This window comes from Martes martes (assembly GCF_963455335.1).
Source record: "Martes martes genome assembly, chromosome: 14".
In the NCBI taxonomy this organism is placed as follows: Eukaryota; Metazoa; Chordata; class Mammalia; order Carnivora; family Mustelidae; genus Martes; species Martes martes.
This window is the reverse complement of record NC_137902.1, coordinates 43972456-44225583: the sequence shown is the minus strand read 5'-3', so window position 1 is coordinate 44225583 and position 253128 is coordinate 43972456. Positions and strand designations below refer to the sequence as shown.

The window sequence follows — 253128 nt, the reverse complement described above, 5'->3', positions numbered from 1 at the left end:
ACAGTCTGTAGAACTTGGGGCAGCTCTGCCCTTTGCCTGGGGCTTGTCCCCTTCCATCAGTGACAGCTTGTATGTTCCCTGCAGAGCCTGTAAGCGTCTGGGTTTGTGACAGTGGGGTCCCCATTCCTGGATGGACATCTGCACCTCCAGCAGAGTCAGAGTTTCAGGGACAATGTGTGGCAGGTGCGCAGATGTGTGGGGGGGACCCGTTGCCCCAGAGGGAAATGGAGGTGGTTGGCGGGGAGGTGGTGCATTCTGCAGAAGGTCTGATGATGAAGAGCCGGCTGCCCCAGGCACCTTGGATGCAGGGAAAATGAAAGTTCAACCCCCAGAAGCTGAGCAGGGAAGAAACAGAATAGAGTGGTCACGAGGACAGCATCTGGGGGCCCTGTGCGCCAGCACCTGCCTCTCAGCTTTGCAGATGCGGAAAATCAGGTCACATAAGCATGACTCATAAGAAGTCTGCACTCCGCAGAGGCTGGCTCAGTCATTTTGCAAAACCAGGTGAAATGGAGAGGGAAGCAGCTGTCCCACAGCTGTTTTCTAGACCATGCCCTGAGCTGGGTGCTGTAGAGACAGGAAGCCATTCAGCCTCAACCCAGTGACCTGTCAGATTCCTAGTCATAGGCCTGGCAGTGGGCACTGAGAGGGGGAGTCCTGGGGCCTGCGCTGGGTTCACACACAAGCTGAGTGGGTGGCCACAAAGGTGACAGTGTCCAGAGTCCAGAGATACTGACCCTTCCCCCACAGTCCACGAGTCCTTAAATTGTCTTTACTAAGGACCCACCCTTCACTCCACCATTAAAAACACTAACTCCGAAAGGTGGGACAAGGGAACACAGTGAGAAGAGAAGGGAGGGACACCCAGACTCAGAGAGAGAAGGGGGAGAGATGAAAGGGCTGAAGATGCCCAGCGAGAGTAGCCAGTGTCCCCACACAGACTCTGCCCCTACCTGTGATCAAAGAGGTGCAGGGGCAGGTTGGCCAGGCATGGTAAAGGACACCCATAGCTCCTGCCCCGTATCCTAAGCCTGTGTAGAGGGGAGAAGGTGGGCTCTGGGCATGTCCACCCTGGATTGGGTTGGCAGGAGATAGCAGGGGCTGAAGCAGTACCCTATGCGGAATGACCAAAACCCCATGGGAAGCCCCAAGCCTATTTCCACCCCTGCCTCTCACCCACAGAATGGGTTTAGGGCACCTTATTTCCTTTGAGCTTTACTGCCCATGTCCCAAAGCATTTTCAGGATCTCAAGTCCTTGTGGACACTATGTGCAGAGCCTCTCCTCTGCCCTCCTTGTCACCACCCACCAGCACCCACCCTGCCTTTCCATGGAGCCACTCACCTCCCAGGCCAGAGGGACAAAAGAGGTGGCTGGGTCCTTTCTGACGCCCACCTCCCTGCCAGCCCTTGGGACAGGCACCGGGCTGGGAGAGGAATTAGAGCTGTTTCCTGGAAGAGTCAGCACCTGAAAAAAGTTAGAGCACAGCCCCCAAAGCCCTGGAAGCTTCTGGGGCTCCCCCTCCTCTGCCAGCCACCCCCCCTCCCCCACCCAAGACCCATTCATGGTGCTCAAAATGCCTGCTGATTTTCTCCATGTTCACTGTAGACTATGTCGGGAACTTCCACAGTCAGGAAAACACGTGAAGAAATCAGTTACTTCTGTCTCCTTGACGTGTTTGTTTCCTGGCCCCTTCTGTTCATTGATTTCAGTGAGCGCCTCTCCCCCCACCCAACTATCCTCCCACCCCAGGCTTGGGTTGAGCAATCTACACCCCCCACCCATCCTGTTCCTTTCCTCCATGTGCATAGTGGCCTCCAGTGCCACTAGCAGGGACAGTGCTCTGCTCTCTCCACACAGATACAACTGGCTTTGGAAGACATGCCAGCCTTGTCCCCCAGCCCACACCATCCATCACTGTTGCCGTCATGCTCTCCCCAAGCTCCTGCTTGGACCACATGGTGGCAAACATGCCGTGTCTGTGTCAGACCCTGGGCTGATGGGGTGAAACAGGTCCGAGATCCTTTCTAGTCACCCCAGAAAAAGTCCATGCCTCTTTATCTCTTCCTAGCTTTTGTGGGTAAAAACTGTGCTAATCTGGCTAAGAAGGTTCAAAAGTAGAGATTACCGTCCAGCTATGTCCATGCAAGTAGAGTCAGATGTAGTCATCAGCATTATCAACATTACCCAGAAGTTTCCTTCAGAATCTTTGCAAATCTTACATCAAAATGAAACTTTTCGGGCACCTGGGTGGCTCAGTGGGTTAAAGCCTCTGCCTTCAGCTCAGGTCATGATCCCAGGGTCCTAGGATCAAGCCCTGCATCAGGCTCTCTGCTCAGCAGGGAGCCTGCTTCCTCCTCTCTCTCTGCCTGCTTCTCTGCCTACTTGTGATCTCCGTCTGTCAAATAAATAAATAAAATCTTAAAAAAAAAAAGAAACTTTTCCCCCATTCTATGGAAATTAAGCATGCCCTCTGAGGGTCTCTGTATGTTTGGTTTAGTCCCGTGTTTCAGTAGAATTATCCCCCACTGACTCTCAATGTGCAGAGCATTTCAGCCCCATTCTGGATTTTCCTGTAAGTTTCTGCGGCTTGACTTGGCAACCTCTATGTCTCCAGTAATTTAAAAATGTAACCTATGGGGGAAGAGAGCCCTGTGCATGCTGTCATGCGTGGTGATGCGGCCTCAGCCCTGCCATCCTGTCACTGGGGGGGGGGGGGGGGAGGGGGGGGTTGCTGGGTGAATCCCGAGCCCTCTCTGGCCTGTCCTGTCTTCATTTCGCCTTCCTCTTCATCATCTCAGTCCGAGCGGGGCTCTGACAAGGGCACAAGGCTTTCAGACTCTACCAAAAGTCTGTTTTCATCCCCTCCTAAAATCCATATGTTGAAGCCTTAACCCCCAATGTGACTATATTTGGAGAGAGAGTCTTTACAGAAATGATCAAGATGAAATGAGGTCATAAGGGAGAGGCCCTGATCTAATAGGACTAATCTCTTTGTAAGAGGAGACACTAGAGAATGCTCCCCCACCCCCCTGCATAAGCCCCAGGCAAAGGCCAAAGGAGGACACAGTGAGAAGAGGAATGTCTGCCAGCCAGGAGGAGAGCTCTCCCCAGACACGGCCCTGATGGCACCTTGATCTTGGACTTGAACATCCAGAACTATGAGACAATAAACGTCTGCTGTTAAAGCGACCCAGCCAGTGGTCTTTGGTTACAGCAGCCATAGCCGACTAATACAATGTTACACCAAAGCTCATTGTTCAAAACAGATGACAGCAGAGGGAAGGAGTGCCCAACTGTTGCCACCTGCTCACCAGCACCCACAGAACTCAGCCAGTCTCCCTTCTGCAGAACCTGGAATTATACGAAATTCAATTTAAAAGGCACAAAATTTGTCTTCTAGGATCACCTACCCCTCTCAGATCCATTTTTTAAAAGATTTATTTATTTATTTATTTATTTATTTATTTATTTGAGAGAAAGCAAGCAAGCACAAGGAGGAAGGGGCAGAGGAAGAAGCAGACTCCCCTCTGAGCAGGACACCTGACTTGGGGACTCCATCCCAGGACTCCAGGATCATGACCTGAGCTGAAGGCAGGTGCTTAACTGGCTGAGACACACAGGCACCCCCCTCAAATCCATTTATTTTGGAGTTCATTTTTGTAAGGAAATATAAGTACAGTGGAAGGATATCCCCCACCCCACCCCATTTCTTGCTGGGAAAGATGGCTCTGCCTGTTGACAAATAGACTTAAATCAAAGTCACAAACAAAATAGCAAGTTATCTCTGAGGTATAGGAATGTATAATCCCTAGCCTCCTCCCTCTCCTCCCCAAATCCCCACTGGAACAATTTTTCTGGGGAGGGGAGAGACTGTGTGATTGATTGATTGGCAAAAAAAAAAAAAAAAAAAAGAATGTAAATTAATTATAGCTTAAACTACATCTATACTTTTGCTTAAAAGTAAGGAGATTTTTCCAAATTTTCCACATAGAGAAACAAATTCAGTAGAAAGGTAACAGGCCTCATTTATTTATACCTTCCTCCTTGCCATGAAATTGATGATTTCTGTTGTTTTTCCTGTTAGAGACACTCCTGTTTCAATTTGCTCCAATACAAGTTCACTCTCCCTCCCATCAAACTGACTCCAGTATTATTTTCCCTACCTCAGTAAATATCATTATTCTCTTTCCTGTCATATAAGCTAAATGAAAAGAAAATGAGGAGAAAAAGCAAAGATTTGATACGCATAAATACTTGGCAGGTTAGGACCACGCAGTGCTTAGCTTCTACCACAAGGTGGCAGTGCGAACTCAATGATAAATTTCATCCGCAGCGTTTGCTCTGGAGGTGCCTTTCAGAAGAGCCTGGGAGTTCCCTAGTGAGGCAATATGGGTGATTCTTGATTCCTGCAGGATCTCAGGCAAGTTTTCTTTTCTGCTCTTGGTACAGAAACCTGATGTCTAGCTGTTTTCTACCTCAGATGATGTGATTCCCCATCTCTCCTTGAAGGGAACAAAATTGTATGCCCATTAACCAGAGAACGCCCAGATGGCCCTACAGAGTCCCCCTTTTCTTTGCCTACAGAACAGTCACTGGAAGTCTACCAAATATAAACCTCCCAAGTCTTCCTGCACACAGGATTTCGTCAGGAGGACATTCTAAATATTATGCTCAGAGAAGCAGCCTGAGCCTCCGGAAATGTGCAGTAAATGGCATTTGGTGATGGTAATGTTCCTAAGATCACGAGTGCTGGAAAAGCCTTGGATGAAGGCCAAAGTCATAATCCCTAAATCTTCCCTTTCCTCTTGGTTGTGGTAACTTTCTGTTCCCATCGTAAGCTGCTCCCTGGCCCTGACACCACACACCTGTTCTTTCCTCCATCTATCCAGCTGCTCCTACAATGGCCTCCATTATCTCCCTGCAAGGCACCCTTAGCCCAGCTGCCCCTCCCTCTGCTGCTGTGGAAACACATGCAAGTCCTTCACTCCTCTAGGTAAGAGGCAGCCTGGCTGCTTGGAAAGCACTTAAGTGTGGGCATTGGAGAGACCGAGGCATGAGTCCAGGATTTGCCTTTTATTCAGTGTGTGAACAAGTTGGAGCAAGGGTCTTATCTCTGAGTTTATTCCATGCCCACCAAAATGGAGTCACGGGCTGTCATAAAATGTAAAGCACATGGTGATGGTCAACAGATATTCGAGTCCCTCCATCAGGGACCTTATCAGCTATTCCTTGTTATCCCCTGATTTATCTTCTTAGTCACTCAAGAAAGGGGTAATAGGAAAATTATGAAGGTTGAGAGGCAACTGTATGCAGCATGCATCAAATCTACTACTTCATTTAATTCCCCGCACATCCTTAGAAACAGTTCTCTCACTCATCTGCACATTTGCGTCATCTGGGGTTTGGTGATTCAGAGTGTGGTCTCTGGACCGGAAGCAACGGTTTCACCCAAGTGCCTGTTAGAAATATAGACTCTCAGTCTCTGCCCCAGACCTCCCAAGTCTTAGTGTGCTTTTTCACAACCCCCCACCAGGTAATTTGTGTGCACTTAGAGCTCAAGAAGCCCGGTGCAGCTTTACAGACTACTGATGTCTGGGTCCCTCCCACAGAGACGATGATGTAATTGGTCTGAAGAGCTGGCTGAGCTGGAGACTTTTAAAAGCTCCCAGGGGATCCTAATGTGCTGCCAAGATTAAGAACCACTGATGGGGGGGGGGTTGTTACGGACATCCATTTTACAGAGTGATTTAGCTGCGACTTACTGAGTCATCTCTGAGGCCATTCTCTGCTGTTTTATATGTACATATAACATCTATACACAGATGCATATCTGTACATACATATAAAACACAAGTATGCATATTAATGTATACACACACCCGTACATATATTATCTATGCACACACACACATATATAGTAGATACACACATGCATATGTATGTACCTTTGCATATATAATACATGGGCATATGCATATTAATATATGTGCATATGCATATTAAGATACACACATGTGCACATATAATATACACATGCATATTAATATACCTGCTTATGTGCATGTTAATATATATACACATGCAGATAAAATGTGCACGTATACATATATGACATACAGTCATATGCATATTAATGTGCATGTGCATATCGATATATACACACATGTGCATATGTAATATATACACATGAATATATATACACATAGGCATACACATCTTCCTCCAAAAGTCCTTTATTTTTACTTATCTCCATCTCGTCCTATAGCTTGCTTTCATCTTTCTCTTACTATTTCCCCAAATCCCAAAGACTAGACCAGCAGGAGATCATCAGCCCAAAGTTTTTTGTTTTGTCACCAAGATGTCATTTATAAGGTAATAGAGTCAGGTCTTGTAAGCAATTGAGAGACTAAGGCATAAAAAGGTTGAACACAATGCTTAAGGTCATAAGTGCCTGGGGAAGCTTCCCGGCTCAGAGATTTTCAGGTATCAGTGCAGGCAGTGCATTTTGAGGTGGTGGAGAGCGAGCCTGGCTTCTCCAACCATAATATTCACAGGATCACCCGGGATCTTAAGTGCAGACTCTTGGTTTGGTAGGTGTAGGGTCAGGGCGAGGTTCTGCATTTCTAACAAGCTCCCAAGTGAAGGGGGTGCTGCAAAAGGTGTGGTGTGTTTGGTCAGAGCAGTGCACTACAACGTGATCCCAGCTGCCTGGTATTGAAGTCCCAGCTGCTGACTGGGGTGTTCATTCAGTCTCTCTCACCAATGTTAAAGGTGTGTCATTGACTGTGGAGAACCGCTGACCCCCCATGCCAGCCCTCAGCCCATCCCTGGGTGGCGCTCTGGGAACTCCTCCCACAGGTTTCTTGCTGAGCCGCTCTTGGGTGTTCATTGAACGAATGTTTATTGAACCTAAGTATAAATCAGGACACTATTTAAATAAGACAGTCAAGGTCCTCGTGAGCAGCTTGCATTCTAGTAACAACAAGTAAGCGTATAAAGTAGATCATTACAAATTGTGATAGGCCCCCTAGGAGAGAGAAGGGATAAGATAGGAAGGGACTGGGAGGCTGGTCAGGAAAACACCTCCGAGGAGGCGATATTTGAACCCAGACTTAAAGGATAAGAACAAGGCAGTCAGGAGGAGGGCAGGGGGAAAAGCATTCTAGGCAGAGGGAACAGCAAATGGAAAACAGTGGGGCTGCTCAAGGAATATAAAGACCCGGAGGCTCAAACAGATGGGATCAAGGAGAAGCAAGAGGAGATGGAGGGACCACATCTAGCAGGGCTGCAAGGTAGGATGGGTGGGAGGTGGAGGATAGAAAAGATGGATTCATTTTGTTTGTTTTTTAAGAACAAATTAAAGTCTTTGAAAGGTTTTAATCAGGAAAGTAGCCAGATCCAATTTCCATTTTTAACTAATGTCTCTGACTGCTGTGTGGAAACTACCCTGGAGCAGCCAACAGTGCGTGTAAGAAGGTGAAATGGAGACTGTTATGCTAGCCCAGGCTATTACCTTGAAATGAGGAAAGTGATGGTGGCGGTAATGTTAAGAAGTGAACAGATATGATATATGGTTTTCAAAGCAGATATAACAATTTGTTAGTGGTTTGAATACATTCATTAGTTTGGTTATTTTGATTTCAGGAAACAAAACTTAACTTTCTTCAGAAAATAAGGACAATTTACAGACTTATAAAAATGAAAACTATGATGGTATAGCCTTCAGGTGAGGTTTGATCAGGGCTCTAGCCTTATTTTTCTGATTCTCAGTCCTGCTCCATCTGTCCCCCACCCTTTGTGTGTCATTTATCCTTAAGCTGAGTCCATACATGGTTGCAAGAGGGCTTCAAGGGCAAGATACATGGTGGCAAGATGGTTTTATTTGCATGGAGAAGGGGCAGGCATCATTTTCAACAACTGTAAAACAAAAATCTTGATTTTGGGATTTGTTGAGCCAACTTTGAACAAATGTCTATTGCCAGGAGAACAGATCAGAGAGTTAGCTCAATACCCCTACCTGCTATACCTACATTGCCAGTGGATGGATTAGCTGTGATGGGGGCTACTAAACACAATCAGCATGGATAAGGGATGAGATTGCCTGAGTTGGCTTGGACTGATGAAGGTATTGGCATGATTCATCCTACCCAAATAACACAGAGGCTGCATGGGGGGAAGAACCACATGGATGTTGAGGAGAAATGTACAACTTCCATTACTGTAAACTATATTATGTTTGAAGGCATGAAAGGACATGAGGATGACACCTAAGTTTTTGGAGGTGTCATGCTAAGATAGGGAAGACCAAAAGGCTTAGAGGGGAATAAATACAGATGTCTCTTTGATACTCAAGGATCTGAGTCTATTGAGCATTTGGAAATACAAGCAGGAGCTAAAGGATTTTGTCCTGGGTGGAGTCACTCACAACACAAAACATCCTGTAGGTGTGGGACAGAGTGACAAACTTCAAGCCACTGATACAGTCTCTCCTTGACTCCTAGCCCAGAGATTAGCATGAAGAGAGGGGTGGCCTAGGATTCTGATTGAAAGGTTAGGGCCAGTGATTTTCCAAACCAAATAAAGCCACGAGTATCAGTATTCTGCTACTAAGGGAATAAATGGTGCATCTTCCTAAACATGTGGATAAAAAAAATTAGAGTGAAAAATCTTTTTTATGTCTTTTATTTCTGTGATACTTAGAACAACCAGAGGAGGGAAGTAAGAAGGGGATTTGGAGCCCCATTTTTTTCAGTGAAAACAATGATTTACACAAGTTAACTGATGACACCAGATCTTGTGTTTGAACCCCAACATCTTGATTCTAAATCTAGCCTCCAAACCCTGTAGATCCAAGTATCGGTGGTCAGATGAATTATTTTGAGGGGGGGAGATATGTACATGACTCAAGACAGGGGAGGCAACTTAACAGGGTCACAGCAGATAAGATGGAAAAAATCCTGGACTCCCAGTCAGAACACCACCAAGCTTGGAGCTCTGCTGCTCCCTTCCTGTCTCATCTTGGGTGACTCATTGAATTTTTCTGGCCTACATTTTCATCTATCTAATAAGGCGTTTGGTTTAGGTCAGTTGTTTTCAAAGTTTAAAAAAAGAAACCTGCCCCCCGCCAAGAAGAGCCATATTAGGAAGTGTAAAAATAAATTAGAGAGAACCCAGCACAACTCGTCCCCCATTCTATTGCCCCAGGACCATCATCCTGGAAGGTCTGAAGACCCCTGTGTTTTGATTTTCAGGAGTCTATAGGGTTGCTTCCTTTTCCAGGTAAGTCCTGGGGTTGCCTATCTTCCCGGACTTTAAAGTCTCCAGACCTCCAGGAATGCTGCCTCCCAGACCCTGTCTCTACACCTGGCCAGTGCCACAGGGCAGCAGGTGTTTTCTGTTCATAGTTCCGTGAGTGCATGAGCCCTGTGGATGAAGCACTTTGGTTGTTTTGCCTGCATGGGTTTCAAGGAAGACCTTTGTGGAAGCTCAGGCATGAGGGAGTTGAAGACAGGATTGTTCATCGGTTGCTCTTAGCAAGTGCATTTGCCAAACTCTTGGTCAAATTAAACAGGAAATGATTAAAGCATCCTGGAGTTAAGAAAGGCAAGTGTCAATAAACACTCATAATTATGTACAGCATTGCCTTACATTGTGTTATAGGCCTTATATGTGTCATCTCATCTAATCTTCTGAACCATATTAGGATCACAATATTATGATCTTAAGTATTATTATCCACATTGCATATATGGAAAACTGAGGTTCTAAATGATTATGAAAACTGCCTTAGGGTGCTCTATTTAAAAATTATACAGTTGGGATAGAAATTCTCAGAACTGTCTAGATACAAATGCAAGAATAGTTTTTCCAGAATTTTCTAGGATTAAGAAATAAGACCATAGCATCTCAAACCAACATAAACTTTTTCTCAATGGTTACTTTCTCATTCCTTCAACAATAGACTGCTATTTACCAAGCACCTGGCTTTGCTCTGGAAGGGAAAAATAATGTGAGTAAGACACCATATTTTCCCTCTAGGAGTTCACAGCCTAGCAGGGGAATAAAGTAGGTCATACATACCATTTGTTTTAAGTGCTATAATAGAGGTTAATTTAAGGGGTGCCTGGGTGGCTCAGTCAATTAAGTGTCCGCCTTCAGCTCAGGTCACAATCCCAGGGTCCTAGAATTGAGCTCTGCATCAGGTTCCCTGCTCAGCGGGGACCCTGCTTCTCTCTCTCCCTCTGCCTACCTCTCTGCTAACTTGTGTTCTCTCTCTATCTCTCTGTCAGATAAATAAATTTAAAAACTTAAAAAAAAAAAAAGAGGTTAGTTCAAAATTCTGAGGTGTCAGCAGACATGATGGAATTAAGGGCCTCTGAAAATCTCCACAAAAACAATGAGAACACTGGCAAAAAATTTAGAAAATCCATGTTATCATAACCCTGGACATTAACAAAATCTTCCAGGGGTGCCAGTGGGTTAAAGCCTCTGCTTTTGACTCAGGTCATGATCCCAGGGTCTTGGGATCGAGCTCCACATCAGGCTCTCTGCTCTGCAGGGAGCCTGCTTCCTCCTCTCTCTCTCTGCCTGCCTCTCTGCCTACTTGTGATCTCTATCTGTTAAATAAATAAATAAACTCTTTAAAAACAAAAACAAACAAAACAAAACAAAACAAAAATTTTCCAAAAATCCAAGAGGTGTTTATTAAGGAATTTTTCCTAAATATCATTTTTAACAGAAAATTATAAGGTATGCAAAGATATAAGAAAGTGAGTAATCAACAAAAACTGGTTGAGAAAGCTCATATATTGGGACTTACTAGACAAAGACTTTAAATTGAATATTTTAAACATGCTCGGAGAACCAAAGGAAACTATGAGATTAATGTCTCACCACATATAGAATATCAATAAAGAAAAATTATAAAAAGTCAGGGCACCTGGGTGGCTCAGTCATTAAGTGTCTGCCTTAGGCTCAGGTCATGATCCCAGGGTCCTGGGATCAAGCCCTGCATAGGGCTCCCTACTCAGCGGGAAGCCTGCTTCTCCCTCTCCCACTCCCCCTGCTTGTGTTCCCTCTCTTGCTGAGCCTCTCTCTGTCAAATAAATAAATCTTTAAAAAATTATAAAATGAGTTGAATAAAAATTCTAGAGTTGTGGGGCACCTGGGTGGCTCAGTCAGTTATGTTGGGGAAAAAAATGCTCAACATCATTAGTTTTGAGTTAATAATACCAAACCATAGTGAAATGTCATTTCTCACCTACTAGCATGGCTACAGTAAAAAAGATTGACTATATAACAAGTGTTGACAGAGATGTGCAGACATTGAAACCCTCATGCATTGCCGACGAGAATGCTAAATGGTGCAGCATTTTGGCAAACAATTTGTAAGTTCCTTAAATAAAATGTTAAACTTACAGTTATCATGTGATTCAGCAATTCTACCCTTAGGTATATACCCAAGAGAGCTGAAAACACATTTCTACCCAAAATCTTGTATGCTGATGTTCATGGCAACATTATTCATGATAGCCAAAATGTGAAAATAATCCAAATGTCAACTGATGAATGAGTAAAGTAGTGTGTTCATATAATGAAATGGGATTCAGCCATAAGAAGGAACAAAGTCCTAATGTATGCTACAGGGATGAACCTGAAAAATACTGTGCTAAGTGGAAAAAGCCAGACACCAAAGACCACATTATATACTATTTCGTTTATAGGAAATGTCCAGAATTGGTGAACACGTAGAGACAGAAAATAGATCAGTGGTTGCCTTACCGGGGCAGGGAGGGAACGTGGAATGCAGAGTGACTGCTAATGGATACAGGGCTCTCCTGAGGATATCGAAACTGTTCTGGAATTAGATCGTGGTATTGATTGCACAACTGTGAGAATACACTAAAAACCACTGAATCGTGCACTTTAAAAGGGTGAATTTTATGGTGCATGAATTATATCTCAATTTATATCCTACCCTATGTCTTACTTTTATGGTCTGAGAATTGAAAGCGCTACAGGAGATCAGAGGAAAGTTAAAAGTTATCAGGAGGATCCAGGAAGGTGTCCTCGAGGAAGTGACACAAGTCCTTTCCCTAACTCTCAAGTCTCTGAGTATCGCTGGCTTATAATCAAGTCCTGAAGCAATGCCTCTCTAGAGCAGTAAGGTCCCACTTCACACTCTGATACTCCTTCCTAATGTCTTCCTTTCCTCTGTCCAGGCTTTACATCACATTCACACAATCCAAGCCTCCTTCGTCCATCCACGTTTCAGTGGACATTTCTTCTACATCTCAATACATTATTTTTCATAGTCATTTTTATTTTTACCTTTCCCTGTCTTTTTTAAATTGAAGTAGAGTTGATATACAATATTTTATTGGTTTCAGGTATACAACATAGTGATTTGACATTTATATACATTATGGAATGACCACCATTATAAGTCTAATTGCCACACAGAGTAATTATAATATATTCTAGCCAGATTTATAGCAGATGCAGTGTAGCAAAACTGAAAACTTTTAGACAATGACTGACCCCCCTTCCATCAAACAACATGGAAAAAATTGTGGTCCCCTTCCCCACCCACACCAGGAAAAACTGAGTGAGGAGGCTATCCTTCCACTCTTGTGAGGGTGTAACCCTACTACCCCTGCCAAGATGGTATCAGGGAAGGTCAGATAGGCAGCAAGGACTTTCCTCCTCAACTAAATCAAACCCCCAAGTATCAGCAGAGAACGTGGTGGGAGCCTGAACACCCACCTCCACCCAGCAGCAATGTAGAGCCTTCTCTCCTCTTTGAACATCAACAGAGGCCAGATAGAAAACCTGAACTCTTGGGGTGCCTGTGTGGCTCAGTCAGTGAAACATTTGCTTTCAGCTCAGGTTATGATCTCAGGGTCCTGGGATCGAGCTCTGTGTTGGGCCCGTTGCTCAGCAGGAAATCTGTTTCTCTCTTGCCCTCTGTGCTTTCTCTCACTCTTTCTCAAATAAAGAAACAAAATCTTAAAAAAGAAAGAAAGATAGAAAGAAAACCTGAACTCCTTCTTCTGCCTATAAGTAACCAGGAGGTGTCACCATCCTCTGCCAGAGAAAGCCAGATAAAACAGTCTTAAGGAAGGTCCAGAGAGTCATAACATAGGACAATGTCCAGCTTTCAGCTAAAATCATTCATCATACAAAAACAAACAAACAAACAAACAAACAAACCAGGAAGATCTCAAACCGAATTTAAAAAGATAATCAACAGACACAAGCACCAAGATGAGACTGAAGTTAGGATTATTAGAGGAAGATTTCAAAGCAGCCATGATAAAAATGTTTCAACAAGCAATTACACACATGCTTGAAACAGTAAAAATAATTAGAAAACTCATCAAGCCAACAGAAGATATAAAGAGAAACCTCATCAAACAAACAGAAGATATAAAGGGAAGCTAAATGGAAATATTAGAACTGAAAAATATAATGACTGAAATGAAACGTTCAGCGGATCAGTTCCACGGCAGAACGGAGGGGACAAAGGAGAACTTTGTCAAAGGAATTCAGGAGTGGCAGCATCATGCCAGATAAAGGATATTTGGGAGCAAAGAAAATTACCAGAGTCCAAAGAATTTCATAGCAGAAGAGAAGTATAAATTCCCCAAGAAGACATGGCGATCTTAAATGTGTGCACCAAACAGCAGAGTTATAAAATATGTGAAGCGAAAACTGATAGAACTGACAGAGAGCTAGAAATATACACAGTTACAGTGGGAAACTTCAATGCCTCCCTGTCAGTAATTGAGAGAAAAACTAAATAGAACATTAGCCAGGATAGAGAGGAACTGAACACACCATCAAAGAACATACCTGATCAGCATGTCTAGAACACCCCACCTACCAACAGCAGAATGCATATTCTTTTCAAGGGGTCACAGAACATACACCAGAATGACCATATCTTGGGCCACAAAATAAGCCTTAACAAATATAAAGTAATTAAAATCATAAACAGTACGTTCTCTGATCACAATGGAATCAAATTCGAAATCAGTCACAGAAAGCTAACAGGAAAACCTCCAAACACTGAGAAACTAAACAGAACACTTCTAAATGATCCATGAGTCAGAGAGGAAGTCTCAAGGGAAAAATTTAAAGGGCATTTAACCCAGTACAACATATGAAACTGTGAGACACAGCTAAAACAATGCTGAGAGGGAAACTGGTAGCACTAAAGGCACTTATTAGAAAAGAAGAAAGGTGGAAAGCAGTATGGAGTTCCCTCAGAAAAAAAAAATCAAAAAGCGTATCATCCAGCAATTCTACTTCTGAGTATTTACCCAAAAGAAACAAAAACACTAACCCCAAAACATATCTGTATCCCTATGTTCATTGTGACATCATTTACGACAGCCAAGATCTGGAAGCAAACTAAGTGTCCATCAATGGATGAGTGGATGAGGAAAATATGGTATATACTCAATGGAATATTATCCAACCACAAAAAAGAAAGAAATCTTGCTGTTTGCTACAACATGGGTGGAACTTAGCGTTACACTAAGTGAAACAAGTCATAGAGAAAAACAAATACCATATGATCTCACTTACATGTGGAATCTTAAAAAACAAGTTCTAAAGAAACAACCTCACAGATACAGAGAACAGATTGGTGTGTCTCAGAGGCAGGGGACAGGGGGTGGGCAAGATGACTGAAGGTGATAAAAAGGTACAAATTCTCAGTTATAAAATAAATAAATCAGGGGAGGTAATGTATAGCACTGTGACTATGGTTAACAATATTTTATTGTATATTTGAAATTTGCTAAGAGAAGAGATTTTTAAAAATTCTAAACCCAAGAAAAAAAATATGTTATTCTGTGTGGTAATGGATATTAATTGGGGTTATTGTGATGACCATTTCACAATATATACATGTATCAAATCTTTATGTTGTATATCTGAATGAGTGTCATGTTACATGTCAATTATATCTCAATTTTTAAAAAGAGGAAAAGTCTTAACTCACTTATCTAAGCTCTCACCTCAAGAATCTACAAGTAGAAGAGCAAAATAATCCCAAAACAAGCAGAAGGAAGGAAGTAATAAAGAGGAGAAAAAAATCAATGAAATCAAAAACAAAAAAGTAATATAGAAAATCAATAAAACAGATTTTTTAAGTCAATAAAATTGACAAAACTCTAATAAGAGTGATAAGAATAAAAGAAAGAAGATGCAAATTATCAGTATCAGGAATGAAACAAGGATATTGTTACAGACTCTGCAGATAGCAGAAGGATCAATATGGGAATAGCACACACAGTTATACATACATAAATTTCACAACGTAGATGAAATGGATCATTTCATTAAAAAGCACAAATGACCACAACTCACCCAATATGAAACAGATAATTTAATAGGCCCTACAACTATTAAAGGAATTGAGTTTACAATTTAAAATCTCCCAGAAACAACATCTCCAGACCCAGAGAATTCTATTAACTGTTTAAAGAAAAATTAATACCAATTCTAGGCAATCTCTTGTAGACAATAGGAGGGAAGACTTCTCAGTTTAAGAAGATATCATTACCCTAATACCAAAACCAAAGACAAAACGAGAACGCTATAGACTTTTCTCTAAGGGTAAAAAATATATATATATTAGAGCTAACATCATACTTAAAGATGAAAAAATAAATGCTTTATCCCCAAGACCATGAGCAAAGTAAGGATGTCTACTTTCATAACTCTTACTTAATATAGTGCTGTAAGGTCTAACCAGCATAACACCAGCAAGAGAAGGAAGTAAATAGCATACAGATTGGAAAGGAAGACATAAATCTGCCTCTATTTGCAGATGATAAATGGCCTACAGAAAATTCCAGTAAATGTGCAAATATACTCTTAGAACTAACAAATATCCTACAAGCAAGATTGTAGGATAAAAGAAAAATGCACAAGGGTGCCTGGGTGGCTTAGTTGGGCAAGCGTCCGGCTCTTGATCTCAGCTCAGATCTTGATCTCAGGGTCATGACTTCAGGCTCCATGCCGGGCTCCATGCCAGGCATGGAGCCTACTTTAAAAAAAAAAAAAAAAAAAAAAGGAAAAGAAAAAGATACAAAAATCGATTCTATTTTTATATATTAGCAGCTAGCATGTGAAATCAAGATACAATACCATTTACAATTGCTCAAAGACAATGGAAAATTTAGGTGTAAATCTAACAAAACATGTATAGGACTTACATGTTGAAAATTGTGCAATGCTGATGAAAGAAATAAAAAAAGACTTAAGTAAATGGAGAAACACATCTTGTTCATGAATTGGAAGACTCAACACAGTAAAGGTGTTCATTCTCTCTAAATTGATATGCAGGTATAAAGTAATTTTTTAAAAATATTTTATTTATTTATTTGACAGAGAGAGAGAGAGATCACAAGTAGGCAGAGAGGCAGGCAGAGGGAGAGGGGGAAGCAGGTTCCCTGCTGAGCAGAGAGCCTGATGCGGGACTTGATCCCAGGACCCTGAGATCATGACCTGAGCCGAAGGCAGAGGCTTAACCCACTGAGCCACCCAGCCACCCCTATAATGCAATTCTTACTAAAATCCTAGCAAAAATTTGTATAGATATAGGTTTTAAAAATTATATGTGGAGGCAAAGGAACTTAATACCTTAACTTAAATACCTTAAATTTTTTGAAAAGGAAGAATAAACTGGAAGGAATCCATTTACCCAATTTCAAGACTTCTTATAGAGCTATAGGCATCAAGACTATTTAGTATTAACAGAAGTTCAGTCATGTAGATCAGCAGAACAGAACAGAGAACTCAGAAAAAGACCCATACCAATACGGCCACCTGATTTTTTTTTTTTTAAAGAGATTTTATTTATTTATTTGAGAGAGAGTACGAGCAAGGTGAAGGGGTAGAGAGAGAGGGAGAAGCAGATGCCCCGCTGAGCGGGGAGCCCAATGCAGAACTCAATCCCAGCACCCTGGGATCATGACCTGAGCCAAAGGCGGTCACTTAACCCACTGAGCCACCCAGGTGCCCTGCCCACCTGATTTTTGATGAGGACACAGAAGCATAGTATGTAGATGGTACAACTGGACATCCGTAGGCATAAACAAATAAATAAAAATGAAACTTGACCTAAGTGTCACCTTGCATATAAAAATCAACTTAAAATGGGCCATGGACTTATAAAGTGTAAAACCATAAAACCTGTAGAAAAGAATCTTAGGGAAAAAAACTACAGGCTGTAGAACCAGCCAAAGTGTTCTTACGCTAGACACCAAAAGGAAAGTTAGGAAATCTGATAAATCTGACTTTATCAAAATTAAAAACATTTGCTCTGCAAAAGACTCTGTTACAAGGGATTTTTGACAAGAACACATTTTAGAGTGTCTAGGAAGAGATGGGGAACTTCACTTCAGGTCGATAGAGATGTTCATTTGGGACCCTTTGAAAACAACCAGTTACATTCATCCCTATGATCTTGCCATCCAACCTCCATCCCTCCCTTCGGTCTTTGTGGTAATTAAGAGGGACTCACCTTGCGCCTTGCTGAAGTCCAGACACCACTGTGTAACACAGTTCTTTAATCGGCCTGTCCAGTGATCCCATCACAAATGGCTCAATGGAGTCTGGCACATCTTGGGCCTGGTGTGATTTTCTACACAGTACACTCATTATAGGTGGTTGGGACAAATGATCTAATTCATAAAGAAAGCTACTTTCAAAGCCTTCTGTTTCAGACCCAGCTCTAGGTCTGTTAGGAGGAAAACACATCGCATTTTCTATTTGAGAATCTTTGAATTTAAGTTTTCAATTGGGGCATTGGAGGGAATACGGAGAGGACCTTGTGGCTCCTGCTTTATCCAAATCTTTTTACAAGGTGAAGGAACTTAATTGTTTTGAGATCTCCATATTAAAGTTTTGAGTGAAACACATAGTCTGTGATGTGAAGGGCACAGTATCTTCTTACCTTGGAACTCATTTGTGTCATTATACTATCAAGGACTCAAATGTTAATAATCATAATTGCTTTGTTATAAAAACTGCTTTTACCTCTCCTGCCTTCACTGTGCACTGTTCTGAAAATGTTTCAAATATTTCCAGAGACATCTGCCTAGGGAGCAGTCACAGAACATTTTCCTTCCACCTGGATATTAACCCAGCAAGCAGCAGCTTCAGAATTATGCACCTGTGATCAGGCCAAATGTGGTAGAAGCAGTTACCCTTGTCTCCTCAGAGGCAAAGAAACTCTTTTGCACATCAGTCGTTTTCTTTTTTTTGCTCTCTGCTCAGAGATCCAGCCCCACCTCATGAAAAGGCTGTCTATTCAATCAGAGAGACACAAAGTTGGCTTGTGCAAACCAAGCATAAAAGACACAAGAGCAATTTATTCTGGTTAATGAGCTTGGAGGAAACATGTAGAGGCCAATTGTCCAGTGGACACAAGAAGGGTTTCTTATCTGGATAGTGTATAATGTGGCAGACACTGTCATTTGTTTGCCCATCCAATGACCATCCCCCTTTTTTATTGCTTAGGGGAAAAAAAAAAACTATTTGCTACAGATATCAGGCAGGTGGCCATGGGATTTAGGAGAAAATGATTTGTTACCAGTCCTCTTGGATGAGCAAATTACAATTTCTCTATATAAATTTTGGTAGGCAAGCTTCAAGACCTTCAAATAATTCTTCCTTCTAGCATTTACCCCCTGCTATAGTCCTCTTCTACATAGAATAGGGCTGATGTGTGACCAACGGGATATTGTGGAAATGCAGAATTTAAATCTGACTTTCAAAGCTAAGTCATCAAGCACATTGCAGCTTTTATCTTGCTCTTTTGGATTATTCTTTCAGGAGGAACCCAGCTCTCAAAGGGTAAAAGCCTTCAAGCAATCCGATGATGAAGTCCATGGGACCAGGAACGGGTGCCTCCTGCAACAGCCAACATGAAGTCGCTGGTCATAGGAGTGAATAAATTTTGCTCAGATCCTCCAGCCGTGGCTTCAGGCAACTGGAAATCCAGATGATATCTTGCCTGCTCTTTTCTAAGAGACCCCAATCCAGAACCACACAACCCAGTCTCTCCCAAATTTCTGGCTCAAAGAAACTACAAGAGTTAAGACCTGCTATTGCTTTAAGCCAATATATTTCAGAGCAATTTCTTACACAGCGATACATAACAAACATACCTGTCATGTTGATTTCCACTTCCCATGTGCGGTATAGAGGTAGTCAGAAAACCACCAACTAAAAGCCAGAGGCATAAATGAGAGAACTTGAGTTGCCTATTATCTTGTTGTAACAGCCAGTGGGCCAGTGGCGTGCTCATAAGTCTTCTTTCTAGAAAAATTTAGAAAGCCCTGAGTCTTAGTATTTATCTAGTTCTGTGGTATAAATATTCCCACCATGGTTAAGCTCATGCTCTCAGCACAGTTGGGAAAAGTTAGCCATCTTGAACCCCTATGAGTCAGCTCCAACGGTGGGGAAAGAATTTAATGCCAGGTCTCTTTCAGTTCAAAGCTCCAGCTCTTTATACTCTGGATGCTGCTGTTTCCAAAACACTTGACAGCACTGGAGACCGTTGACCTACCTAAGAACTAAAAAGCATCTGGATTAGCTAACAAGTACTTTTGATTACTTATTATTGTAGTGGTCTGACTGAAGCTAGGGGATACTGTTTCTTCCATACCCTCTTTTTCAGCCTTGAGGGGAGATCCTCTTGGTGCTCAAAAGAGCCAGCAAGTACCTACATTCCTACTCAGTGAGAGAAAATGAGGTCATCCCTGAAGACGTGGACTGGCAATGTCCTAAGACAGGGACTTAAGACTGCCAACCTAGGGATTTCCTGGTGTGTGGTTAGGTCCCCCATGAATAGAATGGGCTTCACAAGCTAAGACCAGGAGCCTCCCTTGAAGCCTGAGATGTGGTCAGTTTAGCAATAAACAGACTTAGGGAAGAAACTTCTATGGTAAGATAATGACATGGTGGTTAAAGGTGAACTCAGATTGTCTGCATTCACACTGTTTCCACTAGCTGGGTGATTTAGGGGCACTTACTTAATTTTATAAGCCTGAGCCTTTCCCATCTGTAAAATGGGGATAATAGGGTTGATTGTATACAATTATGTATGTTACATGCTTAGCCTGTGGAAAGTATTCAATACAATTTAGCTATTAGCAGTATTATTACTATCATTACTGTGCCATGATGCAGGTCACTGAAGGAAAAAATGCAAATTTTTGACAATAAAAGGGAGACACTCCTTAGCATGTCTCCATATTTGCTGTAGTAGAGCTGGAAAGACAAGACGGATAAGGCCTCGATGCCCCAGGCCCTCCCTGTGGAAGTGTCAGTGACATTCCTCTGCAAAGGCAGACCCACCCACGTCCTGAAATATTTCCAGCCAGGACAGGAGGACATCATGGCCTCACCCATCAGCTGTGCCACCATTGAGCCTCTTGTCGGGAGCCCACTGAATCTCTGGCTACACCTTCTCTTGTCTTTGTCTATTTGACCTGGTTTCCAACTCACTTTCTCTGCGGGACACTTGTCTGGGGCTGGATCCCTACCTGAATCTTGTGGTCTTTGTCAAGAGGTTGGGGGAAGAGGCTCTTATACCCTGAGATGACAGCTGCCTCACTCCTCTGTGAGTACCAACTGCCAGAAGAAGGATGGCATTATCTGTTCAATGTGTCAGCTGTCCCTGTGACTCCCACACCCGGAGAAGAGCACTTGCCACCCACCTGTGGATCTGCAGCTGCTTTCTAGAGAGTCTCTCCAGTCCTGTGAGACGTAAGCTGGCATCCTAATCTTCCCCACAATTTGATATTGCTGAAGTTTCTATGGGTCTTGTAGATGTCCTCACAAAGGACATCTGTACACAAAAGAAGCTTGTTGTAATTAAACAGTCCTGTTCTTCAGTTCCTGGGCCCTACCTCACATGTGGCTGAGGCCAGCTGTCTGAGTTACCTACAAGGACTGAAGGGATTCAGAAGTGTTCCCATCCACACTCAAGCATGGTGGTATAGGATGGAAGGTGGTAGCTCTAATGGATGGGAACCCTTCTGGAAGGAAAGGCACCCATGTGTTAGCAGTTGTTATCTCTGGATATAGACATAGAAGTGATTGTTTTTCTTTTTAATACTTTTCTGCATTTTCTCATTTTAAAAAAGATATCTACCAAGAGATGTTATCTAACAAATGTTTTTAAATATTAAAAAAAAATGTATCCTTCTGTCTACCTATCTATCAAGTAGCAGGGGTAAAAGGACCCATCTTGAGTTTGAATTGGAAGTAGGTCTATTTGGACACATCTGACGACTAGGGTTTTAGAAGCAGAGGTCACTTTGCAAGAATGGGCACCCAAGGATGGCAGACACTGGTCACTGCTGAATGCCCAGTACCTAGAGCAGTGACTGGTACATAATGGGCACCCAAAGCATATTTTCAAAATGCACTGGTGAGTGAATGAGAGGGGAGGAATTCCTGCAGGTAGAGCCTGATCCAACCAGGAGCTTGGTTATCAGGGAGGAGGCCAGACTTAGCCCCTCTCATTCACTCATGAGTGCATTTTGAAATCATATTTTGGGTGCCCATTATGCACCAGGCACTGTCTAGGCACTGGCTATTCAACAGTGACCAGACTCTGCCATCCTTGGGTGCCCATTCTTGCCAAGTGACCTCTGCTTCTAACACCCCAGTGGTGGAACTTGACATTTCAGTCATCCCTGATTGTTATATCTGTGGCCTAATTTGTTCTTGTTCTTACTTCCAAATAGCTTTCTGATGCCTGTGTAGGTATTCTTATCATTTTCACCAAACATCATTGCTCAATAGTCAGTGTGAAGGAGGCAGGTGTCCCTGGACCAGTGGGTCTCTGGATATAAGATGTCCACTTGAGGTCAAGAAGATAATACTTTCTAACTCATTTTTATTTCTATGTTATAAAGAGAATTGTTGTAGTGAGAAGGATTCCTCTGAATTGTCTTTTCTAAAAATGGGATTCAGAGATAGAAAATGCCACTACCCTCCCCCAACCAGGAAATTTTAAGAGAGCATCCTACTATCCTGCTGAATTTTAATGACATTACCCCAGGCGGGGAGAACTGAAGCACTCAGAACCACTCACCTGCTGGCTGCTTCCCCAAGCATCTCAGCTCCACTGGGATGGGCTTCACCTAGGTTTCACACCGCATTCAACAGTGACCAATCTCTTCCTTTCTGGGGTGCCCATTCTTGCAAAGTGACCTCTGCTTCTAACACCCCAGTGGTCCAGTGTATTCAAATAGACCTACTTCCAATTCAAATACAGGTTGGGTCCTTTTACTCCTGCTACTAGATAGATAGATAGATAGATAGATATTTTTTAATATTTAGAAACATCTGTTAGATAGCATCTCATGGTAGTTACCTTTTTTAAAATAAGAAAATGCAGGAAAGAATAAAAAAGAAAAACAATCACTTCCATGTCCATATCCAGAGATAACAACTGCTAACACATGGGTGCCTTTCCTTCCAGTTTCTTTTTTCATAATAAATGTAAAATTGAGGGGCGCCTGGGTGGCTCAGTGGGTTAAGCCTCTGCCTTCGGCTCGGGTCATGATCCCAGGTTCCTGGGATCGAGCCCTGCATCAGGCTCTTTGCTCAGCCGGGAGCCTGCTTCCTCCTCTCCCTCTGCCTGCCTCTCTGCCTACTTGTGATCTCTGTCTGTCAAATAAATAAATAAAATCTTTAAAAAAAATAAAATAAATGTAAAATTGAAAATAAACCACACATCCTGAATGGGAAGAACTGGCCATTTTCTCCCTTTCCTTCAGAAGGACTTGGGGGACCAAAGACTTGGCTGAGAATGAAATGAAGGCATTGTTGGAAGGGTCATTTTACAGTCCCTCTCGGGATACCCAGGGAGCCCCCTCCAAAGCATAATATGGCTTCTTTATTTTTCAGGCCAGCCCCAAGGAGATAAACCAAACAGGACATCCCATAACAATGCAGCGTACTGACTCCCAGGAAAAAGAGAGGTATGTTACTAATCGTAAGACCGGTCAGGGAAGAGCTTGTTCCTCATTGTAGGTTTGGGCACTGTCCCTGACAATTAGCACTGGTATTCATCAATGGGACCTGTGGGTGTTGGCGCTGGATTTAATGGGTGCCTCTCATTTGAGGAAGCAGAAGAGCCCAAGGTCATGCCAGTAGGAACGCAACAAAAGAGAGCTGACCAGATGGCAGGCAGCCTGCACCTCCACCACTGGCCTCTGAAGACCAAAGCCCCTCCTGGCCCAGGATTCACATGAGAGTAGGTTATGGGGTAGGAGTTCCCCAGGGCGCAGCTTGGGATGAAAGATCCAACTTTGGGGAAGGGTCCTGGAGCCGTATAAAAGGATAGGCGTGGGGAATGAGGCCTTATTCCTCAAACAGGAAGTGTGTTGCTCGAATGGTGGGTGGAGGTTTAAAGAAAGAGACATCCCACAGTGAGGCAGGTGCAAGCAGGAGGCCTACAGCAGGATTAGGACAGGGGTCATGCCCTGAAGGGCCTTCTCTCCTTAGGGAAGGTTGTGCTCTGAGGAGCTCATCTCCTCAGTGCTCTTTGGATTCTAGGGAGAAGTGCTAACTGCCACCTTCTATGAGACGAAACTTCTTCCTCCACTGCGCAAATCAAAGCCTCTGAATGACATCAGGGCAGCAGGCCTAGGTCAGAGTAGATAGACATATGCACAGGGAGGTGTATCTATCTCCTGGGGAGAAAAAGAGGTAACTCCATCCCTCTAACCATGAGGCCTTGTCTTGGTGCTATCATTTAATGAAAGAAAAGAAAGCACGTTAGGGCTTCAGAGAGAATGACACAAAGCTATACAAGAAACGATCTGTAGTCATAACACACTCCCTAGCTCTACAAAGAACATTGTCAACGTAGACATAATAAGGTAGCCTCTGTTTATTGATTTAGCCAAAAGTAGTAATAGAGCTATATTGGGAGAGTGGAGGGAAGAGAAGGTGACGTAAGAGAGCTAAAATCTATAGCAAGTTAAGAGAGAATGCCTAAGACTAATGTTGGGATGAAAAGTGGTTGTTCAGGGAGAGCTGGGGTGTGGTCAGAAGGGTGGCAAGGTTTTGCTTTCTCACTGTATCATCATCATCCTCTTAGTGCTCCCAGCCATGTTTGTGTGTGACTTTTATAAAAACTGTTACACCTATGAAGTTATTTAGAAAATGGAAGTGTGCCTGCTCTGTATGGCCAGTGTCGGGAGAGGAGGCCCTGGGGACTCTATGGGTGTGGGAGAGGAGGGGGACCTCAACGCAACCCCATCATCTTGGTGTTGTCTCAATGACAAGCAGCAGCGAGGGCCCAGGTGACTGGCAGTAAGCTAGACCTTCCATTTCAACGTTTAGCTCTCTTCTGGGTTATGTTTCTTATTAGAGATAAATCATTCATCAATATTCAGTCTTCTACTTCTGAATAAGGGATCTGGATGGACAGGAGCACAGCATGAACTGGAGACATGGAAGGGTAGGTCCTTGGGCAGGTCTACCAGCTGTGTACTTTGTTACATCTGGCTATGGGGTCCAGCAGACACCCGAAATCTTCGTGAGCCCCTCTCTGCCAACTGAGCGTCCCACTCCCAACTCTTCTGAGTCTAGACACTTTCTCCATCGGCCTCCTGGCCAGGCTATCTTCACCAGTGTTTTTTGAATTGCAGCATGCAGAAAAATGCCCTAGAGAGCTTGTCAAAACAGATTCCTGGGCACCACACCCAGAGATTCTGATTCTGGCTCTAGGGTAGAGCTGAGAGTTTGCAATTCTAACAGACTACCAAGTGATGTGGGTCCAAAGGCCATACTTTGTGGAGCCCTAGACCACATCTCCCCTAAAGCCCCTAATTTGGGGTCACTTGGCTCTCACTGTGATGGTCCTATAGTTGGTTCAGTGGTTCTCAACTCAACTGTCTAACCCACACATTCCTGGGAGCTCAAGAGAATTTCTGGAGTCCTTGCAACCCACAGGAGAAACAGGAGAAGGGGATGGGGGGAGTATTTCCTCTAGCTGTCCTTCTGATGAGCATTCCATGCCACCTCCTGTCCCCTAAAATGATGTGGGAGTCCTTGTGAGAGGCATCCTTCTAGAGGACCAAAGAGGAAGAGAAATACAAGCTCCCTTTGATTTAGGCTTTCTATTGGAAGGGGTGATTTTTCCCTATCATCTCCCCCCATTTTAACATTAGAATCCAAATGGGGAGATGGCTGAACATAAGGACACTGACACCTGACATTATATGTATCTCTCTCTCATCTCTTTCCCCCCAGAACCAGAAGGGCTTTCTTTGATTTCCCCTCTTGTCTGGAAATCACTTCTCCACTGTTAATTCCTCCTTCTTTCTATGGCGGCCATTTGGCCACATTCCCCAGAGCCTTAATGGCAGGGCAGCTGGGCAGCTGCTGGGGGACATAATTTAGAGAATATTCAGAAATACATTGTTCAGTGTTTTCAAAATATTGTCCTTGATGCATGTAGAAATTATGTTATCCTTTTTCTTTATTACATTTGTTGGACATTCTTCTATTTGTGTTTCTTGATTTGGTTTTATTCATTAATCCTACTCTTTTCCTATTTTCAGATTGAGTAATTTCATTACCTTTACGGTAGTCTTCATTCTTAGCTTTCTCTGTTACTTCTTTCTAACATCTCAGATGGAAGGCTTCATTGGTGTTCATCAACAATGTTAAAGGTATACTTCACAATCACATAGAAATCTGTAATTTTACATAAATGGGACCGTGTCGCATGTGCTGTTTTTATTACAGACACCTTTGCAAGCCCTCTGCAGCATCCCCTCATACTAGTCCCACCCCTTGCATAATCTTTCCTCTCACAATATGAAACATTTGAGGCCAGAAATTTATCTTTTTATGTCATCACTGGTTCAACGTGTAGCATTATCACTGTCCTTAACTTCTACAGACATTAATATCCTGCCATAGATAACGTGAATTTGGACATAATCCCAGTTGAGATCTATGGAGATTGGTGCTTCCTTTCTCCCCTCTCTCAGCCCTCCTCTTCCTTTTCAAAGGAGGCAAGCTAAAATTCTTATCTTCCTCAAGGGACAGGGGAACTGTCAGGTTGGGCAGTGAAATCAAGAGAATATGGCCTCCAACTTCCTGGGATTCCCCCAGCCTTTCACCCCGGGTCAGCTAGATACCAACCAGCTGAGGGATCCTAGGCTTGGCCTTCCCTTCTTGGATGTCCAAATCAGCCACAGAACCCACAGTCACCCCTGTGAGCACTTAGGTTGAGACAGTCTCTGCTAGCACGTGCACTGGGTGCAGCCAGGACCTGGATAGATACATGGTAAAGCTCCAGCTAAAAAGACTTGTCCCTCATCCTGTCCTCTCATTAAAGCTGGTGGTAACATAACTCTGTGTATTTTACAAAGTTGAGTATTTGGGGCTCTTCTAAGTGAATTGTGGTGTTGTTTTCCTGGGGAATGAAATACAGAAGTCTTCTCCTACTCCCTTCACTGTGAAAGCCCAGCCCAGAGAATGGCTCTGTGTCTATGATATTCTCTTGCTCCTGCTCTCCTTCTGGCTTACTCCCATCATACTGTCCTGGCTCCTGGCCTCTCTGCACTTCATAGCTTTGGCTCCTAGTCCTATCTGCCATTTCCTCCCTCAATTTTTCCTGCTTCAACCAATCACTCTGGTAATTTCTTTTTTGATTGTGTGTTATTATTATATAATGTTTATTTATTTCCTATTTTGAGTGGTATTTTTTTAAAGATTTATTTATTTATTAGAGAGAGAGAGCAAGCACCCAAGCTAAGGGAGGAGCAGAGGGGGAGAGAGAGAGAGAGAGAGACTCTCAAGCAGACTCCCCACCAAGCAGGGAACCTGATGTGGAGCTCAATCCCACAACCCTGAGATCATGACCTGAGCCAAATCAAGAGTCAGACATCTAACTGACTGAGGCACCCAGGTGCCCCTTGAGTGGTTTTTTGTTTTGTTTTGTTTTGTTTTGCACAGGACATAACATTGAGAAACTACACAAGTTGGGGGGTGGTCCCTGGGTAGCTCAGTCAGTTAAGTGTCCAACTCCTGACCTCAGGTGGGTCTTGACCTTGGGGTTGTGAGTGAAGCTACTTAAAAAAAAATGAAGAAGAAGGAAAGAAAGAAAGACAGACAGACAAACTACATAAGAGTATAAAGTGAAATAAAGTCTTTTGTTCCACATCTCTTAGTAACAGAATCCCCTTTACTGAAAGCAACTATAGTTAACATTTTCTTGAGTATCTTCTGAGAGATGGCCTTTGAATTTACAAATGTTTATGTATATACATGTATTTATTTTTCCCTGTGCAAATTGTAGCATATTATACATACTATTCTGCACCTGGCTTTTCCCTCTTTCCATCATGACTTGGAGAGAGCTCCATTTCAGTACATAGAGAGCTGCTCATTTCTATTAACGCCATTACATTTCTTTGACTTTTGGAAAAATGTCTTGGGTCATTCTGAGGCCCTCCCCCCCAATCTGCCTTCTGCTCCCCACATTGCAGCTTCCAGTAAGAGGTACCCCCTGAGTTCTCCCATCCCCAAAATATTCCCCACCCACTCCCCACCCCCCCGGTCCCCCACTCAGCAGCTGGCACCTTCCCTGCAATTCTCCCTGTTTTCCTGCCAGTGGTGGACAGGAATGAAGCAGTTCTAACCACAGCACTTTAATTTCTCCCCAAACAGCTGAGCTGAAAAGGGAAATGGCTCTTTCTGGAAGGGAGTCTGTGGACCTTCAACAATGACATGCTGACGCCTGGCAAGGAGCCCAGAGTCACGAAACCTCCCCAGCCATAGCAGACAAATAGCATTTATACAGTGAGGGTAAGGCTCAGCAATATCAAATCAGCAATCCTTTCTGCTTTATCAGAGTGTTTATCGTGTAAGATAAACAAGGGGTCACTTTCCACAAGGAACGGTCAGCATCCTTCTCAGGATCCAGGGCTATAAGTTATCTCAATTTTCTTACCCCTTGATCATGTAGGTTATTGCATTATCACTCCCTAAAAAGTTAGCCTTTTCCTCCCCGATTCAACTAATAGTTTTGAATGCTTACTACATTACAGGTTGTATTCTAGGCACCAAGAATATAATTGTATAGGAAGGCATGGTCCCTGTTCTCAACCTAGCTTATTATTTTTTCTTCTCTAATCTTTCCTCTTACATGCTCTAAAACCTGCCTAGTGGCTGCTTCTTGTATAATATTTCCACTGGAGAGCAACTTGATGGGAAGGATGGAAAAGTACTCAATCTTTCTGCTTGCTTTCCCTTCCTGTTCCTTCCCCCAGTGATTTTCATGGCTCAGGGGGAGACAGAATCTTCCACCTCCCCTGGCTTTGTGTCCTGGTGCTCAAGATAATGCGAAGGAGGGAAATGAAGGGAGAAGGGACCAGACACTGCACTGAAGTCATCTGTGGCAGAGACTGTCCCTAATACACACTCTCCTTTTCATCTGTAGTTGTAGGTTTTGTATCTGAGCACAGAACTGCAAAGAAAGAACATATTTACCAGCCTCCCCATAACTAGCTGCAATCACGAACTAAAGTTTGGCTGAGGAAATGCAAGAGGAAGTGTCCTGTGGCCACCTTCAGGAACCCACCTTAAGAGACTGCTGGACTATGCCTTTTGCCCTGTCTTCCTTCCTCTCTCTGCCTGGCTGTCTAGAACACAGTTGCTGACTTACACCTTGAAGATGAGGACCACACCCTAGGGATGGTAAAGGGATTTCCAGAGACTGGATGGAGCCACACCCATCTACCAACTTGTAACTACAAACAGGGTATACCACTGTACACCCTGACTTTTCCATGAGGGAGGAATCTATTTTGTTCTAGTTGTAATCTCTGTCAGATTGAAATTTGCTCACATTTTTTTTTTTCATCTTGACTTCATCCTAACGAAGAAATTCCCATCCTCTCAGAATTCTCAAGAAATGATTTTAGTGTTCATTTTTAAATTTCTGCTGCTAGTAATGGCAATGGTTAATTTGTAGATGTTGATTTTAAAAGCTACCAGCCATTCTTAGTCCCTGCCTACATAGTAAATCCAGCTTGAAACCTCAGCCCTCGTCAGTGGGTGAGCCAAGCAGAGGGCATGTAGTGTGTTTATGGGGCAGGGCAGAGGGTTACAGAGCAGTTTGAAATTGCTCTTTTGGGAGGTTGGATTCCAATATTCCCGCTTTTACTGAGGTGACACCCTGGATACCTATGTATTCATGGACCCTCAGCCTAACACCTGCCTGACCCACAGAGTTGGAAACAGACTTACTGCCTCTCTATCATGAGCAGATCACTTGCTTCTCCAAGGCACACATCCTCTTCTTATGTCTGTTAGAAGAACCAGCTACTGGTCAGTGGTCTGGGATAGATATCCTCTGCATAACTGAACCCAAGAACCAGGGAAACTGGAGGGGGATTTGACATAGGAGACGGTTGGGATGAAGTGAGAAAGGCAGTCCATGGGTCACTAAGAAGATGGTTTCCTACCACTGGCAGCACTGTCAGCTCATGATGCATGGGTATATTTACCCAGCTTAAAGATCCAGGGCAATTGGCCTAGTTTCTGAGAGAAGCCTTTCTGGGTTGCTGATGCCTGGCCACCTGCACTCTGCTTAGCTCTAAATCGGATGGGTCATTCGGAAGTGCTCACCTGCTGTCAACTGACTTAGAGCATCCATATTGCTTGGAGAGGCTGCTTTGAGAAACTGTTTGAAGTGGCTCCATCCACGACACCAGCCTGAGGTGCATGCCTGCTCATGATGTAACTCATGTTTGCTATGTACCCTGCATGCTAATTTAGAATCCTTGCCCCTTCTATCAGAAGTCCTCTCTACAATGTCCTTAGTGACATGAGCCTTGGAATCACCCATCATCCTTTTCCTACCCCGGCCATTGTTTAACCACCTACCCAGGATCACTGATGCACTTCAGAGGGTCTTTTGTGTTTGCAGGAGCTAAAGTGAGGCTAAGTCATTGAGTCCTGTATAAGTCCTGTATAAGTCAAGAGAACTATATCACCTGTTACTTCTCCTGCAATCTTCTCTCTGGGAGAGTAGACAGGGGCAGAGGAGGCTGGAGACACCATATTTGGGGACCAAAACTCTCCCCTAGCACCATGCAGTCTTGAAAGCTATAGTCCTCCCCTACCCACCATACCTTCTAAAATACCCTCTTAAGAGAGGCAGAGAATGGAGAAAGCCATGAAGATATCAGGCCCTTTTACCCAGAAATGATCTGACTTCTTCAAGGGAATTGTTTAAAAGATCAGCTATGTCCAAGTTTTAAACAGATTGATATTTTAGTAATTTTTTCCCCAAAAAAACATCAGGTAAGACTCAGGGAAAAAGGCAGCTTAGTTATAGTCAAACAAAGGAATTTAAATTTCTTTGCTATTTCAGGCTGAACTGTCTCCCCTTAAAATTCCTATGTTGAATGAAATGCTCACCCTCAGTACCTCAGAATGTGACTGTATTTGGAGATCATGTATTTCAAGTGGTGATGAAGTTAACATGAAATCATTGGGGTTGGCCCTAATTAAATAGATTGTGTGTACTTATGAAAAAGAGGAAATTAGGACACAGACACAGAGGAAGACCATGTAAAGGACACAGGGAGAAGATGACCATATACAAGCCAAGGAGAGAGACCTCAGAAGAAACCAACCCTGCTGACACCTTGATCTTGGACTTTCAGCCCCCAGAACTGTGAGACAACATATTCCTATTATATAAACTACCCAGTCTGTGGTACTTTGTTATGGCAGTCATAGCAAACTAAGACATTTGCATATTTGAGCAATAATTTAAATAAATTTACAACCCTATTATATCATTATTTTTTTTTTACATACATTGGAGCATGTTATAATAATATCTGGTTATTTTGCCCTTCCTATGGGCCAGACATTGTTCTACGGGCTTACCGATATCAACTAATTTTATTTTTATAACCCCCTCATTTAGTCCCCATTTACAGATATGAACACTGAAGATCAGAGAGAGATAAGCTTCGCAGAGCAAAGTGTCAAGTGGCAGAGCCAGGGTCGAGAGCCCGGTGTTTAAGCTCTGGAGCCACACGCTCCATCAACACAGGGAAACTTGGTTTTTAACATAAACCTACTTCCTGGTGGTTTTCCATATGAGTACACATATAGTCACTGCATTTGTTTGAAGAGCCATAGGGTATTCTGTGTTTTATTCCAGGGTATAAAACTTAAGACCGCATTAGTTAGTGTCTTTGCTGCTTTAGCAAGTGGTCTTGTGCCCATCATCAGGAACTGTGACTCATCTAGAAAGAATTAAGGCATTTCCTCTCAACCCTGCAGGAGCAGAATGGCCATTGTGTTTCTAAGGATTGGTAGGCTCTCCTTAACTTGGCAGACACTTTTGCATTGCTAACAGAACTCCTTTTTGAGAAGCTTTGCCTGAAAGGATTTTAAGCCACATTATCACAGAAAAGAAGCAAAATGAGGGTTTTTTAGGAGTGATACTAGATGGATTTGGAGCCAGCATCCTAAGAAATGGCTGAGGGTAGAAGACAGGAAGGCCTTTGGGTCCTGGGGGCCTCCAGTGCCTGGCCCATCTGTGAGTGGTCCCATCTGTGGTGTGTAGACTGGAAAGGGTCAGATTTCATGTGAACAGGGGCAGAGAACCATAGGGAGCCTTGTTGAAGTGTCCAGGAAGGATCTCAGACCAATGAAGGGCTGTCCTGTACCCAGAAGCAAATAGCCAGGTCAGGCTGCACAGAGGAGAAAGGAAACTACACAGGGGCCCTTGCCCTGCCTGCCCAACCTCAAGGGAGAGCCTAGTAAGCCCTTAGCCCACAGTGATTCATCTGCAGTGAGGGGCTTCCTCTTAGTATTGGAGGACTTTGGGCAACTTTCAGGAGACGGAATTGAATCATTTTATCTCCTATTCTCAATCTCTTTTTCTGTTTGTGTCAGTTTCTGGAAGATATTTGCAACTTTATTTTCAATCCCCTCTGTTCTGTTTTCATTGTTGCTGTATCTTTTTCATTTTCAAGGGCTCTATTGTGTTTTCAGAATTTCTTATTAATACCACATATTCTTCTTTCATGGATGCAATATTATTTCTTCTCTGCACATATTATTGATAGTTTTTTGGGGAGGGGAGTGTATGATGGGGAGTTTTCTTCTTCCTGCAGAGTTTCTGGTTCCTTTCAGGTCTATTTGTTTTGGGTGTCTGTCTTCCATGTTTAAAGGTTGTCCTCAGGCATCTTACAATTTTGGTTTTCTGTTCATTGTTAAGTAGGAAAGAGGAACTAATAGATCCTATAAAACTATACTGAATTCTGTACCTATAAAAGAGAATATACCTTTTTTTGTAAGTAAAAGTGGCACATTCATGAAAATCAAGGAAATATCAGGCCACCAAGAAAATCTCAAGAAATACCAAAGAATAGAAATATGCAAATAACATTCTCTGATTGTAATGTAATAAAACTTTTAGAAAGTAATGACAGAATTTCTTAAAAATGTTTTAATTTTCTTTTTCCTGGTAAGTTAAAAACACTCTGTTAAACAACTACTGGGATAAAGAGAAAACAAAAAATAAAATAGTAGAATTTTTTGAAGATAATAATGAAAACAAAACACAGAATCTTTGTGATACTGCTAAAGAACATATCACAGGTAAACCTAGACCTTGAAATACCTGGTACAATTAAAATGAAACATAAATATAAATTAATTTAACATCTAAAGTAGCAAGCTAGAAAAAAATTAAGTCAAAAGAAAGAAGAAAGGAATTAATAAAGACAAACATAAATAATAATTTGGAAAACAGAAAAGAGAACTAATAAATCCAAAATTTGGTTATTTGAAAAACACAAATACAGAAACCATTAGCTAATCTGAGCTTTAAAAAGGGAGAGAACACAGAGTTCCTGGGCGGCTCAGGGTTAAGAAGCTGGCTTCCACTCATGTCATGATATCAGGGTCCTGGGACTGAGTCCCACAGTGGGTTCCATGCTCAGTTGGGAATCTGCTTCTCCCTCTTCCTCTGCTCCTTCCCCTCACTTGTTCTCTCTCTCTCTCAAATAAATAAAATCTTTAAAAAGGGAGAGAGAACAAATGTACAAAAATAGAAATGATAAAGGGAAATAGCATAAAAACAGAGAAATAGCATAAAAGCAGAGTTTTTAAGAAAAAAGTACTTTGTATAATTCTATGCAAATAAATGTAAAAACTTAGAACATTCAATAGGTATGTTTTTAGGCAAACACAACTTACCGAAATTGATCTTTTTTTTTCTTTTTAAAGATTTGATTTATTTATTTGACAGAGAAACAGTGAGAGGAAACACAAGCAAAGGAGTGAGAGAGGAAGAAGCAAAGTTCCCGGTGAGTAGGGAGCCCAATGTGGGGCTCGATCCCAGGACCCTCGGATCAGGACCTGAGCTGAAGGCAGATGCTTAACTGACTGAGCCACACAGGCGCCCCCATTAAGATCCTATTAATTGATCTTAATAGAAAGACAGAAAGTCTAAAAAACCAGTTAATGTAAAAGAAATGTAAAGGCTATAGGATTATTTCACAAAAAGAAATACACAAAGAATCACAAAGAAAGTACAAAGAAGACAAATGGTTTCATAAAGAAATTCTGCATAATCTTTAAGGATCACATAATTCCACTGTTATTTAAATCATTTTAGAGTGTTTCATTTTAGGAAGCACATATGATATTAATCCCAAACCTGATAAGGATTGCCAGGTTTTTATTCCAATAAACTTCAAATTTATTTGGAATAAGTTACAAAGATTTTTATTCCAATAAAGGGAAACCACAGACCATTTTCACTTAAGAATGTCAATGCAAAAAACTTAATATAGGGGTGCCTGGGTTGCTCAGTGGGTTAAGCCTCTGCCTTCGGCTCAGGTCACGATCTCAGGGTCCTGGGATCAAGCCCCGCATCGGGCTCTCTGCTCAGCGGGGAGCCTGCTTCCCCCTCTCCCTCTGCCTGACTTTGACTACTTGTGATCTCTGTCTGTCAAATAAATAAATAAAATCTTAAAAAAAAAGAGAAAAGTTTATTAAAAAATACTTAATATAGAATCTAACAGCAAATTTAAAAGATGCATTGTGATCCAATGGGGTTTATTTGAAGAATGAAAAAAAAGGCAATGTTAGAAAATCCATTAATATGTAAGCATTTCCACAGATGTAGTAAAGACTTTTGACAGGATTCAACATCTATTTGTGTGTTTTTTTAAGTCAAAACACTCAGTAATATATATTTATACTATATATATACATATATATGTGTGTGTGTATATATATATATATATGTGTTAAGAGAGAGAATTAGAGAGAGAGAGTGTGTGTGCTATGGTAGATATACGCTATGGTGTACATATATATATATACCATATATATATATCTATATATCTACTTTTGAGCTATGGTAGATAGATATCTATCTATCTACCATAGCTCAAAGGTTAGCTCCTTACTAGCTTTTCTGCTAAAGTTATGAACAAAATAATGTCATCATGTCTTCTATTATATAATATAAAGTTAGAGGCCTTAACCAGGAATATTTACAGAGAACAAACTGCATACCTGGAAAACCCCAAAGAATTAATGAGAAAAGTAGTACAAACAAGATAATTTAGTAAGGTACCAAAAAAAGTAATCAAATTAACATATAAAACCCAAAGACCTTCATCCATGCAAACAAGAAACAGAAGACATAATGGAAAAGAAGTGCCCATTTATTACAGTACATAAAATACCAAGGCATAAGTATAATACATAATATCCAAAGAAGGAAAACTATAAAATAACTAAGAAATCACAAATTTGAATGTGAAAAAATGGAAAGACATCAAGTTGCTGGATAGGAAAATACAACCTTATAGAGATTTCAATTCTCCCTAATTTATAAACACAGACAAATTCCAATAAAAATATGTTGTTGTTGTTGTTGTTTTTCTGAAACCACATAAGTTGACTATAAAATTTGATGAGAGAGGAGCAAAATTAGCCAGAAAAACCTCTGGAAAAGAAAAAAAAAAAAAAAGAGCAATGGAGAGATTGGAGTTAACCTTATACAGCTTTTATATTTAAAACATTTTGATAATGGTCCATTAATATGCAGAAAGATCAATAAAACAGAATTTAAAAACCCAGAAATAGACTCAATTCCATTAGTAAAGGTAATAGACAACAAAGGCAGCATCACAAATTGATGTGATAACAAAAGACAAGCTGAGGGCAAAAGGCAAACTAGCATTCATATACCCTCTGCCCACAAGATGGCAATGGGACAGGTGTGACTTTCCCCAGGCACTCATGGCTGCCCAAGAATAAAGAAAGGAAAAACAAATGGTCAACTGATAAAGATCATAGTCATGCAGGACATGAAATTCTATCAGTTCGTCACTGTCTTAATGATTTGCAAGAAAACACAATCTTAATAATAACCAGACTTCCAGGTATATAATGCAGATTTCAGGTGTCCTATCTTGTGCTTTAATAAAACCACCTTTTTAAAAATATATATATTTTTTATTTACTTATTTGACAGACAGAGATCACAAGTAGGCAGAGAGGCAGGCAGAGAGAGAGAGAGGGAAGCAGGCTCCCTGATGAGCAGAGAGCCCAATGTGGGGCTCGATCCCAGGACCCTGGGATCATGACCTGAGCCAAAGGCAGAGGCTTTAACCCCCTGGGCCACCCAGGCGCCCCGTAAAACCACCTTTTTGCACCAAAAACTTCTCAAGAATTCTTTCTTGACGGTTCGCTGTTGGACCCAAACAGCAAAACTCATTATTTTGGTGCTCCTTCTGGGGCTCAAGTCTTCTCATCTGGACTCTGAGCCTGGGTGCAAACTTGGTGAATATTTCCTCTTCTCTTCCTTTTCTTTCATTTCAGGGACTTTTCAAGGAGTACAGTCTTACTGGAACACTTTCATATTGATTGCTCAGGCTGCAATTCTCTATCCCATGCCTCTTCTATAGGGAGGAAAAAAGCCTGCCTTTTGGCTGGAAGTTAGTACTATGGCTGGAATGGTAATAAGACCAAGAAACTTGAAGCCCTCTCATCATTTCTGTACTTACTAAAAGTTGTCTTTTCTAGGCACAGGACACCACCTAAGTCAATAGGACAGCTGCCAATCTTAAGACTCCCATGTGAGGTTTCCTCCTCATTGGTCTAATGTGGTCCCCTTCACATCTCTGCTCTATGCAACTTTGGCCTCTGTGTGGAGCCAGCTGAAACCAGCACCCAAGTGAATTAAAACCCAACCAGGGAATGTTTCCTAGGGATGTTGGCTGTAAGGGCTCCATGTGTTGAAATGTTGCTTAGATCAAGGAGGATTTCTATCTTCACTGTTTTCCATCAGCGTCGCCTGCTAACTACTTAAGTTACAAAATTAGGTAACTTGTAAAACTTTTTTTGTGTGTTTTCCCTGGGTTAAAAATGGCAGGTTCTTCCTGGCACAGCATGGCATTTTGGTCTATTCACTGGCACCATTTGTAGCCTAGAATGCAATGGGGAAGTCGGTGGGGGGGGGGCACCAACATCCCTCCCATAAGGCAGGGCAATGATCACAGCAATTTTGTTCGAGGGATGCCTTCAGTCTCTTTGACACCAGGCATCTCTGACACATCCTGCATGGAATGCTGCCTGGGAGTCAGGGGTGGATTTTTTTTTTTTTTTTTGTAATGGACTTTCTCAATTTTTCTAGGAGCATGGGATCTTCTTTAGTTTCAGAGAATTCTCCCTTGGGATGCCTTTTAACACCCTGGAATCAATTCAATTGCAAGATTTAAGAAAGAAAAAGCTGATCATATGTAACAGTGCATGGCCTCAGTACTCCTCAAGAGACAAGGAAAAATGGCCCATTAATGGCTATCAGTTAGATCTCTTCTGCAAAAAACCAGGGCAAATGGACTGAGGTACTCTATGTCCAGGCCTTCATGTCCCCGAATCAGGACCCTGACCTGAGAGCCTCTTGTAGAATGTGTTTAACTGCCAACTAGGTTAATAAGCCCCCTCTGGTCATATTGCAGGATGATTATTTAAATAGGCCCCTTCCTCCTAACCTACCTGGGTTACTCAATGAATCACCAGCCAGTCCAAACAAAGAGGACATTGGCTCTGTTACTATTATTTTTCCTTATAAACCCCAAGACCCCTCTGCTCTCAGCTCAACTGGACATACCAGGGGCAGAACCCCCTATCATCTGGCAGCTACACCTAAATCTGGACTACATCTTCTTAAGAGGTTGTTAATGGAAAAATAGGCACAATTAAAGTCCATGTCCCATTCGCCATGGCAGACCTGACTCAGATAAAACAACAATTAGAACGCTATTCCAAAAACCCTTCTCAATCTATGGAAGGCTTTCAACAATTATTTATTACGTTTGATTTGACTTGGCAAGATCTATACATCATATTAACTCATTGTTGCACCTCTGAGGAAAAGAACTGTATCTGGGCAAGGCCTCAAGAATTTGCTGATGAGCTGGCAGCCGGAGATAGAGATCATTATCTGGTAGGGGGGCACTGCTGTTCCCAATAATGAACCTCCCAGGAATTACCAAAAAGAGACAGGACAAGGAAAGATGAGACCATAATCACCCGTTTAATAGAAGGAATGAAAAAAGATTCTTTAAACCTGTAAACTTTGATAAAATTCAGGAAGTTACTCAAAGAGCTGATAAGAATCCAGCTCTATTTCAGGGTCATTCAGTAGAAGCCATCTGTAAGTATACAAACCTGGATCCAATCTCACCTGAGGGAACAACTCTATTAAACGTGCATTTCGTAAGTTGGCCCCTGACATTTGCCAAAAAATGACTAACATGACTTTAGGTCCTCGAAGCCCCCACTTAGCCCCTACTAGAGGTAGCTACTAGAGTCCTTAATAATAGAGGTATGGCCTTACAGCAGGAAAAGGATTGGAGAGCTAAATTGCAGGATAAAATACAGGCTCAAATATTGGCTGCTGCTGTTGCAGATTCCCCACAACACCAGACCAACTGGGGGCCAAAGAAGATGCCAGTATCAGACAAAGGACCAGGTAAGACCCCATGCTATGAGTGTGGCCAAATCAGACACCGGAGCAAAGAATGTCCAAACAAATGCTTTCCATCAGGGGCACGTCTTGTCTGTAAGAAGAAAGGACATGGAAGACAGACTGTGCTCCACTCCAGAGAAAGAGGAAGACAGGAACTCACTTCCTCACCCAAGCGCAGGAACTGGAGGATCTGGCATCACAGCGTCCTCAGGCTTGTCCGGCTCCCTTTGCCATCAAGATGACTGAGCCATGCATTATCCTGGAGGTGGGAGGTAATTTCATCAATGTTCTTATTGATATAGGAGCCGCTTAATCTGTTCTTATTCAGCACTCTGGCCCTACTTGTCTTTCTAACTGTAAAATTGTTGGCATAGAACGATAAACTAAAATGTGCCACCAGACAATGCCTTTAACTTGTAAATATAGAAGTCAGTTAGCCACTCATGTTTTTCTAGACTTTCCATCTTGTCCTACTCCATTACTTGGATGAGACTTGATGTATAAACTAGGTAGCAGGTTTGCTCCTACTAAAGAAGAGGATGGATGGTATGTTCTCTTTAACACTCACAGAATTAAAACCTTACCCCAGTATCCGTTCTAATATCTGGAAGGAAGTAAATCCACAGGTCTGGGATTTCAATGTCCAAGGATGGGCTCTTAAAACTCAACCAGTCAAAATGACCTTGAAGAACTCAACTACTGTACCTCATAAAAAACAATACCCTTTAAAACCTCAGGCAAAAGCTGGGAATCACTTATTGATAAGTTTCTCTTATTGATAAGTTTAGTAATTGATAATTACTAAACATGGTAATTTAAAACCTTGTCAATCTCCTTATAACACTCCAGTCTTACCAGTAAAATAGTCAGATGGGGAATATCAAATGGTACGAAAGATTTAAGAACTATAAATGAAACAGTTGTGCCTACTCATTCAATAGTGCCAAATCCATATACTATTCTCACTCATGGCCCTGGTGATGCCAACTGGTTTACAGTACTTGATTTAAAAGATACCTTCTTAGGGCACCTGGGTGGCTCAGTCTGTTAAGCATCTTGCCTTCAACTCAGGTCATGATCCCAGGGCCTCAGACTCTCTGCTCAGTAGGGAGCCTGCTACTCCCTCTTCTTTTCACTGCTGCTCCCGCTGCTTGTGTGTGCTCTCTCTCTCTGCCAAATAAATAAATAAAATCTTTTTTTTTCTTTAATATTTTTATTTATTTATTTGACAGACAGAGATCACAAGTAGGCAGAGAGGCAGGCAGAGAGAGAGAAGGAAGCAGGCTCCCCGCTGAGCAGAGAGCCCGATGCGGGGCTCGATCCCAGGACCCTGGGACCATGACCTGAGCTGAAGGCAGAGGCTTTCACCCACTGAGCCACCCAGGTGCCCCATAAATAAAATCTTAAAAAAAAAAAAAAAGGACACCTTATTTTGCATTCCTTTAAGTGAAGGAACACAGGAACTACTTGCTTTTGAATGGACCTCACTTTCAAGCTCAGAGCCTGCTCAGTGAACTTGGACAGTCTTGCTGCAGGAATTTAGACAGTCCTCACCTATTCAGGGCTGCACTTGATAAAGACCTCCATGCTATCTCCCTTTATCAAGGGACTACAGTTGAATATGTGGAAGATATTTTAATCTGTAGTCCCACAAAATAAACATCTGATAGTAATTCTATAACTTTATTTAATTTCTTGGCAGGAAGAGGGTGTCATTTCTCCCCTAAAAAGGCACAAATGTTTAAATAGAAAGTACAGTATTTGGGATATGAACCACACCAGGCCATTGCACCCTGGCTACTGACAGGAAAAAAAGCTATATTAGATCATGGACCTCCGGTTATGAAAAAACCACTCTGTACTGTCCTAAGCATGCAGGTTTTTGCTGCCTTGGGTTCCTGGATTTGGGCTCTTAGCCAGACTATTGTATGATTCAATTAAAGGCCCTGATGAAGAACCTTTATCCTGGACTAAAGCCCAGCAGACAGACTTTCAAACATTTAGAGCTAAGCTTTCATGAGCCCCAGCTTTGGCTTTACCAAATTTAGAAAAACCTTTCATTTCATATGTAACAGAAAAACAAGGATAAGCTTTGGGAGTTCTTACCCAGAAATCAGGAGGTGAAACAAGACCAGTGGGTTATTTTTCATAGTCACTCGATAATGTAGCACAGGAGTGCCAAGCCTGTCTTTGAGCAGTGGCTGCCAAAGCTCTCCAGGTAAAAGCAGTTTCAAAACTTATTATGGAATGATCCTTGACATTGATGACTCCACATCAGCTCCAAAGTGTCCTGTAGACCAAAGGCCACCAGTGGATAATGAGTGGCTGACTTACTAAATACCAGGCTATGTTTTTAGACACACCTAAAATAATATTTAAAACCTGTCACACTTTAACCCAGCTATCCTTATGTCTGTACCTGACCATCATACTTCTAGGAATAGAACATGACTGCTTAGAGATTATTTCTCATCTTTATTCTAGCAAACCAGATTTGAAAGTTCCCCCTCTTGAAAATGTAGGTGACAGCTGGTTAAAATCCACAGGTGTAGATGGCAGTAGCTTCATAAATAGGGAGAAAGAAAAACTGGATATGCTGTAGTTAGTTTAACTAAGCCCACTGAAGCAAAAGCCCCTCCAATAAGCACTTCTGCTCAAAAGGCTGAATTAACAGCACTTACCTATGCTCTTCAGTTGGCAAAAGGTCTAAAAATTAATATTTATACAGACTCCAACTATGCTATGCTTTCCTGGTGCTACATGCTCATGGGGCAATTTGGAAGGAAAGGGGATTATGATCAACTCATAACTCTCCAATCATATATGGGTCTGAAATAATTACACTTCTTGGGGCTATACACCTACCTAAGAAGGTAGCCATAATCCACTTCTGAGGACATCAAAAAGATATGACCTTAGAATCTAAAGGAAACAACTTGGCAGACTATGCAGCCAGGTAGGCAGCACAAAATAAATATTAAGTCATACCAGTCTTGATTCCAGTAAAGTCCCTAACTCCAGTCTATTCAGACTAAGAAATTTACATAGCCCAGGAATGATAATATTTAAAAAATGCAGGGATGCCTGGGTGGCTCAGTCAGTTAAGTGTCCACCTTTGGCTCAGGTCATGATCCCAGGGTCCTGGGCTTGAGTCTGCATTGGGCTCCCATGGGGAGCCTGCTTCTCTCTCTGCCTACCTCTCCCCCTGTTTGTGCTCTCTTTCTCTCTCTCCCCCTCTCTCTCTGACAAATAAATAATTAAAAATCTAAAAAAAACATTCCAAACCACAAATTAAAAAAAATGCATAGGACTGGCTTGTTAATCATGAGGGAAAAATCTTTATACCCCCAAATAACACCTGACATTTAGGATGGTGATCATTGGAAACATGTTCTCAAACCATTGTACTCCAGACTACTGATGGGTTTGCTACTGATTAGATCGTACAACCTGGTATTGGATGGCTAGCTCCAGATGGAACCCAGTGGTTATGTGGAACTAGCCTATGACCTTGGCTTCCTCCAGGGTGATAGGCCATTACACCTTAGGTTCTGCCTGGATTCATGTGCACATTATCAAATCCATCATTATCCCAGCTAGTCTTCCCAATTCATTTTTCTAAAAGATTTTATTTATTTATTTGACACAGAGAGAGCACAAGCAAGGAGAGTGGCAGACAGAGGAAGTGGGAGATGCAGGCTCCCCACTGAGCAAGGAGCCTGATGGGGGCCTTGATCCCAGGACCCTGGGACTATAACCTGAGCTGATGGCAGACACTTAACTGACTGAGCCTCACGGGCGCCCTTAATCTTCCCAATTTAAAATAAAGATGAACATGATCTGTTTTCCAATGGTATGACCATTTAGTATCCATTTTTGTTCCATTTGTAGGATTAGAAAGTATAATTTGGCATATCTAAGCCCTCAATAAGTACACCATGAAAGCCCTCAATGATTCATAAGACAACATCTCCTTATTTAATACTGAAACTACACAAATGCACAAAGTGGTTCTATAAAATAGAATGGCTCTAGATGTCCTAACCACAGCACAAGGAGGTACATGTGTCATTATTAAAAAAGAGTGCTCTGTATACATCCCAGATCATCATAAAAATGTCACAGGTTTACTAAAAGATATGAATACCCAACTTAAGGCTCTACAAAATCCTTCCCTCTCTTTCAATGATTGGTTAAGTTCCTGGTTTGGGGAAGGCCTATGGTTGACTATTAAGGGTCTCTTTGTTGGACCTCTCATTCTTATAGCCATTTTAATTTTAATATATTGCTTTTTTAAAAGTTTCTCTGCTTGGTGCTGAGAATCCATCACTACAATAATTTCACATAGACAGATGGTCCTTACCACCCACAGAGATATTTCTTTGCTGTCCACATTAGACTCAGCTACCTCCACATTTCATAACTCCCCTCTATATGTCCTGACTGATGATGACCCATAGGTAGGGACATCTCTCTGCCCCCGTTCAGTGGAAAGAAGCTGCAGAAGATGAGACCTTTCTGCCTTCAACAATCTTAAAGATTTAAGGGTCAAAATTGTTCGGGGTGGGGGTGGGGGGAAATGAGGAGATAACAAAAGGCAAACTGACACTCCACATAACCAGCGCCCCCCCTCCACCCCCCCCACCCCAAGGTGGTAATGGGATATGTGTGATATTCCTCAGGCACTCATGACTGCCCAAGAACAAAGAAAGGAAAAACAAATGGTCAACTGATAAAGATCACAGTCACTCAGGACAAGAAATTCTATCAGTTTGTCACTGTCTTAATGATTTACAAGAAAAACACAATCTTAATAATAGCCAGACCTCCCGGAACCTGTAGATTCAATTTCTTGGAGCCCTAACATCACCTTCCCCTCCACAGGATAAGAAACCTTATATAATCAGTCATTTCTCAGACTTATAATGGAACTTTTTCTGCCCAGGGGTCCTGTTGCATGCTTTAATAAAAAACACATTTTTGCACCAAAAACATTTCGAGGATTCTTTCTTGACAATTCACTCTTGAACCCAAACATCAAACTGCGTCAAAATCAGTGAGGAAATGATGGACTTTAAAAAACACTGTCTCTCTCTCCCTCTTTTTTTTTTTTTTTTTTTTTTTTAACCCAGAAATGATGATAGATTTCAATTTATAGTTTCAGGAAGCACAAGAAAACTTGCACAATATAAATAAGACAAAATCCGTTGTAAGCCACATAATAATAAAACTACAGAATGTTAAAATCAAAGCTATCTTAAAAGATCCAGAGCGCATAGACAGTTTACCTCAAAACAATAAGAAATCAATTAAAAATTATCAGTAGCACCAGTGAAAGCTAGAATACAGTAGAATATTATCAAAAGTTTAAAGAGATTCTCACACTAAACTTTACCCACAGCTTAATGTTAAATTCAAGAATGAAATGAAATAAAATATTTCGTACTAAAAAAACTAACTGAATTTACTATTAATGGACTTCAACAAAAAGAACATTTAAAGGATATACCTTAAAGGATATACTCAATGGAGTATGATCCCTAAGCAAATATGAAATGCAATAATTAATAAGGAAAAATGGTAGACTTGTAATTATAAGAAAATGTATACTGTATAAAACTAATTATAATGTCCAAGTCTGGAGGAAAAAACCCAGAGGTAATTAAAATTTTGGACAGTCCTGACCTGAGAAAAAGCAGAGAAAAAAGAAGTTACAGAGCTTTAAGATACTTAAGGGATATTTCCCCCTTAATATGTATACTATACTTTTAACAGTAATCAATAAACAGTAGAATTCTCCTTAAACGTCATTTGTTGCAGTCGAGCTGTTGGTAAGTGTGGCCCAAAAGGATTTCAGTGAGCAGCTAGTCCTATTTGCCACGTAAGTGCAGCTTGCAGGCTTTAACACTCAGCCAGACCTCGGAGACCTCCAGGGTAAGAGCACTCATGGCAGAGCTAGCCACTGAGAGGGAAAGAAACAGAAGAAGGCCTGTGGGTGATGGAAGTTTCAGGGGAAAGTGGGAACCAATTCGTGGCAAAGGGAACCCAGATTGATGGTGCCATGGAGATGCTGCAGATCTCAGCACTTGGGGGTGCCTCTTCCATCTCCTCAGCCTCAGCAAGACCCCGTGTTTTGGTGTGGTAGGTTAGGCGTTGTGGTTCAGGCATGGCCCCAGAGCACGGAAGGGCAGGGAACAGGGATGGACACAAATGCTGGAGATGCTCATTCCACTGAAAGGTGGGAGAGGAGCCCATGTCAGTCCTGAAGCTTAAGCTATTAACTTTTCGGGGTCAGTAGGAGGAGCTGACGAGTTTGACCGCGGTCTAGCAGCAAATGTCGTTAGTCCAAGGTGCTGGCTAAAGCTGAGGTCAGCCACGGGGCTGGCGTCACGAGCTCAGCCTAGCAGACACCTGAGTCAGGGGTCAGAGAGGCAAGGTCAGTGGAGAGGGAGGTGGATCCCGAGGTGGGGGCGGAGCCTGGGAAAGGCCGGCGCGGGCGGCGGGGGCGGGGCCAGAGGTGGGATGAGGCCGGAATCAGGCGGCGGGGGCGGGCCTGAAGGCGGAGCCTGGCCCCGTGGGGTTTGCGCCTGCGCACTGGGGTCCCAGGGGGCGGGGCTGCGCGCGCGCGCTGCGCGGGCCCTGGAGGGCGGAGTCCAGGGCGGGCGCAGGCCGAGGGAGGGGGCGCGGTGTCTCTGGAGTCAGGCGCTCCCTCAGGCCGCGGACGCGATGCTGAGTGCTGCTGATCCGGCGGCGGGGCCGGTGGGGATGTGACGGGCAGTGCCTCGCCTCACCTGCGGTCCTTGGGCCCGTAGGTTACTGGGCGGCCCGCAGTCGGGCCGCGGCGGAGGAGGCAGCGTGACCTCCGCACGGTGAGAGTGGGGGTCGGGAGGGAGCGGGGGCCGGAGTTGGGGTGGGGCGGGCGCCCGCGACAGTCCAGGGCGGGGGGCGCGTCAGGTCGCGGGCCCAGGCACCTGGGGTGAGACAGTGACGCTCTTCGGCCTCCCGCCCTCCCCGCACCATCTCGAGCTCCCCACGAGCCGCCTGAGGAGGAGCGAGCGTGGAGCCTGGAGGCCGGACGCCCCCCGCTCCCGGGCTGTGACAGGCGCGCCGGGGGGCCTCGGGCGCGGGGCTGTGCCTTTCTCGAAGGAGGAATCAGGGCGAGGCCAAGTTACCCTGTGATTTCAGAGCCAGGATGCTTGTGAGGTTTGACAGGGGAAAGTACCCGGTTGCCCTGAATGACGGTTTTTTTTTTTTTTTTTTTTTAATTATTGGGCCAAAACAAAGACACACCCTGAAACACATCCTGAGATCAAACTTTGGTGGACCACACCGTTGCCATATAGGTTCAGATGCCGCTTCTCTCTCCTTTTGACATCTCCTGTTTTTATACGTGTATTTGGTTTTTATGCTCCTACTTTTTTTTTTTTTTTAATCAAAGTTAAAGGAAGAATGATTCTTTTGAGGTAGTCGTCATCGGTGGCTAGGCTTGAGTTTGAATTTCAATAATTGCAAATTCATCTTTGTAGGCTACCCAGCCAGTTAGGCTTTCAGGTCCAAGACTAGGCCTTAGCAGTGTGGAAATTACTGATGCAGGGACTCTTCGTGGTCCCAAATTGTAATGTGAATGTTTTGCTCCCACTGGTGAGATAAAAATTGAGCTTTAGCCTTTTCGGAGTCGCCATTTGAGAAGACATTCCTTTTCTCCCTTTTTTCCTGAGCATTAAAATGTAATGGAACGTATTAATTATGCCAGTTTAAAAAACCATCTTTTAGACTAGTTTAAAGATTTTAGTGGTGGCAGCTCTTCTTTATCCAAAAGGAATTTAAGATACACTTCTGCACAAAACATGTCTTATCTGCAGTTGATATATGATAAGTATTTAAACATTCCTGAACGGTTTGCCTGAAGTCAGTCTTCTCAGACATTATTACTGTTTACCTCTTTTGATTTATTATAGCTCTTTAGTATTATTTCATTATTTTCTTTAGTGTTCTCAACATTGACTTCAAAGAATCTTTAGGTAAAAAAACACACACTTTATTGAATCCTTTAGCCATAATTCATACTCTTTTACTTCAGTGTGGTATTAATATGCCATGGTGAGAAACTGCTAGAAGCCATCTTGAGGGCAGGAACTTTCCATTTAAAACAACAGCAACAACCAACCACTTATTCTGTATTTCAATATTGAGACCTGCATTTTTTTGTTTGTTGCTTTGACTCAACTCCTTTGTGTACGGGACTTTGCTTCCATCAATGACTCAGTATAGGTAATTGAGTCCGTCAATGACTCTACATTATCTGTGTTTGATAAAAGTCAAAGTCCTTCACAATTCCTGATAACTTGTGTTTCTGATTTCATTTCCACCATCTTGCCTGCCATTCCATACAAAAACTACTTAAGAGTTCTCTGAAGATGACTCTTCCTTTGTGGTTTTACACTGTTCCTTCTTTTGAGAATTCTTCTCTCCCTAGTAAACAATTTGCTTTTCAAGACCTACTGAAAATGTCACCACTGAAAATGGTCCAGACATCTTATCCCCCTTGTCTTGACTGATCCAGTAGCACATCATATATTCTGCATTTAGCATTTGCCAGTTAGTAATGATTTGGTTATATGTCTCTCTCCATAAGACTTTTAGGTTTCTTCAGGGAAGGACCTTTGCAACTCTAGCATGTACTGTTATGTGGTACAGGTACTCAACTATTTATTGAATACATTTTTGAGGAATGCTCTTAATCCTGAATATAGATTTAAGATAGGCAAACTTTGTTAACTATCTCTTTCAATATCAGAAAACATGGAAAAGATGGATGTGCAAGGTATTTTTAAATTTCTAAGAACACAGTCAAAATTGTTCCTGGTTGGGAATGAAACCTCAGTTATGACAGCAAAAAACCAACACATTTTATGATGCAAGAGTAAAAACAGCAGGGCCAGTAAGGATTGCTGCTTCGTTGATTTTGGGACTTTATTTTGAGGCAAAGTTATTTGCCCGAGGTCATGCAGGTAGAAAGGGACAGACCTCGGATACGATTTTGACTATCTGTATTTCCTTTGCCCCCAGTTTCCTAATTCTAAGTCTTAGTAATTGTTCTACAATCTGAGTGGAAGGTTTTGAGAATCATAGACATGTATTAGTAAAGGGGGTTAATAAATAGAATGTTGAATTTGAAGGAATTAATAAATTATTTGGTTCAGATGTAAAATTTTACCTATTAAACAACCAAAGCTCGAAAGATTGAGGTTTGAGGTTTCTTAGGGTCAGTTGTACCCCACATCTCCTGACCTCATGATTGTGTATTTTTCATTACTTCATGGTGCTTTTTGGGAAAATGAGGAAGCTGCCAATTTTCAGAGGGAGAACAAATCAGCTTGTATTTTCTCCCTCCATGAAATGCTTAGCTGCCACTCTTACGAGCTTAGAGCCCTTGAGTGGTAAGAAACATGATTATTCATTTGGGGATAGAGGAGAAACCTGACCGTCATTACTCCATTGGCCATACAGTTTTTAACCTCAGTGCTTCGGGCCCTTTCTCCAGATGCCACATTAACAAGTGGCTTCTGCTCACCATATGGAGATCCCACATACAGTTACGTTTTGATGGTAAAATGAGATTTTAACATAATAAGGTTACAGATGGTTAGTAACATGGCTAAAATTACATGTATGGCTAGTCTGTATGTGAGAGGAGCCTATCTGATTACTCCTCTGGGATAGGTTTTGGGGGAAAAAAAGGATAGTTGTGGTTTTTGCCTCTGAAAAGCCAATTTTGAAATGTGTACTTATTGTAGTGGGCCTGATCAACTCCAACAGGCTTTTTATTTTACAAACCACTTCATGATGAAAGAAATAAGAAAAAAAAAGTTTAATTTTTCTTCTCATTTAATTCTTACCATGTATATGTGATCTTATACTATAATCAAAGCATAAATATAATGTTTAATATTTGTTTTTGTATTTAATGTTTTTTTGTTATGATTTTTATACATTTAAGTTATACAATGTTGCAGTGAATTGAGTTATTTATTTTTAATAGTTGGACATCCAAATTGTTTCTTGTTTTGCAAGTAATGCAGTTATTATATAGCTGTGCTGTTTTGCTTCTTTACTTTAGGCTAATGACCCAGGAGGGGGAATTACAAGGTCAAAGGGTATGAAAGTTTTTGTCACTTTGGAAAAATATTGCTGAATTTATTTCTAAAAGTTTTTTTTTTTTTAATTTATTTACACAGCCTCTGGCAGTTGGTTGATGAGTTTCATCAGATTTTTACAGCTTTTTTTTTTTTAAAAGTTTGGTTTTTGGGGGTGCCTGGGAGTCTCAGTCAGTTAAGTGTTTGCCTTTGGCTGAGGTCATGATGCCGGGGTTTTGTGATCCAGCCCCACGCTGGACTCCTTGCTCAGTGGTGAGCGTGTTTCATCCCCCACGCCCCCCTCATGTTCTCTCTCACTATCTCTCTCTTTCAAATATAAATAAAATCTAAATCTTTAAAAAAAAAAAAGGTTTGTTTTTTAAAAATAGTTATAAGGGCATCTACTGTCTAACTTCACTATCCACAATAGAAAAGCACATGCAGTATTTTTCTAGTTTTACCTTCTCCTTTTTATGAATTGTTTATCTCTTGTGCCTGAACTTATTAGAATCTTTTTACCAATTTTCATTAGCGTTTAACATCATGAATATATGAATCTCTTAAAATATGTATCTGATCTGTTTTGTTGTTGTTATTGTGGGTTTGACAGTTTTCTAAATTATTAAAATCACTGACTTACAAAAATTTTTGTGATTTCATCTTTTGATTGCGAGGTCTAAGAATAAATGTCAGTCCACCATCTATCTGATATACACTTTTATTTTCTTAAGCTTCTAGAGTTTGTTTTTTTACATGTATATATCTTTGGAAAATTATATATGCAATTGAGTTTGAATTTAATTTATGTGAATTTTATATGCTAGAGAATCACATTCTTAAAAATATCTGAGTTTCTGCTGGTAAGCAGCTACTTTTTTCATTCCTGAACTTGGATAGGAAACAAAACAAAACTAATCTAGTTATTTTTTTTAAATAAATAGGTACTTGTTTTTAAATAAATTACAGTAAATTTCAACAAACAAAAATTTCAGGAAAGCATACTTTGGTTAATTGAAGTTTTTGTTGGTTCATGGTTAACCAGAAGGTCGTTTCTGATTTAACTCTTATTGTTAATCATTCTAAAATATATGAGAGTCAAACTTTGGTAATCTGCTTCCTTTGAGGAGTGAGACATTCTAGATAGATGAGATATCCCAGTAGTAGTTAACATCGAGTGAATGCTGGATACTGTGCTGGTAATTGGCATTGAGTTGCTTACTTAATTCCCAGAACAACCATGAGTAGGTTGTTTTCATATCCTCACTTTGCAAATGAGGAAACTTAGAGAGGTAAAGTGACCTGCCAAAGGTAACACAGCTGGTAAGCAGTGGAACTGGCACTCAGTCTGCCTACTTTTAAAAGGCTTTGTTTGAGAACTGTATTATCTTAATTTCTGTGCTAAGGATTTGAACTTTATCTTGTACGCATTGGAAAGATATTAGATGTTTCAAAGCAAGGGGATAATAGGATATGTCTTTTAGGGAGTTGGCTGATATAGTGGTGTGGAAATATATTGAACTGTTTTCTGATAGGAAGTGGCTGAATAGGTCATATGAAAGGAAACCTGAAATGCAAAGTGGGTTTGGAGATCAGGGGATATTATGGAAAGATACAGGTCTTAGTAAGTCACTGATTTACAAGAGTGTGGGAAGCTGGAGTGTTGATTTGGAAAATATGAAATAGGGTAATGACAGATGAATATGTACTAACAGCACGTCATTATATTTCTTTCATGGCATTGACTATGATGTATTGCACCTAATCTAGTGACACATCTACCTGCCCCACTGGATTATGTGCTTCTCAAGAATAGGGACAGAGTAGAAAGCATGATCTAATACAGAATGAGCTAATTCAGGAAGATAGTAGAAGACTGAATTGGGGGTGGGAAACACCAAATCACCTAAATCAAATAGTGCCTGGAGGAAGAGGACCTCTAGAAAGTGGCTACTGTCAGGGAGGAGCAGGGAGAGCAATCAGTGCCAGACTGGGGAGGAGTTTTAAGGAGGGGGAAGTACTTACAAAAGTAAATACAGAATGCCACTTCAGGCTACAAACAATTCTAGTTGTGTCTAGTGTGATATGCTGATGACCTGCAGTTATATATAGCTCAGTTGTCTTTGTTACTTTTTCCTCCCATACCTTTCTCAGAGTATCCTGTGGTTTCCTGCTTCTTTAAACTTCTAACACTTGCTACTGGTGCTGATGCTGGGATGTGACATACCCTCTGGAGAGCAACCAGTCAGAAGTCTCTTTCCTTTTTAAGTGAGTTGACAAATCAGAGTATGTTAGGTGTAATCTGTGAGTTTTCAGCTCTTCTCTGCTGAGTTGATTGCTTTTCAGTGTTCCCCCAGTTACTTCTCTGGCTTTCAAGACTTCTGATTGTTTTGAGATTTAGAACCCTTGAGAACCAGAGGATTCTTAAAGACTGGATGTGTGAAAGCTGAAGTTTTTCACCTGTTTACTTTTTCATCTTGATCAGTTTGAATATAGTTGGGTCATCTTGGAGGATTGTTGATCTTAAAAATGCCCCAGAACCATCATTCCAAATAATTAAGCATCTCTGTTCTCTTTATACAGTTCTCTTTGTACAGCTCTTAGTTATCTAAGGTGTGGGAGCTTGTTTTAAATTTCCTTGGTCAGTTCCAAGTATCTTACTTCGTATGACTGGTTTTCTTTCTTTCTTTTTTTTAATATTTAATTAATTTATTTGACAGAGAGAGAGAGAGAGAGAGACAGACAGCAAGAGAGGGAACACAAGCAGGGGGAGAGGGAGAAGCAGGCCCCCTGCTGAGCAGGGAGCCCTAGGCAGGGATCAATCCCAGGACCCTGGGATCAAGACCTGAGCTGAAGGCAGATGCGTAACCCACTGAGCCACCCAGGTGCCCCATATGACTGGTTTGCAAAGAGCCATTTAGAAAAGGAATTTGTGTTTGATTTCTTCTGCTATTATTTGCTTCAGAGCATCCTTACTCTTCACTCTCTGCCTTCTTCCCAGTTTTCATCTGGCTGGTTTCTGTACTTGGTAAGTACAGTAAGGGGAAAAGAGAAAAAAAAATGTATGATTACTTTTCTCTTCCCTTCTTTTCTGTAATTGTTACCACACTCTTCACCACAGTCACTGCTCCTAACTGTCCAATTTGTCATGGCCCCCTACCCCATATCTTCAATTTTGTGTGTGGGAATGGGAGATGCAAGACTGCTTTTTAGCTGAGGAATGCTGGATGTCTCAGGGTTTTGGTCCTTTTGTAATGTGATATATCTTAGTAGGTGCTTTCCATTCCCTGGCAACCTACCTCTCTTTAAATGTTTAATTAATTAATTAATTAATTTAAAAAAAAATTATTTATTTATTTGAGGGAGAATGAGTGAGAGAGAGCATGAGAGAGGAGAAGGTCAGAGGGAGAAGCAGACTCCCCAAGGAGCTGGGAGCCCGATGCGGGACTCGATCCTGGAAGTCCGGGATCATGACCTGAGCCAAAGGCAGCCGCTCAACCAACTGAGCCACCCAGGTGCCCAATTAATTAATTTTTTAAAAAAAATTTTATTTACTTGACAGACAGAGATCACAAGCAGGCCTACCTCTCTTTAAAATACAAAAAATAAATTTAGGCCCTGTTTCTTTGAATTAATTCCCATTCATTCTGTCTCTCTCCCTTTTCCTCTCTTCTTCCTTCTCTCCCCCCTCCCTCTCTTCTTCCTTTCTCTCTCTGTCCTCCCCTCAGCTTCCTCAAATATACCCCTGCCCCCATACCAAGACCATAATCTTGATGACAGAGCCCCTGGAGAATACACTAGGGACAGCTAACTCAGGCAGACACCAGGAGGTACTTTGAGTTTTGTTGTCATCATATTAATGATATTTGGTTGCAGCCTGAGTGCTTTGGGGAAATTTGAGAGCTTTCTCTGACCATTATGTCTTGGCAGCCAGTGTTGGGTTGGCAGTTACAGTTTTCTCTGACAATCATAGTTTAGAAAAGCAGGAACTATTTGTAACAGCTATTTAAGTATAGAATGGGTCTGGTGATGTTTTGGTCTGAGTTCGTAGGCCAGGTTATAGGAGATATATCCAGGGAGTAGGGAAGCAGAGGTGGCTTATTTTTTTTTCTTGTTTTTCCTTTTATTTTTATTTTTTAAAAAGTCCTCAGATTTATTTTCTTCATTTCATGATTGCTTTTTGGCTGTCAGCATTTTCCCAGGCCCTGAGAAGTTCTGTATAAAACCCTCAACCTGGGCTTTCAGACGAAATACTGAGTCTAGATTTTCCTGATTCATGCTATCCATCCATTCAAGAAATACCCACTGAGCCCTTGCTAGTAATAGTGCAGTGAAGAGAACACATTTTTAACCCCTGTGGAACTTTCATTCTAATGAGAAGATACAGAAAATAAATAAGTGTATATATAATATGTGGGTTATTATAGTGCTTGGAGGAAAAGCAGAATAAGACAGCATGCAAGGGGGATACTGCTGTGTTATATAAGATGGTTAGAGAAGGCTACAGTGAAGAATGGTATTTGAGCAGTTCTAAGGAAGAAGTGAGATAGTGATCTAATTTGTGCAGGTATTAGGGGAGAGAATGAGGAAGATGAAGTGAGTGCGAATATCTTGTAGCTGAACCATGCTTGTATTGTTTGAGAAGTGGCAAGTAGAAATGCACACTGAGGGGAGTAATTAGTGGAAGATGAGGTGGGGGGGCCACAGGTGGTGCTGGGGGAGGGGTACATGATTGATCATATATGGCCTCGTAGGCCAGTGGGACTTTGGCTTTCACTGTGACAGAGGGAAGCACTGAAAGCTTTTTGACTTGTTTTAAATAGACCTCTCAGGCGCCTGGGTGGCACAGTGGGTTAAGGCCTCTGCCTTCGTCTCAGGTCATGATCCCGGGGTCCTGGGATCGAGCCCCACATCGGGCTCTCTGCTCAGCGGGAAGCCTGCCTCCCCCTCTCTCTCTGCCTGCCTCTCTGCCTACTTGTGATCTCTGTCTGTCAAATAAATAAATAAAATCTTTAAAAAAATTTAAATAGACCTCTCAGCAGTTATGTAGAGAATATCCAAGATTAGGTATAATGAGATTGTTCAGGAGGCTCCAGCAGCAATTCAGGGTGGGAGATCATAGTGATTTTTGGCAGGGTTTGGGAGAAGTGCTTACAATTTGTATACATTTGGAAAGCAAAGCCAATAGCATATGATGGTGGATTGGATGTGGCCATTTGTTGGTTTTGTCCTGAACAGGTAGAAGAATGGAGTGGCCATTTACCAAGCTGGGGAAGACTTCAGGAAAAGCAGGTGGGAAATAATGGGCTTAATTTGGATGTGTTAAGTTAGCAATTCAAGTGGAGATAATTGTCCAGACGATGAGGTATACATGAGTCTGCGATTCAGGCCAGAGGTCTGGGCTGAAGATAACATATTTCCAGTCACTGACATAGACATAGTGTTTAATACTCTAGGAACTGATTAGGATAATCTAGGAAGGAATTGTGGCTGGAGAAGAAGACCAAAGATTTTGCCTTAGGTTTCTGTAATGAGCTAGAGCTAAGAGAATAAGAGTAAGAAGCACTCCATGAAGAAGGAGGAGAATTAAGAGTGAATGGTATCCCTGAAACCAAGTAAATGTTTTAAGAAGGAGGGAGTGAATGAATAGCTGTGTCAGATGTTATTAGATCCAGGACTAGGATATGACGGTTGGATTTAGCAATACAAAAATCATTGGTGACTGTAACAAGTTACTGGTGGATTAGTGGTGATGAAAACTTTATTGGAGGGGGTTTAAGAGAGAACTGTAGGAGAAGAACTGGAGACAACTAATTCTTTCAAGGAGTTTGCTATAAATTGAAGATGAGAGAAAGAGGGCGATAGCTAGAGGGGATGTGGAGTCAAGGAATTGTTGTTTTTTTTTTAAAGATGGGTGCTTTTCTAGTATATTTGAATAAATGCAAAAATATTTATAGCTGATGTAATGATCCAGTGGAGAGAAAAAAATTAAGGAGCTATTTCTTTGAAAATAATAAATGAAATTAATTTAATCCTAATCTGTGAACCCAGGGCCTATTATTATCATATATATATGTCCTTATGTATTGACCTATTTCTTTCAAATTAAGACAGCGGCTAGTGGGGAGAGGTGTTAAAGAACACCTCCTACCTGCATTTTGGCAAATTTTTATCAGTTCAAAACTAGTTTTATATGTGAGTAACAAAGATTGTGTTTTTTTGTTTTTTGTTTGTTTTTTGTTTTTTGGGTTTTTTGTTTTTGTTTTTTTGCTAACCTATTTTTGTCTGGTAACTTCTCCCTGTTTATTGTTCTCAGCAGTTTTGCATGGTGTTTTCCCTGTGGTTCTAAATTCTGTTTTGGTAATCTTTGTCCAATATGGTAGTTTTACTGTTAAGTACTTTTTAAAAAAGGAAAAAAAATTATTTAATTAAAAAAAAACTTTTAAAAACATAAGTGAAGTATTTTTAAGAGAAAGATTTGATGGCCATTCTTTTTCCTTTTTTTCTAATGTACCTGACCACGCTTTTTCTGTAATTGCTTCTGATTATTGAGTTGATGTTTGAGATGAGTTCAGAAACTTATGTTGAAAGCCCATGTTACAGTTACATTACTTTATATGCCTCCTCCTGTGGTTCATTTATGTTTGAGTAAGTAGTTGTCAATATTTAGTGCTGAAGCATTAACTGAAATTGCTTTTTAATCTTCATTGGTCTCCCTCCAGATTTTCTTTCCTTAGCCACTTATCCATACTACTGACTTTTGAATTTCTGAAACACAGATCTGATAAGGTCTTATTGTTGCTTAAAAATCTTTTGTGGCTTTCTGTTGTCTGTGGAAGTCAGACACCTTTTTTTTTTGCTTCTTGTCCACCTCCTGCCTACACCTGCACTCTGCTTCAGGGGGTTTAGAATGCTCCTTTTGGGTTCTTTTTTTTTTTTTTTAATATTTTATTTATTTATTTGACAGACAGAGATCACAAGTAGGCAGAGAGGCAGGCAGAGACAGAGAGGAAGGGAAGCAGGCTCCCCGCTGAGCAGAGAGCCCAATGCGGGGCTCGATACCAGAGCCCTGGGATCATGACCTGAGCTGAAGGCAAATGCTTAAACAACTGAGCCACCCAGGTGCCCCCAGATAGCATTCTTTTTTTTTTTTTTTAATTTTATTTATTTATTTGACAGACAGAGATCACAAGTAGGCAGAGAGGCAGGCAGAGACACAGAGAGGAGGAAGCAGGCTCCCCGCTGAGCAGAGATCCTGATGTGGGGCTAGATCCCAGGACCCTGGGATCCTGACCTGAGCCGAAGGCAGAGGCTTTAACCCACTGAGCCACCCAGGCGCCCCCAGATAGCGTTCTTAAAGAGAGTCACATACAAAATATATTAGGAAGTTAAATTTTATTAAATATTTATTCTTCTGGGCAATTCATGTGATTTGTTGATTTCATTATATATCTCAAATCTTTTTTTTTTTTTGGTCTGAATATCTGAATATTTTTCCTCTGGTTTTGATTTTTTCTCTTTGATATTTATATTTGGTTACCCTTACTCACCCTCTCTACCTGAAACATATTTTAAACTCATTGTCTGAACTTGATCTTGACTTTGACTAGTATTTTCTGTAGTATCAACTTGTGAGTTACTTAAGTTTCTTTGTAGTATCTTTAAGTCTCACTTCTGTATCTTTTCATTACTGAGTTTAATTCTAAATCAACAAACATTTTTTGGCCGCTTCCCTTGTTCTGATTTGTTAGTACTCATGATGAGAGGCTGAGTAAGAGAAGGTCTCAGTCCACAGGTTATTGTTGTACGTGATCAGTATAGTAATAATGAAATATCTAGGGCACCTTGGGAGTAGATAATTTCTCTTTTTTATGTACTCTTTAATTCTTACTTTGGCTGCTACCAACCTCTTTCAGGCCCTAGATAATTTTAAGACTGCTTAATGGTTTATCTTACCTTAACTCTCTTGTCATTCCAGTTCATCATGAATGCTGTCATCAGATTGATTCATTGTCTTTAAAAGAAAAAAAAAATATGCTACCAGTCTTTCTTTTTCCTGCTTGTGGAATAAAATCCAAAATAGAATACAATCTGGAATGCAAAGGCTTTGGCTCAGACTTCCTTTCTTCTCTTCTGCAACATGAACTCTCCATTCCAGCAAAACTCTTTTGCATTCTATTCAAAACATGCTTCATACTTTTCCTTTTTTTGCCTTGTTTGAGCCATTCTGCCATCCCAACAGTGTTCTTACTCTTGGTTCTTCTACTTACTGAAATTGTATCTGTACTTGGGTGTAGTTCCTAGTTGTTAAATCTAGTGTGAACCCTTTAGATGATCATGCCCATGTTTGTAACACCCTCTCTGCCTTCATGACATCACTTCTGTTTCTCCTTCTTGCCTATTCTTTTCTCAGCTGTCTTTACTGACCCCGTTCCTAAATGCTCAGGTTTCCCATGTTTTCAATCTGACCTCTTTATCTTCATTCTGTCATGCTTTCTTGGAACACATGCTGTTTTTCATTATCTCCTTTGAATTAATTTCTTCAGCCGTTTTCAACTTGAGCACTCCAGTCCTTAGGTGAGCTACTTAGAATGCCCACCTGATTGTCTAGCAGAAAACCCGAAACTTAAAAACATCAAAAACTAACTACGTATTTTTCTCCAGATTCATGTATTCATCTCATTTTCCTGTCTTGGTTATGATGCTTCCAGTTCCTCATTAGTCGAATTATAAACCTGGGAATCATCCTGACTTCTAATCTCCTATCCCTCATTTTCGATTAGCTGGGAAGTCCTGCTGTTGGAGTAGTTCTCTCTCCATTCCCTTTACTGTTACCTTGGGCCAGGCTCTGTTAACCTGAGCGACCACTGTAAAAACTCTCTTTAAAGTAAGTCTTCTGCCTGATTCTAGATATTGTATAAAAAGTTCATGTTGATTATATTCTGGAGGAATGCCAGAAGCAAAATAATTTTGAGTCTGCTACCTTAGAATAGCACCTCACCATGGATTAATCTTTGTGTATTCATTAAAGGTCAATTTCTTAATATCTCTATGAAATGGTATTGTTAAGAAATTATTTATGCGTTGTACAAGAAATTTATGTAAGGATTAAGAATATTTTTTCTAAGGGTTAAGGGGAAAAAGCAATGAAAGATATAGGGAGACAGAAGCCCGGCTGGGACAAGTGCCAGAAATGTTCTTATAGGACCTTTTCTTAATGAATTAGAAAAGAGATTTTTAAGTTTGAAAGTAACACTTGGTGCTTTGTATCCAAATGCCAGTTAAAGAGCATTACAGAAGGATCTTGAGACTGCGAAAAGACAAAACTGAGAGCTTTAGTGTGGGGAATTATAAGCTAATATATTTGAGTAGTACTTTGAAGAGATATTGTTTAACCATCAGTTAATACCCAGGAGGGACTCCTGATATCATTCTTGCATGTTCCTGGAAGATACTGGGTTAATGTGCTGATGCTACGGATGTGGTACCATACTCACTACATCTTTGTCATCTAATATATTTCATAAGCACAAGTTCTTTAGTACTCAATCATTATTTTCTGCTTTCAGATATAGTCAAAAAAGAGCTCTTTAGTTTTTTTTAAATTTTTTCTTGGTTTGCTAATAGATTTTAGATAGAATTTGTCTTGCTTGTAACATTTTAAAAAGTCACATTTGCAAAAGAAGGTACTTTAAAACTTGAGTCCTTTATATTCTTTTTTCCTTTTTTAAAATATACATTTTAGATAATGTGCTTGAGTCCCTTATATTCTGAATGAGTTAGCATAAACTTCAAAAAACTGAATTTCATATATTATAGATATTTTGTCAAGTTATTAAGTATATTTTTATTAGCTCTTGTTGTTACTGTATTGTTGATCTCTATTAATTTTCCAGTGGATTTCAGGTTTATGAGGCTGGCACTAGATTCTCACTTGGAAGGTACCTTGGAAAATCTATTCGAGACTTCTGTATTGTAGCATTTTGAAGTTGGGGTGTGTCTATCATTTTGGCTTATACTGTTCTGCCTAGGATTCCTCTGTAGAGGAAAGAAAGGATAAAGCCTTCAGAGAGAGTTCTCAAGGTAGATCAGAGTGGCATTTTGAGCCAGGGGAGTAGTGTGTACTCCGGTAAGGAGTCCTGAAAGATCATGGTATGGGAATGGATCCTTGGGTAGTTTGGCAAGAGTGGAAGGCAGGGTTTGTTGCGTAGTGGTAGGAGAGAACAGCTGCAAAAGAATACCACAGCCATATTTGGAAGGCCTTTATAATCTTAGCTGTACTTGCTTATTATCTTTGTGTCTGTGGACAGATTATGTGATTTCTCCATGTTTCAATTTCCTTAAATCTGCAAAATCAGAATAATAAAGATACCTATGTTGTAGGATTGTTGTGAGATTTATATGAGGTAATGTAGGTAGGTACCTGGTACACAAGTGCTCAGTAGGTACCAGCTGCTGTTGTTAGTACCGTTTAAAGGCATTTTTTTTTTGGAGATCCATTGAAGGATTTTAAGTTGAAGAGTGACATGATCGGGTTTATAATTTTAAATGTTAAGTTGGGAAAAGCATAAAGGGTGGATTAAGGGGAAGAAGCTGAAGGTAGGGAATTAAGGAAGCATGCTGGGAAGCTGGCTAGAGATGATAAGAGTCTAGATTAAGTGGTGTTGGAGGAGACAGGATGAATTTGAGAATTATTAAAAATTGACATGTGTGGGACACCGGGGTGGTTCACTTAGTTAAATATATAACTCTTGATTTCAGCCATCGTCTCAGGGTTGTGAGGTCGAGCCTTACTTTGGGCTCTGGGCTGGGTGTGGATCTTGCTTAGGATTCTCTCTCTCCCTCTCCCTCAGTCCACCCCCCGCCCAAAAAGAAAATTGACATGTGCATTATATTCTATGAGTTGGGGAAATCTAAAGGGAACTAGAAAAGTAGCAAGGATGTAGACAGAGTACCCAACTGGGTAGGAGACACTGTATTCTTTCTTTCATTAATAGGAAAAAGCAGAAGAGGATGGTTAGAGGCACTTGCTCACCATTGCCAGGAATCTAATGGCTGAGCTCCCCTGCCTTCTATTCTCTAGATGGGGCTGGAGGATTTGGGCAACTCAAGATGAGTCCAGAACAGTAACATTGGGCAGCACACAGGGATAATGTGCCAAGTATCAGGAAGCCCTCATGCGTGCAGGAGAGACATGATGCAAGCCACAAATAGACCTAAAAACAGTACTAGGCTTGAAACAGAGGAAGAGCTAATGTCTAAGGGACTGGAAGGAGATTTGAATTATGTTTGGATTTGAATCTCTGGGTTCTGCCCTTTCTAAGTGTTAAAAGAAGGTCAGGCCCTACTAAGGACTTAACTAAGTTTTGTTAATTTTACAAGTTCAGAAGTCTATTTTAAGCATTTGATATTCTGCATATTTTCATTTAATCATATATTCTTTGGCAATATTGTAGCATGTAAAAATGCTACCTTTTACTGTAAAATGATTAGTTTTTAATATGTTTAAGTTGAATATTCTTACCTTACATAATTTTACTTAAAGACTCTTTGATAATAAACAACAGAGTTCTGCCTAGAATATTATGACATGTGTTTTCTTGTCATTGGAGTGTTCCTTGCATTGACTGACCAAATTTAGATTATTCAGTAACTTTCATTTCTTCACTCCTTTGTTTTTGTTTTTGTTTTAAGATTTTATTTATTTATTTGACACAGAGAGAGAGATCACAAGTAGGCAGAGAGGCAGGCAGAGAGAGAGAGCGGAGGAAGCAGGCTCCCTGCTGAGCAGAGAGCCAGATGTGGGGCTCGATCCCAGGACCCTGAGACCATGACCTGAGCCGAAGGCAGAGGCTTAACCCACTGAGCCACCCAGGTGCCCCTCAAATACTCTTAATACAAATTCATTGATTGTCAAAATGTTATGCTGTTTATCATTTCCTCTCTTCCATATACATATATGTATATATGGATGTGCATATATGTCTGTATACATGTATATGGTCTTTTGTACATAAATGCATGCATACCCCCCAAGCATTTGAGAGTAAGTTGCGTATGACAGTTAGCCCCTAAATACATCTACATGTATTTCCTAAGAATAGGGATTAAAAAAATTAACTACTATGCAGTTATGGATTTACTAATTTAACACTGAAACAATAATCTACCATTTGTATTCCAATTTTTTTTTTTTTTTTTTAAATTTTCACTGATGGGGGTCTCCTTTATAGCATTTCTCCCCTTACACAGACTGGCTTTTAAAGAACAGAAAATGAAGAATGAGATTTTTTGATAGAAAATCTAAAGAAAATCATAGAAACTTTAAGTTGGCTTCCCCTTTTAATCCAAATCTGCCTCTCTCCCATTCTTTCCATTTCAGAAAATGGCAGCACCATTTGATTAGTTGTTCAGGCCAGAAATCTGAGACTCATCCTTGATTTCTCTTTCCTTTTTTCCTCATCCCTTGCATTTAATCTATCACCTGTTTACCCCTGCCTGCATCTTCAACTCTTCTGCTCTTCTCCCTCCAACTTCAGCCTGCCCAGTCCATCATCATTTCTCATCTGGGCTCCTTCCTACCTAGCTTCTTCACTAATTTCCCTGCTTCCATGTTTTCTCCCTTCCAATTCACTTGTCACAAAGCAACCAGAATGATTTTTTAGAAATGAAAATCAGATCATGTCATTCTCCTCGTAACCTTCAATGGCTTTCCATTGGGCCAGAGCACTAGAGTCTAGCTAGCTCATCTTTCTTTAGGTAGTAACTTCAGTCTTTTTCTGCTGAGATGCCTTCCTTGATGTCCATTCTTCTGTTTTTCTCCTATAGCATTTTGTTGTTTTCCTTCAACAGGGCTTATGATTTGTACCTACTCTTTTGCCCATTGTTTTTTTTTGTTTTTTTTTTTCTCTTTTTCTCTGTCTCCTACACTAGACTGTAACTGCAAAAATCATAGAAGCCATGTCTCTTTTGTCAACTTTTGTATACTAGCACAATGTACCTAGCACATTGCTGGAATCATGGCAGGAGATTAAATATTTGAATATGCTTAGTGAAAGGAAACATGAGAAGTTATCTGGTCCTACTGCCCATCCAGTGTAAGAGTCTGCACTTTCTCTGGCAAGTGATTATTCAGCTTGTTTTCGAATGTTTTCAGATGCACAACTTAGTGTTGTTGTTGTTTTTAAAAAAGATTTTATTTATTTATTTGAGAGAGAGAGAGAAAGAGAGAGAGAATGAGAAGGGGGAGGGTCAGAGGAATAAGCAGACTCCCTGCTGAGTAGGGAGCCTGATGCGAGACTCCATCCAGGGACTCCAGGATCATGACCTGAGCTGAAGGCAGTCGCTTAACCAACTGAGCCACCCAGGCAACCCACAACTTAGTGTTTTATGTGGTAGTGTATTTATTACCTTGTTGAGTAATTCTGATAGTTTAAAAGGTTTTTTTTACTTTGAGCTGAAAACTGCCTTTCTGTTATTTTTATCCATCTAGTTCTGTCCCTCTCTGATATGTTAAACTATTTGATAGTAACAATCATATATTCTGTTGGTTAGGCTAAAACATTTGTAAATTCTTTACATTATGTAACATGGTTCTTTACCCTTACCTCTTCTGTATATATCCATTTTGTCAGGGTGACTCCAAAAGTGGTATATTGAAGAATAAAGATGTTCTTAATCTTTGGTCTAGTAATTTGTGGTTAAAAGATTAAAGCATATTATCTAAATGTAGTATATTATAGCTATTGAAATAATAAATGTAACTATGTAATGTGGGAAATACTTTAAAATAATTTAAAAAGTAAAACATTAAGTCATATCTACTTATTGTAGCCAACTGACTAGTTTATAGTTAGTTTAATAAGGGGAAAATGTGATGCTAAGAACTATTACTGTCCTTCCAGCTAGAGGTAAAGTGAGCCTTCAAAAGTCTGCATTAACTCTTCTGATTTAGATATTGTGTTTCTTTTAGTGTAGTCTAAGATTGCTTGTTTTGTGCCTATATCACACTTAACCCCTTTCAACTCATCAGCTAAAATTGCTAAACTGAGGAGCAAAATTTATTTCCTTCAGATTAAAAAACATTTGAATTTTTCATGGTGATGTATCAAATTGGGTTAGAGACCTGAGATACATGAATGACCAAGGAATTGTTTGTGGCATTTTTTTTGCTGTCTGAATTATTTGTTGAAGGTACTGTTAGTATATTATTTGAGTATTCTGTTCCAATACTGTAATTCCTATTGTCCTGAAATAGGTTAATATTTTAATATTATTTTTAATCAAAGCTAATAATTAAGTAGTAATTATAACTAGAGTTTAGGGAGTTATTTCTGAGAGAAAGCTTACTTAATATGCTAAAACTAGCATATTTAAGAGCAAACTTAAAAATTAACCCATACCTTGTTTCTGCAGAAAAATGTCTTTAGAATTGAATTATTTAATAATGTCCAAACTTGGAAAGCTTTTTTCTCATAAAGGCATTATTTTATATTTGTCAACCAAAAATAATAGAAAATGATACCATGGTTATTAATAATTAAATGTAGAAAATAAAATTGAAATTATTCTTTTAATTGATATGTGAAGGAAATCAAGTTTTATTAGAGGAGCATTAAGGAGGTAGGTGGACACTTGGAAAGAATGGGAGCAGGGTTTCTTATTGTTCTTTGTATCTAGTAATTTGTTGTTAAGTGGTTGTTGAGTAAATTCTGAAAGAATTGCTGGGCCTATCCTGTGTCAGAGAGGCGGGGTCTGTGGTCAGAGAGTCACAACTCTGAATGTCAATTATTTTAACTTTTCTGGACTCAATTTCCTGTATGGGCTGTAATTTCCTAGTTCTGAAATTCTGATTTATTAAAGTACACTGTAGAGTGTCATTTTCAAAGGTATAGAGGTTAATAGCACTTTTATTTATTACATCTAATTCCACTTCAAAATATTTTTCCTGCTAAGAAGTTGTTTTTATCTGTTTTATCTATTTTTTGTGTGTCCATTTTATATTTTTCGTATGGAGAGAGTAATAAGTTTGTGTGTGGAAAGTTTTCAGTTTCCTAAAAGGTATAAGAGGAGACTCCATTTCTGGTTCTGATGAGCTAGAACATTACAGCCAACCTTCCTTCTAATAATAAATAGGTATGCTGGACAAAACAGTTTTATTTATTTATTCATTATTTTAAGTTTTTGTTTTAATTCCAGTTAGTTAACATATAGTGTGATATTAGTTTCAGGTGTACAATGTATGATTCAGCAATGCCATACATCATTCATTGCTCATCAGGACTAGTGCCCTCCTTAATCCCCATCACCTATTTAACCCATCCCCCCACTCAGTTTGTTTTCTGTAATTTAGAGTCTGTTTCTAGATTTCTCTCTCTTGTCTCTCTCTCTCTTGATTTTTTTTCCCCTTTGCTTATTTGTATTGTTTCTTAAATTCTGTATTTGACTGGAAATAATATGGTATTTGTCTTTCTCTGATTGAGTTACTTCACTTAGCATTATACTCTAGCTCCATCCATGTCAGTGCAAAAGACAAGATTTCATTTTTTAAGGCTGAATAATACTCCATTGTATATCTTATTACGTCTTCTGTTTTTTTATTTTTTAAGATTTTTATTAATTTATTTTAGAGAAAGTGAGTGCAAGTGGGGGGAGGGAGAGGGACAAGCAGACTCCATGCTTAGCATAGAGCCTGACATGGGGCTCGATCCCAGGACCCCGAGACCATGACCTGTGCTGAAACCAAGAGTTGGACATTCAACCTACCAAGCCACCCAGACTCCCGTATATGCTACATCTTTAACCATTCATCTGTTGATGGACACTTGGGCTGCTTCCATATCTTGGCTATAATAAATAATGCTGCTATAAACATAGGGGTGCATGTATCCCTTTGAATTAGTGTTCTTGTATTCTTTGGGTAAATACCCTGTAGTGTGATTGTTGGATTATAAAGTAGTTCTATTTTAAACTTTTTGAGAAACCTCCATACTGTTTTCCACAGTGACTGCCCCAGTTTGCATTCCTACCTACAGTACATGAGTATTCCTTTTTCTCCACATCCTCATCAACACCTGTTTCTTGTGTTGTTGATTTTAGCCATTCTGACAGGTGTGGTTTATCTACTTTTCAAGCTTTATTTATCTCCCACAGGCACATTTTGTGGTTCATAACTGGAATGAAAATTAAAAAAAGGTTTTTTTCCTCTGAAATAATAACTAGGCAAGAATTTGAAAAGACAGAAGGAGAGAAGAAAAATACTTTGTTTTTATGTTTGTGTATAAGATTTTGCTTTCCATTATAGTAGCCACTAGCTATGTACATAGTGCTATTTAAATTTAAATGAGTTAAAATTAAATAAAAGTAAAAATTCAGTTCCTTAGTTACCCAAGCCACATTCTTAAGTGCTTGATAGCCTCATATGGCTAGTGTCTACAGTATTGGATAAGACAGATATAGAACATTTCCATTATCACAGGAAGTTCTGTAGATAGTGCTAAAATAGGAAATTGTATGGGATAGGATTACTCATGAGAGTGGAGACAGACAAAATGGTGACTTGTCTGCACAATCCTTTTAAGGCAAAAGAGACTCAATCTTGAAAGAAGAATGAGGAAGAGGTGTAAAGACAGACATTTCTTTGCACTGGCCATAAGGTGGCAGTGTCCACTTAGATCAGCTGGTTATGAGACAGTCACTGTGGAAAGAGGAAGAAGGAAGGAAGCAGTCCTCTGGATGAGTGGTAGCCAATGAAGATTTCTGTATATGCAAAAGTTTGTTGATAAGGTCTTTACATTTTAAGGAATACCTATGCAGAAAAAAATTTCTTAGACATTATATAAAAATGTTTTATCCTTGTGTATTTTAATTCTACAATGTTCAGAACATATTACATGCTGCACATGTAATAAAACGGTGTGTATCCATGATGCCTTCTGATATGTTTTATTCTGTTCTACTCTTGTTGTATGTGTAGCAAGGATATTGATTTATTACTAAATAGGAAAAGTCTACTTTAGGTTACTACTACAATAAATCTAATTTCCAAAACATAAAATGACTATGAAATGTGGCAAGATTAATTTTGAAAATCCATCTGAACATTATAGAAACTGCTGAAGCTATAAACATCTTAGGTTCTGTATTGGTTTTCCTTATATGAGACACTTAAAAAAGCAAAAAATTTTACATAAAATAATTTATTGTACTGTTTCAGGTTTTAAGAAACATTGCAGGCAAGTTTCTTACTCTGAATCCACTGAATGTGATATGCCTTGTTTTTTTGATCTGACAATAAGACTAGTACCAGGGGCACCTAGGTGGCTCACTTGGTTAAGTTGTGTGCCTTCAGTTTAGGTCATGATCTCCAGGTCCTGGGATTGAGCCCAGCTTGTGTGCTGAGAATATGCTTTTCTCAGAGACAAGTACCACACACAAATGGAATCACTCCACATGAAACTGTCACCACTTCACAATCCTTAATCTACTTTAATCTTTTATTTACAGCCTGATTATGGAATTCAGATAAAAAAATTTTGAGGCAATCCAGAACTTCTGTTTTCCTATGCTGGTGTTTTTCCTCACGGTGGCTCATTCCAGTATTATTTTGTAATTCACCCCAAATAAGGTAATTCTTTTTCACCTTCAGACAGTTTTGTTTTTGATTTCTCAGTTACATCAATCAGAGTTTCTCTTTGACGTTTTTCTCTTTCATACAATCAATACTTAAATGTATGTGTATACTCTTAGCATCTTTTTGCCATCTATTTCTTCTTTAATGAGAAGTTTTAGAGTTCTCTGAACTTCACCTGTTTCCTCTTTACAAAAATATCAAGTCTTCCTTCATCTGTCCTGTCTCATTGAAAATTTTCCAGTTGTTATTTTATAGCTTCTATTTTCCTTATTTCCTTCTTTGAAAATAATGGAGCTGACTAGTTTCCAGTTTAGTATCTTCCTTTTGCGTAAGATTTTTCTCAAACTGCTTTTCTTTTCTTTTTTTAAGATTTTATTTATTTGACAGGGAGAGAGGGATCCCAAGTAGGCAGAGCAGCAGGCAGAGAGAGAGAGGGGGAAGCAGGCTCCCTTCTGAGCAGAGAGCCCAATGCTGGGCTGGATCCCAAGACCCTGAGATCATGACCTGAGCTGAAGGCAAAGGTTTAACCCACTGAGCCACCCACGCACTCCTCAAATTGCTTTTCAAAACTTCTCTTTGCATCATCTGGATCAGCCACCTCTGCTTCTAGTGCTCTTTTGTCATCTTCCTGTTTATTTATTATTATTTTTTAAAGATTTTATTTATTTATTTGACAGACAGAGATCACAAGTAGGCAGAGAAGCAGGCAGAGAGAGAGAGAGAGAGAGGGGAAAGCAGGCTCCCTGCTGAGCAGAGAGCTCGATGTGGGGTTCGATCCCAGGTCCCTGGGATCATGACCTGAGCCGAAGGCAGAGGCTTTAACCCACTGAGACACCCAGGTGCCCTATTTATTATTATTTTTAATTATTTTTAATACCAGTATAGTTAACATATAGTGTTACATTTGTTTCAGGTGTACGATATAATGATTCAACAATTCTTTGTATTACTCAGCGCTCATCAAGATGAGTGTGCTCTTAATCACCTATTTCACCCATTCCTCCTCCTCCCATCTCCCTTCTAGTAACCATCAGTTTGTTCTCTATAATTAAAAATCTGTTTTTCGTTTCTCTCTCTTTTTCCTTTTTCATTTATTTTTTTAAATTCCACATATGAGTGAAGTCATACGGTATTTTTCTTTCTTTGACTGGCTTCTTCTGCTTAGCCCTGTATTCTCACTCCTTCCAAGTTGTGGCAAATGGCAAGATTTTATTCTTTTTTATGGTTGAATAATATTCTTGTATGCGTGCGTGTGTGGTATGTTGTGTACACACACCAGCTTGTGTGCTGAGAATCTGCTTTTCTCAGAGACAAGTACCACACACAAATGGAATCACTCCACACTCTTCTTTATCCATTCATCTATTGATGACACTTGGGTTGCTTCCATAATTTGGCTGTTGTAAATATTGCTGCAATAAATATAGGGGTGCATATATCCTTTTGAATTAGTGTTTTTGTATTCTTTGGGGTCATCTTCCTATCTAGAGCATTGCTTTGCATTTTCCTCTGCTGATTTCTTAGCCACCTCTAATTTCTTTATGGTGAGAAGTATCTTCTTTAGAAGATATTTTAGAGACTTCAATTCCTTTTTTGTTTGTAGTATTCTTCTGATTTATATTTCATATTTCATTCTTAGCTTTAGTTATGTTTGCATAAAGAGTTATTTTAAGATACATGGGGTGCCTGGATGGCTCATTTGGAAGAGCATATGACTCTTGATCTCAGGACCGTGAGTTCAAGCCCCATGTTGGGTGTAGAGATTATTAAAAAAAAATAAACTTAAAAAAAACTTACTATTCTTCTAACTGATGCAGCACTGAGGCACCCCAAAGTATTGTTTTAAGATACCAGTCCTGCCCATGTTACAATTCACTGTTAAAAAATGAATTTCTTGGGGCGCCTGGGTGGCTCAGTGGGTTAAGCCTCTGCCTTCAGCTCAGGTCATGATCTCAGGGTCCTGGGATTGAAGCCCACGTCGGGCTCTCTGCTCAGCAGGGAGCCTGCTTCTCCCTCTCTCTCTGCCTGCCTCTCTGTCTACTTGTGATCTCTTTCTCTCTGTCAAATAAAAAAATCTTAAAAAAAAAGAATTTCTTTTCTACTATGTTATTCTTGAAAAAATGGCAATTTATATATTGTTTGTTTGTTTTCAGTTATTTAAAGGCCCTGGTAATTGGTTCTTTTTTTTTTTTTCCCTTTCTTTTAATTTTGCATACTTGTGTTTGGTGGCTATTTTTTTCTTTTCTTATTAAAGTGAGCATCTTCAGCTTTCTGTTCTCAACTTCCCAAACTTTTCCTCATATTCTTCTAGAAATTTCCCTGAAGTGTTGATTTCTTTAAAAAAAAGTTATTTTTTGTTTCTTTAGTTACTTTACAGTTACTTTGAATAACCCTTAAACATTTATCTATCCTATGAAACTTATACTCATAAAAGAAGAGAGAAATTTTCTGATTTGTGCTCCATGAATAAGTTCTTGAATACTTCTCCACTGTTAAATTTGTTTCCTTCCCCACCCATTACAGAACTAAACGCATCCATTACTTAATGCTTTTCCTGCAGTTTGCCAACTCCAGGATCTCAGCCACCTCATCCAGCACTAGTGAAGGTACTGGGAAAGAAATGGGGAGGGTGTCCATCTTATTTTAGTCTCTTCATTTACAACAAAACTTTCTTGTCATAAACTAAGTTTATGTCATGATCAGCAGTTTGGAAAACACAGGTATATTGAGTGTTAGCTTAAGAAAAGAATTGGGGGGGGGCTGTATAATAAAATGGTTAAATTTGAATCCTAGCCCCATTACTACTAGCTGTTTCACCTTGGGAAAGCTACTTAACCCTTCTCTGTTTAGTTTAGTTTCCTTAACCCTTCTCTGTTTAGTTTAGCTTCCTTGTTTGTGAAATAGAGATCATATTTACTTCTTAAAGTAGTTGTAGGGATTAAATAGGTTAATATATGTGAAATCCTTAGAACATCGCCTCACTTGGCTACTGCTGTTCCTCCTGCTCCTACCACTACTACTACCACTATATTCCATACTGAGTGGCACTGACCTGAGTTTAGTGGTCTTGGTCCTGTAATATTCATATGAAATTGGACAAATTATGTGATGTCTACAAACCTCAGTTTCTTCATCTTTGAAAAGAGAATAAATATACTTCTAATATGTTGTCATGAGGTTAAGATATGATAGTTCTTAAAAACTGTTTAACACAGTACCATGCACATACCATTCTTTTTTTTTTTTAATTTTATTTTTTCAGTGTTCCAAGATTCGTTGTTTATGCACCACACCCAGTGCTCCATGCAATATGTGCCCTCCTTAATACACACTACCAGGCTCACCCATTCCCCCCCACCCCCCTCCCTTCCAAATCCTCAGTTTGTTTCTCAGAGTCCATAGTCTCTCATGCTTCATCTCCCCCTCCAATTTCCCCCAATTCACTTTTCCTTTCCTTCTTCTAATGTCCTCCATATTATTCCTTATGCTCCACAAGTAAGTGAAACCATATGATAATTTGCTTTCTCTGCTTGACTTATTTCACTCAGCATAATCTCCTCCAGTCCCATCCATGTTGATACAAAAGTTGGGTATTCATCCTTTCTGATAGAGGTGTAATATTCCATTGTATATATGGACCATATCTTCTTTATCCATTCATCTGTTGAAGGGCATCTTAGTTCTTTCCACAGTTTGGCAGTTGTGGCTATTGCTGCTATTAACGTTGGGGTATAGATGGCCCTTCTTTTCACTACATCTGTATCTTTGGGGTAAATACCCAGTAGTGCAATTGCAGGGTCATAGGGGAGCTCTATTTTCAATTTTTTAAGGAGTCTCCACACTGTTTTCCAAAGTGGCTGCACCAACTTGCATTCCCACCAACAGTGTAAGAGGGTTCCCCATTCTCCACATCCTCTCCAGCACTTGTTGTTTACTGTCTTGTTAATTTTGGCCATTCTAACTGGTGTAAGGTGGTATCTCAATATGGTTTTGATTTGAATCTCCCTGATAGCTAATGATGGTGAACATTTTTTCTTGTGTCTGTTAGCCATTTATATGTCTTCTTTGGAGAAGTGTCTGTTCGTGTCTTCTGCCCATTTTTTGACATGATTATCTGTTTTTTGGGTGTTAAGTTTGAGGAGTTCTTTTTTTTTTTTTTTAAGATTTTATTTATTTATTTGACAGAGAGAGATCATGAGTAGGCAGAGAGGCAGGCAGAGAGAGAGGGGGAAGCAGGCTCTCTGCTGAGCAGAGAGCCGGATGCAGGGCTCTATCCCAGGACCCTGAGAACATGACCTGAGCTGAAGGCAGAGGCTTTAACCCACTGAGCCACACAGGTGCCCTGAGGAGTTCTTTATAGATCTTGGATATCAGCCCTTTGTCTATAGTGTCATTTGCAAATATCTTCTCCCATTCCATGGGTTGGCTCGTCGTTTTGTTGACTGTTTCCTTTGCTGATGCACATACCTCTTTTTTTTTTTTTTTTTTGCACATACCATTCTTGATAAAAATTAGTTGTTATCATTAAGGCCTCTCACAATCACATTGTCCTTTCTTGTCTTCGGCAGGAACAGTTAGGTCTTTCCACCCTCCTGGTCCCATAAAAAGAAGAGTTTCTTGTTCAAGTCATGGGGATACTGCAGTGCCTACCTTCTATAGATTTTCCAGTCTCTTGGGATTTTGGCCTGAGCTAGCCCTAGAACATCATTCATTTGTATCTACTGTTGTCTTTTATGTCAGACACTGTGCTAGATGCTGAGAATTTAAAAAATGAGTCTTTTAATTATACTACTGATTATATGTTGTAGGCATTTTCATTATACTTACATTTTTGAAATTATATGTATTGGGCACTTTTCCTGTGTGCTCATAACATTTAGTAAGGCCTGGTCCCACTACTTTATCTACTACCATTCAGCTGCAAGTACAATTCCCATACCCTACAGGTTCCACCAGTCCTTACTAAGGTGAGCTCATGGGGCCTACAATCAGTGTGGCTACTGTAGTCGCAGTGTTCAGTGTTCCTGGGGCTAGAGCCCTGGACAGTGCGCCTGTTAAGCTGCTACCTTCTTTGCAGCTCAGCTATAAATCAGAACCTCTGCCTTGTCTTCTTGTCTAACATTCCAAGTCTTATAATGGGACTGATGTCTACCTAGATCTTGTATCCTACGTGCGTTTGCTCTAGCTATTGTCCCCACCATTTCTTTTTTTAAGATTTTATTTATTTATTCGACAGACAGAAATCACAAGTAGGCAGAGAGGCAGGCAGAGAGAGAGGAGGAAGCAGGCTGCCTGCTCAGGAGGGAACCCGATGGAGGACTCGATCTCAGGACCCTGAGATCACGACCCGAGCCGAAGGCAGAGGCTTTAACCCACTGAGCCACTTTTTAACTTTCTCTTTTAACTCTTTCCCTGCATTTTAGAAACAGAAAAGAGACCACAAAATTAGGAAAAAACAAAACAAAACACCAAAAACAATTTCCTTTTTCTTTTTTATCTTTGAAAGAACGGGTTATGTTTCCTGACTTCATTCCTTTATCTTTTTTTACTCTTTTACTCATTGTAGTCATTTGTCTGTTCCTCATCTTGCATTGTGAAACTGCTCTGGCAAAAGTGACCAAATCTGTAAACTACTAAGTCAAATCCTTCTTTTTAGGTTTTAGATTTTCTTTCCTTATCTGTGCAATTTGACACTACTGTCACTGTCATTTTAAAATTCTCTTCCAGTCCTTTTCTTTCTTTTTGGATTATACATTCTCAGCCTTCTCGTTTTTTGTTTTTGTTTTTGTTTTTTTCTTCTGTTCATTCCTTAAATGTTGGTGATCCTCTGGACAGTACCCTTAGCCCTTTTCTCCTTGTTCTACATCTTCCCTACATGGCCTCAACTGTTTCTGGTGGAACATTTGATGATTATCTTGTGCTGACAAGTCCCAAATCATCATCTCCATTGAAACGTTGTCCTTGCATTTTGGACTCCTTTACATGACTAGTAAACACCCCTACCTGTACCCTCTATAGGTACCACAAAGTCAGGTTGACATGCTAAGTTCATCATCTCTTTTTCCGGATACAATGTTTGCCCTCAGTTAAAGGTACTACTCTCTGTCAGATCAGACAGCCTGAAATTTTGAACCCTATTTTCTCTTTCATCTTCTACATTTAATCGCTTACTCAATTACTCATCCATTTATTCCAATTAAATATTGTGCTCTCATTTTGTGCCCACTATTGTGATAAAATTCTTAAGATTCAATAGTTAATATCTTTTGTGTTTGTACCTTTTCTCTAACCTTTTTGTTATAATCCTTGCCATCTTATGTTATAATCTGACCTATCTCCCTTTCTTCCTCTACTCCATCCTCCATACTAAAATCATTTCAAAATTTCAGACATTTCAAAATTGAGGTCAGATCACTATTTTTCTGACTTAAACCCCTCAACTTCCTAACTCCTGTAGTAAAGTCCACCCTTTTTAGTATGGCACATAAGGCTTTCTGTGGGCTTGTTTTCTCTCCAGTATTCTCTTTTCCTGCTGAATTCATTGAATCCGGTTCTGTACTCTTGTTTAATAATAGTTAATTACTTTTTCTTGAATGTGCCATGCTGGTTTTGTGGTTTTGTTTAGCTCCTAGGCTGTATTTCTTTTCACATTCAGTGTCTTTATTATTATTTGCTATTAATCAATTGAGACAGCTTAAACATTGCCTCCTCTATGAAGCTTTTTATGATATTCCCTTCTCCCAGTTAAGGAGTTTTTTTGTGTTTTGTATGTGTACTGCCACGTACTACTCTGTACACTCCTCTATAACAATTACAGAGCTTCATTGCCCCTTTCTTGTCTATGTGTCTTTTTCTCTGTATGAAGTGTCTTGTATTTGCACCCTCAAACATAGAGCCTGATTTGTAATAGGCTTTCAATAAATGTTTGATGACTGAATGAAGATAAGTTATTACCATAATAATTATAATAATTATTACCATAATATTCCTTAGATAGGAATTCCTTTACTAGATCTTTTTTTTTAATTTCATATATATATATTTATATATATATATTTTAAATTAATTTATTTTAATAAACATATAATGTATTTTTATCCCCAGGGATACAGGTCTGTGAATCTCCAGGTTTACACATTTCATAGCACTCATCATAGCACATACCCTTCCCAATGTCCATATCCCCACCACCCTCTCCCGTCCCCACTCCCTCCAGCAACCTTCAGTCTGTTTTTTGAGATTGAGTCTTTTATGGTTTGTCTCCCTCCCGATCCCATCTTCTTTCATTTTTTCTTTTCCTACCCCCCAACCCCCCCACATCGCATCTCCACTTCCTCATATCAGGGAGATCATATGATAGTTGTCCTTCTCCGACTGACTTACTTCACTAAGCATAATACCCTCTAGTTCTATCCACGTCATCGCAAATGGCAAGATTTCATTTCTTTTGATGGCTGCATAGTATTCCATTGTGTATATATACCACATCTTCTTTATCCATTCATCTGTTGATGGACATCTAGGTTCTTTCCATAGTTTGGCTATTATGGACATTGCTGCTATAAACATTCAAGTGCACCTGCCCCTTCGGAGCACCATGTTTGTATCTTTAGGAGATATACCCAGTAGTGCAATTGCTGGGTCATAGGGTAGCTCTATTTTCAGTTTTTTGAGGAACCTCCACACTGTTTTCCAGAATGGTTGCACCAGCTTGCATTCCCACCAATAGTGTAGAAGAGTTCCCCTCTCTCCGCATCCTCGCCAGCATCAATCATTTCTTGACTTGTGAATTTTAGCCATTCTGACTGGTGTGAGGTGGTATCTCATTGCGGTTTTGATTTGTATTTCCCTGCTGCCGAGTGATGTGGAGCATTTTTTTATGTGTCTGTTGGCCATCTGGATGTCTTCTTTGCAGAAATGTCTGTTCATGTCCTCTGCCCATTTCTTAATTGGATTATTTGTTCTTTGGGTATTGAGTTTGATAAGCTCTTTATAGATTTTGGATACTAGCCCTTTATCTGATATGTCGTTTGCAAATATCTTCTCCCATTCTGTCAGTTGTCTTTTGGTTTTGTTAACTGTTTCCTTTGCTGTCCCAAAGCTTTTGATCTTGATGAAATCCCAATAGTTCATTTTTGCCCTTGCTTCTGTTGCCTTTGGCGATGTTCCTAGGAAGAAGTTGCTGCGGTTGAGCTCAAAGAGGTTGCTGCCTGCGTTCTCCTCAAGGATTTTGATAGATTCCTTTCTCACATTGAGGTCCTTCATCCATTTTTAGTCTATTTTCGTGTGTGGTGTAAGGAAATAGTCCAATTTCATTTTTCTGCATGTGGCTGTCCAATTTTCCCAGCACCATGTGTTGAAGAGACTATCTTTTTTCCACTGGACATTCCTTCCTGCTTTGTCGAAGATTAGTTGACCATAGAGTTGAGGGTCTATTTCTGGGCTCTCTATTCTGTTCCATTGATCTATGTGTCTGTTTTTGTGCCAGTACCATACTGTCTTGATGATGACAGCTTTATAATAGAGCTTGAAGTCCGGAATTGTGATGCCACCAACTTTGGCTTTCTTTTTCAATATTCCTTTGGCTATTTGAGGTCTTTTCTGGTTCCATATAAATTTTAGGATTATTTGTTCTATTTCTTTGAAAAAAGTGGATGGGATTTTGATAGGGATTGCATTAAATGTGTAGATTGCTTTAGGTAGAATAGACATTTTCACAATATTTGTTCTTCCAATCCATGAGCATGGAACATTTTTCCATTTCTTTATGTCTTCCTCAATTTCTTTCATGAGTACTTTATAGTTTTCTGAGTATAGATTCTTTGCCTCTTTGGTTATGTTTATTCCTAGGTACCTTATGGTTTTGGGTGCAATTGTAAATGGGACTGACTCCTCAATTTCTCTTTCTTCTGTCTTGTTGTTGATGTAAAGAAATGCAACTGATTTCTGTGCATTGACTTTATATCCTGACACTTTACTGAATTCCTGTATAAGTTCTAGCAGTTTTGGAGTGGAGCCTTTTGGGTTTCCCACATATAGTATCATATCATCTGCAAAGAGTGATAATTTGACTTCTTCTTTGCCAGTTTGGATGCCTTTAATTTCTTTTTGTTGTCTGATTGCTGAGGTTAGGACTTCTACTACTATGTTGAACAAGCAGTGGTGATAACGGACATCCTTGCCGTGTTCCTGACCTTAGCAGAAAAGCTTTCAGTTTTTCTCCATTGATAATGATATTTGTGGTGGGTTTTTCATAGATGGCTTTGATAATATTGAGGTATGTGCCCTCTATCCCTACACTTTGAAGAGTTTTAATCAGGACGGGATGCTGCACTTTGTCAAATGCTTTTTCAGCATCTATTGAGAGTATCATATGGTTCTTATTCTTTCTTTTATTAATGTATTGTATCACATTGATGGATTTGTGAATGTTGAACCAACCTTGCAGTCCTGGAATAAATCCCACTTGGTCGTGGTGAATAATCCTTTTAATGTACTGTTGGATCCTATTGGCCAGTATTTTAGTGAGAATTTTCGCATCTGTGTTCATCAAGGATATTAGTCTGTAATTCTCTTTTTTGATCAGATCCTTGTCTGGTTTTGGGATCAAGGTGATGCTGGCTTCATAAAATGAGTTTGGAAGTTTTCCTTCCATTTCTATTTTTTGGAACAGTTTCAGGAGAATAGGAATTAATTCTTCTTTAAATGTTTGGTAGAATTCCCCTGGGAAGCTGTCTGGCCCTGGACTTCTGTTTGTTTGGAGATTTTTGATGACTATTTCAATCTCCTTACTGGTTATGGGTCTGTTCAGGTTTTCTATTTCTTCCTGGTTCAGTTGTGGTAGTTTATATGTCTCTAGAAATGTATCCACTTCTTCCAGATTGCCGAATTTGTTGGTGTAGAGATGGTCATAGTATGTTCTTACAATTGTTTTTATTTCTTTGGTGTTGGTTGTGATCTCTCCTCTTTCATTCATGATTTTATTATTTGTGTCCTTTCTCTTTTATTTTTGATAAGTCTGGCCAGGGGTTTGTCAACCTTACTAATTCTTTCAAAGAACCAGCTCCTAGTTTCGTTGATTTGTTCTATTGTTTTTTTAGTTTCTATTTCATTGATTTCTGCTCTGATCTTTATGATTTTCCTTCTCCTGCTGGGTTTAGGCTTGCTTTGTTGTTCTTTCTCCAGCTCCTTTAGGCGTAGGGTTAGGTTGTGTATTTGAGACCTTTCTTGTTTTTTGAGAAAGTCTTGTACCGCTATATATTTTCCTCTCAGGACTGCTTTTGTTGTGTCCCACAGGTTTTGAACCGTTGTGTTTTCATTATCATTTGTTTCCATGAATTTTTTCAATTCTTCTTTAATTTCCTGGTTGACCCATTCATTTTTTAGAAGGAAGCTGTTTAGTCTCCATGAATTTGGGTTCTTTCCAAATTTCCTCTTATGATTGAGTTCTAGCTTCAGAGCATTGTGGTCTGAAAATATGCAGGGAATGATCCCAATCTTTTGATACTGGTTGAGACCTGATTTATGACCCAGGATGTGGTCTATTCTGGAGAATGTTCCATGTGCACTAGAGAAGAATGTGTATTCTGTTGCTTTGGGATGGAATGTTCTGAAAAGATCTGTGATGTCCATCTGGTCCAGTGTGTCATTTAAGGCCTTTATTTCCTTGTTGATCTTTTGCTTAGATGATCTGTCCATTTCAGTGAGGGGAGTGTTAAAGTCCCCTACTATTATTGTGTTACTGTCTATGTATTTCTTTGATTTTGTTATTAATTGGTTTATATAGTTGGCTGCTCCCATGTTAGGGGCATAGATATTTAAGATTGTTAGATCTTCTTGTTGGACAGACCCTTTGAGTATGATATAGTGTCCTTCCTCATCTCTTATTATAGTCTTTGGCTTAAAATCTAATTGATCTGATATAAGGATTGCCACCCCAGCTTTCTTCTGATGTCCATTAGCATGGTACATTGTTTTCCACCCCCTCACTTTAAATCTGGAGGTGTCTTTCGGTCTAAAATGAGTTACTTTTAGGCAGCATATTGATGGGTTTTGTTTTTTTTATCCATTCTGATACCCTGTGTCTTTTGATTGGGGCATTGAGCCCATTAACATTCAGGGTAACTATTGAGAGATATGAATTTAGTGCCATTGTATTGCCTGTAAGGTGACAGTTACTGTATATTGTCTCTGTTTCTTTCTGATCTACTACTTTTAAGGTCTCTCTTTGCTTAGAGGACCCCTTTCAATATTTCCTGTAGAGCTGGTTTGGTGTTTGCAAATTCTTTCAGCTTTTGTTTGTCCTGGAAGCTTTTTATCTTTCCTTCTATTTTCAATGATAGCCTAGCCGGATATAGTATTCTTGGCTGCATGTTTTTCTCGTTTAGTGCTCTGAATATATCATGCCAGTTCTTTCTGGCCTGCCAGGTCTCTGTGGATAGGTCCGCTGCCAATCTAATGTTTTTACCCTTGTATGTTACAGACTTCTTTTCCCGGGCTGCTTTCAGGATTTTCTCTTTGTTGCTAAGACTTGTAAATTTTACTATCAGGTGACGAGGTGTGGACCTATTTTTATTGATTTTGAGGGGCATTCTTAGCATCTCCTGGATTTTGATGTTTGTTCCCTTTACCATATTAGGGAAATTCTCTACAATAATTGTCTCCAATATACCTTCTGCTCCCCTCTCTCTTTCTTCTTCTTCTGGAATCCCAATTATTCTCATGTTGTGTCGTCTTATGGTGTCGCTTATCTCTCAAATTCTCTCCTCGTGGTCCAGTATTTGTTTGTCTCTCTTTTGCTCAGCTTCTTTATTCTCTGTCATTGGGTCTTCTGTGTCACTAATTCTTTCTTCTGCCTCATTTATCCTAGCAGTAAGAGCTTCCATTTTTGATTGCACCTCATTAATAGCTTTTTTTATTTCAACTTGGTTAGATTTTAGTTCTTTTATTTCTCCAGAAAGGGCTTTTATCTCTCCGGAGAGGGTTTCTCTAATATCTTCTATGCCTTTTTCGAGCCCGGCTAGAACCTTGAGAATTGTCATTCTGAACTCTAGATCTGTCATATTACCAATGTCCGTATTGATTAGGTCCCCAGCCTTCGGTACTGCCTCTTGTTCTTTTTTTTGTGGTGAGTTTTTCTGCCTTGTCATTTTGTCCAGATAAGATTTGATTTCTCCTCCTTTGGAATTCTGCTGTTCTTGGTGAGTGAAGTTGGTCTTGGCTGGGTTTCTTGTTGATCTTTTGGGGGAGGGGCTTGTTGTAGTGATTCTCAAGTGTTTTTGCCCCTGGCGGAATTGCACTGCCCTTACCAGGGGCCGGGTAAGTAATCCGCTCGGGTTCACTTTCGGGAGCTTTTGTTCCCTGAGCGCTTTCCGTAGAGTTCCAGGGGACAGGAATGTAGATGGCAGCCTCCAATCTCTGGCCCGGAGGACCCGAGAACTCGGGGTCCCGCTCCTCAGTGTGCCCTCAGAGAAAGGCACCCAACCGCCCCGTCTCCCTGGCCCCTGGTCGCGCTTGGAGGAAAGCGCTCAATCACTCGCACTTGGAGAAAAGAGCCCGGTTGCTTCTGTCTCCGTGGCCTCCGGCTGCGCTCCGAGCTGACCCAGCCTGCGACCGATTCAAGGTAAACCTGAGCTGAGAGCTCACTCCTTGGCTCTGTCTCTGTAGCCGGCTTCCCTGCTCTAATACCTGCGAACTCTGCGACACTCAGACACCCCCGGTCCTTCTGTGATCCCGCAGGACCTGCGGTTATGCTGACCCCGCATGGGCATCCCCCCCCCCGGGTTAGCCTCCGGAGCAATGTCCCTCTGTGGAGCAGACTTTTAAAAGTCCTGATTTTGTGCTCCGTTGCTCCGCCGCTTGCTGGGAGCCGGCCCCTCCCTCCGTGGTCTATCTTCCTGTCGCTTTGGATTCACTTCTCCGCAGGTCCTACCTTTCAGAAGGTGATCGATTTTCTGTTTCTAGAATTGTTGCTCTTCTTCTCTCTGATTTCGTGTTGGATTTGTAGTTGTTCACAATGGTTAGATAAGCTATCTAGCTGATCTTCTGCTACCTGATGTCGTCTCAGCCTGCTACTTCTCCTCCATCTTGACTCCTCCTCCTTTACTAGATCTTAAGCTTCTCTTAGCAGGGACTTTATCTTACCTTTTCTATTTTTTAGGACCTTATAGCTGCTTAATAAAAAAGTGTAGTAATCAGAGGTGTAGGTATACAGTGGCTTAAGCAGGGTTTCCCTGCAGAGGAGGAAGTTGAATTGTGTTGGTCTTAATCACAGTAAAATTGTTCTTATATTTAATGGTCCTTATGTTTTATCGATACATCTTGATCAATTTTTAGATGGAAACATTGCACCTAACTTTAATCACTTTGGTATTTGCCAAATCAAGAAGATTCTCAGGGTAAATCCTCTAGGGATTAATTAAATGCTTTTAACTAGGTTGAGGATTTTTACTTTTTAAAACTGTTAAAGTGTGGGTGTCCTAGTTGCTGTTAAAAGTTGCAGGGTAATTATCTAAAATACTTTGTAACTTTTGGTACCTGGGTGGCACTGTTGGTTAAGCATCCAACTCTTGATTTCAGTTCAGGTCATGATCTCAGGGTTGTGAGATCAAGCCCCACGTAACACTCAGCACAGAGTCTGCTTTGGGTTCTCTCTCCTTTTTCCTCTGCCCCTCTTACTCATACACTCATGTGCTCTCTCTCAAATAAGTAAGTCTTTAAGAATAAAACAAAAAAATAAAATACTTTATAACTAAATTACACTAGGAGTCAGCAGGTAAAAAGCGCAATCAGACTGAGACTGATTGTGTCATGTCCAGTTTCTTTGTTACTTAGTTTTTTTAAATGACGTCTTATACCAAAAATTGTAGGTGTCTTCTTGAAAAAGACTAAAGAGTTAGGCATCATGGATATGAGTAGGGATTAAGATTCCAAATTGGAATTAATTATTAAGCCAGAAAGACACTATCAGGAAAGAGATTGGTTTGTTAACTGGGCTTCATAACCCAATGTAGTTTGTGGAGGGGTGAGAAAAAAACCAGTATTATGAATTTGGGTACCTTTTTTGCCTAGGAAAATAGTAGCTGATAAACAGAAGCTATAAGCCAGTTCTGTAGGACTTCAGATATTAGTTGAAATATACTGCCTATTTTCTGTCAAGCTGTCTTATACTTTTTATACAAAAGTGTTAATATTGTGGATTTGAAGTAAAACTAACAATTCTCAGCAAGATACCATTAAGGGATGTGCTGTTCATTATAAAACACCTCTTTTGTGCCAGGCTATGTCCTAGGGCTAGAAAGAAGAAACAGATGAGTGAAAGCCATAGTCCAGTTTCTCAGAGAGCTTGGCCTCCAGTGGAGGGAACATAAACCTTTTAAAGTGGTCTGAGGAGCATCTTGATTTGTTGACAGAAGCCCAGAACTTTAACTTGCTGGACTGGGCCCTGCAAAGGTTGCTTGATACTATGAAGAATGTGTGAAGGGTGAGGGGTTGTGCATTCCAGGCAGAAGAAACTCTATGTTTAATCATACGTTAGTGGAGATCTTGCTATGTTGTGGGAGCTGTGGGTCCCAAAACTCAACAAATCAACCATGAGCCTTTATAAGCAATTAGTGGAATTGTTCTGGCCTGATGATGACTTACACTTACCATAGAAACCTTGAAATTCCCTGATCCTCCCCTTATCCTCTCATGGGAGTTGGTTCCCATTGTATGTTCTGATACTATCTTTAATAACACTAATTATATTTTTATGCATGTAGTAGAAGACAGTAGTCTTCCCATGCATGTTCAGTCTTCCCTATGTGAATGCAAGGTTTATGTCTGTTTTAGTCACAAACATTTCCCTGGGACCTTGTCCAGTGACTGGATTATAATGCATGGTCAGTAAATATTAGCTCAATAAGTAAATGGTATTAAAGATAATATTGTAATAGTGTTCTAGAAAGCATACAGTAATAGTTTTGTTGGAGAAGGGAGTGTAATTTAATGCATATTTTTAGCTGTGGGTTCTTTTCCTTTTAACTTCAGGCCAGATTTCTTTCCTTACCTGCTGGCTGTAGTTTCATAGAGAACACACATGTATTTTCAGTTGTTTATTTTGATTTCCTCTACCTCTAGTGATTCAGAAGACACATGTAACAACAAAGGACATCTTGTTTGAGGTTAGTTTCTAGCTATCATGGAGGTTAAAAATCTTGTAATGTCATAGTTGCTCTTGATAAGTCAGATGGTGACCAAAGGTCAACCTAGTTCTTTTCTGCATCTTTGCCTAAGCAATAGTTCAGGTAGTTGGCTTATGCAAGAAAAATCTGTCTTCAGATAGTATCATATTCCTGGTAACGTGCTCATGCTGATGGGCATGTAGAAACAGACTTATTGAGGAGAAAAGATTCATAGCTTCATATGAATCTTATGTTCACTTTGCTTCATTCACATGTGCAAAAGCTTATGAATTAAAAATGAGTGGAGGAGCCTTTGTATGTAAGATCTGTGAACATTCAGCATTTATTCTTTCCTCCTGCTCCCAGGACCCTGATTGGCTTTGTGAAGTTTGCTCCTCAAAAGAACTCCTGTAACCTCCTCCCATTATTATTGATTCAGATGATGGGAACATCTAACTCTCAGCTATAGGTAGATTTTTTTTTTAAAGCTTTATTTCTAAAGGATTAGTTAATTTGGTCATTACTAATACTATTGTACATAGTTCAAGAATTGACCAGAAATTTGATTTATCTGCTTTATGGTCACTTGCAACTCTGAAGGGACTAGAAAAGATGAATGACCATTCTTTTGAAATTCTATAAGAATGGAGGGCTGCAATCCAGCTATTCTTTTAGCTAGAAATCTCTAATTAGTGAAATATCTATTCCAGTTTTTCAGTGAAATAACTGAATTGTTGTGGTAACTCAGACAAATCCTGTGGTCTTGAGATGCTTTCAGAATCATCAGAGGAAGCTTACATTAGGTATTACTGTAGCTCTTGCACCAAGTGTATACTATTTAATTCTGTATATTACTCAGTATTTGGTTAAAGCTTAAATATGGGAAAGGAGCTGGAAGTATTATAGAGAGGTTCTGTGCCATGCTGATCATGAAACTGTAAATGGATGCATCGCATTGTGACCTGGACATTTTGGTGAAAACATTTTGTTTTACTTAAGAAATAAATTATTATGTGTCTCACTTTTGTGAACCACAAAGTAAACTGTGACACAACCACTTTTGCATTTTTCTGAGCTTTGTAGTACAGTAGCACTTTGGTGTGGTAAGGGTCAAGGATGCCTGTTCTTTTTACTTGGTAGTGTTTTTAGGAAATATTCCTTTGCAGATGTTAAAAACAACAGGTCCAGACTGGCTTCATCAGATTAGATTGTTGTGTTAACCTAAAAACAGCACAGCCTTAGAGAAAAGTCCTGATTAGGTACTATAATTTACATACGAAAAACTGAGATTTAATGAGAGACAAAGTATTTTGTCCTATGCCACACTCCTAGAAAGTGATCTGAGTATAAGAGTCTAATCTGGGGAACTCCACAGTCTTCTTAAGGATTACCCTTTACTACTTGATAGTATCTTTCAAGTCTTTAGGCTTATGGTACTGCTGAACCACGAGGCCTTTGTGGGAGAAGTTAAATGTAGAGATCTAGACTTTGGGAGTTCTCTGAATGGTTGTACAAACTGAGACTTATTGAGGGAAAAAGAGAAATATTCCTAAACTGGTTGAGGGGAGGGGAAGGAAGAAAGAGAGAGGTGGGAGGGGGTTGGAGAAAGAGAATGAATATTAAGAGGAGGAGGGGGAACATGTAGAATGTGTTGTATTTTATTACACCTCTCTTCCTCTTATGGATACATCCTTATTTGGTGTACTTTTTAAAAATTTTACTTTTTATTTATTTTTTAAAGATTTTTATTTATTTGAGATAGAGAGAAAGAGAGCATGCCTGGGGGGATGGGAGGAGCATAGGGGAAGGAGAGAGAAGGGGGAAAGAATCCCCTAAGAAAAGTCTGCTGAGGGGTGCCTGGGTGGCTCAGTGGGTTAAGCCTCTGCCTTCAGCTCAGGTCATGATCTTAGGGTCCTGGGATGGAGCTCCACATCAGGCTCTCTGCTCAGCAGGGAGCCTACTTCCTCCGCAACCCACCCCCCGCCCCCGCCCCCACCTCTCTGCCTACTTGTGATCTCTGTCTGTCAAATAAATAAAATCTTAAAAAAAAAAAAAAAAAAAGAAAGAAAGAAAAGAAAAGTCTGCTGAGTGTGGAGCTGGACCTGGGGCTAGATCTCAGGACCCTGAGATCATGACATGAGCCAAAACCCAGAGTCGGATGCTTAAGCAACTGAGCCCCGAGGTTTCCTTTTTTAAAGGAAAAATTATATATAAAGTATTGAACAGACTTCTTTCCCTGCCCCTCCAGTGTCTTATCACTCAGCTTTTAGCAGTTGTCAGTAGTGTTTCATGTACAACACTTTTTTTTAAAGGTATGAGCATTATACTCTTAATATTCCCAGCAACAAAAAAATAAAATCCGTAATATCCAATACCCATTTCGTGCTCAATTTTCCTGAATTGTCTCAAAAACAATTATTTATTACTGGGGGTTGACTAAATTAGGATCCATGCAAAGTCCACACATTGCATTTGGTTAATGTATCTCTTAAACTTACACATTTTCTTCCTATTTATTTGCTGAGGAAAGAAACTTAATCCTTCCTCTTGTAGCATTTTCATATTCTAGATTTGGCTGATGGTGCCCTAATGTTGTTCAGTATGTTTTTCTGTTCCTTGTTCCTGTAAACTGGTAGATCTAGAGGCTTGAATAGATTCAAGTTGAGTTTGTTTTGGCAAGAATATTTCATAGATGGTCCTCTTGTCTTATAATAGGACATTAAGATTGATTCAGAACAAGGTTCTTTTCACGTAATGGATTTAATAGTCATTAGTGATTGCTACCTGGATATACTAATTCATTAGGGATTGCTTGCTAACCAACAGCGTATCTGATTGTCTTATTTTGTGATTCCATCATTTTTTCTGCATTTATTATGATTCTTCTGTAAGGAAAATTTTATCATCAATTATTTGATTGCCTTGAAATACAGGAAATACTAGTGTAAAGACTTCTAATTCTTTAGAGAAGCTTTTTAAAAAATTGAGTTATAACTTACATGCAATAAAGTGCATAAATCTTAAATGATGTACCTCTTAGTGAATTTTTATGTAGTGTTCACTGTTACCAATACCTCAGTCAACCCTTTCTCATAGAGGTAATCTCTAGTCCAGCATGTTAACCTCAGATTGGTAACTTCAGTATCACCTAGGAACTTGTTAGAAATACATGTTTTAAGAACCTATTTTGGGCATACTGACTTGGAAACTCTGAGGGGGGTAGCAATCTTATTTTAATAAGCCCTCCCAGGTGATTCTGATACACACCAACATTGGTGAACCATTGCTCTGTCCTAATCCTTATCATCATAATTAGTCTGTTCTTGATCTTCCCTTTATATAAATGGATCAGCTGTACAGTTTTTATGTTCCATTATATTTCCCCAGGTGGAGTGGATTTTTCCTTGTGTCCGGGACCAAAGGGTTTGGTGCCCCTTCCCCAGCAGTTTAAGGTCTTGCTGCGTAAAATAGAAGGATGCATAGAAGCTATTGGGGCTTTGTCCTTGTTGCAGCTTAGCCCCTTATCTCCTGTATGCTTGTGCAATTCAGAGTAGGGTCTCTGGTGTATTTTCCTTGGATAGCAGGATGAGGCCCATAGGAAAGAGCTTGCTATTTCAAGCCCACATTTTACTCCACATTTGGCTTTTAAGCATCCATGAAAATGTGAGCTTATTACTCCTTACGATGGTCACTTCTTTCTTTTATGCTCTGCCAACAGTGAAACTGTTAAAAAATGTCTTGTTTCAGCCATAAGAAACTCTTAATCTCATGAAACAAACTGAGGGTTGCTGGGGGGTAGAGGGGTAGGGATAGGGTGGCTGGATTATGGACATTGGGGAGGGTATGTGCTATGGTGAGTGCTGTGAAATGTGTAGCCTGATGATTCACAGACCTGTACCTCTGGGGCAAATAATACATTATGTATTAATAATGAAAGGAAATACAACATAAAAAAATGTCTTGTCTCTTCTTGGAGGTTCTTCCCTTTGGAATTTGGCTCATTTGGTTGTCTTTTGATGTTGGCTCTCTGAGGGGCTCAAGAAAAGTTAGGATTTTGAAGATTATTAGGTAACAACCAGGTTGTTAGGTAGTAGTGATAGTCATTGCAGCTTTCTGCATCCTAAGTGGAAGTGACATTCTAATCTTTCTATAAATGGAATCACACACTATATGTACTCTTAAATAACTAGGTTCATTTGCTTAAAGGATCTTGCTAAATTCATCTGTATTGTTGCATGTAACCAATAGTTAGCTCTTTTTGTAAATTACGATGTTGTATTCTGTTAAGTCAAAATTACTACTAAAATTTATTTTTCTATGATATCATTCTTTCAGCACATCTAAATCTTTTTTTTTTCTTTAAAGATTTTATTTATTAATTTGACAGAGAGAGACACAGCGAGAGAGGGAGCACAAGCAGGGGGAGTGGGAGAGGGAGAATCAGGCTTCCTGCGGAGCTGGAAGCCTTATGTGGGGCTGGATCCCAGGACTCCCAGATCATGACCAAAGGCAGTGCTTAATGACTGAGTCACCCAGGCGCCCCTCAGTACATCTAAATCTTAACAAAATGTTTCATTTTGGGGGTATTTATTGAGTGTCTGTCATATACTGAACAAGCTTAGGGTTGGTAATGTATACTGGTGTATCAAACACAGTCTGTGCCATCCTTGAACTTACAGCCTAGCGATGATCCATCTGTGTTAATGTTAGCCCTGTCACCCTTCTGCCTGACACTTGATTCTCTATAACCCTGTTCTCAATGCCTATTTAATTTAGGAATTTTGCTTGAGCAAGTCCTAAATATATCAAAAAGCTAAAGGATTGCATACTGTAATTTTTTTTTTAATACTCAGTGTTTTATAAAATGTCTATGGTTAATTGTTATGCCTGTATACTATTTTAAAAGGCAGTGCAACGGGGTGCCTGATGGCTCAGTGGGTTAAAGCCTCTGCCTTCAGCTCAGGTCATGATCTCAGGGTCCTGGGATCCAACCCTGCTTTGGCTCAAGTCATGATCCCAGGGTCCTGGGATGGAGCCCTGCATCAGGCTCTCTGCTCAGCAGGGAGCCTGCTTCCTCCTCTCTCTCTGCCTGCCTCTCTGCCTACTTGTGGTCTCTGTCTGTCAAATAAATAAATAACAAATCTTTAAAAGGCAGTGCAACTACTCAGGTGTTAGGCTTGGTCATTATTCAAGCAGCTTGGCACCTATCATCTTTACTTAGCTCAGCGCCTTAGTGTCATTTGCATGCCCCACACAGTTATTTAAGTTTATTGGAACTAAATGGTAAAATTTGGAGAGAATTTTTGTGGTTTGGCCAGGGGAGCTTCTGGTTCCTCTTTATCTGCTAGTATTCTCCTGTTCCTTAAGTTAAAACTTCAGAAAGTAATATGCCTTGAATCTACATTCAATAACATTATTTAATGTTCCTAAGCCACAAATTAATTTAAAGCCTCACTTTCACAAGTTGCTTTGATCCCCATCTGCCTAACAAGCTGTAGCTGGAGGACAAAAAAATCAGCTTGATACAATAATGGGGCTTTGTATTGAGCTTGGTGTGGTCTTTTTAAAACCACAAGCAATCTGCAAGGAATGAAGTACTGTTTTAAACCTTTACTTTTGGCTGAAGGTGTCATTTTTGTTCATTTGATTATTGTAATCAAGCCTTTGAATCGGTTTATGCCACAGATGAAAGCTAGGAGAAACAGGGCAGAAGGGGATTTGGGGGAATAGGTTGAGTAACACAAGGTTAAAAAAATTTTAAATTAAGATATATTTATCTGAATGTGAAGGCGCATATTAAGAAGTGACTAGTTAGGGGTATGCAGTCATCAGCATTGCTGTTCAGTTAATTGCTCTGCGTCTCAGTAGTGAATTTATGCCTATGTAAATCCCCAAAACTCAGGTAGTTCATGCCTCCCAAAAAGCTATTTGAAAAACTAAAAAAAGAATGTGAGTGGGTGGTTCCTCAGATGATAGGATAATGGATGTGAAAGGAGTTTGAAAAGGTGAAAGCTTCTACTATTGCTCTCAAAACTTCTCATTTAATTATACCTAGGTTCTTTGTAGTCTTTATGTTTCCCTAACCTTAATTATCCAATTCCTTCCTTCACTCTTGTACTTCTCAATAAGCCTCTGAGAATATTTCATTCCTGAGGTGCCTGGGTGGCTCTGTCAGTTAAGCTTCAGTCTTTTGATTTCAGCTAGGGTCATGATCTCCGGATTCTGGGATCTGCTGAGCTCCATGTCTGGCTCTGTGCTCAGTGGGTAGTCTGCTGGAGATTCTCTCCTTCTGCCTCTTACCCTGTCCTGCTCCTGCATGTGCTTTTTTTCTCTCTTTCTCTGCCTCACTCAAATAAATAGATCTTTTTTTTTTTAAAGGTTTTATTTATTTATTTGACAGAGATCACAAGTAGGCAGAGAGGCAGGCAGAGAGAGAGGGGGAAGCAGGCTCCCCGCTGAGCAGAGAACCCTATGTGGGGCTCGATCCCAGGACTCTGGGATCATGACCTGAGCTGAAGGCAGAGGCTTTAACCTACTGAGCCACCCAGGTGCCCCTCAAATAAATAGATCTTAAAAAAAAAAAAAAAAAGAATATTTCATTCCTTTGTCAGAAAGGCAGTCTGCATGGATCCTGGAATCAGGTAGACTTGAACCTGAATCCTTTTCAGTAGTTTATGAATTTTTGGACAAGTATTTTACCCTTTCCAAATCTCGGTTTATCTATTTAAAATGGGAGGACATCCACAACGTTATGAAGATTAAACAAGGAGGGAGTGGTAAGCATGATACCTATCATGTAAATGCTCAGTAAAGTTTGCTTTTACTTTTCTCTTCCCATCCTATTGTAGATTCCTTTTTTTTTAATTTTTTTTAAGATTTTATTTATTTGTCAGAGAGAGAGAGAGAGAGGAGCACAGGCAGACAGAGTGGCAGGCAGAGGCTGAGGGAGAAGCAGGCTCCCCGCTGAGCAAGGAGCCCCATGTGGGACTCGATCCCTGGATGCCGGGATCATGACCTGAGCCGAAGGCAGCTGTTTAACCAACTGAGCCACCCAGGCGTCCCTGTAGATTCCTTTTAAAAGCATAAAACATACAAGCAAAAACCAACCCCCCCCCAAACCTTGATTTTTCTGGATTTATTTATTTATTTATGGGGGGGAGGGGACGTTGGAGAGGGAGAATAAGAGTCTCAAGCAGACTCCCCACTGAGCACAGAGCCCAATATGGGGCTGGATCCCAAGACAGAATCATGATCTGAGCCAAAATCAAGTGTCGGAAGCCTAACCAACTGAGCCACCCAGGTGCCCCTGATTTACTCATTTTTTAAAAAGGAATTTATATATAGTTTTGAAAATTCTTTCAAATGTGAAATACCAATAATATAAATGTGCTATATTTCAAATATCATTTTACAGAAATTAAATCAGAAAATCTCAGACATTTCCAGGTCCTGTGCCGGGTATTATTCTTTGTTCAGCATTAAATTAAAGCTCACTGACAATATTGAAATGTTTCAGAGAAGATGATATCATTAGATTTTGTAGCCAGCATGTACTTTTTCAAATTGTTATGACTGCATTCTTTAATCACTTAACAGACTGCATGCATATCAGGGAAAGTTCATCAGAGGTAGCATAAGCTACTAAAATGAGGCAGACTCACAATGTCTGTTTTATTTCATTTCATAGTTATGCAAGCAAATATAAGAGAAAGTTTCATGAATATTTAAAGATAATAGGTAGTCAGTCAACTAATGAAGTGACAGTATTCATAATATAAGCAGATATGCAAGCTTTACAGTTGAGCCATCAGATTACTTTAAGACCACAACCCAAGATGATTGATTTTGTTTATTACAATCACGTGTGCATTTAGAAATCAATAAGTACTCTTGAAAGGAAATAGTGCATTCAGGTTCTAATAAATTTTTCTTGTTTTTGTTCTGAGTGTGGCACCCAAACACACTTTGTAATAGTAGTGTGTCTTTCTTGTGGGCTTATCTTGTACCTCTAAGTTATTAATACTGAAGATATTTTGGGGAGGTAATATACATTATTCTCATTTTAGACAGTAAAATAAAGAAATAGAGAAGTGAAAGAATAGAATGTTCTGTCCTTAGACTACTTGTGATAGGCAGGGAAATGTTAAAGCCTCTCTGACTCATAGACTGACTCACCAGAGGACAGAATTTTTAATGTGTGTTATTTAGTGATTTGCAAAATGACCCTTATATCTAATATCGTTATCAGTTTCCTTATGGTTATTCTGAAAGTGTTTGTAGTTGTGCCTCAGTTGAGATTTCAGAGCTTCTGTGCCAAAGTTGTTTTGCAGTGCTTTCTTATGGCATGCCAAACCAGGTATTTCTATCCAAACTAGAGGATGTTTATTAAAACTTTGAAGTTTTATCAACTCACCTATTTTCCTCATTACTGCTTTCAGTCAGTGTCATCATGCTAGGAGCCAGACCTCATTGTACTGAATCTTTCTCCGTCCACTACTTTTTAAAGTATAGAGGTGTTTAGTTTAAACAATTTTTGTTTGAAGCTGGTGAGTTTTGGCTAAAAATTATATACATACACACACGTATATATATTCTTTCTTTTTTATTAGTTATTGGGGATAGGAAGTTCTGTAATTCTGCTTCACTCCACCAGCTTTATTTGAATGTCTGTATGATTTCCTAAATATTTACTTTTGACCTAATTAATAACACACATACTTCAGAAACTCTCAATTTTTAAAGTATAGGCATGGCTTTGAATCGGGTTTTGTTTTGTTTTTGTTTTTACTAGAAAAACAAAACTGACAAAATATGATGTTTTAAGATACATAATTTTAAAAATCCATCAGTGACTCTAGGGCATGTGTTTTTCTTTTATTCACATTTTGCACTTGTGTATGCTTCTGTAGAATTTTTATATAATCACAATGAGCATATAGTGAGCAGTAAGCATATAGCATATTGTATTTCTGTTAATATTAGGATAAGCATTTTAATATTTCTATCTCATCTTTGTGATCTCATCATGTGACCGTGAATATGTCATACCTTATTAAACAGTTAAATAAAGAACAGCAGGTGTTTCAGTTTTATGTTCTTATCTATTCATTGAACCTTTTTGTGTTTGTTGTTTTGTGTTACCTTTAAAATAAATTAGGGAGGTTGAGATTAGTGGACTAACCAACTTTATTAAAACCATTATACTTTTCACCATAACACCTACTGTAGTATCTATTTATATTACCAGTTGGAAATTTGTTTGAGATAGTTGCTTAAAATGATACCTGATATCTCTACTATTAATGTCAGAAAAAAATTTTTGGTGCTATTTTATTTTTTTCCTATATCTTACTGTGATTTTAGTAATGAATTTTTAAAATGTATTCCAGTTTTTATAAGATCACATATACTTTAAAAAATAACAAATGAAATTTTCTTATTTTAAAGGAGATAATATTGTCCAAAGTGAAAAAAATAACATGGATTGGAAATTGGAAGATGTGTTTTCTATAGAAGTATTTTTTTTTTTTTTCAAAATTCAGTCAGAATTGACAGTCTGGTTTTATTAATTCTGGAATTTGCTATCATTATGCATAGCCCAAGTTTAAAAATGTATTTATAAAAATGTTCTTTACTTTCTCCTAACATTAATTTATTAATTTAATTCCTGCACTCAATATTTATTAAGAATTTTATAGGAATCATAAGTGGGTTTTGGTGCATGTCATTGTTTATGAGTATATATTCTTATTATATAATAACCCATGTAATTCTGCTTATTTAGGAACGTTTAATCTACTTTTTTGTCTCCTCAGATTCTGTCAGATTTTAAGAACAAATGCATCTTATAGCTCATGGAAGAAAAAACACAAATCAAGACATTTTTGGGTTCCAAACTGCCAAAGTATGGAACAAAATCTATGAGGAGTACACTGCAGCCAATGTCAAATGGGACACCTGTTAATTTATTGGGAACTTCGAAGAGTAGCAACGTCAAAAGTTACATAAAAAATAATGGCTCTGATTGTCCATCATCCCATTCATTTAATTGGAGAACAGCAACTAAATACCAGCTCAGTGCTCAAAGTGTTGAAGACCGTAACAGTACTCAAACTTCACACGATAAAGTAATTGATCCTGAAAAACATGCACCTACTCAAGGAATTTTTGATAAAAATGGGATAAAGGGAGGCTTGAAAAGTATTTCTTTACTCACATCAAAGTTAGCAAAGCCATCCACTATGTTTGTGTCATCTACGGAGGAGTTAAACCAAAAGTCTTTGTCTGGACCATCTAGTTTGGGTAAATTCACCAAAGGCACATTATTAGGAAGGACTTCATATTCTTCAGTCAGTGCTCCAAAATCACAGTTGAATGGATTGTATGGAAACCGTTCAGCTGGTAGCATACAAAGGCCTAGAGCAAACTCCTGTGCCACGAGAAGCAGTTCTGGAGAAGGCTTAGCACAATCCCTAGACAATATTAAATCTCTTACTTGTGAGAAAATGGTAAGGTCACAAAGTTTTTCACATTCCATTCAGAATTCATTCCTTCCACCTTCATCTATAACCAGATCACATTCCTTCAATAGAGCTGCAGATCTTACAAAGCCTTATCAGAACCAACAGCTACCCATTAGAGTGCCTCTGAGGTCAAGTATGCTAGCAAGAAATTCCCGGCAGTCAGAAGTACTCAATGGGAATGATCACCTAGGGTATGGATTTAATAGGCCTTATGCTGCTGGTGGGAAGAAGTTGGCTTTACCAAATGGCCCAGGTGTAACTTCCACTTTGGGTTATAGGATGGTTCATCCCTCTCTTCTGAAATCTAGCCGACCTCCATTTTCTGGCACTATCACAGTTGATGGTAATAAAAATTCACCTGCTGATCCATGTGTAGAAGAAGATGCTGAACTTATGGCTAAGGATGGAGCTACTAATAAGGACCAAGAACTAATTGAAAATGATAGTTATAGAACAGAAAATGACCAGACCATGAAGCATAATGCTAAAATTAGATACCTGAGTGATGATGTGGATGATATTTCCTTGTCATCTTTGTCATCTTCTGATAAGAATGATTTAAGTGAAGACTTTAGTGATGATTTTATAGATATAGAAGACTCCAACAGAACTAGAATAACTCCAGAGGAAATTTCTCTCAAAGAAGAAAAGCATGAAAATGTACCACCAAAGGATATATTTGATTCCCCCAAGGAAAATGAAAAAAGTAAAACTGACGAGTGGATAGATATAAGTGTCTCTGGTAAATATTAATATTCTTAAGTTTGCTTTTTCGTAGATAATATAATTGAATTTACACTTGGGATTACCTTCTTTTTTTTTTTTAATTGGGATTACCTTCTGATTAATTCCAAGATGCTGTCAATTTTTGTGGCGGGATGAATCTAAATAAAATTGAGGTGGGGCAACTTTTATCTTCCTGTGACTTTTGCTCTCAGACTTATTTTTCACTATTTAAAACAACAATAAAAATACTCTTCCCTGATATATCTTACCTTTGTTCTTCTTTGACTTTCATGTACAGGCCTATTCCTATTGCTTCAGATTTTTTTCTTTTCCCTCTCTTCCCTAAACAGTGACATGCCATTTTAAACCGTCTCTTCCTTTATGGTAATAGATGCTATGTGTTTAGAGTGAAGCTGTGCCAAAAGGTAAATGAGCTATTAATATAGGTTATGTCCAATCTAGTGGGTGTTTTTATCCTAGAAATTTTTCACTTTTTTAAGTAGAGCTTAGATTTCTTGTTTAGCAAACTCAGAGGAACTTTATTTTTTTAACTGAGGAAAGTGAGATTAGTACCTCTTAAATATTTCCTCTTATACTTGGTCATACTGGTACTAAAATTCTGAAGAAAATATCTCTTTGTGCCCAAATAGCCTGAAAAAAGAGCAAACTGAAGGGATTGGGTGTAGGCATGTGATCTGGTCAAGAGTGTAGGCCATGCCTAGAGATATGCATAAACCCTTGACCGTCTGAGGGTCTTCTAGTTAGAAGTGAATGCCAGAACAAGTGTTTCTCTTACAAGGCGGCAACTGCAAGGTTAAATGATATACACAGAGAAAGGAGTTTCATGGCCAGTGTGTAAAAGTAAGTATCTTAGGAAATATTGAAAGAATGTGAGGCTTTATTTATTATTCTAGAAATGTTGCAGAAGTGAAAGATGGCTCAATGAACTTTCTTTATGTGTATTGGGAAACATTTCAGTAGGTTATTTAAGATTTTATCTCTTGATCTTTTTTATTGTTTAGGATTTAGAAAATGCTATAATTACTAAACTTACTTGCCAGTTATTTTGCTATATTAAGTTATTAGAGTGTATATATTTAGAAGCTGAGAAATATATTTCTATGAATTAATAACTTTTTTTCCCTTTTTCTTCTTTAAAAAAAAAAAAACAACAATTGAAGACAGGAGTGAATGTACAAAACATACTTCTGGGAGCAACTTGATTTCACCAGATACTGATTACAGAGCTGGTTCTTCATTTGAGCTCTCTCCATCTGATAGCTCTGATGGAACATACATGTGGGATGAAGAGGGTTTGGAGCCCATTGGAAATGTCCATCCAGTTGGGAGTTATGAGTCCTCAGAAATGAACAGCATAGTATGTATGAATTTATATATACTTTTGAAACATTTTGTTTACCTTACTATGAAAAGACTTGTAATACTGCTTGAATTTTTTTAAGTTTATAAATAGCTCTCCTAGTTTAAGAAATAAATTTGTATCTGTTAAGAGCCTACAAAACATCTGACCTCAATACATAATAAACCATATATTTGTGTCACATGACATGAGTTAAATACACTCTCATACATTATGTACACACATATATGGATAGATATACTGTATTCAGGTTAAGGTAGGCTAGTGGTTCTTAAATTTGGGGAGGAAGGCAATGTCTGGATCTAATTTTGGCTGTCATATTGAGGAGTGCACTGACAAATAGTGGGAAGATGCCAGGGAAGCTTCTTAATGCCCTACAGTAATATCCACAGCAAAGGATTATCCAGCCAAAGATGTCAGTAATGCCACTTTTGAGAAATCCAGGGCTAAGCTATGCTGAAGTTAACGTTTAAGTGCCAACTCAGTGGCTTAACACAATAAAAGGTTATTTTTTACTCTTCCAAATTCTGTTGTGGGTCTGGAAGAATTTATAGGACAACTTCAGTGTTCTAAGCTGCTTTCCTCTCACCATCTTCACCATCACCAAAAGAAGGTGGCTTCACCATTACCTTTTGAGGCCCCATCAAAAGGTCACTGTTGTAGAGGAAGAAGGCTGCCAGCTCTCACTTGTGGAATTACTTGCTGGGGCCTGCAGGTGGCACATTGTATTTTTACTCATAACCTATTGACTCTAATTTAAGATTAGTAGTAACTGGGCAAGAAGTGTAATTTTCCTGTGTGCCTGGAAGGCAAGGGAACCAGATGTGGATGAGCACTAGGAGACCTACCATACATTATTATGTGCATATTTTAAGAGACATTGCAGTACTGTGGCTAATATGCTGTATGAGTAAAGTGTAGTTGATATGTTTGAAGTGACTCATTGTAATTACTCAGTATATAAAATAAAATATGATTTTCCAGTAACTGTATGGAAAATTGGTAGTCTTCGTGGATATACTAAAGTCCAAGTAGGTTTTAGGCAATGTAATTTTCTATACTCTCATAAATCTGTGACTTGGAAAAACTAAGCATCATTACCAGAGGATTGTTAAATTGCACAGACATAGAGAGGACACATATTTAATTTAGGGAGAGTATCTCTATCTCATTAGAGAAACGAAGTTTAGAGACGATTACAGTTTAAGGGCCTTATGTGCTTTTTTTTTTTTTTTAATTTCTTTTCAGTGTAACAGTATTCATTGTTTTTTCACCACACCCAGTGCTCCATGCAATCCGTGCCCTCCCTAATACCCACCACCTGGTTCCCCCAACCTCCCACCCCCCACCCCTTCAAAACCCTCACGTTGTTTTTCAGAGTCCATAGTCTCTCATGGTTCACCTCCCCTTCCAATTTCCCTCAACTCCCTTCTCCTCTCCATCTACCCTTGTCCTCCATATTATTTGTTATGCTCCACAAATAAGTGAAACCATATGATACTTGACTCTCTCTGCTTGATTTATTTCACTCAGCATAGAACTTTTTGAAGCAAGTGTCATCAAAATGGGAATGAACATTGTGTCCAGCAGATGGCAGTGATAATCCACTTAGTACCTGACATTTTTCAGTTCACTGTTCCTATAACTTAATGATTCCTTTAAAAGAGTTCAGAATGCACCTAGATCTTAAGATCTCAGAGCTTCTGATATAAGAGGAAAACAGTCTGAGAAATGATGGAGAATTGATGGCAGATGTTGAAAAAAGTGTTAAGATCTCCTACTGTGATAGAGGATTTACCTTTTTTTTTTTCCTGAAATTCTACCAGTTTTTTGCTTCTTATATTTTGAGGGTATTTTGTTAGGTGTGTACCTGTTTAGAATTGTTTTCTTGCTGAAATTGGACTTAAGTCATAATTTAGTGATCTCTATTTTTCATTACCCTTTTTCTCTTAAGGCCTTTTTTTTCAGATATTAGTATATTTTATCAATTTTATTTCTGTATGTGCCAACTTTTTACTATGAACTTTTTGATACATAGCAAATAGGTTATAACTTTTTTAAAATTATAATTTCTCTTTGTCTTCTAACCAGTGAGTTTAGTCCTTTTATGTTTGCATTTATTGATATACTTGGACAACATTCTGCCATCTTACTATTCTTAATTGCCTTTTTTTTTTTTTTTGCCTAGAATAGTTTAAATAAATATTTAAAACTTAATCCAAAAAGAACTTTAACATATTCTCATTTTTCTTGGCCTCCCTATCCCTCTTACCAAAGCCCATGTCCGTCCCATCCCCTCACTCCCCCCTCCCGCCTCACCTCCAGTTCCCCAACCACCATCATGGTTGTTCTCTACAACAGTGCTCCTTCAGCCCAGGTGGGGAGAGCTTCAAGATAAGGAGCTTTCATTAAGAATGTGAGTCAACTGTGTTATTACAATAGTTTAGTTCAACCCACTCTTTAGTTTAGTTGATACTATTTCACAGTAAAACTTTCTTTTTGAAAAAAACAATGTGTTGATATGCATTGTGGTGGAAGCTCCTTATCTTGTCTTGGACCCCAACGGTTTGTAGACTGACTACTTTGCATAGCAATTATGTAGAATCTAGGTGATTTTTTTTGGTTTAAATACAAATAGTGTTTTGTTGAGGTGTAATTCACATTAAATAAAATGCATAAATATTTTTCATGCAGCACAGAGAATTTTGAGTGTTTGTATATAATGTCACACCACATTGTGAGAAAGAATATTTCTGTCATTCCAGAATGTTTCCTGTGCTTTTCAGTCATTCTCTCAATCCCACCCCCAGAGGTGCACCTGCTTTGATATATATCACTATAGATTAGTTTTGCCTATACTTCGTATAAGTAGAATTATAAACTTGCCTATTTTATGTCTGACTACTTTGATGCAACATTTTATACTTTTTATAGTTTGTTTCTTATTTTATAATATAATATTTCTTTGTGTGAAGCTAGTACAACTTATTTTATCCTGATATTGATAGACATTCAGGTTGTTTCTCATTTCTAGCAACTGCTACTGTTGGGAAGATTTTGTTACATATTTTTGGGTAAACATTTATGCATTTCTGTTGGTAAAATATGTAGGAGAGGCACCACTGAATTATTGGGTATTTATGTATATGGCTTCAGATGCTATTAGTTTTCCAAAGTTGTTGTACCAGTTTATAGTCCCACTGGTAGAAAATGAGCATTCTAGAAATTCCACTTTCTTTTGGTGCTGTCTTTTTGCATTTTTGCTAATCTGGTGGGGGTATAGTATTTCACTGAGATTTTTGTCTTATGTTTTTTAATAACTGTTTGTTGAGCACCTTCACATATGTTTATTTGCCCTTAGCATATCCTCTTTTGTGGCATGTCTTTTATTAAACTGTATGTATTTTTTTCTTTTTGGTTTGTAAAAACTCCTTCATATATTTTGGATGTAATTTTTTTTACACATATACATACACACTTATATATTTGTATATCTGTATGTAATTAATATATATGGGTTCCTTTTTAAATCTCTTAATAGTGTCTTTTGTTGAATTGAAATTAACAATTTCAGTATAGTGTAGTTTACATTTTTTCCTTTGTTGTTAGCACCATTTTGAACTGCAAAATTTTTGTTTACCCCAAAGTCCTGAAGATATTTTTCAATGTTTTCTTCTAAGAGCTTTGTTTTTTAGCCTTTTACATTTAGATCTACGAGACATCTGGAAATTATTTTTGTGCATGTTATGAGGAGAAGTCAAGGTTATTTTGTTTTCTTTTTTTTGAAAAGTTTTTGTTCCCTACTCTCCTGCAGAGTTACCTTTGTCATAAGTCAGTGATTGTATCAATATATTTCTTGACTCTCTTTTAGTTCATTGGTCTCCTCTTTTATCCTTGTGTCAGTGCTACACTGTTTGTATTTCTGTAGCTTTAAGTACTGACATCTGGTAATCTAAGTTTTAACAGCTTTTTCTTTTCCAAGTTTCCCTAGCTCACCTTTTGTAATCTCTTTAATTGTTAGAATGAACACATCAATTTCTACAAAGAACCTTAAGGATTTTGAATGAGTTTGCATTAACTTTGTAAATAAGTTCGGGAGGAATTGACATGTTTACTATAGTGAGTCTTTCAATTCATGAATATGGTGTATTCTTCCTTTTTTTTGTTTAAGATTATTTATTTATTTATATATTTGACAGAGAGAGAGAGAGATCACAAGTAGGCAGAGAGAGAGGGGGAAGCAGGCTCCTTGCTGAGCAGAGAGCCCTGTGCGGAACTCGATCCCAGGACCCTGACATGACCTGAGCCGAAGGCAGAGGCTTAACCCACTGAGCCACCCAGGTGTCCCTATTCTTCCATTTACTAGGGACTTCAGAAATATTTCTTGCTAATGCATTCTATAACAATTTGTACATATATGCTTTATTTTTAAGTAATTTATTTCATTGTTATAAATGGTACTACTTTTAAAATTTTATTTTCTTAGTTTTTGTTATATGTACAAATATATTTGATTTTTGTATTTTGAGCTGTTTTTCCAGTGACCTTATTCACTTATTAGTTTTAATAGTTTGCCTGGAATTTCTACATATACTATGAAGTCATGCCATTTGCACAGTCTCCATCTCCCCATTCTCTCTTTTATTGGATGTGTTAGGACCTCCAACGTAACGTTGAATTGAAATGGTGAGATAATTTCAGCAAAGTTTTTTTTTTTTTTTAAAGATTTTATCCATTTATTTGACAGAGAGAAATCACAAGTAGGCAGAGAGGCAGGCAGAGAGAGAGAGAGAGGGAAGCAAGCTCCCTGCTGAGCAGAGAGCCTGATGCGGGACTCAATCCCAGGACCCTGAGATCACGACCTGAGCCGAAGGCAGCGGCTCAACCCACTGAGCCACCCAGGCGCTCCAATTTCAGCAAAGTTTTTTTTTTTTTTTTTTTAAGATTTTATTTATTTATTTATTTGACAGAGAGAGAGAGAGAGACAGAGAGCACAAGCAGGCAGAGAGACAGGCAGAGAAAGAGGAGGAAGCAGGCTCCCCGCTGAGCAAGGAGCCCGATGCAGGGCTCGATCCAAGGACCCTGAGACCATGAACTGAGCTGAAGGCAGCGGCTTAACCCACTGAGCCACCCAGGCGCCCCTCAGCAAAGTTTTAATAGTCTACCATTAATATTTTTTTGTGTGTATAGTGGGGGTGGTTATAGATATCTTTCATCAGATTAAGTGAGTTCCTTTCTGTTTCATTTGCTTGATTCTTTGTGTGTGTGTGTGTGAGTAGATGTTAATTTTTCTCTACATTTATTAAAGTCATCAAAAATTTTTTTCCTGTTATATGTTATCTGTTAGTGTGGTAGATTGTATTTCTTGATTTTCAAATGTTAAACCATCTTTTGTTCTTGAAATAAATTCACTTGGTTGTGATGTGTTATTCTTTTAAATGTTGTTGGGCTCTATATCCTAATAGTTTAATTAGATTTGTTGCATTTATGTTCATGAGTAGGATGGTTCTCTCTTTTCTTTTCTTCTCTTTTCTTTTCTTTTTTTTTTTTTTTTTATTTTTTTTTTTTTTTTATTTTTTTTTTTTAAAGATTTTATTTATTTATTTGACAGAGAGATCACAAGTAGGCAGAGAGGCAGGCAGAGAGAGAGGAGGAAGCAGGCTCCCTGCTGAGCAGAGAGCCCGATGCGGGGCTCGATCCCAGGACCCTGGGATCATGACCTGAGCCGAAGGCAGAGGCTTAACCCACTGAGCCACCCAGGCGCCCCTCTTTTCTTTTCTTTTCACATTTGGTATCAGGGTTGTGCTGGCATCATAAATGAGCTGAGAAGTATTCCCTGTTTTTTTGCCCTTTCAAGGAATTTATGGACAATTGATGTTCCTTTTTCTTAAATGTATACAAAATTCACCAAATGAAAACTAGGATCTGGAGTTTCCTTTGTGAGAGGTTTTTAATAACAGATATGATGTTTTAAGTAGATATGCCCATTAAGATACATAGGTATTTTTTTGTGTGTGTTGCTTTTTGAGAATTTGTCCATTTCATCTAGTTATTGTTTGTTGGTGAAAGTTGTTCAGGTGGTGCCTGGGTGGCTTAGTCAGTTAAGTGTCTGACTCTTGATTTCAGCTCAGGTTATGATTTCAGGGTCATGATATTGAGGCCTGTGCTGGGCTTTGTGCTGGCTGTGGAGTCAGCTTAAGATTCTGTCTCTCCCTTTCTCTCTGCCCCCCACCCTCCTACCCCACGCACACACATGCTGTCTCTGTTTAAAAAAAAAAAAAAAAAAAAGAGGAAAAGGTTATTCAGGATTACCTTTTCTTTATTTTTTTTTTTATATTTTATTTATCTATTTGAGAGAAAGGCAGAGATAGTGATAGAGATCACGAGCAGGGAGGAGAGAGAGAAATAGGCCTTCTGCTGAGCAGGGAGTCTAATGTGGATCTGGATCCCAGGACCTCGGGATCATAACCTGAGCCGAAGGCAGATGCCTAACCAATTGAGCCACCCAGGTGCTCCCAGATTCTCTTAGCTTTTAACATCTTTATGGTATTGTAGTGATGTGTACTGAGCTCTTGTATAGTCCTGGCATTAAGTGTTATAGCAACCCCATGAGATAGTCAGAAATGATACACAAAATACTCAATACTGGTATCACATGGCGGTTATACTATTAAGGGATGTCCTTCCTAATACCAGCTCCAGAGGTAGGTACTATAATTATCTCCATCTTACAAAAAGAGAAATAAATATAGAGAATCCAAAGATACACAGCTAGTACATGACAGAATGGGATTTTTAATTTAGCTTGTTCCAGAGTCCTGGCTCTTACTCACTGTACTATACTGCTCTTAATATGCAAAATACCTGTATGGTCCTAGGATAGGAAAGGATGTCTTAAATACAAACACACACTAAAAACCATAAAGAAGAAAATTACTAAGTTTAATTACATCAAAGGCATTTGGGTGGCTTAGTCAGTTAAGCACTGCCTTTAGCAAAGGTCATGATCCCAGGGTCTTGGGATCGAGTCCCACATTGGGCTCCCTGCTCAGTGGGGAGTCTGCTTCTTCCTCTCCCTCTCCCTCTGCCCCTTTCCCTGCTCATGCACTCTCTCTAAGAGTTAAATAAAAATCTTTAAAAAATTAATTACATCAACATTTAAAACTAAACACAGATAATAATAAACACAGTTAAAAGCCACTAAGAGTTTATTTGTGACACATTTAACAAGAATTAAAGTCAGACCACATAATAAATTTTCCTTATCAATAAGGAGAAGGCAAAACAATACAACAGATAGAAGATAATAAAATAATAATTTGCTAATGTGTACTGAGACATACAATTTCACACTCACTCGACTGGCTGAAATTTTAGTCAGATAATAGCAAGTGGGGTGAATATGATGAACAATAGAAATCTTTCTTCACTACTGGGAAGAATAAATTGCTAAATCATTTTTGGAAGATATTTGGCAGCTTCTAGTAAAGTTGAAGATCCAATATGCTCTGATCCAGTAATGTTATTCTTGGTTTATATCCTAAAGAAACCCTAACATATATGATCAGAGACGTGAGTAAGAATGGTCGTTGCTGCACTATCTCATCATCATCATCATTATTATTATTGGAATAATAATAACTCAAATGTCCATTCGTGGGGAAACCAAAAAAAAATAACATATTTAAGTGATGTTATACAGTATATTATACATATTATACAGCAGTAAGAATGAATGAACTTACACTTGCAGTACACATGTACCACAAAAATATAAAACTGGGGCACCTGGGTGGCTCAGTGGGTTAAGCCACTGCCTTCGGCTCAGGTCATGATCTCAGGGTCCTGGGATTGAGCCCCGCATCGGGCTCTCTGCTCAGTAGAGAGCCTGCTTCCCCCTCTCTCTCTGCCTGCCTCTCCCTCTCTCTCTACCTGCCTCTCTGCCTACTTGTGATCTCTGTCTTTCAAGTAAATAAATAAAATCTTAAAAAAAAAAACAACCTAAAAAAAAGTTGCAGAACATTATGTATCACTTATATAAGTTGTAAAAACACATATAAACAATAGTACTTACTGTTCACAAATACATAAATGTATTAAAGGGAAAGAAAGCCATTCCTCCAAGAGCCCTGGTTCTTTTTAATGGAAAATGCTACTTTTGAAGCCAAATTCTGGAAGCTAGGTGTACACACTGTTGTTGAAAAGTTGCTGCTCCCAGGCATCTTCAGTGGACTGAACTAGGGAATATAAGTGTGTGTGTGTGTGTGTGTGTGTGTGTGTGTGTGTGTGTGTATTTATATACATATACATTTACATCAATACTTGTTTCTGTCTTATCTATATATATTGAAAACAATGGGTTCATACTATTACCTCCAATTCCAATCCAGTGCCACAGGATTCATTCTAGTTTTCTCCTTCTTGTATTTGTAGCCTCCCTTCTCTGATGGTGATAAACCTTGCTTCTGTTGTCCTTAAAATGTTTACTTACTTGATATATCTCCCTCTATTTAACTGATATCTGTTCTTTTCCACCACTTCCTCTTTCCCATTTATGTCTTTCTCATCCTATTTGGGCTCTGAAATCCCTATAGTGGGTTACCGGCATGCATGGATAATGTCTCTACCCTGTTTGGGCTCTGACTTACCATATCAGGCCATCCCCCACATATATTCTACTTAAATTCTCATATCTCATACCAGGCCAACCTCCTGCCTCAGATGCTCCCTCTTCACCCTCATCATTACCCTGATGTGCTCAAGCCCTGAAAAACTAGACCACCCTGGGCACGGAAGTTCTTTTCACATTACTTGAGTTCTAATTTCCTATGTTCACTGCCCCTCTGTATGTATGTCTTTCTTAGCTTGCTCAGTTTCTGACTCCTCATGCCTCACTTCTCCACCCACAATCCTACCTGCCAATTTGAAAGAATATTTATGAAGATGCTCTTGGACATCTTAATCTTAATAATATAGGTACACTATAAACATTCCCAGACTTGTACATATATCTGTTTTATTGCCAAAGCAAATGATAACAAATTCATAAAAATCATGAAAAATGCTTCTATATGTAGTAAGTTTTATAGAATCTGCATTTTATGTGATTTATGTATTTATGTGATTTATATTTCATGTGGTTAATATAGAAACTTGGGTCTAGAAGTGTCCAGACAGCTAAAAAGTTTCATTTTTCAAACACTGGTTAAATTCAAAGTTTGATGTGATTTTTAGGAAATGTGAATTAGCTTATCATAATGGTCAGTGAAATTAATTATGATTAATGAGGAAAGTGCACAGTGTCTTATGTTGGAAGGATTTATGAGAACCTGGGATTGGCTCAACCATAAAGATTTAAGAGGCATCTATTGCAAAATGACTTGAAAGAGAAAAAATAGTACTTATTTGGAAAAAACATAGCACATGTAAAACTATCTTTGTTGTGTGTTTGTAGCAATAAAAAACTACGTAATTGTTATTAGAAAATCTCATTAAGGATGCCGGGCATTTTGATTTTTATTGTTTTTGTAATCAGATTCAGACTTTAATTAAAAACACAATTATAAATCTATAGGTCTATTAATTTTTCTTATTGCTGTGACAAATGACCAAAAATCTTAATAGCTTAAATAACACAAACTTATCTTACTGTTTTAGAACCCAGGCCCTCACTAGACTTAAAAAAAAAAAAAAGGGTGGGTAAGGCTTTCCTTTTGAAAGTTCTAGAGGAGTACCTCTTTCTTTGGCTTTCTAGCCAGCTGGATAATCCAGTATACTGCCCTATTTTGTAGTCTCCTCATTAGCAATCTTTTTTTTTTTTTTTTAAAGATGTATTTATTTGACAGACATCACAAGTAGGCAGAGAGGCAGGCAGAGAGAGAGAGGAGGAAGCAGGCTCCCTGCTGAGCAGAGAGCCTGATGCTGGGCTGGATCCCAGGACCCTGGGATCATGACCTGAGCCTAAGGCAGAGGTTTTAACCCACTGAGCCACCCAGGTGTCCGATCTCATTAGCAATCTTAATTCATTTGTAGCCTTAATTCTTCTTTGCCATGTAACCTAACATATTCACAGGTTCCAGCGATTAAGGTATGGACATCTTTGAGGTGACCATTGTTCTGCCTAGTATAACTAGAGACATAGAGTTTTTTTTTTTTAATAATACGATTATTCATTTAAAGAAATTCTTTTGAGGTTGACAAATTTAGCTTAGTACTAAAAATAAAATAGTAAATTTTAAACACAGTTTAGCCAAACTCATTTTTTTCAGTTTAAGTTATTCTAAACTGATGACATAGTTATTGAAGTGGCCTACACGAAGGTTTGTCATCGCTGTAGCTAAACATAGGTTTTATTATCTGGAGATATTTGAATATTTTTACTGTTAAATTTGATATCTTCCAATAACTGGAAATAACTTACAGCAGCTTTTGTGTATGTGTGTGTATTTTCTATAAATTGGCATGGACTTTAAAGATGACTGATTTCTAAGAAAAGCAACTAAAGGGATGATGGAATCATTGGTCTGTTAAAATTTAGATATTTCAATTCAATTTTTAAGAAAAATTATTTATAGATACTGAATTGAAAATAGTGTCCAGTATTATAAAGTGTAACACTAATTAGCAGTGTTGATTATAAAGTATAATGTCTTTATTTGCTAACAGTGCACATGATAAGTGTATCTGTTTGATATTATTGATTGCCTTACATCAATAGCTGCCTAAAATAACTACAGATCTGGATTTCTTCTGACTGAGGTAAAGCATTTTTTGTTATATGTTCATTTTGTCTTGTCCCTGTGGACTGTTTTCACTGCTTTGATTATTTTAATCATCCTACATTGCTGTTGTGTTTCTGTTGAGAGATGTATCTGTTCAGCATGCTAGATTTGCTTTGCTATGAACTATAACTTTAAATAAAAGGAGGATGGCATTACTTTGTAACTCCCAGCTTTTGTTTTCTTGGACATTGGACCTATATATACTTCGGAAATTTATACATTTACTCCGAATTTTCATTTTAGATCTATTGGTCATACCTATCTCAGTGGAGATTGTATATTACCCTTTCCCACCCTTCACTATTCAGTTTTATGAGATTTTTCATTTGTTTCCATTCATCCACTTGGCAATGTGCTATGTAAAGTCTTTTATATATAGAAAAATTAGGCACTATAGAATTGACGTAGAGGTCATTTACTCTTATCCATTCATCTTATAGATAAGGATACTGAAGCGTAGAAAAGTTAAGTCACATTTTCACTTAAGAGACACAGAGGAATTAAAATTTGGAATAAACTGGCTCCCAGTTTGCTTATTGTCTCTACTGTACGATGTGGCACCATAAATTTATACTGGGTTTCTTCTTTAAGGTAAAGAAGGTGATGTTTACTGTTGTATTCTGTTTTCTCCTTGTTATTAAATGTCTGCTTTTTATAAAATTGTTCCTTTTCATTCTTACTGGAGAATACCTTTTTTGAAAATCAAAACATACAGATTAATTGCTTCTCCTCTTGTCTCTGCATCAAACTATAGTAGACTAGAAGAATGAAAAGGGGAAGGCTAATCTATGGATCATTCATTTGTTCAGCATGTGTTTTAAATTTCCATTGTGTGCTCTATACTCTAGTTACTAAGAAATACATATGAATAAAGAGATAGTTGCTGCCTCAACAGAAACTTATGATCCAGATTAAGAGAGGAGATAGACTTAATTCTGACCATTAAGGGAAGATTCCATGTATGCTTTTAATTAGTACATGTTAACCCATTTTGAGTTCAAAGTTTGGGGCAAAGTTTGTATGGCATCTCAGGAAAAGCTTCTTTATGAGTTTGTAATGAAATAGCAGTTTTATTTTTTACATTTGTTTAATTTCTGCCTCCTTTTTCTTTGGGATATATTAATAGGGGCCAGCAAAGCTGTAGCTGCAGGCTGCCAACCTGTTTTTGTAAATAAAGTTTTATTGTAGTACGGCCATGCCTTTTCATTTAGATATAGTCTGTGGCTGCTTTCATGCTGCTATGGAAGGATTGAATAGTTTTATCAGAGACCATATTGCCCACAAGCCTAAAACATTTACTATTTGGTCTTTTTATTTATTTATTTATTTATTTATCTTTATTTTAAAGATTTTATTTATTTATTTGACAGACAGAGATCACAAGTAGGCAGAGAGGCAGGCAGAGAGAGAGAGGAGGAAGCAGGCTCCCCGCTGAGCAGAGAGCCTGATGCGGGGCTTGATCCCAGGATCCCGGCCTCATGACCTGAGCTGAAGGCAGAGGCTTTAACCCACTGAGCCACCCAGGTGCCCCACTATTTGGTCTTTTTAAAAAAAAATTACTTATTTATTATTTATTTTATTTATTTATTTTATTTATGGGGGGGGAGGACAAGCAGACTCCGCGCCGAGAAGGGTGCAGCCCAATATGGGGCTTGATCCCAGCACCCTGAGATCATGACCAGAGTTGAAATCAAGAGTCAGGTGCTTGCTTGATTAAGCCACCCAAATGCCCCTACTATTTGGTCTTTTAAAACAGTTCATTGACTCCTGCATTAGAACACTACAGATAATTTAAAGATTCAGAAATTAATTTTTCAAACTCAGTATAAATCTATGTAAGCTTTTTTGTTGTTATTTCTAGCACCATTCTTTATCTGGCCTTCAGTGGAAGTCATCTGTCAATCCATTCAACATATTTAAGTGACTGTTATGTGCAAGATGTTGAAGATATATTGATTAGGCAGCTATAGCTTTCATTTTAGTGGTGCTTGTGTCCTAATGAGGCAGATGTAGTTGAAATATTTAGCTAACTTAGTAACTATCTTCACTAAATAAGTGGGGAAAGTTTTACAGAGGAGAACTACAAGGTGTGAAAGTATGTTACTGGAAAACCTGGTCTAGTGTGGGTGTCAGGTAAGGCATTTTTTGGAAATGATATTTAGGCTAAGTTGCCCTAGGGTTAAAATAGGGTATTTGTAGTTGCAAGGATGTTACCTGTTTTAGTAAACAGCATATGAGAAGGCCTTGAGGCAGGAAGGGATTATGGAATATTTGAGGACCTATGAGAAGGCTACTTACTATAGCTTGAGTACTGACACAGAATGGAGGAGAGGCAAGAAAGGAGGCTATAAGTACAGAGCTCTTATAGAGCTCAAAGGATTTGGATCTTTGTCCTAAAAACTGAAGGGGAACTGATGGAGGGTTTTAAGCTTGAAAGGGACATAATTTGATTTTCATTTAAAAAATGCTTTGTATGAAAATTGAATTAAAAGGGAGCTAGACAAGATGCTGGACGCTACTGTTACTGAAGAAGGTTAGTAGTGACTTGGGCTAAAGTGGTGGCAAAGTGGAGATCTAGAGGGGTGGGTGATTTTGAAAACAGGTTTAGTGGGTACAGTTAGCAAAATTGAATTATTTGTTAACTTCAGGGGAGAAAAGTGTTACCTCCTGACTTTAGAAGTTCTAATATTGTTGGTTCTATTCATTCTACCAAAATCATCCTAAATTGTTGGTTTGACTTGTTATTTTTCTATTGGTTTTCCAGTTACTCGTAATGACAAATCTAAACTCCTTTGACTGGTTCTTTGTGGGTTGTTGTCATCTTATGCTGGTCTGTCTGGTTGCTTTTAATCTCCTATTATGTAGAATATACTGGAATAGACTTGATATTTCATGATATCTCTCATCACTCTTAAGCTTCTGGCAGTAAGTAAGGGCTCAGTATATACTTGTTGAAATGCATGCTGTGATGACATGCCACTTAATTTGAGATAAATAGAAAAACTTAAAGGTACTGTTTAATACTATTCAGTATTTTTCCATTCATATTGTGACATAACCTATTTACAGAGTAAGTTTCTAAGGTACCACGTGTCATAATAGCAAGGTACAAGTAACTAAAAATGTGACACTAGCATGGATGTCATAGTGGAGGGACAGCTTACAGAAAGTTGAGACCGTCTTAATATAGGTAAATGAAAATTTCAAACTGATACTGATACTTTCAGTTATGCTGTGATATAGAATACAGAACTTGAACACATAGAAGGTTTTAATCCAACTCAGTTTTTGTTTTTGTTTTAAGATAAGGGGACAAAATGAGATTAGGAAACTAAATTTTTTAAAATTTATATATTTTTTTGCCGAACTAGTAAATCTTCCATTTGCATAGAGTTATTATTGTAGGTTCTTTTTTGACTATTAATGTAAATTTCATATATGAAAACAAGTTTAAATTTATCAAATATAGTCGTGGTGACCCATTAAATGCAATATTTTCTTCACTGTATGTCTTATAGGTTGCTTGTTACAATCTGAAGTTTAATTTAGTAATTATGTATGGAGCTTCTACTATGTTGCAGGCATACTGTTGAGTGCTAAAGATACTGATATGGATAAGGCTGTCTTTGTCCTTAATGAATACAAAGTCTAGTATGATTGGCAGATAGATTATAAGTAAATGATCATACTGTAATTTTATAAGTGATATGCATGCTATGATTAGTATGCATGTGGTCTCAAAATAATGCAGAAGGGGAGGTTAACTCTGTGTGTGTGTGTGTGTGTGTGTGTGGAAGGTTTCGAAGAGGAAGTGATGTCTGAGTTGAGTTTCAAAGAATGAATACAAAGTTAACCATGTGGCCAAAAAAAAGAGAGGGTGAACATTCACTTTAGGCTTAGAAAACAGCATATTAAGCTCCATTTGATGTAATGTGCAATAAGTTTGATGCTCAGCTAAAATGGGCAGTCACTGATGCACTGTAACTTGACTGGTTTTAAGGACAGAAAAGTGAATCTCAAAGAAGCAAATTCAGACTACTGAAGGAGTTGGAGCCATTAAATACAGTCATTTTCCCATCATCCTACAAGAGTACTACACTAAATCACCAATGCATTTGGCATTTCAATTTATTAAACATTGTTATGATTTCATTAAATCAACATTTTTAAGTAGAGCCCCCAGGGTGCTGGATGGTGAGCCAAAAGACCACAAGAGAAACAAAGATAAAAGAAATTTACTATTCACCGGTCCTGGAGGAAGTATACCCCTTGCCTTGAGGTACCACACAGGAAGGTCAAGGCAGGGTACAGGCAGAAAGAGGGAGGAAGTGGGGCACATGCATTTATTAGGGTCTGTGGGTGGAGTGCTTTGGGGTTCCTGGGCTAAGGTGGATTGTCCAGTCAGACCATAAAGAGCAAGGGTTTTGGGAAGCTTCACAGGGGTTTTTCCTAAGGGCTACACAGGGGGAGGCAAGGAACTTATATTTGCTTGTGACTGTGGACTCTTATCTAGGGCTTGTGCTTGTGCAAGGGATTAGTGTCAGTTTAAGGCCCTTGCAGGCAGCTTGGCCAAAAATGTATGCTGAGGCAGCAATATGATGGAATAGTTCAGCTAAACTCTCAACAAACATACATGTTAACTGAAATATGCTCCCTGCCATTATAATCAATGTGGCTAAAATACTCATCTGAAACCTGTATAGGCTAAAGGAAATTTTTAAAAGGTCTAAGTCACGGAGAAATTCTGCAGAATTTTTCCTTGCCTCTGTGGTGAGTGTTTGGACCTTGACCACAGTGTAGTGAGTGTTAACTAGGTGTGTTTTTGTCTGCTTACTAAAAGAGACCAGATTCTCTTTCCACTAGAATTGAAGCTTTGCAAGCTTTATGGTCCGTAGGTGTGGTGCATGCAGGGTTTGTGCTGGTCTTCTGGGGAAGGGGTCCATTGCACTTGTAGCCAGCTTGCCTGAGAAAAGCCATACCAGTGGAACACAGTGGGGCAGACTTGGTGTAACCAGGTTAGATAGCCAGTATCGGTTCTGTGTTGTTTACTGAATTTGATTTAGGCCGAGGGGCAGGAGAGGGAAATGGCACCCACTGGTTCTTTTGTCTGTGGAGAGGCAATGCCACCTCTCACAGATGTACTCCAAAAAGTCCGATCTGTCTTTCCCTTTGCCCCTTAGGTAGTCCTCAGTTTATGCAGTCTGCCTGGGATCATTTGCCTGCTTCTGCTCAGGAGTAGGGCAGTGTCCCTAGGTCTCTATCACAGCCAAGTCTAGGGACCTTTGAAACTCCAGTCTCTGAGACCCACTGGTTGCAAAAACAGGAGATTCACCCCCTCTCCTTTTCTGAGCCAATGGCTTTGGGGAACTCTTCTCTTTGTGCTTATCCCTGTGTACTCGACTCACTCTCTCTCACCTTTCTCCACAACCAGGGTTCCCTCCCCTCCACAGCACCCACAATCTGTTTCTCCTCCATAACAAGTCTCCATACTTCCCATCTTCCTTGAAGTGGCCTCTTCTGTCCCTTTAGTTGTGCAGTTTGTTCTATCAGTCCTCAGGTTGCTTTCTTCAGTATTCATTATGATTTGATAGTTATCTGGCTATGTTTGAGGGACAAAGCAAGCCAGGGGGCCTCCTACTATACCACCATCTTTGCCTTAGTAAAATTTTTAACTTTTAATTACTGTTACTATACTTTGCAACTTGAGAAATTCCATTTGGGTCTTCTTCATAATTTCTATCTCTGTTGTTTATATACTTCCCTTAAGTTTTTTTTTAAGTGTGCTTTCCTTTACTTCTTTTAATATAGTAGCTGTTTTGAAGTATTTGTCTATTGTTTATTAAGCAACATATGAGAACATTTGGAAACTTCCAAATTCTATGGACAATTCTATGGAGAATTTTTATCCTAAAATATGGATCACTCTTTCTTATTTCTTTCAAAATTGGATATTTTAGATAGCATGTTGTACCAATTATAGATTTGATTTTCTGCCTGAAATTTGTTTTTGTTGTTTTGTGTTTCTTTTTCTGTTTGTTTCTTCCTTTGATAACTTGTCAAACTAAATTTGTGAAACCAGTCGCACTTGCAGTGGGGTACTGCAGATGTCTCTAATTTAAAAAAATAAATACCTTTATTTTTAAACCTGAAAAAAAAAAGGTCTAAGTCAAGTCAAGCAGAACTTGACTTGGATTTTTTGCCGAAGACTACAACGTATTACAGGACTGGCAGGGCAGAGACAGTTAAACCTACTGCCAGTAGAAGTCCCACACAAGGTCACACACTGACTCTTCTCTGCTTCCTTTTCAGCTCTTGATGTGCTTATGTGTTGGCCTTCTCTCAGACCACTGGGAAGTATCCCAGAAAGAAGGGAATAGATACTTAAACTGTAAAGTTTTCAGGCAATAGGAGTAGGATTGGAATTAAAACAGAAGAAACAGAAATAAGTCTTATTATAGAATTTGAAGAAACAATATATTTGATTTCTTTTGCTGTTTTAACAAATTACCACAAACCTAGTACCTTAAAACATCCCATGTTTATTATCTTACAGTTCTAAAGGTGAGAAGTCAGATACAGGTCTCAGTGGGCTAAAATCAAGGTGTCAGCAGGGCTGCATTCTTTTTGGACTCTCTAGGGGAGAATGCTTTTTTTTCCCCTCTTCTCCAGTTTCAAGCAGCTGCCCTTGAATTATGATGACCACCTCTCCACTTCCTCTTTCTTTAAACCCAGCAACACTACATCTCGTTGACCATCCTTCTCTGCCTCTCTTCTGCCTCCCTCTTGTACTCTAAAGAGTGATTACAGTGGGCCCACCTGGATAATCCAGGATAAAATCCCTATTTTAAGGTCAGCTGACTAGCAGCCGTAATTCCACCTGCAACCTTAATTCCTCTTTTGCTGTGTAACCTAACATATTCACAGGTGTTATACCAGGCATTTTCTCTTTGTCAGGAAAATTATTTCATTTCTCTGAAATTCCCATTTTTTATTGCAGTAGAATTCTTAAAATATTTTGTGAGAAATAATAATTTCAGCATGGAGATCCCTAAATGAAACAGTGAGTAGTCATTTCTTCCTCTGGAGCTCTTAGATTTGTGACCTTATATACTGTGTTTATTTTTGTAAGGTGTTCCTGGGTATTAAGGTAGGTTTATTCCTGGGAAGAATGGAGGAAAATCTAAGATGAGTGTTTCTTGAGAGCAAAGAGAAATTTATAAAGCATTGAGCTATAGATGAAGTCTTCTCTTTCTAGTTACATAATTCACAGGGAATGCAGTGATGAATGGTCATTTATTTTATTTTATTTTTTTTAAGATTTTTGTGTCATAAGGTATTCTTTGTAAAGGATTTGTGTAGATGTGTCAGGAGAGTCTTGTTCTGTTCTCTTGGTCTGGGAACAAGCTCTATTTTAAGGAAATTTCTTCTGTAAAATGTTTGTATTGTAGTGATATTTTATAAGCTTATTTAAACTTGGTCACTGTCATCGCATCTGGCTATTTGAGTTTTCTTTGTGGTTGACTAACTGCCTCAGCCTTTAAGACTCGGGTAGAGTCTTGTAGCAATGCTGAAATTTCTGAAATTTCTCTGAGCAGGGATTTTTCAATGTTGTGATGGGAGTGAGAGATAAGGAAGAACTCTGGATTGGAAGTTACTGGGGCTGAGTGTTAGTCTGTATTTATTTTTACTCACTATGTCTTGGGTATCTATGAGATAATCACAAACAAAAATTTTTGAAGCCTTCTAAAATGAGGAGTTTGATCCATTATCCTTTTCAAATCTGGAAATTTTTCTTTTCTTTTTTTTTTATTATTTTATCCCTTTCATTGTTTCTGTGCCTTTTTCCTAGAATTTCTAATAGTTGTTATGTCTCACATGAGCTTATCAGCTTCTATTCTCTCCTATTTTTCTATTTCTGTTCTTTCTTCTTTTACTATTATTATTATTTTGTCCTTTGTCTTTCTGAGAGATTTCTTAGAGTCTATCATCTGGCCCTTTCTGTTAAATTTTTAAATCAGGCAGTGACTTAATTATTTATAGAGAATTTCACACCTATTCAAACCTAGAGAGAAGAATCAAGGGGGTTCACTATACCAGTTATTCAGCTTAGAGGATGATCAGAATCATGGCCTTTTTTCATTTATATTCCTATTCACCCACTCCTCTTTCCAAATAGGATTAATTTGAGTGAGTCTTAACATATCATCGTGATGTATGATATAATAATGTAATATAAAGTATTTATTTATTTATTTGAGAGAGAGAGAGAGATAGAGAACATGAGCAGGGGGGGAAGAGGCAGAGGGAGAGGGAGAAGCTGACTTCCTGCTGGGCAGGGAGCCTGACACAGGCCTCGATCCCAGAACCCTGAGATTATGACCTGAGCCAAAGGCAGATGCTTAACTGACTGAGCCACCCACGCACCCATAAAGTTTTTATATGTAAATGTACAGTTGTACATTTATATGTAACTATTTCACTATGCCTTAAAAATTATTTATTTCTCAATGTTTTATTAATAGGTAAGGACTCTTGGTCAGACATAACTAAATTTCATTTCTGTACCTCTAAAAAATTAAGTCATTTCTTAATGTCATTAAGATCCTAGTAAATGTTCAATTTTTAGTAAAGTTTTGAGTTTTAGATTTTTTTATTTAAATTCAATTAGCCAACATACAGTACATGATTAGTTTCACATGTAGAGTTCAGTAATTCATCAGTTTTGAGTTTTAGATTCACAGAATTATTGCAAAGATAGTATAAAGTGTACCTATATATCCCACATCCAGTTTCCCCTATTATTAGTATTTTACATTAATATAGCATATTTGCCACAATAATGAACCAATATTGGTATCTTATTACTCAGAGTCCATATTATTTAGATATTCTCAGTTTTCCCCTTCTTCTGTTCTAGGATTCCATACAGGATACTGTATTATAAGTAGTAGTCATGTCTTAGACTTTTCTTGGTCGTGATGGTGTCTTAGACTTTCCTTGATTGATGGCCTTGGCAGTTTTGAAGAGTACTCCTAGTCATATTTTCTAGAATATTTCCCAACTGGGATTTGTTTCATGATTTCCTTATGATTGGACTGGGGAAATATGTTTTTGGGCAGAAGACCACAGAGTTAAAGTGCATTCTCATCACATCATAGCAAGGATACATACTGTCAGTATGACTTAACATTGTTGCTGTTGACCCTGGCTTGGGATAGTGTTTTTCAGGTTTCTCCACAGTAAAGTTTTCCTTTTCTTCTCTCTTTCTGTACTGTACTCTTTGGGAAATATCACTTTGGGCATCCCACACTTAAGGAATAGCTAGTTATAACCCACCTCATTAAGTGTAGGGTATCTCTGTATAAATTACTTGGATTTCTCCTGCAAGATGGAAAGGGATTTGTCTTATTCCTCATTTATTTATTCCATCATTTCTTTATATCAGTATGGACTTACATATTTTATATTTTTGGTTCTAATCCATACCCCATCATTGTATTTTTTTTTGTTGTTATTTTGGTTTTGGGTACCTTTTTTTTTTTTTTTTAATTTTTCTGGCATTGTACGATGCTCTAGAGTCATTTTGTATATTTTCTGCCTCAGTCTTAGAATCAGCCCCTTCTCCAAAGAGTCTTAGTTGTTTTTTTTTTCTTTCTAAGATTTATTTATTTTAGAGAGAGAATGTGTGCGTGAGTAGGGGCAGTGGCAGAGAGAGAGGCAGAGAATCTCAGGTAGACTCTGCTGAGTGTGGAGCCCAACGTGGGGCTTGATCTCATGACCCTGTGATCATGACCTGAGCTGAAATCAAGAGTCAGGACACTCAACCAACTAAGCCACCCAGGTGCCCCGAAGAGCCTTAGTTTCTAATTGGAAAAGTGTGTTAGTGGTGTGTGGCAGCCAGGGTTTTAGTTCTAGATTTTGTCAGCTGGAAGAGGAGGTATATGTGTATGTACTAACCTGTGTATATACACATATCTGTAAATATTTCTATATGTAACCATTTATATTTTGAACTAAACATGAGTTCACATATCGATGTGTCCAATTCTAACCCATTACCAAATGCATAATTTTTGCTTTTCCCCCTTGTTTGTTTGTGGTCTCCCACTCTAAGAGGAAGAAAACTGATTTTTTTCAGCCATCCATTTATGTAATTGTTCAATTCTAATATATATTTATAGTCATTTCAGAATCATTAATTGTACCTCAACAGGAAACACCTTTATCAACTAGAGTACACTGCTTATAGAATTTCTTAGCCTTTAGTCTTAGACTCCTTTCATTTCTGAAGTTACTTAGGTCATCACTTTATACCACTCATCCTCTTCAGTGAGTTTGTTTCATACATGTTTAATAAATCCATTTAGACTTTTGACACATTCTGCACTCCCTCCAGGGACCCTGATTTCCTAAAAGATATTTAAACAAATTTGCATTCATTAAATTTACTCTTTGTGTGTAAAGTTCAGTGGATTTCAACAAATGCTTAATGTTTTGTATTCACCGTTACAGTATCATAAAGAGTAGTTTCACCATCCTGAAATGTTCCCTATACTTCATCTATTTATTGGTTTCCCCAGTGAGCCCCCAACAAGCACTGATATATCTCTGTAGTTTTGCCTTTTAAAGAATGCTATATAATTAAAATCATACAGTATATAGCTTTTTCATACTGGCTTCTTTCATTTAGCAATATGCATTTGAGATTCAACCATGTCTTTTTGTGACTCGATACCTCATTTTGTAAATTGGGAAATAATATTACTTTGGATGTACCACGGTTTGTTTACCCATTCATCTATCAAAGGAAATTTTGGTTGCTTCCAGTTTTTGGCTATTATCAGTAAAGCTGCCATAAATATCCACATACAGGTATTTCTGTGAATAGATGTTTCTTTAAATCATCTGGGAAAATATCAAAGAGTGCTCATCCATGTGGTAAGGCTATGTTAAAAGCCTTGTTCAAAAGAAACTGCCAAATTATTTTGCAAAGTCATTGTACCATTTTGCATTTCCACTAACAGTGAGTGAGAGTTCCAGTTGCTCTGCATTCTTATCAGCAGCTGGTATTGTCATTGTTTTGGATTTTAGACATTTTATTAGGTGTACAGTGGTATCTCATTGTTTTTAAATTTACAATTCCCTAATAATAATGTTGAGCATCTTTTCATATGCTTATTTGTCATCTGTATGTCTTTGGTGAAGTGTCACTTTAGATCTATTGCCCGTTTTTTAATTGATTTGTTTTCTTATTGTTGAGTTTTAAGAGTTCTCTGTATATTTTGCATATAAATTTTTTAATCAGATATAGTGTTCTACAGTATTTTCTCCTAGTCTGTGCCTTGTCTTTTCATTCTTTTAAAAGTGTATTTCACAGAGTAAAAGCTTTTTTTTTTTTTTAAAGTACTAACTTGTAACTCTTTTTTTTTAAATTTAAGATTTTACTTATTTATTTGACAGACAAATATCACAAGTAGGCAGAGAGGCAGGCAGAAAGAGAGAGAGGAGGAAGCAGGCTCCCTGCTAAGCAGAGAGCCCAATGTGGGGCTTGATCCCAGGACCCTGGGATCATGACCCAAGCTGAAGGCAGAGGCTTTAACCGACTGAGCCACCCAGGTGCCCCCAGAAGCTTTTTTAAAAATTATGTTATGTTAGTCACCATACAAGTACATCGTTAATTTTTGATGTAGTGTTCCACGATTCATTATTTGCATATAATACCCAGTGCACAGAGCAGAAGTTTTAAATAAATTCCAAATTATCAGTGTTTTCTTTCAAAGATAATGCTATTGGTATTATAATTAACAAATCATTATTAGACCCACGGTCATGTAGGTTTTCTACTTTAAGAAGTTTTATAATCTTGGGACACCTGGATGGCTTAGTCGGTTAAGCATCTGCCTTTGGCTCAGGTCATTATCCCAGGGTCCTGGGATCAAGCCCTGCATCGGGCTCCCTGCTCAGCCAGGAAGCTTGCTTCTCCCTCTCCCTCTGCCTGCTGCCTCACCCCCTCGCCCCCCGCCGTGCTCTCTCCTCTCTCTCTGTGTCAAATAAATAAATAAAATCTTTTAAAAAAAAGTTTTATAGTCTTGTACTTCACATTTTGGTCTATGATCCATTTTGAGTTAATTTCTGTTTAATACTTGCATTTGCGTTAATTTGTTTTTGCATATAATTTTGTCTAAGAGTTGCAGCACTGTGAAAAGATTGTCCTTTCTACATTGAACACTCTTTCCTTCCTTTTTGTCGGAGTCAGTTGAGTATACTTGTGTGGGTCTACTTCTGAGCCTTGTTTTGTTCCATTGATCTGTTTATTCTTTTTTTTTTTTTTTAAGTTTTTATTTATTTATTTGACAGAGACAGCACAAGCAAGGGGAGCAGCAGAGCGAGAGGGAGAAGCAGGAAGCCTGACATGGGGCTCTATCCCAGGATTCTGGGATCATGACCTGAGCCGAAGGCAGACACTTAATGACTGAGTCACCCAGGCACCCCTATGTGTTTATTCTTCAGCCAATAACATGCTGTCTTATTGTGTTGTTTTGTCTTTTAGTAAGTCTTATGTTGTATAACAAAGAATTCAGGTGGCTTTTGTATCTAGTTTGTGTTTGGAAACCTCTACATCTTTGGAATTTCTCAAGTGACAGGAGTGTTTTTGTTCATGATGGCCTTAAATAGTTAATGCTAATGAGGTACCTCAGGATGGGGGTAAAGTATGCAAGAAAAACCACACCTGTGATTATAGGGTTGGGGCATTGAGCCATGTAAAATTAGTCTCACCTCTAGGGAGCAGAAGAAGTGGGCTGGAGATCAAGTTCAGTAGATGGCCGGTAATTTGATCAATCATGCCTATGTAATGAAACTCCAGTTAAAAACTTTGGACACTGAATCACAGATGAGCATCCCTGGTTAACAATACTCTATGCATATTGTTACTCATTGCTATACTATATAGTGACTTCTTTTGGCTCCATAGAGAATACGGAAGTTTTGTTTGGGATCATCTCAGACCTTGCCCTGTGTGTGTCTTCCTTTGGCTGGGCATGACTGATAACACGTTTTGTTGTAAGATAACTGTAATTTCAAACTATATTGCCTTCCTGAGTTCTGTGAGTTTTTCTACTGAATTATTGAACCTGAGGGAGTACTGGGAACCTCTAGATTTGTAGCCACTTGATCAGAAGTTTAGGGCCTGGGAACCCTTGAGTTTTAGCTTGTGGTATCTGAATTGAGGTCAGTTTTTGGAAGATTGTGTTTTTTAACTTGCGAAGTTTGTTTTAACTCTGCATAGTTAGCATGAAAAGTTATTGGAGTTTGTGTCATAAAAAGTGAAATTTGTTTAATCAACTCTGACTCACTGAAATATGTGGTTTGAGAAGAGAAAGGATGAAGGGCAAAGGAGTGTAGAATTTTTTATTCTTAGATGGCTATATATTCACTCATGATATGAAACTGCAGCTGTCCTGTAATCCATTACTGAACGCAAAAGTTGTGGGATGGAATTTAGACGTTATGATAGATTCAACTCCCAATGAGATGGCTGACTGGATACGTATATAAGAAATCAACTAAATATACAATTCCTTGATTATTATTGTGTGTAATAGCTAAAATGAAGGTAATGTAGAGTTGTAGAGCTGATTCTGAAGCTGAGCCAAGCTTAGATTTCAGTCAGTTTGGACTACAACCAGTAGTCTTGAAGCCACCTGCAATGGGAAAAATTATTCTAGGACAACAGACAGTATTGCTATGACCTCTGGTTGCAAGAAATGTAGTCCAGTTGGAGGAAGGGCAAAGCCAAGAAACTTCTGAAACCACTGGTTACAGTGCCAAGGCCTTGTCTCTTTTTGTGTATCTGTTCATCATCAGCTTCTTGAAGAATTTTTACTGAAATGGATTGTGAGAGTGATTAATATAGGGGCAGTATCTTTGGTTTTGAATGCTGTAGAGTAGAAGAGAATATATATAACTATGTAAAAGTCATAAATGGCTATATACAGTGGGTTATTCCCAAGGGAGCAAGTAGCCTGGTGGACTGGATAAAAGCTGCTATCAAGTTTGTTTATCTGAAAAGAGAGACTGTCTTTCCTATATAAATGCCTAGTGGAAAACCCTGGATGAAGTGCTGTATACCTTATAGCAAGCCATGCTGGACTGGCTTTATGGTGATTGGGATAGTCATCTACTGAATATACCCCTTACCCAGATCATGGTAACTGCTGTGATTAAGGGGGCCCCCTTTACATGACTCTCCCATGTAACCATGCTGTAAAATCAAGCAACTGTTCAAGACACTCTGTCATGTTTGCTGTCTCCATTTCCCTTTATGTATTAAGGATCTTTAAAAAAAAAAAAAAAGAAGAATCATTAACAAGAAGGGAGGGAAAGAAGGTGAGAGAGCCTAGGGACTTGGCCTTTCAGGGCTGGATGTTTATTAGAAATGGAATGAATGTATCGAACATTGATGAGGTTGAAGCAGAGGTGTTAATGCAGCACTATTGAAGATTGAGTGTACCAATGGAAGCCAGGGCTGGTCCCACAACCTTAAAGGGTGCTATTGAAGATTGTATGGGTTGTTTCTATCCTTTGGCTATTATGGATAGTGCTGATATGAACATGCATGCATGCTGATATGAACATACATGTACATGTTTTTGTTTACGTACCTATTTTAAATTTTTGAGGGGCATGTACTTTATAGTAATTCCATTTAATTTTTTGAGGAACTGCCAAACTTTTTAAAGTAGCTGAATTACAAAATGATTTTTATAAACCACCAGCAATATATAAGGCTTATAGTTTTTCTATATCCTTGATAGTAGTTGTTTTCTGCTTTTTTCCTTTAACTTTTTTTACTTTAAAACATTTTTTTAATTAAAGCCATCCTACTAGATGTTAAGTGGTATTTTATTATGGTTTTGATTTACATTTCCCAAGTGAACAGTAATGTTGAGCATCTTTTCATTTACTTGCTGGCTATTTATCTTTTTTCAGAGAAAGGCCGATTTAAGTTCTTTGTCCATTTTTTTTTAAAAATTGGTTGCTTGGGGGTGCCTGGGTGGCTCAGTTGGTTAAAGCCTCTGCCTTCGGCTCAGGTCATGATCCCAGGGTCCTGGGATCGAGCCCTGCATCGGGCTCTCTGCTCTGCGGGGAGCCTGCTTCCCTTCCTCTCTCTCTGCCTGCCTCTCTGTCTACTTGTGCTCTCTGTCAAATAAATAGGTAAAATCTTAAAAAAAAAAAAATTGGTTGCTTGTGTTTTTATATATTCTGGATACTAGACACTTACCACAAACATGATTTGCAAATATTCTCTCCCATTCTGTAGGTTGTCTTTCTGCTCTATTGATAATATCCTAAGATGTACAATTTTGATGAAGTCAAAATTTTGAATTTTGAATTTTGAATTTTGAAATTTTGAAATTTCAAAATTTTGAATTTTGAAGTCCAATTTATATTTTCTTTCATTGCTTATGCTCTTGATGTCTTATCTTAGGAATTCATTGCAAAATCCAAAGTTACAAAGATTTACCTCTATGTTTTCTTCTAAATTTTAATGATTTTAGTTATTATGTTTAGGTTGTTGATCCATTTAATTAGTTTTTGTACAGGTTATTATGGTGTAAAGTAATGGTCCAACTTCATTCTTTTGCATGTGGCTGTTTACCTCTTTCAGCACCATTTGTTGAGATGACTCTTTCCTTTATTGAGTGATATCTGGCACCCTTGTCAAAAATCAGTTGGCCAGAGATGTATACATTTGGGATTTCGGTTCTCTCAGTTCTGTTCTGTGGATCTGTATGTCTGTCATTTTGTCAGTAGTGTACTGTTTTGAATACTGTAGTAATATGTAATCACATGTTTTTGATTACTTCATCACAAGCTTTGCACAGTGGCAGTATCGTAACCAATTAGGTTTATCCAAGGGGCGATTATTGCTAATTGATTACTTCATCACAAAGATAAGTTTTGAAACCAAGAAGTATGAGTCTTCCAAGTATGTTGTACTTTTTCAATGCTCTTTTGGTATTTGAGGTGCCTCACACTTTCATTTGAATTTTAGAATCAGTTTTTCATTTCTGCAACAAAGGCCATTCAAATTTTGAAAGGTTTCATTGAAAATATAGATTACTTTGATTAGTAGACATTTTATTTTTTTAAATTTTTATTTTTTTAATTTCTTTTCAGTGTAACAGTATTCAGTGTTTTTGCACCACACCCAGTGCTCCATGCAATACGTGCCCTCCCCAATACCCACCACCTGGGTGGGAGGTTGGGGGAACCAGGTGGTGGGGATTAGTAGACATTTTAACAACATTAATTCTTATAGTTTATGAACACAAAGTGTCTTTTCATTTATCTAGGTCTTTTTTAGTTTCTTTCAGCAATATTTTGTACTTTTCAGCATATAAGTCTTTTATCTCCTTGGTTAAATTTATTCTAGACTTTTTTGGGTTTTTTTTTTTTTGGATGCCATTGTTAATGGAATTGTTTTTCTTAATTTTTTTTATTTTTCCTTTTGGTGTATAGAAAAAAAATAACTGATTTTTCAGTGTTTATATTTTAACTCCATTACTTTCCTGAGTTTATTATTAGCTCTAGTAGTTCTTTTGTGGATTCTTTGGGATGATACATATATATATGATATATATGTATCATACTCTGGTGCCCCAAATATCAAAACAGTATTGAAAAAGTGAAATCATGTTATCTGTGAAAAAAAAATACTTTACTTCTTTACCAATTCAAATGCTGCTTTATTTAATTTCTTGTTTAATTGTCTGGCTAGAACCTCCAGTACATTGTTGAATAGCAATGGTGAAAGCATACATCCTTGTTTTGCTTCTGATTTTAGGGAAATAAACTTTCAGTCTTTTTCTAGCGAGTGTTAGGTCGGTTTTTTATAAAAGGTCCTTTATCATGTTGAGAAAGTTCCGCTATATTTCTACTTTTCTGAATATTTTTGTTATGAAAGGATGATGAATTTTGTTGAATGCTATTTCTGTATTAATTGAAGTGATGTAGTTATTTTCTTTCCTTCTATAAATGCATTATATTACATTGATTTTTACATGTGGAATTATCTTTGTATTCCTGGGATAACTCCCAGTTGTATAATCTTTTTATTATGCTGATTGGTTGAATTTATTAGTATATTATATCTTTATATCCATGTCAAAAGGATACTGGCTTGTAGTTTTCTTTTCTTGTAGTGTTTGGCATTTGTATCAGGGTACTTTGGGGTTCATAGAATGAGTTAGGAAGTATTATATTTTTTTGAAGAGTTTGGAAAGGAACGATGTTAATTCTTTAAATTTTTGCTAGAATTCACCGGTTAAGCCATCTGATATGGTAGTTTTTTTGGGGGGGGAGGGGAAGTTTGTGGATTACTGATCATGTCTCTTGTTTTAAGTTTGTCCAGATTGTCTTTTTTTTTTCTTGAGTCATTTTGGTAATTTCTATGCATCTACAGATTTGTCCATTTATCTTAATTGTCTAATTTGTGTACTGTTGCTCTTATTTTTCATAATAGTCTCTTAAAATCCTTTTTGTTTTAGTAATGTTGGTAGTAATGTCCCCATTTTTGCTTCTGATTTTAGTTATTTTTATAGTTTTGTCTTTCTTTTTTTGTTTGTCAGTATAGTTAATGGTTTGTCATATTTGTGATAAATATGTCACCAGCTTTTGGTTTCATTAGTTTTTCTCTGTTTTGCTGTTTTCTATTGTATTTCTTTTCTGCACGATCTTTATTTTTTTTTCCTCTGCTAACTTTGAGGTTTAGTTTTATTTTTCTGGTTCCATAAGCTGTAGTTAGATTACTGAGTTTTAGATTTTTCTTCTCTTTTTAAGGTAGGCATTTGCTGCAAAAAATTTCACTCTGAGTACGGTTTTTGCTCCATTTTATAAGTTCTGGTATGTTGTATTTTTGCTCTGATTTTTAAGTATTTTCTGATTTTTCCTGTGGTTTTTCTTTGATCAGTTGATTAAGAATATGTTGTTCAGTTCTAGCTTCAGCAGCACATATACTAAAATTGGAACAATTTGGGGAAGATTAACATAGCTCCTAGGCAAGGATGACATGCAAATTTGTGAAGCATTCCATATTTTTATTAAAAATATAAAACTATTGCAAAGTTCTTAAAAAATGCATTGTTCAGTTTCCATATATGTGAATTTTCCAGGTCTTTTCTGTTATGATTTGTAATTTCATTACATTTGGACCAAGAAGATTTTCTTGTGATTTCAGTTTGTTGTTGAGGATTATTTTGTGAATAACATGTTATATCTTGGAGAATATGCCCCATGCACATAAGAGGAATGTGTATGCTGCTTTTGTGGGGTAAATTTTTTTATTTTGTGTGTGTATGTGTACATATATGTTTGTATTTTTATATATAACACATAATGTGTAATATAAATGTGATCATATATTTGTTAATATATTTATATATTATGCAATTATATATTTATGTAATATAATATTTATAAATGTAAATCTATATTATGTGTTGTATATACTTAAATATCATATATATGTATTTGTACCTATATGTATACTTATCTTCCAGGTCCAATTGGTTTATAGTATTGTTCAAGTTCTCTATTTCCATAACAATCTTCTATCCAGATAATCTGTTCATTATTGAAAGCATAGTATTGACATTTCCAGGTATCATTGTAGACCTCTCTTCATTTCTTCCTTCAAATTTGTCAGTCTTTACTTTATATATTTTGCTCCGTTGATTGGTATGCACATGTCTATAATTGTTATATCTTCTTGGTTAATTCACCCATTATCAATATATAATATCCTTTTTTGTTTCTTATAGTAATTTTTGACTTAGAGTATTTTGTCTGCTGCTAGTGTGGCCACCCAGCTATCTTCTGGTTCCTGTTTGCATGTTTACTTTTAATTATATGTGTCTTGGGATGCAGTGTGAGTCTAAGGTTACTATATAGTTTGATTTTTTTTTTTAAACCACTCTGCCATTTGTGATATTTAACCTATTTCCATTTATAGTAGTCACAAATAAGGATATGATTTGATAAGGAATGATTTCATTATCTCATTTTGCTATTTTTTCTGCATGTCTTACACTTTTTCTTATTTCTTCACTTGCTGCTTTTTTGAGTTTAATTGATTTTTTGCAATATACCATTTTGATTCTTATCTAATTTTTCAAATGTTTATATCTAAAATATTTTTTTGGTTACCTAGGAATTACAATGAAAATCCTGAATTTACAACAACGTAGTTTGGATTGATGCAAACTTAGCTTCAGTAGTATACAAAAACTCTGTTTCTATACAATTTTTTTCCTTTTTTTCATGTTATTGTCATGAATTACATCTTAATACATTGTATACATATTAACACATAATTCTTGTTTTATGTATTTGTGTCTGAATGACTCCCCTTAGAATTTTTTATAAGGCATGTTTACTAGTTACAATCTCAGTTTTTTGGTTTTTGTTTTTATTTGTTAATCTCTTAATTTCTCCTTTATTTTTGAAGGGTAGTTTTCCTGGATAGAGAATTCTTGGTTGAGTGTTCTTTTAGCGCTTTAATTTAAACACGTCATCCCATAGGCTTCTGGCCTCCATGCTTTGTGATGAGAACCTGGCATCTTACTGTGGATCCCTAGCATACAGTGCCTTGCTTTTCTCTTGGTGCTTTATATCTTTTCTTTGGCTTTTGACAATTTGAATATAATTCAAATTGGCATGCTGTCTGCATTTATCCTTCTTGTAATTCAGTTTGTTTGTTCAATGTGTAAATCCTTGTCTTTTTTCAAATTTGAGAAATTTTTGGCTATTATTTTTTCAGATATTCTTTCTGCCTGGTTTACATCTTCTTCTGAAGTTCTTAATCATGCATTTGTTGGAATGCCTTGACAGTATCTTCAGAATTCTCTCAGGCTTTAAAAAAAATTTTTTTTTTCAATTCAGTTAAGTTAACATACAGGGTATTATTTCAGGGGTGGAATTTAGTGATTCATTATCAGTTGAATATAACACCCAGTGCTTATTCCATCAAGTGCCCTCCTTCATGTCCATCACCCAGTTACTGCATCCTTCTACCTACCTCTCCTCCAGCAACCCTCAGTTTGTTTCCTATGTTAAGAGTCTCTTATGGTTTGCCTCCCTGTTTTTATCTTATTTTATTTTTCCTTCCCTTCTCCTTTATCTGTTTTGTTTCTTAAGTTCCACATATAAGTGAAATCATACAGTATTTTTCTTTCTCTGACTTATTTTGCTTAGCATAATAACCTCTAGTTCCATCTCCATCATTGCAAATGGGAAGACTTCATTCTTTTTGATGGCTGAGTAATATATATATAATATAATATTTATATTATAATATGTATATATATTATTATATATATTTACCACATCATCTTTATCCATTCATCTGTCAGTCTAGGCTCTTTACATATTTTGACTGTTGTGGACATTGTTGCTATAAACATTGGGGTATATGTGCTCCTTAAAGTCACTATGTTTGTGTCCTTTGGAAAAATACCTGTTAGTGCAATTGCTGGGTTGTAGAGTAGTTCTGTTTTTAAGTTTTTGAGGAACCTCCATACTGTTTTCTAGAGTGGCTACACCAGTTTGCATTCCCACCTAAGTGTAAGAAGGTTCCCGTTTCTCTGCATCCTCACCAACATCTGTTGTTTTCTGACTTGTTAATTTTAGCCATTCTGACTGGTATGAAGTGGTATCTCATCGTGGTTCTGGTCAGGCCTTTTGTTTATTAAATAAATTTTATTTATTTTATTGTTTTTCTTTCTTCTATGTAGCCTCAATAATTGCAATGGACAAATCTTCAGATTTGTTGATTTTTTCTTCTCTCTGTTCAAATCTGCTATTGAAATTCTTGTGAATTTTTTTTTCATGAGGACCAAATCAAGATAATGTATTTGAAATGCTTATCACAATACTGGCATCAAGTAGGTATGTGAAAATGTGGGTTTACAACTATAACATTTCTTAATTCTTAAGTGTTAACTCTTAATTGTTCTTTCTTTCTTAATTTTTAATTGTGGTAAAAAATTACATAAAATTTACCATTTCAGCTATTTTAAAGTATAGTTCAGTAGCAATAGCTATATTCATATTGTTGTAGAACAGATCTTTAGAACTTTTTTGTCTTGCATAATTGAACCTCTGTATTCAGTGAACAACAATCTCTCCTTTTCCCTCTCCTTTCAGTCCCTGATAACCATTATTTTACTTTCTGTGTCAATGAGTTTGACTATTCTAGATACTTCATATATGTGGAATCATGCAGTACTGTCATTTTGTGACTGGCCTGTATCACTTAGCAAAGTGTCCTCAAGGTTCATCTGTGTTGTTGCATGTCATAAGCTTTCCTTCTTCTTAAAGGAGAATAATATTGCATTATATGTATATACCACATTTACCCATTCATCCTTTGATGGACATTTGGATTGTTTCCACCTCTTGACTTTTATAACTAATACTGCAGTGAATGTGGGTGTGTATATAACTCTTTGAGATCCTGCTTTCAGTTATTGTGGATGTATACTCAGGAGTTTTAGTGAATTTTTCATTTGTCATACTTCAACTGCAGAATTTCTTTGTTTGTTTGTTTGTTTTTTATATTCCTTCTTTACCCATGTTCTGTACTTGGTTAAATATTCTTTGGTTATGGTTTTCTCGAGTTCTTTGAATATATCAAAGACAGTTGTTTTAAAGGCTGTCAATAGACAAAATTCAATGCTTGAGCTTCATCAGGGATCATTTCTGTTATTATTTTTTCTTTTTCTGTGACTGGGTGATACTTTCTTTGCATGACCCTAAGTTTTTGTTGAAAAATAGACATTTTGAATATTTTAATGTGGCAACACTGGAAATCATATTCTGCACTCTCCTTAGGGTTTGTTTTGTTACTTGCTGTAGGCTATAGGTGTTTACTTTTTAAGTAGTTTTTTAAAACTATTTTTGTAAAGTCTTTTTGCTCATCATATTTAGTCTGAGAAGTTTGTGTTACTTTAGCATGTGTTTTAGGCAGGGATTTCCTTAAATGTCAAAAATAAACAAACAAAAGAGACAAAAGGAGGAGAGAAGGAGAGTGAGAGTAAGAGAAGGGAAGGAGGGAAGGAAGAAGGGAGGGTGACAGAGAAAGAAGGAAGAATTCAAAGCAGGAGAGTAAAAAAATTCTCAAAGTCAAAATTAAAAAAACGTTGTTATATTTCATCTCCGCATTTTGGCTCCTTTTTTGGGTACTCCTTTAGTGCTTAGCCTGATGATTTACAACTCTGCCTTAACCTTCACTTACTACTTTTTCTGAGCCTAGAGATCATCTAGAGTTGAAAGCTTTGGGTCCTCTTAGGTCTTTACTGAGAATGCATCCTACTGTGGGCTTTTTTTGTGGCTTCACTATTCATTTATGTTCGTCAACTCTAATATTTTGTTCCAGGGTGATTGTGGATTGTCTGTCTCCCAGTGGTTTTGAACAATGCCCATTACTTTTCTACGCTGTGTGAATTCCAAGCTAGGCAAAACAAACACATGCATTTTGTGTCAGTCACTCAGGTAACCCCAGACAGGTTAGAACAGAGAAACACAATTTTTTGGAATAAGGTCTTCACTGAGCTCTTTGGAAACAGGGACTGAGGTCCTAAACTGGGAACAAGATCTGCTCTCTTCAGATTTGCAGTCAGGCTGTAGAGGGGCATATGGGAAAGGCCAGTCTCACTGACAGCTAGAGTGCAGAACCATACAGCAGCTCAGAAATGGCTTAGAAGTTTCTTAAGAATTTAAACATATTTACTGTGTCACCCAGCAGTCACACCACTCCTGGACATGAAGGGGTGTAACTATAGCTGGATAAATCAAAGAAGATTTTTCAGGTGAAGAGACTATTTTTGTCCTAATTGTATTGGTGCTTACACAAAATAATACGTATTTTAAAATTCATAAACTGTACAATAAGAAAAAATTAATTTTACTGCATGATAATTACAATAGTGCTATTCATTTGTCAAAAACATGAAGGCTTTCTTCAGTTTATTAGTGAAAGAGGGATTCATGGAAGAAAGAACTGGCCTACCATCTCATAGCTTGCTGTATTTGAATGGAAAAGTATTCTCAGAGGTCAAGGAAATTCTGTGATGATTCTGCTAATATGTATTCAGAGTTTTAATTCCAGTGAGGCTTGTGGGAAACCTCTAGGAGCCAGAATATACAGATTTAAGGTTTTTTTTGTCATACTCCCAGCTAATGGTCTTATTAGATGGTCTCCCAACTTAAACAGGTACATGTGGATATTGGCTGTCAGGAAGTCCTGGCTCGCCAGTCAGAGGATCCTGGCATAACAAACATGGAACAGAAACTCTTTCCCACGTTAACCAGTCTCCACGCTGCATGGTTTTTTGTTTTTTGTTTTTTTTCTTTCTATAATAGTACAACTCCTTACCTGTGCAGATGACAGATTTCTAAGCTGGTGAAGAAAAATTACAATAGATTTTTTTTTTTTTTTTACTTCCTCTCTTTGCCTGCTTCCTTACTGAAAGGTCTCAATAATATCTCTGATATAACTCTGAGAAGCATAGATCTCCTATAAAGATGAATAGGGGAACATTGTTTAAGACAGATGTTAGAATCCAGTCTTCAACTCCTTATTCGACTTTGTATGCCATTCCTGTGGTGCTGAGTCCCACACCTCAAATCTCTTGCCCATCTCACATATATTGTCCTCTGCTGAACATGTCTTCCAAAGATGCAGCAAGCATATCAAAATTACCAGGTTCTAAAATTAGGTATTAATTCTTTTACCTCCTACCGGTTTTGGTTTTCTTTTTTTTTATACTTTATTTCGGTGAATAAGAATTATCCATGCGTTTCTCAAGCCAGGAACCAAGGAGTTATTTGTGGCTCCTTCCTTACTGCTCAGTGAGATTTTGTTCTATAGATCCTGACTCCTCAGTATGTTTTGTAACTGCTTATCCTTCATTCTCACTGACACTGATTAATGCCAGGCCACCATCATGTCACATGGATTCTGCAATAGCCGCAAACTGCTTTTTCTTGCCTGCTTAAATTCATTTTGGACACAGCAACCAGAATATTTCTTTAATGTAAATCTCAATTTACCATTTGTGAAAACTCATCAGTCATACCTCTTTCATTGACATAAAGTCTAGACGCCTTAATATGACCTAAATAGTTGTTCATGATCTAGATCTACTTCTCTGAGTGTTGTCTTAGTCATCTAGGGCTACTATAACAAAACACTGTAGACTGAGTGGCTTAAACAGCAGACATTTATTTCAGTTTTGGAAGCTGGAAGTCCTAGATCAACGTGTTGGCAAATTCATTTCCTGGTGAAGACAGATCCCTTTCCTTGCTTCCAGATAGCCACCTTCTTACTATATACTCACATGGTGGGAGAGAAAGAGTGTGTACTCCGATTTCTTTCTCTTCTTATAAGGACACTAATCCCATCATAGGGTTCCCACTGTCCTCACTCTGTCTAGAACAAATTACCTCCTGGAGACCCTACCTCCACATAGACTCATATTGTGGGCTAGGGCTTCAGTAGAAAAACTTTGGGAAAATACAAATAGTCCATAACAAGTATTAACAAACTACTTGCAATTATTTGCATTGAGCAGGTCAGTAAACTCTGTCATATAAGCCAGCCACATGTGGCCAACCACCTTGTTTTTCACAGCCTGAAAAATGTTTTTTTTTTACATTTTAGGTGGTTAACGCTTTAAATGATTCTATAAGTACCTATGTAGTATACTGATTTTGTCTGTGGGCCTGCAAAGTCCAAGTATTTACTTTTTGTCTTTTAAAAATAAATTTATTTTTTTTTACTTGCACTTCGAGTAGATTATGCTTTTTGATTCCTTGCCCTTAGCATACTGTTTATGTAGGAGGTATTTTCCTCTTCCATGTTCTAGAGACCATATTTGTTTGTTCTTTAGATTTTCTCTGACTTGATTTTGTTTTAGGTTTTCTCTGACATGCCAAGACTTAGATATCCATCCATTGTGCTTTCATGGTAGTTGAGCCATTACCATTGAGGGAAGACAAGTACCCTTGGAGGGCTGTTGCATTTGTAAAGTAGAGCCCTGGAGTGTTGGATGGTGAACCCCACTTCAATAAAAGAGAACAAGGGAAATTGCAATAGAGAAGCTTATTACTAATAGGTTCTGAAGGAAGTATTTGGCATGCCTGGAGGGGCCATAAAAGTGCAGGTAAGGAGAGTCACAGGTCCTGCCGTATGTGACTTTATTAGGGTTGATGACTAGAGTGCTTTGGGATTCCCGAACTAATTCTGGATTGGTCAGTACAAACCGAAAAGAGCAGGGTTTTGATAACCCCAAGTGAGTTTATTTAAGGGGTGCACAAGGGGAAGGCACTGGGAGGCAGGGTAATTACAGCTCACAAGGGCTGTTGGGGAAATCCTATCAGGAATTTACATTTGCTTGTGATGCTGGGGTTATTACCTAGGGCATGAACTCATGGGAGGGGCTAGTTTCAGTTCAAGGCCCCTACAGGTCCCTTGGCCGCACAAAATGGATGCCAAGGCAGCAATATCGTAGTTTAGCTACACTCTTGACAAAGACAAAGACCTGGGTATATCTTGTGCCTTCCACATACTGTTTTTTATATGTGTTGAGTTATTGAGGGTATGTCTTTCAGTTGCCACATGGAGGGACAGCATCAAATTCCCTCCCCCCAAATTTGTTCAGATGTGAATACTGTATACTAAGGTGGTATGAAACAATTTATTACTCATGTAATGATGCTTTCTGGGGAGAGCAGAGCAGGTACCCAAAGTGGACAAGAATAATTTGAGTGAAGTTAAGAGAGGCAGGTAGCTCTGGTTTTTATTGTGGTTAAGGGATGTACCAGGTTGATGGGTTCCCATACTCAGGCTAGGTTTATGTGGTTTGAACTTCTCTGCTGATGCCAAGAAAGGTAGACTTTTTCCAACATGAAGTTTTGGATATTATAAAAGCTTACTACAGAAAAATAAAAAAGAATATAAATAATATAAGTCCATATTATCTCACATAATGGAAAATTATAATAATCCTTTGGCTTATCACCATCCTGATGTATTTTTCAGCATTAAAGATAAAATCATATTGTACATATGCAATTCTTTTCCCTGCCCCCATGCTACACATCATCTTCCCATGCTTCTAGATAAATTTATGAAACATCATATGCAGTGATTTATTGGTGAGTGTTAAGTTGAGGCATAAATATGGATGGCTTTCCTTCCCTCCCTTCCTTTCTGTAGCTACTGATAACTCTGTTTCCCTTCCTTTTTCTGCTGCGCTTTCTTAGTACCTTCTCAGAGTGATACAATTATTCTGTTCATTTTACATTCATTGGAACAGGCTCATTTTCATTCTTTAAGATTAATTTTTTAACCCTTTCATTATAAAATGAAACCTACAGAAAACCACACAAAACAAATGTAGGGTTTAGTTAGTTATTAAAAATTGAACATCTTTTTGGTAGTGTGGCAGTGTTTTTACTGATAGGTGTGTCTCAGCAAGCCAAAGCCTGCTCTGGACCTAGAAAACGATGTTCTCTATTTCCTTTGATACTTTGCTGCATCCTTATTTATCAGAGCTGGCTTGGGGCACCCAACATTATTTTGTTTCACACATACATACATGTACACAGACAGCCAAATGTTTTTATAGGAGATAAGATTTTTTTAGTAAAACTACATAAGTCAGTGCTTAATGCAGAAAACAAGAAAATGCAAGTACTCTAACAAAAACAAAAAAAAAGAAAAACTCCATAACCTATGTTTTGGCTTCCTTTCAACTTTTTTCTTTGAATATTATACAGTGTTTTCTTTTTCCCCCCATAAAATGGATAATTCTATACATGCTGTTTTACAGACCTATATTTTTAAAAGTTAATATTTAGGCCTTTTCAGTGGAAAAAATGTATTTTTTCATTTAAAGTTAAAAACATTTTGTGTTCACACCAGTACTTTGCACTTACATTTAGGAACATAGGGTTTTGATTTAATTTCATTGTTTTTTCCATCCTTTTTTTCTTTTTCCTAATTTGAGAATCCACTTTTTAACAAACATTAATATAACTGTTTTCATTTATACCCATGTATGCACAACCAGAATAATGACGCCAGTATTACCATCCATAATATAATTACTGAAAATCGTTTGAAAAATTTTCCTCACTTGAAATAGTTTCTCTCTGAGCATAATGTCATCAACTTAATACACAGTTAGACTCATTTATTTTAATTTACTTTTGACTTATAGAGATTCATCAAAACATTTGTCAGAGCAAAAGATTAGAAACAACCCATCTGTTTTTTTACCCAATTGACATCTTTCCTTGTCTATAAATATATTTTCATTATTATTAATTTTTTTTTAGCGCAAACACATTTATTTACTAACTAAAGGGATGATCCTAATTAAATCAACACTTTGAAATTGCTGCATGTAAAATGTTTGTGCTAAAGATAACTGAACACAGTAATGGAAAAAAAAAAGCAGTATGGAGATTTGCTCATTGAACTGAGCTTGTGCATCCTCACAGCTAATTCCTGTCCAAAGTGGTGATGGGATTTTTACTCTACCTTTTCACAGACCCGAGTACAGGTGACATTGTTCATGATGCATTCCGCCACTAATTTCCCATTTTCCAATTTTCTTGTGATTGTACTTTCCTTCCCGTCCCACTCTTGATGTTGTATCAATGCACTATCTGTGAAGTTGCAGACCGTCTGAGTTTTTCTGCCATCAGCTGTAGTTTCTTCAAACTTCTCTCCCAGGTTACATGAAAACTGTGTTGTTTTCAAAGTGCTCTCAGTTTTTATGGTGAGGTTTTTGCCCTCAGAAGAGATGATACAATCTGATTTGGCCATCGCACCCACTTTTCACAGAACCATTCCCACTCCTACTTCCTTCATGTATTCATCAAAGCCTTTGCTTTCCACTAAGCACCATCATCTACCAGCTGCTGAATGGTGGCCATGGTGGGCACAGGCGGGCGGGCAAGCAGGCCGAGTAAGCAGAAAAGAGTGGGGCGTCGGGAGTGTGGCTTGCTTATTATTATTATTATTATTATTATTATTATTTTAAAGATTTTATTTATTTATTTGACAGTCAGAGATCACAAGTAGGCAGAGAGGCAGGCAGAGAGAGAAGAGGAAGCAGGCTCCCGGCGGAGCAGAGAGCCAGATGCGGGGCTCAATCCCAGGACTCCAGGATCATGACCTGAGCCAAAGGCAGAGGCTTTAACCCACTGAGCCACCCAGGCACCCCTGTGTTTAGCCTTTTTTTGTTCTTGGGCATTTCTACTTTTTTGCCATTCTCTCTTTTTTTTATTTATATGAGAGAGAGAGAGGAAACACAAGCAGGGGGAGTGAGTGGGAGAGGGAGAAGCAGGCTTCCTGCTGAGCAGGGAGCCCAACGTGGGATTCTGTTCCAGGACCCTGGGATTGTGACCCGACCCCAAGGCAGACACTTAACCATCTGAGCCACCCTGTTGCCCCCTTTTTTGCCATTCTAAATAATGCTGCAGTAACAGTACCTACACATACATTTTCTGCATTTGTCTATTGCTGAGAGCTAAAAAGACAAAGGAAGAACTTGTCTTTTTAAAAAGGTTTTAGTTAAATTTGACAAATTGGCTGCCAGAAAGTTTATGAATCTAATCCTATCTGCAATATTAATGAGTACTAGATTCTTTTTAATTTTGCTAAGTCACCATTGGTGTTAACATTTTTTTCCTACATCATATTTATTGGCTGTTTATTTTATATTTTGGAAATTGTCTATTATGGCCTTTGCCAGTTTTTTTTTCCATGTCCTTTTTGTGGGGCAGGGGGGAGCTTTTAGGAAGACATATATTAAGGCAGCAAGTATTTCATGATGGAAAGAGGTTCTGTGCAATAATCCCTTTTTGTGTCAAGGTTAAATAATTATCCAGAGGTGTTTCTTCATTTCTGCTTTTTCAGAAACAATTATTCATTTGCTTTTAGTCCTCAATGCATTCTGGAAGGAAGGCCAACAACACAAAATTGGAAAGGTTTGGATGGAATACCCAATATAGGAAATAAATTCTAATTTTATTCATATTATCTATAATAAAGTAGACATCCCCCTTTTATAAGAGTTTTTCGAGTCCATAATCTCTAAATTGTTTAAAAATTTATGGATTTCTGTATCTTTTTATTTATATATACAAATGAAAGGTCTTGTAGTTGAATTAGTTCTTAGATTAGAAGTATCAGCTAGTGAGCTACAAGTCAAACTGAGTTCCTGACTTTAAACTTAGTTTTTATTTTGCTAATTAGACTTCAGAATAAGAGTCTTTGAAAGCAAAACATTACTCTTCTCAGGACAGGTGAGAGCTGGCAAGATTGCAAATAGAACCCCAGAGTGGCTGCTTATACCAGTTTAACTAGTCCACTAGTACATTAGTCCAGTTCTATTTGTCTTTTATTTTTTATTTTTTAAAAGATTGTATTATTTATTTCTTTGACAGAGAGAGACAGAGAGAGAGTGGGCCCACAGGCAGGGGGAGTGGGAGAGGGAGAAGCAGGCTTCCCTCAGAGCAGGGAGCCTGATATGCGGGGATCATGACCTGAGCCAAAGGCAGATGCTTAATGACTGAGCCACCCAGGTGCACCAAATATTTGTCTTTTATAAAAAAAAAACAAATTAAGGCAAACCAAACCAAGGTAGTAGTGGTGCTGAAGGTAAGAGTAGGTGGGTTTGACACAAAAAAGAAAATGAAATAATCATGTAGTTAAATACTTTTGTTATTTTACATGAGTGGTCCAATCCCTATGTATAATAAAACATAACCTCTCCCACCAAATGTGAATAAATTTTGGGAGATTCTTTACCATCTTTGATTGTTCATGTTATCAAGGAGATTGGTTTAAGCATGGACTCAGGAGGTAGACCTTTTGTGTTTGCATCCTATTTTGGCTCTCTGTACATTAATTTCTAGTAATTGTAATAGTCGTTAAATCATAGGGTTATTTCGAAGGTTAAATAAGTGAATTAATATTTGTAAAGTACTTAGAATAAGTGAATTAATATTTGTAGAGTACTTAGAACAATATCTTGCAGTGAGCATTGTGCAAGTTTTTAAAAATGAATTAAAAATTTCTTCATGGGAGAAAGAGTAGGAGAAGAATATTATGAATAGTTTAACAAGTAAACCAATTGAATCTTTTTTATTAAAAAATTTTTATCTTAAAAATTTATTTTTACAACATAAACATTGAGTGAATTCAGTCTCTCATAGAGTGATATTTTCAAAACTAATGATTACATCCATTTTTTAAGGTAGATTATAGCATTTTTTACTGCTTTTATTCACAGGATATTCTGAATAATCTTGAATCATGTGACCTTGAGGACGATGACCTTATGCTTGATGTGGATCTGCCTGAGGATGCACCTCTTGAAAATGGTAAGTGACGACGATATTGAAACTCCAGAGGCATATATAGTTGAGCTGCTTGTCTAGGGCCAATTTAATATTTGTTACTTACAAACTTCCTAATCTCAATGAAGGAAGTCTTTCAGACTGAGAATCAGTCTTAGTGATATTAATTAGATTCATTTGCAAACTTATTTAAATGTTTCAAACCTTGATTTTTTTGGTCTTAGATATAAGTCTGTATGATCCAGTGAAATTGTATATCTATATTATGAAGTAAGTAGTAGGTAGGATTTGTCCTTTTTGCCCCTGTGTACATATCCAACTTTTCTTCCCTTTGTTTCATTTTGATTCTAAGAAGAAACACATTCAGAGAAACAGAGATATCATTTGACTTGTGAAATAGTGGTAAAATTCATTAAGTTTTACTTATGATAAATAAGTGTTACTAAGGATAAATATTTTTAAAAGGTCAATTCTGAAAAATATAAGAAGATTATTTCTGGGAAAATGGTGCCTTTCTGAATAAATCATTCCACTTTTTTTTTTTTTTTTAAACTCCCAAACCCAATCTGTCTTTCTCTCTGGATCCTAGTAACTGCTGGGGTAAGGATTTAGATGATCCATATGCAAGAGGGGCCTAGGTACTCTTGTCCCCACTGACTTAATATTTATAGCATTTTCTGTCTTAAGGACTGATCTAGAATTAGAGACCAGCCTAAAAAAGCCCCTGGGGCAAAGGTTGAAATGGGAATTCTCTGGAAAGAGGAATGGTTCCAGAAGTTCTGCATTTGCCTGGTCTCTCAGGCCTCCCAAGGAGAGATGAACCAAAGAAGCTGGTGAAGTCGTTTTTTATACATGATGCTAGAAAAATGCAGGGATATTTGTTCTGGTGCTATTGAGGGTACTAGAAGCTCACATTTGTCACACCCCCTGCCCCATACTGCCAGGGTGTTCTGTAACAATCTCAGAATCTCAGTGGCTTTCAAAATAAACATTTATTTTCCTTATTCATGGATCTATAGATTAGCTGGGACTGCTCAGGCTGTGGGACTGAGTTCAGGTCTACTCCTTATTTCTTCGTTTTGAGACCAGGATTACCTGGATCAGGTTTATCTCATGGCGGATGGAGAAGGACAACAGGCTGGACAGAGACATGTGTATCTTAGGGTCTTCACTGAGAGTCTTGACTTAGAACCAACACACTGTTACTTCTGCCCACATTCTGTTGGCCAAAGCAAGTTATATGGCCAAGCCTAACACCAGTGGGACTGGGAAGTGTATTCTGTTCGGGGTGAGGAACTCTGTGGCAGAAGACACTGAATATATAATTCTACTAAAGGAGATAGTGAAGAGCTGAGAACAATATCTACTCTACCACAGGGTTTGAGACTGTAGCACCTTCTCGTGGTTCTGCTGTCACCTGGGATACTGTGGAAATCAGAGCTGAGTTCTAGTCAACTGAGAAAGAAAAATCACAGCCAACATCCAGGAAGAAGAATAGGGAAAATAATAGAACTCCCAGGATTAGACTGGCCCAAGGAAGTAATAATGAAAGCACTTAAAGAAATAAAGTTGCAGCACGGTGCTTTCTGGAGCTATAAAAGATTTTCTACCAGAATAGTTGAGTAGATGACAGAAAGCATAGCTACTGTTGAAATCCAAATTAGTGGCCTGGAAGATCAAGTGGAAAAATATAGAAAAATACAGGAAAATGTAGAACACAGAGGGAAAACATAAGCCATTAACAATTATGGAGGTAATGAGATGATGATCGAAGAGATTTCATGTGAAGTTTTAAGGGCTGGTAGTGAGGATTGAGAGATATACTTCCTTGGAATAAATCACATCCTAGATAATGCATCTTACTTTGACAGATTTTAACTTCTCTTTGGAAACTTTAAACCCTTTCTGAGTTATAGGAATTGGTATTAAAGCCTGCCTCATCTTTAGAGGACAGCCAAAAGTTATCCTCATGTTGGATCAAATTAGAATCATAAGGAAATTTAAAGTCTTTGAGGTCTTGGTTGGGGACTTGTGAAAAGTAGTAGGGAACCCATGAGGTATAACATCTCACATATATCGTAGATTTTCCTCAAACAGGTATTGACTGTTTTGAGCTAACAGAACACTGAAGAAAGCAGAAAGTAAGTCTAAAATATGTAGCCTTTGGAGGCACCCGCATGCTTTCTAAATGCAATAGTTGACTTTTGAAGTCTGCAGTGGATTTAACCTTTCTTTGCTTACAGAACTGAATCAGAGCTCAGTCTACATTCATAGAGAAGACTTTGTTGACAGCCTCTGAAAGCCCTTTTCTAACCTCTTCTAGTTTCCTATGCAATGGATGGAAATTCAGTTGATACTACCCCAAAATATGGCACTTTGGCATATTGAATAGTTTAAGCTCAAGGAGTTTGAGAAAAGTACAGAAACAAGAAAGTCACTTTGACCTTCTTCCCACCTCACCCTTCTTCCCTGAAATAGGTCATAAAACCCTCATGTGAGAGGTACCTTCCCTATACCCAGAGGAAAGGCACATTCTTAATTCCAAGACAAAGAGACTCCAAAGAAGAATCCTAAAGAAATAGGGCTTGCTAAGTTTCCCTCAGTTTACTATAGTTACCTCATACTCCTTAACCTGTAATATTCCTCCACTTTGTATCAAACCTAGCATAAAAACACACAGGTCTGTTTCTTTGGGTCTTTATTTCCTTGTGAAGGTTCCCGTGTCACCTATCATATTAAATAAGTTTTTATGCTTTCCTTCTGTTAATCTGTCTTGTCAGTTTAATTTTCTGACCCTACAAGGGTCAAGAAAAATTCTTCCTCTTCTATACAACCAATCATGTTTCTTCAGTTGCATCACCTTCAAATTCTTCACGCTGTGCCTTTTCCATTTCATCTTTTGCACCTGGGGTTCCCTCTTACATATGAACTAATGGGTATTAGGGATCCTGGATTATCAGTTCCTGAAACTATTCTAAATTCCTTTGCAAATTTCTCCCAGTCTTATGTAGATCTTAGAAAACATGCAGCCATGATTCTCAGCTTAGAATGAGACCAGGTCTTAAAAATCAATCTTACGGGGTTTTCTCTCTTCTGAAGGAGGTTTAACTTTAAGATAGTGAGTCTTTGAGGTTTCTGGCCAGCTTCAGGGTAAGGAAACAGGTCAAGGGAGAGGTGGGGCAGAGCAGAAACGAGGATCGTAGAACAAGGCAAGATGAATAAAATGAGAAAGGACTTTAGGTTTCAGTTGTGATTAGGAAGGATCTGAAAAACAAAATTGTTTTAATTCTTTTACATTTTTTCTTTTACCTTTGTCAGGGAATCCCTTTAGAAAGCAGTTTTGGTTCCGAATTTCTTTTGGCAGACTACTGAATATTTGGTATTTGTTCCTTTTTTATTCTGAAGTGTCTCTCAAACGAATGTTCAGATTGTATCAAACACACAATTATATGGCTTTTTTCTCTTGCTCCAGAACATCTAATGGGCACTCATTGCCTACAGCTTAAAGCCTTGCATTCGGCATATTTATAGTTTAATCCTCAGGGTTATGACGTTTCCATAGTATATACCTTGTACATGCGCTATTTCATCTACTTTTTGTGTTTTTAAACTTTTCTCTGTTGAAAAAATGTCTTCTGAGGCTCCTAGGTGGCATAGTTGGTTCAGCGTCTACCTTTGACTTAGGTCATGATCCCTGGGTCCATCTGCTTCTCCCTCTTCCTCTGCCACCCCCTAACCCCCCCCACCCCCACCTCCGCTCACTTGTGCTCTCTCTCTCAGATAAATAAATGAAATCTTAAAAAAAAAAAAAGAAAGATCTTTCTGATTACTTCCTGAATCCCACACCACCAAGTTATGATTCCTATTAAATTGTACTTACTCTGTGTTATATTTCCTAAGGTCATATTTTTGCCCTTTAAAAATTTGTTTTTTCATTTTATTTTATTTTATTTCTTTCCAGTGTTGCAGCATTCGTTGTTTATGCACCACACCCAGTGCTCCATGCAATACAACATTTTTGCTTTTGATTGAGATATAGTCATATGAGCTCTGTAGTATTGTCCTTGATCACTTTCCAGTTACTGTATGTTTTTCTGGAAATTTATCTTTATTTTTCTGTGCTGATTGTGTTTAGTAATAACAAGGTTCATGATTTTTTTTTTTATATGAGCTTTTCTTCTTTCAAACCAAATTTTAGTTCAAAGTTTTTCTGATCAGATTGTAAAACCTCCTGCAGAGCACATTCTTTCTAGGCTTTGTAATGTGTAATTTCTTCCTGCCGCCTTTGTAGCCAGTTGTTATTCACAGGTGGAAATAATATCTGTGTCATCCATTTATCTTCCTATGACTTTAAATAATCAGAGAAATAATCTAGGTTACTTTTGGTGTTATATTTTGATCCTTTATCAAATCAGAAGAAAAGAGTGTGATAAGTGGTAGATCTAGGTATCCCATGTACCATACCTTTCAGTTAGCTATCTATAGTAGATCCTGTTTCCCTCTCCAGAGAATAAGGGTTCTGATATTATCTCTGTCTCCTACTCAGAGTAATAGAACTAAAATCTGCTGCCTTCTACTTTTAGACCTGGAAATCTCCTTCACGGGGCCTTTCTTTATTTTCTAGGCCTAAATGCATAGTTAGGGCAAAATCTGGTGTATAGAGAGCTGTGATCAACATATTGGGTTAAAATTTTTCAAACCAGGGTATGTTTTGGTTTGCCTCATCATGCCCTGTGGTATTTCATGTTCAGAGGGATTTATTTCCTTTCTTAGTCTTCTCTGTCCTGTTCCATTATTAGCTATGGAAATGCTTTTGACTTATCTCCATCTTGTAATTTTGTTTGCTTTCCATTTTCTGTCAGAGAACCCCCAATCTTATCTAAGAAACCACCACTAATGTTACTTCACATTACCTTCTTAGTAACATTTTAAGGTATATAAACATATGTTTAATGGATGCCTCAGATAAGAGTATAGTTAACCCTTGAGCAACACAAGGTTGAAATACGTGGGTTCATTTGTAAGTGGGTTTTTTCAATAAAGGACAGTGCTATAAATGTGTTTATTTTCCTTATGATTTTCTTTCTTTTTTTTTTAAGATTTTATTTATTTATTTGACAGAGAGAGAGAGAGATCACAAGTAGGCAGACAGCAAGGCAGAGACAGACAGACAGACAGAGACAGACAGAGGGGAAGCAGGCTCCCAATGCGGGCCTTGATCCCAGGACCTGGAGATCATGACCTGAGCCAAAGGCAGAGGCTTAACCCATTGAGCCACCCAGGTGCCCCTTCCTTATGATTTTCTTAATAACATTTTCTTTTTTTTATATAATGCAGCATTATAAATGTATTTTTTCTTATGATTTTCTTATTTACATTTTATTTTCTTTAGCTTACTTTATTGTAAGAATACAGTGTATAGTACATATAATGTACAAAATATGTGTTAAATGGCCATGTTTATTGGTAAGGCGTCCGGTCAACAGTAGACTATTAGTAGTTAATTTTTTGTGTATCAGAAGTGATACACAGATTTTTGACTATACAGGGGGTCCCATACCTCTAACACCCACATTGTTCAAAGGTCAACTATACAAGCAGAATCTTTAAAGAGTCTTATAGCAGTCATTCATCTGAGAATTTAGGCCCCGCTATCTCAGGGTCTACCAATAGTCTTTTGTGGTCTTGGCAAATGTTTGTTTCCACTGTTTATGTGCCCATTGTACCTGTGGTTGAGTTCTTGTTTCAATAAAGGTGCTTTAAAATGTAGCCTGTGTGTAGTATTAACAATCTCTTTAGTAAAAACAAAAGTGGTATATCAATTTTATGCACTTTAATTTCCACAGTATATAACCCCATCTCCTGGCCTATTTGCCTGGTTCATTTGCTTCTTGTTACTCTACATGCACTTGTTGATGATATCCCAATTATATATCAGATTCTTATGACAGAATTTCTTGTTTGGGGAGTAAGTGGAATTTTACTTGCCTTAATTAAATATGAATTCAGATGAAACTAGATACAGATTATCTCTAGCTAAATAGATAATGTAATATTTTAATGCCATGTGAAAATACTTGATGAGCCTAACTGAGTCTCTGTGTATGATACAAATGTTAACTAAAATCAGTTTTAAGCCTTTTTGGAGTATTTTAAAATTTTTCTTTTCTGATTTCATCTTCTGCTCCATTTTTTTTTCATTATAATGGTCACCATGCCTTTATTTATCCTAAGAGTTTTCTATAATTGAACTTTAAAAAAATAGATAAAAAATAGATTGTAGTTTAACTCAATAAAATGACAAGAAACTGAAATAATTTCAAATGTAAGTCTTCTTTAAAAAATTTTTTCCTTTAAAATTTCTTAAACTATAAAATGTATAGTTTTTCCCCAAAATTGATTTCTGTAATGGTTATAAACAAAATTTCAAAGTTTTAAAAAGTTGTATAAAATTATTATGCATTTAGAAGAAATATGTTATAGTTAGTGTATATGAGAATTGAACATCTCCACTTTACTTTTTTGGAGTGGGGAAGTTTGTTTTTATCTGGTGTACTATAATGAAACACTTTCCGTATTTCAAATTCAAGTTTTATATTAAGTGAAAATAATCATTTATTTTTTTTAAGTTTTTTTTTGTTTGTTTGTTTGTTTTAAAGATTTTATTTATTTATTTGACAGACAGAGATCACAAGTAGGCAGAGAGGCAGGCAGAGAGAGAGGAGGAAGCAGGCTCCCTGCTGAGCAGAGAGAGAGCCCGATGCGGGGCTCGATCCCAGGACTCTGGGATCATGATCTGAGCCGAAAGCAGAGGCTTTAACCCACTGAGCCACCCGAAAATAATCATTTAAATAATTAAATTGGGGATTACATTGATTTCTACAGCTTCCTTATCAAGGAATTCAAAGCATTCTGGATTTGAACTTTCTCACGTAATAATTCTCAAACTAGAGAAACCTTTTCTGTTCCTGGCTTGAGTTAGTGTTTAGTTGTATTTTTAGTAACAGTCCTAACTCAGTAGCTATGTAACCACTGAGCGAAGATGGAGTCACAGGGTAAACTGGGCTTGCTTCCCACAGGGAGGGCTGGGAGTTGAGCAGGAAGGAAGGCCTGTTTGTCAGTGCCTTGTATGCAACTATGTCTGAGTAGGCAGCCGGCGACACAATGTCTCCCTTGTACAAAGTAACTCTCTTAGTGAGTGCTCAGATATGTGAGGAAAAAAGTGTTTGGGTAAGTGAAAGAGAAGCTTGGGGTGTTTCAAGGAGATTCTTTTCATGTTTTTGTGGCATTTGGATTTCAGGGAGTGTACTATTTGTTGCTGCAAAGTACTGGCTTTGTTTTCAGTGACATTTTAGACTTTTTGAACAAGCTCTACTGTAGACAGATTGAAGCTTCTTACTTTCTAAACTGTGAGCTTAATTTTAAAAATACGATTTGTTTGTGATGAAAACTCAATTTGTGCTTCTTGAAATCAGTGAAAACTAATTGTGGCATTTATTTTTGGGAAGGAGTTCTCTACTAGACTTAAAATCTTCTACTTTTTCTAATCATTTTCATTCTGAATTCAGAACCAGCTAGTGATAATGATGAAAACCACGAAAAACTGATTACTGGTGTTTAAAATGTATAATGTTGATAACAGGGATAATTTGCTTGTTTTAAAACACTGGAACCGTTGTTACTTAAGTGCCTGTGATATGAAAGTTTTTAATTTACTTCAATTTGAATGCTGTAAAGTTGGTTTTCACCAAAAAAACTGGTTACATTTCTTCTGGAAATTTTGATTTTGTGATTAGCTAATATAAATGGCTGGTATTTTTAGCATGTCATTTTTATTTTCTCAGCAGCATTTAATTATCAAGCTATAAGTAGTTAACTTTTACAGAGTGTGTACATGTTTATTGTGTTTTGCTTTTGAATCTGTCTAGTGGAGTGTGACAATATGAACCGCTTTGACCGGTCAGACAGAAATGTTCGGCAGTCTCAGGAAGGATTTTGGAAAAGGCCACCCCAGAGATGGAGTGGACAGGAGCATTACCACCTCAGCCATCCTGACCACTATCATCACCATGGAAAAAGTGACTTGAGCAGGTGAGTCTAGTTTAGATTACATTTCCTATCTTTTGATTAATTTTGAATTATTATATTTCCATGCCCCCTCAAAACTATTTTTTAATTTGGTTTTTAGATGTACCAGAAATATTTCAAATTATGTATGATACTATTTGGAATAATTTTTCTAATTCTTTCCTTTTGGCCCAAATCATTTTTCATTAGCTTTATCATAAATAAAAATGTTTTATTTATGTCTTCTATTTAGACTTTATGTTTTGGTGTGATTTTCTAGTTCTCATTTGGGAATGATTATATGTTGAATTTGTTAATTATTTTAAAAATAATATATGAAATTAGTGCCAAGTGATTTGTCTTCTTTTGCCTAAATAATAAATTAAAACTTAAAAGTTTCTCAAGTACTATTAGAAACAGAAGATACAAAAAAAAAAAAAAGAAAGAAAGAAACAGAAGATACTGTACAATGCCAGGATTCCTTTCCTTTTTGAAGCATAGCATAGTTTTAAGTTTGATAAGATATATAATATGGCTGTGTAGTCAATCAAACCTGGGATCAAACCCTGGCCTGATACAGATTAGCTTTGTGAGCTTAAATAATTTATTTAAACCCTCTCTATTTCAGTTATCATCTATAAAACAGAGTTGATAATACTTTTCTCTCTGTGTTCAAAGATGAGAGACAAAAGTGCTTGAGCATCATAAGGCTTAGAGTAGACACCCAATGTGGTGGTAGTTATTAATTTTTTTCCTTTTCCCTTCCTTGTCTCATTTCACTAGGGATTTGAGGTCATTTTGGGGCACAGTTACCATACAGACAATAAAAATTGGATAAAGAAACAATGGAAGGGAAATGTATGGTCCTATATAGTTCTTGAAATAAGAAAAAAAAATTGTCTCTAAGAATCCTTGCAGCAAAAACAAAGAATAAACTTTGGTCCATTACAAGATTTATACTTTACATAAGATAGAGAATGTGTTTCTCCTGAATTGATTTGCTGTCATGAGACAGAAACCTGAGAGAAGTTGCTTTGCATGAGTTCTTAGAAGGGGAATACTTTGTGATATAGTGGACAGGTCTCAGACAGCTTCCCAAAATAGAAATGATGAATTCCATAAGTCCATTTTTTACTTAAGTTCTTCAGTGCAAGCTACAAAGAAGTAGTGAGAAAAGGCAGTTCTGCAGTGGGTCACAAAATAATGAGGTTTAACTAAGGATCCTTCTGTTTGTATAATTTGATAAAAGGATAAAATGTAGACAATCTAGAAGAATACATGGAATATATATTTTTCCAGTCATTATGTTGGCTATTGTTTTTTATAGCTGGGCTTTTGATAAGGAATGGTCATCAGAGAGTTGTTATTGTCAGGCAAGAATATGATGTAAAGATAGTCGTGATTGCAAATAGTGAAGATTATGCTCCCCTCATCTTTGACGGTTGGTTTATAAGAAGGTAAATTTAAGGCCAACTTATGAAAATTTAGAAGCCTAACTAAAAATGTGAACCATTGCTTATACTTCTGATAAGATTTATTCATCCATTTAACAAATACTCATTGAGAACCTATATGTTGAATTCTGTGCTAAATTCTAAAGCTGGGATGAATTTGGAGATAGTGTGAGAGGTGATAGCTGTGGATTGGTAGTGGCTTCTTAGAGCATTGTTCTGAGGATGCTAAAAACAATTATGTAATGCATGAGCTCAGTTGGAGTCATCACAGTTATTGGTTATGTAGAAATTCATGTGCCTCTTCCATCCCATGCAAAGTTGAGTAGTAAATACTTCTTGGATGTTGACTCTGTGGGAGAGGTAGGTATATTACAGTGTTAGTGCAGTACAATGATGATGGGTGCTTAATTAAAGTGATTTATATAGGACTCCAGAAACATGCAGCATCTGGATTTTGTCTAGGGTAGTAGCCTGTAAAGGAAGTTACTATTGATCGGGTAAGTGTGACTGTAGAGATTGTAGAGGAGTGGTTTCTATAGGAGAAGGATGAGTATTCAGATAGAAAAAAATAACATGTGCAAAACCATGTATCAGTACTATGGGCTTTTTAGAGAATTTAGTTCATAGCTGGATTGCTAAGTCATTTGAAGGAATGAATAGATGTGATCTCTAACAGCAAAACTCTCTAGTTTAAGATAAAGAGTGGCAAATTTCAGTTAAAATGGGATTATAAATTAGACTGTCCCAAATGGAATGAATTACATGGATGGAGGTAGTAATCTCTGACCCTGAGAATAATCAAGCTGAGACTGATTAGTCATCTTTCAGAAAAGTTAAAGAACATTTTCCAAAAACCATATTCCCAGATGTTAAAAGGTGTAGAAGAATGATTATCTGATCAAATAAGTACGGGAATAAACAAATCAATGTTAAATGAGTTTTTTGTAAAGTGGACTTTGCATTGCCTTTAATATATAAATATAGTACTATGATTTTACAAAATGTGGTAAAAGATAGAATATATAGCCATTTCATAAGACATACGACCGCAGGTCCCTTTTACATGGTGTATTTTGAGGGACTAGTGATTTTTGGATCATCTACATTAGTGATTCTTAGGGAGGAGAGAGAAATGCACCATATTCTTGGGGGTTGCTCATTTAACTCAATGCAGAACTTCCCAACAAGTGGGCACACTGGTTTGTCATGAATAATTATAGGTCAACCATTTTATGGATCCCTTCAGGCTTTGGGGCGGCCATCTGGGTTTGTGATATCTAGCTCCCCTAGAGCTAGTTATGAATTTGGATGGTACAGAGAGGAGAAACCCCATTTAAGATAAGCCTTACTCTCCAGTATACCTTTAAACTATTCTTTTCTCTCCATGCCTTGATTTTAAAAAGTTTGGATGCACTAATCCCGGGACCTTTTTGACATTACACATGTAAAAGTATCTCTTCCCATTCTATGACTTCTTGAGTGTAAGTTCCCTTTCCTTTCTGTCCTTTAATTCCCATCATTGTCCTTTTTTTTTTTTTTTTTTTAATTATAGGAATCTGTCTTATCCATAATTTAGGGGACTGGTAGTTTTGAACCACTGATCATTTTCCTTTGTATTTTTATGATAATACTATGCTCTCTTTCCATCTGGCCTAAGCTTTCACACCTCTTTCTTCTGCAACCTCCTTCTTTCCCTATACTTTCCATTATGCTATATGGAATTCTCTCACATCCTAACAAACTCACATTTTCTACCTCTTTGCCTACATTCTTCTGATTGCAACTGAAGTCTAACTCTTTCCTAAATATACTAGTTCCCTAGTAATATTTTTATATGAAGATTCTTATTTTCCAGTCATTCTAGTACTTTACTGTGTAGAGGTAGGGTCTTTGTCTTCACTCCTTATTTGCTTCTCATCAAAGTTATTTATTCTTCAGTCTCTTTCCTTTGAGACTTAGGGCATTTGGCTATATCGGATCCTCCTTATTGGTCCCTACACCTTGCTCACAAAAATCTTGACCTTGGCTCATTTTACCTCTTCATCATAAGCTTTGCTGCAGTCCTGAATGCCTCCAGTGTTCATACACATGATTCATTTAACCTCCTGCCTCCTTAGTGTCTTAGGATTCTCTGTATACAAGATCATGTCATCAGAGAATCGAGATAGTTTTACTTTTTTCTTTCCCATCTGGGTACTTTTTTCCTCCTGCATAATTCCTATGACTAGAACCTCCAATACAGTGTTGAACAGGAGGGGTGAGAGCAAACATTTATGCCTTTCTAATGTTAGGGGTAAAGCATTTAATCTCTCACTGTTAAGTATGATGTTAGCTCTGGTTTTTTTTATAGGTAGTCTTTATCATTGAGGAAGTTCCCTTCTGTTCATATTTTGTTGAGTGTTTTTGTCATGAAAGAGTGTTGGAGTTTGTCAAATGCAGTGTCTGACTATTGAGATGATCATTTTTTTTTGCATCTCTTAATGTGGTATACAACATTGATTTACATATGTTGAACCAACCTTGCATTTCTTAGATAAATTCTAGTTGGTCATGGTATATAATCCTTTTATGTATTGCTAGATTCAATTTGCTAGTACTGTGTTGAGGATTTTTGTGTATATATTCATAATAAGTATTGCTAATTTTATTTTTTTTTTAGATGGCTCTGTGGTTTTGATATTATGATCATATACATCGAATAGGAAAGTGTTTCTTTCATTTCTGTTTTTGGAAGAGCTTATAGAATTCACCAGTGCAGTTATTTGGGCTTGGGCTTTTCTTTGTGGAAAGTTTTTTGATTATTAATGTAATCTCTGTAGATATTCTATAGATATCTATTGGGATTTGTTAGTTTGTGGTATTATTCAAGCTGTCTGTTTTGCTGACCTTTTTCCTAGTTCTGTTCATTAATGAGGAGAAATATTAAAATCTCCAACTACAGTTTATCTTGTAGGGGAAGTCTGAATGCAACACGTTCTCTCACTTTTTGTTTATATGATGATGTTTTAATTTCTCTTTAATTTTGAAGACTACTTTTGCTGGATATAGAATTCTTGGTTGACAATCCTCCTTCCATTTAACATTTTTGACCCCCATGCATTCTTATGAAAAATCAGCTGTTAATCTTACTGAGCGTGTCTTCTGATGAGTCATATTTTTCTTGCATTGTTCAGGATTCTCACTTTTTCCTTAGCTTTTTTTTTTTAAAGGCAGATTTTAAGTCTTTTTTTTTTTAAACATTTTATTTATTTATTTGACAGACAGAGATCATAAGTAGGCAGAGAGGCAGACAGAGAGAGGGGGAAGCAGTCTCCCTGCTGAGTAGAGAGCCCGATGTGGGGCTCGATCCCAGGACCCTGAGACCATAACCTGAGCTGAAGGCAGAGGCCTAACCCTCTGAGCCACCCAGGCACCCCTTTCTTTAGCTTTTGATAGTTTATGATGTGTTTCTCTTAATTTAATAAATTTTGGAGTTTGTTGAGCTAATGACTGGACAACAATTTTTTAAAATGCCTTGACCCAATAAGTATCCCAGACTTTGCCATGGGGCTCTATATGTGTATGTGTTAAGGGATACTTTCAACAACTTGGTATTGCAGCTCTGCCTTAGCTTTCATTTCCTCCTTGCTCAGAGACTCTAGGTCAGCCAAAGGTGAGAGGTGAAGGCCTTTCCAGGTATTTCCTTGGCATGCACACAGTCCTACACAGGTGTATGGCCTTCTCTGTGTTCAAGAATATGTTGGGGCATTTCAAAGCCTCCTGTGGGCATCTCCTTCCTCAGGGTTTTCTTTTAAGTTTTTTGATCACCTTCTTGTTTTGATCGCCATCTCTGGCAGCATAAAATTTTAAACAATTGCACTGATTTTTTTCAACAAATGTGCTAGAGATAAGGCTGTTCCCACTGAGAAACCTCGGAGTTGGGTCAAATAAAACAACAACCGAGAATGGGCCTTTTCTAGGGGGGGTGCTAGTTAGGTCAAATAGTAACGATTTTCTGGAAATGGTGCTTTTCCAAGAATTCCAAACCCAGTTTACCATTCACCCCTCCTCCTAGTGATTGCTGAGTTTCATTGCTATTATGCTTTTAAGGCTCTTATTTTTCAAGCTACCACAGCTGGGAAGATAGGCATGGCAACAGAGTAAATTAGAATCCACAGAGCTTGTTCTTACCAAGATTCAGCTGGGTTTTCTTTTTTTTCCCTCCCTCCCTCCCTCCCTCTCTTTCTTTCTTTCTTTCAAGTGTTCCTTGCTTGTGGCAGGCATTTGGTTGATTTCCACAGTACTGAGTAAGTTGATTTTGACAAATTTGCCGGTGTCGTCAGTACTTTTATGGAGGAGTGGACTTTTTGGAGATCTTCATTCTGCCATTGTGGAAATACATCTGTCATTTTTTTTTTTTTTTTTTTTAACTAATAGACTTCATTTCTCAGAGCAGTTTTAGTTTTAGCAATATTTAGCAGAAAGCACAGAGAGTTCTCATATACTCCCTCACCTTCTTTTATACAATTTTTACTATTATTAACGTCTTGCATTAGTTGTTACAATTGATCAGTCAATATTGATACACTGTTATTAATTAAAATCCATAGTTTACATTGGGGTTCACTCTTTGTGTATACATTCTGTAACCTTTGACAAATGCCTAATGATATATATTTACCATTACCTATCATGCAGAATAATTGCACTGCCCTTAGACTCTCATGTTGTCCTTGTATTATCCCTTTCTTCTCCCTTAACCTCCACCAATACTAAGGGCAACCACTGATCTTTTTACTGTCTTCATAGCTTTGCCTTTCTCAGAATGCCATATAGTTGTAGTCTTCTCAGATTGGCTTCTTTCACTCAGCAATACGCATTTACATTTCCTCCATGCCTTTTCATGCCTTGATAGCTCATTTCTTTCTATCACTAAATAATAGTCTATTGTGTGGGTGTACTATAGTTCATTTGACCATTCACCTCCTAAAACACATCTTGATTGCTTCCAAAACTTGACCATTATGGATAAAGCTGCTCTAAACCTTTATCTGTGTAAGTTTTGAACTCATTTTGGTAAATATCAAGAAGTACAGTTGCTGGATCATATAGTAAGATGTTTAGTTTGGTACAAATCTGCCAAATTTCCTGTACATTTTGCATTTTCTCCAGCAGTGAATGAGAGCCCCTGCTGTTACACATCCTCACCAGCATTTTGGTGGTGTGTTTTGAATTTTAACCATTCTAATAGGTGGGTAGTGATATCCTATTGTTTCAGTTTGCAGTTCCCTAAGAATATATAATGTTGAGCATTTTTTCATATGCTTATTTGCCATTTGTACATCTTCTTTAGTGAGATGTCTGTTTAGAACTTTTGCTTGTTTTTAAATTTTGTTGTTTCCTTGTTGAATTTTAAGAGTTCTTTGTCTTTTTAGATATCAGTCCTTTATCAGATATTTTATAAATATTTTCTACTAGTCTATGACTTTCCTTTCCAAATCTCCTAATGGTATTTTTTCAAAGAGCAGATATTTTAAATTTTATGCAATCAGGTTTACAAATTTTTTTCTTTCATGGATGGTACTTTTTGTGTGTATCTAAAAAGTTATTGCTCAACCCAATGTCCCCTGGACTTTCTTCTTCACTACCTTGTAGTTTTACATTTTACCTTTAGGTCTTTGATACATGTTGAGTTAATTTTTGTGTACCATGTAAAGGATCATTTGTTTCTGTATGGATTCTAGTTTTTTTAGTATCACCATTGAAAAGACTATTCAGTCTCCCTTTTGTTTTTTGTTTTTTTTTTTTCTTTTCCTAGGTTTTCTTTATTTTTCTTTTATTGAAGTGTAATAAAAATACAGTGTTATATTAGTTTCAGGTATACAGCATATTGATTCAACAGGTCTATACATTACTCAGTACTCACCATAAATATAGTCACCATCTATCACCAAAACAACATTATTATAATATTATTGACTATATTCTCTGTGCTGTACTTCTCATCTCTGTGACTTAATTATTTTGTAACTGGAAATTTGTATCCATTTCTACCCTTTATTCATTTTCCTTATCCTCCTTCTTAGATTCCCATTGGCACCCATCAGTTTGTTCTCTGTATTTAAAAGTCTGTTTCTTTGTTTATTTGTTCATTTGTTTTTTAGGTTCCACATATAAGTGAAATCATAGTATTTATCCCTCTTTGTCTGACTTATTTCACCTAGCATAATACCTTGTAGGTCCATTCATGTTGCAAATGGCAAGATGTTTTCTTTTTTTTTAATAGTTGAGTAATATTCCATTGTGTGCATACACGCACATACACACACCACATCTTCTTTATCCATTCATTCATCTATCAGTGGACACTTGGGTTGTGTCCCAATACGCAATATCTCAGCTATTATACATATGCTGCAGTAAATGTAAGGGTGCATGTATCTTTTCAAATTAGTGTTTTTGTTTTCTCTGTCAATAGTGGAATTACTAGATCATATGATATTTCTGTTATCCTGTGTTCTTTGAATTGCCTTTGCTCTTTTGTCAAAGATCGTTTGATATATGTGTGGATATATTTTGGATTCTCTGTTTTGTTACACTGATTTGTGTATTTTTTCATCCATACTACTGTCTTAATTACTGTCACTTTGTGTAGTAAGTCTGGAAATCAGATAGTGTCAGTATTCTGACTTTCTTTTTCTTTGTATTGGTTATCCTGGCTCTTCTTCCTGTTCATATAAACTTTAGAATCACTTTGTTGATATTCACAAAATAATTTGGTAGGATTTTGATTGAGAGTGTGTTGAATCTAACATTGAAAAAATATAATAACCATGAATATAAAAATACATATTTAATTTTTAATATACAATTTTTATTAAAGATGAAAAAAGAAACACTAAAGCTTTTGTGAGGTCAAAGTGCAACTCAGATTAGGAAATAAATGAAGAAGAAAAATTCTCTTTCTCCCTGTCTCTCACACACACATTTCCACTTACTGTTCTAATGTGTGAATCACAAGCCTTCAGAGTAGCACAGAATCACACACCTTAGTAATTAAGAAGTGAAGGGTATAAGTATGTGGCTACAGCCACGTATTTGGAGAGATTTCTTTAAAACTGCAATAATGATTATGCAGTGATGTGATTATTAGGTGTGTGGATTGTTGATGCTATTGTATGGACTCAATTTAAATGGGTTAAAAAAAAAAGCTTATCTCTTAGAGATTCCTTTTTGCAGTTGTTCTGATCCCATTTTGGGGGGATGACTTTATTGTCTATACTTCTAGAACAGTATTGAACAATATTGGTGATGGTAGACAGTTCTTTCTCATGTTTCTGTAACTATTGAACTCATTTTTGCCTTAACCTATCCCTATATTGGTTCACTTCTTCATATTCAATAGCCTGCCTGGCCTGTGGTTAGCTGTAGTCTGCCTGTACTAACACACTGCTAATAGTCCAGTGTGTTCCCCCAGACAGCATGCAGTCTTCCTTTGCTTTCACTATTTAAGTTCTCTACCAGAAATCCACAATTGTTAAAGTCTGTATACAAATAGATTTATGCCTGTCAACTTATTATGGGTTCTTGTGTCCAATAATTCCACTATTGTCTCATGTTTATTTTTCTTTACATTCTTTATGTCTTCAAGCTTGGGACTCTTGGAACTCATTCTGTTTTAAAGGTTCAGATTCCCATGTGTGAACTGCATCATCCTCTCAGAATGTGGAATCTCAAAATCTTCATTATCTTTCTGTCCTATTTTTTCCCTCTCCTATCTTTAATGGTATCCATTTATTTTCTGAAAATAACCCATAGTATATATTAGCTTTCTGTTACATCTTTGTCTTCTTTTGCCTCTTGACCTTCTCAGTTATCTTCATTTTTTTCCAGCTGAGTTCAGTAAGGGTGTTAATATTTCCAGTGTATCGTCAGATGGTTTCACACCAAATACCTGAGTATAAACAAATTATGTTAAAATTTACCAATTGGGGAATATAGGTGAAGGTTATATGGCATTATAGTATTCTTTTGACTTTTATGTTAGAAAATTTTTTCAATATAAAGAAGTTGGAAATTATACTAACAACAGTAATACAATAGCAATTAGTTAACATTTACTATATGTCAGGCACTGTTTCAAGCACTTTAACATATATTACCTCATTTGAGACTTATACCAACCTAATGAGGTAAGTACTGTTATTATCCTCATTTTATAGATCAAGAAAATGAAGGATTGATAAAGTAACTTGTCCTGTTACTAGCTAGCAAGTGACAAAGGTGAGATTTGAACTCAGGTAATCTGTATAGGTAATATAAAAATGAGTAAGATATGCTCCTGCTTTCAAAGAGCTTGTAATCTAATTAGAGGTGATAGCTATATAGATTTCTTTAATTTGTATTAAATAAATTAAGGATCCTAAAGTGCTAGTTTTATCTAGTTGAGGGGATCAGGAAGGGCTTTTAGAGGAAGTAGCATTTTAGTATGAGGAGAAGATGTAAGTTTCGTTTGGGGTCTCATGGTATAAGTATTTGAAATGCAACCTAAGGTATATGAACTTTATTTATTTTGCACTGGAGAACATTGAGAGTTAAAGAAATTATGGCCCAAAGACATTAAGTATTTTTAGTAGCTAGTTACTGTCAGTCAGGATTTAAACCTTACTCCTAGGTGAGAGGTGGCTCTTTTATACCATTGTGGTTTTCTAGATACCAAATCTTTGACCCTGTATTGTTAATGATAAAGACTTGTGACTCTTCTTTTGAATGTTTTTAATTCATTAGTTTCTTGCATGTGGTTAATTTTTAGTCAACCTAAAATAAGCCTTACTCTGTACCTGTTTCTCATATTGTAGATTGCAGACCAGTCTCCTTCAGTCTCTTTCCTCTCCACTCTTTGTTTTATTCACTTGGTAACATAGCAAGTAAAGTTTAATTTGATTATTAACTGGGACTTTTTAATGTAACTGCTTCCAGATTATAATTTTAAAGTAGTAGCTAAAGAACTTTAGAATTTCAGCGATGGAAGCTTGAAAAGAAATAACCTAGTGGTTAAAATCCATGATCCTTAATCATTGAGTGAAAGCAACAACAACAAAAATAAACAAATAAAAAGCTAACTGGTCTCTGATATAGAGGAAAAGAATATACAGTCTGTGTCTTCATGGAGTTTATAATTTGGCACAGATTGCCAATGAACACAATATACTATGTCAGGTAATGTGGTGGGGCATATTAGAGGGCTCTATAAGGACACCTGTGGAAGTACCAAACCTTGCTTTGGGGGATTAAGGAAGCTTTCCCTGAGGAAATGCCAACTAATTTAAGATGAAGAAGAGTTATCATTCTCTAGATCAAGTGGTAATGGAGGGTAGTGTGGGTAGCCTGGCCAGGAGTAAAGAGTGTTTGACATAGGTTTGGAGATGGGGGAGATTGTAGTGTGCTTTAGGGAGTCTCAGGTAATTGACTGTGGATTAAGAAGTCAGTCTAAGGGAGGCAGATGTGTTAAGGGATAAAGTTAAAGAATATATTGGATTCAGGCTATCTTTGGCCTCATAAGCCATATTTAAGTGTGTCCCTGTCCCTGAAAAACATGCCTTGCACTTTGTGCCATTGCTTTTTATTTTCTTTTTCCAGAAAGCCTTCACTTTTCATTCCAGTCAAATTCAAACTTTGTAGTTCATCCCAGGTTCTTTTCTGCCCAAGAAAATCTTCCTAAGTATGTCAGCTTTTTTCCCTGAAAACATCGCTTATCTCTTTTCTTCATATGCAAGATAATTCTATATATTGTTTTACTACTTTGCTAACTTATTATTATTATTATTTTTTAAAGATTTTATTTATTTGTCAGAGAGAGAGACAGAGAGAGAGCAAGCACAGGCAGATAGAGTGACAAGCAGAGGCTGAGGGAGAAGCAGGCTCCCTGCCGAGCAAGGAGTCCGATGCGGGACTCGATCCCAGGATGCTGGGACCATGACCTGAGCCGAAGGCAGCCGCCGAACCAACTGAGCCACCCAGGCATTCCTTCCTAACTTATTATTACTATGCATTTTTTATCACTTCCTGTATAGATTATCCATCTATTCAGTAATGAATGGTTAAACCATATTAATTAATTGATCAGTATTTGAAATTTAATAATTCAACTATAATTTGAACCATAAAAATAAAGCAGAATTCTATATAAACACATTAGATCTTAACTATAGATCAGCAATTTAGAAGTTCTTAAATTTTTTTTCATTAGGTTAAAACAAGAATCAGACCTGAAATCCCATATGAAAAATAGTTTCAAAAAAATATAATCTTGTGAAAACCAAGCTTATATTGAATATTTAAGAGTTTAGAGATTTGGGAATATTTGTTTGAAAACTAGAAAACTTAATGAAAACCATGTTTCTACTTTTTCAGTCTGGTTAAAAATTAATGTGTTGTGGCTTTTGCAAATTTAATGTATCATGAATTTAAGTTTAATCCTGATATGTTAACATAACCATTATTTGGAGAGAATACTCTTCCAGTGTGTTATTTTATATATTTTATGTTTTTTTTTTTTATATTTATATATGTATATATATACACATATATATATATATTTTGAAATGCCATTTATTTATTTTTTGACAGAGAGTCAGCGAGAGAGGGAATATAAGCAGGGGGAGTGGGAGAAGGAGAAGCAGGCCTCCTGCTGAGCAGGGAGCCCCATGTGGGGCTTGATTTCAAGACCCTGGGATGACCTGATCTGAAGGCAGACGCTTAAAGACTGAGCCACCCAGGCGCCCCCATATATATGTATTTATATATCTATTTACATACATAAAAATTTCATATCTTAAGAACCAACTGGAACTATGTATTATGTGAATGCAGTAATTTCATAATTGATGCAGCTAATGACTTCTGATTAAAACACTGTGTTTTTTACATCCATGAAACAAATCAGCCCTAGGTTTTTTTTTTTCCTGCTTTTTTCAGCATGTATGTAATATGAAACTAAAGGGAAGTTTAAATTTTCTTAGAGTAGATATTTTTGAAATATAGTTTAGGATTAGGAAATACGTGGCGTGTATAAGACTTTTATAAAACCAAGTTTAACCTTTATTGGAAAAGAAGATTTATCAATAATGAAAAAACAAAACAAGAAGTAACAGTTCATCTGTCTTAACTGTTTGCTGGGACTTATCAGAGAATGGAATCTAGAGGTATGTGACCAAACTGGAAATTAACATAGGTAACATAATTATGGGGCTAAAAAAAAGATGTGAAGTTCAAGAGGCCAATTAGAGTCAAAAGCTAAGGAGTGGACAATCTGTTCAGGCAAGAAAATAAGTATAATTTTTTTCAGACAAGGCCTTTCCTTAGAATTTTTTGTTTCTCTTTATTTCCTAAAGAATAAGGTTTATTCACCAATCTGTAGAAAGCACACAAAGGGGGAGGAGTGCAGAAGATAATTATATTAATGAGAACTAGAACTGATTGGAAATTTTGGTGGAAACAAATTCAGTGTCGGAGGTAAACAAAAGTCAAAGGCTATGTGATAATGATAAATGATTTGTAATAATCACTGCAATAATTTCATTACCCTATTTCTTTCTGAAATTATATTGTATATCTTTTCCTTCCAATTTCTTCCCCTGTCCTTCCAGAGGCTCTCCCTATAGAGAATCTCCTTTGGGTCATTTTGAAAGCTATGGAGGGACCCCCTTTTTCCAGGCTCAGAAGATGTTTGTAGATGTACCCGAAAATACAGTGATATTAGATGAGATGACGCTCCGGCACATGGTCCAAGATTGTACTGCTGTAAAAACTCAGTTACTCAAACTGAAACGTCTGTTGCATCAGGTGAGTAAATATGAACATTTTTAGCTCTGATATTTTGAACCGTAAAATGGATTGACTTTACTTTCTTTTAAGTTAATTGGGTTTCTAATGCCTATTCAAATTTTTGTAGAAATAATGCTTGTAAATAATACAAAACAAACTTTTGTTGGAGAAAAAAATTTTTTTTTGTGATGCTTTCAGTACAGTCCCCAACATTTATGAGCTGCGTGATATTTGGCAAGCCAATTTTTCTCCTATTTCCTTGTATTTATAGTACGTACATTATAAAATTGTTGACAGAATTAGAAATAGTAGTTGTATAATTAGAAGTATCATAGTCAGGCATTCAGTCATCAGTGGCTGCTACTATAATTTCAGCTACGTAGGAAATAAACAGCAGTTTTTACTTACATAATCATAGTCATATAATTTAACTTCTGTTTGAAACCTTCAAGTTTAGTCTTCCTCAGTCTTTTTTTTTTTTTTTTTTGAGAAAATTGAGACTTGTAGCAGTGATGTGACTTGTCCAAAGACACACGGTGAGCTGATATTAGAAGCTGTCTTCTTATTTGGTAGTACTGTTTTTGGTTTAAACTTACAGACAAGGTCAGATGAATAGCAGAAAACTAAGGAATAATTTTAAATCATGGGTATCTTTTGGTTAGTTTTAAAGCTGTGTTTATTTTTTGTAGACTAGCCACATTTTGCTTAAAATTATGGTTGAGAACGAACAATCTAGCTTCTCTGCTGACCTTATTTTCTGGATTACCTTCCTTAGGGTTTTATATTATAGCTTCTTTTGAGCAGGGACCAATTAGAATTCCTGGTGTCCATCAAAATCAAACTCTTGACAGATGCTCAGTAAAGGCTAGTTGAAGTGAAATATGGCTCCTGTGTTAGTAACAATAATGACAATTAGTGTAAATATCCTATTAAAGTCATGAAAATTGTTATATAAGTACTTGATAATGTATCCTTTGGATTACTCCTTTCCATTTTTCTGGATGTTGGATTACTTTTTGAAAATAAACTTTTCTGTGCTATTCCTGGGAGCAAGAAAGTGGAAGATCTTTTTCAGATCTGAGATCTTGGGACTTCTCCGAAGGGAGGAAAGTGATTTCATGATTGAAATATCCAGACATAGAGCTTAGAATTTTAACTGTAACTAGGAGATAGACTCTGGTTTATAGTGTTTCTCTGCTCATTAGTCTGGGGAGATTTTCTCATCAGAAGCTTCAGAGTCAAAGGAAAGAGAAGGTAGAAGTGGTAGGGGAATAGCTAAAATATGTTCAAGATACGCTATCAATCAGTCCTTGTACTACTATACCACATGCCCTCTTTTGTGTCTGGGTTTATTGCTCTGAAACATGAAGCATGATAAATACCAGCTAATCAGACCATGCCACGTCTAATAATAGGAGAAGTAGTATAATTCAGGAGAGAATACATGAATTGATAACCAATGATAAGTACCATAAAAACAAAACTTTTTCGGACACTTTAAGAAAAACTGTGACTCTCTTAATGGCTATTTTCTGTCATTATCACCTCTGAAATGTTATAGTAAACACTGGTCAAGTTTACTTTTTGTTTATGCAATGAAAACAAAATTATGAGAAGAGAAATTGCAGAATCTTTTTAGGGCATCTTTGAAATTTCCCAAAATGCTAACAGAAGTTAAAAGCTAAATGAGTCTAAGATTTCATATAACTACCTCTATTTTTTCCACATTTAATATTACTAAATTTTAGGAAGTTCAGTGTGATACATATACATAGTTTTAAAAAAATTCATATAGTATTCAGAGACTTATTGAAAATGCAGTATTTCTATTCTTCTCTCCACCTCAGTCAACCTTTTTATTCTGAACAGATTAGTGTCTGAAGATTTCTCTAGAACTGTCATTCAGAGTCTTCCTTTTGTCATATTGTGGGATTGGATCCACTATTTCTTGGGTATCTTTTTAGTTTATTCCCTCATTTTGCTAGAGTCTGTCTTTAATTTACTTTCTAAGAGAGGGCAAATGGATGGTAAATTTTTTTAGTTACTGCATGACTAAAAATTTCTTTTATCTACTCTAATATTTGATATTGATGATTTGGCAAGGATGGAAGAAATGATTTTTCCGTTAGAAATCTGAATGCAGGGGTGCCTGGGTGGCTCATTGGTAAAAGCCTCTGCCTTTGGCTCAGATCATGATCCCAGGGTCCTGGGATCGAGCCCCACATCGGGCTCTCTGCTCAACAGCTCAACAGGGCTCTCTGCTCAACAGGGGCTCTCTGCCCCCTCTCTCTCTGCCTGCCTCTCTGTCTACCTGTGATCTCTGTCAAATAAATAAATAAAATCTTTTAAAAAAATCTGAATGCGTTGCTTTTCTGGGATTCAGGTTGCCACTGAGAAGAGTCTACATTCTGATCCATTTTACATATTATATTGCCTGTTTTTATTTTTCTGAGTGATGTATGATCCTTTTTTTCCTGGCACTTTAATGTTTTATATTTGGCATTAGTGGTTTCACAGAGATGTCCTGGGATTTGAGTTGTGTTGTAGTTGTTTGTATGTTTCCTGTTTAATGTATGGGTAATTTAGTAGACTCTTTGGAGATACATATTGTGTGAAATTTTTTAAAGTTTTTTCTATGATTTTTGTTTTTACCTCATTTTCTCTTTATCTTTCTGGAATTCTTGCTAATTACAAACTAGAGCTTCTGAATTTATTCTCAATCTTTTATTTTTTTCTTTTATACTTTCCTTTGGTTTTATCTTTCCTCATATATTCCCTCAACTTCATATTTCAGCTCTCCATTTCTGTTGAATTACTTATCTTGACAATTGTATCCTCAGGTTCCAGGAACTCTTTATTATATACCATTCCTTATTCATATCATTCAATTTTTGTTTTATCGGTAACTATATTAAGTAGAGTGTTCCTGCTAGTTTTTGTTAAGATTTCTTAGCTTCCTCCATCAGAAAGGATGAATACCCAACTTTTGTAGCATCATGGACGGGACTAGAAGAGATTATGCTGAGTGAAATAAGTCAAGCAGAGAGAGTCAATTATCATATGGTTTCACTTATTTGTGGAGCATAACAAATAACATGGAGGACATAGGGAGATGGAGAGGAGAAGGGAGTTGAGGGAAATTGGAAGGGGAGGTGAACCATGAGAGACTATGGACTCTGAAAAACAATCTGAGGGTTTTGAAGGGGTGGGGGGTGGGAGGTTGGGGGAGCCAGGTGGTGGATATTAAGGAGGGCACGTATTGTATGGGGCACTGGGTGTGATGCATAAACAATGAATCATGGAACACTGAAAAAATAAAATAAAGTTATTTGTTTTAAATACAAAAAAAAAAAAAGATTTCTTAGGTTCCTTATATTATCTGTCTCTTTCCAAATAGGCATTTTGTCCTTTATGTTTATTTTGGTTTCTTTCTTTTGGAATTTTTCTTCAACTATCTAATGATTATTTGCTGTTTATTAATGTTTAAGAGTGAGGAATTAAAAAGTTGATTCAGGACTTTTTATATGTGGGCTGGGCTGGTCAATTGGCTGGCTTGATTTTATAGTACTAGATGGATATTGGAGGACCCTCAATATCTATTGAGTGGAGGATTTTTTCCTTCTTAGGTTGTTCTGTTTTCTCCAGAGAAGTAACCTCTGATTTTTTTGCTGGGAATAGAGGTAAAAGACTGGAAGTCTGTTCTTGCCTTATGTAGACTTCTAGTTAATTCCCATCATCTTTAACCTTGATGGGTCATATTCTTACTTTTTTCTGTATCTAGAATTTTGACCCTTATTGGGGTTGTATAGGGCAAATTGGTTCTCTTTTTGTCCATGTTCCCTATCTATACATACTGCAATTATGTCTTTTTCCAGTCCTGCTAAATCACTTATTAAAGTTTCTGTCCCTTCTGTAATTCTCTTTATTATTATGGTTTATGTGTTTTTTTTTTTAAGGATTTTATTTATTTGGCAGAGAGAGGTCACAAGTAGGCGGAGAGGCAGGCAGAGAGAGAGGGGGAAGCAGGCTCCCCGCCGAGCAGAGAGCCCAATGCGGGGCCCGATCCCAGGACCCTGAGATCATGACCCGAGCCGAAGGCAGAGGCTTAACCCACTGAGCCACCCACGCGCCCCTGGTTTATATGTTTTAAAATTTCTCTTCTCTATCATTTTAGTATAGGACTAAAAGAAAAGATTAAAGTATTTCTAATCAGAAGTCCTCTTCTTTTGGGGCACCTGGATGGCTCAGTTGGTTAAGCATCTCCACTCTTGATTTTGGCTCAAGTCTTGATCATAGGGTGGTGAGATCGATCCCTGCCTCAGGTTCTGCACTGGGTGTGGTTCTGCACTGGGTGTGGAACCTGCTTCACTTTCTCTCTCCTGGGACACCTGGTGGCTCAGTCAGTTAGCCATCTGCTTTCGGCGCAGGTCATGACCTTCGGGTCTTGAGATTAAGTCCCGCATCAGGCTCTTTGCTCAACGGGGAGTCCACCTCTCTCTCTGTCTGTTGCTCCCTCTACTTATGTGCTCTCTCTCTCTCTCTCAGGCAAAAAAAAAAAAAAAAAAAAAAAAGCTCTTCCCCTTCCCCCGTACTCCCAAGAAAAGGGTGGGGGGAAGGAAGTTTTCTTTTTAAAAATATAGGGAAAATATTTTTTTTAAATTACTTTAGCTATGTGAATGCCTCCTTTTGAAATTTCAGTGTGTCACAGCTCAAAATTTGATTATTCTTTGGATATTCTTGTTGTTTGCAGGATTTGCTATTAGAGAGGTGGGGTTTTGCACTCATTTGCAAACATAAGAATTTAAGTAAACACTGGTAACCAGTATCTGCTTGGGCCTACTCATAAGAGATTGAATATTATAGGGAGGAGTCACCCTGATTTCAATAAAATATGAAGTCCTGCAAGATTTGACTGAGTACTAGCTCAGAAACAAGAATGTCCACAAAGAAAGAGGTAGTCTCATGATCTCTTATGTTCTCTTACTTTGCTGTTCTCTCTTCCAGGTGGTTTACCTCAAGGCAGTGTTCCTTAAATTTAAACAGAAATCTTTTCCTTGATTATTTTTAGCAGTTTAACTGTTAGGCTATTTAAGATTGAATTAAATTAGGCATGTGGGTGGCTCAGTTGGTTAAGTCTCTGCCTTCAGCTCAGGTCATGATTCTGGGGTCCTGGGATTGGGCCCTGTGTCGGGCTCCTTGCTCAGTGGGGACTCTGCTTCTCCCTCTCCCTCTGTCCCTCCCCTCTGGTTGTGTTCTCTCCCTCTTTCAAATAAATAAATAAAATCTTAAAAAAAGATTGATCTAAATTCATAAAAGGAAACTAAATAGAAATGATTAATGAAAATATAAATGGCATAAAAATGATTTCTATAGCCTGATTCTTAGTGGAAACAACAGAATTTTATAGAGCTCCTGAGAACTTTATATATAAATATATAAAATTTCTATTATTTACTACTCAGTAAATGTACGTTAGATTGATTTTAGTCAGGCAGTTTTATAATTGCCTTACGTGCCTTAGTTGCTGGTTATTCCTTAATCCAGTGGCCTCTCACTGCTGTCTTTATTTTCTTGATCTTCAGGACCTGATCAAGAGGCCATACCTGATAAGGACAAATGAGAAACCACCTTTGCCTTTTCTCAATTTCCCCTTAGTGTCTATTATCAGTTTGAAGGAATTGCCTTCGGAATTAGTTTGGGTTCTCCAAAGAAAAAGAACTGAGAGAGAGAGAGAGAAAGAGAGAGAGAAAGAGACAGAGAGGGAGATTTATTATAAGGAATTGGCTCACATAGTTATGGAGGTTGAGAAATCCCAAGAGCAGTGGTTGGTAAGCTAGAAACCTAGGAGGTCTGATGGTATAATTCTAGTCTGAGTCAGAAGGCCTGGGAACCAGGAGAGCCAGCAGTTAAGTTACAGAATGAGTCTGAGTACAAAAGCAGCAGAAGACCAATATTCCTGCTCAAAGACGGTCAGACAGAGAGTGAATTTTCCCTTACTCCATCTTTTCTTCTGTTCAGGCCTTCAGTGGGTTGGATAAGGTTTACCCACAGTGGGGAGGCATTCTGTAAGTCCGTGGAGGTTGTTTTGGTATAAATATTGTGAGCAGAGAAGCAAATCCATATCCAGAATAAGTGTCTATTCCAGTAAGGACAAAACGTTGTCTTTTCCATGATGGAAGTGGTCTAGTATCCTCAACCTGCCACCAGGTAGCTGGCTGATCATCAAAGGAGTGGTGCCACATCGGGGGCTCAGTGTTGATCTCTTCTGCTGGCAAGTTAGGCACAAAGCAATGACTGTAGCCGGGGTGGCCATGTTGCTAAGTCAAACTCCATCTCTGCCATCATTGCCATTTTGTTTATGAGCCTGTTGGGGGATAACAGAGGTGGCTGGGGTGAGAGGCTGACTGATATCCAGGAATGGATCAGACTACCCACTTAATTTTATTTATTTATTTATTTATCTATCTATCTATCTATCTATCTATTTGACAGACGGAGATCACAAGTAGGCAGAGAAGCAGGTAGAAAGAGAGGAGGAAGCAGGCTCCCTGCGGAGCAGAGAGCCCGACGTGGGGCTTGATCCCAGGAGTCTGGGATCATGACCTGAGCCGAAGGCAGAGGCTCTAACCCACTGAGCCACCCAGGCGTCCCCCCACTTAATTTTTTAAATTCTCTTTTGCTGAGGTCACCCTTTGGTGACCATTCACCTGAGACACGAATATCTTCATATTTTTTTGTGCATTCATAGAGGTCTATCTACCTACCTCTTCCCCAGATTTCCTTGTCACCAGTTTTTCAATCATGTTTCTTCTAAGTCCCTGACAGTTGGTATACAGTTGCATGTCTGGATATTTTTCCTTCTAAGTAAAGTGAACATCCACATACAGTGCTTGAAGTTCTGTTCCCTGGAAGGATTTTCCTTCCCTGCTATTCTTCCAGGTTGTACCAGAAAGGAGCTGTAGTGTTGTAGCTATCCACTTCCAGATGTTATCTGCATATCATATGGAACTGTAAACCAGACCTGAGTCTTGTCTTCTCTTTGTCAACTGATTCTAGGGAGCTCCCCATGAGGCCATGTAGTTTAGATAGAGAAGGCAGTGTAGAAGGAGCAGGGACCATGGGCATTTGAGCCACTTCTTCATGTAACTTATTTGTATCCTTAGGGCCTGTTTAGGCCTAATCACATTTATACCACTTCCATTTGATGATGGAATGTTTCATACACCTGCAACTTTATGACTTTGTGAGTCAGCTAACACCCCGTGCATGATGGGCAGCTCAGGTAGCATGGTAACTTGGTGGCCAAGATTAAGCATTCAGTCACTACTAAGACACAGTAGCAGGCCAAAAGCTGTATTTCAAAAGGACAGTAGTTATCTACAAAGGATGGCAGGGTTTTTCTCCAGAATCATAAGGGCCTTCACTGAGATTCATGTACAAAGGCCTCTTTTAGTCTGCAAACAGTCATTGATACTTCCTCACCATGGGACCTGCTAGGTCATAGGACCCACAGAGCAGAGCAGCTTGAACAGCAGCCTGGACCCATTGCAAAACCTTCTGGGCTCAGCAGGTAGGACCTGTTGTTGCAGAACCTTCTGAACCTACTGAAAACTAGCAGCTATTTGGGTCACGTGGTAAGTGGGCCAGAATAACACACCCAGATTAGGAGTATGTTGCCTCCAAAATCCAAAGATACCCACTAGGTACTATACATCTTTTTTGATTATAGGAGGGTCCAGATGTGTAATGAGTTATCCTTTACCTTAGAAGGGATATTTTGGCACACCCATGGTCTTTACTCCTGCATACTGCCTTCTTTCTCAACAAACAATTATTTATATTCCTTTTGTGTTTCTGGTAGTTAAGAACACAAATTGATGATTGGGCAGTGCTATTCAAAGTAGCTTCTACAAGTATTTGTTATTAGTCCATGAAGTGTTAAAGAACTCTTGCCAGAATCGAAATAAACACATTTCATCCTTCTTCCAGAAATTTTTGCTATCAAAGAAAAAAACTGAATCAAAACTAAACTGTTTAGTAACCAGTTGTTTTATAGTCTGGTGCAAGCTTTTTATTATGTCGCAGACAGAAAATAGTTTGTGCCAGAAGTGATCTGCAAATCAAACTAAATAACACTGGTGAAAGATATTATCCTTACTTGTGAAAGAGAAGTCCAGAAAATGAAAAAGATATGCAACCAAATATTATACTAGAGGTATCTTTATGTAGTATACAAAATAGAAAAATTGCTGTGGCATTAGAGATGAAGAAGTTCATTCTGTGGCATTATGGAGATTTGGAACTGTAAGTTGAATTTATCAGTTTAGGATTTGGGAGAGATGAGTGGAATCAGCATGAACATGGTTACAGGTTCTTCAGAGCATGAGCTGCATTTGTCATGATGATTATGGGAAAACCCATGAGTATATAAGATAATAAAGAGAAAGTCAGAAAAAGTGTTCACTTGATACACTTTGAAGTAACTTTTAATACAATTTCTTACATTAAAAATGTTTATTAATAAGAATTAAGCATTTATATTGCATTTATAGTGGGATCTGTATTTCAGTAACTAAACTGGCATCTATATTTCAGTAACTGAATTCTTAATGAATTAGGATTGAATTTTGCTGAAGAATGCCAACAAATAAATGTAGAAAGTGTGATAAAATTAGAGAAACATTATTTTACAAACCCTAAAGAAATTTCTGCTTTTATGGGGCACCTGGGTGGCTCAGTCATTAAGCATCTGCCTTTGGCTCAGATCATGATCCCAGCATCCTGAGATTGAGCCCCCGTATTCGGCTCCTTGCTCGGCAGGGAGCCTGCTTCTCCCTTCTCCAGCTTCCCTGTGCTGTGTTGCCTCTCTCACTCTCTCTCTCTCTCTGTTAAAAATAAATAAAATCTTGGGGCGCCTGGGTGGCTCAGTGGGTTAAAGCCTCTGCCTTCAGCTCAGGTCATGATCCCAGGGTCCTGGGATCGAGCCCCGCATCGGGCTCTCTGCTCAGCGGGGAGCCTGCTTCCTCCTCTCTCTCTGCCTGCCTCTCTGCCTACTTGCGATCTCTGTCTGTCAAATAAATAAATAAAATCTTTAAAAAAAAAAAAATAAAAAAAATAAAAATAAATAAAATCTTAAAAAAAAAAAATCTCTGCTTTATGCCAGGGTTACTAATTGTTGCTGTAACTGTTAGGTGACCGGATGGTGGGTTTCTGGTCAGTTCTTACTGTGCCAAAGTAACACCATATAAATTATTAATGGTTGCAAGAGGAAAAACATACTTGTTCACTGGAGCGATCAGACTGTTATCACCCTAATCCAGAGATGGTTTTCCCATTACTAATGAGTTGAGTTATCCAGATAGTATCTGCTCATGTGATATACATAATTATGCATGATATAGTCTAGCAAAACCATTTAATTTTAACTCCTCACGCCATTTCTTACAACTTCCTTTTTATAGGATAAACAGGTGATGGAAGAAAAAGAAAGGAAGGAACCAGACAAATTCATATGGTTGAAAACTCTGTAGGAAAAATAATAATATCCCCTTAGCTTGTTAGTGTCCCAAAAAGTTGATGTGGGGAGGTGAAGGTGCTACATTAAAAGAAATTTAACAGACAACCAGATGTAATGTGAGATACTGAATTGGATATTGGTTGACAGATCAACGATGGAAGGCATTTTTGGACAATTGGAGGAAATTTGAATATGACCTGTGTTTTAGATGAGGTAGAAATTTACTGAAATGGAAAGATAAAGATTGTTGACTAAAGATAGGTTATAAAACAGTATGTGCATTATAGTCATATATTTTTACATTTATTTATATATGTGTATCTCCAGAAGGAAATGCCCTAAGGTGTTAATAGTGATGATACCCAGCTGGTGAGAATGTGATGTCTTTTTTTTTCATCTACATTTTCTAATTTCTAATTTTCTATAATATGTATTTACTATTTTGGAAAAAAAAAGTTATTGGAAAAGTACATGTCATATTCAAAGATCAGTTCATAATGGGATATGGTTAAAATGTAGGATGCTAGAGAAGAGGCAGTAGTGATAGTTAGGTTTAGGACAGATTGTAAAGGGCCTATGTGCCACAAAAGGAGTTTGAGCATTACTATTTAGGCAGTAGTAAGCCAGGTGAGTGACATGGCCAAATTGATATTTTTAAAATGTTATTTGAAGGGATTTGTGGAAAATGAATAGCAGAGGAAATGACTTAAATCATAATATTTAAGAGACTGTTGCAGACATCCAAGTTTTAGCCTAAATTTGTTAAATTTAATTGCTTTGAAAATAGTTAAAATTGTGCTCTCTTTCATGCATATGTCCTACAGAGTTGTGTATGTAAAACTTATATAGTTGTCTATATTGTGTACTGGGCAATTTTCTAGGTTTTCTCATGTACATTATCTTTAGTTCTTGAAAAGCTGGTGATAGCTGCTGCTTCTCACAGCTGAAGACATTGAGGCTCAGAAAGCTAATTAGTGGGGCAGCTGGGTGATTCAGTTGGTTAAGCATCGAACTCTTGATTTCAGCTCAGGTCATGATCTCAGTGTCATGAGATTGACCTCCATGGGACTCCAAACTCAGTGAGGAGTCTCCTTCTCTCCTTCCCGCCCCCCACCTCATGGGCTCTCCCTCTAAAATAAATAAATCTTTAAAAAAAAAAAAAAAAGAGAGAGAGAGATAGCTAATTAGTGATAAAACCAGGACTATTTTTCCCCCATCAATCTTCATGACTCCAAGGCCTGTTGTGCACATGGCATTCTTAGGAAATTGACAGGGGGCAACAGGAAGAGAAGAATGTGAAGGCAGCCCCAGCTCCTTACCATCACCCTGCAGCCCCTCAGCCAAACCCACAGCTATAGAATACTTACTATATAGGCCTCTATATTTAAGCATTCACTTGAACAGACTTCTCATTGTACACAGATAAAATTTAAAATTATAAGCCATTTTATTTCACCTTTGGTCTATTTTTTTGTTTTTGTTATATGTAGTTCAAGGTTATTTCACAGTTTAAATAGTACTTTCATGTACCCTGTTTTCTTTATCGCAGTGACACTGTGGGACAGAGAGGATTGCAGTAATCTTATTTTAATGGCAGAGAATTAAGATTCCCAGATTTGTTTTTCTCAAGATCACACAGTTGCATTCTAATGCAGAATGCATTTTAAACTCAGGGCTTATGAAATTTTTTAGCTTAATACGTCTCATATTGTGTTGCCTAACTTAGAGATAGTTAAATAAGAATTTTGATCCTGATCTGTAACATGGGGACATAAAAAAATGATTTTTCAGTGATGTCTTGTCTCCTTACTTTAATTTCGTATACCCTGTTTCAAACACTTGAAGCATAATATACATGAAGAGAAGGGGATAGTTAATATATGTCTGTCTCTTTTTTCACAAACTGAAAATACACATGTAGGCAGCACCCAGGAAGAAACAGAACTTTATAGCAACTCCCAAACAGAAGCATCACTACCCCTCATTTCTAATGGTGACTACCAGTTTTTGAAAACATAGATTTGTTTGCGTGTTTTTGATATTTATATAAGTGAAATTATATATACTCTTTTTGTATTTGGCTTCTTTTGCTCAAGATTTTGTTTGTAAGTCATCCATTTTCTGCATTCATTCACATTGCTGTAGATAAGAGTATTACATGATGTGAATATGCACATTTTATTTGTTCTACAATTGATAAGCATTTAGCAGTTTTCCAATTTGGGATGACTATGAATAATGCTGCTGTAATATTCTAGTATGTGTCTTTTGGTGAACGTATGTGTACATTTTTGTTGGGTCTATAAGAGTGGAGTAGCTGGGTCATAAAGTATGTAGATATAGCTTTAGTGTATAATGCAAAAACGGTTTTCCGAAGTGGTTATGCCCACCCATTTTCTTGCCTCCCATTTCCTTTCACTATTTTCCCTGTTTGCTTTATGATATTATCATAATCAGCATCTGCTTTGACCCTGTGGTAGGAAATGAAAACTCTAAGATGGAATCATGAGAAGAGCATGATGATACCTCTTAGTGACGTTTTCTTTGGGATTGTAAAATATTTGATTTATACCCTATCTACCTATTTAGCGGATAAAAATAAAGAAGTGTATAATAGTGTTTTATGAATTGTCAAGTGTAATATACAAATGTTATATTTCATTATTTCCTCTCGCCGCCAGTGTTGAGAATAAAACCAATACTTTTTCTAATACTCTTCTAATGCTCCTGTCTGTCCTCTTACCTTGGCTCTCACTCTCTGTGTAAATGAGTGAGGGAGTGTGTGTGTGTTGTGTGTTGGAGGGAGTATTTAAAGCAGCAGCATCCTGGATGAGTGTACTAAGAGTTAAGGAGCTGCTGAAGTAATGCCTCTTGGTGGCAAAGAACTACAGAAAAGCCAGGGAACTCATGCTTCTTTATCTCTGGACTTCTTTCATCATTCGGCAGATGGGTTGGGGGGAGTTTATGAAATATACATGGAAAGCACGTATACAACATAAGGGTACAAATAAATAATGTGAAACAGGTTTGTACTCACAACCAGGCTAAGAAATGAGGCATTGGGGGTACTTGGGTGGCTCAATTGGTTGAGCGTCTGCCTTCAGCTCAGGTCACGATCTCTAGGTCCTAGGATTGAGCCCCATGGCAGGCTCCCAGCTCAGCGGGGAAGTCTGCTTCTCCCTCCCTCCACCCCCCACCGCCCACTTGTGCTCTTTCTGTCTCTCTCAAATGAATATAAAGATCTTTAAAAAAAATTTTTTTTAAAGAAATGACGCATTAAGAAGCTCCTATGTACTCCTTCCTGATTGCAGGGACTTCCAGAATCTAACATTTCCCTTGTTTTTCTGTTAATTTTTAACTATGTTTGTAGTCCTGTGGATACTAGTTTTGACTCTTTTTAGAAGTTTATATAGATGAAATTATGTTGTGTTTCTCTGTGACTTGCTTCTTTTATTCAACATTTTAAGTTTCATTCATATTTATGTTGTTTCATAAATTTTCATTTCTGTATTTTATGAGCAAACAGTAATTTCTTTGCCCATTTTACTCTTGATGTACATTTTCTTTCTTTCCAGTTTGGGTTTTTCTTTCTGCTATGACAAATAATATGAACATTTTCTTGGTACACATGTGTGAAAGTTCTTCTGGATTAATTAGGAGTGAAATTTCTGAATCATGGGACATAGAAATATTGCACTCTAGAAATATCATACTATTTTCCAAAATTGTTCAGTTTCACTCCCCATAAGTAGTTTATGCTGTTTTTCATTGTTCTACATCTGTGCATCACTTGGTATTATCCAATTTCTTATTTTTGTCATGTGATGGGAATATAGTGATATTTAATTGTGGTTTTATTCTGTATTTCCTTGACTAATAAGAAATTTGAGTTTCTTCTTGTGGTTTTGGAATGTTTGTTGCCTGGTCATGTCTTCTGTCTGTCTGTGTTTTAGATTTTTTCGTATATTTTAGATGTAAGTATTTTGTTATATGTGTTACAGATATCTTCTTCCCTTCTGTAGCCTCGTTTTTCATTCTGTGATATCTTTTCATAAGCAAATATTCTCAATTCTAATATAGTTGAATTTAACAGACTTTTTTTGTGTATGTGTGGGGTTTTTTCCTTTCAGAAATATTTGTTTAAGAAATCTCTCCTTTCCCTGATATTATAGACATAATCTCCCTTTCTTTTAAAAAATTAACAGTTTTGACCTTCACAATTAAATTACAAATACCTTGGAATTGATTTCAGTGTGTGTAAGTGTGAGCTAGAGATCCACTTTCATTTTTTTCCTATATGAATAATTAGTGGATTCGGTGCTGAAAGTATTAAGAATCCACTCTTTTTCCTCAGATATGTGGTGCCTATCCATATATGTGACACTATCCCAATGTCAAGTAACACAATCTAACATTGTTAGTAAGGCTTGATAATACATCATCGTGGTTCCCAGTCTTGCTCTTCTGCTGAAGTATCTTAACTATTCTTAGTCTTTTGCTTTTTCATAAAATGTTAAAATCATTTTGTTGAGTCCTGTAAAAAATTCTTTTGGGATTTTAATGGGAATAACAATGAACTAATAGATCAATTTCAGAAAGAATTAACATCTTACAATATTTTATTTGTTTATGTTTAAAAGATTTTATTTATTTATTTGACAGAGAGAGAGAGAGCCAAGTTAGCAAGCAAGAGCCCAAGCAAGGGGAGTGGCGATCAGAGGGAGAGGTGGGCTCCCCGCTGAGCAAGGAGCCTGACATGGGGCTCCATCCCAGGATCCTGGGATCATGACCTGAGTCAAAGGCAGATTAAGCCACCCAGGCACCCCCACGGCTTACAATATTTAGACTGAGTGTCCAAAACCATGATAAATATAGGTCCATTGATTCAGTTTTTTTTTTTTAAAGATTTATTTATTTGATAGGGAGACAGCGAGAGAGGGAACACAAGCTGGGGAGTAGGAGAGGGAGAAGCAGGCTTCCCGCTGAACAGGGAGCCCGATGCAGGGCTGGATCCCAGGACCCTGGGATCATAACCTGAGCCAAAGGCAAATGCTTACTGACTGAGCCACCCATGGGCCCCCACTGATTCAGTTTTAAGAGTTTTTTTCAATAAAGTTTTATACTTTTTTATTTAAAAGGCTTGTATAATTTTTTTAGATTTATTTCTAGGACTTAAAGTTTTTGTTGCTATTTTAAATGCTATCATTTTTTAATGGATTGTTGCTAGTTTACAGAAGTGCAATAGACTCTTGCTATGTTGAGTTCATATCCAGCAACCTAGATAAAATTACTACTTATTTAATAATTTATCCATAGATTTATTTGGAATTTTTTAGGTGATGATGATTATGATGATAGTGATGATACTTATTAATCTGCACTAATGACAGTTCTTTTTCCTTTTCAGTGTTTGTATTTTTCCTTGCCTTATGGACTGGCTTGAAATTCTAGTTTAATATTGAATTGTTCCTGTCTTGCTCCTGAACTTAACAGGAGTGTTTTCAGTGTTTGACTGTTAAACGTGGTATCTACTTTTTTTTTTTTTTTTGTGGATACCCTTTATGAGATGAAGGAAATTTGTTTTTTAGTTTATTTTTTAATACAAAAATTCTTTTAAAAACATTCTCATAGTTACAAAAACATTTACAGTACTTAAAGTTTCATAACTTTTTTCCCCTGAATCATGTGAGAGTAAATTGCCTGCTGAAATACATCACTACCAAATATTAAGTGTATATTGTCTAAAAATAAAGATTTTTTTCCTTTGTAGCCACAATGCAGTCATCAAAATCAGGGGAGTCAGCACTGATGTATTATTACCATGTGATCTTCAGAGCCTTTTTAGGGCTTGCCATCTGTCCTAGTAGTGTCCTTTATAGCAAAAAGATCTAGTTCAGAATCACATACTGTTTTTAATTGTCATGTGTCTAGTTTTCTTCAAACTGTAATACTTCCTCAGTTTTCCCTTGCCTTTGATGACCTTGGCACTTTTTAATATTATAGGCCATTTATTTCTGCAGAATGCTCCTTAGTTTGGGTTTGTCTTTGTAGCCAAATGATTGGATTTAGGTTTCATATCTTCAACAGGAATGTCACAGAAACAGTGCTGCTTTGTTCTCATTGTCAGGTGGCTCATGACTTTGGTTTGTCTTGTTAGTGGTATTATCACAGATCACTTGATAAAGGTATTGTCTGTTAGCCTTCTCTACTGTAACATTACTCTCTCCCCCTTTGTAATTAGTATTTTACAGGGAGAAATTTTGAAACTATATAAATACCCTATTCCTTGTCAGATTTCCACTTTATTCACTTATTTATGTAATTACGCATGTACTCATGGTTCCTTATTTTATGTCATCATTTATAATCTGTGAATTATAATTTACTTTGATGCTCATACTGTCTAAGATTTGTCATTTGAGAACTCTTTTGGGTTCTGTGTACTTTTGACTTCTTGTACCCATCATTCTTTGCGTACGTTTTTGGCAATGCAAGATATCCCATTCTTTGCGTACGTTTTTGGCAATGCAAGATATCCCATTCTTATTTAGTATTTTCCTTCTCCCTATCCTGGAACAGTCATTTTTTTTCAAGGAATGCTGGTTACTTCTAGTGGGGAATGGTATTTAGAAGCCAAGATCTGGGGGTTAGTGTGCTTATTGCTATTGGGTTGTTAGTGCCCTTAAGCCCTCTCAAGGTGTGTGAGTATACATGTGTGTATTTGTGAATGTTTATATGCATACTTATGACTGTATTTCTGTATCTGCCTCTATGTATTGAAAAGTGTGTTTGCCTGTATAATTTGCCTCTATGTATTGAAAGCTTGTTCTCATAAGTTTAATTCCAGTCTAAATGCAGCATTTCTCTTTTTCTGTATTTATAATTCTCTCCTCCAACAGTGAGAAAATTGGTTTCTGTTTTCCTTAATATATTTATTCATTTAATCAATCATCAAGGGTGTAACCAATTCCTGCCACTGCTGTTGCCGTCTCTCCTGTGTAGTTCCTCTCCTCACCCCATTAAAATTCTGTATCTTAATGAGATCCCCATGCATAGCTTCTTATCATCCTCTGTGTACACCTTCCTCATTCTACTTGGGCTTTAACTCCTTGTAAACCAGTCCCCTGGAGTCTGACATACCACACCAGCCTCTCTCCCCATATGGATGCCTCCTTACTTTGCTTGGGCTTGATACCACATGTCAGTTGATACCTGCACATGGACACATTTCTTGCCATAATTGTTTCTGACACCTGACACTAGTTCTTTTCCTACATAGATGCCCTCCTCATACTGCTTGAGCTCTGGTAGTCCTCTCTAGGACATGTCATGTGTGGATGCTTACCTCAGTCAGGCTGGACTCTGACAGCCCATTAGTGCAAGCATGTGCCCTTCTTATTCTACTCAGGCTCAAATGTTCCCCTACTCCCTCTATGAATGTCCTTTTTCAGTCTTGTGGACTTCGACATGCCTGGTAAGCTGCGAAGCTGCGCCCCTGCAGGGACCTGTTCTCTACTTGGGCCTTTTTTGGGTAGAGACTTATCTTGCTCTCTCTCACCTAATGGCTTGTTCAGGAAGGGAAAGGATAGTGAAGAGGAAGAAGAAGCGAGTTAGAAAAAAAAATTTACCAACTTCATTAAGGTAGTATTCAAATAAAGTGTACCCATTTTACCTATACAGTTTCTGTTTTAATGAATATGTCTACAATTGTATAACCACCACCACCACAATCAAGATAAAGAATGTTTCTATAGCTGTTGAAATCCTCTCATGTCCCTTTGGAGTCAGTCCTCTCTCAAACCTGTCCCAAGCAGCCTTTGCTCTGCTTTCTGTTACTAAAATTTTGTCTTTTCTAGAAATTCATCTAAATGAGATCATTCAGTGTGTATTCTTTTTGTTTCTGGGTTCTTTCACTCAACATAATGGTTTTGATGTTCATCTGTTTTGAGAGTATCAGTAGTTCATTCTTTTTTACTGCTGAATAGCATTTTGTGTATGTGTGTGTGTCTGTGTGTGTATATTATACTTTTATTTTTATTCATATACCTGTTGATAGACATTGAGTTGTTTTTAGTTGTGGGGAAATTGGGATAATGCTGAATTTCTAGATATTAATGGTGAAAATTAATAAGAGTGAATGTGATTTCAAGAAATTAGAATTTTAATTTAGACCAGTTCTCCTATTTGTTTATTGTGTGGTCTTGGACAAATTCCCTCTAAAAAATACAGAAATTATAATAGCTCCTATCTCAGGACTGTTGTAAAGAATGCATGAGGAAATTCAGATAATGTGCTAAGCATAATGTCTGATGCATAGAAAGCAATTAATAAATATTAGGTATTACTAACAATAATGATAATAACAAAAATGTGAAGGTCAGTGGTTTTTAATTGCTTACATTGCTCAAAATTTTATGTGGCTGCTCAAAAAGCTAATTCCATTTACTTTAGTATTCATTTAATTAATGTTATTCCATCATTCAGTATATTTTATTAAGCACTTGTTGAGTACTAAGATTGTAATAATGAAGATCAAAAAGACGACACAATTCTTGTTTTACACGTAGTGAATTGTTCTTAAAACTACACATTACAACTGGTTAGTGGGTTTTGAAATATATTTTGGCCATTATAACTAGAATTTTTGCTAATTACGTAGAATAGTATAGGCACTATCAGAGGGCATCACATGTAGCAAAGACAAAGATGCCTTGTGGAACTTGTTTTTAATCTGATATCTATGTCTGTATGTCCACTATCAACTCATCCATCCTTATTTAGATATATGCAAACACACACATACGTGAAAAAATATTCGTGAATATGTATGCTTGGTTGGATTATAAATTATTTCTTATTGTGGGTTATGGTTCTCCCCCCCAAAAATAAACCTGTTCTAGTACATAAACAATGCTATACTTAAAACTCCAAGACAAGTCACAGATTTAAATTGAAAATAACGTGAACGATCACTGCATAAACAAAACATTAATCATCAGTAAATATGCTGAAAGGTGCACTGTTTTATAAAGGCCCCTCCAAAATTTTGTATAAAAGATTTGAAGAAAAATTTTATGTTCTATAGGAAGGCTAAATGTAAAAATTAACTTACTCTATGGATATTAATGTAACCAAGTCAGCTACTTTATACTCTAGGAGAACATATACGGATTAAGCAGTTATAAAAATGATATGTTACAAAGGGCAAAAGATAAGATACAAACTGAGTGTATGATTGGAACTTAATAGTTTTTTCTAGTATTTTTTTAACAGATGTAATACCATTTCAGTCAAAATCAAAACACCTTTGTGATATTCATGAAAGGGACTCCAAAACTGTTAACACCAAAGAGTTTATTCTGTGTTCTTGGAGAAACACAAAAAGAGAAAGGGGGTGGGAGGGAACTCTTTAGAGCAGGATATAATACCAAGACAAACATAAAGCAGTGGAAAAGAACAGAAAATGCAGACATATGCACTGAAGTATCTACTAAAAAACAATTGGACACAAAAGGATTTTAAAGGAAATGTTGAGGACAAATTCAGTAGTATAGAAGCAGTTATTTAGTTCATACTATTAGTAAACAAGTGGTCTGAAGAGCTTATTTTTTTAAGTAAAAAATTAGAAGAGATTTATAACTGATCTTTTTAGGTGTGACAGAAATCATCTACAGAAAAGGATATCCTGACTCAAATATATATAATTATGTTCAATATAAAAGTTGAAACAGAGGAAATTTATAAATAATACTTGCTTAGAATATTACAGACCTGTTCATATATAACAGTGTTCCAGTCAGTCAAAATGCCATATTTTTCTGTTTTAAAAGTATCTTTGTCCCAACCATTTGTTAGGATCATCTTATCTCTGAAACTCTTATTAAAAATCAGTCTTTATAAATGTGTATTTTAGAAATCCTCTCAAATATAGGCTGAATGATTAGATGTTAAATCCCATAGGTGAATTACAGCATTACTCAAAAATTATTCTTGATGCACATTGTAGAGTCTGTGTGATGTGATGTGATTGTTCATCCATATATTTTTGTTTTTAAAGAAACAAGTTTTCAAAAAGAAAATGAAAAAAATCAATCTCTCCTCTTCCTCTACTCCCTTTCCTAGGATGCCTCTTGTGATTGTGTTGTAGCATATCTGAAAAACAAGGCAGCTTTGTTGACATCACTGATGATGCTTGTCAGCAGAGATTGGTCAACGCTGCCAAACTTTTTTGTTAGTCATTTCAACTATCCATGTCCATTGCAGCTGCTCTGGAACTCATAGGAAGATCCCAGTTTTTGCAAACTCATGGAAGAACCACTTGGGTAAGATGGAGTTTGTTATAGGGTTTTCCAATAAGTTAGTATGTGGAAGAGTCGTAATATTAGAATGAAAGTTTACGTTGATGCTATGTGAAAAGAGAAAAGTGAAAGATGACTTGCTGACAGTAGTCTCCTAATGCTCTTAGAATAAAGGAAAGTTTATCTTTTTGAATCTTAAATAAAATGTGAATGGCATAAGAGTTAATTAAGATTAATTGTATTTAGAGTTCAAAAATCCTAACTAGAATCCATAGAAACTTCTGAGATACTTCGTTTAGTAAAGGGGCCCAGCGTACTTGGACAATCAGTTAACTATGAATTGCTTATTTTTCATGCAGTGGTGTGTTGTAGTTATTATGTATTTTTGCATCTGTTAAATTTGTTTATGTAAAATGCTTAGAACAGTGCCAGCATTGTTCAATAAATGTTAGCTTCTTAGTATGTGTAATATGAAGCATGAACATTGCATGCATGATTGTTATTCAGTGTTTTTTTAAAAAGAGAAGATTTTCTGTCCATTTTATGTTTTTCTTCTCACTCCAATGCTTAAAGACGCTTTTCCCAATTTAGGCTTGGGCACTTTTCATTTGAATCAAGGTTTAATAGGGAGTACTATCATTGGTTAGTCTCAGAGTTATTTGGAGGGGAGATGGTTTTATTAAATGATTCAGTTGGAAATTTATTCATCATCTTTAGGCTCTTATACTCTGATAGAAATAAAATTTTCCCTCTTTAATTGCCTAAATCTAGATGGCTAGTCTGTTAAAATTTTTTTTTTTTCTTTGAGGCATAGCAAATAACTTAAACATTAGTAACTCAGTTGTCTTGGCCTATCCTAGTAACTTACTTGATTTTAGAATAATGTTTTGTCAGTTTTCAAAAATACTGGTTTGTGTATGGGCTTTCATTTTTTACTGATTTCTAGTCTTAGTACATTAATAATAAAGAATATCTATATGATATAAGTTTTTTGGAATGTGTCGATATTTGCTTTTGTGTCCTAAAGCAAGGGTTGGAAAACTTCTCCTTAGTAGGCCACATAGTAAATATTTTAGCTTTTTTGGGCAAGAAGCAAAATTGCAGCTCTTAGTTAATATTTATAGAATCATTTAAAATGGATTCATTTAAAAATGTAAAAGCCATTCTTAGCTCATGGACTAAATAAAAATAGACATCTGACTGGTTTTGTCCTGTGGACCATAATTTATTTATTCCCTGGCTTAGAGTATCTTCAGTTTTTGTGACCATTCTATGTTTGTTTGAACAGAACATTGTATTTTGTGTATTTTAGGTAGCAGTGTATCTATTCTATTAAATGTTTTAATTGTATTATTTATCTCTTATTCATCCTTCCTAAATTTTTCTCTTTGATCTGTGAGTTTCTGAGAGTAGTGTTAATTTCCTGCTATAGTTACAGATTTTTCAATTTCTTCTTTTAATGCTGTCAGATTTTGTTTTAGTATCTTCAGGCTATTTTATTAGGTATATAAATGTTTGTGATTGGCCTATCACCTTGGTGGAGTGTTTCTTTGATGACTAAAGTCTTTTATGCTCATTAATACTTTTTTTTTATTAATACTTTTTATCTTTAATTCTACCTTGCCTCTTAAGTAATAGTAATACTGGTATGTCAATTTTATTTTTCTTATAATTATTGAGATTTATCTGGTGTTACACTCTCCTTTTATTTGTTTTTAAATTTTTTTAATCAGGTCTTCTATTAATTTTCTAGGGTTGCCATAATAAAGTACAACAAGCTGGGTGGCATATAACAACAAATTTGTTCTCTCACAGTTCTGGAGGCTAGAAATCTGAAATCAAAGTGTTGTCAGGGCCATGTGCTCTCTGAAGGATCTAGGAGAGGAATCTTCCTTGCTTCTTTGGCTTCTGGTGGTTGCTGGCAATCATAGGCATTCTTTGCCTTGTAGATGTAACACAGCTGTGGTCTCTGCCTCCCATCTTCACATAACCTTCACGTGTGTGTGTGCAAATTTCTCTCTTCTTATAAAGATACCAGTCATATTGGATTTAAGCTTGATGCTAATCCATTATGACCTCAACTTGATTACATTTGCAAAAACCCTATTTCCGGATGAAGTCACATTCCCAAGTTTTAGATTGGCATGAATTTTTAGGGGGACACTATTCAATCTAGTACAGCTCTGAGGTATAACTTACATGCACTAAAATTCAGCCTTTTTTGTTGTATAGTCTGTGAGCTTGACAGATCTGTACAATTGCATAGGTATTACAGTCATCCCCAAAATTCCACCCCCCCCTTTTTTTTTAACTTTTACAGTCAATCCTTACATCCACTGCTAGCTCCTGGTAACCACTGATGTTTTTTTATGTCACTATAGTTTGCCTTTTCAAGACTGTCATATAAATGGAATCATATATAGTCCTTTGAGTCTGGCTTTTTTCATTTACCATAATTAATTTTCAGATTCATTCATGCTGTCCTCATATCACTAATCTATTCCTGCTTATTGCTGAGTAGTAGTCCATTGTATGCATGTTTCATAGTTTGTCCATTTACCAGTTGAAGGATATTTGTGTCACTTTCTAGTTTTGGGCATTTGTGAATAAAGCTTCTATAAACATTTATGCACAGATGTTCAGGTGTACATGTTTTCATTTCTCTTGGGTAAGTACCTTGGTAATAGGATTTCTGGGTTGTATGGTAAGTATATATGTAATTTAAGAAATAGCCAAACTGTTTTCCAAAGTGGCTATCTGATTTTGTGTTCCCACCAGTGATTAATGGAAGTTGCAGTTGTTTTGCATCCTTGCCTATGCCTGGTATTGTATTTTTCAGAAGCCCTTCACATAGATGTGCAGTGCTATCTCATGGTGGTTTAAATTTGCATTTGCCTAATGACTAATGATTTTGAGCATATTTTCATGTACTTATTTAATATTTGTGTATCATCTTTGGTGTCTGTTATTTTGCCCATGAACAAAAATGTTGCCTGTTTTATTATTGATTTTTAATACTTCTTTATGTATTTATAGATAAATACTTAAACAGGCATGTAAATGATGAAACAAATGTTGAAAAAAATGGAATTTGCTTTTTAGGCAGCTGTGTACAATTGTGAGTTAGTGAAGTCCGTTAAAAACTCTAGAGCTTCGCGTTATCATTATTTTTACTGTCGCTGTTGTTTAAAAAATAGCTCACAGTCTGTAAATGCTGATTTAGTGATTTAGACACTATGCTCAGTATTTTACCTGAATTATTGTAAATATTTTCTCCCAGTTTATAGCTTCTCTTTTTATTCTGTTATTCATTTTTTCAAAAGCAGAAGTTCTCTTGAAGTCGAATTTGTCAATATTTTTTATGGTCATTTCTGTAGCATCATATTTAAGAAATCTTTGTCCAAACCAAGATTACAAAAATTTTCTGTTTATTTGAAGAATGTTTATAGTTTTAATTTGATGTATAGGTCTGCAGACTGTTTTGAGAATTTTTATATATGATGTGAGGTGTGAGTGAAATAATTTTATTTCATAAGGATGTTGTAGTAACATTTGTTGAAAAGACTATCCTTTATTGAATTGCTTTGGTACTTTTGTCAAAAATGCCTTTGAACATATTTGTGGCTCTATTTCTGGACTCTTTTTTTAATTTAAATTTTAATTGTTTTTCAACATATTAATTTTATTTTATTTTTTTTCAGTGTTCCAAGATTCATTGTTTATGCACCATGCAGTAGTGTCCTTCTTAATACCTACCACTAGACTCACCCATGCCCCCCACCCCCTTCCTTCCAAAACCCTCAGTTTGTTTCTCAGAGTCCACAGTCTCTCATGTTTCATCTCCCACTCCAATTTCCCCTAATTCACTTTTCCTTTCCTTCTAATGTCCTCCATGTTATTCCTTATGCTCCACAAGTAAGTGAAACCATGTGATAATTGACTTTGTCTGCATGACTTATTTCACTCAGCATAATCTCCTCCAGTCCCATCCATGTTGATATAAAAGTTGAGTATTCAGCCTTTCTGATGGAGACATAATATTCCGTTGTATATATGGACCACATCTTCTTTATCCATTCGTCTCTTGAAGGGCATCTTGGCCCTTTCCACAGTTTGGCAATTGTGGCCATTGCTGCTATGAACACTGGGATACATATGGCCCCTCTTTTTACCGCATCTGTATCTTTGGGGTAAATACCCAGTGGTGCAATTGCAGAGTCATAAGGTAACTATTTTTAATTTTTTGAGGAATCTCCATACTGTTTTCCGAAGTGGCTACACCAACTTGCATTCCCACCAGCAATGTATGAGGGTTCCCCTTTCTCCACATCCTCGCCAACACCTGTCGTTTCCAGGCACCCAAAGGCTCATTAACTCAATTTGATTAATTTTATAACTTAATTTGATTTATATTTTCCCTAAGAGATTATATAGAACTGACATAATTCCTTTAAACTTTGGAAGAATTTGCTAGGAAAACATCTGGCCTTCAGTATTTCTTTCACAGAAGTTTTAAAATATGAATTAAATTTATTAATAATCACAGATCTCCTCAGGTTATCTGTTTCATTTGGGGTGAGTTTTGATAGTCTGTGGTTTTTTAGTAATTTCTCCATTACATGTAAGTTGTCAAATTTGTGTGCATAGAGTCACTCATAGTATTTTTTTTGTATTCCTTTTTTTTTTCTAATTTCTTTTCAGCATAACAGTGTTCATTGTTTTTGCACCACACCCAGTGCTCCGTGCAATATGTGCCCTCCCTAATACCCACCACCTGGTTCCCCCAACCTCCCACCCCAGTATTATTTTTTTTTCCCTTCTAGTGTGTTTTCTTTCCTTGGCTCAGATTGCATGATTTCTGTTGATCTGTCTTCAAGTTCAGTCTGTTATCTCAAATTCTGGTGTTTAGTCCTGCTGGTGCATTTTAAAATTTGATTATTGAATCTTTTCAGTTTTAAAATTCCATTTTATATATTTCCCATATCCTGTGTCTTTGCTGAGACTTTCTCTTCCTATTCCCTTCAAGAGTTCTCTCTTACTTTGGGAGAATTTTTATAACAGCCCTTTTAAAATCTCTTTCAATTAATTCCAACTTCTGTCTTGTTTTGGCATTGGTGTTTGTTGATTGTCCTTTCCTGTATGAAGTTGAGGTTTTCCTTGTTTGTAGGTTGAGTAGCTTTGGATTTTACCTTAGATCTTTGCATGTTTTGTTATGACACTTAATTTTGTTTAAATGATATGGAAAATACTGTGGGATTTCATGGGGTTTTTGTTTTAATTTTAAAGCAGGTAAACAATCTGGTTGGATTCAAGCTGTAATTTCCAGCTAGCCAGCTACATTTGGATTATGGTTATAATGTCAGTTCTGTTTCAAAGCCTTTTTCCCAGTTTGTCAGATATGTTCTTTTTTTAATATATATATTTTTTAAGATTTTATTTATTTATTTGACAGACAGAGATCACAAGTAGTCAGAGAAGCAGGCAGAGAGAGAGGGGGAAGCAGGCTCCCTGCTGAGCAGAGAGCCTGATGCGGGGCTCGATTCCAGGACCCTGGTATCATGACCTGAGCTGAAGGCAGAGGCTTTCACCCGCTGAGCCACCCAGGCGCCCTGTCAGATATGTTCTTAGTATACATCTTTCAGAGGCTAGATTGGGTCTGGGCAATGGTCTGATTTTATTTCTCAAAGTCTTTGATATACTGTTTAGGATCAGATTGAAATCGAGTGCTGCTGAGGGGTGAACCTAGAAAGTTACATACAGCTTTCCAGAGTCACTTTCCTGAGCTAGTACTTTATGGTCTCCCTGATATTTTCTCTTTACCTGGGGATGCCCTTTTTGTTCCTGCACTCTAAAAGCTGATGTTTTACTTTTCCTCTTCTGCTACTTATTTTCCACAGCTCTAACCATGTCCAAGACAAAAGTGGTGTATACTTGTGTTTTGTCCTATTCTTTGGGGTTCCTGCTTTGCAGTGGGCAGGAAGATAATTGAGATGTCTGAAAATAAGTCAGATTTTACAGTTCCTCTTTTCTCAAATATATAGTTATATGTAGGACTGTTTTTATATGTCAAAGTATTTATAGCAGAGATGAAGCTTTACTCAGTTGAATCTTGTAAAATTTCTTTTTTATTTTCAACATTTAATGTGGTGTTCTTAAGACATTTGTTATTCATTAGGATATTGCCTCCTCTCAGGTCAAATTCTTAGTATCCATATGACATCACCAGTAAAAATATAATTTATTTCTTAGAGCTTTGACAAATACTTATTTTTTGCTGTCAGTCAATAATTACCTATTGACTTTACTAAATACACATTTGTAGATGACATACCTAGAGATTCTGATTCAGTGGTGTACAGTATAGTAAATAAAGAAGAAAATGACCTATATGCTTATATCTTCTATTTTAACACTCTTCTTTAATACAGGACATTTCTATGGTCTAGGAGATGTCCTCAGGACAGATACGTCTGAAGAGGATTGTGATGGTAGCAGTACTGAAGGTTTTTGATTCAATGGGTGTTCCAAGGCAGTTAGGTACCATGTGAACAAACCCGATGTCCACCCACTCTTGTGCTGCCTTGGTTGGGGGCTTGTCCCTCACCATCATCTCAGGCATATTCTTTACTGGTTCATCTTTCTCAAAGTTGTCTCTGAGTTATTTAACATGCCATTTCTTAGTTGGTTATTCCTAACCAGTTCAGCAAGGAGTAGGCCTTAATTCTTGTCATTTTTGTTATTCCATTTAAGAATGAGTAGTTTAATTTTTTCAACTTCTATTGAAGTGTAGCATACATTCCAGTAAGGTGCTGAAGGTATACCAATCTTAAGTGTACTACTTGAACTTTGCATATGTACTTATCCACATAACCACCATAGAGTCAAGACAGAACATTTCCAGCATCCTAATAGAGTCCCTAATGCTCATTCCCAGTCAGTAGCCCCATTCCCCTGACTCAACCCCTGTTCTTATTTCTAGCACTATAAATTAGTTTTTCCTACTCTCAGGCTTCATATAAATCGAGTCATGCAATGTCTATACTCCTGTCTAGTATTTTTAATCAAATGACTTTCGTGGCTACACCTTGTTGGGTTATTGTTTCTGACTAAAAGAGAAATACTCAAAAAACTATATCTAAACTAAAGCATATTTAATTTGACTTTCATTTTGTATTTCTTGTAGGTGATATAATCTTCAAATTTTCTAGGAAATTTTCCATATTCTTTTTCCCACTCTAAAACTTTCAGAGGTTTTTTGCTTCATCCACTCATGTAGTATCTTATTTACTTCCATAAATGATTCTTGCCTTAGCTCTCTTTCTTCCTTTTCCACCTTTTCTTCTACCTGTGTGTAGGGATGAAAAGGAGATTTCTGAAATCTTATTTCCTGTTTGTTCTTTGCCATGCTAGTATTTGGTTGGGGTGAATTCAGGTTGAAATGAGTGTCTTCAGTTAATGTATTAATCTCATGTTTTCCTTCCCTTCTGACAGCATGATGGAAGTGGTTCACTGCATGATATTCAACTCTCATTGCCGTCCAGTCCAGAACCAGAAGATGGTGATCAAATATATAAGGTATGATTAGGAGTCATGCTAGATTTTTCAAAATTGTTACTAAAATTATAAAGCAGTAACAATTAAAACATTTAATAATAAATGTATTAAAATCTGAAGCTTTGCGATGTTGAGTTTTACTTCGGTCTGCTTTTAGCTTTTGCTACCTTACTAAGTTAAAATAACATCACTGTGGTACTTTAATTTGAATATATTTTATCAGTTGGATAATTATTTGTCTTTCTATTATTGGTATAGGATTCTTTTTCTTAAATCAAGAAATTATTAAATTTTTAAGTTCTTTTTGATAATTATGAATAGCAGTTTTTAAAATATAATTACCAATTAAAATGACTCACAGGTACTCCTCGTATGTAATCACAACATTGAAAAGATATATGGAAAATGAGATTAATTTATCTCTTCCCGTGTTTAAAAATGTGATTATAGAAAATGGGTACATTTTAGTTTTTGAAAATGTGTTTTTTATAATTTTCCTTTTTAGTTGGAAAAAACTCTTTTCTGGGTGCTTGTGTGACTCAGTTGGTTAAGTGTCTGCCTTCGGCTCAGGTCATGATCCCAAGGTCCTGGGATTGAGTTCTGTGTCAGGCTCTCTGCTTTGGTGGGGAGTCTGCTTTTCCCACTGCCCTTCCCCTAGCTCATTCTCTGAATCTCTCTCTCTCTCAAATAAATAAATAAAATCTTTAAAGAAAAAAGAAAAAAAGCTCTTTTCTTTTGCAGTTATTTCTGAAATACCTATTTCTTAAGCACCTAAAGCATTCTTGGTTTAATGTTTCCAAGTAAAATTATTTTTTTCTTTCATATTCTATTTTTAGGGTTTCCTAGTGAACAAATAATCTTGAAATATTGGTGGCTTATAATGACAAAAATGTATTTCTCACTTGTTATTTTTCAATATGTTACATATTGACTATAGATCAGCTGGGACTCTATGCTTCCTCATCATTTTGGGACCTAAGCTGAAGGATCAGCCCCTATCCTGGGATTTGTTTTTGTACCTGAGGGAAAAGAGCATTGGCAGAACCACATGTGGATTCTGCTTGCGTGTTGCCTATTTCACTTCCATATCAAGTCAAGTAGCCAATGGTGTTATTAGAGGTCAGAGAAGCATAATTTTCTTATAGGATGTGGGGTGACTTATTTGAAACAAGATTATGTATAAAACAACCAAAATCAAAAGAGACTGTAGGATTAATAGTCACATTTGGTTATCTAGGCTTAGTTTTTCAACATGTTATCTTACCTGTTCTTGCACAAATTTCTTCCCATTGCTGTGCTTCCATCTTATTGTGGGTGTGTATGGTATTCTAAATCAGCAGGTCTACAGTTATGTTCCCAGTTATGTTCCCTGTTCATTCAAGATGGTTTAGTAGTACAGTTTCAAATGATAAAAATATGGTGACTTGTATCATTGCAAGTTTAGAAACTAAAATCTCCAATGGACATGCCATGTCTCTAATCTGTCTTTTATCTTAGCACAGCTTCCTCTCCCATTTCCCTGATGAGCTAGTCTCAACATGGACCACTCTCTTCAAGCCTCATTCTCAACCACTCTTCTCATTTTCTGTAGGTGGCCTTGTATTCATCAAACAAGATCTGCTACCTGCCTTCCTGCCCTCTGATTTACCTGTATCTGTTATCATTCTCATTCACTTTGTTCCAGTTATAGGACAAAAATGGCCACCATGCTGTGGAAGACCACCCTTTGTTAGGTTCTTGACTATCTTCTGCTGCTGTTAAGGACCTAACTACTTCCTCCTCACTCATCTCTCATCAGTGTGCTTTCTTTACTTTCTCTTCATTATCAGTTTATAAATTTCTATATCATAAATTTATCGTAAATTTAGTAAACCAAATAAACCTTTCCTTGACTCTCCTTAAACCTTTTTCCAGTTAACATGGAAACTTGGAAAGATGAAAGCAGTTACTTGTTTTAATGTATAAACATTTGGTGTGACTGTTGTTTTAAAAGCTTTATCCTTGATTTTTATGTCATTTGTCTCTAAAATTTCTTTTAAAAAAAAAAAGATTTTATTTATTTATTTGACAGGCAGAGATCACAAGTAGGCAGAGAGGCAGGCAGGAGTGAGGGGGGAAGCAGGCTCCCCGCTGAGCAGAGAGCAGATGCGAGGCTTAATCCCAAGGACCCTGGGATCATGACCTGAGCTGAAGGCAGAGACTTTAACCCACTGAGCCACCCGGGCGCACCCCTATCTCTAAAATTTCTTACACTCCTCAACATTTTCCCATTTTCCGATTTCCTTTGTAGGTTCCTTCTCTTTAGAATAGAGATTTATGTATTTTGTCCAGTTCTCTTTGAACTTCTTACTGTCATTATTTCATATATAGCATATGCGTTGATAACATACAGTTTCCCTTTCATACTTGGTAATCCACTGACCCACAGGTACTTCTAACAGTATATCTAAAACTAACTCACAAGTATTCCCCTTTGGATGTGTTTCTCTTCTTTTATTCCCCATTTCTTTTGGTGGCAGTACTAATCACCGTATCACCTAAGCTAGAAATATAGGAAATTACTCTTGACTGCCTCTTGTGTTCTTTCACATGGAGACAATCACCAAAATCTCCTAACTTTGATTCCTGCTCTTCCTTCTTCTTTCTATTATCATTCTCTTAGGTCAGGCTCCTACTGTCATCTGAAGTATTACAACATCTTAGTAACAAGTTCCCTAAGTCTAATTTTGTTGTGGTTGTCAAGTTTTTTCTCTAAACAGCTGTTAAAGACATCTCAAATGCACTGTCACTCCCCTGGCTTTTTCATGCTTGATGTTCATGGACCTCTATGATTTAGCCCCTGCCCAGTTTACTAACCATATTGGTACCCACTGTTCACTACAGCCTTTGTGTGACAACATCACTGCTTGTAATTCTCCAAATACTCTATCCTATGCTTGTCTTCATCTCTGTATTGTTGTATGATACTGAGAATCTCTTGCTTTAAAATCCAGAGCCTGACAACACTTCTGTGTATTCGTAACTTTTTACTCATCCTTTAAGACTTCACTAGAGTTACCCATTTCCTGATATGTTTTTGCCCGTCTTTATGTGTAAAATCCTTAGAGCAGTGCCTGTAATAAAGTTAATTATATTATAACTATATACATGTTGGCTGTTAATATGTTATCCCATTGTATTTGAATTTCTTTTTTGGGTCCCTTTCCTCCAATACTGGTGGGACTTAGCAGTGACTGAATGATGGCTACATAGTATTTCAGCTACATTGTATTTCAGTTACCCCCTTTTTGGACACTGATAAATTTGTAAACTTTTAGATACCTTCTTGTAGGTTTTCCCATACTTAGGATTGTTTCTTTGGCATAGCTTCCAGGAGTGGGACAACTGAAGCAGAGTTGCAAGTATTTTTAAGACTCTTCAATGTAGAGCCATATGTTTGTCCAGAAAGGCCAGTTTTGATGTCTGATAATGTACCATTTTTTCCTGCAATTTTGTTAATCACATTGAATATTTCTCTCTTCAACTTAATACCTATAAAATAATACCTTAATACTTGAATTTGTATTTCTTCAACAAGTTACATAGAACATTTTACCAATTACTTATATATTTGTGAGAACTGTCTTATTTGGGACCTAGAAAACAATCCTGTATGCTTGAATGGGCTCTTAATATACTTGAGTATAAATTCTTTGTCATATTTGCATAGGTTTTCACCAGATTTTTACTTTGATATTAATTGTATAGATGCTTTAAAATTTTATATAATCAAATATACTTATTGTTTCTTAATAGACTCATTTGCCACATAGCTTAAAAGTTTAAATGTGTATTCTTCATGATCTGCAATCTTTTTATCTCTTTTTTTGGTCTTGATTTATGATTTAAAAAGTTAAGCTCTTTAAATTCAACTGGAAATCATTTTTTATATATAATAAACAGTTTTATCAAATTCAGTATACGTAACATGACAAAAATTTTTTCGTCCCCATTTTTGTGATACTTATATGTTATGTTAAAGCCTTTGTAAAATGTCTGTTTCTGATTTCTTGTTAAAGAGACTGCATTATTTTGTGTTTGTTCCTGGTATATCTGCAAGAGATGGTATACTTTGCTCAGTAACAACATATTATATTTACTTACATATTTTTCTCTCCAGAAAGATATATCATTCACATGTATATATCCTTATTTCCTTGCTTGTACTCTCTCCTCAGTATATATTTCTGGATAATTCAATATATTAACATAATTAAACATAATGGACTAACTATAAGGTAAAGATACTTTACGCTTGGAAATGTAACTGGATCCCTGCTTAACTTGACAATAGGTTTCTGTTTAATACTATTAGGAATTTCTTATAGACTAAATTCTGTTTAATACTATTAGGAATTTCTTATAGACTAAATTCTGTTTAATACTATTAGGAATTTCTTATAGACTAAATTGACAGGGTATTTTGTCTCTGAGTCAGGCAGTTCTCATGGAAAAAAAAATCTGCCTGTTACCCTGCCAGGCATATTTATCTTTCTGCAGATTTCTGAACCAGCTTTGAAATGACTCTGTGCCTTTAATTATGCTGTTTTCTGTTTGTTGTGCCCTGCATTGTTTTTGATAGGCAACTCTCATACATCCCTTTAAATTTACCTGAAGTTATTGTTTTGTATGTAATTTATTTTACTTTTGGCCTTTTTTCCTGTTTCCTTATCTGTGAAGGGGGATAATAGTATCTACCTCAGGGTCTCAGGGTCATACTCAGGATCAGATGCTTAGATATCTAAAAGTACTTTGTTTATAACATTTGAAAAGTACTTAATGAATGTTAGCTGTGTTGTTACTATTGTTCATTTTTCACATGTTGGACTCCGTTATACTATGAATTCTTTCTTTTTTAAGATTTTATTTATTTATTTGAGAGAGAAACAGAGAGAACATGAATGGGGTGAGGGGCAGAGGAGGAGGGACAAGCAGACTCCCCACTGAACATCAAGCCCCACTCGAGGCTCCATTCCAAGATCCTAAGATCATGATCTGAGCCGAAGGCAGATGCTTAACCAACTGAGCCAGCCAGGAGCCCCTACACTATGAGTTCTTAGAAGACCAAAATGGGTTTTTGTTTATTTTGTTTGTGTGTAGGTTAATAGCTGGCGTATTTAAGAGTTTTCCCCGTAATTTCCCCTTAACAAAAACCATTCATTATTCAGTATTCATTGTTGATTTAATGCTTGTTAATTTTTAAAAATATTTCAGAATGAAGATTTATTAAATGAAATAAAACAACTTAAAGAGGAAATAAAGAAAAAAGATGAAAAAATCCAACTATTAGAACATCAGCTTGTAAGTATTATAGTGTAGTACATAAAGTAGAGGCTTTTCAAAGTGCACAATATATGTGTTTTGTTTTGTTTTTAAAAAAGTCTGGCCAGAATTGAAATTTGACTTTATTTTTGGCTTTCAAGGTTGCGCTTTTGTGTTATATTTATATTATATGAATTCTGAAAGTTTGTGATTTACTTCAGTCTAAATATTAAGAAAGCTTAGTCTAAATATTAAGTACTCAAAGTGTAAAGAAAGTCTTCATCAGTCCATTTCAGTGGCCTTCATTTGGACGTTCTGACTTACATTCATGTTATTGATGAAGAATAAATGTCTTTCTTCATATATGTTTAAAGAAATGAACTGGTGAGTTGAGAACAGGGCATTTTTTTCTCTCTGAGAACAGAAATTAAGCTGGATTTTAGGCTTAGGTTTCTGTCAGTAAGACTGTCAGAGTGAACAGTATGCCAAGAAGATGCTTCTTCCCGGTGGATGATACTGAGTGATCCCTCACAGTCATGTTTGAATCTTTGAAACTTTAAAATTGTTACAATTCCAAATGTTAGTCTCATCTAAAATCAATATGTGCAGTATATTGAACATAATTATAATTTAGTTCATAAAATCGAAAAGGCCAGGATAACAACATAATGGCATAAAAATGACAAGAAGACAAGGAAAATATTTGTTGGAAGTCAAAGCATATTTTGGTATAACAAAGTATTTAATAACATGAATATCACTTAGAATGTAAAGGATATAATATATTGAAGTCTGAGCCACTGAGGTCAGATCACATAGATCCAACTTATGAATAAATAATGAGGACAGATGGATCAGATGTTATTTTTGAGAGTATGAAGAAAACTTAAAAATCTGAAAAACAGGGGTGCCTGGGTGGCTCAGTGGGTTAAAGCCTCTGCCTTCAGCTCAGGTCGTGATCTCAGGGTCCTGGGATCGAGCCCCGCATCGGGCTCTCTGCTCAGCAGGGAGCCTGCTTCCTCCCTTCTCCCTCTGCCTGCCTCTCCGCCTACTTGTGATCTGTCTGTCAAATAAATAAATAAAATCTTTAAAAAAAAAGAAAAATCTGAAAAACAAATGAATGGATATTGCAAATTGAGGGCCTACCAAATATAAAATTTAAAAAAGAAAGTAATAAGACCTCGTGTTTGTATTTCAAAACTAAAGATAAAAATCTAGCCAGTTTTCAGGGAGGAGAAAAACAGCATTAGGAAATTAATTAAGCTTCAGATTTTGGAAAAATGTGTTACAGAGCACAAGAATTGTGTCTAATGCACTTCAGAAAAAGGTTATGCTCTCAAAATTTATATCTAAACAAATATTTATTCATATACCAAGGTAAATTTTCAGACCTTTACTATCTTGAAAACTATGCCATCCAGTTATCTTTGTAAAATTGCTTAATAATGCATACCAAATAGTTGAGGGGAAGATTTAAAAAATAACTCAAGAATTTTAGGAGGTTGAGGGGGCATCTGGGTGACTTAGTCAGTTAAGTGACTGTGTTTGTCTCAGGTCATGATCTCAGGGTCCTGGGATTGAGCCCCACATGGGGACTCCCTGCTCAGCAGAGAGTCTGCTTCTCCCTCTCCCTCTTCCCTTCCCCTTGGCTCATGCTTCTCTCTCCTTCTCTCAAATAAATAAAAACTTAAAAAAAAAAAAAAAAAGAAAACCATTTTTAGGTAGGCTGGATGAGCTGAACTTCCCAGCCAGTAATGGGAGAAAATTTATTGCTCATTATTTTATCTTATGTAATTATATATCATTTGAATGTTGGACTTTTTTGAGTTTATACATTTTTATTTTCTTGAAATTAAAAATTTTTAGTTTTTAAATTTTAAATTACTATTAAATTCTTGAAAATGTTTACATTAAGTAAAATACAGGTTTGAGGGAGGAAATAAGGAATATCCTGAAGTCAGAAGTACTGAAGTTTTTATCTTCTACAAACGGATATCTAAAATTATTTTTAAAATATTTTGATATACTTACATAAATTATAAAATGTTTATGAAATGCTTTAAAATAACTATTAGGTTAGAATAGTATATTATACAAAAGATAAAATTTTTTAAAAAAGACATAGAAAGTAGAAAAATACCAAGGATATCTAAAAACAGCAGAACTAAGGTGACAGAAATTAGATCAAATGTAATAACAGTAAATGAAAATAGTCTTATCTCTCTTAGTTTCATTGAGGATTTAATGCAAAATCCATTAATTTTCTTTGTATATAAAGAAATTTAGATCAAATAAAATGGTACAATAATGTTGAACATAAAAGGTTGGGTGAGACAAAATGAAATTATTCTCATCAAAAAAGCAGGGGTTGCAATAAAAAAATCAATCTAAGATGGGAAGAATTATGAAAAGAGGTCACTTTATATTGATATATGATTAATTAGGAATGAAAGGGAGAGTGGTTTATTTATTTTGGAGCATGTCCTAGAGGAGCAGGGATTGCTGAGGGATTTTACAGGAACAAAGGAGACTGCAGGTAACATCTGCTTCTTCCACCCCCCAGCATAAACACATGGCCAGCTGTGTGAAGTAGCCAAGTACTGATATTCACTACCTAACTTGGTAACACCAAGCCTTGCCCACCCCCTCGTGCTTTGGGGGATCCACCCTTCCAAGTCACATTTGCCTCAGTCCCCATACTGCAGATCCCCTCCCCAAGAAGACCTGCACAAACCTTACCAACACTGTCTCCTGACCCAGGCATTTTGCAAGGCTGGGTTGGGATCAGGCCCATTGGCAGCAGGCCCTGTGGAAACCCTAGGTGTTAAAATTGTGCACCCCAACCGGTGACCAAACACTGCCCACAACAGGCAAAGAGAACCTCTGCAAATAACTGGATTAAAAGAAAAAGTGACCAAGACACAACAGCAGGGCCCACACAACACACATAGGAGAACCCCAGGGGATTGTTGAAAAAGAAAACCAAAGCTGAAGGCATCACAATGTCTGACTTCAAGCTATGTTATAAAACTATGATCATCAAGATACCATGGTATTGGCACAAAAGTAGGACACATAGATCAATGGAACAGAATAGAGACCCCAGAAATGGACCCTCTACTCTGTGGTCAACTAATCTTCGACAAAGAAGGAAAAAATATCCAATGGGGGAGAAGAAAGTCTCTTCAATAAGTGTTGATGGGGAGAATTGGACAGCCACATGCAGAAGAATGAAATGAAACTAGACCATTCTCTTAGACCATATACAAGATAAACTCAAAATGGACGAAAGATCTAAATGTGAGAGAGGAATTCATCAAAATCCTAGAGGAGAACATAGGCAGTAACCTCTTTGACATTTGGCCACAGTGACTTCTTTCAAGACACATCTCTAAAGGCAAGGGAAACAAAAGGAAAAATGAACTATTGGGACTTCATCAAGATAAAAAGCTTTTGCATAGCAAGGGAAACAGTCAACAAAACTAAAAGACAAACCATGGTATGGGAGAAGATACTTGCAAATGACATTACAGATAAAGGACTGGTATCCAGGATCTATAAAGAACTTTCCAAACTCAACACACAAAAAACAAACAATCCAGTCAATAATTGGGTAGAAGATATGAACAGACACTTCTCCAAAGAAGACATACAAATAGCTAACAGACACATGAAAAAATGTTCAGCATCACTAGCTATCAGGGAAATACAAATCAAAACCACAGTGAGATACCACCTTATACCAGTTAGAATGGCAAAGATTAACAAGACAGGAAACAACAAGTGTTGGTGAGGATGTCAAGAAATCCTCTTACGCTGTTGGTCGGAATGCAAGCTGATACAGCCAATCTGGAAAACAGTATGGAGTTTCCTCAAGAAGTTAAAAATAGAGCTACCTTATGACCCAGCAATTGTGCTAGTAGGTGTTTACCCCAAAGATTCAGATGTAGTAAAAGAAGGGACACATGAACCCCAATTAGTGTTCATAGCAGCAGTTGTCCACAATAGCCAAACTGGAAGGAGCTGAGGTGTCGTTCAATAGATGAATGTATAAAGAAGATGTGGTTCATATATACAATGGAATATTACTCAGCCAATGGAAAAGATGAATACTCACAATTTGCATCGATTTGGATGGAACTGGAGGGGTTATGCTAAGTGAAATAAGTCAGTCAGAGCAAAACAATTATCATATGGCTTCGCTCATATGTGGAACATAGGGAATAGCACAGAGGACCAGAGCAGAAGGGAGGGGAAAACTGAATGGGAAGAAATCAGAGAGGAGGACAAACTGTGAGAGACTCTGGACTCCAGGAAACAAACAGGGTTATGGAAGGGCGGGGGTTAAGGGATAGGGTAACTGCATGATGGGTATTAAGGAGGGCACATGTAGTGATGAGCACTGGGTGTTATGCACAACTAATGAATTGTGGAACACTACATCAAAAACTAATGATGACAAATTGGACACAATTAAAAAAAAACAACAAACAGGACATTCCTCCTAAAATACCAGAATACAGATTCTTTTAAAGTGCACGTGGTACATCCTCCCGAATAGATCACATATTAGACCACAAAATAAATCTAAACAGATTCAAAAAGATCAAAGTCATACCATACATCTTTTCTGAGTACAGCACTATGAAACTAGAAATAAGCCACAAGAAAAAAATCTGGAAAGAGCACAGATTCATGGAGGTTGAATAACTGCTATTAAACAATGAATGGGTCAACCAAGAAATCAAAGAAAAAAGAAAAAACTATATGGAGATGAAAATTGCTAGCTTAAGAAGCAAGAAACATCTCAAATAAACAATCTAACTCTAAACCCAAAGGAGCTAGAAAAAGAACGAACAAAACCCATAATAAGGGGCGCCTGGGTGGCTCAGGTCATGGTCCCAGGGTCCTGGGATCGAGCCCCACATCGGGCTCTCTGCTGAGCGGAGAGCCTGCTCTCCCCACTCTCTCTGCCTGTCTTTCTGCCTGCTTGTGATCTCTGTCTGTCAAATAAATAAAATCTTTAAAAAAAAAAATTACAAGCATAAGGAAGGAAATAATAAAGACTAGAGCAGAAATAAACAATACAGAAACTTAAACAGTAGAATAGAGCAATGGAATTAGGAGCTGGCTCTAAATTGATAAACACCTAGTCCACACTCATTTAAAAAAAAAAAAAAGAGGACTCAAAATCAGAAATGATTTAAAAAAAAAAAAAACACCCAAGAGCATAGAAATACAAATGATTGTAAGAGAATATTTTGAAAAATTATATACCAACAAATTGGACAACCTAGAGGAAATGGATCAATTCCTAGAAATGTCACCTTGCAAAACTGAAGCAGGAAGAAATACAAAATTTGAAAAGAGCAGTTATCCAGAATGGAATTGTATCAGTAATCAAAAACTACCAACAAACAAAATCAGGTAAAGACATCACAAAAAGAACTTTAGGGCAGTATCTCTGATAAACAGTTGCAAAATTCCTCAACAAAATATTAGCAAACTGAATCTAATAATACATTAAAATGAACATTAACCATGATCAAGTGGGATTTATTGCTGGGATGCAAGGATGGTTCAATGTGATACATCACCTCAGTAAGAGAAAAGATAACTGTATGTTATTTCAAGAGATGGCATAAAAAGCATTTGATAAATTACAACATCATTCAAGATAAAAATCCTCAGCAAAGTAGATTTAGAGGGAACATACCTCAACATAATAAGAGTCACATATGAGAAACCCATGGCTAATATCATACTCAATGGGGAAGAACTGCAGGCTTTTCCACTAAGAGCGGGAACAAGAAAGGATGTCCACTCTCACCATTTTTATTAAACATATCACTGGAAGTCCTAGCCACAGCAGTCAGGCAACAAAAAGTAATAAAAGCCAGCCATCCATCCATCCAACAAAAAGTAATAAAAGCCATTCATCCATAAGAAAGAAGTAAAACATTCACTGTTTGCAAATAACATGATGCTCCATATAGAAAACCCAAAAGACTCCATCAAAAAACTACTAGAATTGATAAATGAATTCAGTAAATTTGCAGGATAGAGAATTAGTGTACGGAAATCTGTTGCATTTCTACATACTAATAATGAAGTAGCAAAAAGAAATTAATAAAACAATCCCATTTGCTGTTGCACCAAAAATAATAATTTTAAAAAACCCTAGGAATAAACTTAACCAAAGAGGTGAAAGACCTGTTCTTGAAAACCATGAAATATTGATGAAAGAAATTGAATATGATAGAAAGAAATTGTAAGACATCCCATACTCATGGATTAGAAGAACAAATATTGTTAAATTGTGTATACTACCCAAAGCTATCTGCAGTTTAAAATAATTACTATCAAAATACCAACAGCATCTTTCACAGAACCAGAAGGAATCCTAACATTTGTATGGAGCCACAAAAGACCCCAAATAGCCAAAACAATCTTGAAAAACAAAACTGGGGGTGTTTTAGATGTCAGGTTATATTAAAAATCTGTAGTAATCAAAACAATGCCCCTGGCATAAAAATAGACGCATAGGTCAGTGGAACAGAATAGAAAGCCCAGAAATAAACCCACGATTATATGGTCAATTAATCTACAAAGAAAGCAGGGATATGCGATGGGAAAGATCGTCTCTTCATCAAATGGTGTTGGGAGAACTGAACGGCTACTTGCAAAAGAAGGAAACTGGACAACTTTCTTACAGTATACACAAAAATAAACTCAAAATGGTAGGAGGAGACAAGCTGGTGGGGAAGTAGGAGGAGGCGCCATTTCAACCTATACTCTAAAGTGAGCTGATTACCTACCAGACAACTCTGATCACCCATGAAATCAGCCTGAGATTAGAATTATACACTTCTGGATCTCTACGGGGGCAGAAGACACCAGTGGGCAGGTAAAGCGGAGTGGGAACATTGGACTGATATCAGAAGATAAATGAAAGGGGGAGGGAGCCACCGGAAGCGACCCATTGGGAAGTAATACCCCAATACGAGAGTGCCCTGTGATTGGGGACCAGCATTAACTTGGAGTCTGGTTGAAAGCACTCAAAAAGAGCAAAGGATCATGGGGGGAAATTGTGGGAATCGGGCGGTTAGAGACAAGGGCTTAAGTCTCCACCAACCCAGGACAGCCACTGCTGTGGTGAGCCAGAGAGAGTGCGGCGAAGAAGCCGGGTTTTGGTCCCTGAGTGGCCGGTGTGCCTGAGAGTGTCTGGGTGGCAGCGCAGCTGAGGGTGAGGGAGCCTCTCCAGCCAGCAGAACCACAGCCTTTTGCACTCTCTGCCGGCGCTGCGCTATCAGAGTCTGAGTCGCGCCCCATACCCTCCCTGAGAGAGGTGCCTGCAGGTGCCAGTTGGCGCTCTCTAGGACCCAGAGAGTCTGAGCACTCCCTGCCCAGGCCAGCATGAAAATCTCAGTGCGAAAATCTCAGTGTGCTGTTGCTGCTTGGGACCTCTCTGGCGTGGCTATCTTGGTTTTGGGTACAAGCGGGAGTTCCTGTGACCGCAGAGACTCTGACTAGGAACATGCTCTGCCAGTGCCTGAGGGGGAATTTATGTGCTCTGGAGCACCCAGAGGGGAACAGACTGAGGCTTCTCTCTGAGAGGGAGGTCTGGGTGCAGTTTGCTTTCCTCTAAACCTCCCCAAACCATCAAAAGCTGCCACAGGGAGAGAAAACAAACAAAAAAACCTCCAGAGAAGAAAAGCCTGAAAAACCGGTTTCCTCAGAGCCCACCCCCTTGATGGGGGCAGGAGGACTTAACTCTAGCAAGACTCCCTGAAAATCCACACAGAAGGCCCCTCCCCCAGAAAGCCAACCAAAAAAAAAAAAAAAAGAAAGAAAGAAAGAAATTAAAAAAAAAAAAAACACAAGAGGACAACCACCACTACTTCATAGATACAACCTTTATTTTTAATTCGTTCCCACTATTCTGGTTCATTTTTTTTATATATAACTTTTTAACCTATTTACCATCACAGTGAGATGCCCAGTACATAAAATTCTGTAATAACCTTTTAACCTGAACTTTTTGATACATATACCTGTGTTTTTCTTTTGCTTTTCTATTTTTTTAATTTTTTAAATTTAAATTAATTTTATTTTAGTTTATTCTTTTTTTTTTTTAATATTTGTATAGAGATAAGCTTCAAGGTAATCCCCTTTCCCCAATCAATGCTACCCCTATAGGTAAACCAGTTTTTAATCCCCCTTTATCTTAGGAAAGTTGAGTCCTTTAACAAAGATATCAAGATGCATCCAGGAAGAATCAAAATAACCTTCCTCACCCACAATGAGAATTTATAACCACTCTCCCATCTTTTTCTTCTGCCAGTGTTTCTGTGTATTTGTTTTTGTCCTGGTAATATATAAATCTTACACTTGGGGTTCTTTTTGATGAGGTTCTTTTTTTTGTTTTTATTTATTTATTTTTCTCCTGTCATCTACTTTTGTCGGTCTTTTTGTTTGTCTGTTTTTGTTTGTATACTTCATAAATCTTACCTTGGGGCCCATTTGGGCTGGGCCTTCTCTTTTATTTTATCTTTCTTTTTTTCCCTGTCTTTCTCTCTCTCTCTCTCTTTTTCTTTTTTCTTTCTTTTGGGTGGGGACTCTTGATTGCTCAGACGCCTTCCAGGGTGGACCTTGCCTGCACCATGATTGATACATTCAGCTACACATTCGTTCAACCATCTCTCACCAAAATGACTAGGAGGAGGAATGCCCAACAGAAGAAAAATTCAGAGACTGGGCGTTCTGCATCAGAGCTATTGGATGTGGAGATAGACAGTATGTCGGAAAGGGAATTAGGCTAACAATTATTCAGGCAATAGCTAGGTTGGAGAAAGCCATGGATGACAAAATGGAATTGATTAGGGCAGAATTGAAAGCCACCAGGGATGATGTTCACGATGTTCTCAATGAGTTCCAATCTAATCTAAATTCTCTAAGAGCTAGGGTAACTGAGGCAGAAGATAGAATTAGTGATCTGCAGGACAAACAGAGAAAAAGGAGCAGGAGGAAGCCTGGAACAAACAGCTTAGAAGCCACGAAAACAACACATGACGCCATGAAACTTTCCAATGTCAGAATTATTGGAATCCCTGAGGGGGAGGAGAAAGAAAGAAGACTAGAAGATATAGTTGAACAAATTCTCCACGAAAATTTTCCCAATCTCGTGAATGGAACCAGCGTTTGTGTACTAAAGGCAGAAAGGTCTTCCCCCAAGATCATAGAATCTAGAAAGACCTCAAGACACCTGATAGTGAAAATGATGAATCATAATTGTAGACAGGAGCTCTTGAAAGCAGCTAGGGCAAAGAAATTCCTTACATACAGAGGAAAGCACATCAGAATAACGTCAGACCTGTCCACAGGAACCTGGCAAGCCGGAAAGGGCTGGAAAGACATATTCAGGGCACTAAATGAGAAGAACATGCAGCCAAGAGTACTTTATCCAGCAAGACTGACATTCAGAATGGGTGGAGAGATAAAGAGCTTCCAAGACCGGCAAGGTTTAAAAGAGTATGCGACCACCAAGCCGACACTGCAGGAAATATTAAGGGGGGTTCTATAAAAGAGGAAAATCCTAAGAATATCATTGAACAGAAATATATGGAGACAATCTATAGAAAGAAAGACTTCACAGGTAACACGATGTCAATAAAAACGTATCTCTCAATAATCACTCTCAACGTGAATGGCCTAAATGTGCCCATAAAACAACACAGGGTTGCAGACTGGGTAAAATGACAGGACCCATCCATATGTTGTCTACAAGAGACCCATTTCAAACCTAAGGATACACCCAGACTGAAAGTGAAGGGATGGAGAAGCATCTTTCATGGCAGTGGGCTTCAAAAGAAGGCTGGGGTAGCGATTCTCATATCAGATAAATTAGATTTTAAACTAAAGACGGTAGTCAGAGATACAGAAGGACACTACATCATTCTTAAAGGGACTATCCACCAAGAAGATCTAACAATTGTAAATATTTATGCCCCAATATGGGAACAGCCAATTACATCAGAAAACTGTTAATCAAGATAAAGAGTCATATTGATATGAATACATTCATAGTAGGAGATCTTAGCATGCCACTCTCAGTAATAGACAGATCATCGAAGCAGAAAATCAATAAAGAAACAAGAGCATTGAATGACACATTGGACCGGATGGACCTCATAGATATATACAGAACATTCCACCCTAAAACAACAGAATACTCATTCTTCCCGAGTGCACATGGAACCTTCTCCAGAATAGACCACATACTGGGTCACAAATCAGGGCTCAACCGATACCAAAAGATTGAGATTATTCCCTGTATATTCTCAGATCACAATGCTTTGGAACTGGAGCTCAACCACAAGGGAAAGTTTGGAAGGAATTCAAACACCTGGAAGCTAAAGTCACCTTGCTTAAGAATGCTTGGATCAACCAGGAAATCAAAGAAGAACTTAAACAATTCATGGGAACCAATGAGAATGAAGACACTTCGGTCCGAAACCTATGAGATACAGCAAAGGCAGTCCTAAGGGGGAACACATAGCCATCCAAGCCTCCCTCCAAAAAATTGAAAAATCCAGAATACATCAGCTGTCTCTACGCCTTAAGGAACTGGAGAATCAACAACAAATTAAGCCAACTCCACACACAAGAAGGGAAAAAACTCAAATTGATTTTTTTTTAAAGATTTTATTTATTTATTTGACAGACAGAGATCCCAAGTGGGCAGAGAGGCAAGTAGAGAGAAAAGGGGAAGCAGGCTCCCCGCTGAGCAGAGAGCCTGACGTGGGGCTCGATCCCAGGACCCTGAGATCATGACCTGAGCCGAAGGCAGAGGCTTTAACTCACTGAGCCACCCAGGGGCCCCGGGAAATAAATTCAAAATGGCTTAAAGACCAGGGTGCCTCGGTGGCACAGTCAGCTAAGCATCTGCCTTCAGCTCAGGTCATCATCTCAGGGTCCTGGGGTTGAGCCCCAAGTCAGGCTCCCTGCTCAGCTTAAGCAGGTTAGCTGTGTCATATATTTGAAAACCTGTGGATTATATACCTGGTTTCAAATCCTGCCCTGAAACTAAATAGCCATGTTGTTTTAGGGAAGTTACTTTATTTCTCCTCAGCCTCTTCTGTATGTGGGTGTAATAAAAATAATACAATGTAGGATTATGATAGTCTAATAAGCTATGTATGAAAACTGAGTAATGCTATACCTGGGCCATGGGTGGATGATTAATATTAACTCTTACTGATGATTTGCCCCAGATCACCCATCTAGTAAAATAGTGTGTATCTTAAGATGTTATAAGTTACAAGTAAAAGTCTCTAACTAAAAGTGACTTAAAAGTTAGAACATTTGTAAACTCAAATAGCAAAATTGTGTAGATCTCATGGTTACTTAAATGGTCATTTCGATAATGGTGAAGTTCTAGGTTGGCTTTTCTGGAATCTTTTTGGCTGTCCTGTGCGGGTTAGAAGATGTATTCTGTAGTTCTGTGTGTCACATACTCCTCTATTAGTCCCCAAATGTAGGAAAAGGACCTTGTTTTCTCTAGTATGCCCTTTAAAAAAAAAAAAAGATATTTATTTATTTCAAAGAGAAAGAAAGGTAAGGAGAGGGAGAGAAAGAGAATCTCAAGCATGGGGCTTGATGAGGGGCTGGATCCCATGACCCTCAGATCATGACCTGAGCCAAAACCAGGAGTTGGATGCTTAACTGACTGAACCACCCAGGCATCCCTCTAGCATGCCTATTTTTAAAATCAAGAGCCCATTCTCAGAAATTATCCAGACTTTGCATATGTTTTATTGGCTAGGTTTGGATTCTTTATCACTTCCTAAGCATGGTGGAATGGGATTAATCTGATTGGTTCACACTAATCAAAATAAATCATTGGGTCAAAGGTAGGATACACTTTCCTGAATATGGAACTACATAGAATGTGAGCCTCCAAACATAATCTGTCAGCAAAAAGAAAAGCATGTGGACAGGGAATGATTTGGGTAGTTGTTTTACATCTATTGAAGTGTCAATAAAAACTAGGTTTTTCAAATTATGAAAAATTCGAACATTTGCCTAATAATGTTCTTCATATGTCAGTTAGCAGATAAACTACAAAAAGGAAATTACTTCTGGAAGTGCAGTAGTCAGGATAGAATACATAATGTGCTTGCACTAAGATAAATATTTTTTCTTTATATACCTTTCATATATATTAAAAGTTATGTCCTATTATAGTGAATTCTGTGAGACTTTTTTTTAAAAATACTTTTATTTTTTACTTTTGAGAGAGAAAGAGAGCATGAGCAGGGGGCGGGGTGGAGGGAAAGGGAGAGAGAGAATCTCAAGCCGACTCTGCACTGTGCCAGATGCGGAGCTCCATCTCAGGACTCTGAGATCATGACCTGAGCCAAAACCAAGAGTCAGATGCTTAACCAGCTGAGCCACCCAAGTGCCTCATGAGACTCTTAAGTTGCCTACTTAATATGGTGAATTTTGTTTCATTCACTATCCCATTTTTTAGGAATGGGAAATATGTCTGTACTATAAGAAATGGAAAATGTCTGTTCTGCAGAGATTTTTGTTTTTAATTAGATCTTATTTTATATATGGGAAATGGAGTGATCTGATTGAAAATAAGAAAAATTCTGAATTTTGGTAAATTTTTAAAAATAAGACACCTAATTTTAATTTGATGCAGTAGTTAAGAATTTGTTATGTAGGTTTTCCTACAAGAAAGTATGTTTACCTCCAGTGAGGTTGTTTAATAAATAATATATATATTCTAATATATGTATTGGAATACAACCATACTCCACACTAGGGAGAAATTCACATTGTCTTCTCGTTCTTTTTAAAAATTTGATCATTATTTATTTGAGAGACCAAAGTTTCCACAAAAGGTACGTTGCTTTGTGTTGTCTAAATGAGTATGCTTTGAGTGGAATCATATGCAGAGAATTCATTTGTGAACTGGAATGGTCAGATGGATCTTGTCAAAATTCAGTGGTCCTTCAAATTCTTTAGTTCAATAGGGTTAACACATCATTAAGGAAGCTTAAAAGCACCACACTTGTGAATAGACAGCCTTATCTGTGGACCGGTGGTGTTTAATATCCATAGAGTGCCGTCAAAAATGAATTTAAGAAACTATGGTGTAGTGACTGTAGTACCATTATAGTTTAGAGAAATACATTATATTTTGCAATTGTATTCCTTATAATCTGTATATTGTTATATATATTCTACATTATTATAAATACATTATTATACATATTTATATATTATTATTATATACATAGCATTGTATATGTGTATACACATAAGATCATAGATAGTGTATTTATGGACAGTGTAAGAGATTCCCAAGGTTAATTTTCACTATTCAGAATTTTAGCTTTACTGACTGACTCTGGAATCCAGTCTCTCAATAAGATGGGAGACTAATGAATAGACCTGGATGTTTGCCTTTTTTTTTGGTGACGGTGGTCTTTTATCCTTTAAGAAAGCCTCTAATTATTTTTTTAAAGATTTTATTTATTTATTGGATAGGCAGAGATCACAAGTAGGCAGAGAGGCAGGGAGAGAGAGAAGAAGGAAAGCAGGCTCCCCGCTGAGCAGAGAGCCCAATGCGGGGCTTCATCCCAGGACTATGGGATCATGACCTGAGCTGAAGACAGAGGCTTTAACCCACTGAGCCACCCAGGTGCCCCAACCTCTAATTATTTTTGTATGTATATATGTATATATAGAATTATACCTGTGTAAATTTTGTGGTTTTATTCAGGCAACTCGGTGTAACTGCCACCAAAATTCTAAAGAGGAAAAACGCACATATGCTGATAAATATACTCAAACACCCTGGAGAAGAATTCCTGTAAGTAACATATGCCCTTAACCTCTTCTCATGTCATTTACTCTTTTGATGTTTGTTTCACTCTTTTTACTTTAATCTAATAATTTTGATCTGCCATGGCTGTAATTTTTTTTTTTTAGGTAAGTTGATTTTTCTTGTCTCTTAGGTGTTTATGTGCTTTCTAAAGCTTCTCTTGTGTGTCTTATATAAATGAATGTGCATTTAATAGCTTTTCCGTTCTGCACACTGTAGCGCATTTTATTTGAATGTTTAGTCTCCTCTCATTGCATGTATTTATGAGAGTGGTATTTCTCCATGCCCTGAAAGAAGTAGAAATAAAAAAAAAAAAAAACGCAGTCTTCCCTTTTTAACAGCATGACTCTTTGGAAATACGTGATGTAGCTTATTCTTTTGTTGTCGTTGAAACTTTCAAATATATTCTATTATAATTACTCAGATGTTGAGGCTGCTAAGTATAAAATCATTAAAATATAGATAGTAAAGGTTATGTTTTAGGCATGGTTAGGGAATGGTTTCTTCTAAACAGTATAAAGTAACCAAGTTTTCTTGTTTTTCAAAACATATTTAGGCTAACATACACTGACCATAATTTAATCTGAGTTCTGAAACTAAGTTCAGGATGTGCCTGAGCCAGAGGGTCATCACATGGCCTGCTAGTCGTCCTAATCCTGTTGTTGGGTGCCAACTAATAGACATTTTTGGTTAAGAGAATGCCTAATAAGCCACATTTGACTCTTCTTTTGCCTTGTTTTAGCAGTGGAATCCTAGTAACAGAAACGAACAGGGAGCCATAATGGTTAATATAATCAACAACCCAATTTTTAAAACTTAGCTATAGGCTTTAAAGTTTATAAAATACTTTTTTCATTTTCCTCTAATACGTAACTTTTTTGTGTGTGCTCACATAAGGTGCGATGCTAATAATTTATTCAACAAAAGTTTGTGAGTCTCTCCCATCTCAGTTATTAGGCTCTTGAAGTAGAAATAAGAATTGGGGAAGAAAATACACAGACCACTCAGGATTGCTTCTTTCATGAGCAGGTGTTTATTAAAGGGACTGGTGGTGTGATACTTTTAGAGTGCAGTGAGTTCTGTTAGGTTCAAAGGATTGGGAAAGTCTAGTCTGAAGAATCAAGGAGCTTGGTGAAAAAGGTGAAGGTTGTGGTTGAGTTCTAGAAAGTAAAAGATGCCAGTAGACAGAGAAGATAGAGTATTTCTTTAAAGGATGTGGAAGCTTAGTTTGAAGGAAATTTCAAAACAGGACTATGCCTTTTGCTTCTAGATGAAGGTTTGGGTTTCCCTGTTTCTTCAGTTTTCCTCACAGATGTTTGTATTTTCAGACACTATTACTAAGTAGATTGGTGATTTAAGTGTGAGATGTTCCATTTTCCCATCCTCATGGGAGTTTTTATACCATCTCTGGATTCCTTCATCTTTCTGTTCTGAAAACTGTTAATCAGACAAAAGTAAATGGTATAAAACCAACCCCAAGACATTGCTCAGTTATTTTACTATAATTTGGTGAAATGAAGGTCAGTTTTCCAGCCTAGTACTGTTAATAAACCCAGACTTTAGGCTTCCTTGTTATCTACTGCTATAGGAATCACTTGGCTTAGCACCTTTGTTTATAGTTATCCAAGTTAACAGAAGGCAGGGAGGTTAAATGGCGTATTAAAATTTCCATAATTAGTCAGTGGCTAAGATAGGCTACTGACTGCTAGTACAAGGTTCCTTCACCCAAAGGTGCACTGAGGAGCCTTAAAGGATTGAGAGGTGTTTTGCAGATTGAAATGGAACAAATATCCTTGACAAAAGGAACTGTGCAAGTAAAGGTGATGAGGTAGGAAGATACATTTAGACAACAGTAAGTATATGATTTTGGCTGCAGCACAGTTGTATGTTTAGGGAAGTAGTTGAAGTTGTGTAAAGTCCATTTAAAAATAGAATTAAAAATTTTATCTGGAAAAGTAGTTTTACTGACTTGTATTTAAAGAGGTAGTTACATATATTGATTTACTTAGTTAAATGATAATTATTAGCTATTGATATTAAATACTGAGTTTATTCTCTGATTTTTATGTTTTTTGGACTTAGGATTCATTTGAAATAAAATTACCTTATTTTAGAAACCATTTACTATAATAAAGATTTTCTTTTCTCTTCTAAAAAGTTATACTTGATTCTGCATGTTCGTTTTTTAGCAGGAACCCAACATCTTTAAGCAAGATGTTGGTGATGGGGAGGTGCAGTGGGATCCTTCTTTGACCGCAGTGATTTTGTTAGGTAGCAGTTTGGGGAGTCAAAGCATGTTGTATTTCAAAATCTCCAGGTTGAGTGCAGGTAACATTTTTTGATCTGGCTAGTAAGACTTTGGGAAGATTGAAAGTTGTAGTCTGAATCCTTATTCTTTACCATTTCCTGAATATCTTGGGAAATTTAATTGCCCTTCTTGACACTCTTAGCTGAGGATCTCCTTCAGAGGTTTATGAGGCATATGTAAGCATGTCCTCAGAATACTTCTGGCATCCAAGGAAGTAATCTGGTTATAGTAGAAGGCAGAGAAGGATGGTAGAGAAGAGAGAGGTACCGTTCATAATACTTGTTGGCAGTCATTTAGGACATGGAAAGAAAAATGAAAAAAAAATGGACATTTTTAGAAGAAATGAAGGAAAATAAGAGAGCTGGATTTCAGATTTAGGGAGGGAAAGACAGAGGAAGAAGAGATATGAATGAGCTGTCGGAAAAGATGCTACCTTAAGAGGAAAGTGGAGGGTGCCCGGGTGGCTCAGTTGTTAAGCGGCTGCCTTCAGCTCAGGTCATGATCCCAGGGTCCTGGGATCAAGGCCTACACCAGGCTCCCTGCTCAACGGGAAGCCTGGTTCTCCCTCTCCTGCTGCCCCCTGCTTGGGTTCTCTTTCTCGCTGTGTCTCTCTCTGACAAATAAATAAATAAAATCTTAAAAAAAAAAAAAATAGAGGAAAGTGGATAAGTCTGCTTCTGGTGAAGTATTCATCTGAGGGACAGAGTACCTAAATAAAATGGTGAAATGGGTAACATGGAAAAGAACAACAATAGTGTGAAAGGTATCTAATCATTCACACAAGAATAGTTGAAGTGAGACTAGGAATACTAGGAAGATGGTGATTATGTGAGAAGAGATGGTGATTGTGTGAGAAGATTCATTTAAAATGTATAAACTTATAAAAGTTTATTTTTAAAGATAGTATGACATTATTATTTGTGTACAAGCATGTTCTTATAAGTAGCATTATCTTGGACTGAATTAAATATTTTTAATGTATTTCTAGTATTGTTTCAAAGCATTTACCATCACTGTTTGAAGATTTGCACATTAAGTAAATTCTAAATTTTTGCAATATATACATTTTACAGAGCCTTTGTTTAAATATCTTAAATGAACTAGAGAAGCCAAAATATCAAAAAAGAGAACATTTCTAAAAAATAAAAAAAAAGAAAAGAAAACATTTCTAGACTCAAACCATCAACTCTCTTATTATTTATTCCTTGAATCTCAAAGAAGGGATTGTAAAATGGATTCAGAGGATCTTCTTGGCCTGTCAGATAATGAATGGCTCACCTGGATTACTCTTAAAATTGAGTGTAGAAATAAATGCTGTCTTACCAGTATCAGTGGGAAAGTTGCCTACCAGTTGAAATTCAGAATATACACAATTAGATCTGTTACTAGTTTTCTCTCATATCTTAAGAACTCACTTTATTATATAGCAAAGAGGTGAGGAAAGATGATTTCCTATGTATTTTAAAATGTTCTCTTAGAATTAGTTTCTAGTAGTAGATCAAAGATTTAATCCATTTTATAGTTTATTTAATAGATATGTATGTGACTTATATAAATTCAGCAATTAGAATATGGTCAACATTATCAGCAATTCTTTGTGCTTAGAATTAGGTTCTCATGTCTCAGATATACTAGATTATACATATAGTTCAAAATATCATAGTCAAGTATGTTCCTATAATAGCTATTTATAAAATAGAAAAGATAAAATCAGAAAACTTTATCACAGACATATCACAGAAATCATGTCAGCTGTTCATAATTTCCCAAGGAGAAGGAGTTTGCTAACTTCCTAGCAGCATGCTATATGTATTATTAAAGAACTCTGCTCCCTCCCTTTTTATGCTTGCCTGGGAGATAACATAAAATATTATGTGAAAGGAACATCATAACCTAAAGATTTGTCTTAAGAGGACTCTCTCCTTAGTCCTTTTTCTTTCACACTGTATGACTTCCTGATCTGAGAATGGGAAGCATTATTAGTTAATTTTTATGTGAGATTAATGTCCTGATTTTATACTTCGGCATTTCATTCTATCCCAATTGGTGAGGTGTTATATTACTACTCATATATATTCCAGAGGGAATTAAGGATTTCTTTGTGGAGGTCTTTATTTACATTCACTGTTGTTTATATATAGCATATGCCACTAGAAGTATTTTTAAGTGAAATATACATATAAATTGGTATTTAAACAAATAATTATAATGTGATCATGTAATTATTTTTAAATTTTTGGTGTCAAAGAAAAAAAAATTTTAATGTGTGATCGTTTTTAGATATGGACCATTGAATATGGTCTGTGTTTCAATGAGCTAAATGCTGACAGGAGCCATCTTTACTGAGACATCACATGCCAGCCACATGTATTTATGACAATACAACAGGAATTCTATTATGTGTATTGTTACACTGATTTTTAAACATTTGTACTATAACTTCTGTGGATACATCTGAAACCACTAACTGAAAATAGAATTGTTTTTCAAGGCTAAGAACAAATTAAATATGACCATTTTAGCAATTGAGTGATTTATCTAGTCATAAATTTTAGGGGTATCTAAATCGGCACCCTCTAATACCAAACGCCAGAAATATAGAAAGCATTTTTTTTTTTTTTTTTTTAAAGATTTTATTTATTTATTTGACAGAGAGAGATCACAGTAGACAGAGAGGCAGGCAGAGAGAGAGAGAGGGAAGCAGGCTCCCTGCTGAGCAGAGAGCCCGATGTGGGACTCGATCCCAGGACCCCGAGATCATGACCTGAGCCGAAGGCAGCGGCTTAACCCACTGAGCCACCCAGGCGCCCCTATAGAAAGCATTTTTAAAACTTCATTTAAAGTATCCATTGAAGAAGCAAAGTTTATCTACACTGTAGTTGGAAAACAAAGGACAACACCAAAGTTTCTACTACTGGGATCCACTTCATTTGTGTAATACAGAGTTCAATTTACTGACTTGTACATCAAGGGTGTAGGCAGGATGTAGAGAGATTTTACTCTTAGAAATTTAATTATAGCAATCAGATGAGAAATGGATAATCCTGTTCACTTTCAGGAAGCAACTTGATAAATCAAGTCAGGTGAAGTTAGGTGGAGAGGTAGATTCACAGTGTGGAGGGGACTTGAGTGCATAGAAGGCAGAAATCTTTTTAGTGATAGAGCTTCATCTACTAGGAAAGCTCAGTGTTGTAGTGCCAAGTGTCACAGACCCTTCTGGAGCAAGTAAGACTATTCCAGGGAGCTTCCGAGACTCTCCCAGAAGAGGGAGAAATTGGCAAACTAAACATGAATCAGAAAGAGTTTTATCTCTTCAGTGTTAAGATAAAAATCCCCTAAACTGACTTGAGGTGAAAACTCTCATCTGTTCTCACATCAGAATTAAGAAAAAGCAGCTATTTGAGGGAAGAGCTACAAGTGTTCTTGGAAGAATTGGCTCACAGTTCCTTGTCTAATCCCACACAGAGTTCACACAGTGTTTTATGTGAAGACCTGGTAGGCTTTATCTTGAGAGAAATGAAGTTACCTCTAAAACCCTGAGTTTCAGACACTTCAGTTTTTCATGTTTTCCTTTTCCTTTATTTGGCTATTTTTATGTCCCACAAATTTAAAGTATAAATTAGAATATTGTGCATATTGTTAAACTGTTTATGTCATATCCTAGGTATGTTTTTCTACAAGTAGATTTTATTTTCCCGCTTGGATTCCAGGAATATATTCATACGCATACCTACTTTTCTTTGTTTCATATAAAACAAAGTGTTCTAGAGAAACCACATTTCTCTAGCAGAAAGCATCTCATATCTGCCATTTCATCTTAAAAGTCATCAGAAGATTTAAAATAGATGCAGATGAGCAAAAGGTACTTTCTTGGCTAGAGTTTAAGGAACTTCATGAGTTCATGGCATCAACTAAGAAAGAATTATGCACTCTCTGCCCTCTCTATTAGTGCTCCAGTAGAAATATAATGTGAGCTGCATATATAATGTAAATGCCCTAGAATCCAAATTAAAGTAAAAAGAAACACAGAATTAATTTTAACAAAATATCTTATTAACCCAGTAGTATCATTAAAAAGTGGAATCAGTATAAAGAAGATATTGAGAATTTTTACATTCTGAGCTTTGGTTTTTGTTTGTCACCAATTCTTTGACATTTAGGGGTATTTTACATTTATACAGCATTTCATTTTAGACTGTCCATAATTCAGTTCTGTGTGATGGTCATTGGATTAGGCTCTAAACCTGAACTAAGTAGCAGGAATTAATGATCTCCACCAAAGTACATTCCTTCAGCTTTTAAATCATAGGTTCATTTTTTGATTCATTCAATGAACTTAGACTAGTTTATTCTGTATTTCAATCCCAGTGTGCTAAGGGTTTTGGATACTAAATCAAAGACATTGCTTGATTCTTAGGGTAAATCTGAGATAATAGGAGAGTGAAGCTCTATTTCTGGACCAGAGAAAGGTGGACATGTTTTCCAGATTTGGGGACTAGACCTTCTGGCTCTCAGATCCATCTTAAAACTGCCGTCACTTAACGATACACTTCAGTTCAGGAGTGTAGCCTGTTCCAGCACTCACTGCTGGAACAGATCCATGCATCTGGGAACTTGGGTTGCTTCTGCTGTCTTTTTGCTAAAGATCAGGTCTCCCACCTTTCCTTACATCTTATAAATCCTGAGTCTTCTAAGTTTCAAAGTTAAGTTCTTCTCCACAAGTTCTCTTTTGTTTTAGAAACACTCCCAATAGATAGGGAATCATGGGGAGGCAATACCTGCTCTTAGTGCTGCTGCTTAGTGTTGCCCAGATGTCTGGTATTTCTGAACTTGCCTGGTCTCAGGGTTTAGTTAGTCTTGTATTTTATAGCTATTCCAGTTGTTTATTGTCGAAAGGACTAAATAATCTTTCTTCTTGGGGCACCTGGGTGGCTCAGTGGGTTAAAGCCTCTGCCTTCAGCTCAGGTCATGATCCCAGGGTCCTGGGATCGAGCCCCGCATCGGGCTCTCTGCTCAGCGGGGGGCCTGCTTCCTCCTCTCTCTCTGTCTGCCTCTCTGCCTACTTGTGATCTCTGGCTGTCAAATAAATAAATAAAATCTTTAAAAAAAATAAATAATCTTTCTTCTTTTCATACTCAGGGAAATTACCTTCAGTTTATAGAGATGAAAATACCTTAGACATGTTTTCCATCCTTCCCCAAGAAAATATGACCCTACCAGTATAATCAGCATTTTAAGTAATCTTCTTCTGTATTATTCTAATATGCATTATGGTTTTATTCCTGTATTTTTAAATTTTTATTTTAAATACTTATAGATCCATAAAAAGTAGTAAAAATCCTTTGTATGGTTCACCCAATATCCCATAATGATTACATTTTATATAAGTATAGTACAATATCAAAACCAGGAAATTGGCTGTAGTATGTATGTAGTTCTGTGCCATTTTATTACTGTGTAGATTCTGGCAACAACACCGTATTTAAGAAGCAGAATTACTGCACCACTACAAAGTTCTGCCTTGTGTGCTTCCTTTTAATAATCACAGTCATTCCCTTCTTCCTCTACCATTCCTCATGGCAACCACTAATCTGATTTTCCATACCTATTATTCAAATCATTTCAAGAATGTTATGTAAGTGATACTATATAGTGTGTGAGCTTTTGAGATTACTTTTTTTCACTCAGAATAACACCTTGGAAATTCATCCAAAGAGTTGTGTCTATCAATAATTTGTTCCTTTTTATGGCCAAGTATTGTTCCATTGATATGGGTCATTGAGAGACGTTTTGATCACTTCTAGTTTTTAGCTATTACAGATAAAGCTGCTGTGAGTATTTGTGTAGAGGATTTTGTGTAGATGTAAATTTTCATTTCTCTGGGATAAATGCCCAGTAGTGTGATTTCTGGGGCATATGACAGTTCTCTGTTTAGTTCTCAAAAAAATTACCAAACTGTTTATCACAAATGCCAGAACAGGTTCTCATCAACTTTGTATGAGTGACAGTTTCTCTGCATCTTTACCAGCATTTAGTTGTGTTATTATTTTTTAATTTTAGCCATTCTGGTAAGTGTGTATTGCTATATCAGTGTAGTTTTAATTTCTATTTCCCTAATAACTAATAGTAGTAATGTCTTCTTGTGTGCTTATTTGCCATTTTCCTTGAAATATATCTTCATGTCTTCCCATTTTCTCACTTGATTTTTAATTTTTTTACTGTTGAATGTAGAGTTCTTTATATACTCCCCGAGTTCTTACATAAGAGTAAAGTATGTGGTTTGCAGGTATCCCCCCCCCCGATAGTTTATCTTTCCATCTTCTTCATAGAGTCATTCAAGAGTAAAAGATTTTAATTTTGATGTCCAATCTATCAACATTTTTTTTCTTTTGCGGATTTTTTTCTTTTGTGGATTTCTTTTGTGGATTTCTTTTTATGTTATGTCTAAACTCTTTATAAACCAAGGCCAAGACACTGAAAACTTTTGTTTTCTTCTGAGATGTTTATAGTTTTACATTCTACATTTAAATCTGTGATCCACGAGGCTCCTGGGTGGCTCAGTCAGATAAGCATGTGCCTTCAGCTCAGGTCATGATCTCAGGGTCCTGGGATCCAGCCCCTCTTGGGCTCCCTACTCACTGGGGAGCCTACTTTTCTCTCTCCCTCTGCTCCTCCCCCTGCTTGTTCTCTCTCTCTCTGTCTGTCAAATAAATAAATAAATAAATAAATAAAAATCGTTGAAATAGATAACTCTGTGATCCATTTTCCATGAATTTTTATGTAAGATATGAGGTTTGGGTCAAGGTTCATTTTTTTTCCTACAAATATCCAGTTGCTTTGCATCATTTTTAAAAATATTATCCTTTCTCTATTAAATTCCTTTTGTGTTTTTGTCAAAAGTCAGTTGACTATATATTTGTATATATCTACTTCTAGGTTTTCTATTCCATTGATCTGTGTGTCTACCCCTCCACCAATACTATACTGTCTTGATTGTTATAACTATAAAAAGTCTTAAGTTGAATGATTCCTCCTACTTTTTCTTTGTCATAATTGCTTATGTATTCTAATTTATTTGGTTTTCAGAGTAATTTTAGAATTAGCTTGTGTTTATCTAAAAAAAAAATCTTGCCAGGATTTTGACAGAAAATATGTTATACCTGAATATCATTTTGGAATTAACGTCTTTAGTATGTTGAGTATTCCAATCCTTGAATAAGGTGTATCTCTCCATTAATTTATCATTTTAAAAATTTCTTTAATTAACATTTTCTAGTTTTCAGAATATGAGTTCTACATATGCTTTCTTTGATTTATTATTTCATCATATTTAGTAATTATAAATGGTATTGTCTTTTAAATTTCAGTTTCATATGCTCATTGCTGGTATTTAGAAGTACAACTGACTTTTGTATATGGATCTTGTATCCTATGAGTTTAATAAACTTACTTCCTAGTTCTGGGTTTTTCCTATAGATCTAGATTTTCTGTGTGGACTGTCATGTCTTTTGCAAATAGGAACAGTTTTCTCAACTTTTTGATCTATATGTCTTTTATTTCCTTTTCTTACATCATGCCACTGGCTAGAACTTCCAATAGTATGTTGAATAAGAATGATGGAAGTGAACATTCTTGCCATATTCCTGATGTACAGGGGAAAACATTTAGTCTTTCACCATTAAATAAATGTTAGCTGTAGGTATTTGAAAGGTGCTTTTTATCAAGTTGAGAAATTTCCTTTCTATTCCTAGTTTGCAGAGAGTTTTCATCATGAGTATGTGTTACATTTTGTTTAGTCCTTTTTGCTTTACTAATATATATGAACATGACATTTTTTTCACTTTAGCCTGTTGATTGCATTGATCATTTTTGAGTCACTCTTGTTCACCTAAACCCCCCACCCCAATCATGGTGTATAGTTCTTTTACATATTTCTAAATTCTAATCAATAATGTTTTGTTAAGGCTTGTTTATGTTTATATTCATGAGGTGTAATGGTCTGTTGATTTCTGGTTTTTTGTTTTGTACTGTATTTATTGATTTTCTGTTAGGGTAATTCTAACCTCATAAATGAGTGGGGAAGTATTCTTTCCTCTAGTTCTGTTTTCTGGAAGATTGTATAGAATTGGTGTTAATTCTTTAAACATTGGTAGAATTCTCCAGTGGACCATCTAGGCCTGGAACTTTCTTTTTTGGGGAGTTTTTTAATTGTTCTAGACCTATTCAGATGATCTCTTTAATTTCAGATGAGTTTTTATAATTTGTGGCTTTGAAGAATTTGTCCATTTCTTCTTATCTGTCAAATTTATGACTGTAAAATTGTTCATAGTATTCCCATTTAGTGGTTGGAGGATCTGTATTGTGACCCTGTTTCATTCATGATTTTAGTAATTTGAATCATCTCTCTGATCTTCTTACCATTTGTAGTGGTTTGTCAATCTTACCAAACTTTTCAAAGAACCAGCTTTTCCCCCCTTGATTACCTCTCCTTTTCTGTGTTCAATTTCTGTAATTTCTGCTCTTTATTGTATTCCTTTTTTCTACTTACTTTTGGTTTAATTTGGTATTTTTTCCCAAGTTTCTTAAGGTAGCAGCTCAGCTTATTGATTTGAGGGTTTTTTTTTCTCTTTTCTGTTACTGTTGTAGCTGTGTTCTACAACTTTCAATATGTATTTCTTTTGTATTTGGGGTGTGTGTGTGTGTGTGTGTATGTTTAATTTCCCTTGAAACTTATTTGATATATGAATTATTGTTTAGTATCCAAGGGTTTGGAAATTTTTCAACCATTTTTCTGTTACTGATTTCTAATTTAATTTCATTGTGGTCAGAAAACACAGTCTGTGCAATTTTTATTCCCTTAGTTTGCTGTGATTTGTTTTGTAGCCTGCACTGTGGTCTCTTTCGGTAAATGTTCTATGGACTCTTGCATAGACTGTTTATTTGGCTTTTGCTGGATGGAATGTTCTATACATGTTGCATAGATCCTGATTGTTGATGGTGTCCTTGAGTCCTTCTGTATCACTGCTGATTATATTGTCTAGTTGTTGTATCAATTATTAATAGAGGAACACTAGACTTTCCAACTGTAATTGTGGATTTGGCTGTTCTCCTTTCAGATCTATCAGTTTTTGTTTCATATATTGCACAGTTCTGTAGTTTGGTGTGTACACATTTAGGATCACTATGTTTTTTTGGTAGATTGCCCTTTTATCATTTTATAAGGTCACTTTTTGTACCTGGTAATTTGCTCTGAATCCTCCTTTATTTGATATTAACACAGCAACTCTTACTTTCTTTTGATTTTTTTGCATGATATAACTTTTTCCTGTTTTACTTTAAAACAACTGTATTGTTATATATAATGTGAATTTCTTGTGTCTGCCTGTGATTGGGTCATGATTTTTTATCCAGTCTCAGTCTGCCAGTCTGTCTAATTGGTGTGTCAATACATCCTTTATATTTAATGTAATTACTGGTATGTTAAGTCTTCCATTTTATTTTTTGTTTTTCCTCTCTTATTTGTTTCTGTTTTCTTTTTTTTTTTTTTTTACCTTTCTATATGTTACTTATACCTCTTAGAATTCCATTTTGGTTTATACATAAGTGTTTACTGTTTGTGTGGGACTGTTATGGTTGTTGTAGGTATTATGTAGTCTACCAAGGTGAGAACCTCTCTGCCCTTTAAGTCCCTTTCTCTCCCCTATTTATTTATTTATTTATGATTTTATTTATTTATTTGACAGAGCGAGAGACAGTGAGAGAGGGAATACAAGCAGGGCAGGAGGAGTGGAAGAGGGAGAAGCAGGCTTCCTGCTGAGCAGGGAGCCTGATATGTGGGGCTCGATCCCGGGACCCTGGGATCATGACCTGAGCTGAAGGCAGACACTTAATGACTGAGCCACCCAGGCACCCCTCTTTCCCCCATTTATAAGTGTCTTAAATGTTTCCTCTACACACATAAAGAATGACATAAGACAATATTAGAGCCAGGGAAGGATGGAAGCCTCGACTCCCTCAGTCTTTTCTGTTGGGAATAGGGCTGGGGCTGGATTTTTGCCTTTGGCATTTAGCAGGTAATTGTGTACAGGTTTTGTGAACTGCTAGGGTACCTCTTTCCTGGTTCTTCGGCATAATTCAGGATTTTCTTGACACTATTTCTATTTTTGTTTTTTGTCTGTGCCCATTGGCATATCTGTGTGCTGACTTCCTCATCACCTAGTCTAGGATACATTAGGCAAAAAGGTACTCCAGGAATTTTCTACTGTTTGTTTTCAGGTTTTCAAGGTCCCTAGCTGATCTGTCTTTTTAGCTTCACCTTTCAGAGTTTTATGTTTGTTTTATATATAATGTCAAGAGTTTTTGCCTATACTTTGTAGAAGGAAAAGGAGGACGTGTTACCTGTTCCATCTTGTGCTGAAACTGGAAGTACTGCCTCTATTAAATTTTAATCAAAAGTATATTTCACCCCGTGAAAGTCACTTACTGATGCTTATAGTTGACACCAAGAAAAGTGAGAAAGCTATTATTCTCAGAGTGGTGATATTTCATGGAAGAATAAGAGAAACATTCAAATCAGCATAATGAAAAGCAGAAGAAAAATTTCCTGAGACAGGTACCCACCATATGATGTAGATATTAAGAATGATCATAATCAGTTCAGGTAGGATCCAGAGAAGCTTTTAGGGAATGGGTTTGAAATGGACTTGGAAGCCTGGATAGGAATTAGGTAGATGGGGGTGGAGAAGTGGAAGGAGACATTTAAAGTGAAGTCAGTAAAATGAGGAATTTTCTTTACCTTTCTAGGCAAAATTGAAATGACAGCTGTTCAACCAGTAATAAAGAGGTGCTCCTTTTCAGGAGCAGGCAGAACTATTTATGTATTTATTTCGCAGGGTTGTCTCTCTTTCCCTCTCATGCCCAAACCCATCCCAGAAGTCATGGTTTGTTGATCTTGGGTGAGTGAAGATGGGTGTCACTGTTTTTGTTTCTAAAATTTTTAGGTACTTGCAATGTGTATTCAGGCCTGATGTTATAGCTTTATCTATAGTTAAACACAAAACTTCATTTGTTTTATAATACCTTCATTTAATTCAGTTTAAATCCATAAACAGTTATTTAGAGTTGGCTGTGTGTTAGGGACTGTTGGGCAAAGAAGGTAGGACATTTAACGTCCTTTAAAACTCCTGCCAGGTTCTAGGTATTGTGGTGGATACCTTCACTTAAATTATTTCAAAGAACTGATGAATTATCATGAGATACCATTTAATACAGAGTTGATTGTTTTAAATGCCGTATAAATAGCTATAAAATTAAAGGATAACAATGGTTGGAGTAGGGATAAGGACAGATATGTGAGTAACTGAATTCTAAGAACTGAAAGTGAGAATCTTCTTAGAGATGAACCATTCTGTCTTAGTCTTTTTGGGCAGCTATCATAAAACACCGTAGAGACTGGGTGACCTATAAATAATAGGAATCTTTATTCCACAGTTTTAGAGGTTGGGAGATCAAAGAGCAAACTGGAAGATTCAGTGTTTGGCAAGGGCCTGCATAGACAACCATCTTTTCCTTGTGTTCTCTTGCGGTGGATGGGGCAAGAGATGGTGTTTCTTTTATAAGGGCGTGAATCTCATTCAGGGCTCCACCGTCTTGATCTATTCACCTCCCAAAGTCCCCACCTCCAAAAATACCATCACACTGGGTGAATAGGTCTCAACATATGGAATTTGTGGGGAACACAATTCATTCTCTAGCACATTCTAATCCTGTGTCTTACAAATGAGGAAACTGAGGCTCAGAGATCAGTGACTTTTTTAAAGTTGCAGGACTTATGGAAGATCCAAAGAAAAACACAGTTCCCTGGTTCCCTGTCAGTACTATTTTCACAGACCTCCGGAATTTATTTCTTTGAAAAGGAATCTTTGACTGTTGGTTTAGCTTATATACAAAATCCCCATCTGAAAGTGTCTTTACCCAGTACAGTGAGTAGAACCTTGGCTCTGGTGAAACTTACAGGAAAATGCATGCCCTTTTTTGGTTGAAGATTTGTTTTGTGTAAAGCTTTTAAACCAAAATATTTCTGAAACAACAAAATAGAATTGTATCTGGCAATATCTTTGGAGAACAGTTGGGATTATCACCCTCTTAAGTATTTTCTAAGTTACTTTCACAAACACCTGCGCCTAAATTAGTGGAGAAAGGATGATAATTTCAAAAGATAGGATCTTTTTTTTAATAGGATATTCTAAAAGTCATTAATTCCACATAGTTTCTGGGAGCTGTTTTTCCCTTTCATTAACATAGAAAGTGGATCATTCTGTTTGTTTTTTTTTTATAGTGAGCAGTGTAGATATAATTACTCTTAAATTTAAACAAGTATCTGATTATACTGAACTGAGCCAAGAAATATTGATACAGAAGTAGAAAAAATTTTTATTTGGAGGAGTGTTTATGAAATCTGTAAACACCAGTTAAAAACTACATTAGTAATTTTCTAATAAGTTATTTCTGTGTCAGATTAATTTGTCTGAAAAATTATGCATACTTTCTTTTGCAAATTGAAATGGGTATGATGATAATTTACAGCTCATTTTCCTTTATGATTTTGTTACTGTTTTAATAGTTGTATTTGTGGATATATTTCTGTTGGTGAGAGCACTAGAAACAGACCTGAGACCCAATCTGGTTTTATTTGTGAGACATCGAACAAATCTTTTTCTTGTAAGCCCAGTTTTATCTGGGAAGTGAGGAGATGGAAGTAAATGCCATTGCAGATGTATTCCAATTCTGATAACCTGTTATTACTTAAATCTAAGAAGCCATAAGTTACTCATATTAAAAAGCATGCATGCTTAACCTGTGGCCTGTATGTCACATTCTTGACAGTACTCACTTTTAAAACATCCTAAGTCTTTTTAATGCTGTGTTGGTTCTGCTATTTTCAGCCAGTGTTCTTTATTTTATCTGCTAATCCTCTGAAAACCTATGACTTAAAAAGAAATAAACATTTTTTGTATGATAGTTTTTTTGTTGCCTAATTTATAATTAATGCAATTTCTCTGTTTAACACTTGCTTAAAAAAATCTGTCTCCCTTTTAAAATGTTTTCACATTTTTGAAAGACTGGAATCTGCTATTAAAAAAGAGCTATGTGATGATAAATGTAATGTATACAAGAAAGAATATGTATTTCATTCCTTATGCTTTAATTATAAATATTAGGGGAAAATAATTTTTTTCTTAAAATATAAGAATAATACCTAGGTTTGTATTATGATATATTTTTAATCATTTGAACTACTTATATTTAAAAAAAATGAAATCTGTCTTCTTATTAACACTATTGTTATTTTTTTTTTAAAGTATGACTTTGGTTTCTCTATTTTTCGGTTCCCTGTTTTATTATACCTCCCTACCCCATCTCTCTCTGCACAGGGTGGGTATTCTGCTCCCTCCTTCTCTCCTTGGCAGGGCTCCTTCCAGGGGATGCCACGGACTGTTCCGCCGCACCGCAGACAGAGTGAGTCTGTGTCTCTCACTCCTATCCTGCTCTGGCTTCCCGTTCATGGTATTTCCCTTCTGCATGACCTGTCCCTCCCCCAGCACCCCATCTCCTGTCCAGAGTGACCTGTAGGCATGTGCTAAACCAGCACTCCCTGGGTTCTCTTCTCTTAATTAACCCTTCCTTTGACTGCATGTGAATAGACTTCTACTTAGAGCCTTAGGAGAACTACCTGAAGTTAATTTAATTCTAATGCTGTTTAAACCTATTGCCAGTGACCCTAGACCTACTGACATGCATCTGCCTTTAATGTATTTTCTTTTTTTGTGACCTTGAGATCTATGAATAACAAAATTTTTTATCTAGTTATGTCAAAAATATATATACTATCTGTAATGATATGGACAGATGCATACTGTTTGAGGGAGCAGGCTTACTAGACCTCTGCACATTTCTTTAAATATTTCTTAATCAAGAAGCTTTGATTGGATTTCACTGTCATCTAAAAGAAATCTTTTAAATCTAATTTCAAGGGTTTTTTTAAACAACTAATACATTTTCGTAATTCATCAGCTGCTTTACAGTACAGAAGAAAATGGCTCTTGAATATGCATGGTTTACTAACATTTCTAATGATTTTAGTAATTGTTTGACTTTAAAGATTTTTTGTTTACATTTGAATCTGCTTTCCAAAACAGTGTTTATTATTTTACATTATATACTTAAGTACACCTGGTAAGTTGGTTATATTTTATCTTTTTTGAAAAGTCACCCAAAAAAGCTAATACTAGTGAAAAAAAGGTAATTAATATTGTCAGTCAGTCACTTTTATGGCTCCTGCATGAAATTACCCTGATTTTTGATTCAGATCATTTTTTAAATAAATTATCTTTATCTGTATGAAATATCAAAGGTCCCATAGTTTTAAGCAGTTAAAGTTAAGAAATGTGATTTATTCAAATAAAAATTCATTTATTGAATTAGGCAAAATTATGAGGTATCAGTATGAATTTGAGATAAGGTTTGAGGTGTATTTTTTGGCTATTATGCCTCTGCTTCCCTTTTGTTGTTTAAAAGAAAATAGAACAGAAAGCTTGTATAGGTTTTTATATCAGATTATTTAGTAGCAAGTTAATTTGTTTAGTGGAAGCAATGAGAAGAGAGATTCTTCCTCCTCCTCCTCCTCCTCCTCTTCCTTTTCCATCCCCTACCACCTTTGTAGGCCTCCTTTTTACTTCTCTTGTCTTCAAGTACTTCTCTTTCCTTTCTCCTCTATTTAAGTATTCCTAGCACATAAGAAATTACTTTAAAACTCTAGTGAACTAATCTGACTTTCAAAGGGCAGGTGTAACATAATAATATATTTTTAGACTTACAGCTAGTAATTTGCATGGTTTGACAGATTTACCTCAGATTAACATCCCTGCCTTGAATTTACTGTAGCTCCCTTTTAGTTCCTGTCTTCTTTCCCTACCATTCTTCTCCCTCATTCTCCTTCCCTTCCCCTAGTTATAATGTGGAATTGAAGTTTAAGGTTTAATTATTTAATTAAACTTATTTATGTTTAATTATTCCATATTGCAAACAAAAATTTACATTTATTTTGAAAACATGTATCTCAGAAACGCTCATTTCACTAGTTTTTTATTTGTGTAGCTTTAGAATGTTCTTGTCCCTCCCTTTGGTCATTGGCCCTCCATTTTTAAATGTTTCTTCCTTCTTTCCTCTTGGGTTAGAGCTGCCTTTTTCATTTCCCAACTATAAAGAAGCACTGTCTGCAACACTATCAGGATCTTTTTTTCTGGCTTTTATAGATCAAACCTTTCTTCTCCTCATCTTCCAATAAGTAAGGAGAAAGTTTTGGTTCTCTAGAGTTTGGATGTGTTAGCCACATCAGAAGGTAGTATGTATATTCTCACGGCTTATATAGCTAAGAGAATTGGCCCTGGAACTTGATCACTGAGACTTATAGGACCCTGTTGGTGGAAAGTGATAGTATATGACTTGTTCATGACTTGTTGATATCTCTTACTGAGTGGGGGAGGTTCCTTTAGAGGAAAAATATGTTCTAAACTACTACACTATTTTGAATTTACCCTGAGAACAGCTAAAGCAGTTTACTAATAAAATTAACATTATTTTAATATTTTAAAGAATATTTTAAATTTCTCTAAAATAAAGAATTTTATGGAATATAAAATAAAGAATTATGTATAAATTATCTAAAATACAGAATTTTTGTTTTTTAAGAATATTTTGAATTTTTCTAAAATATAGGAAAGGGTCACCTGGGTGGCCCAGTTGGTTTAGCATCTGCCTTAGGCTCAGGTCATAATCCCCAGGTACTGGGATTGAGTCCCACATCAGGCTCTCTACTCAGTGGGGAGCCTGCTTCTCTTTTTCCCTCTGCACCTCCCTCCATTTGTGTGTGCTCACGCACACACTGTCCCTCTCAAATAAATAAATAAAATCTTCAAAAAATATATAGAAAAGAAAGGTATGGAGTCCAGTGGTTTTCATAGTGTTTTGGAATAGATCTCCCCCTTCTACACTAAACCTATATTTAGTTAAATAATATTTGTTTCCATGTTTAGTTAGTATGTGATTTCTAGGGCTGAGTTTTGGAGAGGTTAATTCTATAAGTGATGGTAGATAGTTGAGAGAGTTCTCCTTTATTATAATGTTTCATTAATAAGTTCTTTTTTGAGGCCATCTTGAACATCAACATAAGTGAACTGACTTTTCTTCTAAAGACAAAAGTCTGGCAAGCTTCACTAAAGTTTTGTTTTTGTTTTTAATTTATAGGAATAGTAGACCTTCCAGCTTAATGAGATAGCCTGTTCTGGATATGTGGAGAATGAAATAATTAACGTTTACAGGGAGTGTTTAGCTCTGGTCACTCAGGAAAGCTGCATTGGCCAAGGATGTTCTTGCTGAATTTAAGAATAACTCTAGAAAAATGGAGAAAAAAGGAAAATCCTGGTGTTTACATATTTTTCTCTTAGGAAATTTTGACTTCCATTTCTTTTCTTGAGTATATTACTAGTCTCAACTTGATAATGCTTGCCTCCCAGTTTCAAATTAAATTTTTCTCCCAGTTAAAAATAGCTACCTTTGGATGTAGAAGGGGTCTTCTTGTTGTCCTGATTTCAGCTTTTGTCCAAATTGACTTAACTAATACTAGTTTAGTCTTTTTGATTTCCAACTGTATAAAATTAGGAATGATAGATAACCTACCTCATAATAGGAAAATTTAACAAAAATAATTGCTTTTGACAAGTAAAAAGCCCTTATGGTAATCTCAAGTAGCACTTCTTGCCAGAGCATATACTTTTAGGAATACCTTGACTTTTCAAAAAGTATATTTTGAAGTAATACCTATTTCTTGTCATGCCTAAAAAGACTATTAAATTTTCTCTTTAACACCTTGATTGGAAGAATTTAGAAATCTTATCAACTTTTTACCTTTAATGTGCAGTAACTTGAGGTGAGACAAAAATTGTTTTTAAACAACAAAAATAACATAAGTGCATCTACTTGTCTTAATAGCTTAGCAGTTTCTTGATGTAGCATTAGTATTGCCTGGTTTCTAAATTTATATTATAATAACTAACTTTTCCACCCAGAATTTTACATTGTCATATATCCTCCTCCTTCTCTTAGAAGCCTCTGAGGATGTTTCACAAGGAAATGACACTTAAAATTCATTTTATTTCACAATCCAGTATGTATTTACTAAATGAAACTATTTACTTAATAGCCCAGCACACATATGAGTGTATTTAAAATTCAGATAAAAGTTGAATGAAATAGTACTTTCTCTTGAAACACATAATACTCTCATATTTTCTTAATTTTTGGTTTTGCTTTTTTCACATAGTATCATATGAACATTTTGTTAACAGTAATATTTCTTGAAAGCATCATTTTAATGGGTGATAATACTATTATGTGGCTATGCTATAATCTTTTCTATTGTTGGGCATTGATATTGTTTCCATTTTTCCCTATTAAATAGAGGTATGCTTGCAATGCCGTTTATCCTTGTGTATAGATCAGTATCACCATCTCTCTTAGGTAGATTTCTAGAAGGATGTTGCTTAATCAAAGGCTGTGTGCACTTTCTAGAAGCACTTGATATGTACTGTTGACTGCCAAACATGTTCATAAGGTGTACGTTAATGTGGCTCAATCTGATTGGCTCCACCATGTGACTTTAATCAATTTTATATGTAAGGGTAGCATTAGCTTCAGTGCTTTAATGAGAAATTAGCTCTGGGAGTGACTTTTCATAAAAATAAAATATTTTCAGTGAAATGGAAAATAGGATAACTGGAAAACTGAACAAATAATACAGAATATGATACTCTGTCCATTTTTGTAGCTAATTTCAAATGCTATTAGTCATTGGTTAATTGACTAGAAATGTGCATTAAACTCATGGTCCAGGAGGCTGTCCCATAAACCACTTTCTCTGGGCACTTTGTAATTATGAGAAACACAGCAGTTGCTGTTTTCTGCATAAGACTTTTATAACAACCTGCTCTGTAGATTGTGGAATTGTTAGCCATATCTGTTGTACCATAATGCCTGCAAAATTGTACTCTGGATAAATATCCAATGCATATTGGTCACAGCAAGGGAGTAGTACTATTTATGATGTTTAGTTTTGTTTTCTGAGCTATTCTGAGTCCCAGAGGTTAAATGCTAATGGGTTCTGTGTTTTAGAGATAAAGACCCATGAAAATTAAGCATCTCACACTGATTGTGCCTGGGTCATAAATCCTTATTACTTAAGTCAATATTAATTGGTTTGATAGTTTTTAAGTAAGTTAACTGATCAACTTAGAAAAGCCATTGAACTCCTTGTCTCAGAATTTGTTTATATATAATTTCTACTTGTCAATCAGTTATCTTTTCTAAATTCCCTGAGATCTAGAGATATCATTCTGAGATCTAGAGGAAAAAGAGCATTCCTGGTTTCCAGAAAACTTTGGAAGTAGTGACTGGGTTCATGTGAATTACAAAGCAAAATTCTTCGTATCTAGTTATACTAGGAATCCAGTCATGTCTTCCATCTTCTTAGTGATATGTGGAGCCTCGCTTTTAATTTAGAACATCATATTTAAGACAGACATACATGAAGATCAGATTATACTTTAATTGGTCTTTAATGCAGCAGTAGTAATAAAAGTAAACTAATATTGTATTTAGTTTATAATGTGCAAGGCTTTCTGAAATTATTAAAGAAATAATTTCTACTTGCTTTGTAAGGGATTACATGTGGCTAAACCTTTTTAGATCTTTGGAGTATGAATATTAAATTGTCAAAACCCTTCCAATATTTTATTTGGTAAGATTCTTCAAATGATTTCTTTTAAGTGTGAGAAGTTTTACATATACTGTTCTGTGGTTATGAATGTTTATATTAACTTGCAAACCTCTTTAGCAGGAAGGTTTAAATTTATTTAAAATGTTTTCATTTCACATAAATATACTAAATAAAATAATATTGCCTGGAAAAACACAACAAAAGCTAAGCAAATACTGTTGGCTGCGATACCCAGTCATGGCAATTCCTTGGTGTTGTGTGTGGTCTCTGACACCATTGTCCTGTCTTTTTCTTGTCTCTGCTCTCCCATTATGCTATTGGCAAGGAGTTGAGAAGTTAGTCCATTACTTCTCTGACAAAGCGTGGTACAGTACAATTTCAGATTTTTTCCTACCACCTTCCTCATAGTCACTTTCTGTTTTTGTTTTTTTTCCAATTTGCATGATGCATGTCAGAGCCTGCATGAAAATACAGGCATGTTACAGATGGCTCCATTTCCATCTTCCTTTTAGCCTTTAAAATGTATTTAGTAATAATAATAATAAACTTGTATGTACCAAGAAAATAATTTTAAGTAATTCCTATATCTGCTATGCAGTAGCATTATTATGCTTTAGAACATTTCCTGCTTTCTACCTTACACACTTAGACATATTTTTCTCAGGATTTGACGTTTCTAGCTGGCATCTTATCATTGGTAATTCTAGAACAAAATGTTTACAGAAACTGCTTGAGTATTTTTTCTTATGCTAATGCTAGAAATCTTTGAAATGATGGGAAAGAGTGAAGGTGAAGTTTTTCTCAGTGATGAATGCTAATTTGCCTTTCCTTTTGTTCAGTATATCTCCTTCAGTAGGTCACTTGGAAACATTTTTCACCCCAAAATAACTGCTGCTTAGTGTGGCTTGGATTTGGTGTCTGGGACTTATCTTGTGTAGGATAGATCAGCTGAGAAAGACATAGGATATTATCCAGGAAAGTTAGTACCTGAATGTTGGTATTGAATTTGCCCATTAAGTTTTTAAAATAATCATCCTGCTATACTGCATATTCTGAAAGTCTGTGAACTCATTGGAATTAATAAAGTTTTAGTGCTGCATCTTAAATTCTCTGTCACTTCAAATTCTGGCTTTACTATTTGCTCAAGTATGTGAATTTCAATATGTTTCTTAATTTCTTTTAATCTCAGTTTACTCATCTACAAAAATAAGACAGTGCTTTCCACTGAGGCTCTTGGGATAATTAGAGATCACATATGCAAGCTTACATGCAAACTGTGTTTGACTGTTTAACCTTGGAAGAAGGGAAATGATGTTCTCTCAGAGCCCAGAATGTAGCATTTCTCAAGTATTTTTAATGTGTCAGGCACTATACTAAGCACTTTGGTATGCCTGTGATCATTTATTATTTACAACAATTCAGCGAAGTGTAAATACTGCTATTATCTTCATTTTATAAGTTATGAAATTCCATCCCAGAGTAGTAAGATAATTTACCTAGTAACTCAAGAGTAGTAAGTGAGTCAAAACTCAAACCCAGATCAGTCTGATTCCAAAAGCTAAGTGATTCAGTAGTGTATTGTACTAGCTCCTCCATATAGCCATATATAAATTCTCTCTATACTTTGAAGTGCCTTTCATGTCCTAGCTCTGTTTTATCTTCAGGAAGGTGCTTGAGAACCTTGATTTCTGTATCATATCAGGTATGCCTGCTATGGATTTAAAACACTTCAATATAACGGACATTACTGAATTACTTATTTGAAGCCTAGAAAGCTCTTATTCTATAGCAACTAGTTTATTATACTACTATGTAACTTGCCCCCCCCTTTTTTTCCAAAACCCAGTTATAAAAGGGCCATGGCTTGAATTCATCATTCTCACACCTTTTAATAATCATTGGTGACATTTATTGAGCACTTTTGATATGCTAACAGATCCTATGCTACGTGTTTTACGTGTATAATCATATTTAATTATTAGGATAAGAAATGGAAAATAGTTGAATGCTTGTTAAGACAGTTTTCCTAACTTATTTCATTCAGAAATGTCGATCTCCAGGTAAAAAATATTTGTAGCTTGGCTAGTAGGTCACGAGAGTTGCTATGTCCTAGTTAAATTATAACTCTTCCTGCAGCCCTTCTAAACATTAATCATTATGCTAACCCCAAACTTATTTAGAGAAAACTTTTTTTCTGCTATAAGATTTCTTTTTCATCAGTGTTTTTTTTTAACTTGTTTTTATTTGGTTATTAGTTCTGTATCACTAACCTAAGAGGGAAGTATCATTTTGATTATTTATTACCAAAGAAGCAATTTTTGGAATATACCACTTACTAATTTCATTTATTTGTTAATTTATCTAGAAAATATATATTTAATCCTTACTGTATGCCAAATACTAGGAGTACCAACTACAAGAACAACAAAGCATGGTACATTCCTGTAAGGAGCTCATATATGATTATCTTTGTAAGCAGCCCAAAATAGACATTTAAGATTATCATTGAAGATCCTACCAATCGCTTGCACAGGTACCCAGTAGTGCCTCTGCCACTCTTGACCTTGATACCTATAACTGTTGCTTCTGAGAATTCTCAGAATGGTGTGCTGATAAGGTTTATGGACCCACTAAAGTAAGGTAGGAACTTACTGAGTTTTAGAAGCACTTAGCTCGTCAAGTCTGGGGATGCATTCACATTTTGAAGCTTCAGTAACCAACCATTCTGTAAGTAGCAAGGATGGAGTGCTAAAGCTGTACTTATTTGTGACTACAGGGTGTTTTCTAAAGTCTGCCCCACCCCCCAAGTAGGTGCTAGGATTCCTTTTGCACTCTGAGTCTTTTGGGCTGCTGAGGCTATGAAATGAATGGGCTGGTGGGCAACTTTTTTTGGATACAGATTAGTACATCATCATCCATCTCCAAAGGAAGAAACCTGTAACTCATCTTGAATTCCTTCCAAACAGCTGCTTACCTGACCACCTTTAAAAAAATCTTTCAATCCTTTCTAGTTTTGCTTTCATGAAGTATATTAATTTAAGACCCTTATAATTTATCATCTTGGCTGTTATAGCATGCTCCTTACAATCACCCTTCCTGTATGTTACTCGCTAATTCCACTAAAATAACATTGTAAAATACACATTGGATCTTATGATTCCTCTGTTTAAAATTTAGCAGTGTCTGCCATCATCTGTTGCATAAAGTCATAACCACTTAGCCTGATATGAGTTTCTTTATGAGCTGGTCCTTGCCTATGCTTTCCCTCCAACACTGTGATCTCTAAATTCGGTCTAACAGTTTGAAGTTACTAGAACTTAGCATATTCTTTTTTTGCCTTTGTGCTTAACATGTACTGGCTCTCTACCCTGAAGTTTCTTCCCTTTTTGTCTACTCGGCAAACTCTTAACTCATCTTAAAACTCAGTTCAGATTATTTGTAACTCTTGTATGCCTTCTATGACCTCTACAATCAGGCATATTTTTCCTTTTTGTTCTCATATGTTGTTATGCTTGAGACATGGTGTCATCATCTGTTTACCCATCTTCTTCACTAGGTCTCTAGGTTTCACAGGAATAGCATTGTATTTAGCTCCATATTTTTCTATACCTAGTACAATGCACGATATATTGTAGACCTTTAAAAAATGAATGGTCTTTGATGTTCCTTCCTATTAGTCTTATTATCTCTGAGAATATGAGATCTTATTTATTTAGAATATATTCTAAAGGTATCTGAGAGCATAGAAGCAGTAATGAATGTGGGCAAGAAGAATTATTAATATCTTGACTTTATATTAATACAGTTGAGGCTTTAGAATTTGGGAGAAACTGTGCCTCAAGCAACAAGCTATCAGAATGCATCTTTGCTTTATTTACTAGAGGTTAAGAGGCAGCTTGTTTCTTAAGTCACCAGCAGGTAACTAATGACAATTCAGTCTTTAGTGGGCAAGCAGTTCTACACAGTCATCCACCTTTAGGAGAAGTCATTTTTTTGGTCCTCACTGTAGTCATTTCTTCATCTTCTTTGAGAGACTTTCTTCTTATGGTAGTGGAATTGATTTCCAAACTAGTTTCCAAATAAAATATAAATCACGACATTTATTTGGGGATAGGGAAATTAGATCACAGCACTAAAATTAAAGCTTACTGAAACTACAAAATCTGCATTATTTATAAAGCACTTAGAAACCATTAATTTATTCACTTTATTTAAGTGATAGGCATCTTTGTATAACTGTTCAACCTAAGTCCTCTCAGAAGACTCAAAATTTTATTATTTTTTAAAACCTGATTATTTCCTATTTCTTTAATATTTGATATGGAGCTTTATTGCATTTAATACATGCAGCACATCTTCCTGCTGTACTTCCATTTAGTTCTCTGATAAGCAGTAGTCAGTTGGGTAATCAAAGTACAGTAGTCCCCCCACCTTATCCACGGTTTTGGTTTCTGTAGTTTGTGTGGTTTCAGTTACTTGCTGTTGACTGCCGTCTGGAAGCAGACGATTGTCCTTCTGATATACCGTCAGAAGATCAGTAGTAGTCTTAATGCTATGTCACAACTCCTACATCATTTACCTTTTATCATCTCATATCACAAGAAGGGTGAACACAGTGCAATAAGATATTTTGAGAGAGACCACAATTCACATAACTTTTATTACAGTTATTGTTGTAATTGTTCTCTTATTATTAGTTTTTGTTAATCCCTTACTGTGCCCAATTTATAAATTAAACTTTATCGTAGGTAAGTACATATAGGGAAAAGCATAGTATATATAGGATTCATTACTCTCTGCAGTTTCAGGCATCCACTGGAGGTTTTGGAACATATTCTTGCAGATAAGGGGGGGGAACTACTATAATCAGTGCAAATGGATAATTTTTCTACAGTTCACAGTGCCCCTTTTCTGGAGGTTGGTTATCTTGATGATAAATTTATTACTTAATTAGGAAATCATACCTTTTTATGCTTTGAGCTGATAGATATCTATACCTTTTTTCCTTACTAACAATAGGCATATTACAATAAAGTCATTTTTAAATTGTTATGATATTTTCAAATGTCTTAAGTTGCTTTATGATTTTTAACTCAAGATTAGAATATCTTTTGATATTTTTGAAGGTTTTGAAGAGAGGTAAAAAGGAAAAGTAAATCTCCATTTCAGTCAACCATTTGATGTTGCACCTTTGCCTTCTTTGGTTGCCTTTTCCCTTTTTGGTAGATTTTTGGTTTGCTTAATATGGTCCTGCTCTATATTTTTACTAATCTTTCTAAAATGTATGATGATTGGCACTGTCTTTTTTTTTCTAGGGAATCCCAACTAGTTGTCGTTACCTGGTGATTTTAGTACCTTCCTTCTTAAAGGACAGTTTATTCATCTCTGTGGTGATTTATTGTGAAAATGCCCACTGGACTTTAAAGTTTAGGACATTTAGGTTGAAGCAGAAACTGAGATTGCTTATTAGTTTTAATATCCTAAAATTAGAGTTTAATGTAATATTCTATATGAATTTTGAGTAGTCATTATCTTGATTTTACTGTTCTTTAAAATAGCCAGTTGGCCCTATATCATCCTGGCCAGCCATCCTTCTACAAGTCATTAAACTTTGCTCATAGTTACCTTAACCCTGCCATAATTTGCCTGACTCTTGGCCCCAGCAACCATCATCTAGTTCTGGCCAAGGAGATGAAAAAGTGACAAAACATGAATGATGTAGTATAAATAGATTTGCCCCTTTGGTTGGAGAAATTAGAGATACTATGTAGATTTATTTGTGCATTAGTGTAGCAAAAAAACTATTTTATTAGTTAAAGCTGATCCTTTAAAGTCTATGTTTCAGAGCCCTTTGGCAAACATTTTTATAGTTTCGATCCACATTATTTAGTAGAAAATGATGTGTATTGTGTTTATACATTGATAACAACCTCCCTTGTAATAGGATATGACCGGTAGACTCTGCCCCATATACTCTATCTGGGCCATTGAAAGATAACTTTTAAGTTTCATATTTCTTTACTGCCCACCCAAGAGTAATAGAAGTTGCATGTTTCTCCTGATTTATGTAGAATATAATCACACAGTGAGCTCGAAGAAGTGTGTGTGAGGCATATTGGCCTAAGGAATTTTGTTACTGTAGGCTTCTCAGCTTTAGTTCAAGTTACAGGTAACTTCACATTTGTTTTACTCTCAGTTGTTATTCAAAAGGGTAATTGTTTTAAATCTTAAGTGAATGTTCAGTCTGGACAGGGTAACTGTTTTCCATTTACCAGAACCTTACTTGATCCCTCATATGGCAGTGAGACAGAACAAATAAGCTGTGAAAACATTTTATTCTGAAACTTTTCAACGAGAATGTTAAAGGTAGCTTAGTAGCTAAGTGTATTGACCCATTTTTGTTTGAGTAATTAGACTTTCACATCAACAGAGAATATGATCAATCTAAACCTTGTTTATCTGCTTGCATTTTTAATTCTTGATAGAAGTACAGCACCTTGACACTTTTAAATTAATAATTCTCTAGCCAATTGTGATAAATTAAAGTGTTATACAGCTTTCCTTTAAAAAATAAAAAGTCTTTAAAATGGGTAATATTCTGAATGGTCACAGGTTTTATCTGTGCTTTTTGAAGATTAAAGCAAAGTGCTATAGAAATCATTCTGTCAAGCTATATTACATACAAAGTTTTAAATACTTAATGAATCAAGGCAGGAAATCTTTTTTTTTTGTACAGTAAATAAGTACTTTAATATTTTTCTTTTCCCCTGTTTGATTTCAAATCTCGTTTAGTGTTTACTGCCTGTATCATTTTTTGTTTGCATTATCACTCTTTTGTGTGTCTCATTAATTCACTTGAATATTACAGTTTATTTTTCTATTAAAAAACCCCACATACTTCTCATTTTAATACATAAGTATCAACACAGCCCAGTTGGGGGCTTACATAAATTCTGAGTGGCATTTGTAAAATGAATTGTTGCTTAATGTTGTTTTTAATTTTAATAGCCTCAAGTACTACAGCCTTCCAGCAGCCTTCCCAGACCCACAGACCACGCCCAGGGAAAACTAATAAAGCCGCAGCATATCGAGGCCCACAGTGAGTGCACCGTCCAGGGCATACAGCAGAGTGTGGCACATCTGGATGAAAGCTTTACACACGGCTTACAACAAGAAAACAGCTGTGATCTGGAAGACCGGCCTTTTTCTTCAAGCCCACAATTCGCTGAGGATGTGGCGAAGAGTACGCCTTCTGAAGCAAACTTGAACATGACCACGAATGCTCAAGAGCCTTATCATTCGGCAAATAATCAAATTAGTGACATGCAATTTGTACCTACTTCCCTTCAGATGCTTCCCCAGTCAAGTACAGTAGACCAGACTAAGAGAGTTGGAAGAAATCAGTCTTCACTGGAGGGCTACACATCCCAGCCCAAGTCCTTACCGCTTTTTAAGCCATCCATCTCAAATTCTTTGGTACCTCCTCCAGTTTCTGAATCATCTCCAAGTAGGAATCCCATTTATAAAAAGTCATCAGTAACCACACCATGGAATTCATCAAAACTTCAGCCAACATCTAGTCAAACAAATCTTGCAAGTAATCCAAATCCAAAAGCATCTAAGCTCCGCCCCCCTTCTGGCTCTTTTAGACAAAAACAAATAAGCAGCTCCCAACTAGAGCCTCAAACCTTCCAGGCCAAGACAAGCATCCCAAGGCCTCTAACAAGAAGAAAAGAAATCATGCAGAATTTGAATGGCAATTTGAATTCTGGGGATTGTTTGGCCTCTAATCGATACTCCCGTCTTCCTAAACCAAAGATACATTAAGTGCATAGCCATCACCTGCCAATTTGTTTTTTTTAAAAAACAATCTGTTCTGTAATAGCTTTATGTGCAGTTTGCTACCATGATGGAGGTTCCATTGAAAGCTTGCAAATCTTAAAATTAAAATGTGGAAGCTTCTAATAGTTTGGCTCTTCCGTTTTATATCCTGGTTGAAGTACATGGCATTTGAGCATATTTGTCTCAGGTAAACACAAAAGTTTGCTTACCCATTTCTGAGGCCTACCGAAGGCTCTAATCATGTTATCCATCTCTCTGCACATCAGAAAGTTCATAATATTCCACTTAGCAGGCAAGAAACGTGCTTTGCTCATTTAGTCCTTTTAAGGTCTGTATTAAATGTGGTTCTTAGAGCCTCACCCTTTTTCACTTGTCCCTCCTGTGAATATGGTTACTGTTTTAACTAAAGATATGGTGATAATTGAAGATGGTAGACTATAAGTAAAATTCTGGCCAGTGATTTGTGTATTCAAAAGGTCTATGCAAAAGCTTTGTGATGAATAAAAGAGATCAGGCTTTTAATGGGAAGTCTATGTAAGTTTTGTTTTTCCTTGCTAGGATCAGCCAGTTAGTCTCAGTATTTATTTATTTACCAAACTCTGCTGGCTAAAAATGTTTCATGTGATATAAAAACCAATTATATGTTGCTTTAGTATCCTGTTTTGCGTGCGCGCGTGCACACACATACACAGACACACACCATTTGTATTTGATTTTGTTACTCCGTAGATTTTGGAAAGCTTGGATTATATCTTGAAGCCTATACCTGAAGGTGTATTCATTTTGTAACATGTGTTGTTGGTGCTAGAGTTTTCCTGGTAGTTGTTTAGAATCCTATAGGCTTCTGGATCCATGATAGCTGTTTTAAGGTTCCACAGCTTATATTTTAAATTAAGTCTTTATTATGATATTTATATTTATTGACTTTCTGCTAATATCTGAAGACTGGAATAATGGACTTGAAATGTTTGCACAAACTTTGATGAGTTATAAATACCCCACAGAAAAGGATTGAAACTATTTTCTATAGCAAAACAGTTAAAATATTTTGAGAATAATTATAAACTTAAGTACGACTATCTTGAGAAAGCTGAAATTCTTAATTTTTTTTTTTTTTTTTAGAGTTTTCCAGGTTTCCTATTTATGTTAGTGTGCTTGAGAAGTAGATTTGGGATGAAAAATAGAACTGGAGAGGGACATTTGTATTTTATTAAAAGGTATTAAAGGTGATCCTAATGTTCTAGGAAGGTAGCTGGGGAACCGCCAAGGGACCATATGCTCTAACCCAATCATGCTGTGGGCCACTCATCAGATGGTTCAGCAAATTTGCCCTCTGTTCTCCCAAATCATGTCATCTTGAGGCTGTTCACCTGTTGCTGCTTTAATTAGAATTAATGTTTTTCAGACAGATAGCCTTTTACAAAGTCAACTTTTGTTGTAATCAGCTGACCAAAAATGTATCATAAGGGATTATGACCAAAAACTTAGTCACTCAAAATTCTAAGGATTTCATTTTAAAAATGTTCACTTGTGAAAATGCCCTTTTAAAGAAAAACAACAGCAAGTGCTTTAGTGGAAATTTTGAAAGAGCTGTTTATTGTCATTTTGATGCAGTCTTCCCTTACCTCCCAGAGGACCATTCAAGTGAATCTGCCATTCACTGGATATAAAAATCATTCTTGGATTGGTAACTGGTGAGCAACACAAATCTAGTACCAGAGTCTCATTCAGCAGCACTTTTGTCAGAGAAACACTGAAGTTCAGAAAGATTTTCACATAGTCCAGATATTGTTAGTGTAAAGTACTCAGACATTATCAGCAAAGCTCTTCTTTGTTCCTAGAGACAGGAAGTGGTGGCTGGTAGCTGTAAGTGGGTGCATGTGGTGTATCATCTTGAAGGAGAAAGGTAACTGATCTCATATATTGCAAATGGGATGTTATCACACTATATTTTCCTAAAGTAAACATTGATGAATTGGTTTTTGGTTTGTTTAGAAGTTGGTGTAGACTCTTGTGAAACATTATTTACAAGTAGTCCTTTAAGGGAAAAGTTCAAAACTTTTACTTTATTTTTGACTCCCTAGTCTGAGGGAAATAGCTTTTATATAAAAATGTTGACTCCTGCAATTTGTTTATTCCAGTCTTTTCCTGCTCTATTTTTTCTTCCTGATAAATTTATAGAAACATTAACCCATAAGTTTATCAACTTCTCTGTGCTTTTTTTGAGCCACAGTCTTGGCTCAGCAATGTAATAATGAAGCATAATATATTTAAGAGAAAAAAATCTAGGATGCTTGTACAAAACAAGTTTTGCCTGCAGTTTGCTTTTAAAAACTGCATGAATATTTCTTTTAAAACTGCTCCATGGCAATTAAGTCAGAAATGAGGTGAGGATGTAACTCACCTGAATAATCAGGGATCACTCTCAGATTTGGCTTGATCTCTGTTTAGTGCTTCTATAAGTCAATTCTGTGCCAAATCCTCCTCTACGTAAAACTCAGATCACTTTTTTTCTGAGTTCTTGTGATTTCGGTGAAGATGGCTGCAGTATATGAATTATAAATCCTGAAGAAAAAGTTTTGTGGGGGTTGGTTAAGTTTCACATTTGTGAGTGAGAAAAGTAATAGAGCATGTAGAATTAGACACTCAGCTGTTGATGGGATGGATGTATATCAGATTCTTTAGAGAAAGTTTGGCCTAAGGAGTTAATCAGTACAGGTGCAGATGATTTTAAGGCATTAAACAAAGGATTATATAGTTATATCATTTAGAATGTTTCTAATAACTGAGACCCTCTAGCATTTTTCTTTTGGAGTCTCATTTTAATTTGTGCAATATTTTCAGGCATATAGACTACTGTTCATTGTATTTATATAGATGTTAGGGAACTTAGTAAGTATTTTAACAAGTAAAAATCTGAATAATGAGAGAAGGTATCAGACTTGCACTTTAAATAAGCTTAATTGCTTGGAGTTGTGCCTGAAATATCAAAATGCCTCTTGGGCGTGGCTTTCTTTGTTGAAATGAATTTCTCTGTAATTGTTGCTGTTTGAAGTACAGCCTTTCACAGAATTATATCCTCAGCATGTCACTTTACTCATTAAAGCACTAAGTTCTTTGAATGTTTCATGGTACCCTTAAGTATTTTACTCAGTTTGTCAAAGAGAACATGACCCCCCCCACCATAGCTGTCACTTCTGGTCTTCCTGTAGCATAGATGGTTGTTACAGACACAGAAGTGCACTTTTCAGTTTCTGAGCAGAGTTGTCATGATGGTTTCCTGGTCTCTGGGGCACTGACGATGTAATTTGGAGTCACCAGCTAGGCTTGCAACGAAGTTCAGTAAGACTGCAGCATAGTTTCTGTTTACTCTTCCTGTTAGACAGTAGTTTTCATGTTTATGCATTAGTTTGGGTGGTTATGTTTGCATGCCTATGCGCACTTTGAAAATTAATTAAGCTGTAATACAAATCCCTGGTGTTTTTCCTTGAGGATGATGGCCTTGCTATTTTTCTTCATTCTGATGCTTGAATTATATTTTCTAATTTTCTTTCCACACCTCCCTTTTTTTTCTGCTGCAGCAATTTGAAAGAATACACTTGGATAAATGATGATTGTGGGTGCCAATCTACAACTATGCTATTAATTAAAGCTATATCATATATTATAACTGTATTGGGGAAAAGCTACCCACTTTCTCCTCGTTAGAGCGTCACCATAACAAAATAATACTGACCCTACAAATTTGAAGTCTCTAAGTCATTACTAACTAAAAACAAAAACACCACAGTCTTTAATACCTGCAGTATTATTTTCCCCATTGATTTTAAAAACCAGAGTAAATACTGTATATTAGAATTTGCTTGTAAAATGAGTTATAAAAACTGGATGTAAAGTCTCTTTCCTGAAAATGTTGGCATAGTAAATAAAAATAAAGTTCATAATTATGAAAGTTTTCTTGTCCTCAACACTGCCTTCCGTAGTGTACTTTTTCTTGGATATTTTTTTCCACAAAGATCCAATGTGCTCTTCGTTTGGTTGATTTTCAAACTGTGTCATTTTACACACTCCCTTCTACACATATCACACTCCAAGCCCTGATTGAGTAGGAGGTGAACAGTAGTTTAGTGTTTCCACAGACTCTGTAAGTGATCTAATATATCAGTTTCCATTTTAATCAAATGCCTGCTTTATCTCAGAAAAATAATTGGGGGGGCACCTGGGTGGCTCAGTGGGTTAAACCTCTGCCTTCGGCTCAGGTCATGATCTCAGGGTCCTGGGATCGAGCCCCACATCGGGCTCTCTGCTTCGCAGGGAGCCTGCTTCCTCCTCTCTCTCTGCCTGTCTCTTTGCCTACTTGTGATCTCTGTCTGTCAAATAAATAAATAAAATCTTTAAAAAAAAAAAAAAAGAAAAAATAATTGGGAAAATGGGTAATTTTTACTTAAAAAGATATTAGCACCTTGAGTGAGAATGCTGCATTTAAGAGGAAGACATTGTCATTTTACTTTTATTTTTATAAACATATATAAAAAAGTTTGAAGCAACAAGAGTGCTTAGTGAAATTTTACACAGTTTTTAGGAACAAAAGGAACAGGGCATTTATAATTTATTTTCCAATTTAACTATATGTGGTAATCATATAGTGAGATAAAAAGTTGATGCAATGATATTAACTATTAATTCAAAATGGTTTTATAAATGCTGGAAAAAGAATGAAGGAAATTTCATTACTAATAAATTTAATAATGGCATTTACCACCTCTTAAGAAATCTGTATCAGTTTTAAGGCCCTCTGAGTTACTAGCAAGTACTTTCTTAGATTAACTCCAAATTTTTCTCTTTTAGGCTGTTATCAAATATAGTAATTTCATTTGTTTCTCATGTTCATTATACATTTTCCATTCTGAAAATCTTTTTTTTTCCCCCACAGAAAAACAAGTAGAATTTGAATCTGACTTATCCTTCTATTAATGGAGTTTAAGTAATTTTTGTGGATGTTTTATGGATGTCAGTCACTGTGCTAGCTCCCGGGTGTACTGAGGTAAAGACCACATGGTCCCAGCCTTGTGGAGCTTGAGGAGCTGCAGGTGGTTTACATCATGCCATCCTATTCAGGAAGGCCCTGTTCATCATTTGTTTAGAACGTAAGAGGAAAACTCCTTTCCCCCTCATTTCGTTTCATTCTGGGCTTTAACTGCCTTTTACTATTTGCATCTTTGCTTCTGTATTAATTATTGGTTACATGCCTCCATTTCCCTTTGATAATCTGATTTGACTCAGGAACTCCTTCTTTAGTCACGTAGAATATTCTTAAGTTCTCTGCCCTTTCTTCTTATGTCATCAGTCAGGATTGAATTCTGAAGCTTCTCAACTTTCTTAAACCACCTTCCCTTTTAGGCCTTGGCCGATAGGATCTCACGTTCTGAAGTCTCTCTTTCATCAGTTCACACAGTTCACGTCCCGGCTTCATTTTCCTTCTGTCCTGTTCTCATATACATATAAAATCTAGTATGACCCAGTTGATACTTTTTGGCTACCTGCCATCTTTTGCTATGTGATCTGTGACGAGAAATATAGGTTATCTGGAAGAGCCTTTTCTTCATTCATGAATTCCTCCCCCAAAATCTTCAAATTAGCATCCATGTTTAAAAAAAAAAAGAAAGAAAAAATGAAACAGTTCCTCACAGGCCTTTCTCTGATTTCCCAGCTATAGAAACGGTATTGCTGTTTTCTGGATTTGGGAACATGACTTGTTACCTGATCTAATCCACACACAAACTTACTGAGGCATTCATTTTGAGTATGCATAATGCTGCTTTGGTAACAGTTTAGGTGATTATAGTTTTCTGCAAAAGTACATCTCAAATGTTCATCTGTTAAAGTGAAAGGTACCAGCTTTTCTTTGATTCCTCCCAGTAAATATTGTTAAAATACTGCTTGTGTGCCAGACCCTGGATTTGATCTTGTAGCGGATAAATGAGACTGTTCCTGCCACGGAAGAGATCACATTACAGCAGAAAAGACAGATCCCCAAACGATGGAGGGCTACCTCCAAAACCATTCTCCCTTGACAAATGTGCATTTGTGTTAGAATTTTTTATTAAATTATAAGAAAAAATTAGATCATTATCACATGTTTTAGGTAAGGATATATTCAACCAACTTGAGACCTTAAGCACATGATTAGTTAAAAATACTTTTGAGTTCTAAGGAATTTTCATGACAAGTTTTAGGTGAAATGTTACATTTATGTAATGTAACATTAAAAGTAAATTTCATGAACGGCAATGAAAAGAAAAAAATAGAATGTTTGTTAGTTCATGGTTTTTCTTAAGTTGTGTCCCAGACTAACACTGAGATGCAAACACATGTACACCAAGCACCTTGCTACCTCAGTCAGGTTCAAAGAGCCAGGGTTAGAGCTTAGAGGAGATCTTCAGGCATGCATGGGTTTACACCTGAGCTGAGCAGCTCATCTCAGGACTCCCTGAGAACTCTAGACCTTGGTCTGATTGCTGTCCTTCTAAAGGGAGCTTGGGCTGAAGGCAGAGGAATGGATCACAGTGACCTCCTGCCTTTCAGAGCTCCCCAAGAATTTAAGGGAGAAGCAGAGGAGACCATGGTCTTAGAATAATTTGTGGATGTTCCAAAAAGCATAACTTGAGTTGCAGAATGGACCAACCGCAGACAAAAGTATAATAAAACATGAAAACGTGACCTTTGCTAGTAGAGGGAGGCAAAATAAAATGGCAGGCCACTTATATACCTTTGTATGCAAAGAGCTATTTAAAGGAATGGAAAATGAGAAATTTCTAATAGGAGGGGGGTGATTAAATTATTCACATATGAAAATTCATTACAAAAATAATTATATAGTCTCTTAATGTCTTAAAGAATATTTACTCAGAGTGTTCACATTGTAACATTTACTCAAAGTATTCACACCATAACTGGGACAAAAGCAAAATAAAGCTGCGAATGCAGTATAGTCCCCATATGTATGTGCTTATAAATACCTAGACAAAAGATAGTGATAGATTTATGGGTGGTTTTATTTTTAAATCTTCATCTTATGTATTTTCTATTCTTTTAAATTAAGAGGCTGTGCTCTTAATAATCAGAAAAGAGGTTTTCTGTTTATTTTAAGTAGCAAGGTCGTTTCTATTGCCTAGGCAGCATTTGTAAAGCACCTGGGCACAAAGACACTAAAAATTGATCCTCCTTACTCCAAACCCCCACTCCCCCTAACACACACACTATTTTGAGCCTAGGAAAAAAAGTTTTATGGACAGGGAGAGTTGGGTCACCTTGCCCTTAGGAATTTTTGACTTTACTCATGGCTATTACCACAATCCTAGAGTCCTCATGTAAATTTTGAACCTGGAAGTAGACCTACAGCCTTCCCTGAGCCCGGCTGACTTGGCCTATGACTTAGTAAAAAATAGGAGTCCTTGGTACAGCCAGGCTTCTTTCAAGCTCCTGGTGCTGCCTGGTCTGCCTTTGAACTCTTACTCAACCTTCAGCATTCCATCTTCTTGTCCAACCTTTCCTGGTTCCACTGGGTTAGCACAGCACCTGAAAGTCGTCTCCTGAGTAGGAGCCCTCAACGCCCTAGAGGGAACTGGTTCTCTCCACAACTGCTCTGGGACTGACACTAATGCCTCTCTATCTGGTTACTGATACATTGTTACATGAGTAGACAACTGGAAGGTCAGGATAAGGCCTGCAGAAAGTGACCATGAATTTGAAAACCCCCAACCAATTGAGCTGAAGTTGGGAAAGAGTGAGGGATGGAGTGGGGCATTTTAATTATTTTTAAAGTTTCTCTTCTTAACTAGCAACAGCAAGTTAAATCATTTGAAATGGAAGATACTTAGTTTTCTAGGAACATGATATAATGGGATGTGAAATATCACTAGTATGTCACAACATGGTAAATTGGCCTCAGTTAAATTTTATTCCTGTGCCCCACCAGACTTATCTGGAGCAAGGACATGTGTTTGAGGCTACTGACAGGAACTGGAAATGTTACTAAAATCCATGTCATACAAAATTGTTGCATTTTCTTTAATGTACCTTTATTAGCCATGATAGCCCCTCAACAAAATGTATAAAACCCTAAAGAGGAAGGAACTCAAAAAAGACGTGGCAAGTAGTGATAATCCTTACATGCAGAGAGAGTCAGAGCCAGAAGAAAATGGCAGGAGCTTTGGAAGCCTCCCTTTTCCAACCTCTGAGCCCACTGCCCTGGCATGACCCTTGGTATCCCATCAGTCTGTTGGTCAGTATCCATTAGAGTCAGTTCCTTCTCACCTACCTGTTTAAGTCTACCTGCACCCGTCCCCTGCCTATGGTCACTTGTTCCCTGTCTCCTGTGCTCCTCTGTACTTCTCTGGAGCAGGAATGGATGTGTCCTGGGCTTCCTTCATCTCCCTGCAGGATCCCCAGGCCCAGCAGTCTCTGGTTATAAGGATATAGCCATGGAGGAGTGAGCCATCTTTGTTCACAATATTCTGTTACAGGATGACATGTCAGCAAATTTTAAGTCACTTACGCAAAGACACAGCTAATGGCAGATCTATTTGACACCAAGTGTAGTACTACTGCATCATTGTTTCACTCCAGTTTGCATTCATGTAATTGGGGTTTGCATCGGAGGTAGGGCCACTATCAGGGACAAAATACATTTCTCCTGAGCTTGAATAGTTTCACAGTTAGCATATACTAACTCAGCCTGGAAACATTCATCTTATATCTCACTAACTCTTCTCCATGTAGTATTTTCTTATTAGTCATCGGCTTTATTTACAACCTCTCAAAAGTGAGTGCCATGAGTGAAAATCTGCGTAGGTTGGTTGGTCTTTCCCTGGGTCCTGCTGCATCACTGGGGCTGTTTGCTGTGGGATGGTAACTTTTCCTATGTAACTGGTGATACAATCGTATAGGTTTTTAAGTGTGGTTCAATGTTGCTAGAAACCAGAACACACACATCTCAGGGCTTTGCCTGGCCATGCTTTGGTTATAGACCCAAAGATTCATCTGGTCGGCTCAGCTATGACTCTGCTGCCTCCTGTCTTGGCCAAACTTGTCAAGCTCAAGAACAGTCCATCCATCTCTACTTGTTCTGAGCCAAGGAGGAAGACCTGAGCCTTTTATTATACCATTTATTTATGGTTTCCTTAACATTAACTTTTCACTGAGTTGGAAATGTTTGCCTGAGTCCAGATGCCCAGTGTTGAACAGCGCAAGCGCAGGGTCAGCTCACAGCTTCCTCCCCTAAGAAACACTACACCCAACTGCACACTCTTGAGGAGAACAGGAAAAGGAATCCCTAACAAGCAAGCTGGTAAAAATCCAGGCATGTAGGCACTCAGTGTCCAGAAAAACAGAATTCTTCCCATGACAACTGTGTCTCATTATCAACACTTGCTTTTCTGCAACGAGATGGCCCAACCTCCTCACCACGCTCCCCCTCCCCCCCATAGCTTCTAACTGCAAATGGAGATACTAGACCCAGGATTGTGTTTCTCTGCCTTAGGAAATGGTGATTTTTCCTCTTATCTGAATAAGCCCCCCATGCTTAACCATTTTGTCCTTATGCCACTCAACACTTGTAAATGGTATGTGACAAATACAGCACTTCGAAGACTCATGCCTTTGTGCCACATGCATACAACGTCTGATTCTCTGCAGAGCCTGAGGAGGGGGAAGAGAGTGTCCAGAGTAGTGAGCTGTGCAGACCAGGGGCAGGTGGCTCTGTGGGGAGTGGGGCGAGGAGCTGTTCTTCCTCCTTCTGCATGACTGGACAAGAAGACACAATGATCTTGTTAGCCCCCTTTAAAATTCCTGCTGCCTATACTTTCTATTTACCATAGATCTGTTTACCAGTTACCAGCTTCTGAGTGTTCCCAATAGGCAAGAGGATTTTGCCCAGCTTCCCTGAGTTCTTTGTGTTTTATGTTGATTAAGCATCTTAAATAAGGTATCATTACCCTTGCCTGTCACACCTCCCCCTTCCCCTGCCTGACACTGGTAGAGAGAGAAAGTAGGTTGTTTTTCCCAAAGCTTCATTTTACTTCTTTATTTACATGCTACTTTATCGAGGCATACTTTACATATCATATAATTCACCCATTCCAAGCATACAATTCAAAGCCTTTTTTTTTTTTTTTAAATTTACCAGGTCAGGCAACCCTCAGCGTACATCAGTTTTAGAACATTTCCTCCTCCCCCTGGTGAGATCCTATATGCTCTTTAATGTTACTCCCTGCCCCCTGTCTTAGGCATCACTGTTGTGCTTTCTGTCTCTATAAATTTGCTTTTTCTGGACTTTTTATATAAATGAAATAAGAAAAGATATAGTCTCATGGGGGTAGTTTCTTCCACTTAGCATAATGTGTTGAGGTTCTTCCAAGTCATAACATAAATCAGTTCATTCCTTTTCATTGCTAAATAGTTTTCCATTTCATGTAAACACCACATTAAGCAGTTGACAGATACATTGTTTCCAGTTTAGGGTTATTGTCGATCATGTTGCTAACAAGAGTCATGTGTAAGTCTTTGTGTGGACATGTGTTTTCATCTCTCTTTGGGAGCTGCCTTAAACAGTGGATTGCTGGGCCTTAGAACAGATTTTTGTTTAAACTGCCAAACTATTTTCCAAAGCTGCTGTCCTATTTTATGTCCCTACCAACAACGTACAAGGTTCTTATTTCTCCACAACCTTGACAACATTTGCTATTGTTTGTCTTTTATGATAGCCACCCCACCAGGCGTGAAATGGTATCTTGTTGTGGTTTTGCTTTGTGGTTTCCTAATGACTGCCATGCTGAGCACCTTTTCATAGGCTTTTTCACCATTCATAGATCTTTTTTGGTAAAATGTCTATTTAAATCTTTTGTCCTTACCAGCTCCCCGGTCTTGCTTTTCTTATTATTGAGGCATGAGGATTCTATTAATATTCTAGGTACAAGTCATTTACCAGATACGTATTTTGCAGATATTTTCTCCCAATCTGCTGCTTGTCTTCATTTCAGAGTAACGTTTTTTGAAGTCCAAAGGCTTTCAATTTTAAAGAGATCAGCATTGTCAACTTTTAAAATTATATTGTACTTTTGGTATCATAGCTAAGAAATCTTCGTTTAATCTAGGGACTTGAAGATTTTCCCCTATGTCATCTTTTAAAAATTTTATTATTTTAGCTCTTACATTTAAGTCTGTGATTCATTTTGCATTACTTTTTTGTGTAGGGTGTGAGTTGAAGTTTTAATGTTTTTCTTTTCATGTGTGGATATCCAATTGTCCCAGCTCCATTTGTTAAAAAGACTACCCTTTACCTAGTGGATTGTCTTGGCACCTTAGTTGAAAATGAGTTAACCGTAAATACAAAGAATTTTTTTTGGACAGTCAACTGTCTTCTGTAGTCTATGGATTCATTTGTCTGTACAAGGGCCTTGCTTTTACCCTAACTGTAACTTTATAAGTTTTTAAATTAGGAAGTTAAAGTTCTCCAAATTTGTTCTTTTTATTTATTTATTTATTTATTTTTAAGGAATATTTTGACCTTTCATAGCCTCTTAAAATTCCATATATATTTTAGGATCATTTCGTCAAGTTCCACAAAAGAGGATGCTGGAATTTTGGTAGGAATTGCGTGCAATCTATTCAATTTGGGGAGAATAGTCTTAACACCACTGAGTCTTCTAATCCATGAACATGAAATAGCTCTTCAGTTACTTAGATCTTTTTTTCTAAGGTTTTATTTATTTAAGAGAGAGCATGAGTAAGGGGAGGAGCAGAGGGAGAGGGAGAAGCAGACTCCCTGCTCAGCCCAAGGATGTAGGGCTCTCTTCCAGTACCCTGGAATCATGACCTGAGCTGAATGCAGACGCTTAACCAACTGAGCCACCCAGGTGTCCTGTAAATCTTTTTTAAACTCCCCTCATCATTGTTTTATAATTTCCAGTGTCTAGGTCTTATACTTCTTTTGTTGAATTTATTCCTGTTTTTTATTCTTTTTTGATACTATTGTGAAAGGAATTGCATTCTTTTTTTTATTTATTTATTTTAATAAACATATAATGTATTTTTATCCCCAGAGGTACGGGTCTGTGAATCGCCAGGTTTATACCTAAGGAATTGCATTCTTAATTTCTTTTTGGATTATTCATTATTTATATGTAGAAATAGATTTTTGTATCTTGATCTGGTATCCTACAACTTACCGTACTTCTGTATTAGTTCTAATAGCACTTTTGTGGGTTCTATGGGATTTTCTACATATAGGGTCATCCACAAAAAAAGGACAGTTTTACTTATTCCTTTCCAATGTGGATGCCTTTTCCTTCTTCTCCTTGTCTGATTGCATGGCCCTCTTGAGGCCGATGCTCCTGATGTGGGATGCATTTGAGACATGGACTCCTTGTGGCCCTAAACTTCTGCTGTGGTCTCCAGTGGCCTGGAGGACAGCAGCAATGAATCAAGACAGCCTTCAGCCTTCGGGGGGGTAAGGAGGGTAAAGCCTATGCTCTCTTTGTCAGAGGCCTGTCACATAATCCCACGGAGCCAGGAAGCACATAAACTATGCAGGGCCTCTGGACCCCTTAGTTTGGGATCCCCTGGTTCTGAAAGACCCACTGAAGGCTTTAAGTATTTTATTCCTCCTTCATTCCTCCAAACGCACATTACCACAGGTGCTGACTGCTTAGGCCTCAAATGGTGGTCCCAAATTGTAATAAAATTCATCTTGTATTTTCCCTTATTGAAATATCAGGGATCTTAGAAATAAAGTAGAGAGGCATTTGGGAAGCCGAGCATGTCAGACTATATGGTTTTAGATATATGCTCCCCAAGCAGAAAATAGAGCTCCTGCCTGATATATTTATCAGTAAGAGGTATAGTGAGAGGAGATTACTTTTCAGGTTTCCAGGAAGGTTAAGCTCCCTTCAGTGGGGTAGATTACAGTGTCTAATGGGTACACTTTAAAGAAAGAATATTCCATTCTATAATTTGAATTTTGTTTTCCAAATCAACTCCTTTTGCTGAAATATAAACCAAAAAAATAAATTCAAGAAAGTCATCTTTGCTACTGAAAACTGCAGAAGATACAGTGAGTCCCAAAGGAAGCATGGAATGTAGGGGTTGCTATAGTTCTGCTTGTAGAGACTACACTGGGGAAATACCAGTACTGTGGCCCCCAGGCTGATGCCCAATGAGGAAGCTTGGCACATAGTAAGACTTAATGTTTGTTGAGGGCTTTCTGTTTGCAAGAATAGAGTTAAATGTTTTGTAAATGTGACTGTTATAAATGAAGGACCCATTTTGTTCAGTGTTGATGCTAAGTGAAATGGAAAATACAAAACATAGTCTGGTTACCAAAAATAATTTCACAGTAGTGTAAATTCTTTATTTGCCTTAGGAAAAACTATGATAGATTCCAAATACAAGATCTTTGCAGCAACATTACTAAAGATGTCTCTCCACCTGTCCAGCCAATTTTCCACAAGCCTTCCCCACATCTGAGCCACTCTGAGGTATCTTTCTGCCCTGTTCGCCCACGGTGTCCCTCCACACCACATCTCTTACCCCAGGGCAGCAGGGCCAGGGGTCAGTCCCACAGCCTCACACACAATAGGGCCAGGTAGAGGCCCCATTTCAAACAACTTAGATATTCACAGGCACAGTAATATAAACCTTGGTGTCTAAATAGACACTGTGCCAAGCATTTTGATGGGTGCTTTATGTATTAATTATAATGATAAAAGGAAATAATCCTGAATTCTGTGCCATATAATTGTCAGAACAATCTTATGAGGCAGGCACTAGTATCTCTGTTTTACAGAGAGGAAGCTGAGGCTCAGAGAGGTTAAATAACCTACCTGGGGCCCCACAGTTATTAAATAACACAATAGAATTTAAAAGCAGGCCATCTGGTTCAGAGCACTTGCAACTAATCCCGAGGCTGTTCCCACTTCTCCAGCTGTATTTCATCTCAGTTCATTTTCACAATAGCCCTTCCTTTCTCACATGATAAACTGAGACTTGGGGTATTAAAGGTCCCTGGCCCCAAATCACAGTTACTAAATAGCCCCATAGGCCTGATGGGGCTGAAACCAATATAGTCTATTACACAATGCTGACATCTAGTGGTAAAATATGGAAACTTCCTTACACATTTCATACCCTGCCCATTTCCAAAGGACTTCAAGGTTTCTTAAAGTTTCAGAAGACTTAGAAACCCTGCAAAATCCCCAAAGGATTAAAATAAAAGTGAAAGGGTAATTAGATAATAATGGAGGGGTTACTGAGGCAGTATCTTTGCACTGAGAACAGACCTGACTCAGTTTTCTAGTAGCTAAGGCAAAGAAGGAAACATAAGTTTGCGCTCACTGCCCACCAAAAATTATAGTAGATCAGTCGTAAGAGTTTGCCTGATCTTGGACCTCATCAGTTATTCAACAACAACAGTACTAAGAGACACCCTCCATGGGGACAGTCATTAACTTGGAAAAGCCACCCTAGAATTTCAGGGTAACAGGTGTACCTGTAAATAGCAGCCCTGCTCAGCTTCTTCCTCCTCCCCCGGGCGATGGTTCCCAGAATGGAAATGTCCTGTGAAGACTTTGGCAAACTCTGTCCAGTAGGTCTTTTAGCCCCAGTCCCCCACATCTCAATACTTAAGGCTCAGTTATGTTTTGAAAGCAGCACTGAGGACCTGAACCCCTGGTTAAGACTTTGGGGGATGGCAGTGATGTTGCTCAGTTGTGCCCTGGGCTCCCAGAAGTTGGACTCCCGACCTGCACAGTCCAGTGTGGTAGCCATGAGCCAGTGTGATAGCTGCTGAACATTTGAAATGTTGCAGACTGAACTGAGATGTCCTGTAAGTTTGAAATCCACACCAGATTTCATATTTAAAGAGGTAAAATATTTCATTAATAATTTTATACCCATTACATTTGAAATAAATTATTTCATATTAGGTTAAATAAAATATGTTATGAAAATTAATTTCACTTCTTTCTAAATTTTTAAATGTGTCCTCTAAAAAGTTTAAAATTACCCACATGTCTGGCATTGTATTTCTGTGAAACAGAGCAGGTCCAGGCCATTTGCCCACCTCTCTCTGGCTCCTACCAGAGGCCAGATGGACAAGGCACTGTGGTTGTCAGGTGCAATGCCCAGGACCCTGAAAAATATCCTGTGCTATCAAGGCGAGGAATTTTGTCCTTGTCCTCTAAACACAAGCTGGTTCCAGAGGGGATTTTCAGGACCTTGATAGGAGCCACACCAAAGCTGGGTTAGATTTGGAGAATTTAGCTAAACTGTTCCATACTCCCAAACAGCTTTGCTCTGCCCACTGGGACATCTGGTTCGCTGTATATGTATGCACAGTGCTGGGGAAGGGGAGAGTTGTCAGCCATGGGAGAGGAAGAAGGAGAAAGCAGGTCTGTGTTTCTGGGGTCCAAAGTGAACAACCTTGTGTACCTGAACATGGTCTCTCTTCTGCAAAGGCTTTCCCAGTCTCCAGGTGTATAATTGCTCAGTCCTCTGCAGGGTCTAGGCCGGGGGCCAGGGTTTGCACTGTACCAGCTAAGGCAGGCTCTGATTTGCTACCACAGCAGTTATAACTTTCAGAAGCAAATATCTGCAAATTTCCTTTGGATTTTGAAAAGGCTGGAGGTGGGGAGATTCTAGCACACAACTTTCATAAACTATCTGTCCCAGGTGCATTCATTTTCAACCATGCAGGAACCACCAGTCTCCAATCACAAACTCATCATTGCTGTGATTCTATTTTTTCTGCATTATACATTACACTATTAAGAGTCAGTTTCTCAGAAATTTTAGCAGCTTTTCTCTGTCTGCCCCAATTATATGAATAACAAACTCTCACAGTAACATCGAGTGAATGTCAACAGATCCCAGGGCACCCTGTTTGCATAATCACCAAAAACCCCAAAATTCCTTTAGGGACTTGTTGGAACATGACAGATCACAGATTTGGGAATCTTTCACAAAAATCTCAAAAATGGCACCAGGCTCTTCTGTGTATCCTGGGCACACTGGCCAAAAGGCAACTTGTCTGCATGGGCTTCCTCGGACTTTCTGGTTTACTCCTAGTGCATCTCAGGTCACACACCAACTCTTAGGTAATATATGGGTAGGAACAGTACCACCCAAATTATCATAGGGCTGTGTGTGCTCCCATATGGTAACTCTTTCTTAAATATGAGTCACAGTATCAGAGGTGCATGAGACCTCCTCTTGGGGCTCAAACCTGGGAAGGGAGTGATAAGAATCCCCCTGCGGAGGTACACAGGATTCACAGTGGGGCGCTGGTCCTTTGGGAAGTCCAAAATTCAGTGGATAGATTTGAAAGCCTGTCACAGCCTATGGCAGGATGCTCTATAAGTAGGTAGCAGGCTGAGGAGATAGGTAGGTGCTCAGTAAGTACTGCTGGTTGAAGGAAGCCGAGTGAGCTGTGCTCTGTCTCGTTGCCCATTACTCTGGGCCATTGCTTTTGAGCAGCCCTTAAATCTCCAGGGAAACTGGTACCTAGCCCAGGCTAAAGCTGTCACGGGAGGGCAAAATTCTTGGGGGACTAGAACCTTGGGATGCAGGAGTGGGAGCTGCTCCATCCTGCAGGCCTCCCCTCAGGGGAATGCTCCTTGGGGGGGGTGGTGGCTCTCCTAGGAGACCCAGTTCTGGCAAGTGCCCTTCAATTTGAGAGGGGCTCCAGGGGCCTGAGCCTGGGGTGCGGGGCCGGTTTCCAGGACCTGCGTTCCCAGGCACGGCCACAAGAGGGCTCGCGGCTCCCTCTCCGGAGCCGCTTCACCGTAGGTCTGGATGGAGACAGGAGAGAGAAAGGCCGGGCGGCAGAGGGGTTCGGGGTGTGAGGAGGACTTCTCTTAGGCTCGCCGGAGCCCTGTCTGAGGGCAGGATGTTCTTGAGCATCTGACGGGCCAGGCCGCTGTGCCTGAGTTCTCTTCCGACTTTGTTTTTGAGGATGCCAAGGACAGCCCAGAGGGGACTGCTCCCTGTCGGGTTGGTGGGGGGGGGGAATTTTTTACCCTTCAAGATCTTCCACTGAGATGAAGAATTAAATTTACATGAAACAGATTAACTGGAGGAAAAAAAAAAACAGTTTTATTATGTTCGCAGAGTGGCCTAATAATGAAATTGAGACCCAAAGAAATGACACCAAGGCAGGCAATTTTTATACTTTCTAGACAGAAACAATAAATCTGTGAAGAATTGACAGGATAAAGAAAATTGACATTTGAGAGCTTTACCTAGTAAGGAATTCCAAGTAGATGATGAAGAAAGTGACAAGGTATGTTTTTACAGCTTTCTTGGCTTTAAAGTTCCTATCTGGGGGTGCCTGGCTGGCTCAGTTGATGGAACATGGACTCTTGATTCGGGTTGTGAGTTCGAGCCCCACGCTGGGTGTAGACATTGCTTAAAATAAAATCTTTAAAAAAATAATAAATTGGGGCAGCCGGTTGGCTCAGTCAGTTAAGCATCTGACTCTTGATTTCAGCTCAGGTCATGATCTCGGGGTTGTGCGATAGAGCCCTGCGTCATGCTCTGCTCTGATCTTGACGCCTGCTTAAGATTGTCCCTCTCCCTCTCTATCTGCCTTTTCCTTCCACTCACATACCTCTCTCCAAAATTAAATAAAAATAAATATATAAAATCTTTAAAAGAAGATTTTCAGTTCCTATCTGGTGATCAGGATATCTTTTTACTTCTTGGCACTGGGAGGGTACCTTATGTATGGGAGATTTGTTTCCTGCTTTCAGGGGGCAGAGGAGGGTGTGAGTGTCCTTGCACTTGGTATTTCCCAAGTAGCTTCAATTTAAAATAATCAATATGCCATTGGGGTACGTTTGGCTGGGCTGCCCTTGGCCTCTATCGCCACCTGAGCTGCAGGGCACCCTGGGTTCTAGCTGCTTGTGCAGGAGCTGCGATGACAACACCCTCCTTGCAGGGCTGTTGAGAGATGAAAGATTTCACTAGTGAGCAGAGCATGCTTAGTCCTTGTCAAGGGCACGGAAGATGCAAGGGGGTCTGTTACAGAACAGAAGTTGTTGGGTTGGGGGGGTGGGGGTGTTGGGGGAGCAGTCCTGCAGATGCAGGGTGGGCAGGGTGCCAATGAGGATTGGGAACCTCTGCTGGGCAGGGGCTCTGTCAGGGACCCTCTGCAGTCTTAGCTCTACTGGCCACATCTCTGAGGGCAGTCTGTCTGTCTGCAGTTAGCAGGGCCCAAGCCTGTGCTGTGAGCCAGGGAGCCTCCACAGTTAGACAAAGAGACTAGCTGCACAGTTGACAGCTGAAGCAGAGGATTCTGAGCTTCAGTCCTGGCCTGAGTGATGCTGGGAACTTGCCTCCAGACCCTCACAGGAGAGGCTGGGGCCCTCATGATGATCACGCCAGCACTCCATGCCTGGAGTCCTGGCTTAATCCCACCATCACCCCAGAACTTAGGTGCTCCTAGTCTCCGGTTTATAGCTGAGGAAGGAGTAGCACAGTCAGCTTAAGGAGCTCACCCACAGCTGCCCAAATGTAGGGGGTACCCCTGCAGGACCGAGACTCCGCCCAGGGTCGATTCCCTGCTCTCCTTGAAGCCAGGAGCTTTTCAGGTTTTGTTACCTGAGCTCAGCATGCTTGTCTAACATCGCCTAGACATTCCGTCATGTTGTGGTGACATGAGTTTCTTGAAAGCCCGTGAGGGCAGGTCCAGGCCGGGAGTGGGGGTTAGGAAATAGTTTTTCCCATGAGCCAGCAGGGAGCTGCCAAGAGCTCATGGACATAGGGCATGGAGTTCCAAGTGCAAAGGGTCAGGGAGGTGTCTCTTAACTCCCAGAGGATTTTTCTGTGTCTTCTAAATGAAAGTCTGGAGGTCATTTATTCAGTAAATATTTATAAAGTGTTTGTTCTCTGTTGGATCCAGTTCTAGGTGTTAGGGATGCACCAGTGTGTGTGGGGGAGGTACAAGTCCCTATCTTCATGAAACTTGCATTTTGGTGGGAAAAAGAGAAAATGAGTAAGATCAATAGGCCTTTAAATGGTGCTGTGCGCTACGGAAGAAAAGCAAGACAGGCGAGTGAATGCACGAGCGTGGGATTCCTGTTTTGATTGGGAGGCCAGGGCTGGCTTCCCTGAGACAGTGCTGTTTCATGGGATCCCACAGGGATGTGCAGTGGCGAGCCAGGTGACCCCGTCCTCTGACCTGAGGTTGCAAGGAGTGGGGAAGCACAGGTTCCAAGCCCTGGTACAGAGGGGTGCATAACAAGGTGTCCCCAGAATCCTCAGCACTGCATCTGTAGAAAAACGGTGGGTCATGACCTCCAAGGCTCCAGAGTCAACAGTTCTTGCAAAAACAAGGCCAGGGACACAGAGACAGGAAATTCTATGAGAAGTGAGCGTCTCCAAGAGAACCCGTCGCTGGTTACAGTTGTTACATCTGACCATTCGATACTCAGAATTTAAAACTTTGGATAGCGGGCCGAAATGCTTGAATCTGACCTTCAAAACTTGTTTCGTTTAAAAGCATTAGAAGTTTTGCCAGCTAATGTGCTGAAGAGACATTTGCAAAGCCCTCTGCCTGGTGTATGTGCCCCAAGGGTCCTACTTTGGGAACTCGTTGGGCCTCCTGTGGATGGGCCTGCAAGAGGTCACCCTCTTCGACGTCACCCTAGAAGTCAGGGCTCCCTGCCAGCACGATTGTCACCATCTCCTTGAAAGGTGGATGCCCCAGGCCTGTGTGTCACTGCAGTCCAGGAGTCTAGTCCTCTGTTGACAATCCAGAGGTTGGTCATCTGTTCCTGATCTGGCCCAGCTCTTGGACTGACAGTCTGACCCCCAGGGAGGTCCCCCAGTCCCAGGAAAACCTGGAAAGCTGGTCACCCTGCTGCCCAGGGACCTTGGGAGACCAGCTGTCCTCCTGGGCGCCTGCCTGCCTCCCCCGTCTGTGGCCTCCCGACAACCTCTGAGAGCCTGAGGAACGCAGTTGCATTCGTGCAAAGGCTGTGGACTTGGCTGACAGCCTAACCCAGGCCCCAGGCTCTGCGGGTCCCGCAAGCCTCATTCTAGACTAGAGCTGCAGGGATGTGATTTTGAGTTTCGGGGTCTGACAGATGTCAAAGCAAACCTATTGCGTGACCTTGAGCAAGTTACTGTCTCTGAGCCTCAATATTTCCGTGATAGTGACAAGAATAAAGTGAACAGAAAGGAGGGTTCAGGAGATGTTTGGGCCCCATCTGCCTCCCTTTCCCCTACCATCTGAGAATGGCTCTCAGCTTGGCACCACCGTCTCTCTGCTGCTCTATGCCTGGAGTCCTCCAGAACCTCCTCCTCTGAGTTCTCATTCCCGGGCTCTGCTTGGGGAAGTGCACCTTGAGCCCCCCTCTCTGATGGGTGCCCAGCGCCTGCGCCTGCCCCTGGCCTTCCCCTTGACCTCACTCTCCCACATGGCAGACACGTTGCCAGGCTCTAGCCCTGCCTGTCACGGTGGACTCTCCAGCATCCATACTGTGAACATTTTCCTCCAATCCTGTGAGCTCTGGAAACTTCCAAGGCTTTCCTCTCCCTGGCGGATATCAAAGGCACTCACCTCACTACCTAAAGCCCTGAGCCAGCTTCTCCAAGTCATACCAGCCCTGGGGGCTGCAGAGGCAGACGAGAAGCAGGCTCCCCACTGAGCAGAGAGCCAGAAGTGGGACTGGATCCCAGGACTCTGGGATCAGATCATGACTTGAGCTGAAGGCAGACACTTAACTGCCTGAGCCACCCAGGTGCCTCCCATTCACAAAGATTCTATCCACACAATGTAATCACTTCCCAAAGGCCCCACCTCACATTGGGATTTAGGTTTCAACATAAGAAATTTCCAGAGGACATAAACTTTCAGTCTGTAACAACAACAGAGCTAGGATTCCTCCCCTGTCCATCTGGAAGGAGATTGCCTGGGGCATGGTCTTTCTCTGAGTTCCCAGCTAAGGTCTTTTGCTGGCAGTTGGAGGTGCAGTCTTGAGTACTCTGCAATCAGCTTGGATGGATCCGGCAGGTCCAGATTAATCCCATCACCTCTTCCCTTGCCTCCACCTGACCCAGAGCCCCATTTAGGTAGGCCTGTCCACACCTCCTTCGTGTAGACTCTGTTCTGCCCCTTCCCCCCACCATGCATACACACAACTCACCAGCTGGGGCAGCTAGCTGCATGTGAGTCCCTTCTTCCCCCTTTTAGGTTGAGTGAGTGGGTGTATGTGTGAAGGGTTCCAGGGCTGGTTGTAGCATCGCTATTGTCCCCCACACCGTTTACAACCTGGGCCATCCATGCTCTCCAGAACCCTGACATGACCCATTTTGATAAAGTTTCCTGCA

At 37.7% G+C, this 253128-nt stretch overlaps 1 protein-coding gene and 1 pseudogene across 6 annotated transcripts; one reads left to right on the top strand and one right to left on the bottom strand.

Moving 5' to 3' along the window:
• The first annotated feature begins 44736 nt into the window (after window positions 1–44736).
• CCSER2 (coiled-coil serine rich protein 2) lies at window positions 44737–235702 on the top strand. 5 transcript variants are annotated; one of them, XM_080822605.1, is made up of 11 exons: window positions 44737–44957; window positions 90833–92282; window positions 93448–93644; window positions 134800–134890; window positions 142795–142957; window positions 156015–156210; window positions 183499–183582; window positions 188815–188901; window positions 202658–202747; window positions 218501–218585; window positions 230908–232267. In XM_080822605.1, the coding sequence occupies exons 2-11, from the start codon at window positions 90872–90874 to the stop codon at window positions 231000–231002; spliced, it is 2499 nt and encodes an 832-aa protein (XP_080678731.1). In that variant the 5' UTR covers window positions 44737–44957; window positions 90833–90871; the 3' UTR covers window positions 231003–232267. The 5 variants fall into 5 exon arrangements, with proteins under 5 accessions (XP_080678731.1, XP_080678729.1, XP_080678730.1 ...); XM_080822603.1 differs by lacking the exon at window positions 218501–218585 and having other exon boundaries at window positions 230908–235702; XM_080822604.1 differs by lacking the exons at window positions 44737–44957; window positions 218501–218585 and adding an exon at window positions 78109–78475 and having other exon boundaries at window positions 230908–235702.
• On the bottom strand, window positions 132030–132436 carry LOC308354897 (fatty acid-binding protein 5-like; annotated as a pseudogene). Its single transcript has one exon. The product of its transcript is annotated as a fatty acid-binding protein 5-like (transcript).
• Window positions 235703–253128: the final 17426 nt, after the last annotated feature.

Excerpts from the sequence above, each read along its gene's own strand:
- CCSER2 (XM_080822603.1), top strand. The coding sequence starts at position 90,872 with ATGGAAGAAAAAACACAAATCAAGACATTTTTGGGTTCCAAACTGCCA. Across the intron at positions 142,958-156,014 it reads GGAAAAAGTGACTTGAGCAG|AGGCTCTCCCTATAGAGAAT; the intron begins GTGAGTCTAGTT and ends CTGTCCTTCCAG. Across the intron at positions 183,583-188,814 it reads ATGGTGATCAAATATATAAG|AATGAAGATTTATTAAATGA; the intron begins GTATGATTAGGA and ends AAAATATTTCAG.